Here is a 288358-nt window from a genome sequence, read left to right as displayed (position 1 = left end):
ACGTTTCACGGTTGGTACGTTTGTTTGTGTTATCGTTTTTGCAACCTAAAACCCAAAACAGAACCGAACACAAAATCAAAATGTCTGCAAAAAAATCAAGAGTGGTATTTTATTGTTATGTTAAGGATGGCTATTCTCGTGATACTAGAGCAACCGATTGGATATTTGTTTTTCGCGCTTCCTTGATCGGGGTTCTATCCAAGGAGCGACCTGAGCTGTAATCAGCTGATCACAACTGTCTCGTGGATTTTCTTATTATCGTGGAGATAAACCAATTGGCGCTTCTAATGACAAAACAGGTGACTAGTAGTACATCGAATCTGTTCTACTTGTCAAGTGAATATAATTAATATTTAAAAAAAAAATGTAATTCGAATGAGTAGATTTCAAGTGAAAGCTTAAAACAATAGTATACACTGGGGTTGATTTTTACGCGGTTGGTTGTACCGCATTTAAAAGATTAGATTCGATATATTTATACTAAACTTATTTGATACCGCGTACAAATAATCTTCCGAATCGAGTAAAAATAATCCGCGTTAAAACTCCTTAAGGAGCTGTGAAAGTATACCAAGCGAACAATTTTGTTGATTTACAGCTTAATAAGTTATTATTCAGTGAATTTCGGCGGGAAGATTTCTACGTTACGGGTGTTTTAAGTATTTGAAATTTAATGTTTGGCCAAGCACAAACTAGTCATGTTTTTTCTACTGATTGGTACAGAGCGGAAGATTGCGGGCTCGAATCTCAGTACAACCAGGTCTTTCGTTCGTCAGGTAGCGCGTCGTCGCAATCTGCAATAAGTATTTTTTCACATGATTTGTCATTTTTCTGTGAAAGTATGAAATTGAGTCAACTGAGTCTAAAATTGAGTATTTTCAGTTTCGTGTGTAAGAATATCGGTCACACGCTCACATAAATGCAACAACAATGCACGGTGGTACAGTAAGGCAATTTAGGCGGACATGAGGTTTTCGATGCGATTCTTTGATTTTAGAGTCATAGTTTCTTCTAAGAAGTTGTTTCTTATAGCTAGTCCTTCATTTATGTGCAAATGAAAATTAAGGTGGTCCTAAAATTATATTTTTTTTATTTGCAGAAGTAACTGTATACAATCTTCAGCACAGCTGTAGATTAACTAATTTTGAGTAACAAAAAAACTCTTTTGTAGCTATTAAATTGACCGAAATAGAGCAATTTTACGTGACTGGCTTAGAGTGGGTTCCGAAAAAAAAAACAGTTGGTTCTATTTGTTCAGTTCAAATTTAATAACAGAGTATTCTTCGGATGACCTCAAGAGCTTAAAAAATCGGTAAATTTAATAGCTACAAAAACTTAACGAAGTTGCTTAAAATTAGTTGATTTACAATTTTGCCGAAGAATGTATACAATTATATTTGCAAATATAAGAGTCAGTTTATTTCGTTTCGTTGATTTTAGGGCCACCCTAACTTTCATTTGCTCATAAATAAAGGACTAAGTATAAGAAACAACTTCTTACAAGAAACTATCGCTTTAAAACAAAATCACATCGAAAAGCTCATGTCCGCCTAAATTGCGTTACTGTACCACAGTGCAATGAGTTTAGTTACCTTTTTCACCACAAGAGGGGGTGTTCCCTATGCGTCTTCTCGAAATTATATGGGAAATTCGGGAGTGAACTATATTGGTATTATAAGATATTTGCCAGAACACACAAGAGACACTCCCAGCTCGAACATTTCCTTTATCGATCAAACAACTGTAACTTTGACCGCTTTGAGGCTCTACTTCCCGAAGTCCGATTGAGCTCAAATTTGGCATGGGAAATTTTTACGAGAAAACAAAACATTAGAACTCTATCGTAATTGAAATTCACAACTCTATCGTAAATGAAACAATTAAAAAAAAATAATCCTTTTCTCTGAGTAACGTTACAACGGTACATAAGTCTGCAGATTTATAACCTCTCGCTCAACGATATTCATAAAAAAATCTGTCGCTCGCAACAGTACATTTTTTTTTTGGTTTTGTCCGATAGTTCCGTGTGGCTAAGTACCCACATGGATATTTTCCGAGTGGATACTAGCCCATACTACCCACATGAAACGCCGGCCCTGCTCAAAGGGTATAAAATTGATTCATGTGATATGGAAAAAGTTACTGGAAGACGCTCAGAATCAAAGTCAGCATTAGGGTTTGCAATATTCCCGGGAATTGATTTCCCGGGAAACGAGAATAAAAAATCTCATTTCCCGGGAATTCCCGGGAACCGGGAATGGAAAGGAAACCTAAGCAAAAATGAGATTTTGAATAAATTTTATAAATAAAAGGCATCAAATAATCGTTCCCATTTTCATTATTGATTCGAATGGAAAACGAGTTGAAAAACAAAACTTATTCAAGTTCACACTATAAATTCATGATCGATTTTTGTCTCAAATGTTAGCAGAAGAGTAGGTTCAAGGGTTTTTTATGTCTTCGAACAATCGCTTCAGATCCGCTGACAATTCTCCGTTAGGCCTGAATAATGTAATTCCCTTCTGTAAAACTTTGCTTAAGTTCGCTGAATCACCGCTGGTGGAGATCCTGGAGTGTCCACTACTGAAGATAAAGCGGAGTGCGGAGGCAGGCAGGTCTTAGAGCATTTGAATGCCTACGTAATTAATATGCAAAAATGATTATTTTTATGTGAAATCGCGGCCACGAGCCAGATAACACTGACTGAGTTTTATTAATTTATTTATTGCTGGTCCCATTGATTTACAGGTTTTAATTTTTCTTATCAATTTTCAGGTTTCAAACATTTTTATCAATGAAAAAAGAAAAAAATCAGGCAACTATTCGCTTAATAGTGAACTAACTAGCAAAAAAGACATTAGACGAAGTAAATATTTGCTTAATTTTTAGTTTACTGAATAAGACAGCAAATTTTTTTAACAAAAAATTTAAGTAAATAATTTGATGTTACACGACAAGCAAATATTGAACGTCATTTCAAGCAAATATTTACACCTTGTCAAATATTGATACACTTTGACGACGTAAGTTTCGCGTTTTGATACGATATTTAGTGTTTTTTTTTTTTCAATATTTTATGGGGAATCATATTAAATCTCACGAAATTTTTCGAGGAACTCGGGAATCCCGGGATCCCGGGAATCAATATTTCTATTCCCGGGATCCGGGAAACCCGGGGAAAGATAATTCCCGAAAAATCGTTCCCGGGATTGCAAACCCTAGTCAGCATGTGTGATCAATTCACTACAAACATAACTTTGATCTGTTAGTACCAAATGAATTGTTGATGGGTTTCTCACAGAAGAAAAACATGTAGGACTATTCGGAGTCAAAATAAAATAGTATCCTGAGGAACAATCATTGAATAAAATTTTGCCATTCGAATAATTTTGAGAGTTATTCCATGATCGATGTTTAGCGTTAAAATCGCCGATTATAAAAAACTTTGAACGATTTCTGGTGAGTTTTGGTAAATTACCTTTGAAATAATTTTTGTGCTCGCGTGTGCATTGAAATGGTAAATATGCGGCAACAAATAAAATCCCAAGTTCAGTTTGTACTTCAATTTCCAAAGTTTCAATAACTTTCGTCTCAAGATGGGGAAGAGCACGATGTTTGATTCGGTGATGGATTACAATAGCAACTCCACCGCCGGAACTCTGAATCCTATCATATCTATGAACCACGTAATTAGGATCATATTTCAGTTTGATGTTAGGTATCAAAAATGTTTCAGTAATAGGAATTGCAATGTGCAGATTATTTACTGTTAAAAAGTTAAAAAGCTCATTCTGATTGGCTTTCAATGAGCGGGCATTCCAATTTAAAATTTTGATTGATTTATTTAAAATCATTGTTAAATTTTAAATTTGAAACGATATTGAGAGTAAAATTTGTTTCAATTTAAGAGCCAGTCCGCGAGAGGCGCAACCGCATGTTGTTTTGATACTCTCCGATTGGGCTGAAATTTTTAGTGTTTGTTTGTCTATTCAAGGTAGGAAGTTTTGCAAAATTTCAGTTTTTTCATTGAGGTTAAGTGGGGTAAAACGGCCCTTGAAAATGATATGTCCAAAAACGTCCAAAATCTAAAAAGTGCAAATACTCCTGCTAGACTTGATGGATTTTTCTAAAAATTTGTGGTATTATTCTACACTAAAAGTACTTCAAAATGCATGGTCACAATACATAGTCCTTTTTAGTCAGTTTCCAAAAGATGCATCTGGATATTAAGCCAAATAAAAGCTCTGTAGTTGTTTTATACATTGATAACTTCGGGTTCTGGAACTTTTCTGTAGAGAAAATAGCACCCCGAAAATCGCCAAGTATTTTTCAAGAAAACTTTTGTTTTTGTTATGTAAATCTATTTGTCACTTTTGTCAGCTTGCCCTTAAGTTCGTATTAACTTAGAGTAATAATCTAAATTTTCAGTGAATCTATCAAGTCTAACCCAAGTCCTTGCAGTTTTGGTGCTTTTGACGGCTTTTTTCAAAAAAAATCTTTAAGGAACGTTTTACCCCGAATTGCGCATCTTCTGGTAAAGTAGGTAGTTCTGGTAAGGTACAGTGATAATCCTAATTTTCAATAACATCTATTAAGTCTAGCAGGAACTATAGTGATTTTAGTGATTTTGACGGTTTTTTGAAAAAAACCTTCTAGGGCCGTTTTACCCCATTTGGCACACTTGGCTTATACATGACATCAAAGCTCTTGAGTTGCTCTACAAAACGCCATATTCAGATATTTTTTCTAGCGATGTTGAAAATAGTAGGATGACCCTGAAAATTGACAATTTTTAAAAGAAAAATGCGTTTTTTTCATCATGTTTTCTCTTTGCCATATATTGTGACCATGCGTTTTGAAGTACTCTTAGTGTAGAATAATACCACAAATTTTTAGAAAAATCCATCAAGTCTAGCAGGAGTTTGAGGAGATTGCACTTTTTAGTATTTAGACGTTTTTGGACATATCATTTTGAAGGGCCGTTTTACCCCACTTAACCTCAATGAAAAAAAATGAAATTTTGCAAAACTTCCTACCTTGAATAGACAAACAAACGCTGAAAATTTCAACCCAATCGGAGATCATCAAAACAACGTCCCTCAGAAAGGCCGTTGCGCCTCTCGCGAACTGGCTCCTAAATTGCTTCAAACATGGATTTTTCCTGCAATCTGGCGTTCATAAGATCGAACATTGCCTGTTGGAGAAAAAAGTTTATCTACCGTAATAGGCCTCAGACAGTTGACATAAGAAAAAATATTTTCGATAGCAATATTAGCTGGGGTAATAAATGTATTTTTATTTAATATATATTAACTCCCATATTAACGGTCATTTTCGAACTACCTAAATTAGTCGGTAAAATATTCGAACTAACAGTAACCTGTGCATACGTTAAACGAGTATGCACAGAAGTAGGAAAATTGGGCGGTACTGGTACGCTTGGAGAATTTTGTTTTGAAGTTTGTTTTAATTGGAAAATTCAAAATTCAATTTCAAAAATTTTTCAAATTTCAAAATTGATAAAAATTTGACATATGGTTGCCGTTATAATTCGCACAGCTGAATTTCCACTCTCTTTCACAGGACATGTGTCCTTTTTGTGAGAAGAGTCTCCACAAATGAGGCATTTTTGGTCCATATTACAAAATTTTGAACCATGGCCATAACGTTGGCAAATACGGCATTGGGTGATATGCTTTTCACCTCCGCCAAACTTTCGATATAATTCCTATTTCATTCGCACATTATAGATAGCATGCGCTTTGTCAAAATACGCACATATTTGTGTGTTCGACACTGTAGCTTGGGTGCATATTCCAGATGAAAAGAGAAAGAAGCTGTATAAAAAGGCGGTAAAATTGCTTTTTTGTGGGATACGCTGAAAATAGAAAAGCGTATCAATTCTTGGACAAAGAAACTGATCTTATTGCTATTAGCCGTGATGCAAAATTTATGGAGCTGGAAATGAGTTCGAACGATTCAGTTCGGGAATTGCCGAAAGTAAAAGAACCAAAAATAGTCACGACACTGGATACTAGTGAACCGAACCAAGCAAAACCAGAGCATACTTATGTGGACCAGATTACACAGGATGAAACTGAACAGTCGGATGAACTAGATGATTCGAGATACTATTGCGCTAATGAAGACGATTATGTGGGCGACTCGATGGATGACCTACCTAGGATCAACAAACGAAATCCTCCAGAACGATTCGTGCAACAAGCAAACACGGTTTGCCAAAACGATGAATTCGAGCCACGGAATCTGCAGAAGATAGACTATGTCCCAGTGCGACTAAATGGGAATGTGCAATGCAAGATGAGATGAGTAGTCATGCTAGAAACCGTACCTGGGAGCTGGCTGAGTTACCCTCTGGACGAAAGGCAATCGGAAGTAAGTGGGTGTAAAAAATTAAACGCAACGCGTCAAGAGATGTGGTAAAATATAAAGTGCAGCTCGTGGCACAAGGGTTTTCACAACAATATGGTATAGAATTCGAAAAAGTGTTCGCACCAGTAACAAACCAAGTTACGTTTTGAGCTCTACTGGCTGTGCCAAGCTAGAAAGACATCCCACTTGTACATCTAGATGTGAAGACTGCTTATCTCCATGGCAAACTCGAGCAAGAGTTTTTCATACGACAGGCCCCGGGATTCGAAGTCACTGGAAAAGAAAATTCTGTTTGTCGCTTGAAGCGAAGCATATACGGCCTCAGGCAGTCAGCTAGATGTTGGAATCCGTTAATGGGATTCAAGCAGAGTACAGCAGACATGTGCTTTTACACGAAAGTATTTGGGAAACATACAGCATACTTATTGATATACGTCGATGACATAATTCTGGGGTGTGCTGCAACTAGCGTTATGAAGAGCATTTACTTAAATTTGAGCAAAGAATTAGATAGAAGTTGTTTGGGAGAACTGAAATATTTCCTGGGCATTGGAATATCACGAGATAACGGAAAATACAGTTTAAACCTACGTAATTACATTGAAAAACTGGCAGAAAGGTTTCAAATAAAGAGTGCGGAAACTTCGAAGACACCTATGGACATGGGTTTCTTGAAACAAAAATGCAACAACATGTTGGAAGGGTTCGACGATATACAGAAGCCTCGTTGGAGCTTTGCTCTTCATAGCTGTTCACGCACGACCGGACATAGCAGTGAGCATATCAATACTAGGTAGGCGAGTTAATAATCCAACCCAATTCGACTGGATTGCAGCTAAGAGGGTAATACGATATTTACTTGGCACTAAAGATGTTTCTTGATTTTTTTTTGTTCACACAACATTTGTTTGACACAGCACAATACAAATTAATCTACGGAGCCAATCAAAGATGTTTAATTGAGGTTCAATGGAGGAGAAGCAAACTTGGCTGGATTTGCCGATGCTGATTGAGCGGGTGTTATAGAAAGTCGAAAATCAACCACAGGATTCACTTTTGTGTACCATACTGCTGCAGTTTCTTGGATCAGCCGAAAACAGTCATCAGTAACCCTGTCGTCCATGAAAGCAGAATACGTTGCTTTGAGTGAGGTGTGCAAAGAGGCAGTATGGCTACGTATTAGAGTGGCCATATTTTATATGGCCGTTTTTGAAACTATTGATCTTAATGAGTGCCGGGCTGAAAAAGTTTCCTTTTGACCTCTACAATAAGCCACAAACATTTGAAGTTGATCGGAGTTTATTTAATGGACCCACAAAGCAAAGCTTATATTTTAGAAATCGATTTATATGAAAATTGTACGGATTTTTTTTACTTTTTTACCATATATCTCTCGATAAACGTATTCAAATACACTTGTATATTTATAAAACCGTTATACGTGATCCGTTATTATCCTAATTTAAGTTTAAAATAATCTAAAATTTTTGGTATTTGTTAAAAACTTCGGATTTTGAATGAGGTGGGTAATTTTACGGTATGAATCAACAATATGCATATAAACTGAAGTTCGTTATCATTATGTGTTGGAACACGGTTAAAATTTTTCATGAATTTAACACCATGTTCTGTGGCGTCGTTTATAGCGAATAATTTTTGAAAGACGTTTGATATTCCTCATTATTTTTCTATTCGGCTGGGTCACGGTCGAAAAATCAATATCTGGTTTAAAACTCGAAAAGAAAGCATTGATTTTATATAAAAAGAGATGGGATAAATTACATACTAGTAACTGTTCAGGATTTTTTTGCTTGCGACATTCGACATCAGCTATTAAAGGCCAAACGGTATTGAAACCAAAAATGGCCGACTTCGAGCCACCACTTTGAATTTTCAAAGGCACAAGACTCGGTAACAGGTAATGCGTCATCTGTGAGAACGCTGTTTTATGTTTGCTGCGGTGAAGAAAACATAAAATAGCGTTTTCACAGGGAATGCATTATCTATTTCCGAGTCTTGTGCTTCTGAAAATTCGAAGTGGTGGCTCAAAATTGGCTGTTTGTGGCTTCAATACCGTTTCACCTTAGGGACCATTCGCTTTTAATCGCCTGATCAATTTTTGTTTAATTTCAAGCGGGATATCAAGCCAATCCAACTTATTCTGCGCTTAAATACCACAAGCGATTCTTCATCTTTTCAGTTACAGCGTCTGAAACGACTATCAATTTCGATATATCACGAAAGAATCACGTAGAAAATTCATAAATTTTAGATGAAGAAAAAAAATTCATAACTTGAAATAGCATTCGTACACCCGAAAAACACCTAAATGTGAAGTTTGACTATAAAAAGGGACATGTCTTGAATGCAATTTATCAATGATCAGAGTAAATATTTTCGCAGGCAATAATTGTTTTTTTTTTTTACAATGAATATTGCGTGTGATAAATGAAAAAGGGTCGCTTTACAACCAGGAAATGTGAATGCTGACTCCAAGAGCACTTCATAATATCCGCGAACTTGATTGCATAAAATTGCTTAATTTGATTGCAATCTTCATCGAACTATTTCGAGCGAACTTTTGGATCATTGAAGGTGTGAATGATTTCGTTTGATGCTCTTGTAAAATGGTTGAAGGTGTTTAAGGTCCGATGCTTTTGCCATGTAATATATTTTGTATAAAAGTTCATAGATATTTAGAGGACAAGTAATATTGGTTAGTTTTCGAAACTTTTCAGAAATATTCCGATCCACTAGCGTATTATGAGCTTCTTGGGCGATATTTTTGCCGGAGCTTAAATCAATTTTAACCGCGCCTAAGAACTTTGCTGTTCCATCGTAACTCATAACAATTGCAATTCGATCAACATGAGATCTACCGACTATATTTGAAAAAATCACCGTCCTAGTGAATTTAAATAACTAGTGCTGAACTGTTTCACAGAAAAAAAATAATAATAATACTAAAACTAACATTAAATCCATACAAAAAGCTCTTGATAACTTTAATAATTTGGCATCACCAATCCGCTTGTGACGGTTTACTAGGGATATAATCACTGAATGGTAGCTTCAAATCCTCTAACGAATACAAGAGGTCATTCATTCATTACGTAACTTACTCAGAATAAGGGGATATTCAATGAAGGGTTCCATTGTGCGAAGCCCCCATGCGATATTGTGTTATTCAGGGATGGAAGGTATTCAAAATTGCTAAAATTTAGCGTTACGTAACATATGAATATTCCTAATGGTATGATGTTATGATTAAAGAGTATTTAAACGCAAAATATACAACTATTTTAAGAAACTAAGGCAAAAAACTTAGAGATAAAAAACAGCAATCCTTATGAGAATCTATTTTTTTTTAAATATAAGCCTTTTGTGGGTCCATTGAATGAACTCGGATCAGCTTCAAATTTTCATGGCTTATTTTTGGTGTAAAAAGGAAACTTTTTCTGCCCGGCGCTCATCGAAATCGCATGATGTTACAAAAATGGCCACTCTACTACGTATGCTGTTCAGTGACCTTGGCCTGAAAACACATGATGCAACAACAATCTTTGAAGACAACCAGAGTTGCATAGTTGTCAGTTGGGAGAGGACTACTAGGCGATCGAAGCACATCGAGACCAGAGAGCAATATGTGAAAAATCTTTGCACCGAAGGCAAGATTTTTCTGTGTTGTATTGGAAACACCCTATGTCATTTAAATATTATTGTACCACCCTATACTCACAATATGTCAATAAACAGTTTGCAACAGATACTTGTCAACACCATAACGTGTTTATAGAACATGGTGTCAGAAGTGGGCATTTTTAGATATAATACCTACTGAATTATCTTTATTCGCGTGAAGAATCAGTGTAAACGTGCGAAATAATCGGAAAACTTTGCGATAAACATTGACAGTGTAAACATAACCTCAGAATTGCGCACATTCCGATTCCAGCTCTGCTGAAGTTGGAAGAAGATAGCGAAGCTATTAAAATATTCAAGCTACAGCGGAACTACTATGCACTAGCGACAGACTTTTCGAGTAAACCGGCCGAACAACAAATTACTACGTTGATGGCAATAATTGGAGTAGAGGCTGTTATGCTGGTAGAGGAATTGCAGCTGACGGCAGCGGAACGGGCCACACTGGCTACAATTTTGACACGAATAGAGCAGCACTTGGTGAAAGATCGCCTGGTTGCGAGAGTTCGAGATCACCAGGTTAGAAAGAAGCTACTGAAAGCCGGTGATATTTAGGTAGATGATATGGTGAAGAAAATCAAAGAGCATCAGCAAATTAAAAAGTTGACCAAGAAATATGAACGTACGACAACAGTGAGTGTCATCACGGCAAGTGATTTATTTTCATGTTTCATATTTGGGAAAAAATATCCCATTGGAAACTATTCTAATTGCAATATCGAGCTAGATACGTTTGAAACGGAGAATAAGAAATGAAAAGTTGCTATAATGTTTACGTAAAGCTTCGCAGGTAAATTTAGCGCTTTTGCTTTTGAATCGCATTCATATGCGCACGACCACACCTACGCATGTTTCGTTCGCGCATGTATCCCGTATTATCCTTAGCGTTGGTTATCAGGATAAGCGAGATGCATCTGAAAATGCATGTATTAGTAGGTATATCAAGTTGTATGAATGAATTTCTGTTCTTGTTTCGCCCATTGATAAAGATAAGTATCTAGCCATTCTTAATGAAGGAAGGAATCTCTTCTCTTTCTTACTTATTGTTAGTATATATTTTACATTTAAGACAGTGCATTAGATTTAGGTATAAAAACTCTGTAAATTTCATTAATAAATTCATTCTGTTTGTAAATTCTTTCGTGGAAAATAACGATTCAGTTCGTTCACAAAAGAAAAGTCCGGTCTTTAGGAAACCATAGCGATTCAGTTCGCTCCTAAGAATCAAAAGCAGTCGGAAAAACTACGGATCATAGTGATTCAATTCACTCGTAGAAAACTGCAAGGACGTCAGTTGGTATTTGCTTCGGACTCCTGTGCCGAGTCGCAAGCACGAAAATACCAGAGAGGACAAAAGCGTGTTCGGTGCTTGGGAACCGAACTGTAAGTGAAAAACAAGAAGAAAATCGTCGGCACATTTTGGTGGCTCCAGAGAGGAGTCTAATCTCCTGGAAGCGCACTAGTGAGCGGCAAGTTTAAGCAAGTCCAAAGGCCAAAGAGCGCTTCGAGAAAAAGCGATATCGACGGCAAACAGAATCATCACAAGTCGACAAAGGTCGCAACTAAGTAACAAGCTTCATAAATCCAGATTGAAACTGGTAGAGCAATTACAAAAGGACGAAGTCAAACAACAGGTCATTACCAAAGGGCTAAATCAGCATCGGAAGAATAATAGCCCTAAGCGGAACCGTCAACAAAACACTGGCGACGGCATCAACAAGGCTCCAGGAAACTGCATCGACAACCCAGAAGGGACGAAATCAACAAAAACACTGGCGACGGCATCAACAAGGCTCCAGGAAACTGCCTCGACAACCCAGAAGGGACGAAGTCAACAGAAACACGGGCGACGGCATCAATAGGCGGCAACAAGGCTCCAGGAATCTGCATCGACAATCCAGAAAGGACCAAAGTCGACGGACCTAGGAAGCAGCGCAGCAACGAGGCCAACAAAAGTGGTGTAAAAAGTGACATAAAAAAAAACAAATTAAGAAATTAAAGTGTAGTGAGTGCCAATTGTGAAAGGATACGAACAAAAAGGTAAGAGTTTTTTTCTTTCATTAGAGAATGGCTATGTTTGTAACGAATACAGTGGGTCATTGTCGTCTATGCGACAAGCCCGATGGCGAAGAAACTTTGGTCGCATGCGATGAATGTGATCGCTGGTTTCACCTTAAGTGTGCCAGCTTGAAGCATAAGCCGAAAGCTTCTGAGCGATGGTTATGCGTTAAATGTAAAAAACAGGAAGATGTTTTGGCACATCTTTCCGAAGAATTAAAAAGTAGGAGGGTGGTATTCAAGACACGACCGCATGACGTTGGACTACGGTATTCTTATATTCCATTAAAACAAATAATAGAGAGAATTGCAACTCTAGTATTTGCTGCAATTTTATCCAACAGTGCATTTCTGGATGCTGAGACGTTAAAACGTTATAAATAATAATATATACTAAAAGAATGGATATCTTTTATTTAATCGCTGTCATTTCATACATATTCGAATCAACCCTTTGTTTGCTGCACTACCAAGACAATCATTTAATTGAGCGAATTGGTAAAATTTTCCTATCTAAGCAAAAAGCAAACTTTACAAAACTATCTGAAATTGGAGCCCAGAACGATTCAACCGAAAATTTTAAATTTGAAAATTGTTTGACATTTAATCGATAAAACTCATGCTAGGTTAGTTCCAGCCCAGCATATAACTTCATGTATTTGAAAAAAAAAACGTTTGGTTCAATAACTCAATATAGCAAGAGCTCAATCACACGTTTTTCGGTAGTTGTTATCAAGGTTTGGGCGAGTGACAGGAAAATATCTTAACTTCTTCAGCTGTGATTTAGAGCATTTCTAATTGTTTTGTTATTTTTCACGATAGCGACAAGTTTGTTTCTTTCTCTGTGTGCGAGAAACAAAATCAAAACCGCGCACCGAGAAACAAAAACGAAAATTTAATGAATGCTCATTGAGAAAACTTGCAACTCTTTTTACCAATAATTTATGATACTCAAAAAGAACCCGTTTTGATCTAAATCAAATTTCTAGTAAATAAGTGTTGATCATTCATAGGTAGTAATTTTTCCTCGATGAATAAAGACTGGCTGAAGAAGTTAAAATCGCTGCTGTAAAATCAAATTCACAACTGTGTTCGTTAAGACGTTTTAATATTTTCAATGACAATAATAATTTTCGATAAACTCCCGCTATAGTTATTCACACACATGCTATAACTATCTAAACACGCGTTAAAACTATTCATACACACGCTGTAGCTATAGCTATCCATACACACGCTATTCCTTTCCATACATTCGATACAACTATCTATACACACGCATAAGCTATCCAACCATGTGCTATTACTATCCATACATACGCTATAACTAATCATTACACACGCAGCAGCTATCCACACACAAGCTATAACTATCCGTACACACGCTGAAGATATACACGCAATAGCCATAATATGCTACACATGCTAGTGTCTTACACACGCTATAGCTAGTCATACACACGCAACAGCGCCATCCCTATCATCGCAAATGTCATAGCAATACAGATGCACATACGCTATATGTGCACACTGCACACACACTAAATGGCGGTAGCTTTCCTAGTGGCGGTGCTGGCTCGTGCAGTTTCTGGCTGTTTTCACCCAACTCAGATCGAAGGAGAACCAAACTGAATGAAGAAATGCAGCTTCCCACTACCTCCGCCGCTGCTGCCTGATACCACCGCTCTGGTTCTGCTGCAGCTCAGTTTGGCCGCTGGAATCAGCCACCGCTGCTGATTATACAAGACCGGCCTGGTGGCCTTTCACTTGTTAACTGATGACTGCTATGAGACGACACAGGCTATTATATAGCCCGAAGCAAAAATCCATCCGCGAGCAAACAAGAAGCGAGCTTGTGATTGGTTGAATGTGCACGACTTTTAACACAACTTTGAACTAGTTTAGTATCGAAAACATATTTAAATTATTATATGTCAATCTTGCGCAATATTTCCCCTATCAATCAAGCCATTGGTGTTTAGAATCTGTTCAGTGGTAATGATAAAAGAAGCATTTTAGGACGGTGTTGAAACACCTGTTGCAGCTACCGAAAGCGAGCTCGTTATTGGTTGAAAGCTGTGAGACTGTTTACGAAGTCAGATCGGTTGTATCCGTTAGTGTCGACTGTGCTTGTGAAGAGAGGTGGTGATTGGTTGCTCGGTATGATTTAGACAATCGATGTGATTTATCAATTTTTCAATAGTGTATCTCGAACAATAGGTTATTTTTGTTACATAAATTCAACCGTAAAAGAATTTCTGATCGGTTGATGCCAAAACCTCGAAATTCTGAAAAGAAATGACTGATGTATAAGCGCACAAAACCTGACCACTTTTCCCTGGTTTTCCCCGGTTGAATTACTAGATTTTCAAATTCAGGTGCCTTACTTCGATATAGACGTTAGTCCAACGTCAAAACGTTTAAATTAAATACAGAGAAATTACCATCTTCTTCGAATGAAACATATTTAGCTCGATTGTTGAGTAGACAATCATTAATGGAATTACCCTATTTCGATGGGTCTTACAAAGTTTGGTTGCGTTTCAAATTGATTTTCGATCAAACTACTAAGGAGGGAGGTTTTTCTAACTTAGAGAATTTAAACCGCCTCCAAAAATATGTTAAGGGGGACGCTCTCAGAGCAATAAATTACCTTCTTTTGAATCCAGATAATATATCTGTGATAATGAACAGACTCGAGAATCAGTTCGGGAAAATCGAAACGATTCATGCGAGTCTGATAGAGGACGTAATGAATTTGAAACCGCCAAGATTTGAGCAACCTAAGACAGTGATCGAGTTTATCACTGTCATAGGTAACTTAGTAGTTAATATGAAAAATCTAGATGGAGATGATTATTTAAACGATCCAAGATTACTAAAGAATTTAATGATCAAATTGCCTGGCAATTTGAAAACAAAATGTTTCGAATATGTAAGCGACCAGAGAATGTTGTCAAGTGCAGGGCAACCATTTAAACCACCTTCGCTAGAAGAATTTTATGATTGGCTGAAGCCGCAAGAATATGTTACTTGCGGAAAAAACCGGTAGACATGAAAGGCCCGGTAGAATTAATTTTCATGAACAACGCTCTTCCTGTTGTTTAAATTGTAAAGGCAATCACCGATTAAGTGATTGTAAAATGTTTAAGGCTATGCCAGTTAATGAAAGGCGTGATTTTGTGAAACAGAAGAAGATTTGTTTCGTTTGTTGCAACGCAACAAATCATCTCGCCAAATATTGTAAATTTCAGAAAAAATGTTCATTTTGCGGGAAGAGACATCATTCTCTCTTGCATGTAAATTCCTTTGTTCATCCAAAGGAAAATAACATTCAATTTGAAAATGATGATAAAAACGAAAGTATTAATCACCATAGCAACAGCAAGACTATGGTTTATTACCAAATTGTGCCCGTTACTCTTATAAACGGACATCTTGAAATAAAAACCTTTGCATTCCTAGACTCAGGTTCGTCTGTTAGTTTGCTCCACAATGAAGTAGCGGACAAACTGCAGATCAAGGGTGCTAAACGTCCTATGACTTTAGCATGGGCCAACGGTAGTACAGAAAATGAAACATCCAGTATGGATGTAAAAATTAAGATAAAAGGGGCGGATGATAAAATGTATCTTTTGAAAAATATTAGAACACAAAATAGGGGAAATTTGATGAGTCGGTATCCTTATTTAAAAAACGCTGAATTAAGCTATTTTGAAAATGCAAAACCAAAATTGTTACTTGGACTTCCACATGCTTTCCTCATGAAAGGTTCGAATGAGGTATCCGGAAAATTTAACGAGCCGTTAGCTCAAAAGACGAAACTGGGCTGGGTACTCTTTGGATCATCGCAGCGAGACTCGACTCATACACCCACAATTGATAGAAAATATCTTTTCACAATTGAAGAAAAAGAATATATAGACTATGAAGAGAAGGAACTTCGTAAAATTATAATGGATTATTTTACGACAGAAAGTTTCGGAGTCAAGGTCCCTAGTGAATCGCTTGTCTCTAAAAAAGATGAAAAGGCCCTTTCAATTATGAACAATACTATCAAGTATACAGGAAAGGGTTATGAAATTGGATTGCTGTGGAAAAATGATAATCCAAGCTTTCCTAATAGTTTTCCTGCTGCACTCAGTCGATTATTGAGTCAGAAAAGAGAAATTAAGGTTAATCCAGAATTGAGAATATGGTACAATTCAAAAATTGATGAATACATCGAAAAGGGCTATGCTAGAAAATTAAAAATAGAAGAATCAATGACTACTAACGATTCTACTTATTATTTGCCGCATTTTGTGGTAACAAATAAAAATAAGTTATGCAGGAAAAATCGATTGGTATTTGATGCTGCTGCTAAAGTTAGCGGAGTTTCGTTCAATTCAAATCTATTATCATGGCCAAATACTACTGAATCATTATTTGGAATTTTAATTAGATTCAGGGAAAATGCAATAGCCGTTACTGAAGACATTCAGGAAATGTTTCACAGGATCGCCATTAGAAAAGACGATCAAAATTCTCAAAGGTTCCTATATAGGAAAAAGGACGATCAAAGACTTGATGTTTATGCGATGCAAGTCATGACGTTTGGAGCTACATGTGCTCAATTTGTTAAAAAATTTTAATGCGAAAAAATTCGAAAATGATTACCCTGAAGCAGCTGAAGCAATTATAAAAAATCATTATCATCATTATTTGATGATTTTCATGATAGTTTCAATAAATTGGATCAGGCAATTGCAGCTGTATCAAATGTAATTAGAATTCACGATTACGGGAACTTCAGAATTAGGGAATTCATTTCAAATTCTGAAGACTTGATGAAGAATATTCCTCAAGATCGAATATCGGAGGCAAACAGTGTCTCTTTAGATAACCAAAAAGAAGTTGATGAGAAGATTCTAGGCATATATTGGAATTTTAGGAGAGACATGATAAAATTCAAGCCAATAATTCCCGATGATGATACAACTCAATTGACTAAAAGGGAAATTTTGTCTCTGGCAATGAGAGTATACGATCCTTTAGGGCTTATTTCTAATATAACAATTCATGCTAGAATTCTTATTCAAGAATTATGGAGATTGGGTAAAGAGTGGGATGAACCTATTCCAGAAAATTTGCGAGAAAACTGGAACAAATGGTTGGACCGCATTAAATCTTTAGAAAACTTAAAAATTCCAAGGTGCTATTCTATAAGCACAAATATAATAAAAAGAGAGGTTCATGTATTTTGTGATGCCTCAGTGATGGCATTTGCGGCGGTTGTTTATTTGAGAACTGAAACAACGTCCAGTTACGATATCTCAATTATGGCTGCTAAATCTAGAGTGGCGCCAACGAAAATATTGTCTAATCCGCGTTTGGAATTGCAAGCAGCGATTCTAGGCACACGATTGGCAAACACAATTTTTAAAGAAACACGATTGCCAATTAGTAGTACTGCATTTTGGTCTGATTCTGAAACGGTATTAAGCTGGATCAATTCAGACATAAGAAATTATAAGGTATTTGTTCAACATCGTGTCAGCGAAATCTTAGAATCTACATTCGGAAATCAATGGCGATATGTAGATACTAAAAATAATCCAGCTGATGAAGGAACAAAGGCTAAATTAACAAATTCAATATGGAATTCGGGTCCAGCCTTTCTCAAAAAATGTGAGAAAGAGTGGCCGAAGAAAGAAGTAAAAGCGAAAACGGTGTTAGAAATTAAACCGATATATTTAATTAAGGACGTAAACGAACCGACGTTCAATATTAAATGGTGCTCTGATTGGGTAAGGCTAAAAAGAGACGTATGCATAGCAATCAAATATGTAGAGTTTAAGGTCTACAAGAAATTAATAGCGAAAGGGGAAAATTACGTATTTAATAATAACATCACGGCCAAATTAATGGAAAAAGCTGAAATCCTTCTGATTAAACAAGCTCAACATGAAGTTTATCCAGAAGAAGTGTTCAACTTGGAAAATAATCATGAAATAGAAAGTAGCAGCTCCTTGATCCCATTATCTCCAATATTAGACAAAGATGGTCTGATACGATCTGAGAAAAGATTCAAAGGTGCCGCATGCAGTACATATTCTGCAAGGTATCCTTATATTTTGCCCCATAATCACCATATTTCTAATCTTATTTTACAATATTATCATGAGATGCATAAACATCAAAAATTTAATACGGTGATTGCAGCTATCCAACAAAAATTTCACATTATTAGAGTGAAAGAAGCGTTGAAAAAGGTGGTTAGGAAATGGCAACACTGTATGAATGAAAGAGCTAAACCATATGCTCCACGAATGGCAGCGTTACATGAAAATAGAGTACAGCCCTACAATAAACCCTTTAATACACCGGAGTTGATTACTTCGGTCCCTATATTGTCTCAATAGGGAGACGGACGGAGCAAAGATGGGGGGTATTATTCACTTGTATGACTACAAGAGCTATATTCCTAGAGCTTGCAAATAATTTAAGCACTGATGCTTTTATGATTTGCTTAAACATGTTGCAAAATAGACGAGGTGCCGTGAAACATTTGTATAGTGATAACGGTACGAATTTTGTCGGAGCTGCAAATGAAATCAAAACTTTGCACCATCGATTGTCCGGGCAAGGTATAGAATGGCACTTTATTCCACCTGCATCACCTCATTTTGGGGGAGCATGGGAGCGATTAGTTAAAGAGGTAAAAACATTACTACCTTCACACACTATGCCCGAGCATGTTTTAAGAGGGTTGTTAGTTAAAACAGAAAGTATCATCAACAACAGGCCTCTCACAAATATTTCGCTTGATAAAGACGATGACGAACCCATAACACCCAACCACTTTCTGATTGTATGCAATGGAAATTCAGCATTATCTTTGAATGATGTGAGTCCACATCAGGCAACGAAGCAACATTGGAAGAGAATTCAACTCTATTCTAAGCAGTTATGGGATAGATGGGTAAAAGAATATGTACCATCGCTTGGCGACAGAAACAAATGGACAAGTGAAGCAAAACCACTTCAACTTGATGATGTTGTTGTTATGACTGATGAAAATCAGAAGGGCAATTTTAAGAAGAGTGTCGTAATAAAGCTTCATACAGCCAAAGATGGACAAGTACGTTCAGCTATAGTGAGAACATCTGAAGGCGAATATACCAGACCGGCTGTAAAATTAGCCGCTTTAGATGTCAGGCGGCCGTCGAACGACGCAAATAAACAAGAAACAAATTTTGTCGGATGCGTACAAGACAATACATCTCGAAAGAGACATAATGAAAATTGGGGAAAACGACGAATTTTAGACGTCGATAAGATTAAAGATTTGGCATCTCAAATTCCTCCCGCCAAACCTAAAATTAATAAAGCTAAACGAATTAGGCCATATGTGCCAGCACATTTGTATCTTGTTGTATACATATTCTGTTTAATATTTGGAAATATAATGTGTTTTGAAAATAAGGGATTGATAGCATTTGATTGTGGGAATTCCGAAATAAATATGACTAGCTATTCGTTATTAAATGTTGCATCTTGCTCACCGCCCTCCAATAATTTGTCCACGTATGAAGTCGATATTCAAGTTTTACAACGGAGTATAAAATCCGAAGTAAGAGTGCTACAATGTCGTGTTATTATTAAGCGCAATATAAGACATTGTGGTATGCATTCGCACACCTCTGATTATGAAAGAGGATACTCGTATATTGTGAAGGAATTCAGTAATGAAGAATGTAAATTCGCGCATCAGCTGGGAATAGTAAAGTTATCCTACGATCATTCAATTCGAAAACTTAAATTAAATGCAACTACAAGAGGTGAAACTCTTATTGTTGGTTCAGTTTATGGGAGCAACTGTAAAGGGGGTACATATAAAACTTCGGAATATACTTGGGAAGATGCTCTAGTGTATTACGAGTATGAAATTGCATTGAATGACTATATCGCAACTGTTGATATGGAAAGTAATACTATATTTTTGCGTAACAGTTTGTCGTGTATTTATTCCTTAGGAAAATGTTTAGACACCGACGAAGGATATTTAACATGGGATGTTGATTATACTAAAGCTTGTGAAGAAACCGACTACGAGATTATTTTTGAAGGTACGGTCAACAAAACGAAAAATGGAAATAAACAAAAAAATGATTGATCCTCCGTAGTTTACAGTGAGTGAGCCTCCGAGGGATATTTTTAAGTTGACAACTACCAAGAGAATGATGAACAACTGTAAATATTGTGGAACAAAGCACCAGAAAGACAAAAACAAGTGTCTAGCATTTGGCAAGAAGTGTCATGAATGTGGGAAGTTTAATCACTTCAAACGAGTTTGTCGAGAGAAAACTGCGAAGATGAAATCCAGAACAAGGAATGTCACGAAAACAGCAGATAATACTGAAAATTGAAGGCAAGAACTCGTCGGACAATGGAATACAGCGTTCGGATTAGATGCTAAGCAAGAACACACGCGACTGTTCGGTAATACTGCTTTTATTGGAATGGTATACGGATACAGTGAAACGCAGTAGATATCAGTGCTCCTCCGTGAAAGAATACAAAACATGATGTTGATTTTCGACTAATCTCCTCCTAAACGCAGGCTTTAGTTAACTGTCTTCTTCAAATATCGGAGCACTCTCTTTGCTGCAGTCCAGTCAGCTTCCGTCGGATCACTAAACTTACGGCCAAGAATTGCCGTACACACTGTTAAGTCCGGTCTAGTATAACACGCGAGATATAAAAGCCCACCCACGAGACTTCGGTATTTCGTTGGATCTTCAAACCCTGCACTTGATTCTTCGTTCTTCAGAAAACCGGGTTCCATTGATGATTTGGCTGTCTTAGCTAACTCAATCCCATTATTTACGATGAGCTTCTCAATATAACTTTTCAACCGTATTTTATAGATTCCATCTTCTCGCTGTATTTCATCCCTAGGAAATGCCGAACATCATCAAGACATGTAACTTCAAACTTTTCTTTAAGCAAGCCAATTAATCGTAGCACTCCGTGTTCATCAGAGGACCCTATCAACATGTCGTCAACGTATACGAGGAGAAACACTTTCACCGAACCGATATTTCGCACAAACAGACAAGGATCAGCGCTTGACGGTTTAAACCCCAGCTCTACTAAAGCTTCGTTCAGCCGCTTATGCCAGCAGTGAGCTGACTGCCGCAAGCCGTATATTCTCCGCTTAAGTCGACATACGAACTCCTCCTTGTCGCTTACTTTCCAACCGGGTGGTTGACGCATGATGATTCCCTTCTCTAGTATTCCGTTAAGATATGCTGTCTTCACGTCAAGATGTCTAACAGCCATGTTTTGCTTCGAAGCTACACTAAGAAACGTTCCTAAAGTTGCCTGACGCGTTACAGGAGCAAAAACTTGGTCATAATCAACCCCAAACTGTTGGGCGTCGCACACGAATTACGTAACGCATAAAGGGGGGGGGGGGGTTGAGTCTGCGTTACTTATTGTTACGTAGGGGGGAGTGGGGGTAATAGAGACAGTTACGTAACTGTGATGTTTGCTCGAAATTGAAAATTTCGGAGGGGGGTCAGGCTGTTCAGCGATACGTAATTTTAGGGGGGGAGTCATATCGAACGTTACATATCGTTACATAGGGGGGAGGGGGTCTGAAATCTAGATTTTTAGCGTTACGTAATTTGTGTACGACGCCTTGACTATATCCTTGAGCGACGATCCTGGCTTTCAGCTTCACGATTTCATTCTGCTCATTTCGTTTGATCTTAAAGACCCATTTTGAACCTACTACCTTTTGCCCTTTGAGCTGCGGGAGAAGCACTCAGGTTCCGTTACGATCATGAGAAGCCAGTTCTTCTTTCATCGCCTCTCGCCATTCCGGCCGTTTCAACGCTTCGTGATAATCTAGGGGTTCCTCAATTGCGCATGCCGCTTTACCTACAGCATGATCCAACACAAAGTCTTCAAAATGTGACGATCGTTGACACCCTTCTGCAACATTATCGTCGTCAGGAACATCATGATACTCATCGCTATCAGAATCGCCAAACGGCTCTTCTTTGGACGGTAGCAACTTGATTTCATCGTCAGCATTTGGAATAGATACAGACATGGGAAACTCTAGAGAACTAGTGCTATTTCCATGTTCAATAAATTTGGCATCGCGACTTATAGTTATGCGATTTATTAAACGATCAACGAAACGATAGCCTTTGTGCTCCATGGAGTAGCCTACAAAAGTCAGTTTTCGAGCCTTAGACTCCAACTTGCTTTGCTTTTTAGTTGGAATTAGCACGTGAGCCTCACTACCAAAAACTTTACCGTGACTCAAATCCGGCAAACGTTTCCACAACAATTCGTATGGAGTCTTTTGAATAGATCTCGATGGTAAACGGTTTTGAAGATGGATGGCGATAAATAAAACCTCCCCCCAGAAGTGCTTTTTGAGCCCAGAATCTATCAACATACAAGTAACCATCTCATTAAGTGATCTGTTCTTTCGCTCGGCCACGCCATTCTGTTATGGCGAGTAGGAAGTTGTAAACTGTGGTTTTATTCCCTCTTCACGGTAAAAGTTCCGCAGATCTTTGTTATTAAACTCTCCTCCTCCATCTGAACGAATAACTCTCGGTTTCCTACTGTGCAAATTATTAACCCACCGAACATACTTATCAATGTTTTCGGCCGCTTCATCTTTGTGTTTGAGGAGGTACGTCACCGTAAAACGGCTGTAATCGTCGATAATATTCATAATTTAACGATTGCCGCTCGGTGTGACGGTCTTCATCGGACCACACAAGTCTGTGTGCACAATGTCCAGAATCTCAGTCGACTGACGCTCGGTAATTCGGAGGAATTTGGTAATTTGAAGGTCGGGCTAACTTTCCCTCCAAACAACATTCACATTTAAGTCGCAAACCGCAATCGCTTACCTTCATGCCAGAAGCCAGATTCTCTTTGTTGATGCGGTCAGCAGCCGCCTAATCACGATGGTCCAAGGGCCGATGCCATAGGTGTTGGCAGTTATCAGTGTGCTGCTTAACTGTTGCCTTCAGCGATGACTCTGCAATCTGCAGCCGATAGAGACCACCGCATCGACTACCAGTTGCGACAACAACATTTTTCGGATTGATAATCCGACAATTTTCTTCATTGAAATGCACTTTCAATTCTTCTGTGCTAACTTAGCAACCGAAATCAAACTGGTCGACAAACCCGGCTCAAACTTCACTTCACTCATGTTAATCTTCATAATGTCTTCTTCGCCGTCTATGCCGTAAAGAACACCACTTCCTTCACCCAAGATCAGCGTCTTCTCACCATCCAACATGGTGATCCAACCACCAGCGAATTCCTTCAAGGTGTTAAAAAAGAAACGGTCGTTTGTCATATGAGCACTAGCTCCACTGTCGATAATCCATCCCTGCTTTTCATCCGCAACAGTTAACGCCACATTTCTCTCACTATGAGCAGCCTTTGCCTTTACTTGCTCATCTTTTCTGTTGGGAGCATTTTCTTTTTCCCTTTTTGACGCTAATAACTTTCTGCAATTACGTCGAATATGACCGGACCTCTTACAGAAGTGACACACACGCTTTTCCTTTTGATTGTTTTCCGCGAAGCGCATCGCTTTCTCCATTTTAACGGTACTGACACCACCTTCCCGCTCTAGCCGGCGGTAATATTCATCCCCCAGCTTCGATTTCACAACTTCTATCGTAATTTCCTCATCGGGACGAGCATCAAGTGTAGTAACTAACGTATCGAAAGAAGGAGGCGAGCTGCGCAAAAACATACACACTTTGATATCGTTGTCTAATGTGATACCGGCACAATCCAACCTATCGAAAATCTCTTCCATTTTCAGAAAATGTTTTTCTATATCATCCCGTTCCGGCAAATTGGCAACACATAGTTTCTTTAACAATGAAACACGAACGGATCGAGTCGTTTTCTGGTGATAGGTTTTCAAAGCGTTGAAAGCATCACGGGCATATACGCTATTCTTCACCGTATGCAGCTGACTGTCTTCTAACAAAAAAAAAAGCGTTGCTTTCGCTTTACGGTCTGCACTTTTCCACGCTGCAGTTCTCGCCTTGGAATGGTGAACCGTTCGTCAACCATTTTAACTCACAAAACACACTGCAGCGAACCCCAAGTTCCTTAGCTGTATAGTCTCCAAGTAGACAGCGTTGGCCTTTTTTAATAACAAATAATTTTGATTCCACTTGTTTGATTCCGATTGCGATGTTAGCTATGAATGTACCCAATATTGTCATAGGACAATCGCTAGCATATCCTTTCAGTACATGCTTACTGCCCTTCTCCTAAATTTTGATGCGCACATTATTAGATTTTAGTATCTCCCAATCCAGCTCCGATACTAAGTTGACTTCTGCCCCCGAATCACAGAAAGTTTCGGAGTCAAGGTCCCTAGTGAATCGCTTGTCTCTAAAAAAGATGAAAAGGCCCTTTCAATTATGAACAATACTATCAAGTATACAGGAAAGGGTTATGAAATTGGATTGCTGTGGAAAAATGATAATCCAAGCTTTCCTAATAGTTTTCCTGCTGCACTCAGTCGATTATTGAGTCAGAAAAGAGAAATGAAGGTTGATCCAGAATTGAGAATATGGTACAATTCAAAAATTGATGAATACATCGAAAAGGGCTATGCTAGAAAATTAACAATAGAAGAATCAATGACTACTAACGATTCTACTTATTATTTGCCGCATTTTGTGGTAACAAATAAAAATAAGTTATGCAGGAAAAATCGATTGGTATTTGATGCTGCTGCTAAAGTTAGCGGAGTTTCGTTCAATTCAAATCTATTATCATGGCCAAATACTACTGAATCATTATTTGGAATTTTAATTAGATTCAGGGAAAATGCAATAGCCGTTACTGAAGACATTCAGGAAATGTTTCACAGGATCGCCATTAGAAAAGACGATCAAAATTCTCAAAGGTTCCTATATAGGAAAAAGGACGATCAAAGACTTGATGTTTATGCGATGCAAGTCATGACGTTTGGAGCTACATGTGCTCAATTTGTTAAAAAATTTTAATGCGAAAAAATTCGAAAATGATTACCCTGAAGCAGCTGAAGCAATTATAAAAAATCATTATCATCATTATTTGATGATTTTCATGATAGTTTCAATAAATTGGATCAGGCAATTGCAGCTGTATCAAATGTAATTAGAATTCACGATTACGGGAACTTCAGAATTAGGGAATTCATTTCAAATTCTGAAGACTTGATGAAGAATATTCCTCAAGATCGAATATCGGAGGCAAACAGTGTCTCTTTAGATAACCAAAAAGAAGTTGATGAGAAGATTCTAGGCATATATTGGAATTTTAGGAGAGACATGATAAAATTCAAGCCAATAATTCCCGATGATGATACAACTCAATTGACTAAAAGGGAAATTTTGTCTCTGGCAATGAGAGTATACGATCCTTTAGGGCTTATTTCTAATATAACAATTCATGCTAGAATTCTTATTCAAGAATTATGGAGATTGGGTAAAGAGTGGGATGAACCTATTCCAGAAAATTTGCGAGAAAACTGGAACAAATGGTTGGACCGCATTAAATCTTTAGAAAACTTAAAAATTCCAAGGTGCTATTCTATAAGCACAAATATAATAAAAAGAGAGGTTCATGTATTTTGTGATGCCTCAGTGATGGCATTTGCGGCGGTTGTTTATTTGAGAACTGAAACAACGTCCAGTTACGATATCTCAATTATGGCTGCTAAATCTAGAGTGGCGCCAACGAAAATATTGTCTAATCCACGTTTGGAATTGCAAGCAGCGATTCTAGGCACACGATTGGCAAACACAATTTTTAAAGAAACACGATTGCCAATTAGTAGTACTGCATTTTGGTCTGATTCTGAAACGGTATTAAGCTGGATCAATTCAGACATAAGAAATTATAAGGTATTTGTTCAACATCGTGTCAGCGAAATCTTAGAATCTACATTCGGAAATCAATGGCGATATGTAGATACTAAAAATAATCCAGCTGATGAAGGAACAAAGGCTAAATTAACAAATTCAATATGGAATTCGGGTCCAGCCTTTCTCAAAAAATGTGAGAAAGAGTGGCCGAAGAAAGAAGTAAAAGCGAAAACGGTGTTAGAAATTAAACCGATATATTTAATTAAGGACGTAAACGAACCGACGTTCAATATTAAATGGTGCTCTGATTGGGTAAGGCTAAAAAGAGACGTATGCATAGCAATCAAATATGTAGAGTTTAAGGTCTACAAGAAATTAATAGCGAAAGGGGAAAATTACGTATTTAATAATAACATCACGGCCAAATTAATGGAAAAAGCTGAAATCCTTCTGATTAAACAAGCTCAACATGAAGTTTATCCAGAAGAAGTGTTCAACTTGGAAAATAATCATGAAATAGAAAGTAGCAGCTCCTTGATCCCATTATCTCCAATATTAGACAAAGATGGTCTGATACGATCTGAGAAAAGATTCAAAGGTGCCGCATGCAGTCCATATTCTGCAAGGTATCCTTATATTTTGCCCCATAATCACCATATTTCTAATCTTATTTTACAATATTATCATGAGATGCATAAACATCAAAAATTTAATACGGTGATTGCAGCTATCCAACAAAAATTTCACATTATTAGAGTGAAAGAAGCGTTGAAAAAGGTGATTAGGAAATGGCAACACTGTATGAATGAAAGAGCTAAACCATATGCTCCACGAATGGCAGCGTTACATGAAAATAGAGTACAGCCCTACAATAAACCCTTTAATACACCGGAGTTGATTACTTCGGTCCCTATATTGTCTCAATAGGGAGACGGACGGAGCAAAGATGGGGGGTATTATTCACTTGTATGACTACAAGAGCTGTATTCCTAGAGCTTGCAAATAATTTAAGCACTGATGTTTTTATGATTTGCTTAAACATGTTGCAAAATAGACGAGGTGCCGTGAAACATTTGTATAGTGATAACGGTACGAATTTTGTCGGAGCTGCAAATGAAATCAAAACTTTGCACCATCGATTGTCCGGGCAAGGTATAGAATGGCACTTTATTCCACCTGCATCACCTCATTTTGGGGGAGCATGGGAGCGATTAGTTAAAGAGGTAAAAACATTACTACCTTCACACACTATGCCCGAGCATGTTTTAAGAGGGTTGTTAGTTAAAACAGAAAGTATCATCAACAACAGGCCTCTCACAAATATTTCGCTTGATAAAGACGATGACGAACCCATAACACCCAACCACTTTCTGATTGGATGCAATGGAAATTCAGCATTATCTTTGAATGATGTGAGTCCACATGAGGCAACGAAGCAACATTGGAAGAGAATTCAACTCTATTCTAAGCAGTTATGGGATAGATGGGTAAAAGAATATGTACCATCGCTTGGCGACAGAAACAAATGGACAAGTGAAGCAAAACCACTTCAACTTGATGATGTTGTTGTTATGACTGATGAAAATCAGAAGGGCAATTTTAAGAAGAGTGTCGTAATAAAGCTTCATACAGCCAAAGATGGACAAGTACGTTCAGCTATAGTGAGAACATCTGAAGGCGAATATACCAGACCGGCTGTAAAATTAGCCGCTTTAGATGTCAGGCGGCCGTCGAACGACGCAAATAAACAAGAAACAAATTTTGTCGGATGCGTACAAGACAATACATCTCGAAAGAGACATAATGAAAATTGGGGAAAACGACGAATTTTAGACGTCGATAAGATTAAAGATTTGGCATCTCAAATTCCTCCCGCCAAACCTAAAATTAATAAAGCTAAACGAATTAGGCCATATGTGCCAGCACATTTGTATCTTGTTGTATACATATTCTGTTTAATATTTGGAAATATAATGTGTTTTGAAAATAAGGGATTGATAGCATTTGATTGTGGGAATTCCGAAATAAATATGACTAGCTATTCGTTATTAAATGTTGCATCTTGCTCACCGCCCTCCAATAATTTGTCCACGTATGAAGTCGATATTCAAGTTTTACAACGGAGTATAAAATCCGAAGTAAGAGTGCTACAATGTCGTGTTATTATTAAGCGCAATATAAGACATTGAAAGAGGATACTCGTATATTGTGAAGGAATTCAGTAATGAAGAATGTAAATTCGCGCATCAGCTGGGAATAGTAAAGTTATCCTACGATCATTCAATTCGAAAACTTAAATTAAATGCAACTACAAGAGGTGAAACTCTTATTGTTGGTTCAGTTTATGGGAGCAACTGTAAAGGGGGTACATATAAAACTTCGGAATATACTTGGGAAGATGCTCTAGTGTATTACGAGTATGAAATTGCATTGAATGACTATATCGCAACTGTTGATATGGAAAGTAATACTATATTTTTGCGTAACAGTTTGTCGTGTATTTATTCCTTAGGAAAATGTTTAGACACCGACGAAGGATATTTAACATGGGATGTTGATTATACTAAAGCTTGTGAAGAAACCGACTACGAGATTATTTTTGAAGGTACGGTCAACAAAACGAAAAATGGGAATAAACAAAAAAATGATTGATCCTCCGTAGTTTACAGTGAGTGAGCCTCCGAGGGATATTTTTAAGTTGACAACTACCAAGAGAATGATGAACAACTGTAAATATTGTGGAACAAAGCACCAGAAAGACAAAAACAAGTGTCTAGCATTTGGCAAGAAGTGTCATGAATGTGGGAAGTTTAATCACTTCAAACGAGTTTGTCGAGAGAAAACTGCGAAGATGAAATCCAGAACAAGGAATGTCACGAAAACAGCAGATAATACTGAAAATTGAAGGCAAGAACTCGTCGGACAATGGAATACAGCGTTCGGATTAGATGCTAAGCAAGAACACACGCGACTGTTCGGTAATACTGCTTTTATTGGAATGGTATACGGATACAGTGAAACGCAGTAGATATCAGTGCTCCTCCGTGAAAGAATACAAAACATGATGTTGATTTTCGACTACTCTCCTCCTAAACGCAGGCTTTAGTTAACTGTCTTCTTCAAATATCGGAGCACTCTCTTTGCTGCAGTCCAGTCAGCTTCCGTCGGATCACTAAACTTACGGCCAAGAATTGCCGTACACACTGTTAAGTCCGGTCTAGTATAACACGCGAGATATAAAAGCCCACCCACGAGACTTCGGTATTTCGTTGGATCTTCAAACCCTGCACTTGATTCTTCGTTCTTCAGAAAACCGGGTTCCATTGATGATTTGGCTGTCTTAGCTAACTCAATCCCATTATTTACGATGAGCTTCTCAATATAACTTTTCAACCGTATTTTATAGATTCCATCTTCTCGCTGTATTTCATCCCTAGGAAATGCCGAACATCATCAAGACATGTAATTTCAAACTTTTCTTTAAGCAAGCCAATTAATCGTAGCACTCCGCGTTCATCAGAGGACCCTATCAACATGTCGTCAACGTATACGAGGAGAAACACTTTCACCGAACCGATATTTCGCACAAACAGACAAGGATCAGCGCTTGACGGTTTAAACCCCAGCTCTACTAAAGCTTCGTTCAGCCGCTTATGCCAGCAGTGAGCTGACTGCCGCAAGCCGTATATTCTCCGCTTAAGTCGACATACGAACTCCTCCTTGTCGCTTACTTTCCAACCGGGTGGTTGACGCATGATGATTCCCTTCTCTAGTATTCCGTTAAGATATGCTGTCTTCACGTCAAGATGTCTAACAGCCATGTTTTGCTTCGAAGCTACACTAAGAAACGTTCCTAAAGTTGCCTGACGCGTTACAGGAGCAAAAACTTGGTCATAATCAACCCCAAACTGTTGGGCGTCGCACACGAATTACGTAACGCATAAAGGGGGGGGGGGGGGTTGAGTCTGCGTTACTTATTGTTACGTAGGGGGGAGTGGGGGTAGTAGAGACAGTTACGTAACTGTGATGTTTGCTCGAAATTGAAAATTTCGGAGGGGGTCAGGCTGTTCAGCGATACGTAATTTTAGGGGGGGAGTCATATCGAACGTTACATATCGTTACATAGGGGGGAGGGGGTCTGAAATCTAGATTTTTAGCGTTACGTAATTTGTGTACGACGCCTTGACTATATCCTTGAGCGACGATCCTGGCTTTCAGCTTCACGATTTCATTCTGCTCATTTCGTTTGATCTTAAAGACCCATTTTGAACCTACTACCTTTTGCCCTTTGAGCTGCGGGAGAAGCACTCAGGTTCCGTTACGATCATGAGAAGCCAGTTCTTCTTTCATCGCCTCTCGCCATTCCGGCCGTTTCAACGCTTCGTGATAATCTAGGGGTTCCTCAATTGCGCATGCCGCTTTACCTACAGCATGATCCAACACAAAGTCTTCAAAATGTGACGATCGTTGACACCCTTCTGCAACATTATCGTCGTCAGGAACATCATGATACTCATCGCTATCAGAATCGCCAAACGGCTCTTCTTTGGACGGTAGCAACTTGATTTCATCGTCAGCATTTGGAATAGATACAGACATGGGAAACTCTAGAGAACTAGTGCTATTTCCATGTTCAATAAATTTGGCATCGCGACTTATAGTTATGCGATTTATTAAACGATCAACGAAACGATAGCCTTTGTGCTCCATGGAGTAGCCTACAAAAGTCAGTTTTCGAGCCTTAGACTCCAACTTGCTTTGCTTTTTAGTTGGAATTAGCACGTGAGCCTCACTACCAAAAACTTTACCGTGACTCAAATCCGGCAAACGTTTCCACAACAATTCGTATGGAGTCTTTTGAATAGATCTCGATGGTAAACGGTTTGAAGATGGATGGCGATAAATAAAACCTCCCCCCAGAAGTGCTTTTTGAGCCCAGAATCTATCAACATACAAGTAACCATCTCATTAAGTGATCTGTTCTTTCGCTCGGCCACGCCATTCTGTTATGGCGAGTAGGAAGTTGTAAACTGTGGTTTTATTCCCTCTTCACGGTAAAAGTTCCGCAGATCTTTGTTATTAAGCTCTCCTCCTCCATCTGAACGAATAACTCTCGGTTTCCTACTGTGCAAATTATTAACCCACCGAACATACTTATCAATGTTTTCGGCCGCTTCATCTTTGTGTTTGAGGAGGTACGTCACCGTAAAACGGCTGTAATCGTCGATAATATTCATAATTTAACGATTGCCGCTCGGTGTGACGGTCTTCATCGGACCACACAAGTCTGTGTGCACAATGTCCAGAATCTCAGTCGACTGACGCTCGGTAATTCGGAGGAATTTGGTAATTTGAAGGTCGGGCTAACTTTCCCTCCAAACAACATTCACATTTAAGTCGCAAACCGCAATCGCTTACCTTCATGCCAGAAGCCAGATTCTCTTTGTTGATGCGGTCAGCAGCCGCCTAATCACGATGGTCCAAGGGCCGATGCCATAGGTGTTGGCAGTTATCAGTGTGCTGCTTAACTGTTGCCTTCAGCGATGACTCTGCAATCTGCAGCCGATAGAGACCACCGCATCGACTACCAGTTGCGACAACAACATATTTCGGATTGATAATCCGACAATTTTCTTCATTGAAATGCACTTTCAATTCTTCTGTGCTAACTTAGCAACCGAAATCAAACTGGTCGACAAACCCGGCTCAAACTTCACTTCACTCATGTTAATCTTCATAATGTCTTCTTCGCCGTCTATGCCGTAAAGAACACCACTTCCTTCACCCAAGATCAGCGTCTTCTCACCATCCACCATGGTGATCCAACCACCAGCGAATTCCTTCAAGGTGTTAAAAAAGAAACGGTCGTTTGTCATATGAGCACTAGCTCCACTGTCGATAATCCATCCCTGCTTTTCATCCGCAACAGTTAACGCCACATTTCTCTCACTATGAGCAGCCTTTGCCTTTACTTGCTCATCTTTTCTGTTGGGAGCATTTTCTTTTTCCCTTTTTGACGCTAATAACTTTCTGCAATTACGTCGAATATGACCGGACCTCTTACAAAAGTGACACACACGCTTTTCCTTTTGATTGTTTTCCGCGAAGCGCATCGCTTTCTCCATTTTAACGGTACTGACACCACCTTCCCGCTCTAGCCGGCGGTAATATTCATCCCCCAGCTTCGATTTCACAACTTCTATCGTAATTTCCTCATCGGGACGAGCATCAAGTGTAGTAACTAACGTATCGAAAGAAGGAGGCGAGCTGCGCAAAAACATACACACTTTGATATCGTTGTCTAATGTGATACCGGCACAATCCAACCTATCGAAAATCTCGTCCATTTTCAGAAAATGTTTTTCTATATCATCCCGTTGCGGCAAATTGGCAACACATAGTTTCTTTAACAATGAAACACGAACGGATCGAGTCGTTTTCTGGTGATAGGTTTTCAAAGCGTTGAAAGCATCACGGGCATATACGCTATTCTTCACCGTATGCAGCTGATTGTCTTCTAACAAAAGAAACAGCGTTGCTTTCGCTTTACGGTCTGCACTTTTCCACGCTGCAGTTCTCGCCTTGGAATGGTGAACCGTTCGTCAACCATTTTAACTCACAAAACACACTGCAGCGAACCCCAAGTTCCTTAGCTGTATAGTCTCCAAGTAGACAGCGTTGGCCTTTTTTAATAACAAATAATTTTGATTCCACTTGTTTGATTCCGATTGCGATGTTAGCTATGAATGTACCCAATATTGTCATAGGACAATCGCTAGCATATCCTTTCAGTACATGCTTACTGCCCTTCTCCTAAATTTTGATGCGCACATTATTAGATTTTAGTATCTCCCAATCCAGCTCCGATACTAAGTTGACTTCTGCCCCCGAATCACAGAAAGTTTCGGAGTCAAGGTCCCTAGTGAATCGCTTGTCTCTAAAAAAGATGAAAAGGCCCTTTCAATTATGAACAATACTATCAAGTATACAGGAAAGGGTTATGAAATTGGATTGCTGTGGAAAAATGATAATCCAAGCTTTCCTAATAGTTTTCCTGCTGCACTCAGTCGATTATTGAGTCAGAAAAGAGAAATGAAGGTTAATCCAGAATTGAGAATATGGTACAATTCAAAAATTGATGAATACATCGAAAAGGGCTATGCTAGAAAATTAACAATAGAAGAATCAATGACTACTAACGATTCTACTTATTATTTGCCGCATTTTTTGGTAACAAATAAAAATAAGTTATGCAGGAAAAATCGATTGGTATTTGATGCTGCTGCTAAAGTTAGCGGAGTTTCGTTCAATTCAAATCTATTATCATGGCCAAATACTACTGAATCATTATTTGGAATTTAAATTAGATTCAGGGAAAATGCAATAGCCGTTACTGAAGACATTCAGGAAATGTTTCACAGGATCGCCATTAGAAAAGACGATCAAAATTCTCAAAGGTTCCTATATAGGAAAAAGGACGATCAAAGACTTGATGTTTATGCGATGCAAGTCATGACGTTTGGAGCTACATGTGCTCAATTTGTTAAAAAATTTTAATGCGAAAAAATTCGAAAATGATTACCCTGAAGCAGCTGAAGCAATTATAAAAAATCATTATCATCATTATTTGATGATTTTCATGATAGTTTCAATAAATTGGATCAGGCAATTGCAGCTGTATCAAATGTAATTAGAATTCACGATTACGGGAACTTCAGAATTAGGGAATTCATTTCAAATTCTGAAGACTTGATGAAGAATATTCCTCAAGATCGAATATCGGAGGCAAACAGTGTCTCTTTAGATAACCAAAAAGAAGTTGATGAGAAGATTCTAGGCATATATTGGAATTTTAGGAGAGACATGATAAAATTCAAGCCAATAATTCCCGATGATGATACAACTCAATTGACTAAAAGGGAAATTTTGTCTCTGGCAATGAGAGTATACGATCCTTTAGGGCTTATTTCTAATATAACAATTCATGCTAGAATTCTTATTCAAGAATTATGGAGATTGGGTAAAGAGTGGGATGAACCTATTCCAGACAATTTGCGAGAAAACTGGAACAAATGGTTGGACCGCATTAAATCTTTAGAAAACTTAAAAATTCCAAGGTGCTATTCTATAAGCACAAATATAATAAAAAGAGAGGTTCATGTATTTTGTGATGCCTCAGTGATGGCATTTGCGGCGGTTGTTTATTTGAGAACTGAAACAACGTCCAGTTACGATATCTCAATTATGGCTGCTAAATCTAGAGTGGCGCCAACGAAAATATTGTCTAATCCGCGTTTGGAATTGCAAGCAGCGATTCTAGGCACACGATTGGCAAACACAATTTTTAAAGAAACACGATTGCCAATTAGTAGTACTGCATTTTGGTCTGATTCTGAAACGGTATTAAGCTGGATCAATTCAGACATAAGAAATTATAAGGTATTTGTTCAACATCGTGTCAGCGAAATCTTAGAATCTACATTCGGAAATCAATGGCGATATGTAGATACTAAAAATAATCCAGCTGATGAAGGAACAAAGGCTAAATTAACAAATTCAATATGGAATTCGGGTCCAGCCTTTCTCAAAAAATGTGAGAAAGAGTGGCCGAAGAAAGAAGTAAAAGCGAAAACGGTGTTAGAAATTAAACCGATATATTTAATTAAGGACGTAAACGAACCGACGTTCAATATTAAATGGTGCTCTGATTGGGTAAGGCTAAAAAGAGACGTATGCATAGCAATCAAATATGTAGAGTTTAAGGTCTACAAGAAATTAATAGCGAAAGGGGAAAATTACGTATTTAATAATAACATCACGGCCAAATTAATGGAAAAAGCTGAAATCCTTCTGATTAAACAAGCTCAACATGAAGTTTATCCAGAAGAAGTGTTCAACTTGGAAAATAATCATGAAATAGAAAGTAGCAGCTCCTTGATCCCATTATCTCCAATATTAGACAAAGATGGTCTGATACGATCTGAGAAAAGATTCAAAGGTGCCGCATGCAGTCCATATTCTGCAAGGTATCCTTATATTTTGCCCCATAATCACCATATTTCTAATCTTATTTTACAATATTATCATGAGATGCATAAACATCAAAAATTTAATACGGTGATTGCAGCTATCCAACAAAAATTTCACATTATTAGAGTGAAAGAAGCGTTGAAAAAGGTGATTAGGAAATGGCAACACTGTATGAATGAAAGAGCTAAACCATATGCTCCACGAATGGCAGCGTTACATGAAAATAGAGTACAGCCCTACAATAAACCCTTTAATACACCGGAGTTGATTACTTCGGTCCCTATATTGTCTCAATAGGGAGACGGACGGAGCAAAGATGGGGGGTATTATTCACTTGTATGACTACAAGAGCTGTATTCCTAGAGCTTGCAAATAATTTAAGCACTGATGCTTTTATGATTTGCTTAAACATGTTGCAAAATAGACGGGGTGCCGTGAAACATTTGTATAGTGATAACGGTACGAATTTTGTCGGAGCTGCAAATGAAATCAAAACTTTGCACCATCGATTGTCCGGGCAAGGTATAGAATGGCACTTTATTCCACCTGCATCACCTCATTTTGGGGGAGCATGGGAGCGATTAGTTAAAGAGGTAAAAACATTACTACCTTCACACACTATGCCCGAGCATGTTTTAAGAGGGTTGTTAGTTAAAACAGAAAGTATCATCAACAACAGGCCTCTCACAAATATTTCGCTTGATAAAGACGATGACGAACCCATAACACCCAACCACTTTCTGATTGGATGCAATGGAAATTCAGCATTATCTTTGAATGATGTGAGTCCACATGAGGCAACGAAGCAACATTGGAAGAGAATTCAACTCTATTCTAAGCAGTTATGGGATAGATGGGTAAAAGAATATGTACCATCGCTTGGCGACAGAAACAAATGGACAAGTGAAGCAAAACCACTTCAACTTGATGATGTTGTTGTTATGACTGATGAAAATCAGAAGGGCAATTTTAAGAAGAGTGTCGTAATAAAGCTTCATACAGCCAAAGATGGACAAGTACGTTCAGCTATAGTGAGAACATCTGAAGGCGAATATACCAGACCGGCTGTAAAATTAGCCGCTTTAGATGTCAGGCGGCCGTCGAACGACGCAAATAAACAAGAAACAAATTTTGTCGGATGCGTACAAGACAATACATCTCGAAAGAGACATAATGAAAATTGGGGAAAACGACGAATTTTAGACGTCGATAAGATTAAAGATTTGGCATCTCAAATTCCTCCCGCCAAACCTAAAATTAATAAAGCTAAACGAATTAGGCCATATGTGCCAGCACATTTGTATCTTGTTGTATACATATTCTGTTTAATATTTGGAAATATAATGTGTTTTGAAAATAAGGGATTGATAGCATTTGGTTGTGGGAATTCCGAAATAAATATGACTAGCTATTCGTTATTAAATGTTGCATCTTGCTCACCGCCCTCCAATAATTTGTCCACGTATGAAGTCGATATTCAAGTTTTACAACGGAGTATAAAATCCGAAGTAAGAGTGCTACAATGTCGTGTTATTATTAAGCGCAATATAAGACATTGTGGTATGCATTCGCACACCTCTGATTATGAAAGAGGATACTCGTATATTGTGAAGGAATTCAGTAACGAAGAATGTAAATTCGCGCATCAGCTGGGAATAGTAAAGTTATCCTACGATCATTCAATTCGAAAACTTAAATTAAATGCAACTACAAGAGGTGAAACTCTTATTGTTGGTTCAGTTTATGGGAGCAACTGTAAAGGGGGTACATATAAAACTTCGGAATATACTTGGGAAGATGCTCTAGTGTATAACGAGTATGAAATTGCATTGAATGACTATATCGCAACTGTTGATATGGAAAGTAATACTATATTTTTGCGTAACAGTTTGTCGTGTATTTATTCCTTAGGAAAATGTTTAGACACCGACGAAGGATATTTAACATGGGATGTTGATTATACTAAAGCTTGTGAAGAAACCGACTACGAGATTATTTTTGAAGGTACGGTCAACAAAACGAAAAATGGGAATAAACAAAAAAATGATTGATCCTCCGTAGTTTACAGTGAGTGAGCCTCCGAGGGATATTTTTAAGTTGACAACTACCAAGAGAATGATGAACAACTGTAAATATTGTGGAACAAAGCACCAGAAAGACAAAAACAAGTGTCTAGCATTTGGCAAGAAGTGTCATGAATGTGGGAAGTTTAATCACTTCAAACGAGTTTGTCGAGAGAAAACTGCGAAGATGAAATCCAGAACAAGGAATGTCACGAAAACAGCAGATAATACTGAAAATTGAAGGCAAGAACTCGTCGGACAATGGAATACAGCGTTCGGATTAGATGCTAAGCAAGAACACACGCGACTGTTCGGTAATACTGCTTTTATTGGAATGGTATACGGATACAGTGAAACGCAGTAGATATCAGTGCTCCTCCGTGAAAGAATACAAAACATGATGTTGATTTTCGACTAATCTCCTCCTAAACGCAGGCTTTAGTTAACTGTCTTCTTCAAATATCGGAGCACTCTCTTTGCTGCAGTCCAGTCAGCTTCCGTCGGATCACTAAACTTACGGCCAAGAATTGCCGTACACACTGTTAAGTCCGGTCTAGTATAACACGCGAGATATAAAAGCCCACCCACGAGACTTCGGTATTTCGTTGGATCTTCAAACCCTGCACTTGATTCTTCGTTCTTCAGAAAACCGGGTTCCATTGATGATTTGGCTGTCTTAGCTAACTCAATCCCATTATTTACGATGAGCTTCTCAATATAACTTTTCAACCGTATTTTATAGATTCCATCTTCTCGCTGTATTTCATCCCTAGGAAATGCCGAACATCATCAAGACATGTAACTTCAAACTTTTCTTTAAGCAAGCCAATTAATCGTAGCACTCCGCGTTCATCAGAGGACCCTATCAACATGTCGTCAACGTATACGAGGAGAAACACTTTCACCGAACCGATATTTCGCACAAACAGACAAGGATCAGCGCTTGACGGTTTAAACCCCAGCTCTACTAAAGCTTCGTTCAGCCGCTTATGCCAGCAGTGAGCTGACTGCCGCAAGCCGTATATTCTCCGCTTAAGTCGACATACGAACTCCTCCTTGTCGCTTACTTTCCAACCGGGTGGTTGACGCATGATGATTCCCTTCTCTAGTATTCCGTTAAGATATGCTGTCTTCACGTCAAGATGTCTAACAGCCATGTTTTGCTTCGAAGCTACACTAAGAAACGTTCCTAAAGTTGCCTGACGCGTTACAGGAGCAAAAACTTGGTCATAATCAACCCCAAACTGTTGGGCGTCGCACACGAATTACGTAACGCATAAAGGGGGGGGGGGGGGGTTGAGTCTGCGTTACTTATTGTTACGTAGGGGGGAGTGGGGGTAGTAGAGACAGTTACGTAACTGTGATGTTTGCTCGAAATTGAAAATTTCGGAGGGGGGTCAGGCTGTTCAGCGATACGTAATTTTAGGGGGGGAGTCATATCGAACGTTACATATCGTTACATAGGGGGGAGGGGGACTGAAATCTAGATTTTTAGCGTTACGTAATTTGTGTACGACGCCTTGACTATATCCTTGAGCGACGATCCTGGCTTTCAGCTTCACGATTTCATTCTGCTCATTTCGTTTGATCTTAAAGACCCATTTTGAACCTACTACCTTTTGCCCTTTGAGCTGCGGGAGAAGCACTCAGGTTCCGTTACGATCATGAGAAGCCAGTTCTTCTTTCATCGCCTCTCGCCATTCCGGCCGTTTCAACGCTTCGTGATAATCTAGGGGTTCCTCAATTGCGCATGCCGCTTTACCTACAGCATGATCCAACACAAAGTCTTCAAAATGTGACGATCGTTGACACCCTTCTGCAACATTATCGTCGTCAGGAACATCATGATACTCATCGCTATCAGAATCGCCAAACGGCTCTTCTTTGGACGGTAGCAACTTGATTTCATCGTCAGCATTTGGAATAGATACAGACATGGGAAACTCTAGAGAACTAGTGCTATTTCCATGTTCAATAAATTTGGCATCGCGACTTATAGTTATGCGATTTATTAAACGATCAACGAAACGATAGCCTTTGTGCTCCATGGAGTAGCCTACAAAAGTCAGTTTTCGAGCCTTAGACTCCAACTTGCTTTGCTTTTTAGTTGGAATTAGCACGTGAGCCTCACTACCAAAAACTTTACCGTGACTCAAATCCGGCAAACGTTTCCACAACAATTCGTATGGAGTCTTTTGAATAGATCTCGATGGTAAACGGTTTTGAAGATGGATGGCGATAAATAAAACCTCCCCCCAGAAGTGCTTTTTGAGCCCAGAATCTATCAACATACAAGTAACCATCTCATTAAGTGATCTGTTCTTTCGCTCGGCCACGCCATTCTGTTATGGCGAGTAGGAAGTTGTAAACTGTGGTTTTATTCCCTCTTCACGGTAAAAGTTCCGCAGATCTTTGTTATTAAACTCTCCTCCTCCATCTGAACGAATAACTCTCGGTTTCCTACTGTGCAAATTATTAACCCACCGAACATACTTATCAATGTTTTCGGCCGCTTCATCTTTGTGTTTGAGGAGGTACGTCACCGTAAAACGGCTGTAATCGTCGATAATATTTATAATTCAACGATTGCCGCTCGGTGTGACGGTCTTCATCGGACCACACAAGTCTGTGTGCACAATGTCCAGAATCTCAGTCGACTGACGCTCGGTAATTCGGAGGAATTTGGTAATTTGAAGGTCGGGCTAACTTTCCCTCCAAACAACATTCACATTTAAGTCGCAAACCGCAATCGCTTACCTTCATGCCAGAAGCCAGATTCTCTTTGTTGATGCGGTCAGCAGCCGCCTAATCACGATGGTCCAAGGGCCGATGCCATAGGTGTTGGCAGTTATCAGTGTGCTGCTTAACTGTTGCCTTCAGCGATGACTCTGCAATCTGCAGCCGATAGAGACCACCGCATCGACTACCAGTTGCGACAACAACATTTTTCGGATTGATAATCCGACAATTTTCTTCATTGAAATGCACTTTCAATTCTTCTGTGCTAACTTAGCAACCGAAATCAAACTGGTCGACAAACCCGGCTCAAACTTCACTTCACTCATGTTAATCTTCATAATGTCTTCTTCGCCGTCTATGCCGTAAAGAACACCACTTCCTTCACCCAAGATCAGCGTCTTCTCACCATCCACCATGGTGATCCAACCACCAGCGAATTCCTTCAAGGTGTTAAAAAAGAAACGGTCGTTTGTCATATGAGCACTAGCTCCACTGTCGATAATCCATCCCTGCTTTTCATCCGCAACAGTAAACGCCACATTTCTCTCACTATGAGCAGCCTTTGCCTTTACTTGCTCATCTTTTCTGTTGGGAGCATTTTCTTTTTCCCTTTTTGACGCTAATAACTTTCTGCAATTACGTCGAATATGACCGGACCTCTTACAAAAGTGACACACACGCTTTTCCTTTTGATTGTTTTCCGCGAAGCGCATCGCTTTCTCCATTTTAACGGTACTGACACCACCTTCCCGCTCTAGCCGGCGGTAATATTCATCCCCCAGCTTCGATTTCACAACTTCTATCGTATTTTCCTCATCGGGACGAGCATCAAGTGTAGTAACTAACGTATCGAAAGAAGGAGGCGAGCTGCGCAAAAACATACACACTTTGATATCGTTGTCTAATGTGATACCGGCACAATCCAACCTATCGAAAATCTCGTCCATTTTCAGAAAATGTTTTTCTATATCATCCCGTTCCGGCAAATTGGCAACACATAGTTTCTTTAACAATGAAACACGAACGGATCGAGTCGTTTTCTGGTGATAGGTTTTCAAAGCGTTGAAAGCATCACGGGCATATACGCTATTCTTCACCGTATGCAGCTGATTGTCTTCTAACAAAAGAAACAGCGTTGCTTTCGCTTTACGGTCTGCACTTTTCCACGCTGCAGTTCTCGCCTTGGAATGGTGAACCGTTCGTCAACCATTTTAACTCACAAAACACACTGCAGCGAACCCCAAGTTCCTTAGCTGTATAGTCTCCAAGTAGACAGCGTTGGCCTTTTTTAATAACAAATAATTTTGATTCCACTTGTTTGATTCCGATTGCGATGTTAGCTATGAATGTACCCAATATTGTCATAGGACAATCGCTAGCATATCCTTTCAGTACATGCTTACTGCCCTTCTCCTAAATTTTGATGCGCACATTATTAGATTTTAGTATCTCCCAATCCAGCTCCGATACTAAGTTGACTTCTGCCCCCGAATCGACCAGCATCTTCAAATTCACGCCGCCAATCTCGAACTCCATCATATTCGAATCATTCCCGGAAAAAAATGCGCAATATGTTTTCTTTCGTTCATCCGTGTTAGAAGAGTTCCATGTAGTCACAGCACAAACATCTTTAGATGTGTCTTTAGTCATCCTACTGGCTTCTACTGTTCGTATTTTCTTTGGATTTACTCTATGTAAAGCTTGATCACCTCCTGACAAAAATTTCCGCTTGCGACACTGAGACTCGAAATGTCCTAGCCGCTTGCAGTGGTTGCACGTCTTACCACGTGCGGGACACTTCGCCTCTAGAGAGATGTGCCCGCTAAATCCACATTTGAAGCACTTCAATTGTTCGTTATTTTTTCGGTGATAATCGTCCGTTACTGGAATATATTTTTTCTGGCTGAAGGTTTGGATTTTATAGACCCGACCGGTCCCTTGTTCTTCGTCACAAGCCTTTCTGAATACCTTTATTTGTTGTTCGATACCTTCTAAAGGTTTTCCTATTTCTTCAATTTCTTCTACTGAGCGGTCTTTCTGAAGAATACGCTTACGTAATTCCTCTGAGTGGCATCCTTCTGCTATCGTATCGACCAACATTATGTCGAATAAAATTCGTTGTACCTTTTTGGGATATTTCTCCAGACCGCACTCCCCGATTTGCTGTCGCACCCTTACAACAAACTCTGCAAACCGCTCTCCCTGTAGCTGCTTCAAACGTCTCAGTTTATGCCGTTCTAGTACATCTTGGCGGCCTGGCTTGAAAAAATCATCGAAAGCTTGGATGGCCACATCGTAGTATTATTTTTCTGGTGTTACATATGAAACTTTTCCGCGTTAGGTAGATTCTGGAAAAGTGCTAGCAGCTTCCAGGGTTCCAACGAAGTGCAGCAGCTTTGACCGCTTTTTCTGATCTATAATATCTTCCGATTCGAAATAAAATTCGAGGGATCGCTTCCATATCGCCCACTCTCTTTTTAACTTGCATTTATCAATATCGTTGCATCTGAATGGTGGCAGAACTCGTTTTTGCTCCATCTAAAACGAAATTAATCAAAATACATGCCTTACTTGATTGGTGAACTGACTTTCATCATGAGTCTTACTGCAGATAAAAAGAATGATTAACTGTTTAAATCACTGTTTGCTACAAGCCCAAAGTTTAAATTATCTGAGTAACTTCAAAACTTTTCTGTTGTTTGTAAACAATTCAAATCTAAAGACATGAAAACGAGAAAGTCAGTTTCTATATCGATCACGCTCGTCAAATTTAACTCTAAACTGAGTAGCGAACCTATACATTAGAGAAATGACAAGACACTCACCGTTAAGGCAACTGTCAACATCAAAACGGATAACGGCAATGCAAATTTATACAGCTCGCCCGTTTTGATGTTGACAGTTGCCTTAACGGTGAGTGTCTTGTCATTTCTCTAATGTATAGGTTCGCTAAAACTAGCGAACCTATACATTAGAGAAATGACAAGACACTCACCGTTAAGGCAACTGTCAACATCAAAACGGATAACGGCAATGCAAATTTATACAGCTCGCCCGTTTTGATGTTGACAGTTGCCTTAAAGGTGAGTGTCTTGTCATTTCTCTAATGTATAGGTTCGCTAGCTAAAACTGAGTGAGATGTCACTCACTTTCGTTAAAAGTGAACCTACTCCGAACAGTTTTTATGATATTACTCACTTATGAGTAGAGTCACCATGTGTCAGAAATTGAGTAGGAATTACCCTCTTCTTAGAAAACCGCTTTGAAATGAAACTGAGTAAAAGCCACTCAGTTTGCTCGTTTTAACTTTTGATTCCTTTGATGAACGAAACTGGCAGGAGATTGTTGCATACAATCATAACAAAATCACAAGTTTTTTTTTTAAATCTTTGTATTTTGCATATACATATATGTAATAAAAAAACAAACCTTATTAAATCATTAGTGTATCTTTTGCCTTAGCAGCTTCATTAAAAACCGCAGCAATACGGTTCATTGTTACCGGGGAACTGTGACTTGAGGTTTTAAATTGTACACATGCAGAAAAATCCATAACCATTCTCATAACTGGAGGAACTCTAATACACAAATAAAAAACACTTTTTTCAAACAACTTATTTTTAGCGAAACGTTTTCGAATGTTTTCAATACCACTCAAAGAAAAAATAAAACAGAAAATTATGACAATCTGAGTAACAGTTACTCAGTTCGTTAAACGAAACTTACTCAATTTTTGACGTTTTAATAGACGTTGTAAAACTGAGTCAAAGTTGCTCAATTTAGAGTAGAATTAAAGGAGCGTGATTATTCTTGAGTACGTTTCCTTGCTAATAATATCGATTTATTTTTCCACGTAACAAACATATCCGATTCCCCAAATCGAATTTCACTGACAGTCGATTCCCAAATCGAATTCAAATCATTGTCTATTTCCAAATCGATTCGTTGGTAAGGTTATTTTTCGCGTCAATTGGTCGATTCGATCGATTCCCAAATCGAATCATTAGCATTACTGCACGGAAAACAAAATCTACCCAACCGGAGGGTATAAACTACCTGAAATGATGTGAACCTTCTACAACTTACGTGTTGGGTAGTTTTCCAATACTATCCCTGATTCATTTCAACTTAATTTATTTTAAACATACTTTCACTCAATGATGGTGTTTTGACAAAAAGTCAACATTAAGTAGTTTGAACCCAATATTGGATGAAAAATCAAACTGGTTGAAAATTCATAACCCGCGTAGTGAAATTGATTTCGCGAAAGTGGCAGAGTTTTCTTTGATATTGGTAGTTTTGGTTTTAAATTGGTGATGTTAAGTGAAGAACGTGCTTTTGTGCTTCTGTTTTTAAATAATAGCCGCCAATTAAGAAGAAGTTTAAAATTGCATTGTGAGAATGGAGCTAGGAACGGAGGCACTCAAAGGGGAAATTGATGAAGCCAGTTACACCAAATTGGAAGGTACGTGAGTAGGTTTTGAGATAGATTTTATAGATTTTTTTCAATGATCCGCTTTTTTCAACTAATATCAATTCAATCGAATGAAATTAGCTAAACTCTACCCAAGGCATAGTTTAAAAGATTGAACTAAACGTTGGGTATTTTTGACGTATCATTACTCTTAGTACTATATATCTTCTATTGAATTAATCTACAACTACTCAAAGTTGGCTTCCTGCACGGAACGACGCCGTTGAGTGAAATCGACATGAAAATGGGTACTTTTCGTTTTCCGTGTGGCTCTCATTAGAGACTGTGTTATAAAGAGATACGCAAAGAGAAAAGCAGTAAATATGGCAACCCTTTGTTAATATTCTATTTTAAACTATTCTGGCAACCACATTTATTTTCGCATGACTTCATACGCACTAGAAAGTGTAATGAAACTTCGAAACTTTGTAAGGATATATTACTGAGTTTCAATGCTTGTTCATACAGTTATATAATTTTCTATGCATCACTCATAATATGAGCATGACGAACACATTATTCGTTGAAACCATAATTGCACGTGATTCACATAATTTGTACTAATTGCAACACCCATTCTGTACGAAAAGTAACACGCATGAGTTTGTTTACTTTGCACACTTGGAGCCTCGATTTGACGGTTCACTTGGAGTTTTCGACCTCACTCTTTGCGTATCTGTTTATAACACCGTCTGTAGCAGAGTCTTTGTTTATAATAAGAGTCCCGCAAAGATGAAACCAAAGGAATCAAATCAGTGTCCAACGAGGGTACCAATCGAGCAATGTAAATAAACAAGGTAATAATGTTAGGAGTGGATGAAAAGTGTTGTAATTGAGCGTAATGAAGAATGTGTTTTTCCGGAGTTTTACTTACACATTTTAATCCAACATTAAACCTGTACGCTGGTTCACTTAAATTTAACAAAACATCACCGGTGTAATCTTTAAAAACTGTGTACCTTGTGAAGAATTTCAAAATAGTAGGAGGGTGGTATCCGTGATACGACCGCATAGTTGACGTAGGACTACAATAGTTTTATATTTCCCTTTGAGGCTCTGTTTGATTTGAGCTCGTTTTACTTCTAGCACGGTTCGATTTAGGCACAAATGTGCCAAAACGAGCGATTATGTCTAAACACATTTCTTAGTCTTCTTGATTATTTCAACAAATTTAAGCTCAACATCCTCCAAAAGAAAGGTATTTTGGTTCTTTATGTTGCCAAAGCGAATGACCGGAATTGGTAAAACGGTTTCTGGAACATGACCGGAACATGTGCCGGTTATATGTATAATGATCATGATCTAAGCAGTACTAAGCCTCTAATTACTCGGGTAGTAATATCAAGTATCTAGGTCATCAGCCTCAATTCATCAAGCTTGGAACTAAAACTAGTTCATTGGTGGAAATATCTATGAAAAAACGTTATGAAAAGAGAACCGTTCATTTTTGGCAAATTCTGCCATGTCGTGTTTGGCAAAATCAAACGGCGTCTGTATTTTGATTATTTATTTGCAGCACTCTATTTTAGAAGAAAAAATATTCTCTTTAACAATGATGAATATCTTTCATTCTAATACAGTCAATTTTCTTCAATACGCGAACAGGCAAGCTTCTATACAGACCTAAATTGAGTACGATTTAGTAGAAATAAAACAATATTTATTTCAATCGAAGAAATAGTTATCGGTTTCCGTTATACTCTACTAAATTTTTTGGAAATAAATATTGAAATTCAGTCCGCAAATATATATTTCGACTGTGACGTACAGTCTTCCTCAGTGCTTATGTGGACTGGTGTTGAGGAGCCAACTGGGAATTTATAGAGAACAAGTTTTGAAAAAGTGGATTTTCCCATATAAAATCGTATGGAAACTTTAAAAATCGGGCGTTTCACCAATCGATCTGAAAAGTTACACAGTTGTTATGGGACCCATAAGGAACACGAAAAGTGCATGGGAGCTAACATTTATTTTTTGTCCCACCCTAATGTATATACAGGGTGTATGCACATAACGTGTGTGAATATTTGAAGCGTGTGTCCCTGATATATGAGGTGTGTGGCTTGCTTTAAAGCGTGTGTGTATGTTTATAGCGTGTATGCATGCCTGTAGCGCGAGTGTGTATGTTAATAGCGCGTGCGGCACCGCCACCACCACCGCCACCACCATTGCCACCACCACCGCCACCGCCACCACTCGACCTTCGGAACAAGTTTGCTGAAAACCGCAACTTTCTATGTTGTCAAAAACACGGGTTATCCGCCTATTCCAGGTGATGCTAAACTTTTCGGGAGGCGTTGCAATATTCAAGCTGGGTGTTGCAATACTCAGTAAAGTGATTTCAAACTTATGACGGGTAGTGTAATTGCTAACAAATCACGTCATGTAGAATTTGATTATCACTGTGAATCATTCAAAACTAAATAAAAAATTTGCCATGTAGAAAAAATATTCACTTGTCAATAAATGGCATTGACAAACACAATTACCTCAAAGTTTAAGAATTAACCCCGATTCAGTGTATTCCCAAACCTATTCTAAGAAATACATTGGCATAAGACAGGCTGTCGTTTTCTACGTTACCTCTGCGGTCGTGTCTCATAAACAACCACTTCAACTTTTTTCAATTCTGTTCGATTCCTAAATTTTTCCATATATTTTTTTTATTTTTGTGAGGTTGTTTTTGAATATTTTGCATGGTTCAGTTCAGCAATGAAATCAGTTTTTTGACTCCCAGAGCCCATTAAACATCACAAAAAATATATTTTTTCTAATAATTTTCAGATAAAATCTTTCAAAACACAAATAAAACAAATTTTTGATCAAGAACTGAAATTTTCATTGCAAAGCGGGATTTACGACGAAAACTTACATGAAAAAAGATACTTCATATCTTATCGGGGAACTGAGATATTGGCATTTTTCTATGTGATGGAAAACTGTGCATTTTAACAAATATGGCAAATAACTGTTTTATTTTGTGAGATAAAAAATAACAATGTTTAGAAAACAAATGCAATTTTAGATGGCTGATAACTTAATAGAAGGTTTAAAAATTCGGAAAAATCTACGAAAAAAGTTAGAACGAAAATTGTGATTTTTAGTGCCTTCTAATAGAAAACTCAATGTTGCTCGTAATATGTAAGAGATAGAAACATGATGTCTTCGGTAAAGTTTCTTGTTTTAAGATAACCTAAAACTTTGTCGAAGACACCTTGTGTCTATCTTATTCTGATTAAAAAGTAAATTTTTTATCTCACTCATTGATAGATTGATCACTCATCTTTCTACATTAAAAGATGCATTTTTAAATATGCTGAAACTTTTCCGAACATATCTTATGGCTATAATTAACATTTGAATCACTATTTAGGAAATTATACGCACAAACGGCAAAAAAACACTGTGCAATGGAGATATTGAGCGTTAGTGGCATTTTTGAGAAAATGCATAGTTTTCCATCACATGTAAAAACGCCAATATCTCAGCCCCTCGATAAGATATCAAGGATCTTTTTTCATGAAAATTTTCGTCTTGGATCCCGCTTCGCAAAAAAAAATTCAGTTCTTGATCAAAAATTTTTTTATATGTGTTTTGAAGGGTTTTATCTGAAAATTTTTAAAAAAATTCAATTTTTTGTGATGTTCAATGGGCTCTGTAAGTCCAATAATTGAATGTGATGCTGAACCAAACCATGCAAGATATTCTAAAACAATCCCACAAAAATAAAAAAATATATGGAAAAACTTAGGAATCGAACAAATTCGAAAAAAGTGCATAAGAGTGGTTTTGTAGCTTGAAAAAGTCATTTTTTCATAAATCCTGAAAAACGATTGGGCAACCTGAAAACGATTTTTTAGAAAGTCGAAATGTTCTACAAAAATGCTATAAATAACATTATCTTTCAATTTAGGGCTGAGCACCTTGACTTTTTCAACATCGATTTTTTTTGGGACAGTCTAATGGACATGCACAGCGGCAGTCTATTGATAGTTCTCTGGTAATTGTTTAGTTTAACTTGGAACTGTTTGCGTTTGAAGTATCTGTTACCCAACAAACAATTTTTAGTTCCACTGAAATCGGCTCAATTGTAGTTTCAACTAGTAGTTCAAATCCTGATTTATACAGGAGGTAGACAAAATGGTTGAGATAGGCGAAATTTTGTCAATTTTTAAATGACCAGAACATTACGAAAAATTAATCAATTTTGATAATCGGTTCCATTTTACTGGAAAACTATCCTAGTTTCCCAACATAACTTGGGAACTTAGCGTGACCAACCTACACCGGAAATGTTTCGGATTTCAGGAGTTTGTGAATTTAAGATCCTACTCTGAAAAAAAATATAATTTTAAAAACAAAAAGTGATTTTAGAAAATATCGTTGATATCAGATTTTTTTTAAAAGATGTATTTTACATAGACAATTTAGTTGCCTAATGTAGGGACATACCCCTTGGCGTAGAAATAGATTTAGAGTGTAAAGAGGAAAAAGCAGAGAGAGAGAGAAAAACGAAGTGACATGCGTCGGACGCTAGCTGCGAGGTTGCAGAATAAAGATTGATTTAAATACGAATATTTAGTTTGATTGGTTTGATTCATGTGAATACCCTACAATTGGCGACGAGGAGTAAGTAAAAAAATTGAGATGAGCTATTTGGTAAGATCGACAAAACTAAAAATAATGAAAGGAGTTTAAGACAGTTTTCAAAAATGGCGACAGTGAAAGAGAGGTTGTTGGTGTAAGGGCTCATCACAGAGGAGCGACAGAAACGATAGTCATTGATGAAATTAGTCTTATTGGGTGATACCTGAAAGTTGATACGGAGTGTAACGATATGAATTTATTTGTCGATGTTGACGGTTTCTACGGAAAGGTGCACGATCTGGAGGGGGGGATGATGCGGGAGCGGAGACGGTTAATTTGATAATCGACTAAATTTTTTTTGCATCGATTTGAGAAGCTAGTAAAGGCTGGATTACACTCTTTGACCAAGTGTCAAATATTTGTCACTTTTTGACAGATAAAAATTTGGTCAAAAATAATTGTTTGTCACTCTTCAATTTTTACCTAAGACAAGACGCGACAGCTGGCTTCTTATTTTTCTTTTCGTAACGGCCGTCATCCCCGTCGAAATTTTTTTGAACGTTCCATACCGTTGATGCCAGAATGATTATTTTTAACAACTTCTGCAGGTCAATGAAAATAAAACAAAGTAAAATTGCAATATATAGGCGAATAATACTCAATTCTTATTTATTATTTTATGTTCAATAAAGCATACTTCTATTATCAAATTTTTTCTTCCTAAGTTTCTTGGTACCCAATTTTTTCCTTTCTAAGTTTCTTGGACTTCAACCGAAATAGTAATAAACGATTAATCAATGCATTTTTAAAGTTATAACAGTGAAATACATTACTCGGTAATATCATGTACCTTGCATACTTTTGCATCATTATTTATGAACAATTATAATAGCTAAATTATGACTCTCCAGCATCACTGCTTTACAGTGAAAAGTAACCTCGTTGTATTTTCTACGTGACGATTGCGTTATCGAATTCAGCCAATCAGCAGCCGGTTCAAATTGGTTGGATGTAACGGTGACCAGCTGTCACGTCTTGTCTTAGATTTTTACATGTGGCAAATACGGGCAAACAACAATCATGATGTCATATAAGTTTGACCATTATGTCAGAAGGTCAAATATTTGACCATTGGTCAAAGAGTGTACTACAGGCTTAAGTGTCGATTTGGGAATCGACTATAGAGTTCTCCAAGCGAAAACACACAAACACTACGACACGGCCCGCTTTACACTGTATATTGAAATTTGTGAGAGTGTGAATCAAACTCGGAAGTTTTTTATGCTCTCTTTGAGATGACAGTTCTCACAGGTGACAAAAAATTCTTACAGCTAACAAAAAATAAATCGTAAACATCGCACTAATACAAACGCACCTGGAGAACTCTATACTGCTGAATCGATTTGGGAATCGATACGGTAAATGCGAGAGCTACAGACCAGAGTCTATGTGTATGTAGAGTCGCGCGAAGAGAAAATCTATCGTTTCGGCAACACAGTTTTTGTACCCTTTGTTGCCAAGAACTTTTCGGTTCTGTTTTTCACCATGCATAAGCGAATATCATTTTGACGTAGGACTACGTCTAACCGCACTATATCGAGATACATTCTGCGGAAACTAAAACCAAAGTGTAACGTTGGAATGAAAGATTTCAAACGGTAATGCTGATGTAACCACATGATGGATTACAATAATCAATATGTCGTTGGATTGACAAAAATGATGGACAATTTTGTGATTCCTCAGTTATCATTATCATTTCATTGTTTATCAGTGAAAATTGAATTAAAGATTCAAGGTCGAATTTTCACGAACAATGTACCAATCACATGCGAGCACCCCTGGCACAGACTTCATAAATAGACACCAAGTGGTTGCTGTGATATCCCGTATAGCAGTGGCAAAAAAAAATTGACAGAATCTCCCCGTCCCAATAGGGCAAACTAACGTTTGCTTCTATGAGCCTAGACTATATTGATGTCTTGAAGGTGAAGCTTTTTCGGAAAGTTCGTAACCACCTCCACTATCAGACAGTTTCACGTTCTGCTGTCAGAATGATATTAAAACTGATGTCTTGATGGAAAACAATCTGGCACAGGCAACAGTACTGCACCGAGCAATGTATGGATAGAGCGCTGGTCACTCGTCGTCTATCAGTACAGTAGAACTCGATATCCATTTGTGTGCAGCCAAGCCAAGTTTAGACTACATTGCCGTTGTCGACGCACAGTGGGGTGTGTTGGGTTAACGCGTAGGTATCGTTTGGCGATCTGGAATACAATCGAATTGCCGTTTAAATTGTCTTCTTTTTCTTCTTGTTTCGTATATGTAGTAGCAAATATCAGAATTCAATATGATTATTCGCAAAATACACTGCGCCACCGGGGACAGCAAAATTTGTACGTGTCGGTAGAGGCAGATAGCAGGGTATATAAATTAGGTTCATTGTACAGATAAAATGCGTTGTTTATTTTTAAACTCTGCATTCTGTTTTTCTCATGTCCATTTTGAATTTTCTGTGAATAACATTTTTGTTCAAAAACTGTAATTTTTTATCGTTATTTTTTCCACATAACACCAGTCCACATAAGCACTGAGGAAGACTGTACGTCACAGTCGAAATATATATTTGCGGACTGAATTTCAATATTTATTTCCAAAAAATTTAGTAGAGTATAACGGAAACCGATAACTATTTCTTTGATTGATCTCAATCACTCTGCTAAGACGCTCGTTATAGATTTTCTAGATTTGAATATTTATTTGTTGTTATGGCTCACTCTCCAATCACCAAGCGGCAAAGATGTCACATAATAAAATTTTCCTGCAATTACAAGTTCGTGGAAAAAATAACGATAAAAAATTACAGTTTTTGAACAAAAATGTTATTCACAGAAAATTCAAAATGGACATGAGAAAAACAGAATGCAGAGTTTAAAAATAAACAACGCATTTTATCTGTACAATGAACCTAATTTATATACCCTGCTATCTGCCTCTACCGACACATACAGAATTTTGCTGTCCCCGGTGGCGCAGTGTATTTTGCGAATAATCATATTGAATTCTGAAATTTGCTACTACATATACGAAACAAGAAGAAAAAGAAGACAATTTAAACGGCAATTCGATTGTATTCCAGATCGCCAAACGATACCTACGCGTTAACCCAACACACCCCACTGTGCGTCGACAACGGCAATGTAGTCTAAACTTGGCTTGGCTGCACACAAATGGATATCGAGTTCTACTGTACTGATAGACGACGAGTGACCAGCGCTCTATCCATACATTGCTCGGTGCAGTACTGTTGCCTGTGCCAGATTGTTTTCCATCAAGACATCAGTTTTAATATCATTCTGACAGCAGAACGTGAAACTGTCTGATAGTGGAGGTGGTTACGAACTTTCCGAAAAAGCTTCACCTTCAAGACATCAATATAGTCTAGGCTCATAGAAGCAAACGTTAGTTTGACCTATTGGGACGGGGAGATTCTGTCAATTTTTTTTTGCCACTGCTATACGGGATATCACAGCAACCACTTGGTGTCTATTTATGAAGTCTGTGCCAGGGGTGCTCGCATGTGATTGGTACATTGTTCGTGAAAATTCGACCTTGAATCTTTAATTCAATTTTCACTGATAAACAATGAAATGATAATGATAACTGAGGAATCACAAAATTGTCCATCATTTTATCAATCCAACGACATATTGATTATTGTAATCCATCATGTGGTTACATCAGCATTACCGTTTGAAATCTTTCATTCCAACGTTACACTTTGGTTTTAGTTTCCGCAGAATGTATCTCGATATAGTGCGGTTAGACGTAGTCCTACGTCAAAATGATATTCGCTTATGCATGGTGAAAAACAGAACCGAAAAGTTCTTGGCAACAAAGGGTACAAAAACTGTGTTGCCGAAACGATAGATTTTCTCTTCGCGCGACTCTATATACACATAGACTCTGGTCTGTAGCTCTCGCATTTACCGTATCGATTCCCAAATCGATTCAGCAGTATAGAGTTCTCCAGGTGCGTTTGTATTAGTGCGATGTTTACGATTTAATTTTTGTTAGCTGTAAGAATTTTTTGTCACCTGTGAGAACTGTCATCTCAAAGAGAGCATAAAAAACTTCCGAGTTTGATTCACACTCTCACAAATTTCAATATACAGTGTAAAGCGGGCCGTGTCGTAGTGTTTGTGTGTTTTCGCTTGGAGAACTCTATAGTCGATTCCCAAATCGACACTTAAGCCTGTAGTACACTCTTTGACCAATGGTCAAATATTTGACCTTCTGACATAATGGTCAAACTTATATGACATCATGATTGTTGTTTGCCCGTATTTGCCACATGTAAAAATCTAAGACAAGACGTGACAGCTGGTCACCGTTACATCCAACCAATTTGAACCGGCTGCTGATTGGCTGAATTCGATAACGCAATCGTCACGTAGAAAATACAACGAGGTTACTTTTCACTGTAAAGCAGTGATGCTGGAGAGTCATAATTTAGCTATTATAATTGTTCTTAAATAATGATGCAAAAGTATGCAAGGTACATGATATTACCGAGTAATGTATTTCACTGTTATAACTTTAAAAATGCATTGATTAATCGTTTATTACTATTTCGGTTGAAGTCCAAGAAACTTAGAAAGGAAAAAATTGGGTACCAAGAAACTTAGGAAGAAAAAATTTGATAATAGAAGTATGCTTTATTGAACATAAAATAATAAATAAGAATTGAGTATTATTCGCCTATATATTGCAATTTTAATTTGTTTTATTTTCATTGACCTGCAGAAGTTGTTAAAAATAATCATTCTGGCATCAACGGTATGGAACGTTCAAAAAAATTTCGACGGGGATGACGGCCGTTACGAAAAGAAAAATAAGAAGCCAGCTGTCGCGTCTTGTCTTAGGTAAAAATTGAAGAGTGACAAACAATTATTTTTGACCAAATTTTTATCTGTCAAAAAGTGACAAATATTTGACACTTGGTCAAAGAGTGTAATCCAGCCTTTACTAGCTTCTCAAATCGATGCAAAAAATCACAAGAAGGTTGTATGCAAAGCCACGACCGCAAGGTTGAAGTAGAATACTTTTACAAGAAAGATAACCCGGCTGCTTGCGTGTCAGTCATTTTTTCTAGTAAATAAACGTTGACCGTTCATTGGCAGTATTGTAATTTCTTTTTGTCTGATATTTTGAATGAAGTTCATTGAATATTTTTAAATTTTATGCAAATGAGAAGTTGAGGTGCTGCCGAATTGTAATATGCACATTTAATACGACATCATTAAACGGGAACGGAACAAAGGCTACGGTTATGCAGAACGCGAATGCCGGCGCGATGCGATTCGCCTTACCGTGGTGAAATGTACAGCTCTTTTAAAGGCGAAGTAGAGCTATACATTTCAACAGATTTCGTCTTGCCAAATAGCATCGCGCCGTTATTTGCGTTCTGCATGACCGTAGCCAAACACTAAGCGACGCAAACACGTAATAATAGTCAGAGTATGCATGTAGATGAAGATAATTAACTTTGGATTATAGCGCAAAACGAGAAAATATTAGCTCTTCAAATAATCATTTGTGTTCTTCAAATTTCAGTTGTTCAATTTAATATCCGATGAAATGTTTGTTTATTATCTGATGAAGCTCTTATATAGGCCAAATGATGCATTCCCAATTTACTAGGTCCAAAACTCTGCCGACCGTGCTTGGGAAAGCGCGGTATAACGACCAATCAGAGGTCGAATTTTGTGCTTTGACAAGGCTTAAGAGTTTTCAATAGTACAATAGTTCGAATGATAAAATTGCAATTTCATGCATTTGGTAGGAATCTTAGAAGATTTTCTAATCGATTGCTGCAAAAACGAAGGAAATCCATCGAAAACTAACCGATTTATTAGCATTTGAAATTTTTCTCACTTTTTTCAGTTTTAGATTTACATTTTACATCCCTATGTAGCCGAACTTCCTGAGAGAAGTATTCTAATTCAAAATTAAATCTTCATTAATTCATTTGTTGTCCTTATAAGGACAATTGTTCAATTTATCATAGGATGTAGTGTTTATCTTACATCTCTGTGTTACCTTGATAGTGAGGGCTAAGGCGCACGGTCAACACAATGAGAAAGGTGTTTTCACATTGAAAACTAGACACGGCTTTCCTGGAGGAAGTGTTGGCAAATGCATCTACCGCTAATACCACCGCTATCATACGAAAGCGCGTCGTTTCATGTGGGGAATATCAACAACGAAAAATGACGCGCGTCTAAGCATAACCCGAACTGTTTCGCCGTGCTGCTCCCATTTACCTTTACACCGGCCTCAGGGAAGTACCGGCTGCATCTGCATCTACCGCTGAGGCTGTCACTATACTGCTATTGGTACCAAAAGCTATTAACTCTTCAAATAAGTGTGTTATTTGTTCTCAAAAGAACAATTGTTCAATTCAAAATCGGATTTACGCAATCGCATCTCTGTAATATTACCGACAGTAATATTCTTCTGAACAAACTGATACAACTTTTCCATTAGGCCTCTGCCATAATAGACGCGAAAAGCGACGCGAACCGATTCGCTCAGATGTAGGTTAATGTACAGCCATCAGTAGAGCTGTACATCAACCTACGGCCGAGCGAATCGGTTCGCGCCGCTTTTCGCGTCTACTATGGCAGAGGCCTTAGAGGAAGTTGCTGGCTGATGTATTCACTTCATGCAAGCCTGCTGCTGATGCTTCCCGCTACCACACTGAAACAGCATTTTAGTGAAGGGAGTGTCGTCGATCAGCTGACCCTGCTACTATCGATGCTGATATACCCGCTGCAACAGCTACGCTATGCATAGCCATGCCACAGTTGTGGCCGCTATACGCTGGCCCAACTGCTGAGCACCTGCAACGCTATCCGTAGCCATGACACAGTTGTGGCCGCCATTGGTATCCGCTGTACCTGCATCTGCTGGCCCTGCTGCTATCGATGGTGAGATCCGCTGAAACTGCCACGCTTATTCGCAGCCATGCCACAGTTGTGACCGCTATCCGCTATCGATGGTACCCACTGCTCGCTCCCGCTCCTGCTAAGGGAGGACTGCTGTCGTCGCTGTTCAGAACTACTATGAGCAGCTTCGACTAAAACAGGCTCTTATATAGGGATGAAAATAGGAATGAATTATTTTACGTACGTGGTGGAATGACATAACTTGAAAAATATGTGTGACTTAATTCCGGCTCAGAGCGATCATTTGATAAGCTCCACCTCTTTTTTCAGTTTCTAAAGTTTTTCCTCAGTTTCGTAGCACGGATGCACAAAAATTATTTCTTGTCGAGCCGGACCGATAGCACTCTCATTGAAGCAACAAAATAACATGTTTTGTGTCGTGTTGCGCAGCTTCGTTGAAGAAAATGTTCCCGTCCCCGTGTCGTATGTAAGCAGATTATTGCGTTCAGTAGACAGTAGATAGTGTATCCAGCGAATAAACATCGATGGTGCTCTCACACACGCAACGGTTTTAACCCGTATCTTATTGCGGTTTGTAACATCAAGCGATTTCGTTTGCTCGCTGTTGCGTGTTGCATCATGTTGCAACTTGACAGCTGGGAGACGACAAAATCTGTTAATGCTGATTGATTGAATCGACTTCACATTAGCTCTGCATAGTCGAACTAACTGCTTTTGTGAATGCGTTCTAACAGGGCAATTTATTATTCAATGTCGGTTATGCTGATCGCAGCCTTTGCGCTGCCCCTACAGTTGGGAGTTTACTAAATAAAGTAAAAATTAGACAACTACAACAGAATTTGATTGCATCCCGCACAGAATGTCTGCTTGTGTTGATGCCAGAAAATTATTAACCTTCAATTATTTTTTTATTTGCCTTCAAAAAAGCATTTTTCTGTTCAAAATCGGTTGCTAATTACAACCTTTGAGCTGCCCTAACATTGGGGGAATTAAGATACACGGACAACATGCACTGTGGAAGCTATTTCACATTGAGTAAATAAGACGGGTGCGACAAATTTAAATTGCTAGGATGCAACACAGAATACTTGCTTGCGTTGACAAAAATTATTAACTTTCAATGACTTGTTTATTTGCCTTCAAAAAGGCATTTTGATTTTCAAAATTGGATTTCCTGATGGCAATCTTCATGCTGCCCCAACACGGGGGGAATAATGGCTGTCTGGCGACACAAGCTGAGAAAAACCACGCTGCTCCTGAGACGTGGTGACCAACCACAGAGCTAGTGCTGCTGCTAAGGAAGGACGACTGCTGTTGTCGCTGTCTAGAACTATTATGAGCGGCTCCGGCTGAAACAGGCTCTTATATAGGCCAAATAGCATGTTTTGAATTGCAAGGTATATGATCATGTCGACCGTGCTTGGGAAGCAAGCATATAACGACCAATCAGAGGTCGAATTTTTCGTTTTGACAAGGCTTGACTATTTTCAATAGTACAATAGTGTGAATAATAAAATTACAATAATCTTATTTTTGGAAGAATCTTAGAAGATTTTCCAATCTATTGCTGCAAGAACGAAGGAAACCCATCGAATACTAACCGATTTATTAGCATTTGAAATTGGACATATTTTTCACTTTTTTCGGTTTTAGATTTTCATTTCACATCCCTATGTAGCCGAACTTCCTGAGAGAAGTATTCTACTTCAAAAAAATTAGTCGATTATCGAATTAACCGTCTCCGCTCCCGCATCATCCCCCCCTCCAGATCGTGCACCTTTCCGTAGAAACCGTCAACATCGACAAATAAATTCATATCGTTACACTCAGTATCAACTTTCAGGTATCACCCAATAAGACTAATTTCATCAATGACTATCGTTTCTGTCGCTCCTCTGTGATGAGCCCTTACACCAACAACCTCTCTTTCACTGTCGCCATTTTTGAAAACTGTCTTAAACTCCTTTCATTATTTTTAGTTTTGTCGATCTTACCAAATAGCTCATCTCCATTTTTTTACTTACTCCTCGTCGCCAATTGTAGGGTATTCACATGAATCGAACCAATCAAACTAAATATTCGTATTTAAATCAATCTTTATTCTGCAACCTCGCAGCTAGCGTCCGACGCATGTCACTTCGTTTTTCTCTCTCTCTCTGCTTTTTCCTCTTTACACTCTAAATCTATTTCTACGCCAAGGGGTATGTCCCTACATTAGGCAACTAAATTGTCTATGTAAAATACATCTTTTAAAAAAATCTGATATCAACGATATTTTCTAAAATCACTTTTTGTTTTTAAAATTATATTTTTTTTCAGAGTAGGATCTTAAATTCACAAACTCCTGAAATCCGAAACATTTCCGGTGTAGGTTGGTCACGCTAAGTTCCCAAGTTATATTAGGAAACTAGGATAGTTTTCCAGTAAAATGGAACCGATTATCAAAATTGATTAATTTTTCGTAATGTTCTGGTCATTTAAAAATTGACAAAATTTCGCCTATCTCAACCATTTTGTCTACCTCCTGTATAAATCAGGATTTGAACTACTAGTTGAAACTACAATTGAGCCGAATTCAGTGGAACTAAAAATTGTTTGTTGGGTAACAGATACTTCAAACGCAAACAGTTCCAAGTTAAACTAAACAACTACCAGAGAACTATCAATAGACTGCCGCTGTGCATGTCCATTAGACTGTCACAAAAAAAATCGATGTTGAAAAAGTCAAGGTGCTCAGCCCTAAATTGAAAGATAATGTTATTTATAGCATTTTTGTAGAACATTTCGACTTTCTAAAAAATCGTTTTCAGGTTGCCCAAACGTGATTTATGAAAAAGTGACTTTTTCAAGCTACAAAACCACTCTTATGCACTTTTTTCGAATTTGTTCGATTCCTAAGTTTTTCCATATATTTTTTTATTTTTGTGGGATTGTTTTAGAATATCTTGCATGGTTTGGTTCAGCATCACATTCAATTATTGGACTTACAGAGCCCATTGAACATCACAAAAAATTGATTTTTTTTTAAAATTTTCAGATAAAACCCTTCAAAACACATATAAAAAAATTTTTGATCAAGAACTGAATTTTTTTTGCGAAGCGGGATCCAAGACGAAAATTTTCATGAAAAAAGATCCTTGATATCTTATCGAGGGGCTGAGATATTGGCGTTTTTACATGTGATGGAAAACTATGCATTTTCTCAAAAATGCCACTAACGCTCAATATCTCCATTGCACAGTGTTTTTTTGCCGTTTGTGCGTATAATTTCCTAAATAGTGATTCAAATGTTAATTATAGCCATAAGATATGTTCGGAAAAGTTTCAGCATATTCAAAAATGCATCTTTTTATGTAGAAAGATGAGTGATCAATCTATCAATGAGTGAGATAAAAAATTTACTTTTTAATCAGAATAAGATAGACACAAGGTGTCTTCGACAAAGTTTTAGGTTATCTTAAAACAAGAAACTTTACCGAAGACATCATGTTTCTATCTCTTACATATTACGAGCAACATTGAGTTTTCTATTAGAAGGCACTAAAAATCACAATTTTCGTTCTAACTTTTTTCGTAGATTTTTCCGAATTTTTAAACCTTCTATTAAGTTATCAGCCATCTAAAATTGCATTTGTTTTCTAAACATTGTTATTTTTTATCTCACAAAATAAAACAGTTATTTGCCATATTTGTTAAAATGCACAGTTTTCCATCACATAGAAAAATGCCAATATCTCAGTTCCCTGATAAGATATCAAGTATCTTTTTTCATGTAAGTTTTCGTCGTAAATCCCGCTTTGCAATGAAAATTTCAGTTCTTGATCAAAAATTTGTTTTATTTGTGTTTTGAAAGATTTTATCTGAAAATTATTAGAAAAAATATATTTTTTGTGATGTTTAATGGGCTCTGGGAGTCAAAAAACTGATTTCATTGCTGAACTGAACCATGCAAAATATTCAAAAACAACCTCACAAAAATAAAAAAAATATATGGAAAAATTCAGGAATCGAACAGAATTGAAAAAAGTTGAAGTGGTTGTTTATGAGACACGACCGCAGAGGTAACGTAGAAAACGACAGCCTGTCTTATGCCAATGTATTTCTTAGAATAGGTTTGGGAATACACTGAATCGGGGTTAATTCTTAAACTTTGAGGTAATTGTGTTTGTCAATGCCATTTATTGACAAGTGAATATTTTTTCTACATGGCAAATTTTTTATTTAGTTTTGAATGATTCACAGTGATAATCAAATTCTACATGACGTGATTTGTTAGCAATTACACTACCCGTCATAAGTTTGAAATCACTTTACTGAGTATTGCAACACCCAGCTTGAATATTGCAACGCCTCCCGAAAAGTTTAGCATCACCTGGAATAGGCGGATAACTCGTGTTTTTGACAACCTAGAAAGTTGCGGTTTTCAGCAAACTTGTTCCGAAGGTCGAGTGGTGGCGGTGGCGGTGGTGGTGGCAATGGTGGTGGCGGTGGTGGTGGCGGTGCCGCACGCGCTATAAACATACACACTCGCGCTACAGGCATGCATACACGCTATAAACATACACACACGCTTTAAAGCAAGCCACACACCTTATATATTAGGGACACACGCTTCAAATATTCACACACGTTATGTGCATACACCCTGTATATACATTAGGGTGGGGCAAAAAATAAATGTTAGCTCCCATGCACTTTTCGTGTTCCTTATGGGTCCCATAACAACTGTGTAACTTTTCAGATCGATTGGTGAAACGCCCGATTTTTAAAGTTTCCATACGATTTTATATGGGAAAATCCACTTTTTCAAAACTTGTTCTCTATAAATTCCCAGTTGGCTCCTAAAAATATATCGACACATGATATTTGTAGGAAATTTTCCTGGGAAAAACTCTTCTGAAGACCGCTACGACGCTTGTAGAAACAGCTATTCACCCCAAACTGATTGAATGTCTGACGGACGGCTCACCATTGAAATTTTCCAGCAACACTGCTACGCATGCTGTAGCTATTGCAGACTTGCTTAAGTATGAGAAATAATTTCGCGTGGAATTAATTTTCAAAGTGTGACTTTTGCTCAGAGTATCTTCGGAGAAGCCTCTAAGATAAATTTAAGTGATATCATTCCTCATCACATGGTTGAATTTGCAACCATTGAATGGTGAGCCGTTCGTCAGATATTCAATCAGTCTGGGGTGAATATCTTTTTCCACAAGCAAGGTATCGCCTTGCGGTCTTCAGAAGAGTTTTTCCCAGGAAAATTTCCTACAAATATCATGTGTCGATATATTTTTAGGAGCCAACTGGGAATTTATAGAGAACAAGTTTTGAAAAAGTGGATTTTCCCATATAAAATCGTATGTACTATACTTCTTATCGACTGTTAGTTTACTCAGAGGAGTTTCTTTCGGCTTCGCAGTCTTTGAAATGTGAAACGATATTTTTTTCTTACACCGACGTTTCGAATAATATATATTCTTTATCAAGGCTCTACAAATAAATTAAGACCAAAACGATTTTTAGAAACAAATACATAAATTATGCACATAACATCATAACCGAGAGGACCATTTTCCTGTGAAGTGGTTCTTCGGCTAGAGCATTAATTGTCAAAACAGAAACTAATCAACCTAACAGAACATCCAAAAATACATTAAATTAGCTAAACATGATATCAAATACAATTTATGCTTCTTACATTATGCAAATTAAAAAAAATTAAAAACTATACACTTTAACGAAGCGGAACTCGTAGCACTCTCAATCATACTAAACCATTTCTTCCGTACCCAGCAACCTTGCATGCAAACTCTATTGCGCACAAGTTATGCTGTGTGACACTCGGTAGAAGCTGTCAGCGACCGTTGATGTTTGCTATTGTTTATTTTTGTACTCCGCTTGACGTGTTGCATGATTGCTGTATATGTTGTGCTTAAGCCTTCAACATCACTGCGTTTGTTTACCGTATGATCGTTCGTGATAATGTGGCACATTTCCAACACGTTCAACGCTGCTTTTGCCGATGTTCATCCAGGATACACACCTTATTCAACTTGAATGAATGGTTCTCGTCGATGCTGTGTTGGAGTAAAGCAGTTTTTTCCCCTCATGTATTTTGGCAATAGTAGATGGGCTGGTGGCATGTTCGTTTGACTTCAGCTCATCCAGTTTTTAATGTTCGACCGGTGGTTGCTGATTCTTGTTTTGAGATGCTGTGTAGTGAGTCCAACATAGCACGCATCGCAGTTGGCACAGGGAATTTTGTAAATGACGTTGCTGCGATCTAATGTTGCGATCCGATCTTTGGTGTTCGTGAACTAATGATTTATGGTGTGCTCATTACGTGTAGCGAGGGTAATTTTTGGGAAATCTATACGCAGTGATTTCTTTATGCGCGCCGTTAATCTGTCGATGTAGGGCATAGGTTTGTATGTTGTTGGCAATGTTTCTGCTGGGGCATCTTGTACGTTCTTCCTCATTAGTCTGTTCTGCAATCTATTTCGCAGCGATAAAGGATAGTGGTTGACCTTAAGATGTTCGTCTATGATGTCGTTGATCGCTTTTGGGGGGAGGTTTGTGCTGAGTTTTCGTACCCTCATGATAAAGTTGGCAACCACATTTATTTTCATATGCAACGGGTGACAAGAGAAAAAGTCCAGGAATCTACCCGAGGCCATGGGTTTGGAATAACATTCCGTTTTGATGGACTGGTCTGCTTTGCGGACTAGCACCATGTCGAGATATGGAATTCTACCTTCCTCTTCTCTTTCACACGTAAACTGTAGGTTGCTGTCATAGCTATTAAAAACATATAGAACTTCTTCGACTTTGTCTGCGGGCACTGCAAGGATTAAGTCATCTGCATATTTTTTCAAAAGTGGGAGCGAGAAATTCAACCGTTCTACCACTTCTTCAAGCAATGTTTCCATAACTAAATCAGCTGCAGTTGGCGAGAAGGGATTCCCCATGGCGGTTCCAGAGATCTGTTTGAAGTACTGACCACGAAATGAGAAGTAGCTACATTCCATGCAGAAATTTACAATTTCAATGAAAAAATCAAGGTTGATTTTCGTGTGTCGTTTGATTCTATCCCATTTGGTTATTATTGTGTGTATTACTAGACTCCTGGGTATGCAAGTGAATAGAGATACCACATCCAACGAAATAAGAATGTAGCTTGGTGGCAGTCGTACCGTATTAATGTACTCGCAGAAACTGAAAGAGTCTGTTACATTATACTCACACTCAATCGATGCTCGCACGATGCGTCCAATATATTTAGACAGCATGTATGATGGTCCTCCGATGTTGGGTACGACTGGTCGGAGCGGTAGGTCCTGCTTATGTGCTTTCGGTAGTCCATATATGCTTGGGCAATGCGATGACAAGGTGCGTAGCTGATAGGCTGTTGTTGAATCAATCAACTCCAAGTTTAGCAGTCGATTTACCAAATCGTTGTTTTGCTTTTGAAAACCTGATGTGGGGTTGGTTTTAGTGGGTTTGTATGTGTTCTCATCAGACAGTAGGTGTAGCATTTTTGAGTTGTAATCATTCTCGTACATTATGACGGTTTGTTTTCCCTTGTCAGACTGAACAATAATCGTGTCTGGGTTATCTTTGACGAAGCGCTTTGTTATTTTGCAGGCATGTTGTAAGAATGCGTTCAGAGGATATATTATTCGAAACGTCGGTGTAAGAGAAAAATATCGTTTTCTTTTCACATTTTAAAGACTGCGAAGCCGAAAGAAACTCCTCTGAGTAAACTAACAGTCGATAAAAAGTATAGTGGAAATAAGATGGCGCGTCCCCCCAGCTTTATCAAGCGATTGACAACGAATTCGGAAGCACAACCCTCACGATACTAAAAGAGTATGCAACAAGTAACAGAAAATATGGCAATATGATAAGTCGAAAAAAGTTTCTCGTAAGATGTCGGAGGAGAGGTATATTCCCAAACCATATAAAAAACTCGTTCAAGTGTGTTTCCGCGTTGCTCGAGACCGAAAGCCCATTCATAAACAAGTTAAATAGAAGCATCAACAGGTTTAAGAAGTCACTCTCAAATATCGAAATCAGACAGACCTGCTATACAATAAATAAGCTTCAGAACGAGCTCAAATCGTTGAAAGGACGGATTGTACATATCCTGCCTGAACATATCGCACAGAGTTTTCTTCGGTTCAAGATAATTTTTTGCAAACACACACCGAACACAGCACGAAAACCACTAAACGAAAACTTGACAACTTGCTCTCCGTTTCCGTGGATCGAAGCAATCCGCCAACCCCCAATGGTAACCCAAAAGCAGTTCACAACGCTACATCAACAACAATTCCACCAGAGACTGAGGTTTTGTTGAGCTTAGGACCGAAGTTCGCTTTGCCATATACCTCCGTCACTGACGTGCCAGTTTTCCACTTGATCGCGGATTTGGAAAATGTCCTTATTTCCAATCCGGATAAATCAGTGCGAGATCGTAATCGATGCAATGTCGTCAATATGATTCAGAACTATCTGCACACGTTTGATTCAGCATCATACGATCCTCTGAACGCATTCTTACAACATGCCTGCAAAATAACAAAGCGCTTCGTCAAAGATAACCCAGACACGATTATTGTTCAGTCTGACAAGGGAAAACAAACCGTTATAATGTACGAGAATGATTACAACTCAAAAATGCTACACCTACTGTCTGATGAGAACACATACAAGCCCACTAAAACCAACCCCACATCAGGTTTTCAAGAGCAAAACAACGATTTGGTAAATCGACTGCTAAACTTGGAGTTGATTGATTCAACAACAGCCTATCAGCTACGCACCTTGTCATCGCATTGCCCAAGAATATATGGACTACCGAAAGCACATAAGCAGGACCTACCGCTCCGGCCAGTCGTACCCAACATCGGAGGACCATCATACATGCTGTCTAAATATATTGGACGCATCGTGCGAGCATCAATTGAGTGTGAGTATAATGTAACAGACTCTTTCAGTTTCTGCGAGTACATTTAAACGGTACGACTGCCACCAAGCTACATTCTTATTTCGTTGGATGTGGTATCTCTATTCACTTGCATACCCAGGAGTCTAGTAATACACACAATTATAACCAAATGGGATAGAATCAAACGTCACACGAAAATCAACCTTGATTTTTTCATTGAAATTGTAAATGTCTGCATGGAATGTAGCTACTTCTTATTTCGTGGACAGTACTTCAAACAGATCTCTGGAACCGCCATGGGGAATCCCTTCTCGCCAACTGCAGCTGATTTAGTTATGGAAACATTGTTTGAAGAAGTGGTAGAACGGTTGAATTTCCCGCTCCCACTTTTGAAAAAATATGTAGATGACTTAATCCTTGCAGTGCCCGCAGACAAAGTCGAAGAAGTTCTAGATGTTTTTAATAGCTATGACAGCAGCCTACAGTTTACGTGTGAAAGAGAAGAGGAAGGTAGAATTCCATATCTCGACATGGTGCTAGTCCGCAAAGCAGACCAGTCCATCAAAACGGAATGTTATTCCAAACCCATGGCCTCGGGTAGATTCCTGGACTTTTTCTCTTGTCACCCGTTGCATATGAAAATAAATGTGGTTGCCAACTTTATCATGAGGGTACGAAAACTCAGCACAAACCTCCCCCCAAAAGCGATCAACGACATCATAGACGAACATCTTAAGGTCAACCACTATCCTTTATCGCTGCGAAATAGATTGCAGAACAGACTAATGAGGAAGAACGTACAAGATGCCCCAGCAGAAACATTGCCAACAACATACAAACCTATGCCCTACATCGACAGATTAACGGCGCGCATAAAGAAATCACTGCGTATAGATTTTCCAAAATTTACCCTCGCTACACGTAATGAGCACACCATAACCCATTTGTTCACGAACACCAAAGATCGGATCGCAACATTAGATCGCAGCCACGTCATTTACAAACTTCCCTGTGCCAACTGCGATGCGTGCTATGTTGGACTCACTACACAGCATCTCAAAACAAGAATCAGCAACCACCGGTCGAACATTAAAAAACTGGATGAGCTCAAGTCAAACGTCATGTCATGCCACCAGCCCATCTACTATTGCCAAAATACATCACCTGAGGGAAAAAACTGCTTTACTCCAACACAGCATCGACGAGAACCATTCATTCAAGTTGAATAAGGTGTGTATCCTGGATGAACATCGGCAAAAAACAGCGTTGAACGTGTTGGAAATGTGCCACATTATCACGAACGATCATACGGTAAACAAACGCAGTAATGTTGAAGGCTTAAGCACAACATATACAGCAATCATGCAACACGTCAAGCGGAGTACAGAAATAAACAACAGCAAACGTCAACGGTCGCTGACAGCTTCTACCGAGTGTCACACAGCATAACTTGTGCGCAATAGAGTTTGCATGCAAGGTTGCTGGGTACGGAAGAAATGGTTTAGTATGATTGAGAGTGCTACGAGTTCCGCTTCGTTAAAGTGTATAGTTTTTAATTTTTTTTAATTTGCATAATGTAAGAAGCATAAATTGTATTTGATATCATGTTTAGCTAATTTAATGTATTTTCGGATGTTCTGTTAGGTTGATTAGTTTCTGTTTTGACAATTAATGCTCTAGCCGAAGAACCACTTCACAGGAAAATGGTCCTCTCGGTTATGATGTTATGTGCATAATTTATGTATTTGTTTCTAAAAATCGTTTTTTTTTCATATAATCATGTCCCAGTCTAATATACATACGCTGGATGATGGTGGCTTCTCAATCCACCTGGTGGTGCGAGTCTCTTTTAGTTTCGGGTTGTTTTTTGCCCAACGGTATCTGAATCGGATTACCGCTGGTGGGGTCCAACTCAGATCAAAGGGGAGCCGAACTGAAAGAGGTAAGAACTGCAGCTAACCACTACCACCGTCGCTGTTGCCCGCTTCTGATCCACTTCGCCTACTGCCAACGGTGTTGATGTTCGCTGTTGTTGACTGCTGCTAGTAAACTGTTTTGCTTGAGGAGAAACAGTCTCTTATATAGGTGGTGGTGGTGGTGGTGGCGGTGCCGCACGGGCTATAAACATGCACACACGCGCTACAGGCATGCATACACGCCATAAACATACTCACACGCTTAAAAGCAAACCACACACCTTATATATTAGGGACACACGCTTCAAATATTCACACACGTTATGTGCATACCCCTGTATATACATACGCTGGATGATGGTGGCTTCTCAAACCACCTGGCGGTGCGAGTCTCTTTCAGTTTCGGGTTGTATTTGCCCAAAGATATCTGAATCGGATTACCGCTGGTGGGGTCCAACTCAGATCGAAGGGGAGCCGAACTGAAAGAGGTAAGAACTGCAGCTAACCACTACCAGCGCCGCCGTTGCCCGCTTCTGATCCACTTAGCCCACTGCCATCGGTGTTGATGTTCGCTGTTGTTGCCTGCTGCTAGTAAACTGTTTTGCTTGAGGAGAAACAGTCTCTTATATAGGTGGTGGTGGTGGTGATGGTGGCGGCGGTGGCGGTGGTGGCGGCGGTGGCGGTGGTGGTGGCGGTGGCGATGGCGGTAGTGGTGGCGGTGCCGCACGGGCTATAAACATGCACACACGCGCTACAGGCATGCATACACGCCATAAACATACACACACGCTATAAAGCAAGCCACACACACCTTATATATTAGGGACACACGCTTCAAATATTCACACGTTATGTGCATACACCCTGTATATACATACGCTGGATGATGGTGGCTTCTCAATCCACCTGGCGGTGCGAGTCTTTTTCCGTTTCGGGTTGTATTTGCCCAACGATATCTGAATCGGATTACCGCTGGTGGGGTCCAACTCAGATCGAAGGGGAGCCGAACTGAAAGAGGTAGGACTGCAGCTAACCACTACCACCGCCGCTGTTGCCCGCTTCTGATCCACTTCGCCTACTGCCATCGGTGTTGATGTCCGCTGCTGTTGTCTGCTGCTAGTAAACGGATTTGCTTGAGGAGAAACAGTCTCTTATATAGCCCGAAGAGTGCATTCCCGGCTAACTAGGTACTCCATTCTGTCGTCCTATTTAGGGAAAGGCAGCAAGCGACCAATCAAAAATCGACATTTGCGTTTCAATATTACAATAGTTTGAACAATCAGATCACAATTTTCTGCATTTGGACGGGTGCTTAAATGATTTTCCAATCGATTGCTGCAAAAATGTCAGAAATCGGTTGGAAACTGACTGTGTTTAAAACGTTTGAAATTGGAAAATTTTTGTGACGCTCTCGATGTTTTCGGTTTTGAAATTGGATCCCTGTTTTGAAATTGGGTCCCTGTAATTGTTGCCGTAAGACGTATTCTACGTCAAAAAGTGCAAAAGAGTGAGTTTGTAGCTTAAAAACGTCATTTTTTCATAAATCACGTTTGGGCAACCTGAAAACGATTTTTTATAAAGTCGAAATGTTCTACAAAAATGCTATAAATAACATTATCTTTCAATTTAGGGCTGAGCACCTTGACTTTTTCAACATCAATTTTTTTTGGGACACCCATTGTCCATCCTATTACAGTAACTATTCGCTAACTGGGCACGCTTTAACTGGGCGCTAGCTAACTGGGAGGATTCCCAGTTAAAAAGACAACAAACGTCAAATATCTAAACGAACGGAAAGCATGTGGACTAGGGACGAAAATTGAAAAATTATAAATAGTTTTCTTAATCGAGCATATTTCAAATACAAAAACAATAATATAACTGATAATTGTTGATTTTTTTCTGATTTTTAAGGCGACAGACCGATCATCGATCCAGTGCCGAATCCAGAATACGTCGCCATGTCCCTCGGTCTTGGGCTGCTATCCTCCAATCGCCCCTAACACCTATTTCGCGTGCACCCTCGTCGACAACACACATCCAACGAGTGTTGGGTCTACTCCGAAGTCGACGACCTCTATCGGGATTCCTGCTAAATATAGCCTTCGCTTGACGCTCATCCGGCATTCTCGCTACATGCCCAGCCCACTGAAGCCTGCCTTGTTTTATCCGCTTAACTATATCCGCCGATTTGTATGCCTGGTACACTTCATGGTTCATGCGTCTGCGCCAAACACCATTTTCTAGTTTGCCGCCAAGGATTGAACGCAAAATCCTACGCTCAAAAACACCAAGAGCTCGCCGATCAGCCTCTTTCAGCGTCCATGATTCATGGCCGTAGAGAGCCACCGGAAGAATCATTGTTTTATAGAGTGCAAGTTTAGTACGGGTTTGCAGACTGCGGGACCTTAGCTGGTTACGTAATCCGTAAAAGGCCCTGTTTGCGGCTGCTATCCGCCTCTTTATCTCACGGCTAACCTCGTTGTCACATGTCACTAATGTTCCCAGGTAAATAAATTCGTCGACTACTTCAAATGTTTCCCCATCTAGCACCACCGCAGCACCAATCTCCGACGGACTACCACGTACTCTGCCAGTCACCATGTATTTCGTTTTGACAGAGTTTATGACAAGCCCTAATCTCGCAGCTTTCCTCCTGAGAGGTCCGAAGGCCGATACCAATGATGTCGATATCGTCCGCAAAACCGAGAAGCATGTGCGACTTCGTAATGATGGTGCCGCTTCTCTGCACACCAGCCCTGCGTATAGCACCTTCCAATGCGATTTGAACAATAAGTTCGACAGCCCGTCACCCTGCTTCAAACAATCTAACGTCACGAACGAGTCCGATATCTCACCGGCTATCCTGACGCTCGATGTAGAACCTTCAAGGGTGGCACGTATCAGCCTAATCAGCTTTGTTGGGAAGCCATGTTCGATCATAATCTGCCATAACTCATTTCTCCTAACTGAATCGTACGCTGCCCTGAAGTCTATGAACAGATGGTGCGTCTGCAAGTCGAATTCTCGAAATTGATCGAGGATTTGTCGCAAGGTAAACATTTGATCCATCGTGGAACGTCCCCCTCGAAAACCGCATTGGTACTCGCCAACAAAGGTCTCCTGCAGCAGCCTCAGTCTGTGGAACAGGATGCGGGAGAGAATATTGTACACGGTATTGAGAAGCGTTATGCCCCGATAATTGCTACATTCCAGGCGATGACCTTTTTTGTAGATCGGGCATATGAGACCCTCCAACCAGTCCGAGGGCAATTCTTCATCAGACCACACTCTCAGCATGATCCGATGGCTGGCACGATACAGCTGTTCGCTCCCGACTTTGAAGAGTTCGGCGGGAATGCCGTCCTTCCCGGCTGCCTTGCAGTTTCTCAGCTCTTTCACTGCTTTCTTCACCTCGTCCATGGATGGTGGATCCACAGCTTGACCATCATTCTCAATAGTCATCCTGCTCCTTTCTACTCCACTGTTTTCCTTACCGTTCAACAGCACACTGAAGTGTTCCTTCCAACGCCTGGTCACCTCTGTTTTATCGGTTATCAGGTTCCCCGCGGCGAGACACCGCGATTCATGATTCAGCCGCCCGCTCCGGATCAGACACTGTTGTACGCCACCCCTAACATGGGGAAACCGCCGGGTACGCTGATAATTGTACTCGCTATATAAAACTAAAGTTCAAAAGCCTTATTTGAGAGATAAGTTTGTAGTTGTGGCTTCTCTATTTGGTGATCAACTTGAGAACGAAAGCCTTTTATGAAGTTGTCGCGAAGCAGCGATATCCATCGAACTCCCCCTCGGCGTAAAGATGATATCCCAGCTAGCGAGCTGATTTCAATAACTGGGAAGTGCTCGTCGCCCAGTTAGCGGACAGTTGCTGTACAAGAGTTAGCAAGCCAAAGAAAATGCATTTTACAATTACGTATCATCGCTTTTGTAAGATGGGGCAAACAGTTCTGATTTTTTTTTGAAGTTCTGCAGTACTAAGTTTTTGAATTTATCTGTTTTAGAAAACTAAAAACTATGAATACCTAGTTAGCTACCATTTTTGCTCAGAAACTCAGTGACACCCGGGGTGAACCTTCATACCATCCCCAACAATGCTAAATCTTGTCATACAGCAGCACCCAACAAACACCTAGCAGCAAAAGCAACTCCTGGGGTAGGGTAGGCAAGGTCTCCTCCTTCTAGGTCTCCTACAGTAACCAGCCCCACTGACTTGCTCACCCTTATAATATCGATAATTATCGTTAACGTCGAAAAATTAACATTAATATCGATGTCTGAAATCTGTCGATATTATCGATAAGTATCGATAAGTTTCCATCACTAGGTTGGATTTTATAGCAAATTTCTTTATTCCATCTTTGTGCGGGCAAAACTGCCGAGGAATATACACGCTCACTCTGGATAACCCAAAACTGAGTCAAAACCTAATCAGTTTCGCTAAAACCGTATGTACTCAAAATTGAGTAGAAGTTGTTTTACTCATTTTTGAGTACACGCTCACTCTGCGCTACTCAGCGGCTGAGTTGAATTTTAATCATTTTTTTCAGTTGTTCGAAGACGTCAAAAAATGAGTAGAATTAAAGTGATCATGGCGGCAAATTGACTCAAAATTGGGTAACTGGTGCTTGCGTGTTGTTTTTGTTATTTTTTTACAATTAAAAGCAAACAGCAAACCAAGCAAACCGTCTGAAAAAAGGAGGAAATTGAAATGTTTGAAATTAGTTGTTATCGGTAGGTAATTCATAATTTGAAATAATTGACTGCAACTGATGCCAATTTATCTTTTTCACCAGGACTCGTTGGTTGGATATACGGCGAATAAATTTAAAGATCTCCCGTGTCCCGGAGAACAAAGGTAAATTTCTTGAAGTAAGCCTTTTTTAAAATATAATCATATCGAGTCAATAATGATAATTTTTCCAAAATTCCCCCATTGAAGCTTGAAGTACTCATTTTTGAGTTGATAATGAGTCACTTTTACGCATCGCGAATCAGCTATAATATGGGTAATATTTACTCAATTTTTATAACATTCGGTGGTACACGCTCACTCTGATTAACCCAAAACTGAGTCAAAACCTAATCAGTTTCGCTAAAACCGTATGTACTCAAAATTGAGTAGAAGTTGTTTTACTCATTTTTGAGGAACCACCGAATGTTATAAAAATTGAGTAAATATTACCCATATTATAGCTGATTCGCGATGCGTAAAAGTCACTCATTATCGACTCAAAAATGAGTACTAAGCTTCAATGAGGGAATTTCGGAAAAATTATCATTATTTAGTCGATATGATTATATTTTGCCTTTTTATTGAATTTTATTTAAAAAAAGGCTTACTTCAAGAAATTTACCTTTGTTCTCCGGGACACGGGAGATCTTCAAATTTATTCGTGTATATCCAACCAACGAGTCCTGGTGAAAAAGATTAATTGGCATTGGTTGCAGTCAATTATTTCAAATTATGAATTACCTACCGATAACAACTAATTTCAAACATTTCAATTTCCTCCTTTTTTCAGACGGTTTGCTTGGTTTGCTTTTAATTGTAAAAAAATAACAAAAACAACACGCAAGCAGGGTTGCCACATTTGAGCATCTGTATCTGGAACAAAAATATCTGTAAAAAAAATCTGTATTGTTTAAACATAAAGAACTTTGTATTTTTTAAGTTTTTATGGTACATAAACAAAATTTTTAGCTTAAAACGTGTGAGGACTTGAAAAAATGTTCAATTTGCTTAATATTTAATGAAATAAAATTTGGATTGTTTTTAAAAATTAATGTCAATTTCGAAAAATCTGTAAATTTGTACTTTTCGACCTAAATCTGTATATCTGTATGTACAGATTATGTACCGTTACTTCGGCCAAAAATCTGTAAAATACAGATTAATCTGTACATGTGGCATCCCTGCACGCAAGCACCAGTTACCCAATTTTGAGTCAATTTGCCGCCATGATCATTTTAATTCTACTCATTTTCTGACGTCTTCAAACAACTGAAAAAAATGATTAAAATTCAACTCAGCCGCTGAGTAGCGCAGAGTGAGCGTGTAGACCATTTTACGAACTGACAGGTGTCACGGATCCTGCTGATGATGATGTTGCTTTAACGTGCGTTATGTCAGCGGTTCCGAGCTTTCTGTCAAAATTTCATTCATGAATTGAGTTCAGAAACGTCTCGTAAAATGGTCTATTGAAACCTAATCGCCATTTAAGACTCAATTGAGAAAGAGATGCCAGATAATTGTTTACGAACTTAGCACGTGCGGTGGTGGGTTGAAGCTAACAAATTTTACAGTGCGCTTCGGGCAGCACGGCAGGTCAAAACTGGGTCAAAATCGAGCGAATAAAGAAGGGTTTTGACAGCAGTTAGTGCGCTTCCAAGTCAAAACGAGATGCGCTGGTAGAATGGTCTGGTGCTGGTGCGCTGCAATGCGCTGGTTGCGAAATGAAGAAAAATTTTAAGCTTTTGGAATCATCATTGTCCGAATCCGTACAGTAGCCAAACGCGACAAAAAGACTATGGCGATAATGACCTAAGAGAAGAGTGGCCAAGTGGCTTCTTTCTCTTCTTCTTTGCTATGAAACATATCCCCGGTTGAACATTATTTTCGTCTGCCTTACGCATAATCCAGTGCAACCCGAAAAATTTATTTATTTGATATTTTTATTTTTATCTAACAAAAAACACAACAATGAAAATTAGATTACAAAAAATATTCAAAACAATACAACAAAACTTCGTCTCTATTTATATCATCATACTACCACTGCCAAACTTTTTTTTCTTGTTTTTCTCACTTCTCCGGACTTTTTCTAGAGAGCACAATGAAAAATATTCGGCAAAACACTTAACTCCTGTTGCAAAATCAAAGGGAAAATTGCTTGTTTATGAAGAAATGCTTGATTTCACGTTACCACGAACAACTAAATAAACAACGATAATAAAAAGAAATACCTTCACTGCATATTCGACTATTGCGAGAGATTTTCAAATTTGGAATATCTTTTTCAGATTTTACGCATATTTTCAGCCACTGTCGATAAGGTTCTGCATCTTTGGGAAATTGATAAAAATTTACGACCAAACAATTGGCACTTCATTCAAATTCTTTTTTACTTTTATTTGTCGCAACCAAAACAAAATTGTGTCCACACTATTTCACTTTTACTTACTCAATGATTGGGTCAAACACCAGCTGTTTAGCAGCATGGCAAGCTGAACCCTTTTGGAATATTGTCACACACGCGTGCTGTCAAAATCAGCCAATCACGTTTGGAGCAAAAAACCTGGAGCAAACCGGGGTATCATCTTGGCCAAAGTATTTTGAAGTTAGAAGGTAAGATTATAGGGTCATGATGTATGTATTGTGATGGGAGCAAAAAATAGTTTCCATAGAAAATTGTATGGCTCGGCGAAACTATTTCATTGGTGTTAGTGAAATATAATACGGTGGATCATACCTTCTAACTTCAAAATACTTTGCATCTTGGCCACTTTTCTCTTAGATAATGACCAAAACAAAACAAAGTGACAGCTTTCTCTGGTATTACGCACACCATTGCAACTGCTCGGAAAGTGTTTTTTGACGTTGACTAACGTCTATATCGAAGTTAGGCACCTGAATTTGAAAATCTAGTAATAGACGTTTCCCGTCAGACCTTACCCCCTATTTTTATATTTTTTTCTTCGAAGTACTCTGCATTCAAAGATTAATAGCGCTAAAATGAATTTTTTTCTATGAGTATTGCGCACTTCCCACCAAAATGGACTGCACAGTTTGAAAGTGCAACAACAAAGAAGTGTGCATCAAAGTGCTCATTGACACTTATGAATTCGTTTTCGCGCAGGTCTACACTGTTCCCGGAGTTACAGGGTAAAAAGTGTAACACGAGTGTAGCTACACCGCAAAAACGAATTTACCATCACTCACCATACTTTTTGACAGCTTGCTTTCATTTGTGTGCGGCAGTGCTGCCAAAATACATTATTAAAAAAAAAATTATAAAAATATGGGAAATTAAAAAAAAATTGTTCGTGGTTGTAATAATTTATTCATGTACGGACATCTAATAAATGTTACGCAATACATTCAATAAATTCCACTTTTGATTGAACACTTAAAAAATTAGTAAGAGTTTGATTCAATCAGATTCCTAAGGAAGTATATTAGTGTTACTCAATCTTTTCTGGCAACAACAATGCACGGATTCAACTGTGCTTGGAGAAGTGAGCTGAAAATCCAGTAGTCAAAGCAATAAGCAATATTAAATTTACTACTATTTTTTGAAAAGTTGAAAATGCATGAATGTTGAATATTTTTTTCACCTTGTTGAATTTGGGAATTTACGTTCTTGCAGCACTGCAAAATATTATTCACCCCAACTTTTTGGCAACATTGCCATTTTTGACATGTTATTGGTACTGGAGTTGTTGACAAAACCAAGCGTCGTTCTATTCACTATGAAAAAACCTCTGCACGGAAATTTAAATAACATATCACCTGACAAAATTCTTTCGGAACTGCACCGAAAAAGTCTTTCCGCAACTCGTACAATAACGAGATCCAGACTTAACACTCGATTGGAGGTATCCAGCATCCGTTCAGCAAGACTGATTCGTTGCTGCTGCGACTGTATTTCTTCTCTTCAGAAAATGTTTCAGAAATAGTGGCAAACTATCCTTGAATTCTTTCAGCTTAAGACTAGGACGAATTGAATAGAAACCTCGAGACACTAAATCTACTCCACCATCAGTAGAATTCCCAATATAATTCGCCTCGCCAACCGAAGCGTAACTTTGTCGTTTTTCATCAACTATCATTCTATTTATCACCTAAACTGATAACACTACATCCACCTTCGGCAATCAAATGTGCAAGTAGTTTGGCAAGATGCTTGCTTTAATGCATGTATGCTTTTCAACCGATCGGCGATCATATTCGCAAAATTTTTGCGAAAACGCACTATAATCCGGATTGTAACCCTTTTCGGACAAACATTTAATTATGATTGTGACCATCACTCACTGATTTTTGATGACCAATCAGAGACCTATCTAACGCGGCAAGATAATCTTAGGCTCTCGTATGTATCATTTTATCACTCGTACTCATTCGTTGTTCGGCCAGTTAATGCAACTGCTGCTGAGCTTTTTCGTTGCCCTTTAATACACACGCTGCTTTATTTTAACCCTTATTTGATTAGGATCTACTCAGTTTGGTATTCTTATGCAAAATGTCAAAAAGTGAGTTATCGGGTACTGGATAATTGAGTAACATTTACCCAAATTTTCATAATTATCATGTTTACACAGTTTCCTCTTCCTCTCAATCCTCTGCGATAATGATGCTGGGCTGAAATTGTTATGGAGTATTGTTACATGTTGTTTGTAATGTAATTGATTAGGAAATTATTGATTTGATGAAAGATCAAATACTTACTGCTAGCATCCGAATAAAAAGCGACACCAATTGTTCTTCGGAAACAGATAATATCGCTGTTGAGAACTTTTGACATATACATATACTCAGGGGTGAGTAAACATAATGGATAATAACTCAAAACTGAGTGAACATGGTAATTATGAAAATTTGGGTAAATGTTACTCAATTATCCAGTACCCGATAACTCACTTTTTGACTTTTTGCATAAGAATACCAAACTGAGTAGATCCTAATCAAATTAGAGTTAAAATAAAGCAGCGTGTACCATCGGATCCTACACGCTGCTTTATTTTAACTCTAATTTGATTAGGAACTACTCAGTTTGGTATTCTTATGCAAAATGTCAAAAAGTGAGTTATCGGGTACTGGATAATTGAGTAACATTTACCCAAATTTTCATAATTACCATGTTTACTCAGTTTTGAGTTATTATCCATGATGTTTACTCACCTCTGAGTATATGTATATGTCAAAAGTTTTCAACAGCGATATTATCTGTTTCCGAAGAACAATTGGTGTCGCTTTTTATTCGTTTGCTAGCAGTAAGTATTTGATCTTTCATCAAATCAATAATTTCCTAATCAATTACATTACAAACAACATGTAACAATATTCCATAACAATTTCAGCCCAACATCATTATTGCAGAGGATTTGAAAACATAAAAAACATCTCTTCAATATGAACAACCGCAGGTTGTGTGTCCTGCGATGCCGTTTTAAGTCGGACTTTTATTCGTGATAATGAACGGAAACATTTGTATCGATGTACAGTGCCCAATACATGCAATCGATACAATTTAAATCCTTCGCAGTGTTTGGTGACGGATGATGACGGATTTTCTGGTATGCGTACTGTATACAGTACGCATACCAGAAAATCCGTCATCATCCGTCACCAAACACTGCGAAGGATTTAAATTGTACTGTATACAGTACGCATACCAGAAAATCCGTCATCATCCGTCACCAAACACTGCGAAGGATTTAAATTGTATCGATTGCATGTATTGGGCACTGTACATCGATACAAATGTTTCCGTTCATTATCACGAATAAAAGTCCGACTTAAAACGGCATCGCAGGACACACAACCTGCGGTTGTTCATATTGAAGAGATGTTTTTTATGTTTTCAAATCCTCTGCAATAATGATGTTGGGCTGAAATTGTTATGGAATATTGTTACATGTTGTTTGTAATGTAATTGATTAGGAAATTATTGATTTGATGAAAGATCAAATACTTACTGCTAGCAAACGAATAAAAAGCGACACCAATTGTTCTTCGGAAACAGATAATATCGCTGTTGAAAACTTTTGACATATACATATACTCAGAGGTGAGTAAACATCATGGATAATAACTCAAAACTGAGTAAACATGGTAATTATGAAAATTTGGGTAAATGTTACTCAATTATCCAGTACCCGATAACTCACTTTTTGACATTTTGCATAAGAATACCAAACTGAGTAGTTCCTAATCAAATTAGAGTTAAAATAAAGCAGCGTGTACAAAAACATGAGTCACAGTTCACGGGCAACTGTGAACCGGTTGGTTGCCGCATTATATAAAGACACGTGAATGATTTAAAACTTTTATAATGTTTCGATGAAAAATAAATCTATGATTTTGATTGTTCTGAATTTATTTTATTTATTGAGTCAGATTTACAAAAACCAGAAATCATCAAATTTCCAAATTTAGGCAAACTGGGTAACTTGTACTCATTTTCGTTAATTCCTGGTTTGCATAAACAGAGTAGATTCTAATCAGTTTTTGACGTATGACGCCCTTACTCAGAAGTGAGTAACCGTAAAAGTACTCAAATTAGGGTACCTCCACTTTTTTCAAAAATGGGTCAGATCTAACTCACTTTAGAGTAACAAATGATGAGCGTGTATAAATCATCAAAATCATAGCGCATGAGTTGTTGAGATGAAGCGACCAGACGTTCCGCATTTTGCGAGACAGTGCCGCGGCTCAACAAAATGTCTTACTTATAAAAACGTCCCGCGAAATTTCTGCCTCATTGTTTTCGGTTGCGTAAGCATTCACAGTTCTTGCTTCGAACCTCTATAGGAACTGAAACATACCTGATTTGGGAATTCAAGCTTGTTAGGCCAAGATCTAGAATTAACAGCATTTTGTAATCTTGAATGAACGATTTATTATGGATGACCGGTATAATATCTAATTACATCCTATCTCTCCTGTTGGCAATACATATTATAAAGCTGCTAGCGAAATTGTGCCACTGCAATTATTAGGTACCGCTGCTACTGTTGAAGCTTGCAGCGGATTCGACAACGGAAGTTGCACTCACCAGAGATGTCCCATAACTTGGATATCTGGAATTACAACATCTTCACTTGACCAACTTGAGAGTTTTAGATAATCGTTAAATACTTACAATGTTTTCGAATGTCTTATACTTGCGGCTGCATTTTTTGTCGCGGGTCGAATCCATCTCGATGTTCTCCTAGTCTTTTTCAAGGTGTTTGATTTTTTTGTCCTGAAGATACAGTTGAGATTATTTACATATGAACCAGTTGCCAGAAAATTGATATCAATAAAGTTCAATAAGATACATGCAGGTGCGGAAAAAAAGCTCGTCAACATGAGACAGTAAATCGAAAACAATGTCATGGTTTAAAAAACAACGTGAATCGAACAACACGGTTTGTGTTTCTAGTCTGAGATCACGCCTAATTAAGTTTAGTTTATTATTGTTTTCATAAACACCGTAATGGCGTACTGGTAGCATTAGCGTTCTTCTCCCGCTATCTCATCACCTTTATGTGTCTCATTGAATGAAATCCACCACTAATCTAAGAGGAAAAAGGGTAAAACGCAAAAAAGTGTGTTCGGCAAGATGGGGTAAAATGTGCATTTTTCGGTATTTTTTTTCAATAGTTACAAGCCCCAAAGAAAAAATTTAAATGAGGATCGGTTTTAAAAATTTAAAGACATCGTTTAAGCGAATAAAAATTTTTGACGGGAAACCTCTATTCAACCAGTGAAAACCAGGGAAAAGTGGTCAGGTTTTGAGCGCTTATTTTTCAGTCATTCATAGTCAGGTTTTCGAGGTTTTGGCATCAATCGATTAGAATTTCTTTTACGGATTAATTTATGTAACAAAAACAAACTATTGTTTGAGATACACTATTGAAAAATTGGTAATTAATATCGATTGTCTAAATCATACCGCGCAGCCAATCACTACCTCTCTTCCCAAGCACAGTCGACACTAACGGATACAATCGATCTGACTTTGTTGTTATTGTTGTTGTCACTTTCTGTTTCCGATGCTTATATACGTTCCTAGTCATTTCATTAGCTACTTAGCCCCTCCTTCTTTCTAACTAACTGACGAAGCCTTGGTGCAAAGGTACCGTTCAAACATTTCACCCCATCAGTTCAGTTTACTGGCAGCAGCAGCGGACATCAACACCGATGGCAGTAGGTGAAGTGGATCAGCAGCTAGCAACACCGGCGGTGGTAGTGGTTGGCTGCAGTTCTTACCTCTTTCAGTTCGGCTCCCCTTCGATCTGAGTTGGACCCCACCAGCGGTAATCCGATTCAGATATCGTTGGGTGAATACAACCCGAAACTGAAAGAGACTCGCACCGCCAGGTGGTTTGAGATGCCACCATCATCCAGCGTATGCATATATAGGGTGTGAATATCTGTAGCGTGTGTCCCTAATATATAAGGTGTGTGGCTAGCGTGTGTGGCTTGCTATATCCAGCTTTTTTCGCGCCATAATGGCGGACGCTATAATGCAAAGTTCGTAATAAATTACCCACCCTTTTGACAACTCTGCTTACGTCAGTTTGAAGTCTTCATACAATTTATCAAAAGAAAAATATATCTGGCAACATTTGTGTTGCCAATTTTTCAGAAATCGTAAATCTGACGTTAGCAGAGAGGTTCGCATATTACGAACACGCATTATAGCGGCCGCCATTATGGTGCGTAAAAAGCTGGATAGCGTGTGTGTATGTTTATGGCGTGTTTGTATGTCTGTAGCGCGTGTGTGCATGTTTATGGCGTGTATGCATGTCTGTAGCGCGTGTGTGCATGCTTATAGCGCGCGTGGCCGGTGATGCCACATATACAGATTTATCTGCATTTATACAGATTTCTTGCGTGTTTTTCATACAGATATCTGCATATACAGATTACAGATTTTCTGGAAATAATACAGATTTATACAGATTTATACAGATTTATACAGATTTTTTTGGTTTTCATGGGATCGTAAATTTTTTTTTTTTCATTAGAAATGGGGTCGTAAATTAAACTTCTTTATATAGTTGAAAAATATAAATTAACTCAAATGCGGTGGAGCGTGTTGGAGGTTTTATTATATTCATATGCTACGCATAAACGTGTGCATTTAGGGTGCCAGCCAAAATGGTCATCTCGAATTTCAAATAAACCCTATACAAAATGTTCAGCTGCTCGAAAAAACACCCTGTGCAAAATTTCAGCTCAATCGAACTTAAAATGGGGTGGCGCAAAGCGATTGAAGTTTTGCTTTGTCGAAAACCGAAAAATCACCCAAAGGTGAGGGGTACGTGAAATTTCGGTTTTCGAAATTTTTTTTGATGCCAAATGACTTAAAAACGCATGAAACGTCGAGAATTGGTGTCATCTGAAAAAAATTTTTTTGCAAAAATTTACTCTCTGGGACTTAGTCGTTTTTTTTAATTGTGGAAGGCGGAGTTCATAATGATTAGAATTTATCTTTTGAAAGTGATCACTAGTCTCTCGAAATAGCTTGTATAATGATATACACTATAACTAGCATCAAATACATTATGTTTCATTAGGGTGGTTCATTTATTCGGCATAGGGTGGTTCATAATATTGTGAAAAATGAGTATAAAATAACTTCGTTTCGTTTGATTGGTGTGACGTCATCGACAAAGTTGTAGATAATAATTCGGTCTTTCCAAAAAAATTATATCAAAAAATTATTGGTTCAAAAGTTAGAAGAGAGATTGAAAATTAATTATTCAAAAGGGGTCATTTTTTAAAAACATGATTTTTTATTAAAACCTACGAAAGATTACCAAAACAATGAAACCAGTCCGTTCATATAGAAATCAAGAAAAATAAGTTATCATTTTTTGAAAAAAAAATATTTTTTGAAAAAAAAATTTATTTTCAATTATTCTTTTTAAAAGGCATACTTTTTTGGAAGGACAAAATATTTTCTACAACTTTGCTGGAGACACTATGCCGTTTCGATTGTAGACATATTTTTAATTTCCTATAGAGCACTCTATGAGGAATCAAGAATATTTGTACTGTCAAAACGGTTTATTTGATTGGCATAGTGTATCTGGCAAAGTTGTAAACAATAACTTCGTTCCTCCAAAATAAATGTACCCTGTGAAAAAAAAAATAAATATAAAAAATATAACTTTTTTTTTTTCATCATTCGTTGTTTTGCTTTCGTCTCGATTAGACGCAAATTGTTTATCTCCGTTTGAGTTCGCAAAATAACAATACACAAGTTATCGTACGGGTGTTTTTTTGTCGATTAGTTCTTGTGCTGCGCGATAACACTAGCCTGTTATATATCGGCAGAAACATCTGCACACTGGTAGGGGCAGGCTACCCCGCCAGTGATTCGATACGCAGCTGATATATCAGCAAGAATAATTCTCCCGCACCGCTGTTACCCCGCTAGCAGCACGGACCATCATACGATCGAGCGAGTGGAAGTCAACTACAAGTGGCATCTACAAGGTCGCGTGTAGGACACGGCCACTGCGTCTCAACACTAAGCTGGATCGTCATTGTTTGTTCTGCGGAGACGCTCGATTAATTCTACTATCAGCCGTGAGGTCGTGACTTAGACGTTCGGTGAAGTATTACCTTTAGAATTTTTACTATTATTATCAATATTATTACTATGTTATAATATTATTATTAATATTATTATTGATATTATTATTGTTATTAGTAATATTATTACTATAATTATTATTATTATTATTATTACTATTGTTATTAGAATTAGTATTACTGTCTTTTTTTTTTTATTTGATCCATTGTAGATTGAAAAATTGTTTTTAAAATTTAACATCAGCTACTTGAACCCCCCCCCCCCCTATATTCGAATATTTATCGTTTGTGTGCGGTAGAGCGTAACGCTCCCGCAAAATGGACGACATGCAGGTGCAACTTTTCCTGGAGGTGGAAACAAACGGGGAAGAAATTGAAATTTCTCCCATCAGCTCACCCCTACCTTCCCCTGTGCCCTCCCCTTTGCCAAGTCCTGTACCAAGAGTACCGGAAGTACGGGTAAAAGCTTACCCAGATGCCGCTGGTGGTCCCTACGTTGTTTTTTTCCGGCCCATAAAGAAGCCATTGAATATTATTCAAATTGGCAAAGACCTGGCAAAACATTTTTCGGCCGTAACCGAGATTACGAAGGAGAGGCCGAACAAACTGCGAGTTGTCGTGAGTAGCTTGAAGCAAGCAAACGAAATTGCTGGCTACGAGCTCTTCACGAGAGAGTATCGCGTGTACATCCCTGCCAAGGATGTAGAAATCGACGGTGTGGTTACCGAGGGGAATCTCACTGTCGATGACATTTTGCGTCATGGAGTTGGCTGTTTTAAAAACCCCTTGATGCAAAGTGTAAAGATACTGGATTGCAAGCAATTGCATTCAGTATCCATCGAAGAAGGGAAGAAGAAATTCCTCCCTTCGGATTCCTTCCGAGTAACATTCGCCGGATCCGCGCTGCCGAACTACGTCCGCTTGGACAGGGTTCGTCTACCTGTACGCCTGTTCGTACCGCGGGTCATGCTTTGCCAAAACTGTAAGCAGTTAGGTCACACAGCCACCTACTGCTGCAACAAGGCACGCTGTAGCAAGTGCGGAGGCAATCATGCTGAGAACGCTTGCAGTGGGGATACTGAAAAGTGTCTTTATTGCGAGGGAACTCGGCATGACCTTCCGGCATGTCCCGCGTACAAACAGCGCGAGGAAAAAATTAAGCGTTCCCTTAAGGAACGATCAAAGCGCTCTTTTGCAGAAATGCTTAAGAGGGCTGAGCCACCCTCGACAGGAAACATCTTTTCCTTTTTGCCAACCGATGAGGGTACATCTGACGATCCCGTCGAAGGGTGTTCCTATGCCTTGCCAGAGGGATCTAGGAAGAGGAGAATGCTCAACTCTCCTAATCTTTCTCGTAAAGGTCGTAAGATAACCCCTAGCGGAATGACCAATAAGACAACACAAAAAGTAAGCGGTGAAGAAAAACCGAAGCAAGTACCCCCCGGTTTTAATTTCAAATCAAACCAGGAGTACCCACCGCTTCCTGGGGCACCAAAAACCCCTCGTGCACCCATTTCTCGATCAGAAGACATAAAAGAAACAGGGTTCATAAAATTCTCTGATATTGTGGACTGGATATTTAAAACATTCAACATACCAGATCCCCTTCAAAACATTCTTCTTGCCCTTCTCCCAACAGTGAAAACCTTTTTGAAGCAACTCACACCAACTTGGCCCCTCATTTCAGCTATCGTATCTTTCGATGACTAATACGTTGAAAGAGGTTATGAATTTTGTCACTGTGTTACAGTGGAACTGCAAAAGTATCATCCCCAAATTTGATTTATTTTCACATTTGATAAACACATACAATTGTGATGCGTTCGCGCTTTGTGAAACTTTTCTCAATTCAAATGACCAACTTAATTTCCACGATTTTAACATCATTCGTCGAGATCGAGACTCACACGGTGGAGGGGTACTTTTAGGGATCAAAAAGTGCTATTCTTTTTTCAGAATCGACCTCCCCTCGATCTCGAATATTGAAGTTGTTGCCATTCAAACGAATATGAATGGAAAAGACCTTTGCCTTGTTTCGTTATATATTCCCCCATCCGCGCGGATTGAACAGAAGCAACTCCTTGATATAGCAGAATTGCTTCCCGCACCTTTTTTGATTTTGGGAGATTTTAACTCTCACTGTTCGCTATGGGGGTCGCTGTACGACGACAACCGATCTTCTTTAATTTGTAACTTGATCGACGACTTCAATATGACACTTTTGAATACTGGGGAAGCGACACGTGTACCTAATCCTCCAGCACGTGAAAGCGTGCTTGACCTATCCCTCTGCTCGACATCACTTGCGTTAGATTGCCAGTGGAAAGTAATCAACGATCCCCACGGTAGTGATCATCTTCCAATCGTTATATCAATTGCTAATGGTTCAACTCCCCCGAACCCAATCAATATTTCCTACGACCTTACACGTAATATTGATTGGAAGCGTTATGAGTCTATTACAGCGGAATCTATCGAGACTCACGAGGAACTTCCTCCGGAGGAAGAAGCTGGCTTGATAATCGACGCCGGAAGAAGCTGGCTTGATAATCGACGCCGCGACGCAAGCTCAGACGAAACCGATACCCGGGGTAACGATTAGACAACGCCCTCCCAACAAATGGTGGGACAAAGAGTGCTCTGAGCTGTACGCGCGAAGGTCCGCGGCGTATAAGGACTACCGGGATTACGGCACTGTCAACCTACTACGAAAGTACGAGGCACTGGGCAGGCAGATGAAGAGCTTAGTAAAGGCGAAAAAACGCGGGTACTGGCGGCGGTTCGTAAACGCGTTGTCGAGGGAAACAGCGATGAGCACTCTTTGGGATACCGCCAGGCGCATGCGGAACCGTGACGTTTCGAATGAGAGTGAGGAGTATTCAGATCGCTGGATACTCGATTTTGCCAAAAAGATCTGTCCGGATTCTGTACCGGAACAGAAAACCTTTCGCGACGCGTTTATAGTAACTACGGAAGAGCCTCCATTTTCGATGTTGGAATTTTCAATGGCTCTCCTGTCGTGCAACAATAAGGCTCCAGGGTTAGATAGAATAAAATTCAACCTGTTGAAGAATCTACCCGACTCTGCAAAAAGACGCTTGTTGGACTTGTTCAACAAGTTTCTTGAGCTAAATATTGTTCCGCATGACTGGAGGGAGGTAAAAGTCATTGCTATTCGGAAACCCGGGAAACCTGCCTCTGATCACAATTCATATAGGCCGATTGCGATGCTCTCTTGCCTCCGGAAATTAATGGAGAAAATGATCCTCTTACGGTTAGACAAATGGGTCGAAACAAACGGTTTACTTTCAGATACTCGATTTGGCTTTCGCCGGGGCAAAGGGACGAACGATTGCCTAGCGTTGCTTTCTACTGAAATTCAACTCGCATTTGCTCGAAAAGAGCAAATGGCTTCTGCGTTCTTGGATATTAAGGGGGCTTTTGACTCTGTCTCTGTAGAAGTTTTAAGCGCGAAACTTCATTCGCAGGGACTTTCACTAAATCTGAATAACTTTTTGCTCAATTTGTTGTCAGAAAAGCATATGTATTTCTCACATGGCGATTCGACAACTTCCCGAATTAGTTACATGGGCCTTCCCCAGGGCTCATGTTTAAGTCCTCTCTTATATAATTTTTACGTCAATGACATCGATGAATGTCTTGCAAATTCATGCACGCTAAGGCAACTTGCAGACGATAGCGTTGTATCCATTACTGGTAGCGAGGCTAGCGATCTGCAAGGACCATTGCAAGATACCTTAGACAATTTGTCTGAATGGGCTCTTAAGCTGGGTATCGAATTCTCTCCGGAGAAAACTGAGTTGGTCGTTTTTTCTAGGAAGCATAACCCAGCTCAGCTGCAGCTCCTACTGACGGGTAAAAAGATCTCTCAGGTTTTAGTCGCTCAATATCTCGAGGTCTGGTTCGACTCTGAATGCACCTGGGCTTGTCATATTAGGTATCTGACACGAAAATGCCAACAGAGGATTAATTTTCTTCGTACGATTACCGGAACCTGGTGGGGAGCCCACCCAGGAGACCTTCTAAGGCTTTACCAAACAACGATATTGTCAGTTCTTGAGTACGGCTGTTTCTGCTTTCGCTCCGCCGCGAACACGCACATTATAAAATTAGAGAGAATACAATATCGTTGTTTGCGTATTGCCTTGGGTTGCATGCAGTCGACCCATACGATGAGTCTTGAAGTGTTAGCGGGTATTCTTCCGTTGAAACATCGTTTTTGGAATCTCTCTTACCGGTTGCTAATTCGATGCACAGTTATGAACCCATTAGTAATTGAAAATTTCGAGAGGTTGGTCGACCTTCAATCTCAATCCAGATTTATGACTTTATATTTTGACTATATGGCTCAAGATATTAATCCTTCTTCATACGATTCCTCCAATGTCGCACTTTTAGATACTTCTAATAATGCTATATTCTTCGACACCACCATGAAACAAGACATTTCTGGTATCCCGGATCAATTGCGACCCCAAGAGATCCCTAAGATTTTTTCGAATAAGTTTAAACATGTTAGTTATGATAAAAGGTTTTACACTGACGGATCTAATCTAGATGAGTCCACTGGCTTCGGTGTCTTCCACGAAAATTTTACCGCCTCCTACAAACTCGATGCTCCTGCTTCCGTGTACGTCGCAGAACTTGCTGCTATTCAGTACTCTCTTGGAATCATCGAAACCCTACCCACAGACCACTACTTCATCTTCACAGATAGTCTCAGTGCCATTGAGGCTCTGCGATCGATGAAGCCTGTGAAGCACACCCCGTATTTCCTGGGGAAAATACGGCGGTTTTTAAGTGCTTTAACAGATAAAAATTACCGGGTTACCTTAGCGTGGGTCCCTTCTCATTGCTCGATTCCGGGTAATGAAAAGGCTGACTCTTTTGCTAAGGTGGGTGCTATTGATGGCGATATTTATGAAAGACCAATTGCTTATGATGAATTTTATAGCATTTTGCGTCAGAGAACACTCAACAGTTGGCAATCATCATGGAACTCAGATGAACTGGGACGGTGGCTACATTCCATTTTTCCTAAGGTATCGACGAAAGCATGGTTCAAGGGGTTGGATGTCGGTCGGGACTTCATTCGCGTGATGTCTGGACTTATGTCCAATCACTACACGTTAAACACGCATCTCTTTCGTATAGGGCTTGTAGACAGTAATCACTGCGTTTGTGGCGATGGCTACCATGACATCGAGCATGTTGTTTGGTCGTGTACCGAATACTGTGGTGTTAGGTCCGAGCTTATAGATTCCCTTCGGGCCCGAGGAAAACAACCGAACGTACCCGTTAGAAACATTCTGGGAAGCGGTGATCTCCAGTCAGAGCCGGATTTACGATTGTGGGGGCCCGGGGCCCAGTTTACAGTGGGGGCCCCAGAATAAAACAAACCCGTTTTTTTATCGTACGAGTTAGAAACACTTATTTCTCATTGAAAAGTTACCAAAAATTTGCTAGAATTTTTTCTTACGAGTTTTTTTTTGCAGAGAACTTATTGATTGAATAATCAACATTCAGCTCCTTCAGAATATTGTACTCTCAACTTACCAATGTTAAGTTTGACAGCCTTTCACTCTTCATAGTCGTACGCAACCTATTTTCAATCAGTTTCATCTTCGATAAAGATCTTTCTCCAGTTGCGTTCGAGATCATTAGGCTCAAATAAATAAATGTATGCAACTGCTCGAAATCCGGAATTTTTTTCTTGATATCTGAAAAATAAAAACCTACCGCAATTCGAAAAAAATGCAATCCGCAAGCAAAAATTTGCACACAATTTGAGAAAGACTGCGCAAATATAAGGCTACGCTGGCAATAATCTACAGAACCTAGGAAAAAACTAGGGGTAAGCGGGGTAAGACCGCCCCCTTGAGCAATTCTGTTTATAGAAAAAAAGTTGCGGCTGCAATTTCATTTTTTCTTCGCTAAGAGGTACTTCTATTCAATACCCGCATTTAAAAAATAAGAACTGAAATATTTTTGTTTATTTTCCAGTTTTTTTTTTCAATTTTTAAAAATTCATTGAAAATGTGCAGATCTTTTTCATGCGGGGTAAGCCCGCCCACCAGCGGGGTAAGATCGCCCACCAATTTTTTAGGATAAACAATATTTTTAGGGCCGAAACGGTTGATTTTATCGGTCTCTGACAAAGTTGTGGATGGTATTTTTTTTCTTTTTAAATAAGATATACACTGTGAAAAATCTGAAAAAAAAAATTTCTAAGTTTCAACTTATTTTGTTTTTTGATTATTCAAGTTCAGATCAATGTTTAGGTAACTTTTTTGGTTTTCAAAATAAATAGATTTTTCAGAATTGGGGGTTTTCAAGATATTGAATTCATAATATACCTATCTTTAAGCTTAAATTTAAAACTCATCAAACCTGTCTGTATAATTCTTTTGAAGACTTATTATGTATAGAAAAATACTAATAATTATTCTTTCGTTTATTTATATTTTCAATTTTCTATGTTTTTTTTTTTTGAAGAACAAAATTATCAACGACTCTATACACCAAACAAACCGTCAAAAAAAAAAATTCTTCACAAAAATTTACCTAATAATATTTCTATTACTCCATGATCCAACAACCATAAAATTTTAGCTTACCTTTTGTAGATTTTACAGGCAAAAACTTATTTTTTCAAATAAATTTGAAAAAAAAATATATTTTTAATTCTATTTTTATATCTTTTCTTTAAATTTTTTTAGAGTGTGTATTTTTTTCGGAAGTAAAAAACTACTATTTTCAATTCGCCCTGACGGAATTAAATTATCTCCTTCACACACATTGAACTACCCGTATGCGAGTTTTGGGGAAAAATATTAAAATGTTTGCTATCACATTCACTCTTGAAGAAATTCCTATCTTCTGCACTCATAGAGTAAACAAATTGAAGGTGGCAGCACCGTAACTCCGTCAGAGCGAATTCTGCCGGAGACGTCATACCAATCAAACAAACCGTCATGTCTCTAAAATTATTTTGGTTCATTAACACCATTTTCACACAGGTTTACTTTTTTCAAAAATAAGTCTTGTTAAAATATATTACGAGAAAAGCTTCAACCAAATCGAAAATGGTTGATTAACATCGCTGTCTTATGTGGCTTGAAGTTGCTTTACTGATCCTGTAAATATTCCCTTTGTAGTGTCGAGGCATTTGGGTCTTGAAGTAAAACAACAAGCAGTTGGATACGTGGCGGTTTTACCCCTTGTATAGTGGGCGACTTTACCCCCAGTGGAACATTTTCATATTTGACCGAAAAAGTAGTCAAAATTACGAGATTACTCACGGCCTTCGATATTCCCGAAAAAAGATAGATTCAGGCAAGCGATTAAACGTATATTCACGAACAAAACAATAGATTTGTAGACTGAAAAACCTTAAGTCCCGTTGCCGCAAAACAATAGCGCATTGACTGGTTGCCAGCTGAAAGGTTGTTTTTGATTATTTCTGCGACCGTTCGCGCACTATCAAAACAGAAAAACGTGCAAAATGTTATGTAATTATGCTGTGATAGACACGTTGAAGAAATTTTTCAATTATTTTATAACTTGGTAGTAAAACTACAGTGGGCGGTCTTACCCCTACCCCGCAGGGCGGTCTTACCCTGTTTACCCCTACACACTTCTGCAGGTCAATAAAATCTGCACACGGACTCTGAAAATCTGCATTTTGCAACGCAAATTTAGTATCCCTGATTCGGACAGGTAAACTTATTTTCGGAATCAACAGCAATGTATTAAAAAAACTTGTGGATTATCTTCTTTCCTGCTTGATTTCCCATGCGCGCTGGTTCGATTCAAATGGTGTGTTAATGTGTGTCATTCCGAAAGAATCGAAGATGAAATCTTATGGATGTGGTTGTGATATTGGCGCTCGCGAAAAAATAACACCGAAGGAAAGTTTCAGATTGAAATGGTCTGTTCAAATTTTCTTACTGTAAATTGAACTTTTGATTGAATCTCATTTTTTATTGAGAAAAGAACTTTTTCTCGTTTTGTGGGGGCCCCAAAAATGTGGGGGCCCTGGGCCCCCCTTAAATCCGGCTCTGTCTCCAGTACATGACACAGCTATACTGCTTTCTGAAAAACGCTGACATTAAAATTTAAAACTTTTTTTGTCTATTTGTCAGATTAAGGATACAAATATGCTATGCTGAAGACACGGAAACGAAGAGCCCGCATCTATGCTTACACAAATATTTTGAACCCACAACAAACAAGAATACAATTGCTCTACCAGTTGAAAAACAAAGTTCCAAAATAGTTTTAGGTCAAAATTGTATCTCCCCTCCTCTCACCTTAAATCCCCACTAGCTCGTAGTCGGCCGCGAGAATAAAGAAAAGGCCTCCCTCTTTTCCCTGCTAACGTAGAATTAATACGAATTGTACTTGGCTCAGTAAAACAGAAAATGTATCGTGCCGTGTCAAATAAACTAATTTAAACCAAAAAAAAAAAATATATAACTTTTTTTCTGATTTCTCCATGGCCGGTTTCGTTGTTCAGGAAAACTTTCGTAGTTTTTATAAAAAAAATCAGTTTTTTTAAATGGGCTGTTTTCGATAATTAATTTATAACTTTCTTTTATTTTTTTTTAAATTAGTAATTTGTTTTTATAGTGTATATTTTTTTTTTTTGAAAAACAAAACTATTATCTACAACCTTGCCGTAGATGTCACACCGCTCAAACGAACCGTGTTGGCTCTAAAAAAATTTGTAATGATCAATACCTGTACGTAATAGCATTTTACAATAGCTTTTCAAAAATGAGTTGTGTTTCAATAAATTAAACCAATAGCACAAAATGGCATCTTTTGCCTATAAAAACGTCTATGCAAAGTTTCAGCCAATGGGCATGTTCACGTTCTGATGATGTAAACTTGACAGAAAATGTATGGTCGAACTGTCAAAACGACGCAAACCCAGGAACATCGAGTCAATTTTGTTGCGTGTCTGATTGAGATCCCTATACTCTCATTATCACTGAATAACATCGATACAGTCTTTTGTCCGATTATATTGTGCATGCAGAGAAAAATCGGAAGCGACGAGTCGCTCGTCTGACAAGGATTTTCCAACGAATTCAACAACAACAACAATTGATTCAACATAAAATGTCCCGAAATGTGCCACTGTAATATTTTCAAATAGTTTTGAATGTATTCTAGTCGCAATACTATGTCAATTTAATTAAAGAACATTAAAACTGCATTGTACTGTGCGAGGAATAATCATACAAAATGACATCGCTGGAAATCTTCGCGTCGCTGGACTCACCAGCGAATTGCAGAGTAGTGCTGCAGCGACAATATAAGCCAGAGCACTGTGTGTTCAATCAAGTGTTGGCAAAGGACATTATTGGGGTAAATAAACGAATACATTGTCGAAAGACGAGTGCAAGTGTCTTAGAGAGTAGATTTTTCAGACAAAGTAATATAACATATTCCATCAGTTTCCACCGTTTCATTTAAAAGTTTAAGACACTTGGAATCGAAAACATTTTTCAAATATTAAAATTCCATGTACCTCCCGTGTGTGATTTTGCGAATGACATAAAAGCATTAAACATTTTCCACGAGACACAATCTTAATTTTGGTTGAGATACTTTTTTTTTTTTGCATAGAGTAGTTTGATACATTTTGTAAATTTGTTTTGTAATATTTTGCCATTTTATTTATAATTTTTCCAATTCAACGGTGGCAACGACAATGATATAACAAATATTATATTTTCAGGAATTTTTCTATTCGTATTCAGTGAAAAGTGATTTTTTCATTTTATACTCATTTTTCACAATATTATGAACCACCCTATGTCGACCCTAATGAAACATAATGCATTCGATGCTAGTTATAGTGTATATCATTTTACAAGCTATTTCGAGAGACTAGTGATCACTTTCAAAAGATAAATTCTAAACATTTTGAACTCCGCCCAAAAAAAAAATTTCAGATGACACCAATTTTCGACGTTTCATGCGTTTTTAAGTCATTTGGCATCAAAAAAAATTTTTCGAAAACCTAAATTTCACGTACCTCCTCCCCCCCCCCTTGGGTGATTTTTCGGTTTTCAATAAAGCCAAACTTCAATCGCTTTGCGCCACCCCATTTTAAGTCCGATTGAGCTGAAATTTTGCACAGGGTGTTTTTTCGAGCCGGTGAACATTTTGTATAGGGTTTTTTTGAAATTTTCTGGTCACTTTTTTTTCCATACGATGATTGGCGCCCTAGTGTGCATGAATGAATTCGCGAAAAAAAATGTTAAACAAGCTATATTGCACTTTTTTCGAGAAGGATATGTTCAGTACATATGCAGATTTTATCAAATCAACGAAATTGTTGCGCCAAAAAAGTATCCTGATTTATACAGAGGGTAGACAAAATAATTGAGAAAAATAAAATTCTCTCGAATTTTAAATGGCCAGAACTTTACGAAAAATGAATCAATTTTGATAACCGGTTTCATTTCACTGGAAAACAGTAGTATATTAGTATTACTTGGGAGCTTGGTGTGACCAACCTACACCGAAAATGTTTCGGATTTCAAGAGTGTGTGTCAAAGTGTACATTTTTGCAACGCATAGAACGTTTCAGGCAACTAAATTGTCTATCTAGAATACTTCATTTAAAAAAATCTGAGATCACCGATATTTACTAAAATCATTTTTTTGTTGTTAAAATTATATTTTTTTCAGAGTAGGATCTTTAACTCATTTTTTTATATTTTTGAAGGTAAATTCAGATATTTTTTACTAAGATATATTGATTCATAAGAAAAAGGTTCAAATACAGTTAGGTTTTCTTACGCGGGGATACATGCCTCGTGATAAAACCATTTTAATTCAGAAATTCGCTTGATAAATCGCTTTAATTCAAAAATGCGCGTAAAAAACCACGTTGATTTGAAAATCTGCATAAATAACCTTTTAGAGAAAATCCGCGTGAAAATAATCTGATCTTTTTAAATGTTAATCCAGATAAATTTTCAAAAGCAAGTTTGCAAAGTTGCTTGGTTTAATAAGACCTACACACCCACAATGTTCGATTGAATTCTGCTAGAGTGCTGCAAGCTCAAAGAAAATCAGTACCCAACAGGGAAGAAACCGCCAAAATCAACACCCATACTTAATAAATTCATACCTCGATGATTTCTTGGCGAATTTTCAATATTTGGCTACCAATGAACCCGAAATAAATTCCGATTTATTGACAACATATAAACCTAAGTGAAACAGAATGTCAGAAAAAGTTCTACGCGTTGCAAAAATGTACACTTTGGCACACACTCCGGAAATCCGAAACCTTTTCAGTGACCCTTAGTCACGTCCAGTTCTCAACTAATACTAGGAAACTAGGACAGTTTCCCAGTACAATGAAACCTGTTTTGTCAGAATTGATTCATTTTTCATGAAGTTTTGGCCATTGAAAAATTGACAGAATTTTGCCTGCTTCAATTATTTTCCTTATTATACAACCTTCAAAATGAACTTCGGCTTGAAACTACTTCGTAGAAAGCACTCCCGGCGTTAAACCCGAAAACTTTCCAAAACAAACTGTTCAACTCGTCCGGTTGTTTGAATTTTCATTCGCAGTATCGTAAGATTTGTCATTCAAGGCCTTAACACAATGGATACGTTGCGGCTGCGTTTGCGGCAATTTGACAGTTAGCCCATACATTTACTGTCACATTGACGTCAACGCAACGCAAACGTATCCATTCTGTTTGGGCCATCACTGTCTCTGTTTTTAACAAATTCATATAACAAAATTGCATTTGTCGAATAACGTTTGCGGTAAAAAAAATGGACAAAAATTGCCGATTTTTCATGGGTTTACCATTAATCGCACTGACGAAACTACTCATGCATCATCAATCATAGTAACCCATGAGTAAGCAAAAAAAAAATTGACAGCTCTATCAGTCAAACTCTAACTGTGATGGCGAAAGAAGTGAAGCTACTCCGTTCAGAAGTGTGCGCGTTCAAAGAACGGTACCCCGCCGCGTCAAAAACGGACATCGTGCGGCACTTTATGGACACTGGGTATGCCCGTTCTGACATCTACAACATCTTGACACTATTGGACAACGATCAGAGCATCGAAAGGAAGCCCGGCTCCGGACGGCCAACGACCCCGAGCGACAAGAAGCTTCAAAGGATGCTGAAGAGGAAAACCGAGGGAAAAGTGGCTAAATCACTGCGTGCACTTGGCCGGGAGGTTGGTGCATGCGCTAAAACAGTGAAAAGTAAAAGAGAACATGGACATACATGTCAGGAAGCGGCAGTCCTGTCCACTGGTCTCGGAGCTGCAGGCAATGACGCAGCGACAGCGGTTGAACAAGATGGTCAAGTAGATTTTCCCGGCGAATCGCGACGTGGCAGTGGTGATGGACGACTAGACCTATCTCACCCTGGATGGCAACGACTAGCAGGGCTCTTCGTATTTTACCTCCCCCACGAAGGAAGTGAGTACCGAGCTTAAGTTTATTTCACAGACCAAGCTCCCCAAGAAGGTGCGGCTGTGGCTGACAATCAGTGAGAAAGGGATGTCAAAGTTGCTCTTCTTCCGCTCCAGGCTGGCCGTGAACAAGGAAATTTATAGTACGCAGTGCCTGACAGAAGTTGCGTCGTTCATCTAGAAATACCATAAGCGCGAAGACATGGTGTTCTGGCCAGATTTGACGCCGGCCAACTACTCGAAGCGTTCGTTGGAGGAGATGGAGCGGCTGAATATCGATTTATAAAGTGTTTTGCACTTGACTTCGCCCTACTGGTCAAAACATATAGAATATATATGCAAAACACTTTAGAATTATTCATCGTGCAACACCTCATTTTCAAAAGGAAAACACTTTCAATTCTCGTGTTATGAAATATAAACATAGTGTTTGGATTTTGAATCTTAAATGAATGTTTACCGAGCTTCAAATGATTTTTATTCAATTTTAAAATGAAAACAGTTTCACATGGAAATGATTGCATATAATGTAATGTTTGTTTTATTTATAAAATTTAAAATTAAATTTTTACTATAACAATTCATCACCAAGTATAAACTTTAGTTCTCTGTTGAAGAAGCCTGTAGAGCAAACAAAGAATTTAATTTAATTAACTGATGTTTTAGTAAACAAATACTTGCCTCTAGCGTAAAGATGCTTTCTTCAGAATCTCTGTGATCTTTTGCTAAAAGAATGAAACAAAATTAGCATTCGATTCTTTTACGTGACGTAAATCACTTACCTTGCAAAAATTTACAGATATAGTCCGGGAAATCGTCGAACTTCTAAGCCGTATAACACTCGCTGACTTGTCATCTGTTGCCATATCTACTTTTCAGCACAAACGGTAGTTCGATAAAAAAAATTCTTCTAATAACAATGCGGAGTCATTTTCATATCCTATTGATGAAACACTTGGATGGAGCGTGCGTAGTTTTTTCAGTGTAGCAATACTCAGAGGCAGTGTTGCCACATATTCATCTGTACTGGGAGCTACAAAAATCTTTTTCATCTGTGCTATTCCGGGAAAAATCTGTACCACTGGCCCAGTTTTTATTTTCAATATTTTTAAAAAACAGCTTTAACGTGAATTGTTTAGAGAAAACTCTGACTACGTTGACTCAGTTTTAATTCCAAACTACTAGTGATTGTCAACAAAACTCTTTCACACTTGAAGTATGGCTCAGTAATGCATATTACCGAGCCATTGCGGTTCAATCTCCTGAAAATTCAGCCAAAAAACAATGAAACCCATATTTCAGCAACACTACCGATATTTCGAATATTTTGTGCCAACATTTCATTTGATCAAATCGAGATTTACTTGTGTGAACAAAAAAAAAATACCGATTTACGTAAAAATGTAACAGCTGCCGTTTTTTAACCGAGTGGAGTGGTGCCATTCGCGGCAGCGAATTTCCGAGATTTGTCAGTAAACTAAGTGCGTGTATTGCAAGATCACATTCATTGTATAGTTGCAGAGTCTGTCAAAAAGTTTTGTCTAATCTTTTCTAACCACTTAAAAAATCTGTACTTATCTGTACTTTTTCTCGAAATCTGTAATCTGTACGGTACAGAATCTGTACCGAAAAAACCGAGAAAATCTGTACATTTCCAGATAATCTGTACAGTTGGCAACAGTGCTCAGAGGGAGAGATATGCGAAGAGAGTGTTGTGAGCCAAACGAAAATGTCAAAATTCGAACCAAACGAACAAGAAAGGTTACACATTGAAAGGTATTGCAATAAGGTTCAATAAAGAATATATTTATGTTTACACGTTTTTCATGTTTTATTGCTAAAACATGAATTGAGAATGCTCCAAAGTTGCTTCATCACAGTGATTTTTAACTGGTGGTTCTGGTTCACAAACCCTTTGTATGGTCTACAGAATAATGATGAAAGTATCTAAAATAAAACATAAACATAAAATTTGACACCATCACGGTTTTTGTGATGTGTTTTATTATTCCCCAGGACTTCCACCGTCACCATCAGTTATACGTGCCGAATAGAAAAGTTAGTGAACATTGCGCTTTGAGAAGAGATCTGGCGCCATATGTGAAACCTAGTTTCCAAATCAGCGGTTAAAAATAAGGACAATATTAAAAATAAATCGGGGCGCTTCAGTAGTATCAGTATCCAGTGATACCAAATGTGCAGATTTGTCTGCAAAACGCAGATTTTTGGAGTCCGTGTGCAGATATTTATTGATTTGCAGATATTTGCAGTTTTTCCACGTTTCTGCAGATTTTTGTCAGAATCTCCTTATATTTGCGCAGATTTTTTGAAATGTGTGCAGATTTTTACAGACTTTTGCCTGCGCGAGAGAAATTTTTTCGGATCACGGAAAGATTTTATTCAGATTTCGAGCACATTTTTCTGGTTATTCGAGCAGTTGCAGACATCTTTCAAAAACATCTGGCATCTCTGTCAGTATCTCGAAATTAGTACCAGGCATAGTGACGGCAAAATTAATCAAAGTATCGATTCTGGAATCGATATTGGTATCGAGAAAGAAGACTGATACTTTGATAATATCGCTTCCAGAGTATCGATTTTGTTAGGTATCGGATCGTTTGAATAGTTTTTCAAGAACAATGTTTTGAATAACGTTTAAAATAATATTATTGTTTATTGCAACTTAAGTAACTTATATTTATTCTAATTAAACCATTCGGACTCATCAATACTTCCCAGAAAACAAAGCTTTTGTAGATATGTCGCCGATAAACGGTTTCTTTTTTCCGATATCAATGACCCAGCTTTCGAAAACAGGCGCTCGCACGGAACTGGAGTAATTTAATCACTCAACGGTAATTTAAGATAAACCGCTAATTCAACCCCCGCTTGAGTTTGTTTATTTGGCGTATCAAATGTTAATAGCTTGTGATGTTCCCAAAAGTCGTATGGTTTTTCATGTGATTTATGGTGTATCTGCGTATCTACACTCGCGTCAACTTTTTGGCTCCATCGCTTCGCTCCATAACGTTACGGATTTTACTCAGTGCTTTAGCACAAGCAGCAGAATCCTGAAAATGAATGTTTTCAAATCTCGGATCTAGGATTGTCGCGAATTTTCTGTTACCGCTAAAAAAACGACACGAAGCTAAAGCATATTATATAGACTGCTCACACCTACACGAAACTCTATAATAAACTATGTACTAAAAAGAAGCATAAATGTTTGCCTTCCTTTTTTTAACACAAAAGTCAGGAGAACAGCAGAAGTGTTGTAGTCGCGAATTATTTTTTTCGATTCTAACAAAATGTATCGATATCTCAAAAGTATCGAGCTCGAGCATCGATACCAATTTGTCGTGTATCGTGAAAAAAGAATCGATCATGGATCGGTATCGGCAGAATCGTAACGTCACTAACCAGGCATACCAAATGTGCAGATTTGTCCGCAAAACGCAGATTTTTGGAGTCCGTGTGCAGATATTTATTGATTTGCAGATATTTGCAGTTTTTCTACGGTTTCTGCAGATTTTTCTCAGAGTCTCCTTATATTTGCGCAGATTCTCTTAAAATGTGTGCAGATTTTCACAGACTTGCCTGCGCGAGCGAATTTTTTTGAGATCACGGATAGAGTTGTTTTTAGATTTCGAGTACATTTTGCCGGTTTTTCAAGCAGTTGCAGACTTTTTTCAAAAACATCTGGAATCTCTGATTAGGACATGTCCTGCCAAATCAGGACGGAAGCGTATCCCTAATCCCCCTTCGGAAAGGCATGTTAAGATTGTTTTCGCGAGCGTTAAGACTACTGAATCGAATTGGTTGTTGGACCTTACTTGATTTAAACTTTACAGGATTAGATTACCTTAAATGGTGTTTTGTGAACCCAGATTCAAAATTTTTCAGGCGATGATTAATGAACACCATGACTATAAGTCATCATACAAAATCGTGCATTCATGAGATTGGCCCTGACACAAGTAAAAGAGATTTTTAAGGCTGTTCGCACCTACGCGAATTTTCATATGCAATTGTCAATTTGTGTGAAAACAAAAGCAAAAATATTTCCTTCACTTTCACAAGTAAAAACCAAACCAATATCAACAGAGTCGTCAGGGCCAATATTCCACTGAGTACTAAGTCAACTTCCGCTGGAAACTATTCTGTGAAATTCACACACTAAACCATAACCCAAAGGTTGTTAGATCAAACGCATAATATTAGAAATAGGATTCAATTAGTTTCAACGTTGATTATTGTTTTACAATATCCGAAAGAGTACTACTTTTTGTATTATAATACATCGATCTGCACCATTTATTTTATAACGAGTATCAAGTTTTCTAAAATCGTATTTAAAGTCCAGGCTGTAACCCAAATCCTGGTCCTTTCGGTTCTGACGTCAGCGATGTCAAACCACCGAAAGGTTCAGATGCAAAACGCCCATTTCTGGGTCCCGGTCTTGGAACTTTTCCTTGTTTAAGGTCCTCCAAAATTTCCTCGGTGTCTTTGATAGATAAATCTTCGTAATAGTCGTCATTTACTGCAATCATCGGAGCATTCACACATGCCCCCAAGCATTCCACTTCGGAAATAGTAAATTTTCCATCGCCTGTTGTCTCTCCAACATTGATTGCAAGTTTGTGCTTGCAAGCATTTAAAATTTTATCCGACCCACGCAACCAGCAAGGTGTTGTAGTACACACTTGCACGTGATACGTTCCAGTTGGTTTACGCATGAACATTGTATAAAAGGTAGCAACTTCATAAACTCTCATGTTGGGAAGACCTAATGTTTCCGCAACTTTATGCATAGCAGATATCGGAAGCCATCCGTGTTGTCTCTGAGCCAAATCTAGAAGAGGTATCATCGCGCCGCGTTTATGACCTTCTGGATAAATGTTAAGAATTGCTTCAACCCTCTGTAAGTATGCATTACTAAAGTACATATATCTCTTAGACAAATAACGAATACCTTTTTGTTATCCTCTGTGAATTCAAAAGGTATGTTAGGATTATCTTCTGCAGTGTCACGATGAACAAAAAGGTTGTCGCTGAATCTAATTGAGGAACTACATAATCCTCGTAAATTCCGTGCCTGAACGAAATTATATAATTTTGAGAGTTTTCGTTTGAATGTAGTCATAAACATCTCAATTGACAAATATTAAATTAAGGTTATAGCATACCGTAGATTGTATGATTTTGGGTGAGCATTGGATCATTTTTACAAAATACCAGATATTTTCACAGTTACAAAACTATAGGTTTTGATTTTCCGTCGGAATTATTTTTATTAAATATTTTGACTAGCAATGGGCAAGATCGATCCGATTTTTGCAAAATCGATCTTTTCTAGTCGATTCATCGATTTTTTGAATCGATTTTCCTGCGCGCGATTTTCTGCTGAATCGATCCTTTGGATGGCAAGATCGTTTTTTTCCGCCTGAAAAATAAATGTGTGCAAAACGGATTGAAAACAATTGTGATTGCATTTATTGTTGCTAACGTAATCTGCGGCCGAATTCCGAGAACACTTTTCTTTGAAGAGAAGAAAATTTCTTTATTGATAGTATACGAAATTTTTCTCTCTCCGAAGAAGTGTGTGCTCGGAATTCGGACACTGATCTGAAAAATGTGTCAATTTTTTACCGGGATGTCCATAGTTGAAGAATGGGCTAAAATTAAATAGACATGAAACCGAGAAAAACGCATTTCAAATGTTTTTGTTGGCTCAAACAATTGTCTACGTCCATGACAACTTTTTTCATGAGTATGTCACCACCCCCATATCCAGCATATCCAGCTTTTCACGAACGGTAATGGCGTATAGTGCACGCAGCCCATTTTGACGTTTTCTGTAGGTCAAGGAAGCTGGATAACCTTGTCGTCGAGTTGAAAAAGAACAATCCGCAACCAAATTAAGTCCCTCCAGTATTTTTAACGCAGTAACCATTTTTTGCCTTTGTAAACGCGACATCAATAGACAAACCCGTATGAAATTTGGCTAATACGCTTGCGTTGGGAAATATATCAAGGATTAGGGGTGGGTGAAACGGCTCTTTTGCAAGAGCGGCTCTAAACCGACTCATGGTTCACAATGATTCACGAGCGTTGACAGTTCGTGTTGTCTCAGTAAACTTCGGGTTCGCGCGAACCAAACAGTTCTGGTGCGCCCAAAGACCCGTGGTTCTTTTTCGTGAGCCGTTCGTTCTTTCGCTCTTTCCTAAGAACCGGTTCATATGAACGGCTCGTGAGCCGTTCGCCCATACCTAGCGAGGATGAAAAGAACGACGAGACAAGACCTCGAACTGAATATAAATTACCAGACCACAAGACCGTCTCGAAAGTTTGACATATATTGTATACAATCATTACTATCTGATTGGTGTACATTGGGTGGCAATGGAAATTGACTTTGACAGTTTTATTTAGAAGTAGTGTTCAAAATATCGCCTTCACGAACAGTTAGCAAAATTTCGATTTTTTGGATAACACCCGACCTCGACGTTTTATTCATTTCTAATAACCAGTTCACATGATGTAATATTGCCCATCTTGATTTTAAATCCCATACTCCAATTTTTCCGTGAAAACTAGATGTATGTATGTATCAAGATCACGATATCACGGGATATCTGCTATAGTGTGAACAAGGCATAAGACATTTGGCACAAAAAAAAAACTATTACAAACTGTGCTTTTCTTCATAAGTCGAGAAAGTGAAATTTAGACCAAATACTCCTGAATTCCGATTTAGCTGAAATTTTGCATTGCATTGGATATTGAATTTACCATTTTGGATATTAGCCAACATTATTTCATATTTGCTACCTCTGCAAGTAAACTTTTTGAAAATTGGCTTCCGTAGGGACGTTGTTTACTATCGTTGTGGGTGTTTACTATCAAGCACCAATTTTTTGATTTAGGTAGAAAAGGCATATGCGCTTATTTTTCAACTTTGAGTAGCGGGGTATTCGTTAACTCAAATATTGCAAAAGTTGAATTGAATGGTCGTGTATATGCCGTGCTTTATTCTGTTCTGCATGGTGTCGCACTCGCCATTTTTGTTTATTTGAGTTTGTTCTGCGGATGTTCCGATTTTTTTTTATGAATTGGGTTGATCAGCTATATCAGTTTTTCATATCATCTGAATGATCTGAATTTTCCAAGTAAAACGTGATTTAAAAAAAATTCTATCATTGTCCTTCGCTTTTTAAAACACGATTTAAAACTTCCTGAAATCTGCCCGAAACCGCTACAATGACAGTTCGCCCATCTACCACCTGTCATTGTAACGATTTAGAGCGAATTTTTATTTTTCATTTAAAAACCGAACGCGACACCGCGCTAATTCAAAACAATTTTCGCGAATTTCCGAATTAACGTGGGTTTGGAACCAGAAACGTTTTTGAATGAGTTCTTTTTTTTACGCGGATTTTCGAATTACCGCGGTTTTTATGCGTTTTTTTACGAGGTACGTATCCCCCGCGTAAAAAAAACTGACTGTATACAGGTTTGGATTGCTCTTAGTGCATCCGAAACAATAGACCATTTCACGAATTGACAGGTGTCACGGATCCTGCTGATGTTCTTGATGCTTTCACGTGCATTATGTCAGCAGTTCCAAACTTTCTGTCAAAATTTCGTTCATGAATCAAGTTCCCAAACGTCTCGTGAAATGGTCTATGGGATGAGCGACAACGAAAACTTTTAGTAGAAAAAAAAACGCTAAGAGTACACACGGTTAAAGAAGATGGCAATAAACTAAAAAAGCCGTATCGTTAGTAGATGTTGCGTACGAAAACTCGATGAACATGATTAATAAACCAGAAAACGCAAACAAAACAAAATCTCCATAAATATAACCAAAAATAGTCGTAAAAAGATTATACCCAAGTAACAATTTTTGTTGCCTAAACATTTACTCGATCACTTTTATTAGGCTACAGTTGAACAATAACCGAAATGGAAAATAAAAAACTACTGTTAAATGGTTGTTCAGTTGAATTTGGAGAAATTATCCGACACACAGTTGTTTAGGAACGGCGAAGAGGGTTTTGAGCAACAACAGCAGAATATTGTATTCAACAATATAAAAATATTCTGATGTTGTTGTTTAAAACCCTCTTCGCCGTTTCTGGACAACTGTGTGCCGGAAAATTTCAACTATTGAACAGAAATTTTCTATTTTCCATTTCGGTTGTTGTTCGACTGTTGTCTGATCAAAGTTATTCAATAATTATAAAATGCTGTTCCAATTTTCATAGAGTTCCTCAGTTTCCGAGAATAAAAAAAATCTTTCGGGGCATTTCTGACGTTGACGTTGCTAAATCTTTTAGTGGTTTAAAAAAATGTTTATACTGCAATAAATCAACTATACGACGCATCCAGAAGAATGTTTTATTGAACCGGTGATCTAGCGTTCGCGTCTATAAGAGCTAATGAATTGCTCTTTGAAAGACTTCAAACGCATGTATGCAGCATTTGAACAACATGTGCAGAATAGTTGCGGAGTTGCCGTTTGAAACGTTCAAATAGCTTTTATCGAGATGTGATAAGTGGAGACCTTTAAAGCGCTTCAACGCAGCACATATTTATTAGTGCTGCTGGTATTCACTTGCAAACGTTTGAACAACATCTGTTAAGCTAGAGTTTCACTGTTGAATAAGTACATGAACAAAGATTGCTGCAATGTTTGTTCAACAAATAGTTCAACGTGTTGTTTATTCAGCATCGATTGCTTCAACACTGCTTTTGGCCACATTTGCTCTCATTACAGCTTCCAAATTGTTTCTTGCGTACCGAACAAAAATCGATTTTTTGTAAAATCGATTTTTCAGGCTCGATTTTGTTATGAATCGATTTTATTGATTTTGATTAATCGATGCAGGAGAATCGATTTTTGTTCAAAGATCGCCCATTGCTAATTTTGACAGTAGAAAATATACACGCTCGTAAATAATAACTTTAAAATGAGTAGCATTTGACGAATTTTCGTAAAAAGTACACTCAAAATATATTTCACGTTATATTTAATCAGCAGTCTTCGTTGTTGCACGTCGAACAAAGTGTGCGAGAAAAACACGTTTTCGCTGTGCCTCTGATTCTCATGTTTGGATACAAACCAGGGATGTTACGGATGTGACTTTTCAGACATCTGCAGATACGGATGCGGATATGTGATTACGGATGCAGATGTTGATGCGGATGTCAATTTTCATGCGGATGTTCCGCATTCGCGGATGTGGATGCGGATATCCGTAGAACACCTTTTTTTTTATATTTTGCTTTTTTCACATAACCATGCCCCTCCCCAGTGCAAAAGTTATTAGGGCGAGCAGTAAATACACCAAGGAAAATTTTTCTGCAATATTTTATGGAGCGATTTTTTTTTTCAATATCCGCATGGTATGATGTTCCGCATTTGATGTTCCGCATTTGCGGATGCGGAGGCGGATATCCGTTACATCCCTAATACAAACATACATTTCCCGCGCTGTATGTTTGCATAAATTTGTGAACATTGTTCTAGCTAATGTTTTCTTCTGAGCGAGTATCAATCTAGTGTGCTAGGTTCTAAGTTCTGGCTTGCAAGCGGCGTTGCATTTCGAATCATTTGTAGGTACCTGGTACCACATACTTAGACATACGTAACACTGGCGATTTATTTTGGTACTCTTTGCCCCACATCACCCGGTACCAACACTAGTATGAACTGCTCGGCGAAAATAAACGGAATGAATTTTCTTCATAGCGGCTTTACTCGAGCCCTCAACAAAACCCCTTACGAAACTGTCAAAATGTTGTTTACAAAATCAATGCTGCATTTTTCGAGTGGGAATGAGACAAATGCAGGGCTGCGCAGGTACACAACCTCCATAAACTACTCAAACAGAGGTTTCTTTTACAGAGGTTGGTACTTTCGAGTAGTTCATTTTGTACCAACTTTTTTGGAAGATTTCTTCCTGAATGCTACGTATGTCTTATGTATGTGCTTAAATGCTGTATATAAAATGTATTATTCTGGTTCATCTGTTCTCTATAGTTGAGGCCGCTGGTTTGGTTTAAGTTTTTTTCTTCTATTTGTTCGGCATGCAGTTAAACCGAAACAAGCGCTAAAACTCATTATTCCGAGTAAATATCATTCAAAGTTTAACCACCTTGTATGCTTTCTGCAAGCAGCTAAAGAGAATTTTTGTTTTACTGTCGTTATGAACTGTTTAAATGATTTCAAATTATAATATAAATTCAGGTTGGGTAACAGCAATACATTCAGCCAATTTGCAGGACAAATGGCAACTCCTTGTTCAATATTTAGAAATTGAAAAGACTTCATACCGACATTCACAACCTAATTTTTGATATTACATCCCTTTTACATCAGGTCTGCGTGGAGCCTACCCGAAGTAAGAACCAAAAACATTATTTCAAGTAAAGCGTTCAAAGTTTAACCACTCCCTACCTATGTTTTCTGAAAGCTGCTACTGAGAATTTATGTTATTATATCATTATGAACTGTTCAAATGATTTCGTTTTTTCTTGAAAGATATATTAGCAATTTTGATTTCCGCCAGGGTTAATACCTCAATTTAACCCTTTCCCGGCGGAGAGAAATCAATTTTAACCACAAAAAATGAACTCCAAACACTTATTAGTCATCAACTATATGCACAATTGACACAAACTGGATTGCAATTTAAAGATCAATCTCCTCTAACCATACTAAATAGTTTCTTCGTGAAAATTTTCAAGTATAATTGTTAAACTCAAATCAAAGTTTGAATTTAGGTAAAGCCATACGGCATCACCCGCCGGGAATGGGTTGAAAAAATGGCGCTTGGTACGGTCTGATCGCACGTCGATCATCTCAAAATCGCCTTCCATCGTTCTTTGTTTTCAACGCAAAGGACGGTTTTCATCCCAAATCGTCTCAAGGATTGGCAGCACCCTCTCCGAATTGGTTGAAACCTTTTAGGTGAGAAGACATCACCTAATTAAGCATCTCTGCATACTTACTTTTTTCCAAAATTAGTCTAGACTGTCTTCTGAAAAGGGCGAAACTTTTTTTGCCGATTTTTTGTAAATCAATATAATTCAAAAACGGTAAATTCTGCAAAAAAGTGTTCTATAAGTAACTTTTGGGAAATTGTCTGAATTTTCATAAAAAAATATGGAAAAAATTATATATCAAGTCCTACAATGGAAAAAATGCAATTTAAACACAAAACATCGATTTAAAAAAAATAGTCATCTCCGAATTGGCTAAAAATTTTTTTGGTGAAAGACAACATTATTGGCTAAATTTCGTTCATACACCGCAACTTGAGCATATTTAAGGAAAAAAAGTTATTCTTATAAATAAAAAATTAAAATGCAAACTAAAACTAAGGTATATTATTTTTTCAGTGTAAAACAACCTGATAGAATAAAATACTTGTTATGTTTTGATTATTTTAGTTTTATACAATTTAAAACTAGTAAAACTCAATGCCTAATTTCAATATATTATGTGCAGAGATGCCAGATATACAGACAAATCTGTATTATACAGACTTTCTGTGTTGCGATACAGACACGCATAAGCCTACAGATTTTATACAGACATTTAGTATAATACAGATATTACACAGATATCTGATATTCTACATAATGGTTTTACCAGTATACACAAAAAAACGAACACAAAAACCAAAAGTCACTGTAGCCGTTGCTGGAAAAAGTGAACTAGGAACTGAACACTTTGCTGAACATATTAATCTTGCGTTTTTGAGAGTGAAATCATGACAACGGGAATCGAGTCAGGCTATCGGGGTTTTTATCGGCCCCGTGGGCACTAATCTGCCTGTTTCGCCCCCAGTAACAAACAGCTGATTTTCTCGATCGATTGCCATGCAGGTTATATTGGTGAAAAGACCGTTTGTTCTATTCGGAGCAATATCCAACGTTGAAGAATTGCTTAAAATGTCCCAAACCTTGAAGGTACTGTTTTTATAACCGCGAGACTTCTGCCATCATGTATCAGTTTAGCTACATTACGACGAACGACGATTTTTATCACGGGAAAGACTCTTACTTCTATGTGTTACTTAGATTTAAAAGATAAATTAGTTATCGATTAATCGACCAACTATGATAGACTCGAAAAAGAACAATCAAAACAAGCAATAAAACAAAACAATCTGACAGGTCGACAAATAATTAGGTATCAATGTATCGGTAACTTTTTTTCGCAGCGGTATACAGACTTATACAGACATTTTTATGGATTATATAGACTTGCCAAAAAAAAGTCTGGCATCTCTGATTATGTGTATGCATGTACCTAAAGCTAATTGTATTAGGGCATCCTTAACGGTGCGCTTCTACACGCTCATTATTTGTTACTCTAAAGGAGGTACCCTAATTTGAGTACTTTTACGGTTACTCACTTCTGAGTAAGGGCGTCATACGTCAAAAACTGATTAGAATCTACTCTGTTTATGCAAACCAGGAATTAACGAAAATGAGTACAAGTTGCCCAGTTTGCCTAAATTTGGAAATTTGATGATTTCTGGTTTTTGTAAATCTGACTCAATAAATAAAATAAATTCAGAACAATCAAAATCATAGATTTATTTTTCATCGAAACATTATAAAAGTTTTAAATCATTCACGTGTCTTTATATAATGCGGCAACCAACCGGTTCACAGTTGCCCGTGAACTGTGGCTCATGTTTTTGTACAGTACGCACACCAGAAAATCCGTCATCATCCGTCACCAAACACTGCGAAGGATTTAAATTGTATCGATTGCATGTATTGGGCACTGTACATCGATACAAATGTTTCCATTCATTATCACGAATAAAACCCCGACTTAAAACGGCATCGCAGGACACACAACAGACGGTTGTTCATATTGAAGAGATGTTTTTTATGTTTTCAAATCCTCTGCAATAATGATGTTGGGCTGAAATTGTTATGGAATATTGTTGCATGTTGTTTGTAATGTAATTGATTAGGAAATTATTGATTTGATGAAAGATCAAATACTTACTGCTAGCAAACGAATAAAAAGCGACACCAATTGTTCTTCGGAAACAGATAATATCGCTGTTGAAAACTTTTGACATATACATATACTCAGGGGTGAGTAAACATCATGGATAATAACTCAAAACTGAGTAAACATGGTAATTATGAAAATTTGGGTAAATGTTACTCAATTATCCAGTACCCGATAACTCACTTTTTGACATTTTGCATAATAATACACGCTCGTGAAAAGTAACATGGCGAATGAATTAGTTTTAATTCAATTTCATAAGTTGCATGGAAACGTCAAAAAATGAATACCGCATTTGGTGATTCTGTGTAATTTTTACACTGATTTTAGATTAATCTAGAATAACTTATTTTTGAATTTACCACTACAACTCAATTTTGAGTAGCAAGCATGAAAAAACGACACCATTATTTGACACGAGTGAAAAGGCGGCACCGTGATTCAACATTTGTGCGCCATTATTTAGCCTTTGCGGCCGTGTTATCTATTCTTGTGGCTGTTTGAGTGATTCCAAAAAATGAGAAAATCGCTGGGAAGGTGGTCACGGACATTTTAAAAAGCTTTAAGGTACACATATAAACTTTATTCATTACTCATTCTAAAGAACCAAAAGTTTTCAGGTTGTTCGTGTCATCAGGAAAATTGTGGGAGAGTAAAATATCAAGTGATTATGCATCACAACAAAAGAGCAAAATATACTTAAAAAATAAATATAATTAGACACCGTTCAGATTTTGTTTGTTTTGTTCTGACTGTTACCGGCACAAACCTCCCTCTCTACGCTAACATCGCATTTCAAACTGAGTGGTTTTCAATTCTTAAACTGAGTACTTTTAAATTCTGAAAATGGTTAGTTTTAAATTCAAAAATGAATATTTTTCTATTCAAAAATTTGATAGTTTCAAAATCTAAATCTGTGTAGGTTTCAATTTTAAAACTGAGTAGTTTTAAATTCAATAAATGGATAATTTTGTACACATAAACTGATATTTTTTAAGAACTAAATGAGTTTTATTAAACACAAAAAATGAGTTCAATTGTATACATCATTCTGAATAATAAATACACAGTATTTGCCCATACTATGGTTACACAATTTTGAATAACAACAGAGTTACTCAATTTTCGTGTTGTTCCACTTTTTATGAAAATGAATTGTTTTCTAATCATTTTTGAATTCATTTTAGGGAGCGTGTACCGAACTGAGTAGATCCTAATCAAATTAGAGTTAAAATAAAGCAGCGTGTATACCCCGTTTGGTAGCGCGCTATCATCATTTCATACCGTACCGGTCGCTGCTAAACGCGTTAGAGAAATAGTAGCCGAGCTTCCGGGAAGCATCGCGATCTCAAATTTATCAGCCCGATAACAGCGCTGCTAAAGGTTTATGCTGGATGAAACGTAACACTGAAACGATAGCAACGACCGGTGTGAAAACGGGTGAGTGAGCAAAATAGCCACGCTGTACACAGCCGCCATAACAACTAAAATGGTACCGCACTGCTAAGGATGTCCTTACAGATGTGAATGCTTCTCACATCTCATGAACCTACACTCAAAATATTTTTCACGTTATAATTACCGGAAAAGTTATGTGAATATTTTCCACTGGGGTATTCTTGATTGGCACGATTTTTGTATCATATAACAGGTCCAAATGTGTTACCATTAAGCGATGAGTGTGTGTTTCCTACATGGTTTGCGTCCGCTTGCAAGAAAGCAAATGTTTGTATTTTACTCAAACATAGTTTAAAGATTGTGATGTGATAGCATGTGAAGTCATTGGAAACATTATCGTGTGCATACTGTAGAATACATAGAATACATGCATACTAATACACACATCGGATGAACTGATGATGAAAGAAACTAGTGATACGTGCAAAATATGCAACAGTATGTGTCACTTTTCATTAACTGGAGATAGAAAGGAAGATTTTTTCTTCCATTGCTTTTAAAAAAACAAGTTGTTTTTTGCTTGTGGTTGCAACGATAATTATAAGATAGTCGGGCTTTCGTAACATGTGCAAAATAAATGGTAGTACGTGTTGTTACTAGACTGGACAAGAGTTTTATTGCTTTTTCAGTAACAAATTGTTACCCAATTGAGAACTTTTTGTTATTGCTTTAAAAGAAACAAAAAAAAAACTTTTTTTGTGTACCTTTGTTCACGTTTTAAAATTAGTGATTTTTTCTAGTGGAATTCTTGTGTGAATAGTGAAGACGCTGTTTAATTCACAATTGTTCTTTAGTGAACTGGCACCCCAAACACATCATTTTGTAAACATCAAGAACAAATCTTACAAGTCTAAGAGATAAACAAATGCACAATCAGGCATTAGTTAAAATTGGCTCCGTAAAACATTAATTTGTATTGTGCCGTATCAAATAAATGTTGTGAAAAAAAAATGTACAATCATTCAAACTCAGATGCGTGACGACATCATGGATTGGTCCGTATTTTTAACAGCTGTATTTAAAACATGGAGTTTCATGAGACAACACAAAATGGGGATTAAATTTGCGGTTTGTGTGTGTGTTTACAATCCATCTTCCACTGTCCGGCAGTGCCTCTATGGGAAAAACCTATCTGCATCCATTTCTTCTTGAAGCTGATTTATATTTAAAAAATTTTCATATACAACATAATATATAGATCCAAACACTTTTAGCCCTGCAGATGAAAGGTGACAACTCTATTGTTCATTTAAAATTATTTATAAAGATTTACAGAAAGAGATTAAACATAGATTTACTCTTCTGAGAAATCAAAATTTTGAGAGTAAAGTTGAAAAATTGAAACCATGTTCAAAACCCTTTTGGAAGCTGTCGAAGATTCTTAAGAAACCTTCAAAGACTATTTCAGTTTTAAAAGATGGTGAACGTTTTCTTGTATCCAATGAACAAAAGACTCAAAGACTTGCTCAGTAGTTTGAGAGTGTTCATAATTCAAATTTGAATTTTTTGAGTCCAATTGAAAATGAAGTCACACGTCAATTTAATTTAATTTCTTCCCAGAATTTTTTACCTGCAGAAATAATTAAAACTAACTGGAATGAGATTAAATCAATTATTAAAAAATTCAAAAATATGGAAGCACCTGGTGACGATGGAACCTTTAACATATTAATCAAACATCTCCCTGAGAGCACAATGGAATTTTTAGTAAAAATTTTCAATTGCTGCTTATTCTTAACAGAATGATGAAACAGTTTGGATTTTGCCATGGGCATTCCACTACTCATCAATTGCTCAGAGTTACTAAGATGATACGAGCTAACAAATCTGAAGTTTATTTCACTGGAGCTGCTCTTTTAGACATAGAAAAAGCATTCGACATTTTTTGGCATAAAGGTTTGATTGCGAAATTGCAAACTTTTAATTTTCCAATTTTCCTAATCAAAATTTTTCAAAAATTAACTTACTGATCGAACTCTGCAGGTTGTCTATCAGAATTCAAAATCTGATAGATTTCCTGTCAGAGCAGATGTGCCTCATGGTTCAGTCTTGGGTCCAGTCCTGTACAACATAATCACTTCAGATCTTCCTGATTTGCCTCCAAGGTGCACAAAGTTATTGTTCTACGATGACACAAGCATTTGCGTAAAAGGAAAAAGCCTTGGTGCAGTCGATTGCAGAAAAGTTTAGATATATTTTCTTCCTACTTGCAAAAGCAGTTCGGTTTCAACCTTCAGATCGAGCACACGTTTTTCTAATAGCTCTCATACACGACTTATCATCTATACTTTTGAGCAAGCACCACTACAATCGTTTCATAGTGCCAGAGACAAACATGGCGATTGATCCCGGTGGCGGAACGCCACCTGATTTCTTTGGAACGCGGTTTAGCCTACTAGTACACATCGGAAGTGAATGGACAAACCCGAAAAAGACGAAAACCCAAAAACGTACTGCAGTTCGGGAAACCGAAAAAGAGTTTGAATTCATGAAACAACTTCGCATCGACGGTCGAAACAACGCTGGCAGGTATTTAATCGTATCTAGAACGGATCCAGGAAAAACAATGGACGATCTGAACCCCTTCCTCATCAAAAAATCAATCGACGCTATTTCGTCAAGTATCAAAATAGAACGGTACAAAGAAGGCACGCTGCTGCTGAAAACGACGGACAAACTACAAGCAGATAAAATGTTAAAGCAAACAAATTTAGGAGCGAATATCGGAATCAAGGTCATTGATCACCCCACATTGAACATTTGCAAAGGTCCTATCTATTGTCCAGATCTAAAGAAAATGTCTGACGACGCCATTCTGAACGAGATGCGTGAGCTCCACGTGGTTGAGGTTAAACGAATGCAAATGAGGAATAAAGAAGGAAAAGTTGTCGATAGCGAATCGTTCATACTGTCTTTCAACTTGACATACTTGCTAGACACAGTTGATGCTGGCTTTTACAAATGTAAAGTCCGACACTTTATATCAAATCCAATCCGTTGTATGAATTGTCCAAGCTTCGGGCATAAGAAAGATAGGTGTAGAGGTAACCAGATATGTGCAAAGTGTGCTGGTTTATTCCACGATAATCTCCCATGCTGAACTAAATTTACGTGTGTGAGTTTGTAACCTGTGCGGTTACAATTTTAGCATCGAGTGGGAAATTTACTTAATTATGTGTAACGCTAACGTAAAAATAACCCTAATTTTGGGTGCCGCTGCGAGAGAGTGTAAAGTGAAAATTACCCGCATTTGGGCACTCCCGCAGCAGCGTGTACTTGTTATGACAGTTCTCACCACTTGCGCTGAATATCGTTCACGTAAACTCGTTTAAATTCGTTCGTTTTTTCGTTTGTGAACGATATTGTCGCGTTTAGTAGGGCCGATAATTTTTATTTTATATTTGTGAATTAATGTTTAGGGTTAGATAGGCCGGAATTTCCCTCTAGCTGCGGAAAAGTGGTGTGCTGAGTGCTGACTAAGACGTCACGGCGGGTTTGTTGTGGTCGGCAACATAGGCAGCCATCGCGGGATGAGTAGTCTAGCCTCGATCACGGTACGAGTGACACGCGTCGTTTGTTTTCGTTTTAAAAGTGCGCGTTTTAACTGTTTGATTTTTACAGTTTGTGTCCCGTAGGAGCGAAGATTGTTCCGCTTCGATAAGACCAACGAAGGTTGTTCCGTTGGCCCGTGAGTTGAGTGCTGCTGTTTATGTTCGCTCGCCGGATAGGGTTAGCAGTGTGATTGGCTACCCCCGGCTAAATAACAAGGAGCAGGAGAACACCGCCCGCCGAGGATTGCCGCAGCCGCTGTGAGACTGCGAACTGCAGGAGCAGGAAAGCCGCCCCTGAGTACCACCCCTCGAAATCACCACTAACGACAGCTGGAGGAAAGAGAGAATAAACCGATAAGTTTTTATTTTATTTATTTGTTGTTTTTCCCTTCTGTGTTCTAGCAAAAGTCCGAAAGTCCGGTAGAGGTATCTGGCCACCCTGTAAGGGTCTCGCCGGGCAAATTTCAGTGTGTACAGGGTGACTCCCTGTTACAATTGGCGCACAGCGCAAAAAACCGCACTGAAAAAAATATTTTCCTAAGGAAAAATATTTTTTTCTTTTTGAGTGTGGGGTACCTCTATCAAAATTCGGATTTTTGCTAGAATTTTTGTTACGCAAGTGGTGAGGTTTCTTCCGCAATATTGTTCGCGGTCGTATTTTTCAATTAAAATTTAATTGTTATTTATATTATTTATTAAAGTTTATATTTTATATATTTATCATTTTTGTCTTCTGAATCGGTGATTTTGCGTTGGTTTTGGTGGAACTGCCAGACGAGTTGTGGAAAGCTTGAGTCTTTCCCAGTCAAGGTGGTTGCCAACCTTTAAAATTAAATCCGATTCGAAACATTTATCCAATTCAGCTCAAATTCCTGAAATAAAAGGGAATCGTTAGTGGGCGAAATTAATACAAAGTTTCATACCGTGTCAATGCTTTGTGCTTTTGAGTTCTTTTCCAAGAACATTGAGAAAATGGCAATGATGGTTGAAGAGCTCAACAGAGCTTATTGGTTGATGCGGGTTGACCATTTGCATTTCGACGAGCTAGATTTTGAGTTGAGCTCGCGGAATGTTGTCATCTCGGCTGATTCGGATCCATCTGGGGTTCAGCGGCAGCGTCGTTTACAGGGATTGTTGGCCGAAGAACGGTCTTCTCCGGTGGAACGCTTGCGCGTGTTTCATGGGGATGCTGCTGAAGAAATGGAGATCTGCCTTTGGAAGTTGAGCTCCATTAAAGAAGATCTTCGTTATAGATGCCTAAACAAGGAGGTTTACCGAACAAGGTTACTCCATCTGGGGTCTAGACTCCAGATAATCCACAAATACACAGCAGGGGAGGTCAACCAGGAAATTTTGGGTTTGTTGACGGAAGTTGCTGCTACATATCAAGAACATTTTGATTTGTCGGCAGTGCTTCCTCCAATTGAAAATACTGGGGAAGGTGGAGCAGGTTTGGGAGATTTGCTGGACCCGAACGTGCCACCAACACAAACGGCACCCATTTCCCTGCAAAGTGTAGGATTTGGTCCGCTCGTAGGAGAAGATGTTGGGTCTGTCTTGAGCGAGTTAAGGGACGAGATTCGACTTTTACGTCAGCAATCCCAAAAGGATAGCGCTCTAGCGGCTGAGAGGTCTGATAGTCTTTTGGAAACTACTCAGACGCTAATGGGCGGGATTGCTTCACTGAACACGATTGCTTCAGTTTTAAGAAAGACGGTTCAAGAAGTTGTCTCACTTCGTGAATCCGTCAGTGAACTTCGGGCGCTGGTACATTCTAAACCAGCTGGCGTTCCCGAGAATGATCTGCAGACCGATCTGGACGAAAGACGTGAGACGGACCAAATCGAAGAGCCAGAAGAACCGGAAGTACCTGATCCACCACTTGCGCCCACAATTAACCAAACCGTGGTGGAAAAGTTACTCCTGGAGTTCCTGATAGAGCGATGTCTGTCACTTCCGTTTGAGAACACGAAACCAGCTTTACCAGTCATTCAGTCCCAGGCTCCACAACACCATGTAAATGGAAGGTCAAGCCCGACAGGTGGGCGTTTTCCTTTGCCCAATCATACGGGTAATGAAATACCATCCTGCTCGGGCTCCCATTACAATCGTCGACCACAGAGTGTTTCCGATTGGAAAATCGAAAAATACGCTGGGACAGATGATGGACTAGGACTGAATGAATTTCTGGACTCCGTTGAAAATTATGCTCAGCGCGAGCAAATTTCAGAGGAGGAGCTGTTCAATTCTGCAATGCACCTACTCACTGACAATGCTCTTACTTGGTATCGGGCTATGAGATCGCAGAACAGGCTTTACAACTGGAACAGGTTTGTGAGCTTAAGGCAAATTTCGTTCATCCGGAACTTGACGCCGCTCTCAAATCAAAGGTTTCCCAGCGCCTGCAGATGCGACACGAGTGTTTCCTGGATTATTTCCAGGAAATGGAAAAAATATTTCGTGCTATGACGGTTCCCATGACACCGAGCGAAAAACTCGACGTGCTCAAGCGGAACCTCAGGCCGGACTATAAGCAAATACTAATTTCGAAGCCAGTGAGTACGCTTGCAGAATTGATGACTTTAGGTAAATCGATTGACGCGTACAAAACACCGATTTACCGAAAAGTGTTTGGTTCTCAAAAAGAAGTCGCTGCTTATTCGGTAAATCCACCAATCAACACCTCGAAAAAGGACCAACCAAACAGAAAGGGAGGTGGTTCGAATAACAGCCATGTTGAAACCAAAACATTTTGGAGCAAAAACTCCCAAAAGGATAATTTTGCTTCCAAAACGCCGTCTGAAAACACGAAGAAAAAGCCGGGTGTTCAGACGGAAAAGAATCTTGTCGAGAGAAATTCAAAACCGGAATCCAAACAAAAGCCGGTGATTTGTCTCGACTATCTGGTGGAACAGCATCGACCTCCTAGTCTCGGAGTCTGCTACAACTGCGGTGGTACTGGACACGAGCATGAGGCGTGCAGAAATCCAAGACGAATCTTCTGTATTTTGTGTGGATTCAAGGGTTTCGATGTCTCTCGCTGTCCCTACTGCTTAAAAAACGGGATTCGTACCAACTAAAGTCGCAGTTGTGTAAGGATGTGCGCCCCATAGAAAGCCTAAAATTAGAACCCCAAATTTACAACAGTTTTCGACCAGCTCATGATGAGGATTATCGTGATCCGTTGTTTGTTGAAACCATCATCCTCGATGATCCGTCCGATAATCGTCCTTTCGTTTTTACCGCAGTATATGGCCATTCCTTCAAGGCTTTGCTCGACAGTGGTAGTAATGCCACCATTATCACCGAAAAGTTGTACCGAAAGTTTTCCAAAAGTCCATTGAAAGATTTGGAAAGGCCAGTTGAACTTCGTTCAGCAAATGGACAGACCTTACCGATCCTTGGACAAATATATCTTCCGTACACTTTCCAAAACAAGACAAAGGTTATTTGCACCCTTGTAGTGGAGCAATTAACAGCTTCTTCAATACTCGGTATGGATTTTTGGCGCGCCTTTGGAATAACACCCGAGTTGCAAACTTGTGCTCTGTTGAACTCAGGTTCGGAACGGGACGAAGAAGTAGAGATTGATGCTCCGAGTGAGTCTATACTTACTCCGGAACAGATGGCCTGTATCGCACAGGTTACGACCTGTTTTCAGGCTGTAGTGCCCGGAAAATTAAATACGACCTCGCTAACAGAGCACAGGATCGTAATTAAGGAAGAATTCCAAAGTGCCGCGCCTGTTTGCTGATATCCTTATAAAATGAGCCCAAGAAAACTGTCTAAAGTCTGGGAGGAAGTCGACCGTTGGCGTTCTATGGGTATTATTGAAGAGTCAGATTCCGATTGGCCTTTGAATATTGTCGCTGTGACCAAACCAGACGACTCTATTCGGCTTTGTCTATATGCCCGGCCTCTCAATGAGCGTACAGTACGTGATGCATACCCTCTGCCCCATCCCGGGCGCATTTTAGGAAGCCTGCCTAAAGCCAAGTACCTGTCTACAATAGACTTAAAGGAGGCTTTTCTCCAGGTTCCGTTGGCTAAGGGCAGTCGTAAGTTTACTGCTTTCAGTGTGCCCGGCAGGGGTATGTTCCAATTTACTCGTCTACCCTTCGGTCTCGTTAACAGCCCTGCCACTTTGGAACGTCTGATGGACCAGGTGTTAGGACGAGGAAAACTGGAACCGTACGTCTTCGTTTACCTCGATATCATCGTGGTAAGCGAAACGTTCGAGCATCACCTAAAATTACTCAAAGAGGCTAAATCCCGTTTTGGGGTTCCAGAGTTAAAATTTCTTGGCTATTTGTTGAATCGGGAAGGTCTAAAAGTCAATCCTGACAAAATTCAGCCGATACTCGATTACGAGCGGCCGGTGACGGTTACTAAACTGCGCCGATTCCTTGGAATGTGCGGTTACTACCGGCGTTTCATTGATCGGTTTAGTGAGGTAACCGCACCTTTGACCGACCTCTTGAAAACAAAGGCCAAGAATATTGGCTGGAACTCCGAAGCAGAATGCGCGTTCCTGAAGGTAAAGGAACTTTTAGTCACTCCTCCAGCGCTTGTCCCGCCAGATTTTTCGAAGGAGTTTATTCTGCAGACAGATGCCAGTGACACTGCTGTCGCGGCTGTTCTGGTGCAACAACATCCAGAGGGGGAAAAAGTGGTAGCTTATTTTTCACATAAGCTAACCACTCCCCAACGGAATTACCACGCTACCGAAAAGGAAGGTCTGGCGGTGATTATGGCGGTTGAACACTTCCGAGGTTACTTGGAAGGTTATCATTTTCGACTTGTCACTGATTCATCAGCCATTACCTGGATACTGAAGACCAAATGGAAGACCAGTTCGCGCCTGAGTCGGTGGAGTTTGGAACTACAACTCTACGACATGTCCATTGAGCACCGGAAAGGTAAGGACAATGTCGTTCCGGATGCCTTATCCCGTGCTGTAGCTGCCATTTCGGCATTGTCCACTTCAGACTGGTATTGTTCCATGAAGTCTAAAGTTTCAGCCAATCCTGATGATTATCCTGACTTTAAAGTCGAAGATGGTAAACTTTTCAAATACGTGGCCTCGAAAAGTGTACCATTCGACTCTCAGTTTCGTTGGAAATTGGTCCCAACTCCCGAGTGTCGAGAAGAAATCGTGCAACATACCCACGATGAATTGCTTCATGTGGGTTATGATAAAACGATTCACGAGGTTCAAAAACGCTATTTTTGGCCTCGTATGGGACCAGAAGTTCGCGAATATATTCGCCAATGTGGGACCTGCAAAGAGATAAAAGCACCATTTACCTCAGTCCAACCAGAAATGGGTCAGTCACGCACAACCGGTGCACCGTGGCAGATGATTTCGGTGGTCTACATAGGCCCACTTCCTCGAAGCAAACGGGGCAATCAACACTTGCTAGTCGTCCTCGACGTCTTCAGCAAGTACGTAATGTTGACCCCCGTTCGCAAAATTTGCAGCGCCTCACTTTGTGCGACCCTTCGCGAACAATGGTTCAACCGCCATGGAAGTCCGGAAATCCTGTTGAGCGATAATGGTTCGACGTTCATCTCCAAAGAATTCAGCCGGTTCCTAAAAGAAACAAATGTTACACATTGGCTGAATTCGAGATATCATTCGCAGGCTAACCCGGTAGAACGAACGAATCGTTCTATAAATACGGCAATACGCGCGTACGCCCGCGTGCGTGTTTATCCCCATAGAAAAGGGGAAAAGTGTTTTGTGCGAAGAAGAAACGCCCAAACAAGGCAAAAATTTGTAAAAAGTCCCCGCTGAAGAGGGGACCAGCGCAACTGGGATGCCCGCATTTCTGATGTGGAACGCATCCTAAATACCACGGTTTATTCGTCTACCGGGTTTAGTCCTCATTTCGTCGTCCATGGTTGCGAAATGGCATCAGGGGATGACTACTCCAGGATTTCCGGGGAGGGTGATCTGAAATCAAGACAGGACCAATTAGAGACAATCCGGGGTATTGTGGTTAAAAATCTTAGTAAGGCCTCAGAGGGTGCTCGACAGCAATACAACGGGCGACATCGCAAATTTGCGAACCCATTCGCAGTCGGTCAAATTGTTTACCGACGAAACATGAAGTTGTCGAACGCTCTCGAGCCTTATAACGCTAAAATTGGACCACAATACTTACCGGCGAAAGTTCTCGCCAAAAAGGGGTCTTCGTCCTACGAGCTGGTTGATCCTACCGGGAAAAATCTTGGTGTCTGGCCAGCAATTCTTCTCAAACCAGCATAAACTGGTACGATTTTATACCGGCGGCCTGCCTTTAAACGGATTGTTCATTTGGGAACATTTCAAAGGCGACCGCCGGATTACATTTGGGACTGTCGGTCCATTTATGCGTTGCTCTACCTACTTCTAGTGAATAGTAAAAAGGGAGACTTACACTGCCGTTAGAAGGTTCTTCATTACCTTCGTTGACGTTTTGCGTGCTTCGCACTAGTGGCGGAGTAATAAATCGTTCCGCTGAAGTTTTGCTTTCTGTTCCAAAATCAGTCGTGACGGTGTAAAGTTTAATTATTGCCGGAATAGATTTCCGCGCCTTTTGGAAAAACACCCACGCACAGGCACTTGGAAACAGCAGGCAAACAACCGAAAACATATCACTTCGCCTTGTTCGGGGCCATTGACTTAGTTTTCACCCCTCTTCAGCGGGGACTTTTTACAAATTTTTGCCTTGTTTGGGCGTTTCTTCTTCGCACAAAACACTTTTCCCCTTTTCTATGGGGATAAACACGCACGCGTAACGTATTTTCGCCGCGAGAAACCGTCGCGAAAACCAAAAAAATCGCGAAAACCGGAATGTGAACGGCGAGTTTCCATTCCGGTTTGTTTACATAAAATATTCATTGATCATTCCGCATAGGAATGACGTCATCGCCGGTTGACGTCTCCAAACGATGCCGTGCTGCCAGAAACGATAAGATGGATTCGGATTAGAAACTGATCGTTTGTGGTAAGGCAATGTAATGTATGTACGGTGCGGCCGAATGTGGATATGTATGAATGCGCGTCATCGGAACCGAATGTTGTGTATTCGGAGTCTTGCATAATACTGGGGTTTCAGATTTTAACCACCAGGGTGATAAAATTGAATTCCTTAGGGAATATTTTTATTATTTACCGCATTATGCGAGAGACATTCTTTGGTCCCTCTCAAACGTCTCAGTATGGGAGATGCTTTTGAGATGAACAGGGACAGAAAGACATGGTCCAGAATGTTGACAATGACGTGGGATGGGTGCCAGAAGGAGTGCGTGAATGTGTGATTGGATATGCATGAGTGAACGAATAAAAGTTGACGTGGTTGAGTGAGATACAATATTCCAGAGTTAATTCAAAAGGTGAGTCGAAGTGCAAATGGCGATTGGAATGAAAGGATATGTTTGAAACAGAGAATAGAATGAGTGGTTCGGAAATTAACTCTAGCTCAGGTATCGAGTGTTGGCACCGTAAGAACACGAAAGTTGGACAGTCGATGAAAAAAAAACCGACAACCGTTCCCCTGCAAGTCAGAACCGTACAAAATTAGTACTGGGACTTGCAGTATTTTGGGAAGATGAGTTGTCTTGGAAAATGGATTAGAATTGGATTTCAAGTTCAGGTCTTGATTGGGTTAGATGAGAGCTGACTGCTTCTCGCTTTGCGAATGCTTTCAGAATTAGCACTTCACATCAAGACCAAACAATTTCAACGATTCGGAACTCCGGTCGATTAGTTTTTGGAATTGTTTGCTTGTAAATTACGGAAGGAATGATAGGGATAGCAGACTTTGTACATATTTATTAATTTTTTTGTTTATTTATTAATTTATTTATTTATTTATTTGTTCATTAACTTTTTCATTCCCCGTTTATTATTGTTATCGGTGTTAGGTGTTAGGTTAGTGAAAAAAATTGCTGTCAATTTTTTTCCACTCGGTGTGGGCGAGATTGTAACCTGTGCGGTTACAATTTTAGCATCGAGTGGGAAATTTACTAAATTATGTGTAACGCTAACGTAAAAATAACCCTAATTTTGGGTGCCGCTGCGAGAGAGTGTAAAGTGAAAATTACCCGCATTTGGGCACTCCCGCAGCAGCGTGTACTTGTTATGACAGTTCTCATCACTTGCGCTGAATATCGTTCACGTAAATTCGTTTAAATTCGTTCGTTTTTTCGTTTGTGAACGATATTGTCGCGTTTAGTAGGGCCGATAATTTTTATTTTATATTTGTGATTAATGTTTAGGGTTAGATAGGCCGGAATTTCCCTCTAGCTGCGGAAAAGTGGTGTGCTGAGTGCTGACTAAGACGTCACGGCGGGTTTGTTGTGGTCGGCAACATAGGCAGCCATCGCGGGATGAGTAGTCTAGCCTCGATCACGGTACGAGTGACACGCGTCGTTTGTTTTCGTTTTAAAAGTGCGCGTTTTAACTGTTTGATTTTTACAGTTTGTGTCCCGTAGGAGCGAAGATTGTTCCGCTTCGATAAGACCAACGAAGGTTGTTCCGTTGGCCCGTGAGTTGAGTGCTGCTGTTTATGTTCGCTCGCCGGATAGGGTTAGCAGTGTGATTGGCTACCCCCGGCTAAATAACAAGGAGCAGGAGAACACCGCCCGCCGAGGATTGCCGCAGCCGCTGTGAGACTGCGAACTGCAGGAGCAGGAAAGCCGCCCCTGAGTACCACCCCTCGAAATCACCACTAACGACAGCTGGAGGAAAGAGAGAATAAACCGATAAGGTTTTATTTTATTTATTTGTTGTTTTTCCCTTCTGTGTTCTAGCAAAAGTCCGTAAGTCCGGTAGAGGTGTCTGGCCGCCCTGTAAGGGTTTCGCCCGACAAACACTTCCCGCATTGACAGGATACGCAGCAGCCTTAAGAGGAAAAGAAAACGGAACCGCAACTTCAACGAATGACGTACATCAATTTAAGCCAACAACTGTTGTAAATCAGCAGCATCAGCGAGAAGAGCACAGTCAATCAGAGGCCTACCAGCTAATCCCACGAGAGAGTAACGATAACCACTTTCACGAGAAAATAAGACAACGCGAAAACGAACCACAACGAGACCAAGAACCTTCGCACAACATCCAGCAAGGAGAGCATAGGCAGTGCAGCCAGCAAGAAGAGCTAGAGTTTTTTGATTGGAAAATATGTGAACAATACAACATAATTTGATTATTTAAACTCATTGTTAGTGCAGAATATAGGCGATTTCATCCGTTTTCCCCGTTGAAATTATTCAATTGCATATTTTTCGAAGGAAGAAGGACAAATATCTCTCATACATAACATACTATGGCCAAACCCGGTGCTCTTACCCTAATTGTACTTTTTTTTTGTTTGAAAAGATAAGAGGGTTTTTATGCCTATTTGAGGAAGAATAACCATATAAACTCTACTCAAGCAGGCTTTTCCCTATTCCAACTGAATTTACGGCCCCGTTATGCTTTCTGCGTCTGGGCCTTCTATTATTGTTGTTGATAAGAATAAAAAAAAAGAAACTGAGATACACTAAGTTGTAAAATTACGCGAGATTTGCTTTTTAGTATTCTTGTAATAAATTGAAATTGCACATGATCTAGACCATATAGAATAAGGCAATCCATGAGACAGTTGCGATCAGCTGATTTCAGTCTGTTTTCAACTCATGACGGTTTTATGTATGTTCGATCAGTCTCAACTTGGATGCAATCCGGATCCAGAAGCGTGAAAAAGTAATGTTATCCGATCGGTAGCTAGTATCGCGAGTGCCAATCCTAAATACAACAATAAAAAATCAAATGATATTATAGCCGACATTAAAAGATTTCTGTTTTGGTCAAGTTTTGGTTTTGCAGCTTGAAAAACAGCAACAATAACAAACGTACAAGCAAAGAAACGTCACCCGTGGATTGCCTTATACTATATACTCAACTGCAATTGTTTTTAACATGTAGGCGGCGCTGTATTTTTTCATCGACATGTAGAGGTAGATTCATACAGATCTGTTTCGTATGTATTTTTGGTTGAGGGTAGAGGAAAAATAAACTAATTAATTTAAGTCCATAGTGTTGCCTTGAGATTATATGCAGCGAAGCCCAACTTGGATATCCATGTTTCTTTAGTCTATGATATTGTGGAGAAAAATTAGAATTTTGCGCTCTAACCAAGGGGATGGCAGCCCTATCTAAACACTACACGTTTGAGAGTAGGCAACATATCGGGGCTTTATTTAAAAATAAAGCCCCGAGGCAGGCGCTCAGCAAAAGATCCATATACTTTTCACTTTAGTCGGGAAGACTCTTCACTCATTTAACATATAAAGAGATAGCATGTTGCCATCCCCCTGGCTCTAACTGACAACCGCAATTGACAACCGAAAATGACAATCTCAGACAGCACCGATAAAAATGCGACTCAAGAACTTGTTTGTCAAAGCGTATGCACTCTTAATTTACTTCAATTGAAATTTAATAGCATTGACTTAAGGGGCCATCCACATACCACGTGGACAGCAGTTGGGGGGGGGGGGGGGTGTCTAATGTCCACGGTCCATACAATTTTTTTAGAATTTATATGGACAGTTGTCCACGGAGGGGGAGGGGGGGTTTAAAATCGTTAAAAATCTGTCCACGTGGTATGTGGATGGCCCCTAAAGCCGCCTTGATTCCATCGTCAGTGACTGCTAAATGCATGGCAAAAGTACCTGAAAAAATGCTGTTACGATACATATTGCCCCTCGCATGACTAATTAGACCTGTTTCTCAAAAATTCAAAATGGCGCCATTGTTACCACTTAAGTTGAAATATGTTCGAACTCGGGGAAATTCAGTTTTGCATAAAAAACAAAAAAAAAATTATATACACGCTCACTCTGCGCTACTCAGCCGCTGAGTTGAATTTTAATCATTTTTTTCAGTTGTTCGAAGACGTCAAAAAATGAGTAGAATTAAAGTGATCATGGCGGCAAATTGACTCAAAATTGGGTAACTGGTGCTTGCGTGTTGTTTTTGTTATTTTTTTTACAATTAAAAGCAAACAGCAAACCAAGCAAACCGTCTGAAAAAAGGAGGAAATTGAAATGTTTGAAATTAGTTGTTATCGGTAGGTAATTCATAATTTGAAATAATTGACTGCAACTAATGCCAATTTATCTTTTTCACCAGGACTCGTTGGTTGGATATACGGCGAATAAATTTAAAGATCTCCCGTGTCCCGGAGAACAAAGGTAAATTTCTTGAAGTAAGCCTTTTTTTTAAATAAAATTCAATAAAAATGCAAAATATAATCATATCGAGTCAATAATTATAATTTTTCCGAAATTCCCTCATTGAAGCTTGAAGTACTCATTTTTGAGTCGATAATGAGTCACTTTTACGCATCGCGAATCAGCTATAATATGGGTAATATTCACTCAATTTTTATAACATTCGGTGGTACTCAAAAATGAGTAAAACAACTTCTACTCAATTTTGAGTACATACGGTTTTAGCGAAACTGATTAGGTTTTGACTCAGTTTTGGGTTATCCAGAGTGAGCGTGTATAGAAGCCAAGGCAGAAAAAAAGTAAATTTTTGTTGCATTGTGTAATCATTCATTGCTCAATTTCTTATTACGCTCTATCAAATTGAAACCTCAGTAGCGCAGTGGCAGGTTTTTTGGGTTCATTGTTTGTTTTGTTTTTCATTTGCAACATTATGTATATATTTTTGAGCAGCTTTAGTTAAAAATTAGGTTGAATATCAAAACAAAACTAAGTGTTACATGATTGATTGGGTGATACTGAGTATCGATACTTTCTCAATTGTCATTGTATCGATACCAGACTTTATGGTCTCAAGTATACTTTATTAATATATTGTGCATTTAAATAAAAATTATCAAAACGTCGCTGATAAACTGGCAGTCAGGCTCACTTCCGATGCTTATTTTTGTTGTTCTCGCAACACTGCAACCATCTCAGCCGCCACTGCGCTGTCAGTCCGGCTTACAAAAACAAATACATTAAAATCATTCCCGCAGTTCATGTTGTGTAAACACGCAGTTGCTTTATGTGTTTGTAAAGTCGGAAGAAAGTTCGGAAGTCGGAAGTTCGACTTCCGAACTTTAATTTAGTGCTGGCGCCACAATATATAGGTATCAAGCACTGACCATTGCTGAAGTGGTTTCTTTTGAAGTAGATTACTTCTCTCAGGAAGTTCGGCTACATAGGGATGTGAAATGAAAATCTAAAACCGAAAAAAATTAAAAATATGTCCAATTTTAAATGCTAATAAATCGGTTAGTATTCGATGGATTTCCTTCGTTCTTGCAGCAATAGATTGAAAAATCTTCTAAGATTCCTCCCAAATAAAGATAATTGTAACTTTGTTATTCACACTATTGTACTAGTACTAGCGCACTAGTTGCAGCGGATCTCAGCATCGATAGCGGCTGATGCAGTGAGGTACTTTAGTGAAATGCAGTCTCTGTGCGATAGTGGGCACTAGTAAATGCATTCAATGAAAAGTTTCCAAGAAAAGTTTGTTAGTTTAAGATTATCAATCCTCATTTAACTCTTTTAGGACTATTATGCCCATATTATGAGCCCATTGTCCAAGTTAAACCCTCATTTTTATTAACTTTATGGAGAAATTTTGATTTGTGCAGCAAAGGCACTTCTACTCATAACTCTGTATTTTTTGGGAATTTCGAAACGAGATTTCGTGGGATGAAACTTAACTAGATTTCGCATCGTTTTCCATCAAAAACTCAAAAATGCAAAATTTTGAGTTGTGCCAGTGTTGCACGAAGCCGACGATATCTTCCGATCACATCTTGGCGTTATCACTGACAGTGCCAATAAAGTATTCCTTGCGATAAAAGAAAACAGTGAAAAGCTGATTTGACACTCCTTTTCAGGACGAAATAAAAACCCGGTGATTGAAGAGTTAATATTTTCCCTTGAGTTAATTAACATTTTTAAATTTGTAAATGTTATAAATTTTACTTTATCTCCGTGTCTCAGAACGTACTGAATTATCTCTTCCTTCCTTCAGCAGGACATCCGAAAAACATCCATTATATGTATAAAAATTACTTTTTCGCATAACCAAAATTTAAAAATTGTCAAGCCCCAATCATGACAAGCAACTTAGTATATTATTGAAAATAATCAATCCTTCAAAATTCGATTGATAGTCAACGTTTATTTACTAGAAAAAATGACTGACACTCAAGCAGCCGGGTTATCTCTCTTGTAAAAGTATTCGACTTCAACCTTGCGGTCGTGGCTTTGCACACAACCCTCCTGTGATTTTTTTTAACCTACCAAGGTAGCAGTCATGATAGAGTGTCTCTGTCTATATAATAAAATATTTCTGTCAAGCGTTTCGATATCGCTAGTATCGATACCCATCACCCATAACTGCGAAATCGTGTGCGAGATTCGACTGTGATAATCGTGTATTGCTGGGTAGTCCAATTTGGCGTAAAAGTCGCAATAGCAACCCCCCTTTTTCATGTTAAAAATGGCAAAAACAATGTTTTTCATTGTTCTGGACAATGATATTTAATGTAAAATTGATGTATTTACAATGAAAATCATAGTTAAATAATGGTAAAACCACATACATAAGACATACGTAACACTCAGGAAGAAATCTTCCAAAAAAGTTGGTACAAAATGAACTACTCAAAAGTAACAACCTCTGTAAAAAAAACCTCTGTTTGAATAGTTTATGGAGGTTGTATACCTGCGCAGCCCTGCATTTGTCTCGTTCCCACTCGAAAAATGCAGTATTGTGTTTGTAAACAACTTTTTGACAGTTTCGTAAGGGATTTTGTTGAGGGTTCGAGTAGAGCCGCTATGAACAAAATTCATTCCGTTCATTTTCGTCGAGCAGTTCATACTGGTGTTGGTACCGGGTGATGTGGGGCAAAGAGTACCAAATAAAAAATCGCCAGTGTTACCTATGTCTAAGTATGTGGTAAAACCACATACATAAGACATACGTAACACTCAGGAAGAAATCTTCCAAAAAAGTTGGTACAAAATGAACTACTTGAAAGTACCAACCTCTGTAAAAAAAACCTCTGTTTGAGTTGTTTTTGAAGGCAGTGTACCTGCGCAGCCCTGTATTTGTCTCGTTCCTACTCGAAAAATGCTGAATTGATTTTGTAAATAACTGTTTGACAGTTCCTTATGGGATTTTCTTTGGGGCTCGATAAGGCCGAGAAAAAGAAAATTCATTTTGTTCATTATTTGTCGAGCAGTTTGACAGGGCGAGGTACGGAGTACTATGGGGCAACGAGTACCAGAAAAAACGCCAGTGTTACGTATGTCTTATGTATGTGGTAAAACTATGTACAATTACAGCAACTGGTGAATGACCACCGATTAAAACCTCAACAAAAAAATGTGTCAATGAGATATATGGGAAAAAGACCTCTGAATTTCGTTCAGAGATTTAGAGGTACGGCTCAAAAGTTTCGTCTTTTCGAAAGAAGTCACTATTCTAAATTTCAGCACAATCGGACTTCGGGAAGTCGTGCGGGTAAAATTATACTTTTCTACCAATGAAAAAACGTTCGATTGCAAAAAAAAAAAAATTGTGATGCCAAATTACTTAGAGATGCAATAAACGTTAGAATCTAGTGTTTTTTTTTGTAAGATTTGGACCACTGCGACCATTATTTCGATCTTTTGTGTTAAAAAAAAATTTATATATTTTTCAGCTGGGAAGCTCTCTCAGCTTCAATTTATTTTCACCCTTGAGGACATCTTTCGAAAAACCAAAGCTTCTAAGCCCGACCGCTAAACGAAATTCGAAGGCCTAGGTTCCCCATAACTTCTGTTGGTTCCAGCTCGAGAATTCTTATACTTCAGAAAGTCTTCTTTTTTTGAAAATTTGTTACCTTAGGTAACATAAATGTTTTCCAGTACCGCAAAAGTGTACAGCGCATCGTTTCTATGTCTGTCTCCTGCATCTTCAAAACTGAGCTTTATTGACATAGTTGTCTCACGACTTTTATTTTATATATCATGGCATTGTTGTGATAAATACATCAAATCGCCAAAAGCATGCGAACTTTAACAAACCCGTACTATGTTGTCGTATCTATTCACTAACCGATCTAAAAATATGCGAAATGGTGCCCATCGCTGATGGCAATAAATCGTACATGCCTTTGATGATGAATATGATATTCTTTGCTCGATCAAGACTAACGAAAACCTAAGAAACAAATAAAAAGACTCTAATTAACTAATGAGGTGTAGAGAATAAAACCGAGCCTTTGGCATCCTTATACCAAGTAACAGTGAATGACAATGAACTCATGTCCTGGGCTCAAATTAATTTGTGCCCGCTGTCAGCAGTAAGATAAAAATGTATGAAAAGAAACGGTGATATGCTATCTCGTTTTTACATATGTTGAGATGTTAGCTCTTGAAACATGGCGTGATGCCAAAGGGGTGAATAAAACTTATTCGGATATTTTTGTATTTCAATAACGAACATTTCACTACCCCCAGTTGAACGTGTATCGAGTGCTATTCCTTACAGCCAGTGATGCTACAAATGCAGATTTATCTGTATTTATACAGATCATTTACGTATTTTTTATACAGATATCTGCATATACAGATTACAGATTTTCTGGAAATAATACAGATTTATACAGATTTTTTTCGATTTTTATGAGGTCGCCTATAAAACTTTTTGATACTTTTGAAAAACAATATTGACCATGTATACTGTGAAGGTTTATTATATTTATTTGTTACGTGTACGCGTGTGTATGAATCACTCACCGGAATTATGTTAAACTAGTTTTTTCGATGTGTTCAGTAAATATGCAGATTTTTATACAGATATTTTAAAGTTTTATTTACCAAAGGTGGCAAGATTTTTTGAGCCTCAAAATACAGATGAAAACGTGGCATCACTGCTTACAGCACTTTTTTACCACACTGAGAGAAAAACACTTTAGAATTTCATAAGTTACAACTTATGATCATGCATAATTTTGATTTCATTAGACACTTATGCATTGCATACACGCTCATAAATAATAACTCATGAACTGAGCAACTCTGACTCAGTTTAGAACGATGTTCGAAGACGTCAAAAAATGAGTAGAAGTCCTTTTTGATTTTGAGTAACATTGACTCACTTTTTGGGTTCCCTTCATATAACTTCTTTCTGAGTAACGTCGCATATAACGACGTCCATTTTGAAAGATGATTACGGTGTGCTTCAGTTTGTGACATATGTTTTTTAATTGCGTGAGCCTCAGAAGGCATTATAACTGTTTACTTTTATTACAAGGTAATTATTGATGAACATGTGGTGTCGTTTATTGGCCGTGGCGGATTTCTAGTCAGTAATAAAACTGAACTGTACCCAAAAAATGAGTAATGTCGTACTCAAATTTTGAGTAATAATGACTCATTTTAGAGACGCCTAGTGTTACTCAGTTTTGAGTATTTGTGGAGTTACTCAATTTAAGAGTTGTTCCACTTTTTACGAAAATGCGTCAAATGTTACTCATTTTAGAGTTATTATTTACGAGCGTGTATCCAGCTTATAAATTTCATAAGCATACTTAAGGATTACTTATGATTTTCATAAACGTCAAAATTGTGGAAATTTCATATGCATATCTTATAAAATCTGCAAAATGGCAGACCAGAATTGTAGATTTGTGCACCGTCAGATAAGTGTTAGAAGTTTTTGGATAAAGCTAGGCTTAAATTTGCACAGCTGGTGTCAACTGGTGAAAATTTAAGCAAAAAACTGTAAGTACCTCTCTTTAAATCCTGCCATTACATAATGTCATCTATGTTTATTCTAGCAATTATGAAATCTTGTGATCGTTTAAAAGGACAACGCCGAAGACATTCGGCAAGAGGAATCAAAGGCGAACTTGTTTCCCGAATTTCAAAAGCTTAAGCTTATTTACTTGTACTCTTGACTATATAATATTTGCGAGTAAAGAATAAGTAAGAACTAGTGTAAAAAAGTTTCTTTTTTTATAAAACATGTTAACATACCCTATTATTAAAAGTTTCATGGCAGCAACTATGAGCTTTATAACATTAAACTAATGATTTTCATATCAATCTCCTCATGAAATTCATATTGAAAAGCTATGATTTTGATATGTCTGTTCTTATAACATGCATACATACGACCATTAAATTTTATAAGTGTGACTTATGAAAATCGTTAGTAGTCGAGAATAAAATTTCCCCTCCAATTCATAAGCCAAACTTATGATTTCTGTCAGGGATCCTTGTGGCGCAAAATCATAAGAGGTTCTTATGGAGCTCAATAGTTATTTTCTCTGGGTGCAGAGTTTCAGATGTCAGTTGCAGGGATACCAGATGTGCAGGTTTGTCTGCAAAACGCAGATTTTTAGAGTCGGTGTGCAGATTTTTATTGATTCGCAGATAATTACTGTTTTTTCATAGTTTCTGCAGATTTTTGTCAGAGTCTCTTTATATTTGCGCAGACTCTCTCAAAATCTGTGCAGATTTTTGCAGACTTTTGCCTGCGCAAACGCAATTTATTCAAATCACGTAAAGATTTTTTTCAGACTTCAAGCAGATTTTGTCGGTTTTTCGAGCAGTTGCAGACATTTTTCAAAAACACCTGGCATCTCTGGTCAGTTGCGGGTGTTACTTCTTCTTTTTCTTGAAAATACCCTGCACGCTCGTCAAATTTAACTCTAAACTGGGTGAGATGTCACTCACTTTCGTTAAAAGTGAACCTACCCTGAACAGAGTGTTTATGATATTACCCATTCATGGGTAGAGTCACCATGTGTCAGAAATTGAGTAGGAATCACCCTATTCTTAGAAAACCGCTTTGAAATGAAACTGAGTAAACTGAGCTACTCAGTTTGCTCGTTTTGATTTTTGATCCCTTTGATGAATGAAATTGCCAGAGGATTGTTGCATACAATTATAACAAAATCACAAGTTTGTTTTTCAAATCTTTGTATTTTGCATATGTTATAAAAAAACAAACGAGATGCAAGAGCCGCTGAAAAGAGACTCCATCGCCGGAAGAAACGACAGCATTGGGAGCGTATTCTTGCGGAGGCGGAAGGTTTCTTCTCCAGGCACGATGCGAGGAGCTTCTACAAGATGGTCAACGGAATCAGGAATCGAAACGTGTCAGCCCCTGTCATGTGCAACGATAGGGTGGGGAATCTGATAACCGATAAAACAGAGGTGACCAGGCGTTGGAAGGAACACTTCAGTGTGCTGTTGAACGGTGAGGGAAACAGTGGAGTCGAAAGGAGCAGGATGACTATTGAGAATGATGGTCAAGCTGTGGATCCACCATCCATGGACGAGGTGAAGAAAGCAGTGAAGGAGCTGAGAAACTGCAAGGCAGCCGGGAAGGACGGCATTCCCGCTGAACTCTTCAAAGTCGGGAGCGAACAGCTGTATCATGCTGAGAGTGTGGTCTGATGAAGAATTGCCCTCGGACTGGTTGGAGAGTCTCATATGCACGATCTACAAAAAAGGCCATCGCCTGGACTGTAGCAATTATCGGGGCATAACTCTTCTCAATACCGTGTACAAAATTCTCTCCCGCATCCTGTTCCACAGACTGAGGCCGTTGCAGGAGACCTTCGTTGGCGAGTACCAATGCGGTTTTCAAGGGGGACTCGATAAATTTCGAGAATACAACTTGCAGACGCACCATCTGTTCATAGATTTTAGGGCAGCGTACGATTCAGTCAAGAGAAATGAGTTATGGCAGATTATGATTGCACATGGCTTCCCAACAAAGCTGATTAGGCTGATACGTGCCACCCTTGAAGGGTCTACATCAAGCGTCAGGATAGTCGGTGAGATATCGGACTCGTTCGTGACGTTAGATGGTTTGAAGCAGGGTGACGGGTTGTAGAACTTATTGTTCAACATCGCATTGGAAGGTGCTATACGGAGGGCTGGTGTGCAGAGAAGCGGCACCATCATTACAAAGTCGCACATGTTCCTCGGTTTTGCGGACGATATCGACATCATTCATCTCAGGAGGGAAGCTGCGAGATTGGGGCTTGTCATAAACTCTGCCAAAACGAAATACATGGTGGCTGGCAGAGTGCGTGGTAGTCGACTTCGAGGTAGACCCCACACTCGTTGGATGTGTGCTGTCGACGATGATGCACGCGAAAAGGTGTTAGGGGTGATTGGAGGATAGCAGCCCAAGACCGAGGGACATGGCGACGTATTCTGGATTCGGAACTGGATCGATAATCGGTCTGTCGCCTTAAAAATAAGTAAGTAAAGTAAGTAATAAAAAAACAAACCTTATTAAATCATTAGTGTATCTTCTACCTTAGCAGCTTCATTAAAAACCGCAGCAATACGGTTCACTGTTACCCGGGAACTGTGACTTGAGGTTTTGAATAGTACACATGCGAAAAAATCCATAACCATTCTCATATCTGGAGGAACTCAAAAACACAAATAAAAAACACTTTTTTCACAACAACAATACCGTGCTGGATCGAAATCCGTACACCTAAGCACATGATAATCTTCGGCGGTCAATATAAAATCAAGAAATCACATATTGCTTTGAACTGACATGTTCAGTTATAGGTCTACTTATATTTTATCACTATTTTCAAGCAAATTGATCGAAATCACTCTGAAACTCGAAAAAATCATGTTTAAATAGAACATGTTTTGAATCGAAATCCGTACACAGTTTTTTGTCTGAATCAAAACCCGTACACTTTTGAATCGAAATCCGCACACACGCGATATAGACTGGATCAAAGTCCATACAACAATTAATCAAACTCCGTATAGATATAGAAGTACAAAAATGAACATCTTTTATTTATAATTTATCTTTAAATTAACGAATAAACATATTTTGAGGATCAATTAGTTCCTAAAGTTTCACACGGTTTTCTAATTTTTTATATCAGCTGATATATTGTAATTTTCGTAGCGTTTCGTAGTAACCGGAACGCCGGAATCTCTCGAAGCTTCCCGGTACGACTTTCCCTTGCTCACCTTTGCCGTATATTTAAACTTGTTTTCTTCCATTATATGCTGAAAACAAGAAGAAAAGTTAACAATATATGCATGATACACACGCTGTACGGATTTCGATTCAGGCAATTAACAAGGATCAAAATCCGTACGGCACACTTTTTGTTGAATAACTGCAATTTTCACTGTTTACCAGATAATATACAGCTCGAAAATGACAAAGACTTACCTTTTCCTTCATTTTCAAAAAGATCCACAGAGTAAAACACTTATATCCCACTTGAAAAACGTTTTTATCTGAAGAACGTTTCCTTAGTAAATTCTCTAACGATACAACGAAATGACAACTGAAACCGATAAACGATCGACTTTTCATTTTTAATATTTTTATTTCATGGCCTACTGGCGTATAGGTTAATTCAACAGAAGGTCAACAGCTCAACGGACATGTACATGTAACTATCATATGAATTTTCATTTTTATAATGCCTAAAACTGAAGAAAAACATCAAGGTGTACGGATTTCGATACTGTACGGGTTTCGATCCAGCACGGTACAACACGTTTTTCCAAACAACAACTTATTTTTAGCGAAACGTTTTTAAATGTTTTCAATACCACTCAAAAAAAAAGAGTAAAGCAGAGAATTATGACAATCTGAGTAACTGTTACTCAGTTCTGCAAACGAAACTAACTCAATTTTTGACGTTTTAATAGACATTGTAAAACTGAGTCACAGTTGCTCAATTTAGAGTAATGTTAAAGGAGCGTGTGCATTCTATTTTTTTTTTGCGAAAGGACAATATCAGAGTCTATGTGTATATAGAGTCGCGCGAAGAGAAAATTTATCGTTTCGGTAACAGTTTTTGTACCGTTTGTTGCCAAGAACTATGCAGTTCTGTTTTTCACCATGCATAAGCGAATATCATTTTTTGGAATTCTTCACAAGGTACACAGTTTTGAAAGATTACACCGGCGATGTTTTGTTAAATTTAAGTGAACCAGTGTACAGGTTTAATGTTGAATTAAAATGTATAAGTAAAACTTCGGAAAAACACATATTCTTTATTACGCTCAATTACAACACTTTTCATCCACTCCTAACATTATCACCTTGTTTATTCACATTGCTCGATTGGTACCCTCGTTTGACACTGGTTTGGTTCCTTTGGTTTAATCTTTGCGGGGCTCTTATTATAAACATAGACTCTGGACAATATAATTCAGCAACCCGGTCACTAACAGGGATACCAAATTTGCTGATTTGTTAACGAAATGCAGATTTTTAGAGTCCGTGTCCAGGTTGTTATTGATTTGCAGATTTTCCATAGTTTCTGTAGAATTCTGATAGAGTCTTCTTATATTTGCGTAGATTTTTTCAAAATGTGTGCAGATTCTTGCAGACTTTTGCTAGCGCGAGCGAAATTTTTCCGAATCACGGATAGATATTATTCAGATTTTAAGCAAATTTTTCGGTTTTTCGAGCAGTTTCAGACATTTTTCAAAAACATCTGGCGCCTCTGGTCACCAAACAGCAGGAATGCCAGGTCATTTTTCCAAATGTCTTCACGTTCCAATAAAAAATGTCGAAATGTCTTCACATGTCTTCCAACTCGCGATGGCTCGTTAGAACCGACCAAAGACTGAAAAAATTACCGGCAAATCGAAAACTGTCGAGCAAAAAAAGGGTCACCATTTAGTGTCCGTGTGCAGATTTTGTGTGAGTCGCAAACATATGCAGATTTTCCGGTTTTTCGAGAAGCTCAGACATTTTCGAAAACATCTGGCATCTCTGCTAGCACTAGACGCACTAGACAGTACATACTGAGTACAAGCAAGAACTTCCGTTTCCGTTGCTTATTTGTAGTTGAAGTTGATTACTGCAGTTATGCTCATGAGCTCGTCTGTAGGTTGTCGGTAGAGATATCTAGTGGAACAATATTTATCATATACATAACGTTCAGATGTTTTAGGTACTTTTCAATTACCCGAGATATTAGATATAGGTTTAATAAAATAACTAAGCGGCAAGTGAATGCATTTTAAAATCCACGAAAATGTTTGTTCTCTACGAGACGCCGGCTGGATATGCAATTTTCAAAGTGAGTATAACCTGTATGACATGAAAAGTTGGTAATTTTGAAATATGAAAATCCATGTGTCCGAGTAATAATTTTTGTTTTTTTTAACAATAAAGAGCTTACATTTTGCCGTACCATGTTTATGCCAACCATTCGACGAACATTCTTCTGTTGAGTTTTTCTTCATCAAAAGCAATTCTATTATTTCGTGTAATTAACGAGGTTATTTAAATAACCTACTATGTATAAATAGTAAATGTTAACTGACGATTAGGAAACTTACACTCCGCTGATAAAAATTTAAATTGTATCAGTCATGTTGATTGTGATACGAAACAAGAGGGGTTATGTCTAGTTGAAACAAAAATAATTCAACTCACCCTCAACATGTGCTTTTTTCCAAGAAAATTTGAAATGGTATCTTTCGTTTTTGGTCAACTTTCAAGGTTTTTTGTTCCGGTCAATTATACTGTTGATAATTGGTCGAGCTAGTGCCAAAACCGTTTCAGTTAAATCTTTTGAATTGTATTGTAGCTATATGCTTGTGAAAAACTTCAATGCTACAGAGAAAAGCTTTTAGTTCAAACGATGAGGATATGCAATTTACCATATATAGGTATATAATTGTGAAGGTTGGCTTTTCATATTCCGTTCCAATTTATCTTTAAGTTATAACATTAACCAGAAATGAATTGACATGAAACAAGCATGAAATGTATCAATTTTATGTAATATTTTACTCTTTCAACACAAAACTATACATATTTAATATTAACTGATCAAAAATATAAATATTGCTATAGGACAGTTTTTTGGATTTATTTTCAGGTTTTAGATAAAAAAAAATTCAAGAGATCGATAATTTATACCTCGAGTTCGAGACCCCGGAGCAAGCCAATAGAATGTAAGTTAACTGCGGAGTTAGTAAGTTTTATTAAACATGTGACGCTTAGTTCCACATGTTCTTCATAAATATATGAATATGTTTTGAAAAAGCGTCAAAGAGAAATTGTGTACACTTCACTCTACTTTATTGAAGAGAATATAAAGTCGATTTTGATTCACATATATTAACGATTATCACTTTTTTTTATATTCATTATATGTGAGATAATATGTGTTCTGTGTTTGTTTTAGTGTGAAATTGAAACATTTCGAAAAGTTCACGGATACTACAGAAGCGCTATCAGCTGCAACAGCAATCGTCGAAGGAAAAATTTCAAAAACATTGAAGAAAAGTTTAAAAAAACTTGCTTCTGATGATGTTCAAAATCAGCTATTGGTAGCAGATGCCAAACTAGGGAGTGCCATCAAAGACAAGCTGGCCTTACAATGTATATCTAATACAGCTGTTCAAGAACTTATGCGGTGCATTCGTTCGCAATCAGAAAGTCTTCTCTCAGGTGTACCGAAAAAAGAAATGACGGCAATGGCACTGGGACTAGCCCATTCACTATCACGTTATAAATTGAAATTTTCACCAGATAAAATTGATACAATGATTGTACAAGCTCAGTGTCTTTTGGATGATCTGGACAAAGAATTAAACAACTATATGATGCGTGCAAGAGAATGGTAAGTTTAATATTTTTATGATGTGATGTTTATAAGTAGCACAATCAAATGATGTTTAAGGTGCACCGGAATAGGAAGGTGGGTGCGCTTTACACTGATGATGTACTTTGTGTTATGAACGAAGAATATAATGCACTGTTTTGATAGTGTTAAAACAATTTCAGGTACGGCTGGCATTTTCCTGAACTAGGAAAAATTCTTACTGATAATATTGCGTTTGTTAAAACAATCAGACTTGTTGGCACACGCGATAATATGTCTGCTGCCGACCTATCGGATATTTTGCCGGAAGAATTAGAGGAGAAAGTCAAAGAAGCGGCAGAAATTTCTATGGGTACTGAGATTTCAGAAGAAGACATTATGAATATTCAACATCTTTGTGACGAAATTCTTTCTATAAATGAATATCGCACGCACCTGTATGATTACCTGAAAACACGTATGATGGCTATGGCACCTAATCTCACAGTTCTCGTTGGCGAAACTATTGGTGCACGCCTTATTGCTCATGCTGGTTCACTGGTGAACTTGGCAAAGCATCCCTCATCAACTGTTCAAATTCTTGGTACGTTCCTGTGTTTTTTTTTTTATTAAATGATGGTCATGATGATTCAAGGCAAAGGTTTCGCGACTAGATTATGATGAAATATGATTTTAATTACCTTGGCTGTCTGAAGTTCAAAAATTATTCCATAATTTATGCTTTTAGAGATGTTTGTCTAAATTTGCTATGTTTTAGGAGCTGAAAAAGCATTGTTTCGCGCATTAAAGACTAAAAAAGACACTCCCAAATATGGCCTGATATTCCATGCCAGCTTAATTGGTTCAGCGAGCTCAAAAAACAAAGGCAAAATTTCTCGGTCTCTCGCTGCTAAAGCATCTCTGGCAACGCGAATGGATGCATTTGGAGAAGATGTCACTATGGAACTCGGCACTGAGCATCGCGTCAAACTGGAGTTACGCCTCAAAATGCTGGAAGAAGGAAATATGTCTAGATTATCAGGAACAGGAAAGGCAAAAGCTAATTTAGAGAAATATCACTCTGAAAGCGAAATTAAGGTATTCAAAAACGATGAAGATAACACTTTACCAATCACCAAAAAACGAAAACTGTCCGATGAAATTGATTCTGAAGTTAAAATAAAACATGAAGCGACAGCTGAATACAGCTTGGGTGAACCATCAAAGGAAAAAAAGCAGTATAAAGTAATATTTTGCTTAGTGGCAGAAACAAACATTTTAATGTTCAATATAATTTCAGGACGCCAATGAATCAAGTAGCAAAGAACATCCGTCACCAAAAAAAATAAAACCAGAAAAGGAAGAACCGTCAGAGGACAAAACTCGTATAGTGGAAAAGAAAAAGAAAAAAAAGAAAAAGCGTGATAGTGAAGCGGAACTACATGAAGTACCTCAGCAAGAAAAAGTCGATACATTAAAGGCTGGAAAGAAAAAAAAACTAAAGAATTGTAACTAAAGTACAATAAAACAATTAGTTATTCATACTTGCTAACTTTTTATTTTACAATTTGAGTTCACAGAGTAGGAGGGTGGTATTCTCTGCGTGTGGCGACTACCGGGAAAACCAGGAGAATCAGGGAATATCAGATTTAATCTTTTGATCAGGGAATTGGTGACATTGGATTTTAATTATATTAATTTTATTTCAGTGAATCCGATGTGGATGCTCAACAGCCACCCCTCAACAACATTCAATGTTGATGAATTTGCTTAATTTGTTTTTTCTTCCGACGCGAATACCAATGTGCAAATCTTTTCCAAATACTCTGAACAGAGCCAAAAATTGATTCGTTCATTCTTGGTTTGAATGAAACTATGCACTCGTATTTCACTCAGCAAAGTATTTGTCCCAGGTGGGAGATTTTTTATGAAAAGTAATTTCCTAAAAGAACGATTAGGCGAATGCCAAGTTAGGCAAGCCTCTTTAAAAACAAAAGAAAACGATTTTGGCGATATTTTCCACACCAATTGTACCCCCTGGCTTGGAAGGTCCTCGCGTAGTGAGAGAGAGTAGCTGTAGTCTAGTCTAGGTTTCAAATTGAACTATGGTTTGTTTGATGGCTACAGTCATGTTTTAAGAGCAAGTTTGAACAACAAATGAAGTATAAAGAAAAATTGCTTTGTCCGCCATAACTGACTTTTTTCGCGTATCTCCTGAAGATTTTCGCGTACCCCTATTTCTATTTTTCAAAATACCATTTTTTTACTTCTAAAATTTTGAAGAACTTGCGCCCCCATTCCCCCTATTCGAAATTCTGGCTACGCCCATGATTTGATGCTCTAGCGAATGTTCAATTGGCCTTGACGACTCTGTTGATATTGGTTTGGTTTTTGCGTGCGAAAGTGAAGAAAGAAAATATTTTTGCTTTTGATTTCACACATAAATTGTCAATTGCATATGAGAACTCGCGTAGGTGCAAACAGTCTTAAAAATCTCTTTCACTTGTGTCAGGGCCAATGTAATGGACGGCTCAAAATCAAAACACTTTTGAAAGACACTAAGGTCGCTTTTTACGCGTTATTGACGGTTTTTTATGCGAATTCCGGAATTTACGCGGTTTTTTTACGCGGATTACGGAATTCACGCGGTTTTTCTACGCGTATTCCGGAATTTACGCGGATTCCGGAATTTACGCGGTATTTTTTTTTGCGCGGATTTCAGTTTCCCTTCACTTGGAATGCAGAATAAACGCTGGTTTTTTTACGCGGATTCCGGAATTTACGCGTTTTTTTCTACGCGGCACGTATCCCCCGCGTAAAAAGCAACTTTAGTGTATTAAGCAGTGCAAGCAGTAATCAATACTGATGATATTGGTACTGACTAGGTTATTGCAAATAGGAACTGATCGATTCACTATCATGAATCCGGTCATTCAAAAACATCATCGAATCAGTAACAATTAAAAAGACGTTAGATTTGTTCAAAACATTTTGCATTTAACGCCGAGTCTGGTTTTATTCATATGCATTCGATTCCAAGTTACTGGCACCAGCGTCAGTGAATTCTGTTGCAACTAAAGGCCTAGACCAAGCGCAGACAGACCACCTCCCTGACACGTTCGTAGCCTGTATTTTTGTATACGCGGGAATGAAATGGCATGTTACACTGCTGTGCTTCACACTGCTATAAACAGCGACATCGATAGATTAGGCAACACTGAACGGGAGTGAAGAGCACGTCAGATGTCTTCCCTTTGCGGCCATTGTTGTTTGGGGCTCGGCATCGAGGGGTTCGTCATAATGGGGGTACTGTCAAACTATAGGTAATGGGATTACGGTGTCAGGGAGGTGAGACAGACGTCCAAGCCGAGTTTCAAACTTGTGTAAAGTTTTTTGTAGTAGCAATCCGTAACCAGATAGCGCTACCAGTACCGCCAGCCTCGTACACCAGCGAAAAAAAAAATGTATTGTAGCGATAAAGTCACCAGGCGGCGCTAATGTACAAGTGATTTATAACGCAATTTACTTTGAAAATTTACACGGAAATTTTGATCAATGTTGTTCTTGCTTGGACGTCTGTCTGTGGCCTAGAGTTAAAGTTTGGCCGACTGAATTTTCGTCGATTTGGCAGCCTTTCTAAAATTTCAAAGAACCAGCAACATTGCAAAAAATAAGAATCATTACATGACTACTCGTATTTTCAGTTTTATAGTTTTTTGTTTCAGTTTGTTTTGCTACATATAGTAGTGAAAAATGAAGTGCTGTTTTCTATTTAGTTCAAATCGCACATCACGAAATTTCAAAAACATAAGCTTTTTTCGATTCCCCACCGCGTTTTGAAAATATCAATCCGAATAAAAAATATGTTTTGCAGTTCCGCTTTAATCAGAGAATGGAAAAGCACTAAAAGTTACCGGGACCTGTGTATAAGTTTGTGGCTCAGTGAGACACCTGATAATATGTCGATTGATTACGGTCACTCCAAACAAGCTACCCAATGTCCGTTCGAAATTTCATGCATGATGCATCACCCACAGTCATAGTAACTCAGAATCTCATCCAGTTGTCAACAGTGAGGAAAAACAAAATTAAAAATTGATCAGAAGCAGAAGATCAAAGACAATAAAAAGATGGCTAAAGCGTTATGTAATCATTGAAAAAATAAAATATCGCAAAGATTTTGGAATTTCATCTCTAGGTTCTTTGCATTTTGTTATTGCTAAATCACAATACTTCCGATCTACTAAGACAAACTTGACTTGTCAAACATTCTTATGTTCGATTGGAACGAGTTTTGACAGTTTGATTGGAACTTTTCAGTGACAGTCGTCCAAACTTTAACTCTAGGGCTTTAGTTGCAACTTGCAACTAGTGATGGGAAACTTATCGATACTTATCGATAATATCGATAAGTGCTTGACATCGATATTATCGTTAATTTTTTGACGTTAACGATAATTATCGATATTATAAGGGTGAGCACAAGTCAGTGCGGCTGGTTACTGGAGGAGACCCAAAAGAAGGAGACCTCACCTACCCTTCCCCAGGAGTTGCTTTTGCCGCTGGGTATTTGTTGCTATTCGACAAGATTTAGCATTGTTGGGGGTAGTGTAAAGGTTCGCCCCGGATGTCACTGAGTTTCTGAGAAATAATGGTAACTGAAAAGGTATTTATAGTTTTTAGTTTCCTATGAACAGATGAATTCGACAACTCAGTACTGGAGAACTTCAAAAAAATATCCAAACTTTTCGCACCATCTCATAAAAAGCAATGACACGAAATTGTAATAAAATGCATTTGCTTTGGCTTGCCAACTCTTATAATATGATGGACATGCATAGCGGCAGTCTATTGGTAATTCTCTGGTAATTGTTTAGTTTAACTTGGAACTGTTTAAGTTTAAAGTATCTGTTACCCAACAAACAATTTTTAGTTCCACTAAAAATCCAAATCAACGAACTTGTTGCGCCATAAAAAGTATCCTGATTTATACAGGGGGTGGAAAAAATAATTGAGATAAAAAAAATTCTCTCGAATATTAAATGGCCAGAACTTTACGAAAAATGAATCAATTTTGATAACCAGTTTCATTCCACTGGCAAACAGTAGTATATTAGTATTACTTGGGAACTTGGTGTGACCATCCTACACCGAAAATGTTTCGGATTTCAAGAGTGTGTGTCAAACTGTACATTTTTGCAACGCATAGAACGTTTTAGGCAACTAAATTGTCTATCTAAAATACTTTATTTAAAAAAATCTGAGATCACCGATATTTTCTAAAATCATTTTTTGTTTTTAAAATTATAGTTTTTCAGAGCAGGATCTTAAACTCATTTTTTTATATTTTTGAAGTAGGCTGACCAGATTTTCTCGGGATAAAAACGGGACAAACGGGTTCAAAAAACGGTACACATGTTAACATTTATTTTTGAATTTTTTTCCAACCAAAGCATGCAAACAATTGGGACTGCTTCGATGAACTTACCCCATCCTGAAGAGTGCAATTTTCAGCAATGAGTTCCTGAAATTTGTCACATGATGATCGAAATTTTGACTAACAATTATCATGGTCTCAACTTTCAATCTGACCTTTTTAAATGTTAATCCAGATAAATTTTCAAACGCAAGTTTGCAAAGTTGCTTGGTTTAATAAGACCTACACACCCACAATGTTCGATTGAATTCTGCTCGAGTGCTGCAAGCTCAAAGAAAATTAGTACCCAACAGGGAAAAAACCGCCAAAATCAACACCCATACTTAATAAATTCATACCTCGATGATTCCTTGGCGAATTTTCAATCTTTGGCTACCAATGAACCTGAAATAAATTCTGATTTATTGACAACATATAAACCTATGTGAAACAGAATGTCAGAAAAAGTTCTACGCGTTGCAAAAATGTACACTTTGGCACACACTCCGGAAATCTGAAACATTTCCAGTGACCCTTGGTCACGTCCAGTTCTCAAGTTGTACGAGGAATCTAGGACAGTTTTCCAGTAAAATGAAACCTGTTTTGTCTGAATTGATTCATTTTTCGTGAAGTTTTGGCCATTTAAAAATTGACAGAATTTTGACTGCTTCAATTATTTACCTTATTACACAACCATCAAAATGAACTTCGGCTTGAAACTACTCCGTAGAAAGCACTCCCGGCGTAAAACTCAAAGACTTTCCAAAACAAACTGTTCAACTCGTCCGGTAGTTTGAATTATCATTCGCAGTATCGTAAGATTTGTCATTCAAGGCCTTAACACAATGGATACGTTGCGGCTGCGCACTGGCGTAGCGTGGTGGGGGCGGCGGGGGCGGTCCGCCCCGGGTGTCACCCTTCAGGGGGTGACACCCATGAGGAAAATTTTCATACGTGTCACCTTCAAAAGGGTGATATCCGTGAGTTTAACTATCAATTAGGTGGAGGTCACTGCGAAACCCCGGAAATTATATAAATTTACTTTTAAGAAAATAATCGCAACCATTTTTTCAAAAATCGGTAGATTTAGTTAAGTCGAAAACGAACGTGATATCTCTCACAGTTTTGGGTAACAAAATGATTTCACTGCAACCTGGCGGGGGTGACACCCATGGGAAATGGGAGGTGCCAAATTTTCCGCCCCGGGTGTCACCCGGTTACGCTACGCCACTGCGGCTGCGTTTGCGGCAATTCGACAGTTAGCCCATACATTTACTGTCAAATTGACGCCAACGCAACGCAAACGTATCCAATCTGTTTGGGCCGTTACTATAACCGCAATAACGTTTGCGGTAAAAAAATGGACAAAAATTGCCGATTTCATGGGTTTCAAAATGGCGTCAAAAACAGACATCGTGCGGCACTTTGTGGACACATGGTATGCCGGTTCTGGCATCTACAACATTTTGACACTATTGGACAATGATCAGAGCATCGAAAGAAAACCCGGTTCTGGTCGGCCAACGACCCTGAGTGACAAGAAGCTTGCTGATAACCAAAAGGATGCTGAAGAGGAAGACCGAGGGAAAAGTGGCTAAATCGCTGCGTGCACTTGGCCGAGAGGTTGATGCATGCTCTAAAACAGTGAAAAAGTATCTGGAGAACATGGACATGCATACAAGAAGCTGCAGTCCCGACCACTGGTCTCGGAGCTGCAGGCAATGACGCAGCGACAGCGGTTGAATAAGATGGTCAAGTCGATTTTCCCGGCGAATCGCGACGTGGCAGTAGTGATGGACGACTAGACCTGTCTCACCCTGGATGGCAACGACTAGCAGGGTTCTTCGTATTTTACCTCCCCCACGAAGGAAGTGAGCACCGAGGTAAAGTTTATTTCACAGACCAAGTTCCCCAAGAAGGTGCGGCTGTGGCTGACAATCAGCGAGAAAGGGATGTCAAAGTTACTATTCTTTCGCTCCGGGCTGGCCGTGAACGGGGAAATTTATAGTACGAAGTGCCTGACAGACGTTGCGTCGTTCATCACGAAATACCATAAGCGCGAAGACACGGGTTCTGGCCAGATTTGACGTCGGCCAACTACTCGAAGCGATCGTAGGAGGAGATGGAGCGGCTGAATATCGATGTGGTACCGAAGTCGGCGAATCCGCCCAATGTCCCCCACCTGCTTCCCATCGAGAATTTCTGGGACTTGAAGCGCAAGATCTATTCCAACAATTTTGTCGCGAAAACGGAGGAGGAATTAATAAAAAAAACGAAGAAAGAGCTTAAAAACATGGCTACACGCATGTTTTCGTCCGCCATGGCAAATGTTACGGTTAACTGCCGGAAGGCCGCACGCAAGGACGTAATATTTTTTTGCGAGGAAGCTAACATGATAACCTTGCATGGGAAATTCATCCAACTTATTTATCTGTCATAGTTTTTTTTTCATCACCATCTGAAATAGTTTTTTTTTTCATCATCTGAAAAAAATTTTTTTACCGCAAACCTTAGCTGTCAAATTATCGATACTTATCGATATTATCGATAAAACCCCCGGAATTATCGATTGTTATCGATGTACGTTTTGGGCGATATTTCCCATCACTACTTGCAACAAGGCTCGCTGGCTGTTTCGGTTGCTGACGGTGATTAGGGATGCACGAGCTTTTGATACGCACCGACTCGCGAAAATAACCAGCGGCTTTTTTGAGCGCCCCAAAACTGATCATTTGCCCAAAACCGAAGTTTACCGAAACTAGTGATGGGAAACTTATCGATACTTATCGATAATATCGATAGATGCTGGACATCGATATTATCGTTAATTTTTTGACGCTAGCGATAATTATCGATATTATAAGAGTGAGCACAAGTCAGTGCGGCTTGTTACTGGAGGAGACCCAAAAGAAGGAGACCTCACCTACCCTACCCCAGGAGTTGCTTTTGCCGCTAGGTATTTGTTGGGTGCTGCTATTCGACAAGATTTAGCATTGTTGGAGGTTGTGTAAAGGTTCGCCCCGGATGTCACTGAGTTTCTGAGAAAAAATGGTAACTAAAAAGGTATTTATAGTTTTAGTTTCCTAAGAACAGATGAATTCAACAAATCAATACTGGAGAACTTTAATTATATCCCAACTTTTTGCACCATCTCATAAAAAGCAATGATACCAAATTGTAATAAAATGCATTTTCTCTGGCTTGCCAACTCTTATAATATGATGGACATGCATAGCGGCAGTGTATTGGTAATTTTCTGGTAATTGTTTAGTTTAACTTGGAACTGTTTAAGTTTAAAGTATCTGTTACCCAACAAACAATTTTTAGTTCCACTAAAAATCCAAATCAACAAAATTGTTGCGTCAAAAAAAGAGTTCTGATTTATACAGGGGGTAGACAAAATAATTGAGATAAATAAAACTCTCAAATTTTAAGTGGCCAGAACTTTACGAAAAATGAATCAATTTTGATGACCGGTTTCATTTCACTGGAAAACTATCCTAGTTTCCTAGTATTGTGCATTTAAATAAAAATTATCAAAACGTCGCTGATAAACTGGCAGTCAGGCTCACTTCCGATGCTTATTTTTGTTGTTCTCGCAACACTGCAACCATCTCAGCCGCCACTGCGCTGTCAGTCCGGCTTACAAAAACAAATACATTAAAATCATTCCCGCAGTTCATGTTGTGTAAACACGCAGTTGCTTTATGTGTTTGTAAAGTCGGAAGAAAGTTCGGAAGTCGGAAGTTCGACTTCCGAACTTTAATTTAGTGCTGGCGCCACAATATTACTTGAGAACTTGGCGTGACCAACCTACACCGAAAATGTTTCGGATTTCAAAAGTGTGTGTCAAAGTGTACATTTTTGCAACGCATAGAACGTTTTATGCAACTAAATTGTCTATCTAAAATACTTCATTTAAAAAAATCTGAGATCACCGATATTATCTAAAATCATTTTGACGTTGACTAACGTCTTTATCGAAGTTAGGCCCCTGAATTTGAAAATCTAGTAATTCAACCAGGGAAATCCAGAGAAAAGTGGTCAGGTTTTGAGCGCTTATTTTGCAGTCATCTATAATCAGGTTTTCGAGGTTTTGGCATCAATCGATCAGAAATTCTTTTACGGTTAAATTTATGTAACAAAAACAAACTATTGTTTGAGATACACTATTGAAAAATTGGTAATTAATATCGATTGTCTAAATCATACCGCGCAGCCAATCACTACCCCTCTTCCCAAGCACAGTCGACACTAACGGATACAATCGATCTGATTTTGTTGTTATTATTGTTGTCACTTTCTGTTTCCGATGTTTATGCTGCTGCTAGCGGAAAAAACCTTGCAAATATGCATCTTTTTGTTGGTGTTAATTTTACGACAGCGGCCGGCGCCCCATCATTCTGATTCCAAAACCGCACCAGTGACATGCGGACACTAGGTGTTAGCAGCTGAAAGGAGGAAATACAAAATAGTACCGGTCATCTCGTGCCGGTTTCACCCGTTATGCTGGTGGCTTTAGTAGTAAATGGCTACTGCAAAACACTTAAATGGCTGGAGTTCTGGACGGACTAACCAGGAAACTATAATCGGCAACTGGCACCTTTTGGTGCCTTGAAATTTTGGTACAGAAGCGGCTAATTGAATTTTCTGTTTTACCAAATGCTGCTGCTAGCGGAAAAAAACCTTGCAAAAATGCATGTTTGTGTTGGTGTTAATATTACGACAGCGGCCGGCGCAGCTTTCAAGAAACATTTGCCTCTAGCATTCCATCATCTATGTAGCCCCTCCTTAATTTTAATTATCTGACGAAGCCTTGGTATAAAACGTATCGTTCGAACATTTCACCCCATCAGTTTCATTATTAAACCGTACCGGATACATACGGACGCTCGGTGTTAGAAGCTAAAAGGAGGAAAAACAAAATAGTACCGGTCATCTCGTGCCGGTTTGACCCGTGATGCTGGTGGTTACTGCAAAATACTAAAATGGCTGGAATTCTGGACGGAAACCAGTAAACAAGAAATCGGCAACTGGCACCTTTTAGTGCCTCGCAGTTTTATAATAGAAGCGGTTAGTTGAATTTTATGTTTTACAAATGCTGCTGTTAGCGGAAAAAAACCTTGCAAAAATGCATGTTTATGTTGATGGTAATTTCACGACAGCGCTAGGTGTTAGCAGCTGAAAGGAGGAAAGACAAAATAGTACCGGTCATCTCGTGCCGGTTTCACCCGTTATGCTGGTGGCTTTTAGTAGTAAATGGCTACTGCAATACACTTAAATGGCTGGAACTCTGGACGGACTAACCAGGAAACTATAATCGGCAACTGGCACCTTTTGGTGCCTCGAAATTTTGGTACAGAAGCGGCTAATTGAATTTTCTGTTTTACCAAATGCTGCTGCTAGCGGAAAAAACCTTGCAAAAATGCATGTTTGTGTTGGTGTTAATATTACGACAGCGGCCGGCGCAGCTTTCAAGAAACATTTGTCTCTACCATTCCATTATCTATGTAGCCCCTCCTTCTTTCTAATTATCTGACGAAGCCTTGGTATAAAACGTATCGTTCGAACATTTCACCCCATCAGTTTCATTATTAAACCGTACCGGATACATACAGACGCTCGGTGTTAGCAGCTAAAAGGAGGAAAAACAAAATAGTACCGGTCATCTCGTGCCGGTTTGACCCGTGATGCTGGTGGCTACTACAAAATACTAAAATGGCTGGAATTCTGGACGGAAACCAGTAAACAAGAAATCGGCAACTGGCACCTTTTGGTGCCTCGCAGTTTTATAATAGAAGCGGTTAGTTGAATTTTATGTTTTACAATTGCTGCTGCTAGCGGAAAAAAAACCTTGAAAAAAATGCATGTTTATGTTGATGTTAATTTCACGACAGCGCTAGGTGTTAGCAGCTGAAAGGAGGAAAGACAAAATAGTACCGGTCATCTCGTGCCGGTTTCACCCGTTATGCTGGTGGCTGTTAGTAATAAATGGCTACTGCAAAATACTAAAATGGCTGGAATTCTGGACGGACTAACCAGTAAACGAGAATAATCGGCAACTGGTACCTTTTGGTGCCTCGAAATTTTGTTACAGAAGTTTTGTGAAAGAAGCGTTGCAATTCCCTCTACTATTTGCTTCAATGGAATATTTTTTTTTTATAAGAATACGGTAGTCAACGTCATGCGGTCGTGTCTTGAATACCACCCTCCTACTTTTTTTGTTTTTAAAATTATATTTTTTTCAGAGTAGGATCTTAAACTTATTTTTTATATTTTTAAAGGAAAGTTCAGATAATTTTAACTAAGATATATTGATTCATAAGAAAAAGGTTCAAATACAGTTAGGTTTTCTTACGCGGGGTAAACCCAAGTGAAAAAGATAAGATCCACAACCTTCGATTTCGCTGGATCGAATTTGTTTACAGTTCCAAGCGAAGTGAAATTTTTGCAGGTTGCATTTTTCACGGGCGTGAAAAAATGAACATTTTTTATGAGATTTTCACTTCGATTGGAACTCTAAATAGGGCTTTAGAGAAAATCCGCGTGAAAATAATCTGACCTTTTTAAATGTTAATCCAGATAGATTTTCAAACGCAAGTTTGCAAAGTTGCTTGGTTTAATAAGACCTACACACCCACAATGTTCGATTGAATTCTGCTAGAGTGCTGCAAGCTCAAAGAATACTTAATAAATTCATACCTCGATGATTCCTTGGCGAATTTTCAATCTTTGGCTACCAATGAACTCGAAATAAATTCTGATTTATTGACAATATATGAACCTAAGTGAAACAGAATGTCAGAAAAAGTTTTACGCGTTGCAAAAATGTACACTTTGGCACACACTTCGCACACATCTGAAACATTTCCAGTGACCCTTGGTCACGTCCAGTTCTCAAGTAGTACTAGGAAACTAGGACAGTTTTCCAGTAAAATGAAACCTGCTTTGTCAAAATTGATTCATTTTTCGTAAAGTTTTGGCCATTTAAAAATTGACAGAATTTTGCCTGCTTCAATTATTTCCCTTATTATACAACCTTCAAAACAAACTTCGGCTTGAAACTACTCCGTAGGAAGCACTCCGGCGTAAAACCCGAAGACTTTCCAAAACAAACTGTTTAACTCGTCCGGTTGTTCGAATTTTCATTCGCAGTATCGTAAGATTTGTCATTCAAGGCCATACATTTACTGTCAATTTAACGTCAACGCAACGCAAACGTATCCATTCTGTTTGGGCAATCACTGACTCTGTTTTTAACCGATTTACATAGCAAAATTGCATTTGTCGAATAACGTTTTCGGTGAAAAAATAGACCAAAATTGCCAATTTTTCATGGGTTTTCCTTTAATCGCACTGCCGAAACTACTCATGCATCATCAATCAGAGTAATCTATGACTTAGCAAAAAAAAATTGACAGCTTTATCAGTCAAACTCTCACTTTTATAGCGAAAAAAGTGAAGCTACTCCGTTCAGAAGTGTGCGCGTTCAAAGAACGGTACCCCGCCGCGTCAAAAACGGACATCGTGCGGCACTTTATGGACACTGGGTATGCCCGTTCTGACATCTACAACATCTTGACACTATTGGACAACGATCAGAGCATCGAAAGGAAGCCCGGCTCCGGACGGCCAACGACCCCGAGCGACAAGAAGCTTCAAAGGATGCTGAAGAGGAAAACCGAGGGAAAAGTGGCTAAATCACTGCTTGCACTTGGCCGGGAGGTTGGTGCATGCGCTAAAACAGTGAAAAGTAAAAGAGAACATGGACATACATGTCAGGAAGCGGCAGTCCTGTCCACTGGTCTCGGAGCTGCAGGCAATGACGCAGCGACAGCGGTTGAACAAGATGGTCAAGTAGATTTTCCCGGCGAATCGCGACGTGGCAGTGGCGATGGACGACTAGACTTATCTCACCCTGGATGGCAACGACTAACAGGGCTCTTCGTATTTTACCTCCCCCACGAAGGAAGTGAGTACCGAGCTTAAGTTTATTTCACAGACCAAGCTCCCCAAGAAGGTGCGGCTGTGGCTGACAATCAGCGAGAAAGAGATGTCAAAGTTGCTCTTTTTTCGCTCCGGGCTGGCCGTGAACGGGGAAATTTAAAGTACGAAGTGCCTGCCAGAAGTTGCGTCGTTCATGAAGAAATACCATAAGCGCGAAGACACGGTGTTCTGGCCAGATTTGACGTCGGCCAACTACTCGAAGCGATCGTTGTAGGAGATGGAGCGGCTGAATATCGATGTGGTACCGAAGTCGGCGAATCCCCCAAGTGTCCCCTAGCTGCTTCTCATCGAGAATTTCTGGGAAAACTTAAAGCGCAAGATCTTTTTTTTTTGTTAGGGAATTAGGATTACGTTGTCCATTGATGTGAACTTTTGTAATAAAGCGCAAGATCTATTCCAACCATTTTGTCGCGAAAACGGAGGAGGAAATTAGAAAAAAAAAACGAAGAAAGAGCTTAAAAACATGGCTACACGCATGTTTTCGTCCGCCATGGCGAATGTTCCGGTTAACTGTCGGAAGGCCGCACGTAATATTTTTTCGCGAGGAAGCTAACATGATTACCTTCCATGGGAAATTTATCTAACTCAATTATCTGTCTTAGTTTTTTTTTCATTACAATCTGAAAAAAGTCCATTTTTTTACCGCAAACGTTAGCCGCCAGATTATCGATACTTATCGATAATATCGATAAAGAACCCGAAGTTATCGATTGTTATCGATGTCTTTTTTAGGCGATATTTCCCATCACTAACCGAAACACCACAATTTTGTGTGTATCCAGCTTTTTACGCACCATAATGGCGGTCGCTACAATGCGTGTTCGTAATATGCGAACCTCTCTGCTTACGTTAGATTTGGGATTTCTGAAAAATTGGCAACACAAATGTTGCCAGATATATTTTTCTTTTGATAAAATTCATGAAGACTTAAAACTGACGTAAGCAGAGTTGTCAAAAGGGTGGGTAATTTATTACGAACTTTGCATTATAGCGTCCGCCATTATGGCGCGTAAAAAGCTGGATACCATATAGGTGTCTGGAAAATAGCCGAAAACTATCAAATACCACTCAATATGAGCGTTTCTTTAATTTATTTGATGTACGGAGGCCGGAATTTTCGGAATTGTTATGATGCACTGAAGCCACAAATCGACCTCAGACAACATTTTGAATTGTAAGATGGCGACTTCCGGTGTCTGGAAAACAGCCGAAAATGATCAAATACCACTCAATATAAGCGTTTCTTTAATCAGATTGACACACGGAGGCCGGAAATTGTTCCCAAATGCCATTTTGAAATCCAAGATGGCGACTTCCGGTTTCCGAAAAACAGCGGCAAATGACCAAATACCACCCAATATGGGTATTTTCGGAATTTTTATGTAGCACTGAAGCCACAAATCGACCTCAGACAACATTTTGAATTGTAAAATGGCGACTTCCTCTGTCTGGAAAACAGCCGAAAATGACCAAATACCACGCAATATGAGTGTTTCTTCAACCAGATTGACGCTCAGAGATCAAAATATGTCTCCTAATGCCATTTTGAAATCCAAGATGGCGACTTCCGGTTTCCGAAAAACAGCGGCAAATGACCAAATACCACCCAATATGGGTATTTTCGGAATTGTTATGTAGCACTGAAGCCACAAATCGACCTCAGACAACATTTTGAATTGTAAAATGGCGACTTCCTCTGTCTGGAAAACAGCCGAAAATGACCAAATACCACGCAATATGAGTGTTTCTTCAACCAGATTGACGCTCAGAGATCAAAATATGTCTCCTAATGCCATTTTGAAATCCAAGATGGCGACTTCCGGTTTCCGAAAAACAGCGGCAAATGATCAAATACCACCCAATATGGGTATTTTCGGAACTGTTATGACGCACTGAAGCCAAAAATCGACCTCAGACAACATTTTGAATTGTAAAATGGCGACTTCCGCTGTCTGGAAAACAGCCGAAAATGACCAATACCACCCAATATGAGTGTTTCTTCAACCAGATTGACGCTCAGAGGCCAAAAATTGTCTTCTAATGCCATTTTGAAATCCAAGATGGCGACTTCCGGTTTCTGAAGAAACAGCGGCAAATGACCAAATACCACCCAATATGTTTTTTCGGAATTGTTATGATGCACTGAAGCCACATATCGACCTCAGACAACATTTTGAATTGTAAGATGGCGACTTCCGATAAAACAGCCAAAAATGACCAAATACCACTCAATATGAGCGTTTCTTTAACCAGATTGACGCACGGAGGCCGGAAATTGTTCCCAAATGCCATTTTGAAATCCAAGATTGCGACTTCCGGTTTCCGAAAAACAGCGGCAAATGACCAAATGCCGCTCAATATGCGTATTTCCGGAATTGTTATGAGGCACTGAAGCCACAAATCGACCTTTCAACCTCAGACAGCATTTTGAATTGTAAGAAGGCGACTTCCGGTGTCTGGAAAACAGCCGAAAATGACCAAATACCACCCGATATGAGTGTTTCTTCAAATGACCAAATAACTCCCAATATGGGTATTTCCGAGATTGTTATGACGCACTGAAGCCACAAATCGATCTCAGAACATTTTGAATTGTAAGATGGCGACTTCCGGTGTCTGTAAAACAGTCGAAAATGACCAAATACCACCCAATATGAATGAGAATGAAGCTGAAAATTGACCTCAGACATCATTATGAATTGTAAGATGGCAACTTCCGGTTTCTAAAAAACAGCCAACAATGGCCGATTTCCATACAATATGAGTATCTTCGGAACCAGAATGATACACAGGAGCTAGAATCGACCACAGACACCATTTTGAATTCGAAGATGGTGACATCTGGTTTCTGGAAAACAGCCGAAAATGACCAAATAACACCCAATATGGGTGTTTCTGAAACCAGAATGACGTTCAGGGGCCAGAAATTGTCTCCAAATGCCATTTTTAAATCCAAGATGGCGACTTACGGTTCCTGAAAAATAGCCCAAAGTGACCAAATACCACCCAATATGAGTATCACCGGATCCAGAATGATGCAAGAAATTGACCTTAGACAACAGTTCGAATTGAAAAATGGCAACTTCTGGGAAACAGCCGAAAATAACCGAATACTACTTCATATGGATATGTCCGTAATCGAAATGATGTAGAGAAGCCAAGCATTGACCCTGGACCATTTTGAAGATGACCACTTTCAGTTTCTAAAAACAACGAAAAAACTGAAATGCACCCAATATATATCCGGAATAGAGGTCATGTACAAAGGCCAAAAGTCGAGGATGTTGTCCTTCCGATAAAACCAATCATTTTTAAACGATATAATCCAATCGCAAGGAATCAATGAATTTGAAATGTTCAAAATTATTAAATTGAACACTAAAATAGGCGGGACGAAGTTTGCCGGGCTATTGCGATGTACTGTGTAAAAATTACGAAGCGTTTGAAACGCTTGGTAAATGCCCAAAGGTGAGAGTCCTGACTACAATTAAATTTTGTTCACGGTAAAAGTGAGCGATTCCAAAGAGTATGTATTGGTGAAGCAAACGGTAGATTAAAAGGTGTAATGGTGTCTTCAAAGAGACGATATGTAGGTACACGCACGCAGTTGAGACAATACGAGAGAATGAAATATTCATGTATGAGTGTCGACTGACGGTTCCAGAGAGGAAAGGCCGAAATTTAGAGAGATTCACTAGACGAGCTTTGAGGCGGAAGGACGTACTTTTGGATTCGTGCCGGTAATCGAGAAAAACATATAAAAAGATGGCGGATCGTTCTAAAGGAAGAGGGGTCCAACGCAGAAAGGAAAGTTACGACAAACATGCACATGAACAGGGATATCGAGAGAAAATCTCACATAAGATAAGTTGGACGTAAATCTGATCTTCACACAAAAATTCCCTTTGTGATCCACAGGAATATTCGCAACCTTTTTTTGAAGTTAATTTTACAGGCAGACAACAAATTCACGGCAATAAAATGTGAAGAATTTTTTAAAAGTGTTCCCAAAAACAGTAAACAACGACTGCTATCTGAATCCGTGTCTAAGCACAAGACTTACTTTACTTTACTTACTTTACTTTTTTGGCTAACGGACCGTTCACCGGTCTAGGGCCAAACGAATTAGAGATGTCCAGCTTCTTCTGTCTTGGGCAGCGGTTCTCCAGTCTGCCCGTACACCAGCAGATCGTGCATCTTCTTCCACCGCGCACATCCACCGCGTGCGAGGCCTACCACGGAGTCGACGGCCTCTTCCTGGTTCTCTACTGAAGATAGTTTTGGCGGCTCTCTCGTCAGGCATTCTGGCTACATGTCCAGCCCAATGAAGCCTGCCCCGCTGTATTACCTTCACTATATCAGCATGTTTGTATACCTGGTACAACTCGTGATTCATGCGTCTGCGCCACACTCCATCTTCCAGTTTACCGCCAAGTATCGATCGCAGAACTTTACGCTCAAAAACTCCGAGCACTCGTCGATCAGCTTCCTTCAGCGTCCATGCTTCATGTCCGTAAAGGGCCACCGGGAGTATCAGCGTCCTATACAGCGCTAGTTTTGTGCGAGTTTGCAAACTACGGGACCTTAGCTGGTTACGCAGTCCGTAGAAAGCCCTGTTCGCAGCTGCAACTCGTCGTTTCACTTCACGGCTCATATCGTTGTCACATGTCACAAGCGTACCAAGATAAACGAATTCGTCAACCACTTAAAATTGTTCCCCATCTATCTCCACCTCAGCACCAACACCACGGGAACTCCCACGCTCTCTGCCAGCTACCATTTACTTCGTTTTGGCAGAGTCAATGACAAGTCCCAATCTCGCTGTTTCTCTCTTAAAAGGTACGAAGGCCTCCTCCATGGTCTTACGGTTGATACCGATGATATCGATGTCGTCCGCAAAACCAAGAAGCATGTGAGATTTCGTGATGATCGTACCGTTCCTTTCGACGTTTGCTCTTCGTACTGCACCCTCAAAGGCGATGTTAAACAGTAGGTTGGAGAGCGCATCCCCCTGCTTCAGTCCATCCAACGTTACCAACGCGGCTGATTTCTCGCCAGCTATCCGCACGCACGATTTTGATCCCTCCAGTGTCATACGACTCAGCTTTATTAGTTTCGTAGGGAAACCGTGTTCCAGCATGATCTGCCACAGCTCCTTCCTTTTCACTGAGTCGTATGCCGCCCTGAAGTCCACAAACAGATTGTGAGTCGGTAAGTTGTACTCCCGGAACTTATCGAGGATCTGTCGCAGGGTGAAGATTTGATCCGTCGTGGAACGCCCTTGTCGAAAACCAGCCTGGTATTCGCCAACAAAGGATTCCGTTAACGGTCTCAATCTGAAGAACAGGATACGGGAGAGCACTTTATATGCGGAGTTGAGCAACGTTATCCCTCGATAGTTGCCACAATCCAATCGATGGCCCTTCTTATAGATAGGGCATATGAGGCCTTCCAACCAGTCGTTCGGCATTTGTTCGTCCGCCCAGATTCTTAGTATTATCTGGTGGATTGATAGTACAGCCGCTCGCTTCCCGCTTTTGGAAGTTCGGCCGGAATACCGTCCTACCCAGCGGCTTTGCCGTTTTTCAGCTCATTAATCGCCCTTTTCACCTCCTCCTGTGTTGGTGGCCCCACAGCTTGTTCGTCACTCATAATCGTCATCCTGTTCCAGCTCTGCTCATCCGGCTCCTCACCGTTTAATAGCGCCTGAAAATGCTCCTTCCACCTGGCTGCAACCGTCGGTTTATTAGTAAGCAGCAGGTTACCGTCCTTGTCATTACACATGACCGGCACAGGGAAATTCCTGCTTCTGACTCTGTTGACAGTTCTATAGAATCTCCACACGTCGTTTTGAGCATAGCTGTCCTCTGCGCTGGCGAGCACCTGCTCCTCGTACTCGCGCTTCTTCCGACAGTGGGTTCTATTTTCGGCAGCTCTTGCCACCCTGTACCTCTCTCTGTTCTGACGCGTAGCCACAGTGAGCCGCATGCTCCTGGCATGGTTCTTTTCATCTGTCGCTCTCTGGCACTCTGCATCGAACCAGCCATTAGGTTGTCTTCCACGCGTCGTACCTACCTCCCCTCTCGCAGTCGTTTCGATGGTGCCGTGGATACTGCTCCACAGCCCATTTATGTCTTCCACTCCTTCCTCCTGCTGTTCTGCTATCCGTTGATCCAGCTCTCTGGCGTATTCTGCTGCCACGTCATCAGCTTTCAACCGCTGAATGTTGAAACGCGTCGTCCTCTCTGATCGAGGTTTCAGCACGTTCGACAACCGTGCGCGGATCTTACAACCGACGAGATAATGATCAGAGTCAATGTTTGGTCCCCGAAAAGACCTAACATCAGTAACATCTAAGCACAAGAATCAGGCGAAAAATTTGATATGAAATGCGCGACAAGAAAAAAGTTGAAGGATGAGTGTATGAACTCTACTTGTATTTCCAAAAAAATTTGTTGATTGATTTTTTGTTTCGTTTGTTTTGTTTTCTGAATAAAACGGGATTATTTGTTTGTTATTATTTTTTCTGTTAATGTTGTATTTAATTCCTGAAAAAGCTAAGGCTACAAGGTATGAAGAAACGGTAAAAATACAACCTGGGAACTATCAAGTGCAAACTTCACTATCTTATATTCGACTTTTTGAAGGCCCAATGTCTCAACAGCACTCTAATTCAAGGATGGAAAAAATCACTCACTCGGAGAATCACTTCCGATTTTTTATCGCATGGAATCGTTTTGTTAATTTTCATTTATCAACAATGATACGGCTGCTTTGTTACAGAAATGAAAAAGAATCGTTACTGATAATTTCTGAAGAATCAATACTGAAAATTCTTGTTTACTGAAGACGAAAATTCTCTCACCGATTTTTTTCCAGTCCAATAGTTTTGAGCTGCATTTTTTGCAATACATTCAACCTTGAATCAACGACATAAAATGATGCCTTACTCTACAGATTTGTTTCACAATGATATAAAATTGGACTCATGAAGTATAAAATATAGAAAGTATCAAACTAGTCTCTCGATAAATCTTTAATGTATTTCTTGCTTGAAACCTCCAAACTATAAGGCAATTCAAATCTCAATCTTGCATTTACTTCACGTAGAGTAGCGAATGGCTTCGTCAGTGGTTTCCTTCGGCAGGTTTTCTACAGCGATCTTATGTAGGAACTTGCCGAAGAAAACCACTGCCGACGCCGTTCACCATCCTATATTATATGAAAGCTTGCATGTAATATACTTGAATACATGCACATCCTGGAAATCAGTTTGATTCTGTTTGTCTATTTCTAGATGACAACACCCCGTAGAACATTTAGCTTTCCTTCTTGTTTAATTATTTCAAAAGAAGAAAATTAGCTTCTCGGTTTGCGCGTGTTGTACCTATCTACACGTGTGAAAAAAAAATCGAAAGCGCGAAACGAAACAAACAAATCAAAGTAATCGCGAGTAAAAATTTTTCACCACATATCCTTTTGAAATTATCGAAAGCGATAGAGAATCAGTTTGGACTACTGATTAATTATCACTTGAACGATTTTTCCCATCCTTGCTCTTATTACAATCAGACTGAAATATATTGAGTACATTGGATCGGACTGGTGTTTCAAAAAATACACTCAAACGAGTTAATTTTGTGCCTTCGGTTTGGATTGTACCATTTTCTTCTGTTATATGTTGCGTAGCCACAATATTATTATCAGTAGTCAAAAACCATTGATTAACTTTATCAGCATTTAATGTAAAATTTTTCCATTGCATTTTGGAGAAAACTCTGGAGTTGTTCGTAGTTGGTGGATCTTTAATATTGTTTTTCGCGCTTGGAAAAATTTCATTTTTTTTTAAAACTGGCTGCTTGTTCTCGGGTTTCAAAATAACATTTTTCGTGACCTCATTTAATTAACTCATACGCTTAGCGATTTTCGCAGTGGCTTACTACCGGTTCGAACTGAATTTTTATTTCGAATAATTTACTCTCGAATGGATATGGGTCATTCCATGCGGAGTGACCACGAGCACAAACTTGGACACGACCATCACAACTTTTGCTCAAAGTTGGGAGAATTATTCATCTACTGTCACTTTGGGAAAATCCCGAATTTGGTGTCGATTGGAATACCCCCCGCTCTGTGGGACCCCCCTGTTTATTGCAAAGTCACGCATATTTTGTTCAAAATCTCTTTTTTCTTTTTCTTACAATTCATAGACGTAGGATGTCTGGAAAATACTGATAGATGATTTTTGAAGAAAATAAACCAAGGAAGCCAGAAAAAATATAAGTTTTGACCGGAAGTGTTGCTAGATAAATTATTTTTGTATTTGAAAACTAAATTTACATTTTTCGGCAAATGCAGCCATTTTGATTTTAAATTTGATAATTTCATCGTGTTCCTTGGAAATTTTCATATAAGAAACAACTATCATCCCGAGGTAATATGAGCCAATCTCGAGATATAACAATTTTACGAAACAATTTTACAATTTTACGGTCTATAAATTGTAAAGAAAAGAAAAAAGAGATTTTTGACAAGAATTGCGTGACTTTGTAATAAAGAGGGGGGTCCTAGAGAGCGGGGGGTATTCCAATCGATACCAAAATTGGGATTTTTCCAAAGAGACAGTAGATGAATCATTCCCCCAACTTTGAGCAAAATCTGTGATAGTCGTGTGTAAGTGGCATGTACACTTCATATGGAATGACCCATTTGCACTAAATTCATACAATAGTCCAAAACGTTTCACGTCAGCGACCAGGTACGTAAGGCGTCGTACACAAATTACGTAACCCATGAAGGGGGAGTCAGCGTTACTTATTGTTACGTAGGGGGTAGTATCAACAGTTACGTAACTGTGATGTTTGCTCGAAATTGAAAATTCGGAGGGGGGTCAGGCTGATCAGCGTCACGTAATTTAGGGGGGGGGGGGTAGTCATATCGAACGTTTCCTATCGTTATATCCAGCTTTTTACGCGCCATACTGGCGGACGCTATAATGCAATGTTCGTAATTAATTTCCCACCCTTTTGACAACTCTGCTTACGTCAGTTTGAAGTCTTAATATATTTTATTAAAAGAAAAATATATCTGGCAACATTTGTGTTGCCAATTTTACAGAAACCGTAAATCTGACGTAAGCAGAGAGGTTCGCATATTACGAACACGCATTATCCAGCTTTTTACGCACCATAATGGCGGGTGCTATAATGCGCGTTCGTAATTTATGAACCTCTCTGCTTACGTCAGTTTTGGCAACATTAATGTTGCCAGATTTATTGTTTTTCGTGCGGAATAGATGAAGAGTCAAACTGACGTAAGCAGAGTTGTCAAAAGGGTAGGTAACATATTACGAATTTTTCCTTATAGCGTCCGCCATTATGGTGCGTAGAAAGCTGGATAGCGACCGCCATTATGGTGCGTAAAGAGCTGGATAGGGGGGGGGGGGGGTCTGAAATCTAGATTTTCAGCGTTACGTTTATCTTCAGCGGTGGTCCAAATCGTTGTTTTGTTGTTTTTTTTTGGAACAAACTTAAATGCACTGGTGCACCGGTGGTGTAAATTTTGTTTTATACCAGATCTAAATTGAAAAATTTGAAACTGGTACAAGTTTTGGTCTTTTTGGTCACTTTTTGGAACAAGAAATAGATCGTTCTAAAACCCTTAGAACGCTACCAATAGATGGGTAAAATGTCATATTTTAATTGAATACCTCATTTTTAGCTGTTTCCATATAAGCATTTTGCGAGTGTTGGAGAGTAAACAAAACAAAGATTTTTCATGACAATTCACAATTCTTTTTGTGGCTTTTCTGAAGAAGAAAATGAACAGGTTTGTCGTTTTTGGCTTTAAGGAAACCGACCAACAAAAGAGGGAATTCTGGAAGACCATAACCGTAGGTTCAACTACTTGGTTTGCAACCATCAGCCACCAGGATGACAAATATGTTGGCTACTCGTTAATCGTTGTAATTGTAGTGGGACTAGAGAAGACCTCTGGGCATTTTCAGCGGTGGTCCAAATCGTTGTTTTGTTCTATTTTTTGGAACAAACTCAAATTCACTGCTGCACCGGTGGTGTAAATTTTGTTTTATAGCAGTTCTAAATTGAAAATATTTGAAACTGGTATTCGTTTTGCAGGGCCGGTGTCACATTATTTTCCCGAGTGGGTAGTAGGGAATGGGGAAGGTTCATGGGTAACAAAGGCTTTTCCTTTCGAAAAGTCGACAGTACATCAACAATAGGGTGCCAATGGAATGTTTAAGAGAAATTAGATTTTCGAATTTCGTTCAGTAGTCATGTTTCCCATTAATTTTCCATGAAAGGCAATTATATAGGCTCATTTGCAAAAGTAATTCCACGCCTTTGCGAGTGGCTTTCCGAGAGTTTACCGGAACATTCGCCATGGTGGACATGCGTGTAGGCATGTTTTTGAGTTCTTTCTTCGTTCTATTTATCAATTCCTCCTCAATTTTCTCGTCAAGATTGTTGAGGTAGGTCTCACGCCTCTGATTTGTCCAGAAACTCTGGATGGGATGCAGCTGGGGAACGTTGGGTGGGTTGGCCGACCTGGGTGCCGCATCGATTTCCAGCCGCTTCATCTCCTCCAACGATTGCTTCGAGTAGTGACCGACACCAGATCGGGCCGGAGCACCGCGTCTTCGCCCCTACGGTATTTCTTGATACACGACGCAACTTCTGGCAGGCACTTCGTACAATAATTTTCCTCGTTCACGGCCAGTACGGAGCTTCTCGCTGATTGTCAGCTACAGCAGCACCTACTTTGGGAATTTGGTGTGTGAAATGAATTTCACCTCAGAGGTCACTTCCTTCGTGGGTAAAGTAAAATATGGAGTGCCCTGCCAGTTGTTGTCATCCAGGGTGAGATAGGTCTCGGCGTGGACCACCATCATCACGTCGCGATTCGCCGGAAAAATCGACTCGACCATCGAGCAACTCCGAAACCAATGAACGGGACTTCCGCTTTCTGATGTCCATGTTCGCCAGGTACTTTTCCACTGTTTGGCCGGTTGAACCGACCTGCCAATCAAGCGTACGCAGCGATGTAGCCTCTTCGCCCTCGGTTTTCCTCTTCAGCATTCTTGTCGCTTAGGGTCGTCGGCCGTCCGGAACCGGTCTTTCTTTCGATGCTCTGATTGTAGTCCAGCAGTGCCAAGATGTTGTAGATACCGGAACAAGCGTAACCGGCGTCCCTTTTCCGTACGAAGTCTGTTTTCGACGCGACGGGGTAACGTTATTTGATGGCGCACACTTCTGAACGGAGTAGCTTCACTGTTTTCGCCATTATGGTTAGATTTTGAGTCAATTTTTTTCTGCTGACTCATGGGTTACTATGATTGATGCTCCATGGGTAGTTTCGTCAGTGCGAGTAAAGGTAAACTCATGAAAAATCGGCCTTTTTTGAGCATTTTTTTCAATGCCAACGTTAGGACTCAACAATTTTGTCTTCTCGAAAAAGGTTTCCATCCAAAATTTGAGCTTAATCGAACTTCTGAGAGGGTTTCACTTACAGTAGTGAAAGTCTTACATTTTTGAACAACCCAAAAATGCACAAGAGAAGTTCTTGAAGTTTCAGAAATCGATTTTTTTTATAGCAAATCTCTTAGGAATGCATGAATGGTCGAGAACTGAACTTTAGAACTCTATCGTAAATGAAATTCAGAACTCTATCGTAAATGAAACAATTAAAAAAAATAATCCTTTCCTCTGAGTAACGTTACAACTCTACATAAGTCTGTAGATTTATAACCTCTCGCTTAACGATATCCATCAAAAAATCTGTCGCTCGCAACAGTACTTTTTTCTGGTTTTGTCCAATAGTTCCGTGTGGGTAAGTACCCACATGGATATTTCCCGAGTGGGTACTACTACCCATACTACCCACATGGAACGCCGGCATTGACGTTTTGGTCTATTTTTGTCACTTTTTGGAACAAGAAATAGATCGTTCTAAAACCCTTTGTACGCTACCAATCGGTGGGTAAAGTGTCATATTTTAATTGAATACCTCATTCTTAGCCCTTTCCATATAAGCGTTTTGTGAGTGTTGGGGAATAAACAAAACAAAGATTTTTTATGACAATTCACAATTAATTTTTGTGGCTTTTCTGAAGAAGAATATGAACAGGTTTGTCGTTTTTGGCTTCAAGGAAACCGACGAGCAAAAGAGGAAATTCTGGAAGACCATAACCGTAGGTTCAACTACTTGGTTTGCAACCATCAGCCACCAGGATGACAAATATGTTGGCTATTCGTTAATCGTTGTAATTGTGGTGAGACTAGAGAAGACCTCAGGGCATTTTCAGCGGTGGTCCAAATCGTTGTTTTGTTCTATTTTTTGGAACAAACTCAAATTCACTGCTGCACCGGTGGTGTAAATTTTGTTTTATAGCAGTTCTAAATTGAAAAAATTTGAAACTGGTATACGTTTTGCAGGGCCGGCGTCACATTATTTTCCCGAGTGGGTAGTGAGGAATGGGGAAGGTTTATGGGTAACAAAGGCTTTGCCGGGGGGATACCTGAACAAAATATTACGAAAAGTCGACAGTGCATCAACAATAGGGTACCAATGGAATGTTTAAGAGAAAATCGATTTTTGAATTCCGATCAGTAGTTATGTTTCCCATTAATTTCCCATGGAAGGCAATTATATAGGCTCATTTGCAAAAGTAATTCCACGCCCTTGCGAGTCGCTATTCGAGAGTTTACCGGAACATTCGCCATGGTGATTAACTTTATCAGCATTCAATGTAAATTTTTTCCATTGCATTTTAGAGAAAACTCTGGAGTTGTTCGTAGTTGGTGGATCTTTAATATTGTTTTTCACGCTTGGAAAAATTTCATTTTTCAAAACTGGCTGCTTGTTCTCGGGTTTCAAAATAACATTTTTCGTAACCTGATTTAATTCACTCATACGCTCAGCGATTTTCGCAGTGGCTTACTACCGGTGCGAATTGAATTTCTTATTTCGAATAATTTACTCTCGGATGGATATGGGTCATTCCATACGAAGTGACCACGAAAAGGCACAAACTTGGACACGACCATCACAGATTTTGCTCAAAGTTGGGAGAATTATTCATCTACTGTCACTTTGGAAAAATCCCAAATTTGATGTCGATTGGAATACCCCCCGCTCTGTGGGACCTCCCTGTTTATTGCAAAGTCACGCATATTTTGTTCAAAATCTCTTTTTTCTTTTTCTTACAATTCATCGACGTAAGATGTCCGAAAAATACTGATAGACGATTTTTGAAGAAAATAAACCAAGGAATCCAGAAAAAATATAAATTTTGACCGGAAGTGTTGCCAGATAAATTATTTTTGTATTTGAAAACTAAATTTACATTTTTCGGCAAATGCAGCCATTTTGATTTTAAATTTGATGATTTCATCGTGTTCCTTGGAAATTTTCATATAAGAAACAATTATCATCCCGAGGTAATATGAGCCAATCTCGAGATATAACAATTGTACGAAAAAAGTTGTAAACTTCGTATTTATTTTTTTTTTATAATTTATAGATGTAAAACACCCGAAAAATAGTGACGAGAATATTGAAGAAAATAAACCCAGGAATCCAGAAAAAATATTATTTTTGACCGGAAGTATTGCCAGATGGATAATTTTTGTTTTTTAAAACTAAATTTACATTTTTCGGCAAATGCAGCCATTTTAATTTTAAATTTGAGAATTTCATCGTGTTCCTTGGAAAATTTCACTCAAGAAACAACTATCATCCCGAGGTAATATGAGCCAATCTCGAGATATAGCATTTTTACGAAAATATTTCTGAAAAATAATTAAAAAAAATAAATAATAAAATAATTACGAAGTTTTCAAGTTTTTTCGTAAAAATGTTAAATCTCGAGATTGGCTCATATTACCTCGGGATGATAGTTGTTTCTTGTGTGAAATTTTCGAAGGAACACGATGACATTATCAAATTTAAAATAAAAATAACTGCATTTGCCAAAAAATGTAAATTTAGTTTTGAAATACAAAAATAATTAATCTGGCAACACTTCCGGTCAAAACTTATATTTTTTCTGGATTCCTTGGTTTATTTTCTTCAAAAAGCATTTATCAGTATTTTTCGGACATTTTACGTCTATAGATTGTAAAGAAAAGAAAAAAGAGATTTTTGACGAAAATTGCGTGACTTTGCAATAAAGAGAGGGGCCCTAGAGAGCGGGGGTATTCCAATCGATACTAAAATTGGGATTTTTCCAAAGTGACAGTAGATGAATAATTCCCCCAACTTTGAGCAAAATCTGTGATGGTCGTGTCCAAGTGGCATGTACACTTCATATGGAATGACCCATATGCATTAAATTCATGCAATAGTCCAAAACGTTTCACGTCATCGACCAGGTGCGTAAGGCGTCGTACACAAATTACGTAACCCATGAAGGGGGGGGGGGGAGTTGAGTCAGCGTTACTTATTGTTACGTAGGGGGTAGTATCAACAGTTACAGTAAAATTTCGGAGGGGGGTCAGGCTGATCAGCGTCACGTAATTTAGGGGGGGGGGGTAGTCATATCGAACGTTTCCTATCGTTATATCCAGCTTTTTACGCGCCATACTGGCGGACGCTATAATGCAATGTTCGTAATTAATTTCCCACCCTTTTGACAACTCTGCTTACGTCAGTTTTAAGTCTTCATATATTTTATCAAAAGAAAAATATATCTGGCAACATTTGTGTTGCCAATTTTACAGAAATCGCAAATCTGACGTAAGCAGAGAGGTTCGTATATTACGAACACGCATTATCCAGCTTTTTACGCACCATATGTAATTTATCGTAATTTATGAATCTCTCTGCTTACGTCAGATTTGTGATTTCTGCAGTTTTGACAACATTAATGTTGCCAGATTTATTGTTTTTCGTGGGAAATAGATGAAGAGTCAAACTGACTTAAGCAGAGTTGTCAAAAGGGTAGGTAACATATTACGAATTTTTCCTTATAGCGTCCGCCATTATGATGCTCAAAAAGCTGGATAGCGACCACCATTATGGTGCGTAAAGAGCTGGATAGGGGGGGGGGGTGGGGGTTCTGAAATCTAGATTTTTAGCGTTACGTAATTTGTGTACGACGCCTAAGGGCATCTTCAGCGGTGGTTCAAAACGTTGTTTTGTTGTTTTATTTTGGAACAAACTCAAATTTACTGCTGCACCGGTGGTGTGAATTTTGTTTTATACCAGAACTAAATTAAAAAAAATTGAAACTGGTACAAGTTTTGGTCTTTTGGGTCACTTTTTGGAACAAGAAATAGATCGTTCTGAAACCCTTTGTACGCTACCAATAGATGGGTAAAATGTCATAATTTAATTGAATACCTCATTTTTAGCTGTTTCCATATAAGCGTTTTGTGAGTGTTGGAGAGTAAACAAAACAAAGATTTTTCATGACAATTCACAATTCTTTTTGTGGCTTTTCTGAAGAAGAAAATGAACAGGTTTGTCGTTTTTGGCTTCAAGGAAACCGACCAGCGAAAGAGGAAATTCTGGAAGACCATAACCGTAGGTTCAACTACTTGGTTTGCAACCATTAGCCACCAAGATGACAAATATGTTGGCTATTCGTTAATCGCCTTAATTGTAGTGGGACTAGAGAAGACCTCGGGGCATTTTCAGCGGTGGTCCAAATCGTTGTTTTGTTCTATTTTTTGGAACAAATTCAAATTCACTGCTGCACCGGTGGTGTAAATTTTGTTTTATAGCAGTTCTAAATTGAAAGTATTTGAAACTGGTATACGTTTTGCAGGGCCGGTGTCACATTATTTTCCCGAATGGGTAGTAAGGAATGGGGAAGGCTCATGGCAAACAAAGGCTTTGCCGGGGGGAGGGGGTCATGTTTCCCATTAATTTCCCATGGAAGGCAATTATATAGGCTCATTTGCAAAAGTAATTCCACGCCCTTGCGAGTTGCTTTCCGAGAGTTTACCGAAACATTCGCCATGGTGGTCATGCGTGTAGGCATGTTTTTGAGTTCTTTCTTCATTCTATTTATCAATTCCTCCTCAATTTTCACGTCAAGATTGTTGAGGTAGGTCTCACGCTTCTGATTTGTCCAGAAACTCTGGATGGGATGCAGCTGGGGAACGTTGGGTGGGTTGGCCGACCTGGGTACCGCATCGATTTTCAGCCGCTTCATCTCCTCCAACGATTGCTTCGAGTAGTGACCGACACCAGATCGGGCCAGAGCACCGCGTCTTCGCCCCTACGGTATTACTTGATACACGACGCAACTTCTGGCAGGCACTTCGTAAAATAATTTTCCCCGTTCACGGCCAGTACGGAGCTTCTCGCTGATTGTCAGCTACAGCAGCACCTACTTTGGGAATTTGGTGTGTGAAATGAATTTCACTTCAGAGGTCACTGCCTTCGTGGGTAAAGTAAAATATGGAGTGGCCTGCCAGTTGTTGTGATCCAGGGTGAGATAGGTCTCGGCGTGGACCACCATCATCACGTCGCGATTCGCCGGAAAAATCGACCCGACCATCGAGCAACTCCGAAACCAATGAACGGGACTTCCGCTTTCTGATGTCCATGTTCGCCAAATACTTTTCCACTGTTTGGCCGGTTGAACCGACCTGCCGATCAAGCGTACGCAGCGATGCAGCCACTTTCCCCTTGGTTTTCCTCTTCAGCATTCTTTGGAGCTTCTTGTCGCTCAGGGTCGATGCTCTGATTGTAGTCCAGCAGTGCCAAGATGTTGTAGATACCGGAACAAGCGTAACCGGCGTCCCTTTTCCGTACGAAGTCTGTTTTCGACGCGACGGGGTAACTTTCTTTGATGGCGTACGCTTTTGAACGGAGTAGCTTCACTGTTTTCGCCATTATGGTTAGAGTTTGAGTCATTTTTTTTTCTGCTGACTCATGGGTTACTATGATTGATGCTCCATGGGTAGTTTCGTCAGTGCGTGTAAAAGTAAACTCATGAAAAATCGGCCTTTTTTGAGCATTTTTTTCAATGATAACGTTAGGACTCAACAATTTTGTCTTCTCGGTAAAGGTTTCCATCCAGAATTTGAGCTTAATCGAACTTCTGAGAGGGTTTCACTTACAGTAGTGAAAGTCTTACATTTTTGAACAACCTAAAAATGCACAAGAGTAGTTCTTGAAGTTTCAGAAATCGATTTTTGATAGCAAATCTCTTAGGAATGCATGAATGGTCGAGAACTGAACTTTAGAACTCTATCGTAAATGAAATTCAGTACTCTATCGTAAATGAAACAATTAAAAAAAAATCCTTTCCTCTGAGTAACGTTACAACTCTACATAAGTCTGTAGATTTATAACCTCTCGCTTAACGATATCCATAAAAAATCTGTCGCTCGCAACAGTACTTTTTCCTGGTTTTGTCAAATAGTTCCGTGTGGGTAAGTACCCACATGGATATTTTCTGAGTTGGTACTGCTACCCATACGAAGCGGGGGCCTAGTGTGGTTGGTAACGTCTCCGCCAACCACGCTCGACGCCTGGGTTCGAATCCCACCGCCGACATAGGTGTCGATGGTTGTGAGGTGGCGTGATCCACTCACAACCAACCCAACTGGTCTAGATTCAATCCTAGCCGACACTGGGAGATTTTCTGAGGCGAAAAATCTCTGGGATCACGCCTTCCATCGCATGAGGAAGTAAAGCCGTTGGCGCCGGTCCGTTAATAAACGGGTCGTGAGTTAGGGTCCTGGGTGTGGAGTCGCCTCCCTGGGCGTCGGTGATTGGCCACAACAGTGGCGGACCTCACAAGACCGACGGAAAATAAGCGAGAATAAAAAAAAACTACTACCCATACTACCCACATGAAACGTCGGCCCTGGAGACAGAATTTCTCAACAAACAGATTATCATTCTATAGTACTCAATCACTTGGACAACTCTGTCGAAGACATGAATGTTCTATGTCCTAAGATTAGAGAGCTATTGCATCCTTCATGCTCACATAGGACACGTACCACTTTTGCTCTCAACGTTTTCTGGTTGTCATTATTTTTCCCATAGAACAAAAGTGGTTCTATTTTTTTTATTGATGTTTGTGTAAGTTTCTCAACCAGAACTCGTTATGCTTTCATGTAACGTTTTTTTAAACCTTTCCAGCAATGATTTAGTGCAGTTATGTTGGAAAAAATTGTTGAAAATAATTGAATATTTGAGTGTTTTCGTTAATCGCGTCTCCTGAAAAATTTACTTAATGGCACATGTACCACTTTTGCTCTCAACGGCTCATATCTCGATCAAAGCAGGTATAGTTTTGAATAGTCTTTTCTTCTTTTCTTTCCATAACTTTTGAGCCACATATCAAATTTTTACGAAGTTTGTTATTTGTAAGTTTGAGAGATGACTCGTTCGTATGACACTAGTTATGTTCAAATAAGTCATGTTATATTTGAGATAAAAGACTTTCGTTGTTTTATTAACAGTTTAATACATAACGGTTGCTTAAGTTCGATTATAATTAAATGAAATGGGAACGTATAGGGCAGCCAAAATTTGAAGCCACGTGTTCAATCATAATTCATCAGTTAACCCTTAACTAGCCCGCTCATCTGATAATAATATTGATCAAATCGGTTGTGTAGTTTCAGAGATAGAGAAGTTTCGTGATTTTCATAGTTCGGTACATTACAGATGAAGTTACAGTTCGATTAGAGTAAAATTCAATAGGGTGTTATGAGCCAGCTTGACTTTTTATTTGACACTAATTTTGTGGAAATCGGGTCAGCCATCTCTGAGAAAAGTGAGTAAGTCGAAGTAGTCTTCGGAATATGTCCCTTTTCATAGCTGGATTTCAAATTTTTGAACATAACAGGCAAAGTAATAGTCCGATTGCAAAACAAATCAATAGGGTCTTATGGGGTAACTAGACCTTCCAATTGACACTGATTTTATGAAAATCGGTCTAGCCATCTCTGAGAAACATGAGTGAGATTAAACAGTCTTCAGAACACATTTCTTTTCATAACTTTTGAACCAATGTCCAATCTTTATAAAATTTGAAAGTTAAGGGTATTTAGGTAGCCCGTTCATTTGAAACCAATTTTGTTCAAATCGGTTGTGTAGTTTCCGAGATAATGATGTTTCATGATTTTTACATTTTGATACACAACCTCTAAACTAAAAATCCGATTACAATGAAATTTAATAGGGTCTTATGGGGCAACAAGATCTTTCATTTGCAATTAATTTCATGAAAATCGGTCCAGCCACCTCTGAGAAAAGTGAGTGAGAATAAAAATCTGCACATACACACACATACACACACACATACACACACACACACATACAGAAAATGCTCAGCTCGTAGTGCTGAGTCGAGTGATATATGCCATTCGGCCCTTTGGAGCACTTTTAAACTTTCGGTTTTGCAAGTGATTGCTATACCTTTCTAGGAGAAAGGCAAAACAATATCACAGCATTTACCCTTTATTTGAGTATTCTTCTATACTTGGGATACAGAATGATACGATGATCGTGTTTGATTTAGGAGCATACAAAAACCATATTCGCACGCCTCCTTCCTGACCACGCTGGTGAGAAAAAAAATGAAATCAATTGAAACAAATACGCTGCTATAGGATTTTTGTGTACCGAGTTATATGATATTCGATGAGGCGGTTTCAAAATTAATAAAGATTAAGAACATTCATCCACTTCCTTCCCCTTCTCTTAACTACGTCACTGGGATATTGCAAAGTCTTAAATGACAGAGTAATGTAAACACCACGCATCATACTCAAAAACGCTTGTATATAAATTTCATGATAAATTTCTCGATGTTTTGCAAATAGTGCAGTTCGATATACCCTTGACTACGCCACTGAGAACAGACGGAAAAATCAATGTCACAGACACTTTTTTGAGAATTCATGTATACATATTGACACGGTAATCAAGTAAGGTTTTAAAGAGTTTACAAATAACAAATTGCCCCCCCCCCCCCCGTTGCCACGCTTATGAAATACATTAAATTCAAAGTCGTTGAAATATACCACCCATTATAGCTTCCAAACACCGAATTGAATGATGATCGGCTCAGCGGTTTTAAAACCGTTAAATGGTGACGACGTCACTCACCCCCCCTTACTAAGCAAATGGAATACAGAGAACTCCCAAATGACACAGCAACACCACAAAACTACGCTCCATACCAAAAAACCTCTGTATTTTAAGTTGCACGGTTATCGTTGAAAACATTTGCATGTTTACAGAGTACAAATTGACTCCTCCTTGCCTACGCTAATGATATAGAGCGAAATTATTATTCTAGAGTTACTCCCCGTATTCGAAAACCCTCATGTACAAATTTTGACGGTAATCGGTTCAGTCGATTTTGAGTCTATTGGGAACAGACAGACATTCGCATATATAGATATAGATAGGCGTCGTACACAAATTACGTAACGCTAAAAATCTAGATTTCAGACCCCTTCCCCCTATATGTATCGATAGGTAAAGTTCGATATTGTGGTATCCCTTGTTTTTATAGCAGGTTTTCACAACCCTGCGATTTTTCAGTTCAGTGGAACGCGGAAATGATATTTAATACGTTCCGCGCAACACTGTCAGAAAATGGTAAGAAAAATAAAATGATCCTGGAGCGGGCTCTCCAGGCTCAGTTTGAAATTCGAACTTCAAATTGATATTCTAAACAGTGAACACGTTCTTTTCTCTCGCGACAAAACGTACCGAAAAATCCGCGCATTAAGTAGTCCACTCTGGGACTTAAGTTTGAAGTGCAAATTACAAGGTTACTGTGTATCCGCTAGTGTTCTTCAGGTCCTCTGGTTAAGTGTTTCTGGCCAACATCCAGCTCTCCCGGATTTGTGATTGAGTCTCCTCCGTCTTGCGTGATTACGCCTACTAGTTCGATAGGTTTTCTGAGATAGAGTGGCTAAATAGCCAGGTAAGAATTCAAGTCCTTTTTATTAAGCTTTAACACAAGCCTTAGTCAAGGATTAAAGCTTGTGTTAAGTCTAGTTACTGCGGTAACATAAGATATGACAGTGGCGACGAGGTGAACAAAAAAAAAAGAAAAAACGCGTGCGAAGCCATTGTTTTTTTTGGCGTCATTTTGGACCGTTTCAAGACCGTTTAACACTTTAATTTAACCTCTAGCGGGAGGTGAGAATTTTCTCTTTTTTTCGTCCAGTGGAGAGACATAGCGCAAGCGAAGAGTGGCGCTATTTGCATTTCGGCAGGTACAGGTGTTAGCCGTGAGTAAAAACATAGGGTGGTTCGAGTAAAATGGGATTTTTTCTCAACAAAAAAAATTATTTTTACAATTTGATTGTTAAATACCTTACAATAGGTAGTTTTTCTCTTGTTTAAAATAATTATCGAATAAATGAATTGTGTAAAACAAAACAAACAAATTCAGACGAAGAATTGACACAAAGAACACACGGCAACGACTAACTGGTCGATAGGTAATTTATTTGAAAAAAAAAAAAATACCACGTGTGGCAAGGTAGGATTTTTTTTTCTTTTTTACTTTGAGACGGTGATTTAAGTTAAATATTTTTTTTACAAATTTCATGAGAAAATATTTTTTTAAAATAATTTTGTTGATTGTTTTATTTCTCATTCGCTTTTTATACTATACACTAAGGTCGCTTTTTACGCGGTTTTTTTTACGCGGCTTTTTTTACGCGGATTCCGGAATTTACGCGGTTTTTTTACGCGGATTCCGGAATTTACGCGGTTTTTTTTTACGCGAATTCTGGAATTTACGCAGTATTTTTTTGCCCGGATTACGGTTCCCCTTCACTCGGAATGCAAAATTAACGATGGTATTTTTACGCGGATTCCGGAATTTACGCGTTTTTTACGCGGATTCCGGAATTTACTAGGTTTTTTTTTACGCGGATTCCGGAATTTACGCGGTTTTTTACGCGGATTCCGGAATTTACGCGGATTCCGGAATTTACGCGGTTTTTTTACGCGGCACGTATCCCCCGCGTACTACGACTTTAGTGTATATTATTATATATCAAATATTAATTATATATTCCTTATATATTATTATATATTAAATTTATGTATGCATATATACTTACTTTACCACAATCACCAAATGCAAATGGCTCAAATGAGCATTACAATAGAACCCTTCCGTAAGGGAAATTCCTTCAGGCAGAACGGTTAAGTTATTTTTTATGGTGAACAAAGTAAATAAAGGGGACGGCAAAGCCCATTTTATTGACCTTATACAAAGATTAAAATTCAATAACCGCGTTCAGTAGCCGTGTGAATCTTTAGAAGACTTTATATTAGCCCTGAAATTGCAGGCAGAGTTCTGCTCTTTCGGGAATTTTAAGGAAGCAGCCATTGTCGATCGCATTATCTCTGGCATTCGCGATATTGCATTGCGGAAAAAACTAAATGAAAATATGGCTACTTTAGAGGCCACGGAACGTTTTCTTACGACTTGGGAGATGGCAGACAATAACGCTCGTAGTTTTGGGGCGAACGTGCAAAACGCTGAACAAGAGCCGGGACGAATTGCTTCCTACAGCATGACGAGTAGTCAGGGTCCCTACAACAACAATCAAGGATCACAAATAGCACGCAACGGATATGGAAATTACGACAACCGAAGGGGTGTTCAAAGAGGAAACGTGAGAGACCGGCTAGGGTTTAGGTCTCAACCTGCAGCACAAAGAGGACGAGGCTATAAGCCAGCCGAATGGTACCTGAGCGACAATAGGCGTGACTATTCCCAGATCACATGCGATTTTTGCGGGGTGCATGCAAATTTCTTCTATAAACAATATAAGTAACCCCTGTATAATAAACATTGATATTAACAATATTATGATCCAAATGGAGATTGATTGCGGTTCTGCAGTTTCGGTTATAAGTAAACAACAATATTTTTCCACTTTTAAAAATCCTCTTTCTCAATGTAACAGAAAATTAATTGTGGTTAATGGGGATAATTCAAGAATCGAAGGGGTGTAATCTGTGCGGTTGCAATTTCAGCATCGAGTGGAAAATTTATCTAATTTTGGGTAACGCTGCAAGAGCGTGTTCACGTGAAAATAACCCTTATTATGGGTACTTTTGCGAGGGAGTGTATTAGTGACAATTACCCGCACTTGAACACCCCCGCAGCAGCGTGTACCCAACATGACAACTGTCACCACTTGCGCTGAATATCGTTCACATAAGTTTGTTTATTTTCGTTTAAATTCGTTCATTTTTCCGTTTGTGAACGATATTGTCGCGTTAGATAGGTTCGATAATTTTTATGTCATGTTTGTGAAATAATTGTTAGGGATAGATGGGCCGGTATTTACCTCTAGCTGCGGAAAAGTGGTGCTGAATGCAGTCTCGGCGGTTTTGTTGTGGTCGGCAACAGAGGCATCCATCGCGGGAAGAGTCAGTTAAGCCTCGACCACGGTGAGACACGCGTTGTTTTGTTTACGTTTCTGTGTGCGTTTTTTAACTGTTAAAATTTTACAGTTTTTGTCTCGCAAAAAAGCGAAGGTTGTGCCGCTTTGTGTTGTGTAAGTCCAACGAAGGTTGTTCCGTTGGCCCGTGGATCGTGTGCTGTTGGTGTGTGTTACTCGCCGGATTGGTAAGCAGTGTTCGCTACCCCGGCTAATCGACAAGGACCGGAAAACTACCCCACCAAAGTCTGCTGTAGGAGCAGCAGAAAAAACATCAGCCCCGCCGACGACTGCTGCAGGAGCAGCTTGGAAGCAACACCAGACGACCACAACTGGAGATTCCCGCCACCAACAGCTAGAGGAAAACGGAAAATCGATAAGTTTATTTTATTTATTTGTTTCCTTTGTTTTTTTTGTGTTCTAGCAAGAGTCTGATAGTGTATTGAGGTACAAACTAATAATTGGCGCACAGCGCAAAAACCACACTGAAAAAAATATTTTTCTTAAAAAAAATATTTTTTCTTTTCGAGTGTGGGGTACCTCTATCAAAAATTGGATTTTTGCTAGAATTTTTGTTACGCAAGTGGTGAGGTTTCTTCCGCAATATTGTTCGCGGTCGTATTGTTTATTTGAATTTTATTGTTATTCATATTATTTATTAAATATTTATTGTATACATTTATTTATTTTTGTTTTTTTTTTAAATCGGTGATTTTGCGTTGGTTTGCGTGGAACTGCCAGATGAGTTGTAGAAAGCTTGAGTCTTTCCCAGTCAAGGTGGTTGCCAACCCTAAAATTACAATCCGATTCGAAACATTTTTTAATTCAGCTCAAATTCCTGAAATATAAGGGAATCGTTAGTGGGCAAAAAAATAATACAAAGTTTCATACCGTGTCAATACTTCATGCTGTGTGCTTTTGAGTTCTTTTCCAAGAACATTGAGAAAATGGCGATGATGGTTGAAGAGCTCAACAGAGCTTATTGGTTGATGCGGGTTGACCATTTGCATTTCGACGAGCTAGATTTTGAGTTGAGCTCGCGGAATGTTGTCATCTCGGCTGATTCGGATCCATCTGGGGTTCAGCGGCAGCGTCGTTTACAGGGATTGTTGGCCGAAGAACGGTCTTCTCCGGTGGAACGCTTGCGCGTGTTTCATGGGGATGCTGCTGAAGAAATGGAGATCTGCCTTGGGAAGTTGAGCTCCATTAAAGAAGATCTTCGTTATAGATGCCTAAACAAGGAGGTTTACCGAACAAGGTTACTCCATCTGGGGTCTAGACTCCAGATAATCCACAAATACACAGCAGGGGAGGTCAACCAGGAAATTTTGGGTTTGTTGGCGGAAGTTGCTGCTACATATCAAGAACATTTTGATTTGTCGGCAGTGCTTCCTCCAATTGAAAATACTGGGGAAGGTGGAGCAGGTTTGGGAGATTTGCTGGACCCGAACGTGCCACCAACACAAACGGCACCCATTTCCCTGCAAAGTGTAGGATTTGGTCCGCTCGTAGGAGAAGATGTTGGGTCTGTCTTGAGCGAGTTAAGGGACGAGATTCGACTTTTACGTCAGCAATCCCAAAAGGATAGCGCTCTAGCGGCTGAGAGGTCTGATAGTCTTTTGGAAACTACTCAGACGCTAATGGGCGGGATTGCTTCACTGAACACGATTGCTTCAGTTTTAAGAAAGACGGTTCAAGAAGTTGTCTCACTTCGTGAATCCGTCAGTGAACTTCGGGCGCTGGTACATTCTAAACCAGCTGGCGTTCCCGAGAATGATCTGCAGACCGATCTGGACGAAAGACGTGAGACGGACCAAATCGAAGAGCCAGAAGAACCGGAAGTACCTGATCCACCACTTGCGCCCACAATTAACCAAACCGTGGAGGAAAAGTTACTCCTGGAGTTCCTGAAAGAGCGATGTCTGTCACTTCCGTTTGAGAACACGAAACCAGCTTTACCAGTCATTCAGTCCCAGGCTCCACAACACCATGTAAATGGAAGGTCAAGCCCGACAGGTGGGCGTTTTCCTTTGCCCAATCATACGGGTAATGAAATACCATCCTGCTCGGGCTACCATTACAATCGTCGACCACAGAGTGTTTCCGATTGGAAAATCGAAAAATACGCTGGGACAGATGATGGACTAGGACTGAATGAATTTCTGGACTCCGTTGAAAATTATGCTCAGTGCGAGCAAATTTCAGAGGAGGAGCTGTTCAATTCTGCAATGCACCTACTCACTGACAATGCTCTTACTTGGTATCGGGCTATGAGATCGCAGAACAGGCTTTACAACTGGAACCATTTGGTTTGTGAGCTTAAGGCAAATTTCGTTCATCCGGAACTTGACGCCGCTCTCAAATCAAAGGTTTCCCAGCGCCTGCAGATGCGAAACGAGTGTTTCCTGGATTATTTCCAGGAAATGGAAAAAATATTTCGTGCTATGACGGTTCCCATGACACCGAGCGAAAAACTCGACGTGCTCAAGCGGAACCTCAGGCCGGACTATAAGCAAATACTAATTTCGAAGCCAGTGAGTACGCTTGCAGAATTGATGACTTTAGGTAAATCGATTGACGCGTACAAAACACCGATTTACCGAAAAGTGTTCGGTTCTCAAAAAGAAGTCGCTGCTTATTCGGTAAATCCACCAATCAACACCTCGAAAAAGGACCAACCAAACAGAAAGGGAGGTGGTTCGAATAACAGCCATGTTGAAACCAAAACATTTTGGAGCAAAAACTCCCAAAAGGATAATTTTGCTTCCAAAACGCCGTCTGAAAACACGAAGAAAAAGCCAGGTGTTCAGACGGAAAAGAATCTTGTCGAGAGAAATTCGAAACCGGAATCCAAACAAAAACCGGTGATTTGTCTCGACTATCTGGTGGAACAGCATCGACCTCCTAGTCTCGGAGTCTGTCACAACTGCGGTGGTACTGGACACGAGCATGAGGCGTGCAGAAATCCAAGACGAGTCTTCTGTATTTTGTGTGGATTCAAGGGTTTCGATGTCTCTCGCTGTCCCTACTGCTTAAAAAACGGGATTCGTACCAACTAAAGTCGCAGTTGTGTAAGGATGTGCGCCCCATAGAAAGCCTAAAATTAGACCCCCAAATTTACAACAGTTTTCGACCAGCTCATGATGAGGATTATCGTGATCCGTTGTTTGTTGAAACCATCATCCTCGATGATCCGTCCGATAATCGTCCTTTCGTTTTTGTCGCAGTATATGGCCAGTCCTTCAAGGCTTTGCTCGACAGTGGTAGTAATGCCACCATAATCACCAAAAAGTTGTACCGAAAGTTTTCCAAAAGTCCACTGAAAGGTTTGGAAAGGCCAGTTGAACTTCGTTCAGCAAATGGACAGACCTTACCGATCCTTGGACAAATATATCTCCCGTACACTTTCCAAAACAAGACAAAGATTATTTGCACCCTTGTAGTGGAGCAATTAACAGTTTCTTCAATACTCGGTATGGACTTTTGGCGCGCCTTTGGAACAACACCCGAGTTGCAAACTTGTGCTCTGTGGAGCTCAGGTTCGGAACGGGACGAAGAAGTAGAGATTGATGCTCCGAGTGAGTCTATACTTACTCCGGAACAGATGGCCTGTATCGAACAGGTTACGACCTGTTTTCAGGCTGTAGTGCCCGGAAAATTGAATACGACCTCGTTAACAGAGCACAGGATCGTAATTAAGGAAGAATTCCAAAGTGCCGCGCCTGTTTGCCGATAACCTTATAAAATGAGCCCAAGAAAACTGTCTAAAGTCTGGGAAGAAGTCGACCGTTGGCGTTCTATGGGTATTATTGAAGAGTCAGATTCCGATTGGTCTTTGAATATTATCGCTGTGACCAAACCAGACGACTCTATTCGGCTCTGTCTAGATGCCCGGCCTCTTAATGAGCGTACAGTACGTGATGCATACCCTCTGCCTCATCCCGGGCGCATTTTAGGAAGCTTGCCTAAAGCCAAGTACCTGTCTACTATAGACTTAAAGGAGGTTTTTCTCCAGGTTCCTTTGGCTAAGGGCAGTCGTAAGTTTACCGCTTTCAGTGTGCCCGGCAGGGGTATGTTCCAATTTACTCGTTTACCCTTCGGTCTCGTTAACAGCCCTGCCACTTTGGCGCGTCTAATGGACCAGGTGTTAGGACGAGGAAAACTGGAACCGTACGTCTTCGTTTACGTCGATGATAGTATCGTGGTAAGCGAAACGTTCGAGCATCACCTACAAGTACTCAAAGAGGTGGCCAAATATCTAGCTAAAGCCAATCTGACTATAAACCTGGCTAAATCCCGTTTTGGGGTTCCAGAGTTAAAATTTCTTGGCTATTTGTTGAATCAGGAAGGTCTAAAGGTCAATCCTGACAAAATTCAGCCGATACTCGATTACGAGCGCCCGGTGACGGTTACTAAACTGCGCCGATTCCTTGGAATGTGCGGTTACTGCCGGCGTTTCATTGATCGGTTTAGTGAGGTAACCGCACCTTTGACCGACCTCTTGAAAACAAAGGCCAAGAATATTGGCTGGAACTCCGAAGCAGAACTCGCGTTCCTGAAGGTAAAGGAACTTTTAGTCACTCCTCCAGTGCTTGTCCCGCCAGATTTTTCGAAGGAATTTATTCTGCAGACAGATGCCAGTGACAATGCTGTCGCGGCTGTTCTGGTGCAACAACATCCAGAGGGGGAAAAAGTGGTAGCTTATTTTTCACATAAGCTAACCACTCCCCAACGGAATTACCACGCTACCGAAAAGGAAGGTCTGGCGGTGATTATGGCGGTTGAACACTTCCGAGGTTACTTGGAAGGTTATCATTTTCGACTTGTCACTAATTCATCAGCCATTACCTGGATACTGAAGACCAAATGGAAGACCAGTTCGCGCCTGAGTCAGTGGAGTTTGGAACTACAACTCTACGGCATGTCCATTGAGCACCGGAAAGGTAAGGATGTCCCGGGTGCCTTATCCCGGGCTGTAGCAGCCATTTCGGCATTGTCCACTTCAGACTGGTATTGTTCCATGAAGTCTAACGTTTCAGATAATCCTGATGATTACCCTGACTTTAAAGTTGAAGATGGTAAACTTTTCAAATACGTGGCCTCGAAATACGTACCATTCGACTCTCGGTTTAGTTGGAAATTGGTCCCAACCCCCGAGTGTCGAGAAAAAATCGTGCAGCGTACTCACGATGAATTGCTTCATGTGGGTTACGATAAAACGATTCACGAGGTTCAGAAACGCTATTTTTGGCCTCGAATGGGGCCAGAAGTTCGCGAATATATACGCCAATGTGGGACCTGCAAAGAGATAAAAGCACCATTTACCTCAGTCCAACCTGAAATGGGTCAGTCACGCACAACCGGTGCACCGTGGCAGATGATTTCGGTGGACTACATAGGCCCACTTCCTCGAAGCAAACGGGGCAATCAACACTTGCTAGTCATCCTCGACGTCTTCAGCAAGTACGTAATGTTGACCCCCGTTCGCAAAATTTGCAGCGCCTCACTTTGTGCGACCCTTCGCGAACAATGGTTCAACCGCCATGGAAGTCCGGAAATCCTGTTGAGCGATAATGGTTCGACGTTCATCTCCAGAGAATTCAGCCGATTTCTAAAAGAAACAAATGTTACACATTGGCTGAATTCGAGATATCATTCGCAGGCTAACCCGGTAGAACGAACGAACCGTTCTATAAATACAGCAATCCGCGCGTACGCCCGCACGGACCAGCGCAACTGGGATGCCCGCATTTCTGATGTGGAACGCATTCTAAATACCACGGTTCATTCTTCTACCGGGTTTAGTCCTCATTTCGTCGTCCATGGTTGCGAAATGGCATCAGGGGATGACTACTCCAGGATTTCCGGGGAGGGCGATCTGAAATCAAGACAGGACCAATTAGAGACAATTCGGGATATTGTGGTTAAAAATCTAGGTAAGGCCTCAGAGGGTGCTCGACAGCAATACAACGGGCGACATCGCAAATTTGCGAACCCATTCTCAGTCGGTCAAATTGTTTACCGACGAAACACGAAGTTGTCGAACGCTCTCGAGCCTTATAACGCTAAAATTGGACCACAATACTTACCGGCGAAAGTTCTCGCCGAAAAGGGGTCTTCGTCCTACGAGCTGGTTAATCCTACCGGGAAAAATCTTGGTATTTGGCCAGCAAATCTTCTCAACCCAGGATAAACTGCTACTATTTTATGCCGGCGGCCTGCCTTTAAACGGATTGTTCATTTGGGAACATTTCAAAGGCGACCGCCGGATTACATTGGGACTGTCGGTCCATTTATGCGTTCCTTCACCTTCTTCTAGTGAATAGTGAAAAGGGACACTTACACTGCTGTTAGAAGGTTCTTCATTACCTTCGTTAACGTTTTGCGTGCTTCGCACTGGTGGCGAAGTTATGAACCGCAGAAGTTTTACTTTCTGTTCCAAAAGCAGTCGTGATGGTGTAAATTCTAATTTTTGTCGGAATAGAATTCCGCGCCTTTTGTAAATCACCCACGCACTGGCACTTGGGAACAGAAGGCAAACAACCGAAAACACATCACTTCGCCTTGTTCGGTGCCATTGGTTTAGTTTTCACCCTTCTTCAGCGGGGACTTTTTACAAATTTTTGCCTTGTTTGGGCGTTTCTTCTTCGCACAAAACACTTTTTCCCTCTTCTATGGGGATAAACACGCACGCGCAACGTATTTTCGCCGCGAGAAACCGTCGCGAAAACATAAGATGGATTCGGATTAGAAATTGATCGTTTGTGGTAAGGCAATGTAATGTATGTACGGTGCGGCCGAATGTGGATATGTATGAATGTGCGTCATCGGAACCGAATGTTGTGTATTAGGAGTCTTGCATAATACTGGGGTTTCAGATTTTAACCACCAGGGTGATAAAATTGAGTTCCTTAGGGAATATTTTTATTATTCACCGAATTATGCGAGAGACATTCTTTGGTCCCTCTCAAACGTCTCAGTATGAGAGATGCTCTTGAGATAGACAGGGACAGAAAGACATTTCGTCCGGAATGTCGACGATGACGTGGGATGGGTGCCAGAAGGGGTGCGTGAATGTATGATTGGATATGCATGAGCGAACGAATTAAAGTTGGTGTGGTTGAATGAGAAGCAATGTTCTAGAGTTAATTCAAAATGTGAGTCGAATTGCAACTGGCGATTGGAATGAAAGGGTGTGTATGAGAGAGAGAATAGAATGAGTGGTTCGGAAATTAACTCTAGCTCAGGTGTCGAGTGTTGGCACCGTAAGAACACGAAAGTTGGACAGTCGATAAAAAAAACCGACAACCGTTCCCCTGCAAGTCAGAACCGTACAAAATTTGTACTGGGACTTGCAGTATTTTGGGAAGATGAGTTGTCTTGAAGAATGGATTAGAATTGGATTTTAAGTTCAGGCCTTGATTGGGTCAGATGATAGCTGACTGCTCCTCGCTTTGCGAATGCTTTCAGAATTAGCACTTCACACCAAGACCAAACAATTTCAACGATTCGGAACTCCTGTCGATTAGTTTTTGGATTTGTTTGCTTGTAAATTACGGAAGGAATGATAGGGATAGCAGATTTTGTACATATTTATTTATTTATTCATTTGTTTATTTATTTATTTATTAATTTATTTATTTATTTGTTCATTAACTTATTCATTTCCCGTTTATTATTGTTATCGGTGTTAGGTTAGTAAAAAATTTGTTGTTGTCAATTTTTTTTCCACTCGGTGTGGGCGAGATTGTAACCTGTGCGGTTGCAATTTCAGCATCGAGTGGAAAATTTATCTAATTTTGGGTAACGCTGCAAGAGCGTGTTCACGTGAAAATAACCCTTATTATGGGTACTTTTGCGAGGGAGTGTATTAGTGACAATTACCCGCACTTGAACAGCCCCGCAGCAGCGTGTACCCAACATGACAACTGTCACCACTTGCGCTGAATATCGTTCACATAAGTTTGTTTATTTTCGTTTAAATTCGTTCATTTTTCCGTTTGTGAACGATATTGTCGCGCTAGATAGGTTCGATAATTTTTATGTCATGTTTGTGAAATAATTGTTAGGGATAGATAGGCCGGTATTTTCCTCTAGCTGCGGAAAAGTGGTGCTGAATCCAGTCTCGACGGTTTTGTTGTGGTCGGCAGCCATCGCGGGAGTTTAGTTTAGCCTCGATCTCGGTACGGGACACACGTCGCGTTTTGTTTTGGTTCATTTTTGTGCGCGGTTTTAACTGTATTTTTTTGCAGTTGGTGTCCCGTTTTTGTGTTGTTTGCAGTGGAGGTTGTTCCACTGCCAAGTCCAGTGAAGGTTGTTCCACTGGCCCGGGATTCGAGTGCTACAAGTGTTGGTGTTTGCTCGCCGGACAGGGAGAGCAAAGCGATTAGCTACCCCCGGTTAAGTGTAAAGGAGCAGAGAAGAGGACGCTGAGGACCGTTGAAGCAGAAGTATTTGGATATTGCCGCTGTCTGACCTGCCGGAGCAGCTTGGACAACAACCACCACAGGAGTGCTGCCACCATCAACAGCTAGAGGAAGGAAGGAATGAACGCGATAAGATTTTGGTTTATTTATTTTGTTTTCCTCTTAGTGTTCTAGCAAGGATCCGAAAGTCCGATAGAGGTACACGCCGCCCTGCAAAATAGGGTCTGCCGGGTAAAATTAAGCAACCCGAAGAGTAGCCAACTGCCTTCTGCAGTTGGTGATATTAGTGTGTTGGGCAACCACCACTAATAGGGGAGGCAAAGGCTTCGGTAAAATTCAACGGGGTAGAAGCAAACTTGAAGCTTCTGGTGTTAAAGGGTGACCATGATTTTATTTCTTTATTCGGTAGAACCTTCTTAGATGTTTTCTACCCAAATTGGAGACAATATTTTTCTAGTTGTGATATGATAAAAACGGTAAAAGAATTGAAAGGTGGTAAAATTACTGCAAAATTAAAAGAACAATTCAACGATGTATTTCAGAAAGATTTCTGGAATCCAATTGAAGCAGAATTGATACATAAAGACAATCCAATTTTTAAAAAATTGTATAATGTACCTTATCGACTGAAGGATAAAGTCTCCGTTTATTTAGATAAATTGGAGAAAGAAAAAGTAATTACGCCAATTAACACAAGCGGATGTGCCTTTCCAATTATCATAGTCATTAAGAAAAATAACGATATACGTCTTGTAATTGACTGCAAAGTTTCACTAAACAAATATATCATACCAAATACTTACCCATTATCAACTGCCCAGGATTTATTTGCGGGTTTAGTGGGTTGCAAAGTGTTTTGCGCCTTAGATTTGAAAGGCGCATACACTCAATCGTCGCTTTCTGAAAGATCGAGGAAATTTATGGTTATAAATACCATAAAAGGTTTATACACTTCTAATAGGCTACCCCAAGGTGCCACTTCTAGCGCCTCAATCTTTCAGCAGGTAATCGATCAAGTCCTAAAGGGAATTGATAATGTATATTGTTACTTGGATGATGTACTTATAGCGGGTAAAAACCTTGAAGAATGTAAACAAAAACTTTATTCAGTACTGGAGAGACTATCCTCGGCAAACATAAAGGTTAACTGGGAGAAATGTAAATTTTTTGTGTCGGACTCGCCATATTTAGGGCATATTTTAGGTGAAAGGGTTTATTGCCATGTCCAAATAAAATCTCGACTATACAAAAGGCGACAACGTGAAATATGTATGGGACATTAATGGTGAAAGAGCATTTCAAGAGAGCAAAAATATGCTAATTAAAACAGTTTTTTTTTAGTTTTATGACCCTTTGAAGCCTGTGGTGGTAGTTGCTGATGCTTCTGGCTACGGTCTAGGAGGAGTAATTTCTCATGACATTGACGGAATAGAGAAACCTATATGCTTTACTTCCTTTTCTTTAAATTCAGCACAGAAAAACTATCCCATTTTACACCTGGAAGCACTGGCTTTAGTTTCAGTTATAAAGAGATTTCACAAGTTTCTTTATGGACAAAAATTCACAGTTTACACAGATCACAAACCCCTTGTAGGAATTTTTGGAAAAGAAGGGAAGAACTCTATTTATGTTACAAGATTGCAAAGTATATTCTAGAGATGTCCATATATGATTTTGAAATAAAATATCGACCGTCTGCTAAAATGGGAAACGCAGATTTTTGTCAAGATTTCCTTTAGAACAAGAGGTTCCAAAAGAATGCGATTTTATTAGAAGCATAAATTTTACTAAAGACTTGCCTTTAAATTTTAATAAAATAGGTCAAATGACGAAGGAAGATGAATTTCTAATGAAAATTATATGTTATTTAGCAAAAGGTTGGCCACCAAAGGTATACAAATACTTTGCTAAGGTATAAAGATGAACTAGAAATTGTGGACGAATGTCTATTATATAAAAACAGGATGGTAATTCCACAGTTATTACAGGGCGAGATTTTGAAACTCCTGCATGTCAATCATGCAGGAATGGTTGAGATGAAACAATTGGCCCGGGGTACAGTTTTTTGGTTTGGTCTAAATTCAGATATAGAAAAATATGTCTCTAGCTGCGACGTGTGCTCTAGTATGGCTATAGTGCCTAAACAAACAGGGGAGTCCAAATGGATTCCCACTATTAAACCTTTTAGCAGAATACATATTGAATTTTTTCATTTTGAACAAAGAATATAATATTTCATTTTGAACAAAGATACAGGGAAAGTTCTTAAGAAATTGATTGTGTTTTTTGCTAGAATTGGCCTGCCGGATGTTTTGGTTTCGGACGGTGGTCCTCCTTTCAACTCGTATGATTTCGTAAATTTCTTAAAGAGGTAAGGAATTAGGGTTTTTAAAAGCCCACCTTACAATCCTTCGAGTACCGGGCAGGCTGAGAGACTGGTCAGGACAGTAAAAGAAGTTTTAAAACCTAAATTAATCCACCTAGCGGTCAGACCCAGCCTTTCTCATTCAAACTTTTATTTGTAAAAATAGATTTACATGACCGCTTCAATCCAATAAATGTATATTCACTCTTTAGGTTCTAAAATACCGTAAACTGGGGTGACTTTGATCACCGGGGTGACTTTGATCACTGTATCTCTTTTTTGAAAATGTGGTAAAAAAGCGCTCGTAGTGCTTGGGACTTGTCGTAATCTTCACTGAATGCGTGGATATATGTTCGCATTGCTACTACTCATTAATTTCCTGCTATTTAAAGAGTGTTTTTCATGCTAGAATATTAATTAAAATAAAGTGTATTTTTGGCGATTTTTGTTGCATACAAACAATCGGTTCAAGCAGATTCAAAAGAACAAGTTGCAATACGTAAAATTTTTTTATTTTGTTCCCAGATTAGTTCTTAAGATGAACAAATATTATAACAATACATTTTATTGTTATTTTTGCAAGTTTTTCCTAAAAGGCAATGTTGACTCCCAATATTCTCCACAGCGTATTACATATTTCTTCTTAACAAAAACCCAAGACGTGAAGTAACATGCAAATTTGGCCAATTTCATAAGTCATATTCCTCGTGGACTAGTTTTTGATGATTTTAGACCACCTTCTCTCTCAGTGGATAACAATTCATATATATTCTAAAAATTTTGTATGAATCTTGTACATTCGCCATTATAAACTGTTCACGTAGAATGTGAATGGCCCCCAAATTGCTTTCCATATCTATAAACTCGTGTAAGCCGTTTAAGGCTGTTCAATTCAGTGAAAGTAGCAAAGTGTTACACCAAATTCATCAAAATAATGAAGTGATCAAAGTCACCCCGGAATGATGATTGGTGTAAAATTTTTAGAGAATATTTAGAAACAGCAAAAATGTTGTTAAACTTTTGAAGTAGTGACTGAATCTTTTTCAATGCATGCCAGTACTCATTTTAAAAATATCGAATAATATTGTTTTCAGTATATTCTGAAAATATTTGAGATACAATCAAAAAAGTGATCAAAGTCACCCCAGTTTACGGTATTGATGTTGTGATCTATACATATAGAAAAAAAATCACAGGAGGGTTGTGTGCAAAGCCACGACCGCGAGGTTGAAGTAGAATACTTTTACACAGCTCTACTTACGGCTGCACATTAACCTACGGCCGGGCGAAACGGTTCACGCCGCTTTTCGCATTTAGCCTGGCAGAGGCCTAATGTGCACGGCCAACACAATAGAAAGGTGTTTTCACATTGAAAATTAGACACGGCTTTACTGGAGTAAGTATTGGCAAATGCATCTACCGCTAATACCGCCGCTATCGTACGAAAGCGCTTCGTTTCATGAGGGGAATAATATCAAGAACGAAAAATGACGCGCGTCTAAGCACACCCGAACTGTTTCGCCATGCCGCTTCCATTTACTTCCTTATAACATCCGCCTCATGGAAGTACCGGCTGCACCTACCACTGAGGCTGTTACCATACTGCTATTGGTACCCAAAACTATTAACTCTTCAAATTAAGTGTTTTATTTGTCCTCAAAAGAACAATTGTTCAATTTCATATTGGATATAATGCAATCGCAGCTCTGTAATATTACCGACAGTAATATTCTTCTGAACAAAATGATCCAACTTTTCCATTAGAGGCAGTGTCGGCTGATGTACGGCAAAAATCTCGCCCGATCGCTCGCGTTGGCGTTCGTTCTCAGGCAGAGGCCTGAGACGTGGTGACCAACCACAGGGCAAGTGATTTGTTTAATTTAAAGGCAACCACAGGCGCTGCGCTGCTATTCTGTTACTGCTGTCAACGTTGTGGACGGTCCATCCAGTTCACCTTCCGACTAATGAATGTAGCTAGTTTTCCCAGAAACACTCTTTTATAGCCGAAGGGTGCTACGTAAAAGGCCACGCCTTTCAGTTCAGGTTTTGCATTTCCTTATGTTCTTTAGACGAATTATTCCACAATTCGCATTTGATTTTTGTATCCAGCGAATCAACACCGATGGCGCTCTCACACACGTAACGGTTTTAACCCGTATCTTATTGCGGTTTGTAACATCAAGCGATTTCGTTTGCTTGCCTTTGGGTGTTGCATCATGTTGCAACTTGGCAGCTGGGAGACAACGAAATTCTGTTTATGCTGATTGATTGAATCGACTTCATATTAGCTTTGCATAGTCGAACTAACTGCTTTTGTGAATGCGTTCTAACAGGGCAGTTTATTATTCAATGTCGGTTATGCTGATCGCAGCCTTTGCGCTGTCCCTACAGTGGGGGGTTTACTAAATAAAGTAAAAATTAGACAACTACAACAGAATTTGATTGCATCCCGCACAGGATGACTGCTTGTGTTGATGCCAGAAAATTATTAACCTTCAATTATTTTTTTTAATTGGCTTGAAAAAAAGCATTTTGCGGTTCAAAATCGGTTACTGATTACAACTTTCGAGCTGCCCTAACATTGGGGGAATTAAGATACACGGACAACATGCACTGTGGAAGCTATTTGACATTCAGTAAATTCAACGGGTGTGACAGATTTAAATTGCTAGGATGCAACACAGAATGCTTGCTTGCGTTGACAAAAATTATTAACTTTCAATGACTTGTTTATTTGCCTTGGAAAAGGCATTTTGATCTTCAAAATTGGATTTCCTGATGGCAATCTTCATGCTGCCCCAACACGGGGGGAATAATGGCAGTCTGGCGACACACGCTGAGAAGAGCCGCGCTGCTCCTGAGACGTGGCGACCAACCACAGGGCTAGTGTTGCTGCTAAGGAAGGACGACTGCTGTTGTCGCTGTCTAGAACTATTATGAGCGGCTCCGGCTGAAACAGGCTCTTATATAGGCTGAATAGCATGTTTTCAATTGCAAGGTATATGATCCTGTCGACCGTGCTTGGGAAGCAAGCATACAACGACCAATCAGAGGTCGAATTTTTCGTTTTGACAAGGCTTGACTATTATCAATAGTACAATAGTGTGAATAATAAAATTACAATTTTCTTATTTTGGGAAGAATCTTAGAAGATTTTCCAATCTATTGCTGCAAGAACGAAGGAAATCCATCGAATACTAACCGATTTATTAGCATTTGAAATTGGACATATTTTTCACATTTTTAGGTTTTAGATTTTCATTTCACATCCCTATGTAGCCGAATTTCCTGAGAGAAGTATTCTACTTCAAAATGTAGTTCGGTCTGTCTGTTTGATCCATATAGGCTCGAATACTACCGAACCAATCGACGTGAAAATTTGTATGTAGGGGTTTTTGGTCCCGATAAAGGTTCCTATGATAGTTTGAGGCCCCTCCCTCTTCTGGAAAGGAGGGGTCCAATACAAATGAAACATAAATTGCTGCACAACTCAAGGACAAACCAAGCAAATGAAACCGAATTTGGCATGTGGATGTTTTAAAGGGTAAAAAATATCTACAATGGTTCGACACCCCTTCCACTTCTGGAAGCACATGTTTCTGCACAAATTTCTGCACATCTCGCGAACTAGTTGACTAAATGGGACCATATTTGGCAGGTGAATGATTTTAGTGTTAACAAATATGTTCCATAATCGAGATGGCGACTTCCGATTTCGGAAAAACAGCGGCAAATGACCAAATACCACCCAATATGGGTATTTCTGGAATCGTAATGATGCACTGGAGCCACAAATCGACTTCAGACACCATTATGAATTGTAGGATGGCAACTTGTGGTTTCTGGAAGACAGCCAAAAATGGCCGATTTCCGTCTAACATGAGTATCTTCGGATCTAGAATGATACACAGCAGCTGAAATCGACTTCCGGTTCCCGGGAAATAGCCGAAAATGATCGTATTACACCCAATATGGGTGTTTCTTCAACCAGAATGACGCTCAGAGGCCAGAAATTATCTTAAATACCATTTTGAATCCAAGATGGTGACTTCCGGTTTGTGAAAAACAGTCTAAAATAACCAAATACCATCCAATATGAGTATCTCTGGAACCAGAATGATGCAATGAGCTAACAATTGACCTAGGCACCATTTTGAATCGCTGAATGGCAACTTATAGGAAACAGTCGAAAATGACCAAATAATACTCAATATGGATATTTCCGTATTCGAGATGAAGCATAGAAGCCAAACATTGACCCTTGACACCATTTTGAATTTAAAGACGACCACACCTACTTTCTGGAAAACAACCAATATAACTAAATACCTCCCAAAATGAGTATTTCCGGTGTCAAATTGATGCCAGAAAATTTGCTGAAAATGACCGAATACCACCCAATATGAATATGTTCAGAATTAAGGTGCTGTACAGAAGCCAAAAGTCGAGGATGTTGTCATTTCGATAAAACCAATCATTTCAAACGATTTGTTATTAGACTTGGATCATATCCTATGGCCGATTCGTCGTGCATTTTCAGACTTTAAACTCATCGCAAGGAATCAATGAATTTGGAACGTCCAAATAGTACGATACCACATTTAATTTATGTTGAGGCCACATATATCGATCAAAGCAGGTATAGTTTTAAATAGTTTTTGAATTTCTTTTCTTTTCATAACTTTTGAGCCACATGTCAAATTATTATGAAGTTTGTTATTTGTAAGTTCGAGAGATGACTCGTTCGTATGACACAAGTTATGTATAAATAAGCCATGTAATCATTGAGATAATAGACTTTCGTTGTTTTATTAACAATTTAATACATAACGGTTGCTTAAGTTTGATTATAATCAAATGAAATGGGAACGTATAGGGCAGCCAAACTTTGAAACCACGTGTTCAATCATAATTCATCAGTTAACCCTTAACTAGCCCGCTCATCTCATAATAATATTGATCAAATCGGTTGTGTAGCTACTGAGATAATGAAGTTTCGTGATTTTCACATTTCGGTACTTTACAGACGAAGTTACATATCGATTACAGTAAAATTCAATAGGGTGTTACGAGGCAGCTAGACATATTAGTTGACACTAATTTTGTGGAAATCGGGTCAGCCATCTCTGAGAAAAGTGAGTGAGTTCAAGTAGTCTTCGGAATATGTTCCTTTTCATAGCTGGATTTCACATTTTTAAACATAACAGGCAAAATAATAGTCTGATCGCAAAACAAATCAATAGGGTCTTATGGGGCAACTAGACCTTCGATTCGACACTGATTTTATGAAAATCGGTTCAGCCATCTCTGAGAAACATGAGTGAGATTAAGTAGTCTTCAAAACACGTTTCTTGTCATAACTTTTGAACCACAAGTTCAATCTTTATGAAATTCAAAAATTGATGGTATTTTAGGTACCCCGTTGTTTTGAATCCAATTTTGCTCAAATCGGTTGTGTAGTTTTCGAGATAATGATGTTTCATGATTTTTACATTTTCATACATAACCTCTAAACTAAAAATCCGATTACAATGAAATTCAATAGAGTCTTATGGGACAACAAGACCTTTCATTTGCAATTAATTTCATGAAAATCGGTTCAGCCATCTCTGAGAAAAGTGAGTGAGTATAAAAATCTACACATACACACACACACACACATACACACGCACACGCACACACATACAGAAAATGCTCAGCTCGTCGAGCTGAGTCGAGTGATATATGCCATTCGGCCATTTGGAGCACTTTTATACTCTCGGTTTTGCAAGTGATTGCTATACCTTTCTAGGAAAAAGGCAAAAGTTCTTAATGAAACCGAGTTTTATAAATATGGGATTGGAGGATCTAATTCAACTATTTTTAATTAATTATAGAAATAACTGCATGACAACTGATGGTAAATTTCCATCAGAAAAGATTTATTCATTTATACCTAAGACCTTGTTGGACCTTATACACCCTAGAAAGCAGTATAAAAATAACTTACTAACAAACAATAACCCAGCCAATGATGTTAACAGTCCAACCACAGTAAAACATGACTCACTGGACGATCTGATGGCGGGATATACTGTATGGTATAGAAACCACAGTTCCCAAAATCAGAAAAGATGGTTGAAGGCAAGTTTCATTAAAAAGTATTCTCAAAATACTTTCCAGGTTGCAATTGGAAACGCAACTACACTAGCCCACCGGAAGCAGCTGAGTAAGGTGACAGAAGACAGCTACATCCGGCCGAACGTGACGGTGGCGCTGGCCACTCCAAATGGCGATATTGATGACGATGAAGAACCATTCAGGGGACTCCCGGAGCAGAAAGGAAGGAAAAGGAAAGCGGAAATGCCGGGACCAGAAACGACCGAACTGAGGCGATCGAAAGAGGCGAGCATTTTCTGTATGTGTGTGTGTGTGTGTGTGTGTGTGTGTGTGTGTATGTGTAGATTTTTATTCTCACTCACTTTTCTCAGAGATGGCTGGACCGATTTTCATGAAATTAATTGCAAATGAAAGGTCTTGTTGTCCCATAAGACTCTATTGAATTTCATTGTAATCGGATTTTTAGTTTAGAGGTTATGTATCAATATGTAAAAATCATGAAACATCATTATCTCGGAAACTACACAACCGATTTGAACAAAATTAGATTCAAATGAACGGGCTACCCTTAACTTTCGAATTTCTTAAAGATTGGACTTGTGGTTCAAAAGTTATGACAAGAAACGTATTTTGAAGACTACTTAATCTCACTCATGTTTCTCAGAGATGGCTGAACCGATTTTGATAAAATCAGTGTCAAATCGAAGGTCTAGTTGCCCCATAAGACCCTATTGATTTGTTTTGCGATCAGACTATTATTTTGCCTGTTATGTTTGAAAATGTGAAATCCAGCTATGAAAAGGAACATATTCCGAAGACTACTTGAACTCACTCACTTTTCTCAGAGATGGCTGACCCGATTTCCACAAAATTAGTGTCAACTAATAAGACTAGCTGCCTCGTAACACCCTATTGAATTTTACTGTAATCGATATGTAACTTCGTCTGTAAAGTACCGAAATGTGAAAATCACGAAACTTCATTATCTCAGTAGCTACACAACCGATTTGATCAATATTATTATGAGATGAGCGGGCTAGTTAAGGGTTAACTAATGAATTATGATTAAACACGTGGTTTCAAAGTTTGGCTGCCCTATACGTTCCCATTTCATTTGATTGTAATCAAACTTAAGCAACCGTTATGTATTAAATTGTTAATAAAACAACGAAAGACTATTATCACAAAGATAACATGGCTTATTTAAACATAACTAGTGTCATACGAACGAGTCATCTCTCGAACTTACAAATAACAAACTTCATAACAATTTGATATGTAACTCAAAAGTTATGGAAAAAAGAGAAATTCAAAGACTATTTAAAACTATTCCTGCTTTGATCGATATATGTGGCCTCAACATAATGTAAATGTGGTATCGTACTATTTAAACGTTCCAAATTCATTGATTCCTTGCAATGTGTTTAAAGTCTGCAAATGCACGACGAATCGGTCATAGGATATGATCAAAGTCAAATAACAAACCGTTTGAAATGATTGGTTTTATCGAAATGACAATATCCTAAACTTTTGGCTTCTGTACATCGCCTTAATTCTGAATATATTCATATTGGGTGGTATTCTGTCATTTCCAGCAGACTTTCTGGCATCAATCTGACACCGGAAATACCCATATTGGGAGGAATTTTTGGTTATTTTCCAGAAACTAAAAGTGGTCGTCTTTAAATTCAAAATGGTGTCCAGGGTCAATGTTTGGTTTCTATGCATCATCACGTTTACGGAAATATCCATATTGAGTATTATTCGGTCATTTCCGACTGTTGCCTATAAGTTGCCATTTAGCAATTCAAAATGGTGCCTGAGGTCAATTGTTAGCTCCTTGCATCATTCTGGTTCCAGAGATACTCATATTGGATAGTATTTGTTTATTTTAGGCTGTTTTTCACGAACCGGTAGTCGCCATCTTGGATTTCAAAATTGTATATAGGATACTGGTTAAAGAAAAACTCGTATTGGGTGATATTTTGTCACTTTGGACTGTTTTTCAGAAGCCGAAAGTCGTCATTTTGGACTTTAAAATTGCCTGTGAAATCAATTTCTGTCATCTGGGCGTAATTCTGGTTCCGAAAACATGCATATTGAATGGTATTTGGTCATTTCCGGCTGTTTGCCAGACACCGGAAGTCACCATCTTAAAATTCAAGATTGTGTCTGTGATCAATTTTTAGCTTCTGCACCTTTCTGGTTCCAGAAATACTGATATTTAATGGGAATCGTCCATTTCAGGCTGTTTTCCAGAAACCGGAAGTTGCCATCTTACAAGTCAAAATGTTGTCTGAAGTCGATTTGTGGTTCCGGAAATACCCATATTGGGTGGTATTTGGTCATTTGCCGCTGTTTTTCCGACACTGAAAGTCGCCATTTTGGATTTCATAATGGCATTTGGAGACAATTTCTGGATTTTGAACGGCATACTGGTTAAAGAAAAACTAATATTGGGTGGTATTTGGTCATTTTCAGCTGTTTTCAGAAACCGAAAGTCGCCATCTTAGAATTTAAAATACTATCTGTGGTCGATTTTAGCTCCTGTGTATTATTCTAGATCCGGATATTATTATATTGGGTGGAAATCGGCCATTTTTGGCTGTTTTCCAGAAACCGGAAGTTGCCATCTTACAATCCAAAATGTTGTCTGAGGTCTATTATGGAACATATCTGCTATCACTAAAAACATTCACCTGCCAATATGGTTCCATTTAGTTGATTAGTTCGCGAGATGTGCAGAAATTTGTGAAGGAACATGTACTTCCAGAAGAGGAAGGGGCGTAAACCATTATGGACATATTTGTTACCTCTAAAAACATTCACATACAAAATTTGGTTGTATTTTCTTGATTGGTTCTTGAGCTGTGCGAAATTTGTGTTTCATTTTCATGGGAACCCTCCCTTATAGAAGAGGGAGTCGGGTGTCATACCATTATGTACATATTTGTTACCACTAAAAACATTTACCTGCCAAATTTTGTTCCATTTGGTTGACTAGTTCTCGAGATGTGCACAAATTTGTGTTTCATCCAACTATTATGGACATATTAGCCCTAGACATATACCCCTTAAAACATCCACATGCCAAATTCGGTTTCATTTGCTTGGCTTGTTCTTGAGTTGTGCAGAAATTTATGTTTCATTTGTATGGGACTCCTCCCTTCCATAAGAGGGAGAGGGTTTTCGGGCCTATATGGATCAGACAGACAGACAGACTTGACTGCATTTTTATATGTAAAGATTACAATATCAATATTTTAGAACCTAAAGAGTGAATATACATTTATTGGATTGAAGCGGTCATGTAAATCTATTTTTACAAATAAAAAATTGAATGAGAAAGGCTGGGTCTGACCGGTAGGTGGATTAATTTAGGTTTTATATGTATAGATTACAACATCAATATTTTAGAACCTAAAGAGTGAATATACATTTATTGGTTTGAAGCGTTCATGTAAATCTATTTTTACAAATAAAAGTTTGGATGAGAAAGGCTGGGTCTGACCGCTAGGTAGATTAGGTAGAAAGAGCTGTGGTATCCCTTGTTTTTATAGCAGGTTTTCACAACCCTGCGATTTTTCAGTTCAGTGGAACGCGGAAATGATATTTAATACGTTTCGCGCAACACTGTCAGAAAATGGTAAGAAAAATAAAATAATCCTGGAGCGGGCTCTCCAGGCTCAGTTCGAAATTCGAACTTCGAATTGATATTCTAAACAGTGAACACGTTCTTTTCTCTCGCGACAAAACGTACCGAAAAATCCGCGCATTAAGTAGTCCACTATGGGACTTAAGTTTGAAGTGCAAATTACAAGGTTACTGTGTATCCGCTTCTTCAGGTCCTCTGGTTAAGTATTTCTGGCCAACATCCAGCTCTCCCGGATTTGGGATAGAGTCTCCTCCGTCTTGCGTGATTGCGCCAACTAGTTCGACAGGTTTTCTGAGATAGAGTGGCTAAATAGCCAGGTAAGAAATCAAGTCCTTTTTTTAAGCTTTAACACAAGCCTTAGTCAAGGACTAAAGCTTGTGTAAAGTCTAGTTACTGCGGTAACATAAGATATGACAGATATGACTCCCCCCCCTATAATTACGTAACACTGAACAGCTTGATCCCCACCCGAAATTTTTAGTTTCGAGCAAACATCACAGTTACATAACTGTCTCTACTACCCCCCCCCCCTCACTCCCCCATACGTAACGATAAGTAACGTAGTCTCAACCCCCCTTAATGCGTTACATAATTTGTGTACAACGTTATACACCCTCCTCCTTACTACGCCACTGAGATACAGGAAAATCAATGTTATAGAAACATACTTCAGAACTTACTTATACAAATTGAAACGATGATCAATTTATGTGTTTACTTACTTTTACTTTTAAGGCGACAGACCGATTATCGATCCAGTGCCGAATTCAGAATACGTCGCCATGTCCCTCGGGCTTGGGCTGCTATCTTCCAATCGCCCCTAACACCTATTTCGCGTGCATCCTCATCGACAGCACACATCCAACGAGTGCGGGGTCTCACCCGGAGTCGACGACCTTTATCGGGATTCTGCTAAATATAGCCTTCGCTTGCCGCTCATCCGGCATTCTCGCTACATGCCCAGCCCACTTATCCACTTGACTATATCCGCCGATTCGTATGCCTGGTACACTTCATGGTTTATGCGTCTGCGCCAAACACCATTTTCTAGTTTGCCGCCAAGGATTGAACGCAAAATCCTACGCTCAAAAACACCAAGAGCCTCTTTCAGCGTCCATGATTCATGGCCGTAGAGAGCCACCGGAAGTATCAGTGTTTTATAGAGTCCAAGTTTAGTACGGATTTGCAGACTGCGGGACCTTAGCTGGTTACGTAGTCCGTAAAAGGCCCTGCTTGCGGCTGCTATCCGCCTCTTTATCTTACGGCTAACCTCGTAGTCACATGTCACTAATGTTCCCAGGTAAATAAATTCGTCGACTACTTCAAATGTTTTCCCATCTAGCACCACCGCAGCACCAACTTCCGACGGACTACCACGCACTCTGCCAGCCACCATGTATTTCGTTTTGGCAGCGTTTATGACAAGCCCTAATCTCCCACTAATCTGGCACGTATCAGCCTAATCAGTTTTGTTGGGAAGCCATGTTCAATCATAATCTGCCATAACTCATTTCTCTTGACTGAATCGTACGCTGCCCTAAAATCTATGAACAGATGGTGCGTCTGCAAGTTGTATTCTCGAAATTTATCGAGGATTTGTCGCAAGGTAAACATTTGGTCCGTCGTGGAGCATCCCCCTCGAAAACCGCATTGGTACTCGCCAACAAAGGTCTCCTGCAACGGCCTCAGTCTGTGGAACAGGATGCGGGAGAGAATTTTGTACACGGTATTGAGAAGAGTTACGCCCCGATAATTGCTACAGTCCAGGCGATTGCCTTTTTTGTAGATCGGGCATATGAGACCCTCCAACCAGTCCGAGGGCAATTCTTCATCAGACCACACTCTCAGCATGATCCGATGGATGGCACGATACAGCTGTTCGCTCCCGACTTTGAAGAGTTCGGCGGGAATGCCGTCCTTCCCGGCTGCCTTGCAGTTTCTCAGCTCTTTCACTGCTTTCTTCACCTCGTCCATGGATGGTGGATCTACAGCTTGACCATCATTCTCAATAGCCATCCTGCTCCTTTCGACTCCACTGTTTCCCTCACCGTTCAACAGCACACTGAAGTGTTCCTTCCAACGCCTGGCCTCCTCTGTTTTATCAGATATCAGGTTCCCCTCCCTATCGTTGCACATGACAGGGGCTGACACGTTTCGATTCCTGATTCCGTTGACCTTCTTGTAGAAGCTCCTCGCATCGTGCCTGGAGAAGCAACCTTCCGCCTCCGCAAGAATACGCTCCCAATGCTGTCGTTTCTCCCGGCGATGGAGTCTCTTTTCAGCGACTCTTGCATCTCGATATCTACCCATGCTCTGTCGAGTCACAGCCGTGGCCAACATGTGACCCCTGGCGCGGTTCTTCTCCTCCGTCACTCGCTGGCACTCAGCGTCAAACCACTCATTGGGCGCAGCTACCGTAGTTGTAGCCAACACTTCTCGCGCTGTAGTGCTGATCGAACTGTGGATGTGCCTTAACTGTTCATTCAGGTTCGCTTCAACTCTTCTCAATCCGTTCATCAACCTTCTGCTAGTACTCTGCAGCCACTCCTTCAGTTGATAGCCGCTGGATGTTCAACTGCATCCTCCTCGTTGCCTTGGATTTCAGCACGTTGGACAGCCGGGCACGGATTTTGGCTACTACAAGATAGTGATCCGAGTCAACGTTCGGTCCTCTGAACGACCTCACGTCTGTAACGTCTGAAAAGTGCCGTCCATCAATCAGAACGTGGTCAATTTGAGAGCAAAGCTCTCCTTTCGGGTGCATCCAGGTGTGCTTACGTATGTTCCGGCGTGCAAAATAAGTGCTACAGATAGCCATCCCCCTAGCTGCAGCGAAATTAACAAGCCTCAGACCATTGTCGTTCGTAGTAGAGTGGAAGCTTTCCCTACCAGTTACGGGGCGGAAGAAGTCTTCCTGCCCGACTTGTGCATTTGCATCTCTGATAACAATCTTTGTATCGTGTCCTGGGCACTCATTGTATGTCTTTTCCAGGAGCTCATAGAAATCCTCCTTTTCGTCATCGGGTTTCTCGTTGGTCGGTGCGTACACATTTATTAGGCTGTAGTTAAGGAATTTGTCCTTAATTCTCAACACGCATATACGGTCACTGATTGGCCTCCACCTAATGACACGCTTCATCTGTTTTCCAATTAGCACGAAACCGACTCCTCTTTCTGCTTTCACGCCGCCGCTATAGTAGATGTGGTACTTAAATGAAGTGTCCGCAATAGGATCTACTGCTCGGAATTCGCGTTCTCCTGATTTCGGCCACCGCACCTCTTGGATAGCTGCAACCTCCACATTCACTTTCCGCAGCTCTCTAGCCAGGATACTTGCGCTTGCCGGTTCGAGTAGAGTCCTTACATTCCAAGTACCGAGTTTCCAATAATCGTTGTCCTTTTTCGTTCGCCTAGGTCCATGCAGATTATTCCGTTCCGTATTTATATCTGGATTGTTCGTAGTATTTAATATTCAGTATGCTGCCTTACTAGGGCTGCGATACCTAGTCTCGCGACGGGGCTGCCGTCTTCGATATAGCTGGCGAGACACCGCATTTCATGATTCAGCCGCCCGCTCCGGATCAGACGCTGTTGTACGCCGCCCCTAACATGGGAAACAGCCGCGTACGTTCCCCCTTCCCAGTCAGCATACGACCAAAGTTTCCACCGGGGTTGGTTATCCGATCTCCGCTAAGGTTACTCGTATCCCGGTCGGCACCACGTGGAGGTTGGGATAGGAGTTGCTGGGCAGAGGTGAATGACCACAATAGGATCTCAAGTGACACGTGTCCAGCCATTCGCCAACCAATTTATGTTTTTAGGTGTTTACAAATAACAAATATTAGCTCCCCTCCCTTGCCACCCTTATGGAATGGGTAAAATTCAAAGTCATGAAATATATCAGTTACTATAGATTCTACATACTGAATTTAATACTGATGGGTCCATCATTTTTAAAATCATTAAAGGTTGACATTGTTAACCTCCTCTCCCTCCCATCCTTACAACGCCTCTGAGATACAAAAAGGTCGTCGGACAGTAACGACGCAAGAATACATCGCAGACTCAAAAATATCTGTATATAAGTTTGCACGGTTATCGTGAAGGAAGTTTTCTCGTTCATGAAACACAAACTCACCCCCCCCCCTTGCCTACGCTTATAAGATAGAGCAAAATTAATATTTTAGGATTACTCCCCGTGCTCGAAAACCCCTATGTACAAATTTTCACGGTAATCGGTCCAGTAGTTTTTGAGTCTATAGGGAACAGACAGACAGACAGACAGACAGACAGACAGACAGACAGACAGACAGACAGACAGACAGACAGACAGACAAATAGACAGACAGACAGACAAACAGCCAGACATTCGCATTTATAGATATTGATTCCACGGCAGTCTGTCGACGCGTGAATGAGATTGTTTTGCATTTCTTTATGTTCACGTCCATCCCACTTTCGTCACACCATGATAGGAGTTTGTCGATGTCAACCTGCAGGGATGCACAATCCAGAACGGATGAAATTACTCGGAAGACTTTAAGGTCGTCTGCGAAAAAAAGCTTTCCTGATGACAAACGATAAAAGTGGGCGTTTATGTATAGGATAAAGATGAGAGGCCCGAGAATGCTCCCTTGGGGTACACCAGATGTGACATAAAATATTACAGAGACTTCATGATCTACTTGAACAAAAGCTTTTCTTCCAGTAAGGTACGGTCTCAGCCATTCAACTATCCAACATGGGAAGCCCATATGTAACAGCTTTTCGATTATTAGTGTGTGTGGAACCACATCGAAGGCCTTCAAAAAATCTACATGAATGAAATATACTTGGCGGCGGGACTCCACAGCAGGGAACAGTGTGTTGGTATAATATATATATATAAATCCATCAGATTGGTCGTAGTTGAACGACACGCTACAAAACCATGCTGAAACTCGCTGATTATCGGCCAAGCGGCATTGGTCAGGAAACGATGGACGATTGTTTCAAAGACTTCGCCCAGACAGCAAAGTAACGATAATCCACGATAGTTTTCAACTAGATTTATGCTACTTGATTTGTGGATTGGATTGGATTGGCAGTTTTCCACATTGACGAGAACGTACGCTCAGCGAGGGAACGATTGAAAATTATCGTTAACGGTATAACTAGTCCGGCTGCACAAACATTTATTATATGTAGCGTCGATGCATCAACACCAGGACTTTTTGAAGAATGCAGGTTGTTCAGTGCTTCGAAAACATCCCTGTCAGAAAAGCCGAATTCAGTAAGATGCACCTGGTGCATTGGTGTACGCCGAAATGTTTCCGGATTGGAAGCGGTAGAGATGGTTCCAAAAACGCTTTTGAAAAAGCCGGCAAATGAGTTAGCAGTTTCCTTAGCTGTGCTTGCATGACATCCGTTCAGCTCTACGTTCGATGGAATGCGTTTCGATGATTTCTGGGTCCTAATAAAAGCCCAAAATGATAGCGGGTTCAGCTTCAGATCTGATTGCAGTCTATTCACGTACGCTGAATAGGTCGTCGCCAGCAGACTGGAATATTCACATTCAATGTTCCGAAGGAATTTCCTGTTTTCTGCTGACCTGGTCCTGAAGAATCGGTTACGGGCTTTACGGAGCTTGTTGCATAGGCGACGTAGCCCAAGAGTCCACCAAGGTTTGCGTTCAAAAAGGGATGTACCGATTTTGCGACACGGAACGAGTCTTTCGAAAATGCCATAAAGCGTATCATAAAAAACAGACACAGTTTCATCCGCAGTTTCAGATCGCCCGCGGTTGCTACTCCGTTATTGCCAGATCAGCTGTAATTACACAGAGAACCAATGGATGATGCTTGGGATTAACATTCATCCTCAATGTGTAAAAACTGGTGACCTTAATCTTTATATTAGGCAATACCAGCGCCGGCCGCATCCGAATGCAAGTCAAAGAAGGAGGGTGTATAGGAATATGTTGACGTGATACTCGCTTTATTAGAAGCCGAGAACACCTCTGTACTTCCACGAGGAATCACTGGGATGTTGAAGAAGAGGGTAAGGTTTGCAGCAGGTTTCTTTTTGGTAAACGATGCGCTGAGCTCTAGTACCGTGTTCATAATAACAAATATCGCGCGTACGAGTTCTTTATATCTTCTACGGAAATCATAACGCGATCCGAACTCATTCCGGTTGATGATGTAACACCGCAAAAATAAAGCGCACGCGAGGATACCGGACCTATGACTCAATCAAGACAGACTCAAAGATTCGAAAATCTGTTTATGAAGTCATTATGCAACTACCGAAACGTATCTCTCATTAATTTATCTCAGCTGACTACACAATGTTACGAAAGCTACGAGAGTTGAGTCTACGTTAACGCCTCGCCACTCCTATCACTTCTTCGAGAAGTGACCCTCTTTATACCGAAAATTATAACACGGCCATAACCAATCTGTAGAAAATACGACCTCATGAAAGGTATCGACGCGAAGTCTCTAGATATTCGGTGACCGGGACATCTGGCTTTGAGCTTAACAGGTCGACTAACGACGTTTATTGTAAATTGTTCGTCTGTTCTTAAAAAGCGATTTCCTGATTTGAGACCGATTTAAAGCAGAAATAAACAAATTAGGGCCACGCACAGGTGTGTGTGGTTATATTATAGTGAACCGCAAAATGTTATACTACACTATGTGGACGATTTAAACTAACATATTATAGAGTTGGGTCACTACATTTCGAAAACATTTATATGAGCAGAACTCTCCCGGGCCGGAGACGCGTTTACACCGAAGCATTATGCACGGCCGCTCAATCTACTCCTACCGACGCAGACGCTCGGGAGCACGATATTTCACGCCGATTCTCTATTAGCTGTTAATGCGAGTGTTGCCTATCAAATAGAAAAATTGGCAAAGTTTCATGCATCCAAAGCCCCAATAGTTTATAAAATGCAGATATGCAAATTGACCAAAATATGTATCTTGAGTTTGTTGACAAAATGCCAAACTAGTCATAATTAGGACATAGTATACAAAAACCTCTGCTCAAAAGCTAGAAAAATCGAAAAAAATGAATCATAAGATTTCGACTTCGACTAACATCAATGCGCCATACTCCAAATTCCATAAACCACACCAGTACTCTCTGGGTGAAAACATCTCTTTCATTTTACCGTTTCGGATCTGCGTCTATGAAAATTTAGCATATTTAACAAAAGTTTGCTATAGAGTAAAAATAATTATTCAAAAACTAGTGAAGTCATAAATAGAAAAGGAATGACAATGGATATCAAAACAGAGTCATCAGATATATTTCAGTTTGGAATTTCAAGACATTTTTAACATTGGGAAATATCGCAAAATAGATATACAGCAATCGTGTGGTAGGGTAACGACCCCATAATTCGCCCACTTTATTTGAGTACCCAAAATTCGCCCACCTATTTTTTTTCATTGTTCGCAATATAGTGTCAACTCTTAGAACCGTGTTTAAACATAAAAAAGAAACAGCTGAGATTGAAAATAAATTATTATTTGGCATAATTCAATGACAAACCCCGTAAACAATTCGTTGATTAGTGGGTGGGCGAATCATGGGGTCAGGGCGAATTATGGGTCCCTTACCCTATACCTTTTCAAGCGGTGCAAAAATGAAGTTCCAGAACAGTGCGAAAGTGCTACGTCGTAGTAGCTACACATGGAACATGAATTCGCCATTCAATGGCGCACAAATTCATCGCTAATAAAATCATACTGTACTACACACACTACAATCAGGGTTGCCAAATCTGTGTTTTCCCTTGAAAAAATCTGAGCATTCGTATCTGGAACAAAAAAATCTCTAAAAAAATCTATATTGTTTAAACATAAAGAACTTTGTATTTTTTAAGTTTTCATGGTACATAAACAAAATTTTAAGCTTAAAACGTGTGAGGAGTTGAAAATATGTTCAATTTGCTCAGTGGTGGGCACCGCTAACCGAAAATTTAGCGACGCTAATCGCTAAGTCACTAACCGGAAAATTTAGCTCGATAATCGCTAAACGCTAAACCCACATTAGCGGAACTTTCGCTAATCGCTAACTTTTTAATATGTAAATAGTCATATCGCTATATTTATTGCCCGTGTTTTGTAAGATTTGAACCACTTTGATCTGTTTTGGTTAAACAAACGAAAACAATTACTTTTTAAAGCTATTTACACTAAGAGGTTCACGAAACGGTATTCATATTTAATTTTGTAAAAACAATAATAACAAAAGTTATTTAGCTTGCATTGAAAATAGATACTCTTAGGAATGTTTTCATGAAAATTCAATTATTATCTGAATCGAAAAAGTAGAACCAAAGTTGTCATAATTTCAAGCGCATTGCAATTTACCAAAGTTCTTGGTGTGCCAAAAATTCAATCTAGACCTTGTGCTTATTCTTCAAAATGCTCCTGTAGCTTGTACGATAACTGGAACTCCATTCTAGGATAAAAAAACTGACAAAATTAACTTTCGCAGTAAAGTATGTTCATCTTTCGAAGCAATTTACGTACGCCATCAGCAATTCACAGTTTTTTCTCAATATTTCTATTGTCGCTTCTCCACAAAATTGAGCGAATTAGCGATTAGCGTTTCGAAGGCCAAAATTTTAGCGACGCTAACAGTTTCGCTAACCAGCTCAAAAATTAGCGAAATCGCTAAATCGCTAACTGAATTTTAGCGTCGCCAATTAGCGAATTAGAGGAATGGTGCCCACCACTGAATTTGCTTAATATTTTATGAAATTAAATTTGGAGTGTTTTTAAAAATTAATGTCAATTTCGAAAAATCTGTAAATCTGTACTTTTCGACGAAAATCTGTATATCTGTATATACAGATTCTTTACCGTTACTTCGGCCAAAAATCTGTAAAATACCGATTAATCTGTACATGTGGCATCCCTGACTACAATACGAAATATAAAAATTAAATAATTTGATTCTTGTCGGCGAAAATTACTACCTTCGAGTTATTTATAAATAAACATGTCTGTAAATGTAGATAACTAATCTTAGCCATCGAAGCAGCTTTTAGTGAACCAAACATGCCTCCGCTCGCACCGCTCGTACACGAACAAGCATAGGCAACTTGTTTCTATGGTTACAATTGTCACTCGCTCGGTTTCTGCCTCTCAGCAGATCGTGCCGTCGGCGGAGAATATGCTCGCAAACAGAAAGGAGAATTTCTACTGCGATGAATTCTCAGACTCTTCTTTGCATGCACACTAGCGTATAGAAAAGTCACCAACACAACACTACACTTTAAAAGCAGCCATTTGCTAGGCGAGAAATTGTAAAAAACGGCAAAAAAACTTTAATTCTCCAGATCGGTCTAGTTACAATTCACTTTCAATACACTGTTATTACACTGGAAACACTTTCATTCACAATTACAACACGAAATTCACAATTTATCGTGCTATAAACCACAATAAAACGCGATTACCACGGACGCAATATATTAAACGTCTACACACCTCGCCAGCGATGCCAGATCCTACCGGTATCTAGTTACTGGAATGCGGAAAAACTTCAGGCCAAATACTTGCCTGTGAGGGGATTTCGGAAAACCTCTTCCCTTTACACGAAAACAGAGCAGGGATGACTTTGATTGTAGGATACATGGGGATGCAGGATACGAGATGTGACATTTTCATCGATGGGTGACGCGACTGTTTCGTGTGGGTAGGGGTCTTCCATACGGCTTTCGCAGGTGCATCCCGGGTAACGGTTGATTGGTTTGCTGAACGATGATCGAAGCCTCAGATGAGTGTAAGATTGAACGCAGAACGACGAGAGTTTTTTGCTTGGTTCACAAATTCTCTGAATATTAGTCCATCCAGCCAAGTCGACGCCGTCATTGAACGTTGTTGCAACGATGGGTCCAGAACAATTTTGTATGACACGAACGACATGTTCCAAACATCTTTTCCTTTGGGTACCAAGGGAATCAATTCCAACGACAAGGATGTATCCAAACAGCGAACTACACACTTAAAAAATTTCGCCGAATCTCGGCATTGTTTGTGCCGAGATTTGGACAGCCGAGTGCTCGGCAACCATCTCGGCTGAATCTCTTTTGCCGAGAATCTCGGAAAACCAATATTTGACAGATGTCATTTTATGCCGAGAATCGCGGTACACAGTTGACTGTGCTCTCGGCAAAGCCGAGCCGGCCAGCCGAGAAGCGGCAAACCAGTCTAACGACCTTTCGGTTATATAAGCTGAATGTTCGGCACAGTAAAGAGCCGTTTTTTCAGTGGAATACAATCGCAGAAAATAGTTTTGCTGTGAATCAGGTAGTTTTCTTTCAAAAGATAAATTATAAGCTCGATGAGTTTTAGTAAGTAAAGAAATTTATTCATACTAAATCTTGAATACTTATCTTTATCTTGCTCGCCAGTAGGGCATTGAGCTAAACATCTAATCTAAAATCACGTCTAATGCCTATCCCTAAAACAAATAAAATATTGTATTCACACGATTTGAAACTACACTTTTTAAGTTCCAGCCACTTCCCCCCAAACTGTACTACTTTTTTTTCTGCTACTGGATTGTAAACACTTGTAATTGCACAAATTTCAGCCAAACTTGTATCCGATTCCTGTTTGCTCACCCGTAACACGCATAAATTTGCACTAAGAAAAAAGGCGGCAACTCGTTCATGAGAATGACAGCTGTATTGCCGAAACACGGCAACGAGTAAAATTTGTGCCGAGATACCAGTAATGTTTTTGCTGACCTCGGCATCAACAATGTTTAACGATAAATTCGGCAAAAAATAGAGACGACATTCGTCAAGCTTAGTTTTTTGGACGAAGTCTCGGCAAAATGATCTGACAACTGTCGGCAACCGGCATTTTTTTGCTGAAATACCGGTTGAATCCAAAGTTGCCGAGTGAACTCGGATGTTTTTTTGCCGAGCTCGAGATCCAGTTTTAAGTGTGTACAATCTTCTGCACGTCATTGGGTAAAATGAGCGGTTGAAACCCGGACAAGTACAGCCAAAATTTAGGAGGCTTCGGAACAGGTACAATTGAATCAATACGCAGGTCACTGAGGTCGATTGTGCTTGTACCACGATCCGTTACCAAAGGTGACGAATCGTATTGTTCTACACGGGGGCGTTTTGCACCTGGTTTAGGCCATGCTTGAAGGTGTGAGTGATTGGTACATTCTGCCCCCAGCCGTTGTTACTTGATTCGACGAAAGACCATCAACTTTTTAGCCCAAACTATCGACTGCAACGGCTAGCAGCCGTTACGATTGCGGCAGGGGTGGTTGGGGGATTTAAAGTATCTTCCATATAGCATTTGATACCGCCACCGTTCAGTTCAGACCGGCAATCAGAACAAATGAACAAAACTTTCCCTTGAGCGAATAAGTCTCGGTTGACGCTGACTGATGTGGAAGACGGCATCACAAAAACCACATCTTATCGGTTCAATATTGTTCACTTCCAGCTGGCATTCTTTGCATTGCTTCTTTGCCATCCTTTCCGGTTGGATTGGACGAACAATGACAAGTGGTGATAACTGTGATTTTGTTTGCTTGTAGCTTGATCAAGTAGAACTTTTTAATCAAAACAGCGAATTCTAACGATTTTCATCTCCTCAACGCACGATACGATGACTATCAATTCGAACCATAAATAACAGAGTAACTACAATTTTGAAATTATTTTAAAACGAAAAAACAACTTCAAAATATACAGCGATATAAAGTTGCGACCGAATAGGACGAGATCACATACACACTAAATGCTTAGTTCTTATGTTGTAAACAAATTTGAGTTTCATTTGTATGAGACCCTTCTCTTCTAGAAGAGGGAGGTGTGTCGAACCACTATGGAAATATTTCTTGCTTCCAAAAACCTTAACATATCGAATTCGGTTCCTTTCACTTCATTATTTCTCGAGATGTACAGAAATTTGTGTTACATTTGTATGGAACCCCTACTCTACGAAAGAGGGAGGGGTATCGAAATACTTTTTACCTCTAAAAACACTCACCTGCCAAAATGGTTATATTTGCTTAATTGGTTCTCGAGTTATGCATAACTTGTGTTTCATTTGTATGGGACCTCTCCCTAACAGAAAAGGAAGGGGTGTCGAACCATAAAAAATATTTGTTACCCCTAAAAACGTTCACCTGCCAAATTAGGCTCCATTTACTTGGCTAGTTCTCGAGATGTGCAGAAATTTGTGTTCCATTTGTATGAGACCCCTACTTTATAAAAGAAGAAAGGGTGTCGACCCACCATGGACATATTTTTCACCCCTGAAAATATTCACATGTCAAATTTGGTTGTATTTGCTTGATTTGTTCTCGAGTTGGGCGAAATTTGTGTTTCATTTATACGGAACCTTTCCCTTACAGAAGAGAGAGGGTAGAACCGTTATGGACATTACCTCTAAAAACATTCACCTGCACAGATTTGGTTCCATTCACTTGGTTAGTTCTCGAGATGTTCAGAAATTTGTGTTTCATTTGTATGGAGCCCCTTCCTTTCAAAAGAGGTAGGGGTACGAACCATTATGGACTTGTTTTTACCCCTAAAAACGTTCATACGCCAAATTTGGTGCTATTTACTAGGTTAGTTCTCGTGATGTTCAGGGATTTATGTTTCATTTGTATGGGACCCCTCCCTTACAGAAGAGGGAAAGGTGTCAAACTACAAATTGGTTACTCTAAAAATATGCCAAATTTGGTTCCATTTACTTGGTCAGTTCTCGAGATGTGCAGAAATTTGCGTTTCATTTGTATGGAACCCCTTCCTTTCAGAATAGGAAGGGGTCTCAAACTATTTTAGCTATTTTTTTTCAGCTTATCCTTATATATATAAAATTTCACGCCGATCGGATCAATAGTTTCCAAGTCTATATAGATCATACAGACAGACAGAGCTGCATTTTTAAATGTTTAGATTTATTTACAGATACAAGAGCAACAGAAATAAATATTTACTAGAAAATGCATTGAATGCAATTACTGATGAGCTCGATGAATGGTTTTGTTATGATTCAGTGTATCAATTCACCTCGCCTTCATAAACCGTGACAATCGGATTCACTCCGATATATATACACCGAACAAGATCTCAGAAGTAAACGAAAGTTCCAAGAGTAAACACGTGTTTTCTTTGTGTATCGCGCTGGATATAACAGATTGACGACGAGGATGGCGCAGCAGGACAATCCACAACTTGCTGGAGGTGCTCCGCCACCAAACTTTCATATCGATGCGTTCCACCGGATGAAAATTCGTAGGAATAGATGGGTAGAGAGGTTAATAACGGCGTTTGCTATTTACGGTTTCGGCACCGCCGAATTGCGTCGTAATTTTTTGCTACACTTGATGGGACCGGACACCTATGAGATTGCTTGCGATAGAGTGGCTCCGCAAAGTCCACGTACAATGACGTATCAAGCGATTATCGATGTTTTGGAAGGACACTCTAATCCTCAGCCTCTCGAAATTAGCGAAAACTTCCGTTTCAAATGTCGGAAACAGGGCGACAAAAATGCCAGCTCGCTGGATGAGACCATAGACGAATACCTCACTGCACTGAGGAGAATTGCAGTGACATGCAATTTTGGAAATTATTTGGAGACCGCCTTAAGAAATCAGCTCGTTTTTGGAATGAAGAGTAACGACATACAGGCACGACTGCTAGAGCGACTACAGTTGACACTGGCTGATGCAAGGGATGTCGCAGTAGGTATGGAGTTGTCACTCAAAGGTGGAGCTGAAATAGAAGGAGCCTATGCCAAACAGGAAGTACATGCTTTACATCACCAACAAGGTAAGGCTCAAAATAAGAAAGTGGGTGGATCAAGCCAGTCTAGTGGCAAACCCGCTACTGATTTACAATGCTACCGTTGCGGTGATAAATCGCACTTAGCTAAAAAGTGCCGGCATTTGAACACAGTGTGTTCTTATTGCAAAATTAAAGGCCATCTAGAACGAGTATGCATGAAAAAAACTACTGCGAATAGAGGTGAACCTAGCCGACAGGGTTCAAAACTAAATACGGCGAAAGCCGACGTACGCGAAGGTCGTGATGCCAAAAAGGCCAGTAGCGGTGACGTTATGGTGGGAGAAATATGTACGGTTGACTCTCGACCATCAGACGCAAAAATGTGGTTGCCAGTAAATGTTTGCGGTGTAGGTCTTCGCTTCGAAGTCGACACAGGTAGTCTCGTTAGCATAATTAATACCCAATACTACGATAAACACTTCCGGAATATCAAATTGCGAAACAGTGACTTGAATCTGGTTAGTTACTGCAACACAGATATACAAATCAAGGGAGTGTTGGATGCTGACGTGAAATGTAATGGAACGAGAGCGCGTTTGCCTTTGTATGTAGTAAATTCGGGAAAACATCCCCTGCTTGGCCGAGAGTGGCTTAAAGTATTAGCGGTGGACTGGAGTTCTATTTTGCAATCTTCAGGGACAGTTCACGCGATTAATCCACTCAACATTTCCAACGCCTTGAATAAGCTTTTCACAACCTATATAAGAGTGTTCGACGATTCGATTGGAAAGATTTCTTCAGTGCAAGCGCGCCTTACATTGAAACCAACTGCAACTCCTGTTTTCTTGCGAGCTCGAAAAGTTCCGTTCAATTTAAAAAATGCGATTGACATTGAGTTAGATAAGTTAGTAACTGAAGGGGTACTAACGAAAGTCGATAACAGTAACTGGGCAACTCCGATCGTTCCCGTTAAGAAATCCGATAACAGATTTAGGATCTGCGGGGATTACAAACAAACGGTCAACCCCAACTTAAAAGTGGATCAGCATCCACTGCCAATAGCAGATGAGTTGTTCGCGTCGTTGGCAGGAGGTGATAAGTTCTCTAAAATTGATCTGGTGCAAGCGTATCTTCAACTTGAAGTGGCCCCAGAAGATAGAGAGATACTGACGTTAAATACACACCATGGGTTGTACCGACCGAATCGTCTTATGTACGGTATCGCGTCCGCTCCTGCGATTTGGCAACGCTAGATTGAAATCATTTTACAAGAAATTAACGGTGTAAGTGTGTTTTTGGATGATATTAAAATAACGGGCCCCAATGACGCGGTTTCACTTGAGTCGGCTTGAAGAAGTTTTGCGTAGGTTGGATCAGTACAACATTCGAGTTAATAGAGCGAAGTGCGAATTTTTGACGAACAAAATTGAATATTGCGGATATCTCATCGATCGAGAAGGTATAAATAAGGTACAGAAAAAGATGGATGCTATTCAGCGAAGAACAAAGATGAGGTGCGGTCGTTCGTCGGCTTCATCAATTACTACGGTCGCTTTTTCGATAATTTGAGTACCATGCTTTACCCGCTGAACAATTTGCTCAAAGATACGGTCGAGTTTAAGTGGACAAAAGAATGCGAGCATTCGTTTGCGTTTTACACAGTCAAACAACAAATGCAGTCGGAAAGATGCTTGGTGCATTATTCGCCAGAGTTACCCTTACTTCTGGCAACAGATGCTTCGCCTTACGGGGTAGGGGCTGTTCTGAGTCATGTCTATCCGGATGGTTCCGAACGCCCAATACAATTCGCGTCACAGACGCTCAATGCTACACAACAAAAGTACATGCAAGTAGACAAGGAGGCCTACGCTATTATATTCGGTGTCAAAAAGTACTTTCAATATTTGTACGGACGGAGATTTATTCTGCTTACGGACAATCATGCGGTTACGAAGATCTTTAGCGAACACAAGGGCCTTCCCGTGATGTCTGCATTAAGGATGCAGCATTATGCTACTTATTTACAATCTTTTGATTACGAAATACGGTTCCGGAAGTCTGCCGATCACGCGAATGCCGATACGATGTCAAGAATTCCAGTGAAGCAATGTGGTCCAGAAAATATTATCGAGGAATCGGACGTGGTAGAGATGAACCAAATCGATACCCTTCCGGCGACAGCAGAGGAGTTGTCGCAAGCTACTAGTGAGGACAAAAATGTTCAAACGTTGCTCCAAGGTCTGCGGTATGGACAAGCAGTTGATGGGAAAGATCGGTTTGGCATCGATCAAACGGAATTTACGATTCAAAATGGATGTTTGCTAAGCTTCGAGAGCGTGTTCTTGCAGAGCTTCATTTATTTATTTATTTATTTATTTACAAATTTACCAACAGGCAGATATTACCCTAATGGTCACTAATACATTAATACATTGTACTACGAAGCAATGAAACAAATTTAGATCGAAGGACATGAGCAGCTAGGTGAAAATCGAACACTTCTGAAACACGGTTAAAGGCTCTTTGAAGACCAACAATGGCACTGCTTGCGCTGTAGTTGGTGCGGAGAAACGGAATATGCAGTAATGATGATCTACGTAATGCTCTTGTGGGTGCGCTTATATTGATCTGACGAAGGATATTTGGACAGTCAATTCAACCTGTTAGAGTATCGGATACTACCATGGTGCGTGCTGTTTCTCGGCGTAGTTGAAGCGTGTCGATATGAAGAAGCTGACAGCGATCCTCGTATCGAGTATTCCGTAAAGGCTGCCTCCATGGAAGCAATCGGAGCGCAAAGCGAGTGAATCGACGCTGGATGCTTTCGATTCGGTGAATAGAGTTGTTATAGTATGGAACCCAGACTGGACAGCAGTATTCCAGACAGGACCGAACCAATGAATTGTACAGAGATACCAGGCAGTGGATGTTTCTGAAGTCGCGTGTCATTCGAATAATCAGTCCCAACTGCCTGGAGGCTTTCGCGATGATAAATGAGACATGTTGCTTAAAGGTGATCTTAGTATCGAGAATAATTCCGAGATCTTTCACATGGTCGACACGCTGTAATTGAACACCAGTCAGATTGTACTCGAAGTGCAGAGGATTATTCTTCCTAGTAAAAGAAATTAATAGGCATTTGCTAGGATTAAGTACCATGCAATTTAGTTCACAACAGTGTGAAAATTCATTTAACTGTTGTTGCAGGAATAGAGCGTCGCTGTTGCTTTTAATTTTGAAGAACAATTTCAGATCATCCACAAATGCTAGACGGGGACATTTTAATGACTGAATTATGTCGTTAATGTAGAGTAGGAACATCAGCGGGCCCCAATGGCTGCCTTGTGCAATCCCTGAAGTTGCGGAGAAAGATTCAGATATCTCATCGCCAATTTTTACGCTTATCGTCCGTCCCGAAAGATATGATTCCAGCCAACTCAATAGCTTGCCAGAGAACCCATACCGATCCAGTTTCGCAATGGCGATACGATGATTAATTTTGTCAAACGCAGCGGATAAATCGGTGTAGATCGCGTCGGTTTGAGCTCGCTCAACGAAGCCATCGATGACATATCCCGTAAAACAGATTAAGTTCGTCGCACAGGAACGTTTGGGAAGGAATCCATGTTGCTCCTCCGCGATGACGTTCTGGCAATGAGAATATATTGGTTCCATGTCCACTATCTCGAACAGTTTGGATGTAGCACACAATGCAGATATTCCTCTGTAGCTGGCTATGTTGCTTCGATCGCCTTTCTTATGAACCGGAAACATAAACGCCTGTTTCCAAGCAGAGGGGAAACTTCCTAAGGCTATAGATAGGCGAAACAGATGCGTAAGAGGAGTTAACAGTCCGGAAATGCATTTCTTTAGTAATGTGGCGGGGATCCCGTCAGGGCCAGGTGAGTTTGAATGCTTCAACTTAGTGACAGCAGCAGAAATGGCGCGATCGTCAATATTAATCGAGGCGATGGAGCTGCTAGAAAAGGCGACTTTGTTGGCGGCAGCGAATATCTGACTAGTGCTAAGAGATTCATCGCAAAAAACACTCGAGAATTTTGCAGCAAATAGTCTGCAAATATCAGCCAGATTATCTGCTTTTTCGGTAGCTAATTCCATCACTGGCGGCAGTCCCGCTTCTTTCCGCTGTACGTTAACGAAGTTCAAGAATTGTTTTGGATCGATTTTCAATTTTTTTTTAGATTCTCCGTCTGTAATCGGCGTAACATCGTCTCCTAAGGATCTTGTAATCATGGTTAACTGACCGGTAATGATTCCGCAGAGAAAGCGACCCATTTGCAGAATATTTTTTTAAGGTGGCATTTTTTAACCGTTTTAAGCGTCGCAATTCCGAAGACTGCCAGGGGAGGTATTTTCGAGGTCGCACTTTCGTTCGGGGTACAAAACGGGTGATCAAACCGGAGACAATCGAAGTATAATCATTTACCGCCATATCAACATTGGTGGGATTAAGACTATTTACCCAGTCGACATTATGCAGTTCTCGTAACAGTCCCTCGTAGTCTGCTCGCTTGAAGTCGTAACGAAACTGATCTTCTGGCTCGTGATAGTCGATGCTACTCAGCTTGTCGAATGTGAGGCTAAGAGCCGGGTGGTGAGTAATTGATTTAACCAGTGGTTCCGGAGCATAGGTTAACCGGGGGGCGATGTCTCTAGTGCTGACAAAACAAAGGTCAAGGCAGCGTCCGTTCTCGTTTGGATTATTATTTATTTGCTCAAGCATGGCAGCGTTATAACCGTCCAGAAGGTCAAGTGCGCAAGAATGGATGGTGGATTGATCCGGACGGGGTAAAGGAACCCATTACGAGATGGGACCCAGAATAAACTCGGCAAGTTGAAATCTCCGATTATTACAATCTTATCGCACCGTTTCGCATTGTCGTGAATTGCTAAAACTGATTGGACGTGAGCATCGATAAGTTTTTTATCGCGAGTTCTATCCGGTGGAAAGTAAACAGTGCAAATATATAACTTCCGTCCGGTTAACTGAACCGACACCCAGACTTGTTTAAGGTTTTTCCAGGCCGCGTCAACAATTTTCCGGGGCTTCAAACTGCGACGGACAGCAACAAGTACACCTCCACCAGTCTTTTTTTGACTATTATCGGGGCCACGGTCGCAGCGAAAGCCCTCATATTCAGCACCGAACAGATGAGAAGAAAGAGTACGTTCGTCGAGCCAGGTTTCTGTTAATGCAATGAAGTCGTAGCAACCATCAGAGAAAGCGAGCATATAATCATCAATGCTAGAATTCATGCCGCAAACATTTTGGTAGTACAGATATAAAGCAGTGGCGCCGGGATACGCGGTGATCGGTTGAGACGAAGAAGTGTCAAGTATTCTAGAATTTAAACACGGACGTTTGCGCTTGTCAGGAACGTGAAATGAATGGTGCTTAGCTTGTGCGAGAGTCGGGTGACTCTCGCTGTCCAAAATCAAAACATCTGCAAGGGGCAAAAGACTACTGGCGAAATCCATCGATCCGTGATTGATCAAAGTCAAATTCACGCACCAAAACTCCAGTTGGCCATGTAGACGCACGTAAAGCAGATTCCTTCATGTCTTTCGGTATTTCCTCTCGGAATGAAACAAAATTAAGTTTTGTGAGATCCGCATCCTTTTTGACAAGCAGAACAGCCTTTGGTGTTTCACTAATCCCGAGACACTCTTGGGCCATAGCGGTGATATCATTCACTGTGTGACATGGATCGAGACGACTTAAGTATAGCCAAAACTGCTGTCATTCTATTCTACCCATTTTGGTATAACGCGTACCAAATCTCTTGCCTGAGGTGCCTGCTGGTGGATGGGGATAGATCGAGAGATTGAGCAACTGATATCAAACTGTGCGGAGTGTCAATCCATTCGATCAGAGCCGACGAAAGTTTTACCTCACCCTTGGGAACCAGCAACTGAACCGTTCCAGAGGGTGCATGCAGATTTTGCCGGACCATTTCAGGATACTTATTTCTTCATAATGGTCGATGCTTATACAAAATGGCCCGAGATTCGAGTGTGCAAATCAATCACAGCTGAGCATACGGAGAGAATGTGTCGGGAGATTTTTAGCCGATTCGGAATTCCGGCCGTGTTCGTGAGTGATCACGGAACCCAGTTTACGGCGGAATCGTTTCAAAGATTCTTGAAGATCAACGGAATAACACACAAGATGGGTGCACCTTACCACCCCGCGACTAACGGTCAAGCGGAAAGGTACGTACAAACATTTAAGCAAAAGCTCAAAGCAATACGTTGTCCGAAATCGAAACTAGATGTCGAAATTGCCAATATTCTAATGACATACCGAAAGATGATTCATCCGTCAACCGGACGATCACCCTCTATGATGGTGTTCGGGAGACAGATTCAGTCCCGATTGGACCTAATGCTACCTACAAATTCAGTGAGAAAACTAGCTAACCCCGTTAACCGAGTGTTCTTCGATGGTGATAAAGTTCGTGTCCGCGATTTTCTGTCGGCAAACAAGTGGCAGTTCGGACAGGTCGTTTCAAAGCTGGGCAAAATGCGATATTCGATTCGCTTGGATGACGGAAGGCTGTGGGAAAGGCATGTGGATCACATGTGTGGCGTTGGATCGAATTTGGATTCGTCATCAAGAGCAGGTTCGAAGGAGATGGCTCCAGAGTTTGCAACTCCTATTGTAATAACAGCATCCAGTGGCGACAACCGCAGTTGCGAGGTTCAACCGGTAGTTGGTACATCCTTCACATCAGAATCTCAAGCACCCCCGCCTGTTCAACCCATGGTGAACGGCGGTCATCAAGCTGTAGTATCGGAAGGCGCACGAATGGGGAACGTTGAGCCAGTTCAACCAATACGTCGTTCGAACAGGGTAGTGAAGCCACCATATAGACTGGAATTCTAATTTTTTTGCAATTTAAATTTTAATTTAAAAGGGGAAGAGTTTTTATGATTCAGTGTACCAATTCACCTCGCCTTTATAAACCGTGACATTCGGATTCACCCCGATATATATATACACCGAACAAGATCTCAGAAGTAAACGAAAGTTCCAAGAGTAAACACGTGTTTTCTTTGTGTATCACGCTGGATATAACAGGTTTGTTGATTATTGTCGATAGCAAACGAATCCCACAAGCAAAGCACAGTTCCGTAACCTGTTCTCAGTGTGCTCGGCCACCTCCTCCTCAGTGGCTTGCAATTGGCGCAGAAATATATAGGCTCGCCGGCCTCAGCCTGCAGACATTAATTGAAACACGCGCGCGACACACATTTGGTGCTAATACGAATACAATTTGTTGGACTTAAACACACAATTTATTCTTACTTATAATTGATTCTTAGGACTTATAAATATTAAAAACACTAGACAAGGGCTTCGCCTTGTTCGACCGACTTCGATTGGATCGCTTTCAAACTGATCTGAACTTCGATGTTCAGAATTCTACAGAGCTGCTAATGATCTCATTATCGATACCCAAAATTAGGCGAGTGCCGATCAATTGACAGGTTACCAAGCTGCATGAGAATCGGCCGCGGTTACGTACGTAGACACACAATACAAAATAAAACAGTTAATAGCATAATTAGAGTAAAACATATATAGTGTACAGCTTTGTGGGCAAAAGAATGCAAACTCCATTTCAGTAAGGTCGATGTGCTCTACTCAAAATTATAGCAAATTTACAATTGTAGTAGTTTTGGGTACTAAATTTTAAACTCCGTTTTTTTCCACTAATCCTTCTCAGGGAACGTCCATATATAACGTAGCTTTTTAGGTTTTTTTTAAACCCTCTAGATGAATACGTAATCTCCTAACAAACCAGTCGGTTCGAGTCTCGGCTAGGCGGAGACTGTTAGGGCATCCTTAACAGTGCGGTACCATTTAAGTTGTTATGGCGGCTGTGTACAGCGCGGCTATTTTGCTCACTTACCCGTTTTCACACCGGTCGTTGCTATCGTTTCAGTTTGACGTTTCATCCAGCATAAACCTTTAGCAGCGCTGTTATCGGGCTGCTAAATTTAAGAGTGCGATGCTTCCCGGAAGCTCGGCTACTATTTCTCTAGCACGTTTAGCAGCGACCGGTACGGTGGGCAGTGATGATAGAGCGCTGCCAAACGGGGTAAAGAAACGCACCGTTAAGGATGCCCTTAGTATCAGTAGGATCGTAGCAATGAGGTATGCAAAGGTGAGGAAGAAGAAGACATTTGTCTGTATTAGTAACGAAAAAGAGGTAACCAGAAGCACGTGTTGGGGTTGTGACGTAGATCTCCAAAAACAAGAAAATGCCATTTGGAATTGTGTTCCGCATTGTTTAACGACGCAGGTAGGCATTTTCAGCCGTAAACTGTCATAACTTGTGAAAATTTCTTGAAAAAAATGTACCGAACATTGATTTTTGAGCATTGTTTTTTGACTTCTACGTCATCACTGTTAACAAAAGAGGAGCCCTTTAAACCCGAGACTCAAACCATCTCCGTACCTTTCTATATTCCATTGGGATCGTAGCGCTAGCCAGGGGAGATCTATCTGTCAAACATCGTGTAACCAACATATTCGGCAACATGGCGTTTGTTTTGGTTTTTGTTCTTTTTGGTCGTGAAATTGATCGATGTAAAATAGGTAAAATATTATAGAATTGGAACGTTTTTTATCGAAAAACGAGAATCCGCGGAAAACTTTCAGGAAATTGTTTTGTAGTGATTTTTCCCCCATTATTGTTCATAGTTACAAACATCATGGACCAACAAACGAGTTGATCTGCGATAACGCACACATATATGAAATTTGACAGCAGTGAATCCCCTCTGGCGCTAGCCCCGCAATTGTCCTGTACACGAAACAGTCGGCTGCGAAGTCTATGTATAAATACGTAGCTTTACAATACCCCCCCCCACCCCTTTGTCAATTGTTTTTGCAAATTTTATTATCAAAAATATTCCTTGTATCATAAATGAACAAGAAAAGAAGTAATGAAAAGTACCCTAAACAGACAAAACAGTGATAAAAAATAACAATTAGAAAAAATCCAAATTTTTTTCGTAGTTTGATATTTGCTACGTAGCTTGACTTGACCCCACCCCCCTCCCCTCGTCACAGTTCGTAATAAAACTGCAAACCTCCCCTCCACCCTCGAATGTTACATCATTTATAGATGTTCTCTTTTCTTAAAACAATTGTGCTTGTACATAGCAAATTGAAATTTTATATCCTTCACTACTAACTGGAATGAATAATACAAAATGGGAAATGTGCATTTAAATAAGTATACAACGTAAATGTATCAGAATATATCTACCGCCGGCTGAGTAGTTAAGGCAGATAAAACAATCGAATTTTGTCTATTAAAATTTTATTTTAATGTGCATCGTGAGAACGATCCCATCGTTGGATGAAGTAAATCAAAGGTATCATTTCTTGAAACATTCATATGTACCCGCCAGCAAAGGAAGATAAAATGTTCATTTATAAATGGGGGAGGTGAAATATATTGCCTATACGGTATCGTAAATATTTCGGCAAAAAGTGGATATTATTGTACACAGTATCTAGAATTGTTTTAGGATTCTTATCATGATTTGATTGGTAAACTTATCCGCTGTGAGACGCCTGGTAATAATAAGCAACTCAACCGTGGAAAGTGTCTGTAAGCAGGAGAGTAAATAATCATTTTAGTCAAAAAATTCAATTTATTGTTGGGTTAATTGCAGCTTTTCAAGCATTTACGTAATTTTTTGGGGAGAAAAAATATCATAAATGAATTGCATGAGATTTAGCCAATCGATTAGACCATTGAGTTAGTCTCGAGGAAAGATGCTGGTCTAACAAACCAGTTGTCGCGTACTCAAATCTCTGCAGCGAATGGCCCTTACACAGTACCAAATAATGAAATTTACAACTAATACAAATGAAAGCACATAACGGTTTTAGCACATAAAGTGAAAAATATATACAATTTCACACCGTTAATAATGCACAATACAGAATCGTTTTAAGCCATGTAAATTTGTACGTTAATTGATATAAACTTAAAGCTTCGAATATAAATATGCATGCAAATTCACAATATATTCATTTACATTGCATGTGAATATAATGCCACACAATATTATATGGTTTCCAATGCTCCATTTATATGCATTTAAAGTAATGTAAATGTTTTATACTGTGTAGAGTCAATTTGCTATGACGAAACTTAAAGAGATTTTAAAGGCTGTCGAATTTAAGCTTCAGCTGCTGTAAAACTTCAGCAAACTGTACCTAACTCCTCGACCTTTGAGCTGAATCTGTGTGAAATCCGTAAGCTCAAGTTTCGATGTCAAATTCTTCTGGTTTTGCAAAAGCTCAGTTATTGGCAAGCCATCGGGAAATTCGATGTTATGTTCAGATACTGAATCAGACAACATCTACGCCATTTTGATTTCTATATATTTTTGCACAGAGAGTTCACGCGGTACTTTTTCTAATGACATTCGGTATGACGTTGCCATGTTCACGTAGATGTTATGTATGTCACATAAATCATGTTAAATGACAGAAAATGAATAAGTACATGAAATTTCACGTAACAGTAATGTGAAAAATATTTTGAGTGTAGAATTATTAGATGGGCAAGTGAGATTCGAAAATATCTGATTTATCAAAATTTTAAGAACTTCTAGAAATATCTCGCTTGAAATTTTTGCGTGCGAATCGTCTTGATGTGGAGTGATTGGAATGACAGTTTTGATAACAACTTTCATAGACCACAATTTTCTACCATGGCGTGTGAAGTTTAAAGCCTGTGTCTTTGACCGAGAGTCAAATATTTGTCACTTTTTGACAGATAAAAATTTGGTCAAAGATAATTATAATATTATAATTATTTGTCACTCTCCAATTTTAACATGGGGCAAACAAGAACCATGATGTCAAATAAATTTAATAAATTTGTAATTTAATAAATTTGACAATTATGTCAGAAGGTCAAGTATTTGACCATTAGACAAAGAGTGTACTACAGGCTTAAGAATAACAATAATAAAAAAAAAGGAAAAATATACACCAACTTTTTAGAATTATTGAGGGACGCAAAATAATACGTTGCCATCGGGAAAGTTATTGGGAGGGAGGTGCGCAAAGTGTCATACCCCTTCAAGTTTGATATGTCAAATAAATTTATCTTTGAGCGTCTTAGTAGAATGGAATTGAATATTGAGAATAGGTTATGTTTCCATTTAATTCTACTACAAACAATCGCATACCCTTTAATCGAATACCGTCCGAAGATACGTATTTCGGTTGCTACATGCAACCATCATCAGTGCTTATGTGGACTGTTGAAGAGCATAACTGAGTAACCCCCTTTTTATATGCGAGGTAGAAGTAGGTAGGCGGTAAATTCCTAAATTTAAGTTAGGTATTCATATGTTGTGGTTGTTATTGTCCTGTACTGGATCTAGGGTTTTTGGGTAGAATTTTGAAAAGCCATGAAAAATGATTACCTATACGTCTTTATTGAGCAGTGTAGGGTTGTCGATATTAAAAATAAAATATCGATATTCGTTTTATCGATATTAAAAGCGGCATCGATATTGAAATCGATATTACGTGTCGATATCGATATTTTATCGATATTTTCCTTCATATATTTTTTGTTTGGATTTTAGTTAGGCCTGAAACAAACTGAACGCCGACGTGAGCGATCGGGCGAGATTCTTGCCGAAGGTTAATAAACAGCCGTTAGTAGAGTTGTTCATTAACCTACGGCGAGAATCTCACCTGATCGGTCGCGTTGGTGTTCAGCATGTTTCATGCCTTAAGCAGGTATTAGACGAAGCAAATATTTGCTATTTTTTAATACAGATTTTATTTTGTGTAAATAAAAATCGTACCAAAAATAGCAAATATTTTCGTCGTCTAATACCTGCTTTAGTATTGCATATTCCGGCGAAGGGTTTGCTATTTCATCTCGTCCGTTAGGACAGCGGGCCGTTTGCTGATCGCTTTACGCAAGGTGCATTTTCCAATCAGATTAAACCGACGTTTCGTGAGCCGCGTCTCCTAATCGTCACTGATCCATTGACTAATCAGCAGCCAGTTACTGAATCATCCTACCTGAACATTCATGTTATCGCTTATGTAACACCGATTCTTTACTGAAATTCATCGATCCTGCCATCCCAATGTAACACCAAGGCATCGCATTTGATCGGTTTAATGTGGTGGTAATTGCCCCGAGAAGTTCCACACCCAAATTTCTGGAAATTCGCTCTATACATGCTGTCAATAAAAAAAGAAAAATGGCAACCATATTTCTGTCGAACTGCTTACATTTTCCATCTAGCACTTATTGATTCTAATACCAACAATTCTGGTACCTACTTTTTAGTTGGTTTGCCCTAAAATAGCTGAAATAGAGTAAACGTCCTTTAATTTCTATTGACCTATTTTCGAATAAATATATTTATCAATGGAAAACCCAGCCTTAACCAGGGTTGCCACCCAACCGAGAAAACCGGGAAAAAACCTGGAATTGTTTGGAACCGGGAAAAAACCGGGAATTGCACTGAATATTACAAGCCAGGGTGAGATTGTCAGCTATCTCATGGCGATCACTAAAATTCCTTGAATAAGTTTTCTTGAAAACTACCAAGAAAGACTGGTCTTCTGACCCGGAAGAGATGGCTGACAGGTCACGGGCTGGATGGCACAATCTCACCCCGGCTGCCAGTATATTCAACTCATTTCTCACAGTGCTTATATCAGTTTTGTTTTTATTCATCTTTCTCTTGGAAACTAACTTGACCACGGTAAGCTCCCCGGGAGTAGCAGTCAAACGGCTCGAATTTTGCCTAGAGCAAATGGTTCACGAAGATAATCTCGCGGGAACTGTAGTTGACAGATTTCGCCAAGAATACTCACAACTGTTGGGTATGCATTCGACGGAGACATTGCTGACTTCCTACCGCCGTAGTGAAAAACGCCTTGATACTTTCTGTAGAGATCTGATAGCTGATTTAGGCAAGAAACGTCCTAACTTGACCGTGTTTATTAAGGAGATTTTGATCCAGCGATTGGTGTACGATGCAGTACAGGATGCCGGTGGTGAAGACGAAATTGATATCACCAAGTCGTTAATCTATTACGCTCGCGTTTCACATAGCCGATATATTGAATTGTTGAAGACAAAGAAGAAGGAGAATTCAGATCAAGATGAAGAAGCCAGAAAGAAGAATGCCACGGCCCGTGCTCTTGAAGCTAATGTGTTTAAGTGTAATTTTTTTATATATTGAATCTTCGGTGGTTGAGGTAAAAACGGTTCCTACAAACTTAATTTGGCCTAGGAGTCCCCGGTAATGAGTATTATATGCGTTGTTTATAAGTTTTAAAAATTCTACGCCCCTGCGAGCGGCCTTCCGGCAGTTAACTGGAACATTCGCCATGGCGGACGAAAACCTGCGTGCAGGCATGTTTCCAAGCTTTTTCTGTGTTTTTTTATTAATTCCTCCTCCGTTTTCGCGACAAAATTGTTGGAATAGATCTTGCGCTTCAAGTTTGCCCAGAAATTCTCCATCTCCTCCAAAGATCGCTTCGAGTAGTGGGCCGACGCCAAATCTGGCCAGAACACCGTGTCTTCGCCCTTATGGTATTTCTTGATAAACGACACAACTTCTGGCAGGCACTTCGTACTGGAAATTTCCTCGTTCACGACCAGCCCGGAGCAAAAGAAGAGCAACTTTGACATCCCTTTCTCGCTGATTGTCAGCCACAGCCGCACCTTCTTGGGGAACTTGGTCTGTGAAATATACTTCACCTCGGTGCTCACTTTCTTCGTAGGGGAGGTAAACTACAAAGTGCCCTACTAATCGTTGTCATCTAGGGTTAGATAGGTCTCGTCGTCCATCACCACTGTCACATCGCGATTTGCCAGGAAAATCGACTTGACCATCTTAAACCTCTGTCGCTGCGTCATTGCCTGCAGCTCCGAGACTAGCACCAGTGGACGGGACTGCTGCTTACTGACATGTATGCCCATGTTTTCCAACAACTTTTTCACTGTTTTACCGCATGCACCAACCTCCCGACCAAGTGCACGCAGTGGTTTAGCCACTTTTCCCTCGGTCTTCCTCTTCAGCATCCTTTGAAGCTTCTTGTCGTTCAGGGTCGTTGGCCGTCCAGAACTGGGCTTTCTTCCGATGCTTTGATCGTTGTCCAATTGTGTCAAGATATTGTAGATGCCGGAACGGCATACCAGGCGTCTACAAAGTGCCGCACGATGTCCGTTTTTGACGTGGCGGGGTACCTTTTTTTTACCGCAAACGTTATCCTCTTGAAAAAGATGACGTCCGTCACATTTCTCGAATTTCTGCAACAATATCTCTGGATTATAAGCTTGAACACGCCTCAAAAGTGACTATATTAGAATGTAATTCGATAATGGGATGTAAATCGACAGTCACGCTTTTATAACCCTTAACTATATGAGAAAATGCAGAATTCTGAAGTACAAATAACCGGGAAAAATATTTGAACGAACCGGGAAAAACCGGGAATTTAATTTCGAGTTTTGAGTGTCACCCTGCTTAACGTTTGTTTTCAGTATAATGTGCACTTTTAATGAATATCTTATATTGTGCGTAAGCATTTTAAAGTTAATTTTGATGCCATGATGAATTTATGATCGGTAGGCAAAATTTTGCCGGTAGCACTCCCCTGATGGCAACCGAGAATATCGGACAGCAATATCGAGTCGCAATATCGAAATATCGATAATATCAAATGCGCCAATATCGGTCAAAAATATTGATATTGTGACGAGCAAATATCGATAATATCAAATATCGATAAAATATCAACAACCCTAGAGCAGTGCGGATGGATTTTGTTTGTAGATTTCTAAACTTTCAAATACGTCCAATTTCCATAAATTATTAACGGGGCGAAGCAGGTGAATGTTATCCGAAGTTAGTGGATGTCCCTTATTAAAGACATGTTCAGCCATTTTTGATTTGAAAAGGTGTGGTGGATAATTTTTGGAAACTTTGCATGCTTTGGTGACCTCTGCCATATGCTCTTTCAAACGGATTCCCAGGTTTCTTCGGTTTGCTCAATATAAACCTTGTTGCAGTGGCAACACGCAACTTTATGAACCCCTGCTTCATGTAATCCATCAATTGAGTCCTTAGTGGAGCCCAATATTGTTTTGAGTTGGGTATTCCTACTAGTGTAGACGATATCCATGTCAAATCTTTTGAATTCTGAGTGAAGTTGACGTGTTAAGGCCCCATCATATTCCACAGCTATTCTTTTCAGGTCTTCTGTAATTGAGGTGAGTGTCGTAAAAGATTCTCTAAATTGAATTCGCATCTTTTTGTTTGTAATGGCTTGAATGGTGCTCTCATTATAAACATTTACTCTTGCAACTTCGAAAGTGTATTTCAATTCCTTTTTCCTGGCTATTTTACTGAGGGTTAGGGTTTCCATCCAATGTATCATGTGGTGGAAGGATGCCATTTTATGCCGGAAGGAATGATGGTCTCTCCTAGACCATACGCTTACCTTCGAAAATTAACAAAACTCTTCAGGTCTTGAAAAAGACCATTGATTGCAGCTTGGAGCGTTAAGTAAAGGTAAAGACGGAAGGTAAAGACGCGAATAATCTTAAACTTTTATTCCGATTTGTATAGTGCAACGTATAAACTTGGAATGAATATATCATGATGAAAACCCTTCTTTTATACACTAAACTTTCTTCTTATTCTTAATTATTAAAAACCGGTGACCAATCAGTGTTGTTTGTGACGGGAGTAAATCAGCCCACTGCCAACTCCCCTCGACGGGAAACGTCAACGTCATTAATGCGACACGACGCTCGATCAGGGCCGGCGGTTCATGTGGGTAGTATGGGTAGTAGTACCCACTCGGAAAATTTCCCTGTGGGTACTTACCCACACGGAACTATCGGACAAAACCAAAAAAAGTAATATTTTTTTTTTGCTCGAAACTTAAAATTGAGGTTACAAAGCTACAGCAATTGGCAATTTTTTAGTCTTATTTTTTTTTGTTTGACACGGCACAAATACAATTCAATGTTTAACGGCGCCAATTATATCTGGTAGCTCACTTTCTAAAGTATCTTAATAACTAAAAGCAAATTTTTTATCCTCGCTGCCGACTACGAGCTGAAACTAAATCTAACTTAAAGCTAGAATATTTTGCATTAAAAGCACAGGTTTGCTGTTTGATGGTTTTCATTGCCATAGGTAAGCAGCATATTAAATTTGTTCCGCTGCTGGGCCAAGATATTACGGACTGGCATAGGGTTGTTTCCATCGGGCCTTGAGAGTATCGTGCGGGTCTGATTGCTGTTTCCGGATCCGGGGTCTTAACGTGTTCTTGTCGTTTGGTTGGATGTAGGCGGAAGGGGATAGGACTAAACTGGGGCGTGGATGGATTTCAGGAAAACGTATATAAGGGACATGTAGGATAGGTCACGGCTCGCCAAGACATCACGAACAGGAACAGCCGGCTGCCTACCTTCGGCCTGCAGGGAAGCTATTAATCTAGACCTGGCGTCACGGTGTACAGGGCATGACCAAACAACGTGCTCTATGTCGTGATAACCTTCACCACAGGCACAGATACCACTCTCCCCGAGCCCAACACGACGGAGATGCGCGTCAAATCTATAGTGATTGGACATAAGCCGGGACATCACGCAAATGAAATCCCGACCTACATCCAACCCCTTGAACCACGGGTTCGTCGATACCTTGGGGATTATGGAATGTAACCACCTTCCCAGTTCCCCCTTGGTCCAAGAATTTTGCCAACTGATGATCGTATTCTGACGTACAAATGCGAAAAATTCATTAAAGGCAATTGGTCTTACATAAATATCACCGTTTGTTGCGCCCACCTTAGCCAAAGAGTCCGCTTTCTCATTACCCGGTATCGAGCAGTGAGAAGGGACCCACGCTAAGGTAATCTGAGTAGATTTTTCGGATAAAGCACTCAGATGTTCCCGTATTTTCCCCAGGAAATACGGAGAGTGCTTAACATCTTTCATCGATCGGAGAGCCTCAATGGAACTGAGACTGTCCGTAAAGATGAAATAATGGTCCGTGAGCATTTTTTCGATAATCCCTAGGGTGTACTGAATTGCAGCTAATTCTGCGACGTAAACAGAAGCAGGATTATCGAGCTTATGGGAGACGGTTAAATTGTTATTGAAGATACCGAAGCCAGTGAACCCATCAAGAAGTGATCCGTCAGTGTAGTACATATTGTCGCAGTTGATGTTTCGATATTTATTGGAAAAAATTTTAGGGATCTGCTGCACGCGTAAATGATCCGGGATTCCACGAGTTTCTTCTATCATGGATGTATCGAAAAACACAGTAGAATCAGAAGTATTTGATAAGTCGACACGATTTGGAATATTCGAAGAAGGGTTAATATTTTGAGACATGTGATTGAAATACAATGTCATAAAACGGGTTTGAGAATTAAGTTCGATTAACCTTTCAAAATTTTCAATCACGGGACGGTTCAAGACCTCACATTTGATTAGAATACGAGAAGACAGGCTCCAGAAGCGGTTTTTCAATGGTAGTACTCCAGCTAAGATCTCCAAACTCATCGTATGGGTCGACTGCATGCAACCCAAGGCGATACGCAAACAACGATATTGTATTCGCTCCAATTTGATCAAATGTGTGTTTGCTGCGGAGCGGAAGCAGAAACACCCGTACTCAATAACAGACAGTATCGTTGTTTGGTAAAGCCTTATAAGGTCTCCTGGGTGGGCTCCCCACCATTGTCCGGTTATTGTACGAAGAAAATTCACTCTTTGTTGACATTTTTTCATCAGATACCTCACGTGACAACCCCAGGTGCTTTTAGAGTCGAACCAGACACCAAGATATTTGTGTACCAAAACCTGAGAAATCGTTTCACCCATTAATTGTGTTTGAAGCTGAGCAGGTTCATGCTTCCTAGAAAAAACTACTATCTCAGTCTTCTCCGGAGAGAATTCGATACCTAGCTGTAAAGCCCAAGCAGACAAATTGTCCAAGGTATCTTGCAATGGTCCTTGCAAATCGGCAGCTTTGGCTCCTGTAACAGAGATTACACTGTCGTCTGCAAGTTGTCTTATCGTGCATGAATTTGCCAGACATTCGTCGATGTCATTTACATAAAAGTTGTAAAGAAGGGGGCTTAAACATGAGCCCTGGGGAAGACCCATGTAGCTAATGCGAAAAGTTGCCAAATCGCCGTGCGTAAAATGCATGTGCTTTTCGGACAACAAATTGTGCAAAAAATTGTTCTAAATTGGAGAAAATCCTTGTCGGTGAAGTTTACCCGAAAGAATGTCAATAGAAACGGAATCAAAAGCCCCCTTAATGTCCAAGAACGCAGACGCCATTTGTTCTTTGCGAGCATACGCCAGCTGAATATCTGTTGAAAGCAACGCAAGACAATCATTCGTCCCTTTGGCACGGCGGAAGCCAAATTTAGTATCTGATAGTAGCCCATTTGATTCGACCCAACGGTCTAAACGACGGAGTATCATTTTTTCCATCAATTTCCGGATACAGGATAGCATTGCAATCGGCCTATAAGAGTTGTGATTCCCTGGTTTTTGGATGGCGATCACCTTCACTTGCCTCCAATACTGCGGTACAATGTTTTGCTCCAGGAACTTATTGAACAAGTTCAACAAGCGCCTCTTGGCATTGCCGGGTAGATTCTTCAACAAGTTGAATTTGATTCTATCTAACCCAGGCGCGTTATTGTTACAGGACAGGAGGGCAACTGAAAATTCTGCCATCGTAAAAGGTGATTCTATCGCGTCGTGGCCCGGAGACGCATCGCGAACAATGTTTTGCTCAGGAACAGAGTCGGGACATACTTTCCTGGCAAAATCAAATATCCACCGACTTGAAGACTCCTCGCTTTCGTTGACCGTTACGCGATTCCGCATTCTTCGGGCTGTGTTCCAAAGAGTGCTCATCGATGTCTCCCTCGACGTCTCGTTCACGAACCGACGCCAATATCCGCGTTTCTTTGCTTTAGCCAAACTTTTAAGCTTGGTATTAAGCTCCGAATACCGTAAATAGTCGCCAGGTATACCTTCCTTCTGGTAGGCCTTAAACGCGTCGGATCTTTGCGTGTAGACATCGGAGCACTCTTGGTCCCACCACGGAGTGGGAGGCCGTTCTTTGGTCGTTACGCCGGGATATTTCTTCGTTTGGGCTTGCAACGCGGCGTCGAGAATCAAGCCCGCGAGGAGGTTGTATTCTTCAAGTGGTGGATGATGTTGAATCGACTCGACCGCTTTTGAAATCATTTCCTCGTATAACTTCCAATCGACATTCCGTGTGAGGTCATACGGAATGTCAATTGGTCGCATGCGAGTCGACCCGTTATTAATTGAAATAAGAATAGGCAAATGGTCGCTACCGTGAGGATCAAGGATTACCTTCCATGTGCAATCCAACCGTAGCGACGTCGAACATAAGGATAGATCCAAAGCGCTTGGGCGCGCTGGAGGTTTCGGGATACGTGTCATTTCACCGTTGTTTAAAATAGTCATGTCGAAGTCATCGCAAAGGTTATAGATTAAAGAGGAGCGGTTATCATTGTATGGGGAACCCCAAGCCACGCCATGAGAGTTGAAGTCTCCCAAAATCAAACGTGGCGAGGGAAGAAGTTCTATTAAATCAAAGAGCAGCCGTTGCCCAACCTGTGCTCTGGGAGGAATATATATTGAGGCAATACAAAGCTCTTTACCTTGTATTGTCATTTGACATGCGACAACTTCGATGCCTGGAATCGAGGGGAGGTTAATACGATAGAAAGAATAGCACTTTTTAATCCCTAAAAGTACTCCTCCATATGGGGTGTCTCGATCAAGGCGAATAATATTAAAATCATGGAAGTTGAGATCAATATTTGAAGTAAGCCAAGTTTCACAAAGGGAAAATGCATCGCATTTGTTTTTATTTATCAAAACTTTAAACGAAGCAATTTTTGGTAAAATACTTCTACAATTCCACTGTAAGACAGAGATAGAATCCTTCATATACGCAGTTGAATTAGGCATCGAAGGATACAATCGCTGCAAGGAGGGGCCATTGGGCAGTCAACTGCTTCAAAAATGATCTAACTGTTGGGAGGAATGCTGTAAGAAAAATTTTAATTGGATCGGGTATATTGAAATTTTCGAAAATCCAGTCCACAATGTCAGAAAATTTCACTAAGCCAGAGTTTGTTTCATCAACTGGATGTGCAAAAGGAACAACTGGGGTTTTAGATGTTTCTGGCAGTGCTGGGAACTCCTTCTGGGACTTTAAATTTGCAAGCCCAGGAGGAGTTTGCTTCGGTTTTTCCGCAGCACTGTTTGGTTTGTTCGTACTTTTTATTACACTTTGGGAAATCTTAGGACCTTTACGGGGAAGTTTAGGAGAAGAAACATTTTTCCTCTTCCTAGACTCCCCAGGATTGGCATAAGATGTTCCCGCTGATGAATCGTCAGAATCGGTTTCATCGGAGGGCAACAGATCAAAGGGGTTCGATGTTATGGTAGAAGTGGTCACGGTCTTCTTCAGCATCTCAGCGTAAGAACGCTTTGAACGCTCCTTAAGTGACCGCTTGATTTTATCTCTGCGCAGCATGTACACCGGGCATGTGGAGAGCTCATGCTGGTTTTCCCCACAGTGAATACATTTTTCAGCATTAACACTGCAAGAATCTTCCGCATGAGTCTCCCCACACTTGCTACATCGTGCCTTATTGCAGCAGTAGGCGGCTGTGTGGCCTAACTGCTTGCAATTGGTGCAATTCATAACACGGGGTACATACAATCGCACAGGCAGACGAACCCGGTCGATCGAGACGTGGCTAGGGAGTGCAGATCCGGCAAACGTAACGCGAAACGAGTCTGACGGAGTGTAAACTTTTTTACCGCCGACGAGAGACATGGACCGCAATTGCTTACAATCCAAAATCTTCGCCTGTGTTTCGGTATTTTTGAAGCAACCGGTTGCGCTTTTAAGGATACACTCGACAGATAGACTCGAATCGGTTATGACACCGTCGATCTCCACGTCTCGTGCGGGTATGTAAACGCGATACTCGCGTGTGAAGAGCTCAGAGCAAGCGATAGCATTGGCCTGTGCCAGATCACTGACCACGACACGGAGCTTGTTAGGTCGGACCTTGGAAATTTCGGTCACGGCTTTGTACCCCTTCGTCAGGTCTTTTGAAATTTGCAGTATGTTTAATCGCTTTGAATTCACTCCTGCCTTTGGACGAAAATAAACAGTATAGCTGCCCTGTTGAGATCCGTCCGGGTAAAGCCTGGGGCGAGGGGGGACTGGAGAATAAACAGGGGAGGGGGTAACAGAAGGGTCAGGGTCAGGGGGGTTCGGGGATGGTGGCACGGGAGGCGAGGGATCTATATCCATCGCGCTAAATGCAGCGAACTAGCGCCGACAAGAACACGTACCTCTTTACTTCTTCCTTCCAGCAGTGGTTGTCCGATCGTTCGAAGCTGCACCCAAAGCAGCCAGCAGCACCAGTACAGCAGCACCAATACAGCCACCAGCAGTGAGCCGGGTGTGAGATCACTCAGCACAGCGACACGGACTCGACTGTCAACTGATGGCCTTGAATAATACACTCTTTTGTTTGGCTATTCGTACACACGGACCGGATTGTAATAGAACGACCACTTTGCACGTCCGTTTCTGTCGAGTGTTCGACGCGGAATGATTTTTTAGTCTTAGATTTATTATATTTTGTATTTTGCACCAACCTGATTGATTTTTATTTTCACAGTTTTTTGAAATCGACTTTTAGAATTTCGTTTACGATTGGGTTCTGAAGTTTTGTCTTCTTGTAAAAATTTCCCATACCAAATTTGAGCTCAATCGGACTCCGGGAAGTAGAGCCTCAAAGCGGTAAAAATTTCAGTTTTTTGATCGATGAAAAAAGTGTTCGGGCTGGGAGAGTCACTTGTGTGTTCTGGTGTAACTCGAGTCTCCCGGCGCAAAAGTTTGCTCCTGGAAGTTAATTTTTTTTTCGAACAATTATAAGATAACATCAGATCTCGACATTTCATGCATTTCTAAGAGATTTGCTATCGGAAAAATTTCGATTTTGAAAACTTCAATAAGGCGTCGTACACAAATTACGTAACGCTTATAACCTAGATTTTAGACCCATCCCCTATGTAACGATAAGTAACGTTCGATATGACTGCCTAAAATTACGTAACGCTGAACAACCTGACCCCCCCTCCAAATTTGCAATTTTGAGCGAACATCACAGTTACGTAATGGTCTCAGCTCATTTCATTTCACACACCAAGTTCCCGAAAAGGTCCTACTGTGGCTGACAATCAGCGAGAAGGGGATTCAAAGCCGCTCATTTTTCGCTCTGTACTGGCCGTGAACGGGGACTACTTGAAGCAATCGTTGGGGGAGATGAAGCGGCTGAAAATCGATGTGGTATGGTCGGCCAACCCGCCCAATGTCCCCCAGCTGCATTCATTCTGAGTTTCTGGGCAAACCAGAAGCATGAGACCTACTCCCACAATTTTGCCCCGAGAATTAAGAAGGAATTGAAAAATAAAACATAGAAAAAATTTAAAAACATACCTTCACGCATGTTTTTGTCTACCATGGCGAATGTTTCAGTAAACTTCCGGAAGGCAACTCGCAAGAAAATGAAGTTAGAAAATTCATCTAACTCAACTATCTGTCTAAGTTTTTTTATTACCATCCGGAAAAAGTTCCTTTTTCAATGCAAAAATTACTACCGAACGAAAATCTAATTTTTCCTAAACATTCCATTGGCGCCCTATTGTTGATCCACTATCGATTTTTCAAAGAATTATGTTCAGGTGTAAGTAGGTATCACTACACCCTCCCCCCCCCGCGCTCCAACTACGCATTTGTTACCCGTTCACCTCTTCTATTCCTTGCTACCCACTAGGAAAAATAACGTGACGCCGGCCCTGCGCTCGATTCGTGTTGATCAGCATCGCTCCTTTCACACCACACACAGCGGCTTGCAATTTGCGGGATATGTTTTGGAGGATGAATGGGGAAGGTTAATGACTTTAAAGGAAAGGAATTGCTCACTTCGTTCGCATTATCAATTGCGAACAAATGTCTAGAAGTGGTGGGTATTACCCGTTTTGTGTTCGTGGGCTTCCTAAAAATCTCAATTTCTAAGTCCTTAGACTTTCCAACAACAACGTCTAGAAAGGGAAGACTATTGTTTTGTTCCTTTTCAATCGTAAATTTTATATTTCTGTGAATATTATCAAGGGATGTAAAAACGTTTCAAGTTCCGTCTCTTTCCAAATACAAAAAATATCATCCACATATCTCCACCACCGGATTGGTAAAAGGTTATTGGTTTCTAATTTGTTTTCTATGTTTGCCATGAATAGCTCACATAAGAAGGGAAAAAAAGGATTTCTCATTGGAGCTCCTTTTGTTTGTTTGTAAAATTTACCTCGAAAAGTGAAATAATTTTCTTTCATACAAAGGCGGGTTAGTTTCATGAGACTCACGACTTTCTTTTTCCAAATGCTATCAGTGTATTGGGGAATTAGCCAATCCTTAAGAAGATTCAAGGTTTCATTCACTGGAACACTCGGAAAAAAGCCGTCACGTCAAACGAGACCATTATCTCATCCGCTTCATTGTTACCCGAAGATTTCAAATTTTCCACGAAAGCTTCCGTACTCTTAATCGATCGACTTGGGAATTTACTGGGCATAGCTTGAAACTCTTTTACTAACTACTGGTTTATGGATTTTTGGTAGGCCTTTTATTCTAGGAAGAACTGGATTTGAAACTCGATGATGTTGTAATGTATCGCCCAAAGGGGGTTTGCAGTCTTTATTTGTGTTCTCAACTCGGTTTACTATCTCAGCAAGTGGATTAGTTCGTAGTTTAAAATATGGACCGTTATCAGTTTTTTGGGTCATCTGTCATCATAGTCAGTTTTGTCCATGATGACAGGTTTATTACCCTTGTCTGCTTTTAAGTAGTGAATTTGTTTGTCGCGCAACTCTTTAATGACCTTTGTATCAGATGAACTTTTATGGCGTGGAATTTTGCTATGGCACCCGAATTTTGTTTTATTAACCTCGACAAGAGTGGAAAACTTGGCTGTAGAGCGTGCTCATAGCGGTTATCAGGAGTTTCTGATGGTACGCCTAATGATAAATGATGCGCCTATAATTCTTGATTCCGGAAAGTTTCATGTTTGAGAACTAAATATTCGTACACATTATTATCATTTTTCGGATGGCAGCACCGTATAGTCGTCCACATTGATACTGAAAAAATTGTTTCACCTTACAGCAGTCATGTCTTAAACAGAATGTAAGATAATAATAAGAATGTAAGATGAATATTGATGTTATAGTTGTTGGAGAAACTTGGTTAAAGTTGGAGAATAGCTGCATTTACAATATTCCAGGTTATCACGCATATTTTTTTTGTCGAGACAATTCTTCGGGAGGTTTGGCTGTTTTTGTAAAAACATCTTTAGAGAACAAATTGATTGATATAAAAACAGTGAATGGTTTGCACCATATCCGCTTAGAAATTAATTTCAGCGGTCGTTTCTATAACATCATAGGAATTTACCGTCCTCCCTCGTTTGATTATAATGATTTCCAAAATATTTCAGAGGGATGGTTATCTGCTGCTACTCCTTCTAAACCGTGTTTCATAGTTATCGATGTGCATGTTCCAATGAACCTGCAAAATAAAAACGTGGTTACCAGATACAAAAACTTATTACATTCCTATGGCTATATATGCACTAATACGTTCCCAACTCGTCCAGTAACATCGAATATATTAGATCATTTCATCTGTCCGATCGACTTTGCTGCTAAGGTTAAGAATAATACTATCTTCAGCGATATTAGTGACCACATTCCTATGGTCTCGTCCCTTGCTCTGGGCGACAAAAAGGGCAACAAGAACTGAAAATAAATATTGTTGATCACTTAAGACTCCATGATCAATTCACAGTGTTCCTAAATGGTTTTGAAATCACTGATGATATTGATACTTCTTTAGAGACAATTATTACAACATATAACAACTTGATAGCGGATTGTACTAGATCTTTCACTAAAAAACAGTTAAATTAAAGAGCGTGCTTTGACCCTGGATGACCTATGGGCTTTGGAGATTAATACAAGTTAAAAATAATTATCTCGAAAAAGTTAAACGCTCTTCTAATGATACTCATGCAAAGGAAATGCTCAAGCATGTCTCAAATAAAGTTCAATCGCTTAAGAAACGTTGCAAAAAACAATTTCATGAAAATATAATTCAAAGCTCAAGTCCTTCTAATGTATGGCAAAAGCTCAATGAAATCTTTGGTTGTTCTAAATCTTGTGAACAATTCAAGCTGAAAATTGATGGCAGGAACCTAGACACAAATCATGAAGTTGCCGAAGCGTTCAATCACTATTTCTCCACTAGGTATAGGGAATAATTTGGCCAGCAAAATTCCGAATAATAACTTTGACTATCTAAAATCTGTTAAATGCGTTAGAAATTCTATATTTTTGAGACCCGCTAGTGTTGGTGAAGTCTGTATCCTAATAAGCAGACTTGATAGTAAGAAGAGTAAAGGGCATGATAATATTCCCGTTGATTTGTTGAAAAGACACGTTAGCCGGTTTTCCGAGATTATTGCAAATCTCTTTAACCGTTATGTACTCGGCAGGGTACCCGGGTACCTTTTCAGACTTTATTGCTTCAAAAAACAAAGATAACGTCAACTTAGACAGCTAAAACTTTTGGAATGCTCCTAACTAGTGGAAATAAACCATTTTCCATCATAAGTCTGTTTGTAGAAACAAGGGGGGTCGAAGGGGAGGGCTTCGAAACTTTTTACCACGTAAGTACTCGGCAGGGTACCCGGGTACCCACAAAATGAAATGCTTCTTGCTTTTTTATTTTTTGACCGATTTTCGATCTTGGCCTATCAAAAAATTGGAAAATCTATCTACTTTCAGAATCTGGGATCGACATGAACCTGTAACCACATCTGGTTCCTGTAAATCCGGATCTACGGGAGCATGTTCCGGAGAGACAAATTAGTACAGTTGTCAATAAAACCGAACAACATTGGTATCAAAATTCTTGAAATCACTCCAGGAATCGATCTACATCCATTTCGAGTCCAACTGGTGAGTTGTCCTCAAAATGGTCGCACCGGAGCAGATTCCCGTGGGGCCCTAAATGGCATCATCATTTTGTTTCGTTAGCTTTGCGGAGTCAAATTCATTGATTGTTTTCATAACAATTGAGTTTGTGAGTAGTTGGGGGTTTGAGCAGATTACTCGTATGAATTTCCAAAATTGCCATAATTTCGAAAAACTAGTTCTTTGGCTGAGATGAACCGTGATTGTAACAACATGCATCGGAATATGAAAACAATAGGACTTCAGTATTGTTCTGCATCATGCAATCGATGGTAATTTCGCCCGTCAGCGAAAAAATCTATGCTCGGAAGATAATTGTGACTTTGCTTTTATTGTTTCTGAATCATTTGCCGGAAACAAAAACTTCGACGGTAATTGGCGCCACTACCTGCCAGTGCCATAGTTTACGATTTGTATATATTGTGTATTTGAATAAAAATTACCAAAACGTCGTTGATAAGCTGGCGGTCAGGCTCACTACCGATATTTATTTTTGTTGTTCTCGCAGCACTGCAACCATCTCAGCCGCCACAGCACATCAGTCGTGTTTACAAAAACAAATACATTGAAAACATTCGCGCAGTCCGCGTTGTGTGAACACTAGAGTGGCCATTTTTGTAACTACATGCGATTTCGATGAGCGCCAGGCGGAAAAAGTTTCCTTTTTACTCTAAAAATAACCATGAAAATTTGAAGTTGATCCGAGTTCATTTAATGGACCCACAAAACGCTTATATTAAAAAAATAGATTCTCATAAGAACTGTTGTTTTTTATCTCTTTTTGAAGTATTTTGCCTTAGTTTCTTAAAATAGTTGTATATTTTGCGTCGAAATACTCTTTAATTATAAAATCATATCATTAGGGACATCCACATATTACGTAACGCAAAATGATAGCAATTTTGAACACCCCCCACCCCTAAATAACGCAATTTTGCATGGGGGCCTCGCGCAATGGAACTCTTCGTTTAATATTCCCTTCTTCTTAGTACGTTACGTAATAAATGAATGTCCTCTCATATTCGTTAGAGGTTTTGAAACTACCATTTAGTGGTTATATCCTTAATCGTACTTCATTGCAGCAACTGTGTGAAGTGAACCGCCACAATTGGATTGGTGAAGCAAAATTATTAAAATTATCAAGAACTTTTTGTATGGATTTAATGTTATTTTTAGTATTATTATTATTATTATTTTATGAAACAGTTCAGTACTAGTGATCTGAAAGCACTAAGACGGTGAATTTTATCAAATATGACTTCATCATGAGTGTCGATGAAAGCAGGGGCGGATTAACGCGTAGGCGAAGCAGGCGGTCGCCTGCTCGTCAATCACCAGGGGCGGCAAACAGACGGCTAGTGCGTGTGGTTATTTTTTAAGCGACGAAGAAATTTTTTCTCTCGCTAGCAGGATTTCCATTCACGTGTGACGCGACCAGGCATGTTTTGCAGGATGCGCAAGCCGTAAGGTGATGTCTTGTCGCTTTACGAACTACATACTTGATAGCGCTCGTGAGACTTTGTCGTGAACCAAAGTAAAATTTTACTAATAGTAATATTTTGTGCTATTGGGGAAAGTCGTTTGTTGTCAGAGCTTCGAGCTTAGTGATACAGAACTTTTCAATGCAAATATCGCGCATTCACACAAATAACTACATCCACATTTTTATGTACTAACACTCCACATGCCACAGTCTTCTTGCAAAATTTCAGCTCAGTCGGACGTCGAAAAGTGAGGCCTCAAAACGGTCAAAGTTTCACTTTTTCGGCCGATAAAAAATGCACAGGTAGTTCGTAAAATGTTTCATATTGGAAAAAAATGGTCTTAGAAATGCATGAAACGTCGAGATCTGATATAATCTCTTAAACTTATTATCTTAAGCTTTTTTTTTTGTAAAAATCAACTTTCTATGACTAAGGCTAAAAATGTTATCCAGTGCATTTTTATCGGCCAAGAAAATGAATCTTCGACCACTTTGAGGCACCACTTCTCAAAGTGGATTGAGCTGTAATGTTGCATGAGAACTTTTTTCGCAAAGACTTAACTTTTGAGTTTCACGTCTAAACTTTTTTTCGTCGGTCAAAAAGCTGAAACATGAACCTTAAGTTTTTTTTGCATCATTTTTTTTACAAGTTTGCTAGACGAGCTCACGAGAGTATGCGCGCGAGCTGTTTTATGTATACCCATCAGCGAAGGAAAAAAAATCACCTCTAGCGATTAATGAATACATTTAAAACAAGCCTAGGAAGCGTTGACATCGTCGTCAGTATGCGAAAAACAAAGTATCGGTGCTGGTGCACTCTTTTTGCTTTCCTCTTTACGATATATTTCTATTCATTAGTGTACACCACAATACGTGGTTCTCAATGTGCACAACTCGGTATATGAAGGTATTATTATACTCTGTTACAGAGAGCGATCAGAACTTGTTATATCCTTATTCTTTTGACTCATGAATATGACTTTTTGTCAGAAAAAGACAGAAAATGACGGTGTATGCTCTCCTACTCTCGCTTAAATTCAACCGCTGCCGAAGTAGTTCCTTCCCCCACACATTCCCTCTCACCGCACCACACCTCTGCTGCTGTTCAGGCGACATGATTTTCTCCTGCTGCTATCTTTTCTTTGTGCGAATGAGATTTCGGGAAGCCCTACGACAAATGAGTGAGCGGAAAAATTAATCGTGACTACGAAGTTCAAAGAGATTTTAAAGGCTTTTTGCACCAACGCGAACTCTCTTATAGATTGTCAAAACATGCGTGATGACAAAAGCAAAAATATGTTCTTCCTTTTTTCCCTCATGCAAAAAAACAAATAAACATAATATCAGCAGCTTCGTAGTCCCGAATAATAATTTGAATGTTCGGCAGTTTTAGTTGGCTCCACTGACTATTCCCACTAGTGGTGGGCAAAATGGTTCAGTTGAGTGAGTGACTCTGAATCGATCCGCTCACTGAAGTGAGCTAGTTCTTTTGAATGATTCACTCGCTCACACACATGTAACGCTCTCTCTGTTTTGCATTAAGTCAACAACAATATCAACAAAGCTGTCAAATTTTCACTTCGGTTCGTTTTGCTTTGAAAAATTGAACAAATATTTCCGTTTTATCCAAGTTTAAATGGTCTCGGGGTTTTATTATTTTACCGACAAGAGAATCGCAAATTGGACAGTTTGAATAAAGTGAAATATGAATAATTAATAAATATTATCAACACCGAAAGTGAGTTGGATAGTTTCGCAAAATTGAAACTACGGGTTTAATAGTTAAGTTGGTTAATTGTTATTAAACAATATTTTTCGTCCCCGTGGAGCTGGTTTAATTGGTTGCTCAATTAATACGTCGATATTGGTTAAAAATATATTCAAGATGAATGCAAAAAGAATTAGAAGATCGTCGAGCGGCCCTGCTGAAGCCTGTTTACATGGAAGGTATATTTTGTGTTATCTAAGCTTTGAAACGACGGAGAAGTTATGATTTGACCTTCTTTTCAGCTTATAATTGCAATCAGTGGATGCGTTTAAGTGTCGGCAGGAAGGAATCGTTGCCGATTGCAAGTATGTAGAATTTTTTCGCTGGCGGAAGATTGCTGCTCTGTCATGAGGCACCCCGGAGTAATAAGTGCAGACAATTTTATAATTTATCAGATCAGATGGATGGATTATCATGGACAAAACATACCTACGTTTCAAATATCAAAAGATAATACTATGTAACTAATCAAGTGGCGACGTGTGGGCCAAAATTTCTTTTGAAAACTGTTTTTGAACCGGTTGATGCTACGCTATTATTTATATTTGAGTGCAGTCCAGTTTATATTTGTTTACTTTCGTTTTTAAAATCTACTTTTAATGTAAGAAAACAAGTACCTGATAATTTAAGGATAAATATAACCTCCTGTTATTTTGTATCGGAAATGTTGATAACTTTTTTACAAGCAAAGTGAAAATGAAGCCGGAGTCAGTTAAATTATTTCTGAGAATATTAAGTCGAGCTCCGAGAACATTGGGCTTAAAGGTTTGTAATATTAAAAGACATTTCGGATATTTTTAGACAAACTGATTTGTTTTAGTTTTAACAAACAGAACATGTATTATAAAAGTAGTATTATTTTTAGCGATACAGTAATGGCAATATAAATTAAATAGCATTGGCGTTAACAAAAATCATTTCAGCGATGTGTTTACTGCTTAATCTGCTTCGTTTTTCCGTCACCAGCTGTCCTGTTTTGGAAAATATCCTTTCACAAGGCACCGATGTTGCAGGAATACATAATCTTCGCAGCATTATTTGGTGGAGTTTTGGGTACATATGCTTTCTCGTCTCCCACCAAGCCAGTGGGTCACCAGTTCGATGCAAGTATGGCTCAGCCAAAAATTTATCTAGCTCTACAATGCTAGCCGATGTCGGATCAGTTTTTCCCTGCAGTCTGCTAACCGTTTCATCGAACTGTTCCCAAAGAGTTGAATGAGTCGTTGAGCTTTGCGGTTCTGGTTCCACGAGCTGTTGTCCTTCGTTTGAGGCTGAGGGAAGCTGCCGTATTTTTTGTATCAGAGTTTGGTACGCTACTCTGTATTTTTGGTCGTCACCACTAGACACTATTGCTTCCTTACTACGTATCAAACGTTCCAACATATCGAATGTGGAATTCCAGCGAGTAACTACATCCTGCTTGAGCTTCAACTCTTTTTGACCCAGCTTCACTTGCATTTCGCGCAATTTGGCGGAAGCATGACTACTTTTCTTGAAGAACTGAACTATGCCTTTGCATTTTTCAACTACTTCTGCAACCGAATTAGCAATGGCATTCTGAACAACCAGATAAAGCGAATGAGCGAAACATCTAACATGCCTAATTTTCAAAATGTTGGCAGTCGCCCGCATATTCGTTGCGTTATCTGTAACAATTGCGGTAATTTTGTACTCAATTTCAAACTTTCGGAGAACGTTCGAAATTTATTCTGCAATGTTTTCTGCCGTGTGCTTAGAAGTGAATTCGGAGCATTCGAGGAGATATGACTTCATTTCTCCGTTTTTGTCAATGAAATGGGCAGTTAATGCGTAGAAACCGGTATTTGTATCACTTGTCCATCCATCGCTGGTCAAGCATATTGCTTGCCTATCGATTAATTCGCTCTTCACTTTCTCAAACAATTCTTTATGCACAGCAGGCAGTAAACTGTGAGACTAAGTTTTGCGACTGGGAAGGGTAAACGATGGGTTCAGGAGCTCCACAAATCTTACGAACTCTTCATCCTCGACTAGTGAAAATGGGTGATATTCTTTACATATCATTTTAAGCAGCTGCACATCAATCGTTCTACTTTTTTGAACCGGCAATCGTTTTATCACATTTACAAAACGCGTCATTGACGATTGCGGAGGCTGGGAAGAAGTTGTCGGAAAAACTTGTTCGACAGCTTCACCCATGCGAAGCTCTTGCATTGTTTCTCTGTTTTCAATATCCTGACTCGTAACAGCATCGCCATCCTTATCAGCAACAGCTGATGGCACAGTTTGCACCGCCCTAGTATCTCCCCTGTTCAATGGAACAGACGGATGCTTTCCATTCATGTGACGCTTTAAGTTCGACGTGGAGCCTGAAGACATGGAAATTGTCGCCTTGCAGTACCGACATACGCCCTTTCCCTTTTCTCTGGTGAAATGGTACCAGATGTCGCTGGAGGTTCTTCCTTGCATGTCTGAAAAATGCTAATTAATTTTCTAAAAGAGTCTTGAACTCAACAAGTGTTTACCCACTTCTTTTTCGATGGTAAAATGAACTTAGTGTCCGCTCACAAACGGTGTTATCTGAAAAATTTATTTTGAACGCGTAGTACTACACAAACTTAGTTACCCAGTTCAAGCTGAAAATTACCGATTAAATGTAAACGCAAAACCTTTCTCGTTGAGATTGAGACGCGAGCTGATACTGTTCGTATTGAATGAACGATGATAGCGAGTAATGTTTCTCGAAATAATAACTGGGTTTCCACAAATAAATGATTAGCATACACGTTTTGCAGTCGAAAAAATTCAAATTCAATTTGGAAAAAAGGAACATCGAAACAAAGATTCCAGATGTTCTATAAAATATATGTAGCTACCAAATTACATCAGCCTGAAATCAGAAAAATATCTACTTCGAATTGGGAAAAAAATTGGCTTGAGCAAAAATCTGCACTCATTCTGAGAAAAACTGCATATCTGCTGTTAATCATAAATTGGCACACAGATCCCAAAAAGCTACGCTTTGCAGAAAAAATGGCCCATCTGGTATCGCTTCATCAATGAATCACTTACACATCATCAGCACATTCCGTGCGATAAACGTATAAAAAGTTGGAAAATTATCGTATACCTTTTCCCACTTACGTTGAACCTCATAAGAAACAGACAAAACATTGAATTGTAAATACAATTCACTTTTGCCCTTTCTACCTACAGTCGTCAGCGTTTTCTTCCTCGTTCTAATGTGTTGGTCAATAGACCAGCTCATTCGTTCGACTGAAAGAGCTACCTAGTTCTTGAATCAGTGTATGAGCGGATCGGCTTCCACCGATTTGCTTTCTCATTGAAACCTTTCGCTCACTGATCTCTTTCGTTCTTTCGGTTCTTTCTTGCAGCCAGTTCAGTAAGCTCCGCAATCAGTGAACTGGTGAGCTACCGCAGGAAAATTCTGAGCGGTGGCTCACTCGCTCACCTAAAAGAGCTAGTTCTTTTGATCAGTTCATGAGCGGATCGCCCACCACTAATTCCCACGTATTGTTTGTTGATCGACAGGTAAAATCGATTGTCGAGTGTAAACAAGCAAATGAATTTCTTTTCAGTAACAAGTACGTTCTAGGGACAGTGAAGTTTGGATAATTAAACCACGGCGCAGTGTATATTCATTCATTACAAGCATGTCCGGGAACTCACAAAGAAAAAAGTTTTCTGGATCGATATTCAGAAAACGAAAATCAGAGAAAGAAGTGCAAAACAAAAAACAAGCTCAAGCGTTAGAAACATTCCTTACGAATACTCATGATTCTACACGTGATGTATTACAATCAACTGATTCAAAACAGAATGAGGCAAGCACGAGCAGAGATACAAATAAATTCGTGAGTAGAAAAGGTTTTTCTCTTGTAATTTTTGTAATAAATTTTCAAAATCAAAATTTTTTTAATTCGAATTTTGATTCGGGTGTCAATTCGTGCTGTTTTAATTTCGTTTTCCTAACATGTTGTAAACCATGTATAAGTATGTATATGATGGCGAGCAGTAGCCTAGCAAATATTTAATGCACAAGTAAAATGTGAATTATAGCTCTCATTAAAATTTTATTTTTGAAATAATGTGTTTTGGTGCGCTTGACTACTGTAACTTTTGCGCGTTGGCGTTGAAGTAGTAATGCCCTGAGAGATATTGAAGAGAGAGGAAAGTTGAAAGAGGCAAGAGAGAGAGAGGTCTATGATACTGTAACCCAGTAAGAATTGTCGGGCCGATGTCGGACCAATTCGCGTCCGATTCTCCGATAGATCGGTCCAACAACGGGTCGACATTTAGCTCAACATCGGTCCGATATCGTGCTCAAATGCAACAAAAATGTCGGACCAGGGTTCATTCGCTCCTAGGGGTTCATTCGTCTTCGTGCGTCGCGGGCGAGAGGGAAGTTTAGTTGTGTTTGTTTTGAAGCAAGTCCGGTGCGGCTGGCATGCGGACTTGGTCAAAACAAACACAACCAAACTTCTCCTGCCGCAAAGAGATCACGATGGCGGGGTGTGCGATTCAATCTTCATTGTATGCGACGCAGCAACGGCGGTGTGCAGGTTGCTTTGTTTTGATTATTTTGATAGCGCGGTTTTGGATTAGAGCGCTTCACTTATTTTAGGATGGTGCATGATTAATTATTTTTATCCACTATATAAAAATGGATTTACGTAACGCAGATTTTATTGATATTATTCCCGCCGTTACTGAGGTGCACAATAAGCACCATCATTTTAAATCAAGAAAGTAAGCGGTGACATGTACATTTTATTGCAAGAAAATATTCGTAAAGTTCGAAGCAATATATTTGTGAAACATTTAGGGTTTCTTAATAATAAAAATTGTGATATCATTCACATAACGTAAAACGTGGTAGCGGGGCTGTGCGATTCAAACCTCATTGTGTGCGATACAACAACGGCGATGTGCAAATTGCTTTGTTTTGAATTTTTTGATAGCGCAGTATTGAATTAGAGCGCTTCATTTATAGGCTGGTCCATGATTAATTATTTTTATCTACTATATAAAATTGGAATTACGTAACGCAGATCTTATTGATGTTATTCCCGCCGTTTCTGAGTTACACCAAAAGCACTTTGATTTTAAATCGCTCTAAATCAAAAAGTAAGCGGTGACATGTAAGTTTTATCGCAATAAAATATTCGTAGAGGTCGAAGCAATAAATTTGTGAAACGTGTGCGTGTGCTTTGTTTTGATTATTTTGATAGCGCAATATTGAATTAGAGCACTTCATTCATAGGATGGTTCGTGATTCATTATTTTTATCTACTATATAAAAATGGAATTGCGAAACGCAGATCATATTGATATTCCCTTCGTTTCGCAGGTGCACAATAATCACCATCATTTCAAATTGTTCTAAATCAATAAAGTAAACGGTGACATGTACGTTCTATTGCAAGAAAATATTCTTAGAGGTCAAAGCGATATATTTGTGAAACAGTTAGGGGTTTTCAATAAAAAAATCGTGATATCACATAACGTAAAACATAAATAAAACCTGTCTTTTTTTCGTTCAATTCGCCTATAATTCGAAATTCAAAGCAATAGCATGTGGTTTTTTTCATATTGAAATGTTTGTTGATATTCAGGCGATACATTTGAGGAGAAATAGTAGATATCCGATTGCTAAATATTTAAAGATTATTCACACAACTATGCAAAATATGCTTTTAAATAGAAATTCAAAAGATGACATGTGATTTTTCTACATTAATATCTTCGTTGATGTTGAGAAAAGATTTTTAGGAAGAAATAATAAGTATCTGACTATTAAAAATTGAGATATTATTCACAAAACGGCGTGAAACATACAAAACCATGTTTTTAATGCTTGATCTGCCTCTGAATCAAAGTTCAAAACAATGATGTGATTTTTTTTTTCAACTACAATAAACTAAGTAAATTACTAAAATTTGAGATATTATTCACTACATATAACATTCATAATAATGATATTTAATGCGTGATTCGCCTCTAACTCAAAATTCAAAGCGATGACATAGAGTGCTTTTTTACTGAAAAATGTTCGGTGATGCTTAGAAAAGCAATTTGAGGATATCTTGCAAATGAAGAAAATATGGAAATATTTGATAAATAATTGAATCCGATAAATAAAAAATGAGATATTATTTATGAAACTCCGTAGACATGCAAAATCATGAAAGTTAGTAACCCCTAAAGTAATAAATTTTAACTACATCCAATTGTTTGATTCAAATGTGCACACGAATAGAAGTTTTTGAATATACATTTTTGACAAAGAAAAGAATAGTATGGTCAGGATTCTTCCCAGGTTTCTTACGTTGTTTTTTACGCGCATTTTCGAATTAACGCGGTTTTCTTACGCTAAGTAGCGCACTAGATGCTACATTATGCGGATTGTTCATAAGGTAGAAAAATCGAATGTCGCAAGTCTTTTCTTGATTCACAGCTGGAACGGTGATACAGAATCTGTTCGATTTTGGCACGATTCAATTTTGGTACTGTTCGATTTTAGCACATGAGCCAAAAACGAACGGTTTATTTTGTTCATACTTTTAAGTTTTCTCGTTTTTCCTTTAACAAATTTAAGGTCAATATCAGCCAAAAGAAAGTTAGTATGGTTCATGTTGCCAAGGAGGACGACTGGATCGAACAATTGGTTTCGGATATACATGGCTGTAACATGTTCCAGTGATATAATGGCTATGATCAAGATAATGCTAAAAACTGTACCATGCCTCTAATTACTTCGGTGGCCCTCTAAAGTGTCTAGGGACCCATTCCGGTTGTGTTCCGGATACTCCGGGATTATTGAAACAAAACCTGTCAACAACAAAACAAAGAATGTGTGCCACACATCTGAACACAAAAAGCTATTTTCCTCAAATACGAAATCAACATTGTAGCAATGGTGGGTGTTCTTGCAGTTTAGTAGACCTAAATTTAATAATGATAAAAAACAGCCCTAAATGGTCATCCCACATCAACTCCAGCTGGCATTAACTAAGGTCGCTTTTTACGCGGTTTTTTTTACGCGGGTTTTTTTTTCACGCGGCTTTTTACGCGGATTCCGGAATTTACGCGGTTTTTTACGCGGATTCCGGAATTTACGCGTTTTTTTACGCGGATTCCGGAATTAACGCGGTTTTTTTTACGCGGATTCCGGAATTTACGCGGTTTTTTTTGCCCGGATTTCGGTTTCCCTTCACTTGAAATGCAGAATTAACGCTGGTTTTTTTTACGCGGATTCCGGAATTTACGCAGTTTTTTTTACGCGGATTCCGGAATTTACGCAGTTTTTTTTACGCGGCACGTATCCCCCGCGTAAAAAGCGACTATAGTGTATTTATTTTGTGATGGTAACGAATACCATCGAATGTGGATATTTCTGGAATTGGAATGATGCCCAGAGCCCGGAAATCAATTGCAGACGAAATCCCAGATGGTGACCTCCAGTTTTTGGAAAACAGCCAAAATTGACCAAATCTAAATGATGTCTATATACCTGAAAACGACCCTAGCGGCCATTTTGAATATCGAAATGGCGGTTTCTGGAATAGATTTGAAAATAACCGAATAGCAGCCAAGATGGGTATTTCCGAAATAAGAGTTGTAATTATACCAATAAAATTATCAAATATTCATAAAAATCCTCAGCTTTGAAACATATCTCCGAAACAAACCGGATTTCCGAGAATGAAAAAATTCTTTCGGAGCCCCGCTGATTTCAAAGTAGATAGTAGACTTGCTGAATCTTTAAGTACTAGAGTTATAAAAATTGGATGAAAATTGTCAAAGTTGGGATTTTTTTCGTCGAGTACATAACGGTTAATTTTGAATCTATTCCGGACATCGCCGGGAACGTTCAGCTAGTAAATGATATTGATAAAATTGATTTTATTTAATGAATCGCTTTTGATTATACAGCGAGTGTATTAGAAATAATTGATTGTTCTGAAGGTTTAAAAAATTTACATTGATTGGCACTTTATTTTATTTTAGGATAATTAAGAAGTGTGTATTAATATCAAAAGGCTGCAGGTGTTTGAATTCATGAATGAGGAGACTCAATATGATTTGATTTTTTATTCTTCAGTTCATCAGGGTGTACAATTTTCATTGAAACGGCACAGAAATTTGATAGTTATATTCAAATTCTAAATAAGCTACAATAATTTTGGCAATTTCAAACTGATTCGTTCTGTCTGCGAAAGCTACAGCGAGTCACTGGGCCTGCGTGTTTCGGGTGCATAACAGCATAGTTCCAGTTTATATTTCATAAAAAAATCCTGTTTGTTTCAATAGTGTAGGTCATCCGCATATCCAGGTGGGCCAGTGTCGTGTTGCCGCCGTGCGAATGAAAAATATCGTTGCCAACGATATTTTGTGCTTCCCGGAGAGTGCATCGCAGCGACTTGCGAAGATGTGACTATGTTGTAGTGAAATATTTTCCCTTTATCTCACCAATGTACATAGACCACTCTGACTTCATATATATATTCACTGGAATCCTCAAATCGTTTCGAAACAGAGTAGTCTATTTACACAAACCTGGTAAATGACAATGAAAATGATGGTAACTCGTATAAAATGGCTAGTGTCACATGGCTAGTGATACATATAGTATGTCACATATACATATAAGATGTCACGTGTAACATTACATGTAACACAACATGTTACATGTTACATAATAATTTACATGTTACATTTCTCGTATTACATTACGTGTAACATGTTACATTTTATGTGTGTCATGTACAGAACAAGTGACATGTTACTTATCACATGTAATATGCTACGTGTTACGTGTTACATGTTAGTATTACACCGGTTTATGTACATAGACCACTCTGTTCCGAAAAAGAATGGCCATTCTGTTTCGGACGAAATTTTAACACGATATAAATCAGCTTTAAAGTTCGATTTTTCGTTTTTTTTTTAATCACCCAACTTCAGCTTCTTGAGTAGATGTGGTTCATGCAAAAAACTCATTTTCGAAAAAACTGGTCTTTAGACCACTCTGTTCCGCAACGGCTCATATAAACAATCCATAGGTGAACAAGAGTAAAAAGATAGAGTGGCGCAGAGTCTAAAGCAAGAAAAACCATCAAACGAACCGTCAAACGCTGAACCAAACGAGCGAAGCAAATAAACTTTACTACTACGCTAGACTTATTGGAAAGGGTATTGTGATCTTTAAAAAATATAACAATATATCGAGTTTTTTTATAATTTTTATTCATTTTGATTATTATATCATTTAAAAACGGGGACAATAGATTGAATTTAATTTTATTCTGTTTTCTCATTTAATTGAATCATTCCCTAACCGTGTGTATGACGTCAGGACACGTGTATGAATGCAGCGTTTCAATTGTGCAGGTTTGCTGCCCGATCGCAAACGCTGAATTGTTCGTATTAGTCTGAAAAGTAAAATAAAGGAAAAACATAAGCAATTGTTCTCATAACGGGAACATTAATTTTTTACTCTGTTTTTTCTGCCGAAGCAACCTTTCCTTACCTTCCAGTTAATCGTTGGACCATAATGTAATTGATGCTCCTAAAGTTGCCACGGAACTGCTTGGAGGCAACAATTCGGCAGCAGTTCTAGCAGCATTAACAACAGTCCCGGCAACAACAATAGTCCCAACAGCAGCAGTAGCCCAGCAGCAGTCTCTGGATTAAGATTTACTCTGGTCAAAATAACAAAAAAAAAAAATACACACACACACACATAAAGTAAGACCAACCTCCACCATGCTCTCGTGCTGGTTTGTTTCACTTAAGTACGGCATTGGAAGCTTGAAGTGCACCCGGTATAGATTCCAGCTTTCCGTTTGCTGCTGCCACGAACAGATCCCGCTAGTAATTAACTTGAAGCTAATCAAAATGACAAAAAAGAACATTTTTCACATCAATTACAATTATTTTCTAATTTACTTACACTGAAAAGTCGGGTGTTTCCGATACCTCATAAAATAGTCTGCCGTAAGACAGCAAAATTCCATCCATAGCTTTCCAATCCGAATCCGATTGTGATTCTTTGGAAACCGTAGCGTATCGCCAGAGTGTTTATCTCCAAACAAAGCGCATTGTGAAGAAGTGAATATCCCACTTTATCGTAAGTTGAAGGAAACACTGACACAACTCCAAATTTTAAATATTTGATGACGTAAACTTTCATCTCACAAAAAATCAAGCATAACTGTGTCTCCGTTTTGTTCTACTAACCAGTACAGAAGCTTATGGGACCACAAACTTTTTTTTATTTCTCGTGAAACAAACAGTTTACAGTTAGACCAGTCGACGATATATAGCTTCAACCAAAGTACTTGTGTAACCATCAGAGTTATTCAGAAACTAATTTTGGTACTACAAACACAAAATTCTAATGCAGCAAACTGCATCAAGTCAAGCACGCATTCATGTGTCAATTACAATCCTCCCAATTTACCCTTTAAATTATTTTATTACCTCGGCCACTCATCAATTCAAGTTCTTCCAGTACCGCTTGATTCGAAAACATATTCATCTGGTATGCCAGTTAGATTCCAGGACTTTGTTCTAGGACATTTGTTTATAGAAATACATAAACAAGGGTTTTTAATTTGATGTTCTTAGGAGGTTTTTTCCTGTATGGACCTCCTCACTGCGACCAGAATCGTTGAACTATTGTGAGATATGCCCGGGTGACTGCTGTATTCCGCACTTCTATTATAAGCAATACCGCTTTTGAAAAGTGGCATGGTTATTATTATGTTATCCTTGCTTGTGAGTAATGTGACTTTACCCTTCCTATTACACGCTATATGCTCTACTATACCGAGCCTCGTTCCTCCTGCCAAATCCCCTCACCAGTTTTGTTAATAAGAAGGTATTATAGAATTCAGCGGTAAGCGAGGGTAAGTGTTGGGGGAGCCTGAGAATAAACCCATAGTTAAAATCCTTTTCGATATCGAATGGTCTGATTCTACTAAGACTCGAACTCATGACCATCTGGTTGAAAAAGCAGTCGTCTTAGAAGGTTATAAACTTGTGCTCGCGATAAAAAATAATTTTTATCATTTTTGGTGTAGACAAACATAAAAAGTTTCATTATTCAAGAATAAAAACCGGTTTTTGCAGTAGAAAAAAAAGCTTTAAATTAAAACTTTTTCGTTCTCGAGTACGCTATTATTGTTATAAACGAGCCTGTCTAGAATTCAGGCTGAACGAGTTGATGGTTCTTCAGAACCAGTGCTTAACACAGCCACATATTTTGGAGAAAATAGTTTCGAGATAATATCGTTCGTGGCGTGTAGCGCGCAGCAGATTACGCGCTTGCAATCACTGTCAAATCGGTTCTACTGCTTAGACGTTTATGTTTTTTTTTTTTTTGAGAAAAGATGCTCTAGAAATAATTTCATTGCTTTATCTGGAGGTACATATCCTTTCATAAAACGCAAAAAAAATATTTCGATGTTTTCAACTAACATAAGTTTACACAATATTAAATACAGATAAATTTAGTATTGTAAAAGGCCATATGGTGAGCGCATACTTTACTTTCACTGATAAGTGGCTTGATCTATTTTGAAAACACCGAAAGCGATAATTTATATAATTGTTTCAGGTTGCTAAAGTGGACGTTACTTTAATCTACTCCAACATTGAGCAATGTCGAATAGGTATTATGTAACATAAAGTACAAAGAGCAAAAAGTTGTGGAGCATTGTTTTCAGACACTCTCACTGGCCCTTCGATAGATTTCAATTTCAACTTTCAATTCAACGAATTGACACTGTCGTACCAAGAGCCTGAAAATGGTCTCCTTCAGAACTCGCACATGCTAATTATGTCGAAAACATAATTGATAACGATTTTCTCAAGTTTAGAATTTGTTATCTGCAAAGTATTGGAAAAATATTATTGATAAACATATCATCACATGGCGAATCCCCGATTTTCACATTCGGTTCGGCACGATTTTACAACTAATAATGATAGAGTTCAGTTTTCTTCACAACTCTGTTAGTTTAAGCATTATTAACATTCGCGGTTTTCTTCGTCTGGTGTTCTATAACATTCCAGTAGTGGGCACCATTCCGCTAATTCGCTAATTAGCGATGCTAATATTCAGTTAGCGGTTTAGCGATTTCGCTAATGTTTGAGCTGGTTAGCGAAACTGTTAGCGTCGCTAAAATTTTGGCATCGAAACGCTAATCGCTTATTCGCTAAATTTTGAAGAGAAGCGACAGTATAAATATTTAGAAAAACTGTGAATTGCTGATGGCGTACGTAAATTGTTTCGAAAGATGAACATACCTTACTGCGAAAGTTACTGTTGTCAGTCTTTTTACTCTAGAATGGAGTTCCAAATATCGTACAAACCACAGGTCGAGGTTGAATTTTCGGCACACCAAATAAGAAATTACAAAGCGCTTGAAAATATTACAACTTTGGTTCTACTTTTTCGATTCAGATAATAATTGAATTTCTATGAAAACATTCCTGAAGTATCTATTTTTTAAGCAAGCTGAATAACTTTTGATACACCTTTTTTAAAAAATCAAGTATGAACACCGTTTTGTGAACCTCCTATTGTAAATAGCTCCAAAAAGTAATTGTTTTCGTTTGTTTTACCACAAAAGATCAAAGTGGTCCAAATCTTACAAAACACGAGCAATAAATATAGCGATGTGACTGTTCACATATTAATAAGTTAGCGATTAGCGATTGGCGAAAGTTACGCTAATGTGGGCTTAGCGTTTAGCGATTATCGAGCTAAATTTTCCGGTTAGCGGCTTAGTGATTAGCGTCGCTAAATTTTCTGTTAGCGGTACCCACCACTGCAGCATTCTAATGCAATTCCTCACCGATATTCTAGTTTTTTTCCGTTTTGTGTTCATCATTTTTACTAGATTTTGTTAACTCTGGAAAGATAATCATATTTCAATGTGCGTAAAAGGATAATCATTAGGGTGGGGAATCGTTATATGGAAAAAACGAAACTTGATAGCAGAAAGCCAGAACCAAGCTTTTTTTGTTCTATTTGGAGCCCCAAACAATCCTAAATTTATCGGAAGTCGATTGGTTTAGTCTACGCTTGGCGCATTGCATTTCAAATTTAAATGGAGATTTGTATGAAAAAACCAACGTTCTTGCATTTTCCTTCCTAAAGATCTCAAAGTGGCTCAAACCATAGGTTTCATGACTTCAACTGGTAGGTTTTTTGATGCCTAACAACTTGGCCGAAGACATCAAAGAGCTAGGGTGTCCCAAAAAATACTGGAGCTGTATAAAGTTGAGTATGTCGAAATTAATGTTGCAAATCATTTATTCTGCCAACACTGCCAGTGTACCGGCGTTAGTCAGATTTCTATCAGAAGTCACCTCTGAACCACATTGTAGATTTTACCTACGCCTAGAATATTGACCTGAATTTGTTTGTTTCATCCAGCTGAGTGTATAAACTCGTTACGACAGGTTATTTCTGATGGGAATCCTACTGGCGCCGGTAAATTGGTAATGTTGGCAGAAAACAAGATTTCCTGCATTTAAATCGACATACTCAACTTTGAACAGCTATTGCTCTTCTTAGGGTCATTCTAACTCTTCAGTGCCTTCTGCAAAGTTGTTAGGCATCTAAAATACTATACTTTTACATAATGTAGTGCATTATTAGATCATTATTGAGCTCTCTAGGAAGGTAAATGCAAAAAAGTAGGTTTTCCCAAATAAATTTTCATACAAATTTGAAATGCAATGCGCCAAGCGGAGACAAAACCAATCGACTTCCGGTAAGTTGGTGGTTGTTTGGGGCCCAAAAGAAACCAAAAAAACTTGGTTCTGGAAAATCGTTCACTTTTCCCCACCCTAATAATCATACGTCAAATTGACTCCCGACTTTTAAATAATTGAAAATGCAATTTAACTTCAAAATATATTTTTCAATGCACAATGGTCCAGAAACCAAATTTAGGGGGAAATTCGAGTCTAGAGCTCTATAGCAATATTTTAAGGAAAAAACTTTCTTTTACAAAGTTGTAAAATACGAAAAAACGCTCATTGAAAAATTATCAAAAATTAGGGTGACCCAAATTTTCGATAGAATCAAGTATTTAACTGTTTTGTCTTCGTAAATAGAAGAAAAAGTTGTTCTATAATGTAATAGCTCCGTTAATTTGAAGTAACTTAAAAAAAAATGTTTTTCTCTATCTTTAAAAACAACCGACCATAAAAAACGACCTTAATTCAATGCTTTCATTTCCAGAAAATTCATAACTCATGAACCAGTTGATCGGTTTTCGATTTTTTCTACATCAAAAACATCTACAAAAAAAAAGAAAAAAATTTCTAGAGCCTTTAAATCAGGACTTTTTGTAAGATATCAGAAAACTAAAATTTTCATATCCCCAACCTTGGCAATCTACCCTAAAAATTTTAAAACGTAACGATTTTCATTCATGTTTTCAAATAAATCAATCGAGTGATATGTATTTTAACGCGAAATGGATGATAAAACATGTGCATTTTTGACTTGAATGAAACTTCGCATTTGCTTGCGACTAGAAGACACATGACTTTTTCGTAGATATTCAGATCATTTTAACATAAGCAATATAATTTGAAAAGCGTTTTGGTTCCAATTAGGGACAGTGGTAAATCGCGATTTCGCGGAAGCCGCGAATTCCGCGAACTTCGGCATCAGCCGCGAAAATTACAAAAACCCGCGAAATGCCGTGAAAGTAATGAAAAATAGCAACATTCTATGTCATTCATGAAACATTTCGATTTAAAACCTGCGGAATTCATCAAAACGAGCAACATGGACAAAGCTGAAGAAGACTTGGCACCTCGATGGCAACGCGACGTCTTTTCCTCGCAGTACTATTGCTCTCTTGCAACCCGATTTTTTTAGCCTGGGTTGAATTTTCGAAAGGTTCGGTTACTAGATACTCTTCGAGCAGAGACTTTGGCAGTCATGAAATCGAACTTGCAAGATGAACTAAGTACATGCAGCCATATGCAAGGGGAACTAAGTACAGCAGATTGGTACTACAATTTTCAGCGTTTCACTTGGTAGATACGGAACGCAGCGTGAGCCAGTATAACTTGAATAGTACGAGCCCATCGACACCAAAATTTGGCTGAAGACAATTTGACACAGTATGTACTTGTCAATGCAAAGAAATCATGAATCGTCAGGTTAAATATATTATAAAATAAACCGGTTAATTAAATATAATATTTAACTAAACCAGTTGTTTCTTGTTTTCTGAAGAAGAAGGTTGCCGCGAAATTACCGCGAATTTTGAATACTTTCTATTTTGCCACCCGCGAATTTCCAATTGTTTTGCCGCGAATTACCACTCTCTCTAGTTCTAATGCATGTAATAATAAAAAACTTGTATTTAAGAAACTTATAAGAATGTTGCCTATCAAAGCAAATCAATTCCTAGATTTGAAAAAAAATACAATATTGTAACAAAAAAAAAATTTTTTTTTCATTTCAAATTATAACTATGTAAAATTAAAGGCATTTAAAGACTTGTAAGATTGAGCACAAATTGTTTTTTAATATTTTTGGCAGAACAATTTTTTTACATATTTTCAAATTTTCAAGACGATTTCGTAAGTACGTGTTGTACGCTGGTTTAAAAATTAACTCATATTTATCGAGTTCCTGTCAAACGGTCATGATTTGCTTTTTACGTAGTTTTTTGTTGTGATTTTTCACGCATCTTTTGAACGCGAATTTCGGTACTTCCACAGTTGATTATGTGCATACCTAAGAAAAGTCGCGTTTTACTTTGATTGCTTTGAATAATATTTTTTCAAATTGTGTCAGTTGATTTTATTTTACGGACCATGAGAAAATATTCTCATACGTTCCATTGGCCCCAGCTCGAAAATTTCGTAAGTCCATGATCTAAGTTTTTCGAGAAAAATTTTTTTTTTGAGATAAAAGATCTCAGCATTTCACATATTTTGCATGATAAAATAATTTTGATAATTTTATGTGCATTTTTTCATTGGTCACTCTGAGGCTCTTTTTCCCAAAGTCTGCTTGAGATCGAATTTCGCATGACGACTTATATTGAGAAGAAAAAACTTCTACGCCCCAAATCTTATCCCATACATCGGCACCCTGATACAAAGCATGGCGAGCTTTAGAGTAGGTTGACAGAAAGAAGCAAGCTAGCGCGAGAAGGCGAAGATTGTCAACGATTTGGAGATAAAAATAGAAGGCTAGAATTGTACAACAGATCACTATGTACCTGCTACTATTGTCGACGAACAACTATAAACGATGAAGCAGAAATGTTTTTATAGTTTTGTAACACTATTTTTTGCAAGGTATAAATAAACATGTAAAAATTGATTTTGTTTATTATATGTTTTAATAATTAAACACCGGGAAATTTTATTGAATATTATCGGAAAATCGGGAAATCCCGGGAAATAGACAATTTATTTAGAGTGGCCATCCTGCTTTTTGTTCAAAAAACAGTAAATTATGTTTTTATTTGGACCTTTTTTTTGTTTTTTTCTTTAAATTAATAATATTATTAATTACTTAAATAAATTGAATTAATTGTGGGTGAATAGACAAAATATGAAATATTTATTTCAAAAACTAAGCGCTAAAAAGCGAGTTAAAAATACATCTTATAACGGTAATTCACGGCAGTCTACAATTTTAGGAACTTTCTAGAATGCCGACAATTAAAAAAACACATCAAGCTGACACTGGCATGATAGTATCTGTAGCCAATTTTTAACATTATTTAAACTTAGCATGACCTGTTGACAAATGCTGGTTTTCACATATGCAATTGTGGTAAACTAATATTTGAAATCATGAAACATTCGCTACTCGTTAGATCATTTCAGCAGTAAAAACAAAAAAAAAACTTCAGCAGTAAAAACAAAAACAAAAACTTCAACAAATGAAGTTTACAGTAAAACATGTTTTTCATTGTTTTGGATGGCACTTACCTGGCGAGTGCAATCGCACTATATGTTGATATAAAAGAATAATCTCGAAAAGAAGTAATCCATTCTCGAATATCGAATATCTAGGAACCACCTCCTCCTTAAAACCACCAAAGAACACACTTGCTGGTTGCGAACCAGCATTCCTTTGTAATCTAGCTCGGATCAAATCCGTTTAAAATTTGCTAGATCTTCCACTTCACTTTTCAATAAACACCGCACTTCACCCCATGAGTTTTACAATTTTTTTCACCACAATATAAAAAGTTTTTCACACCGCTGCATTCCAGCAAACTTAGCACCAAAAAAAACCACACACTGTTTGCCAGCAGCCCGGAAAACACTTTCGATACTTTAGAAACCGCCGCGACGATCAAAACACGCGAAAAAAATTTCCAACGCGACACGAAATAATCGAACTTTTATTAACAACTCGATTCAAAATAAAAACTGCGCTACGTTTGCTATCGAAGAGAATAAAGAAAGTTCAACACACACACCAATACAATAAATCGTGCATCTGTTTGCGCGACGGTTGCTATCGGTGAGAATAAGCTCTGCGCCAAAGCGAGAAAGACAAAAAAAAAAACCGAAAGAATATCCCGGCGCCAAAAGAGAAAGACGAAAAAACAGAAATAGAGCGTCCAGCGCACACACCAATACGAGAGATCGTGTATTTCGAGCGAATTTCGTTCAACCCGCGCATGAATTCTGAGAGAGATGGGTCCGATGGTCCGAATCGCGTTCCATGAAATTCTGACTGGGAATATGTAGCGAAACGAGATGGAAAAAGTATTGCCTTTACGGTAAGTGTCTCTGCGTCTCTCTGGTGTATAGGCTGCCTCCCTGTCAGAATTCCCTGGAACGCGAATCGGACCATCGGACCCATCTCTCTCAGAATTCATGCGCATGAATTCTGAGAGAGATGGGTCCGATGGTCCGATTCGCGTTCCAGGGAATTCTGACTGGGAGGCAGCCTATACACCAGAGAGACGCAGAGACACTTACCGTAAAGGCAATACTTTTTCCATCTCGTTTCGCTACATTCCCAGTCAGAATTCCCTGGAACGCGAATCGGACCATCGGACCCATCTCTCTCAGAATTCATGCGGGTTGAACGAAATTCGCTCGAAATACACGATCTCTCGTATTGGTGTGTACGCTGGACGCTCTATTTCTGTTTTTTCGTCTTTCTCTTCTGGCGCCGGGCATATTCTTTCGGTTTTTTTCTGTCTTTCTCGCTTTGGCGTAGATCTCTATTCTCACCGATAGCAACGTTGCGCAAACAGATACACGAATTATTGTATTAGTGTGGGTGTTGAACCCTCTTTATTCTCATCGCTAGCAAACGTAGCGCAAACATTTTTTTCATTTTCAAACGAGTTGTGATTAAAATATAAATTATTTCGTGTCGCGGTAAAAAAAAACGTTTCCGCATGTTTTCAAAAACAAAAAAACGTCGCGGCGGTTTCTGAAGTGTCGTAAGTGTTTATCCGGCTGCTAATTAAAAGTGCGTGGTTTTTCGGTGCCAAAATTGCTGGAAATCAGCAGTGTTATATGAATAAATTGTTTGTGAATAAACTAGTAAAACTCATAGGGTTGCAGTGCAATGGATATCAGTGTCGTGTGCTGGAAAATCTAGGAAATTTAAAACGGATTTGATCCGTGCTAGATTAGAAATGAATGCTGCTTGGTAGCCAGCAAATGTGTTGTTTTGGTGTTTTTTTTTTCTTCTGCATCATTAATAAGTGCAATCGCACTCACCAGGTTAGTGTTTCGAATGTCCGGCAGTTTTAGTTGTTTTGTTTAGACTTAATTTTTGTTTGCTCATCAAGTTAATGAAAATTGCTCTTAATTGTTCAATGTGTGGGACGAAGATTGTAAGTTTGTTTATCAAACGAAATCTTTATGAAAATGAATTATAAAATCTTACATTCATGTTAGAAACAAGTCGATCAAATTGAAAGAATGCAAAATAAGTTTTGTTGTGAAATTTTACTGCACTTTATTAAGTATTTTTTTGTCAAAATAAGTGTGCCCGTTGTTTCTTAGCCACAGATAAGTGGACTTTTAAATAATTTTATTTTGAAACATTGATTACAAACTAATGAAAAATCCGATTTTGTATACAGGTGGGACTCGATTATCCGGAACATTAAAAAATTTTCATTCCGGATAATCGAGTTTTCCGATAATTGAATCACAGAGAAATATTCAAATTTACTATTAACGAACATGAAATAAATATTTCTTTTTTTATATTCTACTTGTATGAGGCGAAGGGGGTGAGATCTTGAGAAGCAAAAATAAATCGAATTCCGGATAATTGAGTCCGACCTGTATTATATTCAGCGGCAAAATATATACATATAATTTATAATAAGCTGTAAAATGGAAACAAAAATTAATTCACTTTGAAACATTATAGAGTGCATTTACTAAAATCAGTGCACTTTGAAAAAAATGAAAACTTGCAAAAATCGATGTGATTTTGGCAAACTTCTCTGTAGAATAAAAAACATGTTATTAGTCAATTGAATCTACTACTTTTTACTTTCACATAGTTGACGGGGAGTCATGATTCTCAAAAGGGATTATCTCTCGATCATTAAAGCTTCAGAAACTTAGACTTGATCGACTGAGCTGTAATTTTTTTTGCCACGTTTTTTGTGTCAACTGAATTTTTTTCTGTAAATTTGATAACTTTTACCCCACTAGCAGTGCAAAATCGTATACAGGGGTTTCCGAGCATGAGGACATTGGCTTTGCCGCATCTCGTAGACATGGTTAAGAGAGACGATTCAGAACTTTATTTTGTTTTCACTGTTGAACTGATCTAGCGAGTAGCGAATGTTCCAAGATGTTTAATATTAGTTCAACACAATAGCACTTGTGAAAAACGGCAATTGTCAGCAGGCCATACTAAGTTTCAATGATTTTCAAAATTGGCTAGAGGTTGATATGTTTATCATCAATTTTCGGCGTCCTAGAAAGTTCCTAAAATCTGTATTGCTTGCAGATTAGTGCATAATTTTTAAATATTACATATTTTGTCCTATCACCCGCAATATAATTAGTATTGACAAAAATTGAAAAGACTCAAATAAAAACATAATTTACTGCTCTTTTGAACTAAAAACCTGTGTTAATGCTTATATGAAATATTAAAAAAAGAACAGATATGTTTAATAAACTTAAATCGATTAGCTTTCTAAGCTGTAGCAAAGCTTAAATATGGGAAAAATGCATGTTTTGTTTTTTTTTCCACTAAATTTATTAGATTTCAACTATCGACTTTGTTATGATGATTTTTACCATTTTATTTTTGCAAAAAAATTAAATAAGCTTAAAATTGGACAAATTTAAAATTACTTTCAGTGTGCTAATCCAATTGGTTCCGTTTCTCTAATTAGCAAAAATCTCAAAACCACCAAAAGTATTTTTGTTTCTTGAAGTCTTTAAAACTTTTTACTTGATCATTGGTCATTTTTTAATTGTTTTTTAAAATTGAAAATTAATTTTGTTGTCCAACATCTTGTTTTTAAAAAATCGTTACAGTCGCTTTTTACACGAAGGATACGCGGCACGTGGAACAAAATGGAAAATCCGGAATGAATGTTAACCCTCAAATGCGCAATGTTGTTTTGAACCAACATTACTAATAACGTTTTAAAATATATGTATTTTATTTATTGGGGAGCTGCGTAGCCGCAAGGTTATAGAGTCCGCTTTGTCAAGCGAATGGTCGTAAGTTCGAATCTTAGTAGAATCAGGCCATTCGATGTCAAAAAACTGGACTTTAAGTATGGGTTCATAAAACCTGATAAGAGACCTGATAAGAGATAAGTGGTAAGTGAAAATGTCTGAACTATCAGAAATTATACTGAAAACTCAACTTACTGTTAACAAAAGTAATTGTTTATAGTTTATTCTGCGATAAAGTCGCAGTGTTGTTTTAAAACAACATGGTAATATTTGCACATTTCAAAGTAAATCTTTCAATTTTTTATGCATATTGATATATCTTAGAGCAGTAAACCTGTTAAACAAAAATTTTATGGTTTTAGATGATTTTTTAACGTCGTGCGCATTTAAGGGATAATTCCGAAACACTTCTAAGTGAGTGAGCTACGAACTTCGGAGTTAACGCGTTTTTTTCTCGCATTTCCCAGCAAAGACGTTATTTACGCAATAGGGTATTTATGGTTTCTGTTAATTATTTTTCCGACATTCATGTTCATTCGCAAATGGAAATAATACTGCTTTTTAATTTTCTTCAAAAGAATCAAGTAAACATGATTGAAAAATTTTACCAAATATTTTTTTTCCACGTAGTTTTCCGGAAGCTATGTTCACTCCATGAACAGCGACTTCGGGATACAAAGTTTTTCAATACGGTCTTCTTGAAATAACATTTTTGCAATCGACTGGAATCAATTTTATTTATTAGAGCTACTACCAAAAATGCGTATGTAGGACTTTTTAAATAACTTTATTATTTTCTTACTTATGTTTTTATTTCAGTCGACTTTGCCAATTTTTTTAAAAAAGGATTAAATGTTCGTTGTTTTCTAAAAAAAAACGAAAGTGTATAAAAAACTCTGACGTGCAACCGTAGAATACTTTTTTAGAAAAAAAATTATTCTAGGACAAGGGGAGCTCAGGTTATGTTTTCCGTCGTTTGACTCGTCATTTTAAAAACATAAACTTCGACGCAATCTTCAGAGACTTCCTCGGAAAATGTCACAGTTTCAAACTTTGCATAGACGTTTCTATTGGCAAAAGACGGTATTTGGTGCTATTGGTTTAAATTTTTAAAACACGAATAATTTTTGAGAAGCTATTGAAAATTGCTGTACCGGAAAGGTATTGATGATTACAAATATTTTAGAGCCAAAACTGTTTGTTTGATCGGTGTGACGTCTTCGGCTAAGTTGTAGACGATAATTTTGTCTTTCAAAAAAAAATATAAGCTCATTTCATAAAAATACGATTTTTTTTATGAAAACTGCAAAATATTACCTTAACATTGCGGAGTGTCCGATCATGGTGAAATCAGGAAAAAAAATATTTTTTTTGGGAAAACCATATGATTTTAAATTTTGTTTTTCAAAGCTAAACTTTTTTTTTAAGGACAAAATAATCATCTACAACTTTGCCAAAGATACTATGCCAATGAAGGAAACCGTTATGAATGCCAAAATATGTTCAATCAGCAATAGAGCACTCTAATTAGTTGCTGATTTTTTTATTTTTTTTTTTTCAAAAATGGATTAAAAAGGTTCCCCTTTTTGTGGAATTGCACAGCACGAATGCTAGAAAAAAATCCCCAAACATTTTTTGCAAATAGTCTTTCAAAGTTGCGTCCTGGAAAGATACTCTGCGTCATTTTGACTCCTCGCTTGCGTGCGTTGGGTTTTACTCGTTTTTTCTAGAACAATAAAGATATATTAAAACCTGAATTCTGGTGTTTGTTATTTATCGATGAGTTAACACTGTAATGACCATTCAATGATAATTTTTGAAGAAAAAATTGCATTTTCAATTATTTGAAAGTCGAGAGTCAATTTGACGTATGATTATCATTTAACGCACATCAAAATATGATTATCTTTCCAGGGATAACACATAATAGAAAAATAATTAGAGTATCGGTAAGGAATTGCATCACATCGACAGAAGTCGCTCTCTGGCAGGTTTTGCGTTAGAATGCTGTAGGAAACCAGACGAAGAAAACCGATGTTGAAGTAGTCCCATACCCTGCATGTTTTGCGAGTGTAAAAAATCCTTGAACTAACAGAGTTACAAAGAAAACTGAACTCTATCATTATTAATTGGAAAATCGTACTGGAGGCTCTTGGTATGGCAGTGTCAATTCGTTGAATTAACTCCAATCGCAAGCTCGTTTTGCATCGTTTTAAAATTAATTTAAGATCTTTCAAAAGACCGAGTGTCTGAAAACAGTGCTTCAAAACTTTTTGCTCTTTGTACTTTTTGTTGTTGGTGAGCCGGTGTTACACCAATGTTACATTTTTTTTTTGTTAGTGAATTGGGATTACGTTGTCCATTGATGTGAACTTTTGTAATAAAGCTGAAAGGTTACATAATACCTATCCAAAATCACGCAATGTTGAAATAATCTAAATATTCTTTATTTCATTTTCTGAAAGGATATGTACTTTCAGATAAAAAATAAATGAATATTTCGATTTTTTTCGACTAGAGTACCTTTTCTCAAAAAATCATGAACATCTGAGCAGTAGAACCGATTTGACAGCTATTGTCAGCGCGTAATTTGCGATTATCTCGAAACTATTTTTTTTCCAAAAAATGTGGCTGTAAAATATAATGTTTGTCTAGACCAAAAAAAAAATCAAACTCAATTTGAGTGCACAAGTGCTTTAAAACGGGCGCTAAGTAGCCGCAAGGTTACAGAGTCTGCTTTGTCAAGCGGATGGTCATGGTTTCGAATCTTAGTAGAATCAAACCATTCGATATCGAAGTGGATTTTAGGCATGGGTTTATTCTCAGGCTCCCCCACCACTAACCCTCCTATTCGCTGAGTTCTATAAAAGCTTTGTGTGACTTACTCTTAACAAAAATATTTCCCTCATATCAATAAAACTGCCCAGAAAGACACACAATGAAATTTCTGCAGGGAATTATAATTAGCGATATTTGGCAGAAAAAACGAGGCTCGGTATAGTAGAGCAGATAGCGTGTAACAGAAGGGGTAAAATCACATTACTCACAAGCACGGATAACATAATAATAAGCCACTTCATGCTACTTCTCAATAGTGGTATTGCTAATAATAGAAGTGCGGGATATAGCGGACACCCGGGCATAACTCACAATAGATCAACGATTCTGGTCGCAGTGAGGCAGTCCATACCGGAAAAAAGTGTCAAACACTTGCTTCAATTTCTTTTTCAAAACAAACATCAACAATTTTCTATACGGCAAAGCCGGGACGGGACTGCAAAATCTTCTTGTGTACCCATGTAAGAACATATGTGCATGTAAATATGTTGTAGTCTGAATACTAATTATTCACTAGTTTCTTTCACACTGCTAGGTATATAAATTGATAATATACCTGTGTTCGACACAAAAGTATGTTTATATTACGTGTATTCCTCAAATTTCCAATGCTCCACTTCTATTTAGTATTAAGATGAACTAAGATTATTAATGCCGCGAACCACGATTACCATGTCACAAATAAGGTTCAAAATTTCGCTTGCATCAAAATTCATATCAAAATATTTAGGGCATCTTCAGCGGTGGTCCAAATCGTTGTTTTATTATATATTTTGGAACATACTCAAATCTAAATTGAAAAAATTGAAACTGGTATACGTTTTGGTCTATTTTTGTAACTTTTAGAAACAAGAAATAGATCGTTCTAAAACCCTTTGTACGCTACCAATAGGTGGGTCATATTTTAATGTTTCATATTTAAATTGAATACCTCATTTTCAGCTATTTCCATACAAGCGTTTTGCCATACAAGTGTTGGGGAAAAAACAAAACAAAGATTTTTTATGACAATTCACAATTCAATTTTGTGGCTTTTCTGAAGAAGAAAATGAACAGGTTTGTCGTTTTTGGCTTCAAGGAAACCGACCAGCAAAAAGGGGAATTCTGGAAGACTATAACCGTAGGTTCAACTACTTGGTTTGCAACCACCAGCCACCAGGATGACAAATATGTTGGCTAATTGTTAATCGCCTTAATTGTAGTGGGACTAGAGGAGACCTTAAGAGGCCAGAAAAATGTTCCTCAAAGACACTGAACTGAAAACGTTCAAAATGCAGGCTTGTTTCAATATCCTCAAAACCGAACCCAAGTTTGAAGAACTGCAAAATTCTGAAAAATTGATGGGACGAAAACGGAAGATAAACATCTACGCGATCAAATATTTTTCGCTATCCTCCGAAGCCCTACTTGTTGCAGAAATTTTTCGATCATATCAATCCATTATAAGAAATGTCACTGACGCTCGGGTCAAACCGTCAAATCCATAAAGTCTTGTGGATATAAAGTGCTGGTTCTATTCAGGTTTAGCTGGTGTAAATCTAGTACAAAGTTGTTTCAAAAATAGACCACCGCTAAAGATGCCCGTAGGTACTAGACATCAGGTTTTCTCAACTCAACAAGTTTAATCGCCTTAGATCAATCACCCTACTTGTTTCAGGAAAAACCCGTTTGAAAGCTTGTGATCCCATAAGCTTCTGTACGGGTTAGTTGAACAAAATGGACACAGCTATGGTAGATGCTTTATGAGATGAAAGTTTACGATATCAAATACTTAAAATATTGAGTTGTGTTAGCGTTTTCTTCAACCGACGATATAGAGGTAAGTTCACTCGTTCACAATGCACTTTAGAGATAAATACCATGGCGAAATACAACGGTTTCCAGAGAACTCGATAGTAACAAAGATATGGATGGGTTTTTGCTGTCTTCCGGTAGACTGTTTTACTACCGGAAACATCCGACTTTGCAGTGTAAGTAAATTAAAAAATGATTGCAAGTGATGAATAAAATGTTCTTTTTTGCCATTTTGATTAGCTTCATGTTTATTACTAGTGGGATCTGTACGTGGCCGCAGCCAACGGGATGCTGAGATCTATACCGGGTGCGCTTCAAGCTTCCAATGCCGATCTTAAATGAAACAAACCAGCACGAGAGCATGGAAGAGGTTTGTCTTAATTTGTGTGTGTGTGTTTTTTTTTGTTATTTTGACCAGAGTAATCCTAATCCAGAGACTACTGCTAGACTACTGCTGCTGTTGGGACTACTGCTGCTGGGACTGCTGCCAAATTGTTGCCTTCAAGCAGTTCTGTGGCAACTCTAGGAGCAACTATTACATCATGGTCCAGCGATCAACTGGAAGGTTCAAAGGAATCGGTAGACTAGCTTCAGCGGGAAAGCTAGGGTAAAAAATCAATGTTTCCGTTATGAAAACAATTTGCTTATGTTTTTCCCTTATTTTACTTCTTAGACTGATACGAACAATTCAACGATTGCGGCATCGATCGGGCAAGCGAGCCTACACAATTGAAAAGCTGCATTCATACACATGTCCAGGAATGTCAATTGTATTGACAAACAGAATAAATTTCAATTCAATCTATTGTACGATAGAATGATCCAAATAAACAAAAAGAATAAAACTCAATTTATGTCAAACTTTTTTTAATTATTACAATACTCTTTCCAACAAGTCTAGCGTTGTAGTAAAGATTATTTACTTTGCTCGTTCGCATTAGGGTTTGACAGTTCGTTTGGTTTTTTGGTTTGCTTCAGACTCTGCGCCACTATATCTATTCATTCATGTCATTCCTGTTTACCTCTGGGTTGTTTATATAGAGTTATATGCGAATTGGGCGTATTTCAACAGCTTCCGGGCAGTGTTCAAGCGGTGGTGTGAATGCAAAAAAAAAACTATTTCACTGCCACATAATCACATCTTCGCAAGTTGCTGTCGTGCACTCTACGGGATGCACAAAATATCGTCGGCAACGATATTTTTCATAAAAATCTTCTTAGGCGGAATGACCGTCAAAGAGGACAATTTCAAGCACTGGTCGTAGAGCGTCTCGAGTTTTTTCTAAAGCCCTTTTTGCTGGTTTACTTTACGCGGATTTTTTAATCACTGTGTTTTCTACGCGGATTTTTGAATTAACGTGGTTTTTTACGCGGTTTTTTTTTCGAGGTACGTGCTCCCCGCGTAAAAAAAGCTGACTGTATTCCTGAAATCGGAGTCGTCATTTCAGAAATCAGAACTGCTATTAGGAATGATTTCTGGTCTCTGGGCATAATCCTGTTTCTGAAATTATTAAGATTGGATGGTATTTGACCACCTTGGGATGTTCGCCAGAAGCCAGAAATTATGATATTATTATGTTTGTAGTTACGTATTAATTGAAAATAGCTCATGTGTCTGAGATGTGCCGCATACATTTATTTGTTATATATTATACCGTTTCAGCTAAAAATCAAAAACAATGACTTGCGACGTTTTTTTTTATCTTATGCACAATGCGCATGATGTCGCATCCAGTGCGCCATTTAGCGTAAAACACCGCGTATAAAACCGCATGAATTCGAAAATCCACGTAAAAAAACTCGTAAAAACCGCGGAAAATACCTGACCGTGCTATTATTTCCTGCGCATATATATGGATATTCAAAAACATCATTTCGCGTGCACATTTGAATCAAACAATTTGGTGTGATAAAATTTTATCAATTTAGGGGCTACTAACATTTATGATTTTGAATTTCTTCGTAATTTTTTGAATAATATCACATTTTCTATCAATCAGATTCAATTAGTTCACATATATCTCCATATTCTCTAAGCATTGCTAAATATTTTAATGTAAAAAAGCACTAGTTTGAATAACGCATCAAAAATCATCATTATGAATGTTTCATGTAGTGAATAATATCTCATTTTCTAAGTTATCAGGTACCTGTTGTTTCTCCACAAATGTCTTTTCCAAACATCAACAAACATTTTATTGGAAAAAATCACATATCATCGCTTCGAATTTTGATTTAGAGGTAGATTAAGCATTAAAAGTTATGGTTTTGCATGTTTTATATAATTTTGTGAATAATATTTCAATTTTTAATAGTCAGATACTCATTATTTCTCCTCAAAAATCATTCCGAACATTTCAATGTAGAAAAAAACACATATCATCTCTATGAATTATGATTCAAACGAAAATTGAGCCTGAAAAGTCATTATTTTGCATGATAAACTCAATTTTAAGTATAGAAAATATAATAACTTTCCCACACATGTCCGTCCGAAACAATAGCAAACATATTGTTATAGTAAAAAACGCATATCATCGCTTCAGATTTTGAATTAGGAGCAAATCAGGCATGAAAAGTCATGGTTTTGCATGTTTTTCGTAGTCTTGTGAATAATTTTTTTTTGTAATCAGATACCTATTATATCTTCTCAAACGTCTCGTCTTAATATCAATATAAAAAACGCATGCCAGCGCTTTGAATTTCGAATTATAGGTTGAACGGAAAAAAGTCAGGTTTTATTTATGTTCGTCAATTTAATGATATCATCATTTTTTATTATTAAAAAACCCTAACTGTTTCACTAATATATTGCTTCGACCTCTACGAATATTTTCTTGCAAAAAATGTACATGTTCCCGCTTACTTTTTTGATTTAAAACAATTTAAAATGATGGTAATTACTGTGCACGGCGGGAATAACATTTTTATATAATAGAGTAAAAAATAATTAATTCATTTATTTATTAATTTAATTAATAATTAACCATCCTATAAATGAAGCGCTCTAATTCAATACTGCGCTATCAAAACAATCAAAACAAAGCTACCTGTACAAGTGTAGCCCCGCCACAACGTTTAGGTTATGTAAATGATATCACAATTTTTATTATTAAAAAACCCTCAATGTTTTACAAATATATTGCTTCGAACTCTACGAATATTTTCTTGCAATAAAACGTACATGTAACCGCTTACTTTCTTGATTTAAAACGATTTAAAACGATGTTGCTTATTGGGCACCTCAGTAACGGCGGGAATAATATCAATAAAATCTGCGTTACGTAAATCCATTTTTATATAGTGGATAAAAACAATTAATTATGAACCATCCTATAAATGAAGCGCTTTAATCCAATACTGCGCTATAAAAATAATCAAAACAAAGCAACCTGCACATCGCCGTTGTTGCATCGCATACAATGAGGTTTGAATCGCACAGCCCCGCTACCACGTTTCACGTTATGTGAATGATAAAACTATTTATATTATTAAGAAACCCTAAATGTTTTACAAATATATTGCTTCGAATTCTACGAATATTATTTGCAATAAAACGTACATGTCACAGCTTACTTTTATGATTAAGAACGATTTAAAATAATTACCATCACCATTGCACCTCAGAAATGGCGGGAATGATATCAATATGATCTGCGTTACGGAATTCCATTTTAATATAGTAGATAAAAATAACTACTCATAAATCACCGTATGAATGAAGCCCTCTAATTCAATACTGCGCTATCAAAATAATCAAAACAAATCAATCTGTACACCGCGTTATATATTTAACATTTTCTTGCAATAAAACGTACATGACACCGCTTAATTTCTTGATTGAGAACGATTTAAAATGATGGTGCTTATTGTGCACCTCAGTAACGGCGGGAATAATATCAATAAAATCTGCGTTACGTAAATCCATTTTTATATAGTGAATAAAAATAATTAATCATGCACCATCCTAAAATAAATGAAGCGCTCTAATCCAAAACCGCGCTATCAAAATAATCAAAACAAAGCAACCTGCACACCGCCGTTGCTGCGTCGCATACAATGAGGTTTGAATCGCACACCCCGCCATCGTGATCTCTTTGCGGCAGGAGAAGTTTGGTTGTGTTTGTTTTGACCAAGTCCGCATGCCAGCCGCACCGGACTTGCTTCAAAACAAACACAACTAAACTTCCCTCTCGCCCGCGACGCACGAAGACGAATGAACCCCTAGGAGCGAATGAACCCTGGTCCGACATTTTTGTTGCATTTGAGCACGATATCGGACCGATGTTGAGCGAAATGTCCACCCGTTGTTGGACCGATCTATCGGAGAATCGGACGCGAATTGGTCCGACATCGGCCCGACAATTCTTACTGGGGTAGTAGGGATATGAGTGTGGGAGAAAAGAAGAAACGCATGCACGTGCTGTTTAAATGAATCGTCGCGTAGCTCAGTCAATGGTCAACTTGAAAACAACATTCGAATTGTTGTTTTTAGTATAACATAACTATATCAATGGATGTTTATGCGATATGACGTGTTACCATATCATTTGACAGCAATTTTACGTGGATTTTTTTTTTTGGATTTTTATTTTCTTAACATAAATATTTAACGAGAAATATAATTACTGTTCACAACCAAAGCACACAATTTTATTTTTACATTTTTTCTTCGCAGAATGAAGTGACAGATGATTTGACTTGTCTTGATACAAATAATGCTAAAAAAATCTAAATTAGATACTGATGCCGATACGAACACATCTGTAAGTTTCGAAATATTCATACGTACAAAATAAAATAAGTTAAATTCAAAGATAATTCAAAGGACTTTTAATATGAAATATAAAATTATGCAAATGGGAATATTACAAGAAAACAAAGGATTCACGGAGATTTTTATTCATTTATTTACAGATTAAGATGAAAGATAATATAACTTTAATTAGTGAAGAAAAAATAGTAAATTCAGATGATGCACTGGACGAAGTGAACAACGAGAAGCAGAAAACTGTTGATGTTGCTCAAAATGTTGATGTTCCTACTTTACCTTTAACTGATGACTGTGGCGAGTGGCCTGAAATCATCACCGATTCAATGCGTCGAATTTTTGTACTTCGTGGGTCACCGTTAATCTAAGAAATGAACTTTCCAACAGATGCTTCGAATAGAAGATTTACAACAAAAAACATTTTACGAAAACTATGCAACGGAGAAGAAATCAAAAGAAAGTGGTTAATTTACTCCGTTTGCAAAGACAAAATATATTGTTTTTGTTGCCGACTTTTCAGTAGAGAAAACATATTAATATCATCATCGTCCGGGTACTCAGACTGGAAAAATCTGTCAGTTTATTTATCTCGACATGAAAAATCGCCGAGCCACATTAAAGCTGCGCAATCTTGGCGTGAATTATCCCATCGCCTATCCTCGAACAAATCCATCGACGAAGAAAACCAAAGGCTAATAATAGCTGAAACTGAACACTGGAATGAAGTTTTAAAAAGGCTGCTTTGTATTGTGGAATTTCTGGCTTCTCAGGGATTGTCATTTCGAGGCAAATCAGAAGGTCTTTTCGAACATAACAACGGCAATTTGTTAAAGCTTGTGGAATACATTGCCAAATTTGACATTGTATTAGCTGAACATTTACGACGAATAACGTCAGCTGAAATTCACGCACATTATTTGAGTAAGACAACGCAGAATGAATTTATCTCTCTGCTTTCAGATGAAATTAAACAAAATATTCTGTCGGCAATGAAATATGCAACATATTATTCGATTATTCTTGATTGTACCCCAGATACCAGCCATACAGAGCAAATGACAATGATAGTCCGATTCGTCAAAGCGATTCCAGGACAAAAAGTCTCGATTCAAGAACACTTTATATGCTTTATTCCAATTGATGATTCATCAGGAGAAGGATTACAAACTTCTTTATTAGAAGAACTGGTTAAAAATAATATTGAACTTAAAAATATGCGAGGTCAAGGTTACGACAACGGTTCGAACATGAGAGGGAAAAACCTAGGTGTACAAAAACGAATTCTTGAACTGAATCCAAGGGCATTTTTCGTTCCATGCAGCAACCATTCTCTCAATCTTGTTAACGATGGTGCCAAGTCATGTTTTGAAGCAGTAGACTTTTTCAGTGTCGTGCAAGAAATTTTCAACTTCTTTTCTGCTTCAACTCATCGTTGGAGTGTTCTCAAAAAACACATTACTTCTCTTACAGTAAAGCCTCTGAGTGGAACGCGTTGGGAAAGTCGAATTGATGCTGTCACTCCCTTGAGGTTTAATATAGGAGAAATTTATGATGCCCTATATGAAGCAAGTGAGGATCTAAAGCAAGATGCGTTTGCAAGAAATACTGCGAAAAGCCTAGCAAAAAAAAAAAAATAAAAAAGTTCAGATTCTTATACAGTTTAGTAGCTTGGCATCCAATTTTGTTCAAAATCAATTTAGTGAGCAAGTACCTTCAAAAAATAGATAGCAGTCTAGAAACCGCTATAGAGTTGATAAGCAGCGTTCAAAACTTTTTGAAAAATATGAGAAATGAGGAAGGTTTTAATAGCGTCATTACTGACGCTAAAGAACTTGCCGACATTTTAGAAGTAAATCCGGAATTTCAAACAGAAACACGAATTCGGCCGAGAATGAAAAAGAAACAGTTTGCATACGAGCAGTCAGATGAACCAATTACATCAGAAATACTCTCTTTCAAAGTGAATTTTTTCTATTCTGTATTGGATGTGGCTATTGCATCGTTCGAGGATCGATTCCAGCTAATGAAAAATCACAGTGACAATTTCAGCTTCCTGTATGATATTCACAGTATGATGGGTTGTAGTACAGATCAGTTAGAGAAAGGTTGTCTACATTTACAGAAAATCCTCACACACAAGAAAGAGTGTGACATCGATGGACATGAAATGCACCAAGAGCTTGTTATTCTGTCACCTATGTTGCCAGCTGAGACGACTCCAATGAATGCGTTAAACTACATTACAAAAAATCAACTGATTGATACTTTTCCGAATGTTTTTGTATCTTTGAGAATTTTACTTACTTTACCCATTAGTGTAGCAAGTGGCGAGAGAAGTTTCTCAAAGTTAAAACTTATAAAGACGTATTTACGATCGACCATGTCGCAAGAACGTTTGCGTGGCTTGGCGATGATATCGATAGAAAGACAGGTGCTTAAAGAAATTGATATGTCGGAAACGTTGTAAAAATTTGCAACGTTGAAAGCACGAAAAGTTAATTTTTGAATTTTTTAACAAAACAATGCTATCTAATAAAACTTTCGAGTCTATAGAAAATGTGTTTCATATAAAATAAAAACTTGGGGGGGGGGGGCGGCAAAATCAGTCTTCGCCTGCAGCTCAAATCAGCCTTCGTCCGCCCCTGGATGAAAGTGCAAAGTTCTTGGGCGCGCTTTAAATTGATTCGAGCTACGGCTAAGAAGAATATCGCCTACGAAGTTCATAATACGCTAGTGCAGCGGTTCTCAACCTTTTTTCGTCCGCGTACCCCTTGGCGAAATTTTTCATATCGATTGTACCTTCTTGGCATGTTCTCGTATAGTGGAGAGAGTAGTGGTAACGGGTGACAACTAAAAATCTGGAATTTTGTGGGGGGTTTTTTACTCCACAACAAACACGCTTAGAGCCCAAATACACACACGGTGTAATGACGCCTTCTTCATACAAAATGGAAGGCGGGATATCGATCACGCCTTCTATATTGTATGGAGAAGGTGTCATTGCGCCGTGTGTGTATTTGGGCCTTTTGAGTGAAATGAAAATATGTATATGAAAGCTCTATCTTTCCTCTTTATGTCAGTATTTTTTGTTTTGCTTATGCATGCTCAGTTTGGTTTAAAATGGCGTCCAAATAAGGAGCATTCCACAAGTGCATTGTACGGTTCGGTATGAACTGCAAAACAATTTTGACACAAGGTGATGGTAAACCATTTTGAAAGCTAACATCTTCCGGTTTATATTGTGCATGGTTTCCTGCAAACTTCAACTATAATCCGCCAGGAAGGAAGCCGAAGAGCATCCTGCGTAGTGGACAGAAAAGGACTTTTCCCTTTTTGTCAAATCATGGTTCAAGCCTAGTGGTTTGGCTATCAATTAAAATATATACCAGAACGACTGTTTGAACAACATTATGATTCCATTTCTTTCAAAACATCATACAGATGAAAAGTATGTGATTTAGCCAGAAAAACATCATCACAGTACGTCAAAACACACACGTTTCTAAGCAACCACTCGACTCCATTTGTACCACAAATACGCAACCCTACGAATCCACCCCAGTGTCGTCCAATCGAAGACTTCGTTGGGGTTCTTAGTTTCTTTGGTGCAAAAATGACTGGAAATCAACGAATTGCGAACATTTGATCGGTAAAATCAAGAGATGCATTTGAAAAGCGGACCTGAAGGCCGTACAACGCTCTTGTTTCGGCATCAAAAAAAACTTCGTCAGGAGGCAGGTAACGGACCTCTCTCAAATGTTCAATATTTTTTGTTAGTTCACAATAAATGTGTCTTCATAAGTAATAAATCATTTTTTTAAATTTCTTCCACCTTTTTTTGACAGCTGTAGAAAAAAATTCGAATTTCTAGTTGTCACCCGTTAGTTTAGTTCAGGTTTCAAAATGAACTATGGTTTGTTTGATTGTTAGGAGCAAGATTGAACAAAAAATGAAGTATTATTGTTGAGAACTGATCCAAAATTCCCGGGGGTGGTTCCTTTTCTTGGTGAGTGGACTGTATCCAAAATTCGGAAAGCACGTGAACAATTTCCTTGGTGAGCGGCAATCTAGCTATACTGCCGATGGAAGCAGCGTTGCCTCTTGGGCCTTCCGTCACTAAATAAATGACACTCCACTGTTCGGAAAGCTACCTTAACTATTTATTCTTCACGTATTTTATATTAGCAACTACTTTTATTTTCTACACGATTTATTTTCTACTTAACATATCTTGGGTATTTTAATTTACGTTGGATAACTATGTTTCCTGGGGCGATTGGCGAATAAGAATGGCTCCTTCCTCTGCAGTCTAACTGGTTTTTTTTTTCAGCTCTAGAAGCCACCGGCGCCAAAAAAAGTCCGCTCTTCTCAGGTGGAACATCACGAAAACGGTCCGTAACAACCTCCGGGATGATGATGCACTGATGCTGGTGACACTTATGCAGTTGCTTGTCATCGCACCGCCCTGACGTCCCATGCAGCAATTGTTGTTGAATACCGACAGGGGTGGTTCGCTGTGGTTTGTGATATTTACTACGGTTGTGATATTCGAAGTAGCCAACATCCTCGCCCGCGCTGAAATTGCTGGATTTCTGAAACGAAAAGAGAAAAGCCTTTCGCGCACCAGGTGAACGGGCTACGATGTGCCAACACTATTGGGAGTTGTCCTCTACTGCTGATGATGCCGGCAGTATGCAGATCTTTTCAACGGGTCTTTTTTAAAATTCCAGCTGCAGTTTTTAGCGTGACAACCCTGACGACTCCATCGTCTCCAGGATGCACCTCTTGAACTCTACCCAGCTTCCATTTAATTGGTGGTAGGTTTTCCTCCCGTATAACGACTAACTGCCCTTCGGTAATCGGAACTGCAGCACGCCAACGCTTGGTTCTTCCTTGCAGTTGGGCTAAGTACTCCAAGTGCCATCTCTTCCAAAACTCCTGCAGCTTCTTTTGCGTGACCTGCCAATGCCTGAGTCGATTCATGGGAATAGTGGAATAATCTGGATCTGAGAGTTGTTGCAGAGATGTTCCAATTAAAAAATGACCTGGTGTCAGCGGCTCAAAATCGTTGGGGTCATCAGACATGGGTGTCAACGGTCTTGAATTGAGACAGCCTTCAACTTGCGCCAGAAGAGTGCTCATGTCTTCGATAGATGCAGCGTGATCCCCGAGAACCCGCACTAAATGGTATTTAGCTGATTTAACTGCCGCTTCCCATAAGCCACCGAAATGGGGAGCACTCGGTGGGTTGAAGTGCCAATAAATTCCTTCGTTTGCACATTCCTTCATCACGCACTCTTGGTGTTCCTTACTACGTACCAGTTCGAACAACAATTTCAACTGGTTTCGAGCTCCAACGAAATTCGTACCATTGTCCGAGAATATTTCCGAACATCTACCTCTCCTCGCGATGAATCTACGCAATGCCTTCAGAAAACACTCCGTAGAAAGGTCTGTCACAAGCTCCAAGTGCACTGCCTTTGTACACATACAAACAAACACCGCAACATAGCCCTTCACAGCTGTGCGGCGAGGTCCTGGGCGCACATAAATAGGACCGAAATAGTCCACCCCAGTTTTGGAAAACGGGCGGGCGGCAGTCACTCGCGCTGCCGGCAACTCCCCCATCAACTGTTGGATTGATTTCGGTTTAACTCTGAAACATCGCTGACAATTATGTACAATCTGTCGTGCTACGGTGCGACCACCCAACGGCCAGTATTTTAATCTCACCGTACCAAGCAGTAATTGCGGACCTGCGTGTAGTAACTTATGGTGGTAATGCTCAAGAAGAAGCCTTGTGAATGGATGCTTTGCTGGGAGCACGACGGGGTGCTTAGTTTCCTCGTTACTAAGTGAATTGGCTAGTCGTCCTCCAACTCTAATTAATTTCTCCTCTGACATTACCGGGTTAAACCAGCGTAACGGTGAGTTCCGTTGTACAACTGAATTGTTCGAGAGTGCCTTCCACTCGTTCACAAATACCTCTCTCTGCACGCAACGAATCAACATCTGCTCTGCCAATTTCAGCTCCGATGCCTTTAAGAAGCCACTCCGCTCATTTCGCTCCACTCCTTTGGAACGATCCAGACGTCTACAAAAGTGTGCAGTACACCTCAAAAGCGCTGTGAACGTCGAAAATTTCCGTACGTACCAAGAGCTAAATGCTTCCTGCTGGCTTGTGCAATGCAGAACCGAACGACGAGCTTCTCGGGTTACATCCTCTGTAATAGACTCGGCTGGCTGCTCTGGCCAGAATTCCCTTTCTGTTTCGAGCCACGCCGGGCCTTCCCACCAAAGAACGTTGTTCTGAATTTGATTCGGGTTAATTCCCCGTGAGGTAAGATCGGCAGGATTCTCTAATCCCGGAACATGCCGCCATATCTTATTTTCGGTAAGCACTTGGATTTTTGCTACCCTATTAGCTACAAAGGTTGTCCATGTTGACGGCGCACCCTTGATCCATCTGAGGACGCAGGTGGAATCCGTCCAAAAGGTCATTTCCATGTCCATTTTCAGAGCCTCAACCACTTGTTTCGATAGTTCTGCCGCCATGCGTGCTCCGCATAATTCCAACCTTGGTATGGATTGGCATTGCAGCGGTGCCACCTTAGATTTGGAAGTGAGTAGTGCGACTGAAACATTTCCTCCTGTATCAATGCTTCTGACATACGCACACGCTCCATACGCACGCTCGGACGCGTCTGAAAACACGTGCAGCTCCACAGAGACTGCTTTCGGTCGAATCACACAACGACTTATCACCAGCTCGTTCAACAATAGTAGCTGACCGTGAAAATATCTCCAATCACCTTGAACCTTCACTGGTAGGGGCTGATCCCACCCCAATCGGTTATCCTTTTCATCCTTCAAGCACCACAGCAACTGCATAAACACCTTAGCAGTTGTTATCACCGCTCCAATCAAGCCCAGCGGATCAAAAAGTGTAGCGATGATCGATAGAATTCTGCGTTTCGTTAGTGTTTCGCCCTCAGTTAAATCTGGTACCTTGAAACGGAATTTAAATACGTCCGTGTTTGGATGCCAGATGAGTCCCAACGTTCTTACTGCTGGATCTGAATCCAGTTGGTATCCCTCGGTCCTTACCACTGCTAAATTGTCCTCTGACATGCCTTGCAAGGCTGAGGGACAATTTGACGCCCACTTCCTCAATCGAAAGCCGCCCTTCTGCAGCATTTCCTCTAACTGCATTCTTAACATTAATGCTGTTTCCTCATCATCGACCCCAGTCAAAACGTCGTCCATATACACACCTTGATCCACAGCCCTTGCTGCGAGAGGAAAATGTGTTCGCTCATCCATAGCGAGTTGTTTGAGAGTCCTGGTTGCTAGAAACGGTGCGGGCCTGGTTCCGTACGTCACCGTGGTTAGCTCATATGTTTCGGCATTTTTGCTGCTATCTGTTCGCCACAAGATGCTTTGAAGCGGCCTATCCGCTGCGTTAATTTCAATTTGCCTAAACATTTTCTCGACATCAGAAACTAACATGATTTGCTTCGTTCGACTACGCAAAATAATCGATCGGAGATCCTCCTGTACTACTGGCCCCGTCAGTAATATATCGTTTAGCGACACTCCGGTTGCCGTTTTACAAGACGCGTCAAATACTACCCTGACCTTAGTAGTAGTACTCTCTTGCTTAACCACCGGATGATGTGGTAAATAGCAGCGAGTTCCTTGCTCTAGGGAACGCGTTTCCACCTTACGCATATGTCCCAGTTGTAGGTATTCCTCCATAAACTGATCGTACTGCTGCCGCAGCTCTACGTTCTTCAGTAACCTACGTTCTAATCCTTGCAGTCGCCGAAATGCGATGTCCCTTGACTCGCCAATCTTTGCCAATGCGCCTTCAACCTTGGGTAGGGAAACTGTGTACCGACCATCGGAACCTCGTTTCACAGTTTGAGCAAACTGCTCCTCGCAGCGTAACTCTTCCGGAGAATAATTTGTGGGAGGACCAATCTCCTCACAAGACCAAAACCGACTTAATAATTCTTCCAGACCGACCGCCATATTGCAGGAAGTAACCGAATTATGTTGGAAATTATCCACCGCACCGGAAACTACCCATCCAAAGACTGACTCCGTCAGCATCGGTAGATTTTCTCCCAGCCGAACCTCATTTCCAGTGTTAAAAAATGAAAAGAAATGCTGTATGCCTAGCACCAAGTCTACTGCCTTAGATACGAAAAATGCTGGATCCGCTAGTTCGACACCAGTCGGAATTTGCCATCCAGCCAAATTCACATTTGTTATGGGGAGATTGGCCGTCACTTTAGGCAACAGTAGAAATTCCATTCTACGCGTGAAGTCTGTTACTCGAGACTTGATGGTGGTGTTTGCTGTTTGTTTTACCCTTGTACTCGAGTCACCAATTCCGCATACTGCCACGTCAGACCTTTGACGTTTAAGTTTCATTTTTTGAGCCAATCCTACTGTCATAAAGTTGCATTCGGAGCCGGAATCTAGTAAAGCTCTCGCTGGAAAACGAAAGCCTTGGTCGTCTTCCACCAATACGACCGCTGTAGCCAGCAGCACTGATGATATTTTATGACCAGATACATTTGCAGACACTTGAGTACCCGATGTACTAGCAGCCTGCGATGACACCTCTTTGGTTACACCACTGTCCTTGCTAATCCTTTCCTCAGCAGCATGGTTGCTTTCAGCTCTGAAGCATACCAACGTGTGATGCTTTTCCTTACAGATGCGGCAAACGTATTTTGATGGACAATCCGAAGCCCTGTGCCCCTTTTTAAAGCAATTCCTACAAAGAGAATGCGTCCGAAGTAGTTTATCCCGGGCAGACACCGTAAGCCGCTGAAACGCTGAACATAAATACAACGGATGCGACTCTGTGCACGCCACGCAATTTCCCGTTGTGTTTTGAACAACATTATGACTATGACGCGCTGGAGTAAAACCCTTCCTAAATTTTCGTGAAAACTCTGGCTTGGCTTCCGTAGGCTTCGTGTGTAATGATCCAAGAACTCGTACCCTCCTTTGTAGAAACTCGGTCAAATCTTTCACTGTGTCATTTTCCTTCGTCGAAGAATATTCTTCCCAGGCACGTCTTGTTGTGTTATCTAATCGTGTGGATAGAATGTCCAACAATAGCAAATCCTTGTAATCTACTGGTTGTATAAGCTGATCCAGTGTCTGAACAACCCGTTCAAAGCCTTCCAACAAGGCTTGCAACTCAGCGGAAGATTCTCTCGTTAACGAAGGTAGCTTGAAAAGTGCTTGCACCTGCCTTCGTTTCAGAAACTTGCTATCATTATATCGTTTTGTAAGCGTATCCCAGGCAATTTGGTAATTTGCCCGTGTAATAGATAGTGGGTCTATCAACGCTTTTGCCTCACCAGCCAAACATCCCTTTAGGTAGTGGAACTTCTCAACATCGGGTAGATCGGCCTTCCAGTGAATCAACGAAGTGTAAAGATCTCGAAAACTCAACCACTCATCAATATTTCCATCAAACGTTTGAAGTTTGATTTGTGGGAGACGAACGTGCTCAACGGTAGGTTGCTGCGTCGTATCATTGGCGCGAAGAGAAGTATTCATGGCCGGATGTTCCTCCAATTCCTTAACCTTGTCCAAAAGTGCCGATTTTACCGCATAGTACTTGTTGCCAAACTCCGACCGCTGCTGTATATAAGCTTCATCCTCTGCCGTATAGTCTTCGTGAATTTCGATTTCCAAGATGACGTCATTCACCTTCTCCCACAACTCTTCTAGCTTCTCAAGTCGCACCGTCACCTGGCTAGCAGTAGTTTCAACACTGAACGCTTGTGCAAACTCACCGATATCCTTAAACATGGTTAGAAACGACTTCAATTTAGCTTGAAACGTCTTTAGCGCGGGGGCCTTTTTAGAACTGGTCGATGTCGTCGCCGGCATTGCGACGTTTACGATTTGACAGGGCGATTTGAAAAACGAATAATTGGATGTAATAATCTGTGAAGTCTCGAACTTCGGCTGAACATATACTGTAGAGCTATTCTATATTTACCTGGAGAAACAGGGTTTGTTGCAATCTCTACAAAACAGTTTAACCGGAACAGCAATTTAAATTTAGAAAAGAACAGTGCGATCAATTTCCAATATCACATCTGCCTTCTTGCGTGCCAACCTTTCTTAACGCCTAAATTGCGATTAAGCTCTATCAGTCTCTCACTCCAATTGCGCGACGATCATTCACATTCAAACAGTGTCGAAAGGAAATTTATTTTGTAGTAAAATTTAAACTGTCCGACCTCGGCCGGACATATACCAGCTTAACTGACCTTAGAAAGCAGTAGCTGCAACCTATTTTCCAAAATAGTGCCACGAATCTATCAGTGATCGCATCCCATTAACAATGCAAGATCACTCAGACGGCCAGTGAGAACGACAAACTCCAATAGATTGATCCAATCAACCCCACCGTGCCGATAAAAAGTGTGGTTGTAGTGAGCAAATACTAGCCTCGACGGGACATATTCAATTGGTGTAATAAAAAAAACTGACCTGAGAGAAACAGCAGTCGATGCGATACCAATTAATCTCTCCGTGTGCGCTGGGTGCTGCTGCTTGCCTTTGTGTAGGGCAGCTGATCGATGCAATAACAACAGTAGATTAACAGCGTCGAATTAAAACAGCAGTATCGCCGTCGCAGATGTATGCCGGTTCGCAGGTTAGTTTCAGTTGGATATCAGAATAATTAGCTGATTTTTGACCCGTTGTGTCCTTTCAGTTTATGGTGATTCAACTGCACGTCTGGATTTACTCTGCGCGCGTGGGTTATTAACCACCACGGTGCCGTCGGCTCTCGTCGTACGATTGGTTGCAGAAAACGTATAGAATATAAAGGGAAATGCTGTTGTAGACTCCGTAAAAGGCCTAGCAACGGTAGGACATATAATTCTGTATTTAATTTACCTGGACAAACCAGGACAACCAGCCCGTTCCGGGTAGGTTTCCTGTCGGCGCTGCTCCTTAGAGTGAAGTGATGTGTGAATAAATCGTAGCAGTACTGTGCTACTTCACGTTGCCGGTTGTATGATTGCGTTAGTTGACGATTGTGTAATCCGAACTCCTCTAAAGTAGATCGCCCAATAAAAGACGCTCCTTTGCTCCTATGCGATCACGATGGCGGGTAATTGTTCACCTTTATACCTCCAATTATGCGAAAATAACGATGGCGCCCTTGCGCGGTATTTTAATCGCTTTAATTCCTCCGGAATCCTCCCTAGAATCCGGTTCGAAGGACCAAAATGTTGAGAACTGATCCAAAATTCCCGGGGGTGGTTCCTTTTCTTGGTGAGTGGACTGTATCCAAAATTCGGAAAGCACGTGAACAATTTCCTTGGTGAGCGGCAATCTAGCTATACTGCCGATGGAAGCAGCGTTGCCTCTTGGGCCTTCCGTCACTAAATAAATGACACTCCACTGTTCGGAAAGCTACCTTAACTATTTATTCTACACGTATTTTATATTAGCAACTACTTTTATTTTCTACACGATTTATTTTCTACTTAACATATCTTGGGTATTTTAATTTACGTTGGATAACTATGTTTCCTGGGGCGATTGGCGAATAAGAATGGCTCCTTCCTCTGCAGTCTAACTGGTTTTTTTTTTCAGCTCTAGAAGCCACCGGCGCCAAAAAAAGTCCGCTCTTCTCAGGTGGAACATCACGAAAACGGTCCGTAACAACCTCCGGGATGATGATGCACTGATGCTGGTGACACTTATGCAGTTGCTTGTCATCGCACCGCCCTGACGTCCCATGCAGCAATTGTTGTTGAATACCGACAGGGGTGGTTCGCTATGGTTTGTGATATTTACTACGGTTGTGATATTCGAAGTAGCCAACAATTATAGAGAAAAATTGCTTTGTCCGCCATTACTGATATTTCTTTCGCGTACCCCCTGAGAGCTTTCGAGCACCCCCAGGGGTACGCGTACCCCAGGTTGAGAGCCGCTGCGCTAGTGGATTAAAATATTTCGGAACAGTTTCGAAAACTAACCAATTGTCCTCTTCATTTTTATGAACTTTTATGCAAAAAATTTTACATGGCAAAGGCATCGGACCTTAAACACTCTTCTTTAACTGTTTTACAAGATCATCAAACGAAGACAACTCATTCACAGCCAATCAACTCACTCACAGCTTCAATGATCCAAAAGTTCTGATCATTGACCATAAATTGCATTCAAGACATGTCCCTGTTGGTAGTCAAACTTCACATTCAGGTGTTTTTCAGATGTACGAGTGCTGTCTAATGTATTAATCAAGTTATGAATTTTCTACGTGATTCTTTCGCTTATGCCGAAATTGATAGTCGTCTGAGCTGTAACTGAAAAGTTGAAGAATCGTTTGTGGTATTTAAGCCCAGAATAAGTTGGATTGGCTTGATATCCCGTTTGAAATTAAACAAAAAATGATCAGGCGATTGAAAGCGAATGGTCCTTAAGGTGAAACGGTACTGAAACCACAAACAGCCAATTTCCAATCACCACTTCGAATTTTTAGAAGCACAAGACTCGGAAATAGATAATGCATTCCCTGTGAAAACGCTATTTTATGTTTGCTTCACCGCAGCAAACATGAAATAGCGTTTTTACAGGTGACGCATTAACTGTTACCGAGTCTTGTGCCTTCGAAAATTCAAAATGGTGGCTGGAAGTTGGCCATTTTTGGTTTCAATACCTAATGTTAAATTTATGAAAAATTCTAACCGTGTTTCAACACATAATTAAGACGAATTTCAGTTTATATTAAATGTTTTTGATTTATACCGAAAAAATACACACCTCATTCAAAATACAAACTTTTTAACAAACACCAAAAGTTATAGATGTTTATAAACTTAAATTAGGGTGATAATATTACTGTTTTATGACAAAACAAGTGTATTTGAATACGTTTATCGAGAGATATATGTTAAAAAAAGAAAAAACTCCGTACAATTTTCATGTAAATCGATTCCTTAAATATAAGCGCTTTGTGGGTCCATTAAATAAACTCCGATCAACTTCAAATTTTCTTGGCTTATTGTAGAGGTCAAAAAGAAACTTTTTCAGCCCGGCTCTCATCGAGATCGATAGTTTCAAAAACGGCCATATAAAATATGGCCACTCTAGTGACACGAGTTGTTCCATTTATTTGTGAAGTCGGAAGAAAGTTCGGAAGTCGGAAGTCCGAAACAATAGTTATCACAACACCATATAATCATTCACTACCTTTAACTAGGTATGGGCTCATCAGTTGGACGCTAAATAGATGTAAATCGATAACTGGAGTGATTTCAAGAATTTTGATATGCATATTGCTAGGGTTTCTATCCACTCATGTTGGTGGCCATATGGGGATCTGCTCCAGAGTGGTCATTTCAAGGATAACTCAGAAAATGGACTCAGAATTTATAAGAGTCAACTTCTGGAGTGATTTCATGGATTCCGATACCACTATTGTTTGGTTTTTTGCCAATTGTTAAAATTTGCCTCGGATCTTGAACCTGGCCCCGGAGATCCGAATTTGCAGGAACCATATGAGGACTAATGGCTCTTTAAGTTCCGTATACTAAAAATAGACAAATTTTCCAATCTTTTCACGGGTCAAGATTGAAAATCGGTCAAGAATTAAAGAAGTAAGAAGCATTTAATTTTGGTGGGTACCCGGGTACCGGTTACATAACGGTTAATAAAATAATAGCAACCGGAAATTATCCGAATGTATTAAAAATTGCTAAAGTCTCACCTGTTTAAAATCTGGTGATAGATGTGATCCTTCCAACTATCGACCAATTTCGACATTATCTGCCCTAAATAAAATTATAGAAAAACTTAACCTGCCGTCTTGTGAGTTTTTTGTCGGCTAATGATGTTATGTACAAATTACAGTACGGCTTTCGGGAAGGCTGTGGTACATCGACTGCTATTACCGAACTTGTTGATGAATTGATCTGCGAAGTTGATCAAAAGAAAATCGTGGGTGGCTTATTCATCGATCTCAAAAAGGCTTTTGATACTCTAAGCCATGGTATACTGCTTAGGAAGCTTGATCGCTATGGGGTAGGAGAAGTTGCCAACGACTTAATCAAAAGTTACTTAGCAAATCGACAACAATTTGTAATAATTGAAGGTGTGCGTAGTAGTTTACGCCCGATTGATATAGGAGTACCTAAAGGAAGCAATATCGGTCCTTTATTATTCTTAGTTTTAATCAACGACTTCGGAAACCTAAAGCTTCATGGAACATCAAAGCTTTTTGCAGATGATACAGCATTGTTTTATCCCAGTTCTAGTGTTCAAACGGTTGTTACTCACATGGAATCCGATTTATGCACTCTAATTGAATATTTTGATGGCAATTACCTCTCTCTGAACCTCACGAAAACAAAGTATATGATATTCCATTCGCTGCGCAAAAAAATTCCTCAACATCCCGATCCATGTGTAAAAAATTTGTTCATCGAAAAAGTGTCTTCTCTCAAATATTTAGGGCTTCACTTAGATTCCTGTCTTTCATGGGGAATTCATCTTGGAAAAGTGTCATGTAAAATTTCCACTCTATGTGGCCTTATGAAAAGGGTACGACGGTTTGTGCCTATTAAAACATTATTAAACTTTTATTATGCGTGCATTCATTCTATTCTCCAATACCTAATTATTGTTTGGGGTCATGCTGGTAAATCAAAACTTAAAAAAATTCAAACACTTCAGAACAGGTGTGTAAAAGTAATTTTCAATTTTCCTCACTTGTACCCAACTGAATTACTGTACACAAACTTAAACCATAGAATAATTCCTATTTTAGGATTACGTGATTCTCAAACAATTATTTTTGTCCACAATACATTACACAAACAAAATTTTCATCACAACATAACTTTCACAGCTAGGATTAACCGTCAAAACACCAGAAATGCATCTGAACTCTTGAGAAGTAGAGCTACTACGAACTTGGGTTCAACACGCATCATGTGTTTAGCCCGTTAAAGTACAATTTGCTGCCTTAAGAATTAAAACTAATAACTAATACCATCCTGTTTAAAATCAAACTGAAGCAACATTTAATAAGGAATGTAAACGAATTTATATTTTAGTTGCGCCAACCTTTTTGTAAATGTAGGTTTTTCTGGCTCCTGCTGGTTTTTTCCTGCATCTCTAATTGTTAACTTGTTTAGTTTGTCCTTATCATTGTAGCCGTAACGTTTATCACTACATCTTAAATTTTTGTGTTATAGTATGTGATTCCCTTCAAAGGAACTTCGTTCCACTGGGATATCACCTAGTTGTTTGCTTATAGTTAATTCCCCGCGTATTGGTTTTCTTTTTGCTATTAGATCTTATCAACGGGCTCGATACGACATACACGATTCGCTTTTGGATTTTTTTTTTTTTCTAATTGGTCCGCGTTCGAATATGGTTTACATCATGTGATGATCCACCGGATACCACGTAGTTGCCAGTTTGAGGAACGACGTTGCCGTGCCGTTGCCGTTTGATTGTGGCCGTTATGAATGTTTAACTGTTACAGTTTCGATTGTCCAAATAGAAAACAGAGTGTAACTAAGATGTTTTTCTGGAGACTTTTTTCGTGTGGTTTTGTGTAATAGTGTTGTTTATTAGAATTTATGCTAGAATAGATTAATGAAGTTGTATTTACTGATGTGTCGTGTGCCATGAATTTTTAAACGCACTGACTCTCGCATGACAGGTAATAGAAAATTCAATGGAGTCGAGTTTGACTTTCGAGGATTATTTAGTCAGCATGAAATAATCATGATTGGTTTGGTCCTGTCAATAATTTCAAGACTTTTGATTAGTATGTACATCTACACCTGATGTTTGCACTTAATGTTTTAGATGCACCAAACTTTGCCATTTTTCTATCTTTCCAACAGTATCACACCCATTATAAGGTAATGGGTAGCTCAACTTAGTAATGAGCCAATATGACGCATAGTATACTTTGAATCCGTCATCTACCACGGTTTTGCACGGTCAGGCTTCAAGTAGGGTTTTATTAGCAAACATGTTCTCACCTCGAGAGCAATGGTGTGGTTTATGGAAGCTGGGAGTATGGTGCAGTGATAATACATGAAATCTTATGCTTCACTTTTCCGATTTTTCTAGCTTTTGGGCTGTTTATGTTTTGTATACAATGTTCCAAACATGACTAGGTCGGCATTTTGTTAACAAACTTAAGACCATATATTGGTCAATATGGAAATTTGCATTTTTAAATTATTAAGGCTTTGCATGCATGAAACTTTGCCAATTTTTTTTTTATTTAATAGGCAACATTCGCATCGACAACTAAGATAGAATCGGCGTGAAAAGTCGTGTCCCCGAGTTTCTGCGTCGGTAGGAGGGAATAGAGCGGTCGTGCATAGTGCTTCGATGTAAACTGCGTTTCCGGCTCGGGAGCATTTTACTTATATGAACGTTTTTAGAATATAGTGATTTCGAGGGCTATACCCAAATACTTGTTCATGTCTCACTGTGACTGTTTAACCGAAGATTTCGTCCGGTCGATAAATATCGCGATTAACGAAAACACAATGTATACCCTCTAAAGAATCGCGTCGGCCGACGTGCAGTCGTTTCTTCGAAAGTACTCGGGATTGACAAATAGCTGATGGCTACGAGTAGCAAAGGCTACATCGCGGACCGTTTGGCAAGAAATATACTCATGGTTCGTTTTCGTAATAAGCGCGCACCATTGTTATATTCTGTTTTTCAGGTGTGTTTTTCGCGGGATCGTATCGTTTTTTTTTAGAGCAGACAAAGTGTATACGAGAAACGTCGCTGGTCGATTTGTTAGGTAGAAATGTCCGGTTGAACGAACCCCTAGACTCCGCGTCGATACATTCATGAGGTCGAATTATCTAAAGATAGATCAACAACGCGCCCTTGATTTCGGTGTAAAAAGGAAAAGAGGATCACCTTACGAGGAGATACCATATCATTTGAAGTTGTCCCAATTTGATCAAAGGTCTAGTATTCTCGCGTACGATTTATTGTTGCGGTGTTACATTGTCAAACTGAATAAGTTCGAATCGCATTATGAATATCGTGGCGGATATAATGAACTTGTTCGCGCGATACTTGTTCTAAAGAACCCGACACTCGAAACCAGCGCATCGTTTACCAAAACAAACCCTGCTGTGTACCTTGCCCTTTCTCCAACATCCCAGTGATTTCTCGTGGAAGTGCAGAGGTGTTCTCGGCTTCCAATAAGCGAGTATCACGTCAACATTTTCCTATACAAATTCCTTCTTTGACCTGCATTCGGATGCGGCCGGCGCTGGTATTGCCTAATACAAAGATTAAGGTCGCCAGTTTTTACACATTGAGGATGCATGTTGGTCCCAAACATCATCTGTTGGTTCTCTGTGTAATTACAGCTGATCTGGCAATAACGGAGTAGCAACCGCGGGCGGTCAATCATGCTCATGCTCATGCTCATGCTCATGCGTATTGGTTTTCTTTTTGCTATTAGTCAGTGTCCACTACAAGGGGGCTCCTGTGTGAGCTCTTTGGTGTGGAGGTCAGTGGAGGGTATTGAAAAAAAAAAATAAAAAAAGTCGTTAGATTTATAACCCTTGGTTCCAAATCAAAAGTGTTGACTCTGCCAACAATAATAAAAGCTAACGCTGCTCAGATATACCTTTCACTCCCTTAGTACGACTCTGCAAAAAGCCCCCTAAGTGAGTGATATCACTCCAAGTCTGGCGCTTTGCGTCTTGGACGGAGGGGTCACTCACGGAGGCAAGCTTTTCTTCACAACCACGACTACTCCACTCTGTATGGGTAATATCCCTCCAAGTCTGACGCTTCGCGTCTGGGACGGAGGGGTCGCTCATACCGGTCTGCGAGCAGATGCACTTTGACAGATTTTGCCACAAGGGTTTCGGGCCATCCTAAGTAACGACCGGGAAGTGTTGCCAAGAGAGAGAAAGACGTCAAAATGCGGGAAACCTGAGAGGGTTTATAAGGCTCAGCTAAAGCTGTGAACGCTCTTTTTACGTTGAACAAGTAGCGAAGTTAGAAGTGCGCGCGAAGTTAGTTTTATTCTAAAAGACGAAACGAAAAGCAAGGGTGTAAATCCGTGTAAATTAAGAAGAAAAGTACAAAAGGAAAAGTCAGGATATAAAAGCTAATTGTGTGAGAAAACATATATACTAGAACGCCTGTGTAACGTAGTTTTAAGAGAGTCTGAAATCATTGCTAATTGTCCCCGAACAGGTCCTTGGAGGGGCCTTTTTGTGTTCTGTTATGGTTTTACCCCAGATATTCTTCTCGACAGTTGCTCGTCGCCAGGTCGCCATTCGATTTGGCCCAATATTCCCCACCCCGCAGAAGCGGTGCTATACAATACGCCATAGTCATGCGGAGTGCACGCGAACGTGATCCCGCCCTGGTTAATCGGCAGAGATACCCTGATACGAGTCGCTGCCAACGCCGGTGAACCAAACCGGTGGTCCGAAGCCGGTGAGCCGAAGCAGGGGAGCAGCAAGCAGAGAAAAACCGTACAGCGAGGTCGACCCGCGGAAAATTGGGAAGTACAATGAGAGTTACACAGGCAGAAAAGCGCAAGTAAACCTAGGTTAAGAGCAATATTGTATCAATCGTGATGAATATATTATAAGTTATTTGTATGTACGCAAGCTTTATAATCCACACCAATTTACACCCGCCACTTAGTCGGGTATTCGTAACTGATTTACTGATTTACCTGATTTAACGAAAAGGTGCTCTGAACAGAAGCTTTTGAGCAAGTAATAGTTACCAAGTACATGTTTGGCAAAGCTTTCCACCATGGTCGAGGTCCGCTAGGTGGTTCACTCTCCCTAAGTTCCTGCTCGCAAGAATAAGAGTTGCGTGGTTGGTATAGAAGCAGCTTGAGGCTTACATTCACTCCCCCATCCTCCCAACCCCTGAGCAGCAAGGCTAACAATTGGCGCCCAACTAAAAATTCTAAGTTTGAAAAGTTCCCCGAGAGGGAGGAAAAAAAACAGAGCCCTGTTTAAAGGCATTCGTTCTCCTAACGAATATTTTGTGCAATTCGTTTCAGTGAGAGCAGCAACATGGATATTGAATTTGATATTCAGTACAAGCATTTATTAGTGCATCACCTGGTGAGGGAAGAACTAGAATACGAACTTGCCATTCGCGGGATTGAGTTCACGGAGGTAGAAACACGTGCAGCTCTCGCTAGGCGAGACGAAAGACGAGAGAGAGCAAAACAATGTGGATATTATTATTGTACGGTTAAAAACGACAGCAGAAACAGAAATCGAACATATTGATGCTAAGCTGAAGGAAATTCAAGATTTCTTGGCAAAGCGCAAACAGTGGGAAGGCACGCAGGAGAGCCTTCAAACCAGATTGGTACATTATTTTACCCGGGTAAAACGAATGTATGAAGCTACAGATAATGAAGATGATTTGAGGGATATTGATGCGTTAGAATCTAGCATTCGAGGCACCTTTAATTCATATTTCTCGTGTTTCTCAGCCACGGGTCAACAAGATATTTTTAACAATTTAAACCAGTCTTTTTCAAATATGGGTTTGGGAAATTCGAAACCAACTAGTCAAGAACCTTCGTCTTCAAGCTTGGAAGAGGAAGTATACGTCACGCCGGGGAAACCCCGGGGAAACGCGTTAAACGAAAACTTAAATCGGTAGAAAATACAGGAGATCAACTAGGGACTCAGCAAAATGCTTTAATGCCATTCATGATGTCGCAGGGAGCGTTTCCTTGGATGCTTTACCCACAATACCCACCACCGTGGTGGACACACCTAATAAATAAGCATCTCGAAACGACAGCTGAACCATCAGGGTGGGCTAAAAACACGCACAGCGGAAATCGCAAGAATAGGAAAAAAATAGAATTCGAACCTAGAAAATCAAAATCTAGGCAGAAACTACTAGTGGTCCGGAGACCGAATCGGGCTGGTCATCGGACCAGTCGAGGAAAAGTTCACGAAAACAGAATAAACGTAGAATGGAAAGGTGTAAACCAGTATCAGACTGGCGGTTGAAGTACGACGGGGCAGATAACGGTAAATTTTTGATGAAGTTTATTAGAGAAGTTGATTTCTATGCAAAATCAGAAAATATGTCACAGAAAGAATTATTCAGACAAGCTATCCACTTGTTCAGTGGAACTGCGAAGACTTGGTTCATGTCAGGAATAGAAAACGAAGACTTTAAAACATGGAAAGAGCTGAAAGAGGAATTGAAACGAGAATTCTTAAGCCCAGTCCATGACCACAATAATGAAAGCCGAGCTATTGCCAGAAAACGAGGGGCAAGAAAAAAGTTTCAGGATTACTTGTTGGAAATGCAGAAAATTTTTAACTCTTTAACATAACCACTTACCGAACGAAAGAAATTTGAAATTGTGTTTAGGAACATGCGCGCCGATTACAAAGGGCATGCGGTGTCATCGTATTTAGATAACTTGGCCGATTAAAAAATATTTGGTAGGCGTTTGGACGCTGCGTATTGGTTTAAATACCAAACACCAGTGAATGAGCCGAACCTGCGAGGCAAACAGGTGCAGGCCAATGAAATATATACCGGTGCTAAACCGAAGAGAAATTTTGGAAACGAATCTAACAATTATAAATCGCGCAGCTTTGCTAATTCTCGCTTCCATGCAAATGCGTCGGAGGGAGAAGAACATCTTCAAAATTCGGACATTGATGTTACCCATAACCAAAATCATCCTCAAGGATTACAAATCCTCGTGGACAGTTATAAACCCCCAAAAGAAGGGTGTTGTTTTAACTGTCGATTAATGGGACATCATGCTCGAGATTGCAGCCGGCCCAAACACAAATATTGCTTGCGGTGCGGTTTCCATAATGTAGACACAGCAAACTGCCCCTTCTGTCGAAAAAACGCCAAAAAGACTGTCTCCGAGGGCAGACAAGTCGAGCGTATGTGAAGCCCCTCGAAAGCAGGGACGACATTGCGGTCTCCCTGGCAAAATTGGGATTTGAGAAAGTGAAACCTAACGAATATCATCACTTTCCCTTAGTAGAAATCAATGAAGCAATTATAAATTTATTGAACGACGAAAGGCCCTATGCCAAAGTCACCATACTAGGAAACTCGATAGTGGCTCTCCTAGATAGTGGGGCACATCTCAGCATTTTGGGGGTGGGAGCATTAGGGCTATTAAAGCAATACTGATTGAAGATATTTCCTTCCGAAGTGTGCCTGAAGACCGCGAACGGGGAAAAACTGGAGGTTTACGGTGTGGCGTACCTGCCCAATACAT

At 39.2% G+C, this 288358-nt stretch overlaps 8 protein-coding genes and 2 long non-coding RNA genes across 18 annotated transcripts; 5 read left to right on the top strand and 5 right to left on the bottom strand.

Moving 5' to 3' along the window:
* Positions 1–72112: 72112 nt before the first annotated feature.
* LOC129719967 (uncharacterized) lies at positions 72113–72412 on the bottom strand. Its single transcript, XR_008727233.1, has 2 exons — positions 72295–72412; positions 72113–72232 (listed from the first exon to the last, which is right to left on the bottom strand). It is a non-coding gene; the product is annotated as an uncharacterized LOC129719967 (long non-coding RNA).
* A 21717-nt stretch (positions 72413–94129) lies between these two features.
* Positions 94130–95204, top strand: LOC129734095 (uncharacterized). Its single transcript, XM_055695822.1, has 2 exons — positions 94130–94627; positions 94738–95204. The coding sequence occupies exons 1-2, from the start codon at positions 94195–94197 to the stop codon at positions 94746–94748; spliced, it is 444 nt and encodes a 147-aa protein (XP_055551797.1). The 5' UTR covers positions 94130–94194; the 3' UTR covers positions 94749–95204.
* A 3611-nt stretch (positions 95205–98815) lies between these two features.
* Positions 98816–99946, bottom strand: LOC129717758 (NADH dehydrogenase [ubiquinone] flavoprotein 2, mitochondrial). Its single transcript, XM_055667893.1, has 3 exons — positions 99807–99946; positions 99593–99715; positions 98816–99539 (listed from the first exon to the last, which is right to left on the bottom strand). The coding sequence occupies exons 1-3, from the start codon at positions 99840–99842 to the stop codon at positions 98973–98975; spliced, it is 726 nt and encodes a 241-aa protein (XP_055523868.1). The 5' UTR covers positions 99843–99946; the 3' UTR covers positions 98816–98972.
* Positions 99947–117807: 17861 nt separating this feature from the next.
* On the bottom strand, positions 117808–118454 carry LOC129733834 (uncharacterized). The gene is made up of 3 exons (XR_008729729.1): positions 118325–118454; positions 118015–118267; positions 117808–117954 (listed from the first exon to the last, which is right to left on the bottom strand). It is a non-coding gene; the product is annotated as an uncharacterized LOC129733834 (long non-coding RNA).
* A 15995-nt stretch (positions 118455–134449) lies between these two features.
* LOC129734036 (nucleolar protein 58) lies at positions 134450–137839 on the top strand. Of its 4 annotated transcripts, none has more exons than XM_055695741.1 (7): positions 134450–134595; positions 134652–134780; positions 135588–135663; positions 135897–136334; positions 136499–136899; positions 137074–137540; positions 137596–137839. In XM_055695741.1, exons 4-7 carry the CDS (start codon positions 136123–136125, stop codon positions 137809–137811), a joined length of 1296 nt encoding a protein of 431 aa, XP_055551716.1. In that variant the 5' UTR covers positions 134450–134595; positions 134652–134780; positions 135588–135663; positions 135897–136122; the 3' UTR covers positions 137812–137839. The 4 variants fall into 4 exon arrangements, with proteins under 4 accessions (XP_055551716.1, XP_055551715.1, XP_055551717.1 ...); XM_055695740.1 differs by having other exon boundaries at positions 134451–134584; positions 134643–134780; XM_055695742.1 differs by having other exon boundaries at positions 134569–134584.
* A 6657-nt stretch (positions 137840–144496) lies between these two features.
* Positions 144497–269407, top strand: LOC129718088 (zinc finger MYM-type protein 1-like). 6 transcript variants are annotated; one of them, XM_055668502.1, is made up of 4 exons: positions 240347–240479; positions 240544–240802; positions 266953–267040; positions 267192–269407. In XM_055668502.1, exon 4 carries the CDS (start codon positions 267417–267419, stop codon positions 268680–268682), a length of 1266 nt encoding a protein of 421 aa, XP_055524477.1. In that variant the 5' UTR covers positions 240347–240479; positions 240544–240802; positions 266953–267040; positions 267192–267416; the 3' UTR covers positions 268683–269407. The 6 variants fall into 6 exon arrangements, with proteins under 6 accessions (XP_055524482.1, XP_055524483.1, XP_055524477.1 ...); XM_055668505.1 differs by having other exon boundaries at positions 240544–240815; XM_055668504.1 differs by having other exon boundaries at positions 240412–240458; positions 240527–240802.
* Positions 206878–208710, top strand: LOC129717138 (uncharacterized protein K02A2.6-like). The gene has a single exon (XM_055666982.1). The coding sequence runs from the start codon at positions 206878–206880 to the stop codon at positions 208708–208710; it is 1833 nt and encodes a 610-aa protein (XP_055522957.1).
* On the bottom strand, positions 210113–213432 carry LOC129717137 (uncharacterized). Its single transcript, XM_055666980.1, has 4 exons — positions 213254–213432; positions 211905–212136; positions 210921–211603; positions 210113–210572 (listed from the first exon to the last, which is right to left on the bottom strand). The coding sequence occupies exons 1-4, from the start codon at positions 213430–213432 to the stop codon at positions 210113–210115; spliced, it is 1554 nt and encodes a 517-aa protein (XP_055522955.1).
* On the top strand, positions 213456–214364 carry LOC129717136 (uncharacterized protein K02A2.6-like). The gene has a single exon (XM_055666979.1). It carries the CDS (start codon positions 213456–213458, stop codon positions 214362–214364), a length of 909 nt encoding a protein of 302 aa, XP_055522954.1.
* Positions 269408–271749: 2342 nt separating the features above from the next.
* Positions 271750–276966, bottom strand: LOC129717135 (uncharacterized). The gene has a single exon (XM_055666978.1). The coding sequence runs from the start codon at positions 276964–276966 to the stop codon at positions 271750–271752; it is 5217 nt and encodes a 1738-aa protein (XP_055522953.1).
* Positions 276967–288358: the final 11392 nt, after the last annotated feature.

The sequence above is a fragment of the Wyeomyia smithii genome, chromosome 1 (assembly GCF_029784165.1).
Source record: "Wyeomyia smithii strain HCP4-BCI-WySm-NY-G18 chromosome 1, ASM2978416v1, whole genome shotgun sequence".
NCBI classification, from domain to species: Eukaryota; Metazoa; Arthropoda; class Insecta; order Diptera; family Culicidae; genus Wyeomyia; species Wyeomyia smithii.
Note: the sequence above shows the minus strand (reverse complement) of the source record. Positions and strands in the feature narration are given on the sequence as shown.

Excerpts from the sequence above, each read along its gene's own strand:
- LOC129734095 (XM_055695822.1), top strand. The coding sequence starts at position 94,195 with ATGGACACTGGGTATGCCCGTTCTGACATCTACAACATCTTGACACTA.
- LOC129717758 (XM_055667893.1), bottom strand. The coding sequence starts at position 99,842 with ATGATCCAATGCTCACCCAAAATCATACAATCTACG. Across the intron at positions 99,716-99,806 it reads CCAAAATCATACAATCTACG|GCACGGAATTTACGAGGATT; the intron begins GTATGCTATAAC and ends AATTTCGTTCAG. Across the intron at positions 99,540-99,592 it reads TCACAGAGGATAACAAAAAG|AGGGTTGAAGCAATTCTTAA; the intron begins GTATTCGTTATT and ends GCATACTTACAG.
- LOC129734036 (XM_055695741.1), top strand. The coding sequence starts at position 136,123 with ATGCGGTGCATTCGTTCGCAATCAGAAAGTCTTCTCTCAGGTGTACCG. Across the intron at positions 136,900-137,073 it reads ATCAACTGTTCAAATTCTTG|GAGCTGAAAAAGCATTGTTT; the intron begins GTACGTTCCTGT and ends GCTATGTTTTAG. Across the intron at positions 137,541-137,595 it reads AGGAAAAAAAGCAGTATAAA|GACGCCAATGAATCAAGTAG; the intron begins GTAATATTTTGC and ends ATATAATTTCAG.
- LOC129717138 (XM_055666982.1), top strand. The coding sequence starts at position 206,878 with ATGGCGCAGCAGGACAATCCACAACTTGCTGGAGGTGCTCCGCCACCA.
- LOC129717137 (XM_055666980.1), bottom strand. The coding sequence starts at position 213,432 with ATGGTCCGGCAAAATCTGCATGCACCCTCTGGAACGGTTCAGTTGCTG. Across the intron at positions 211,604-211,904 it reads CCACCAATGTTGATATGGCG|CGGAAAGAAGCGGGACTGCC; the intron begins GTAAATGATTAT and ends GTTAACGTACAG. Across the intron at positions 210,573-210,920 it reads GCCATTGCGAAACTGGATCG|GAAGAATAATCCTCTGCACT; the intron begins GTATGGGTTCTC and ends TTCTTTTACTAG.
- LOC129717136 (XM_055666979.1), top strand. The coding sequence starts at position 213,456 with ATGGTCGATGCTTATACAAAATGGCCCGAGATTCGAGTGTGCAAATCA.
- LOC129718088 (XM_055668507.1), top strand. The coding sequence starts at position 267,417 with ATGAACTTTCCAACAGATGCTTCGAATAGAAGATTTACAACAAAAAAC.
- LOC129717135 (XM_055666978.1), bottom strand. The coding sequence starts at position 276,966 with ATGCCGGCGACGACATCGACCAGTTCTAAAAAGGCCCCCGCGCTAAAG.